The sequence below is a fragment of the Mustela nigripes genome, chromosome 6 (genome assembly GCF_022355385.1).
Source record: "Mustela nigripes isolate SB6536 chromosome 6, MUSNIG.SB6536, whole genome shotgun sequence".
In the NCBI taxonomy this organism is placed as follows: domain Eukaryota; kingdom Metazoa; phylum Chordata; class Mammalia; order Carnivora; family Mustelidae; genus Mustela; species Mustela nigripes.
In genome coordinates this window covers 104,378,932-104,663,100 of record NC_081562.1, presented here as the reverse complement: position 1 = coordinate 104,663,100, position 284,169 = coordinate 104,378,932, and the positions used below count along the sequence as shown (strand labels likewise).

At 47.3% G+C, this 284,169-nt stretch overlaps 4 protein-coding genes across 21 annotated transcripts in view; 3 read left to right on the top strand and 1 right to left on the bottom strand.

Moving 5' to 3' along the window:
• KDM5A (lysine demethylase 5A) overlaps nt 1-59,863 on the top strand; it is a 99,215-nt gene extending 39,352 nt beyond the window's left edge. For both annotated transcript variants that reach the window (XM_059403850.1, XM_059403849.1), the window contains exons 13-28: nt 956-1,075; nt 5,243-5,437; nt 20,179-20,360; nt 20,727-20,851; nt 21,307-21,457; nt 22,825-22,939; nt 25,024-25,379; nt 29,677-29,815; nt 32,820-32,999; nt 33,777-33,938; nt 36,087-36,638; nt 36,997-37,140; nt 43,520-43,679; nt 45,553-45,773; nt 48,251-48,661; nt 55,352-59,863. In XM_059403850.1, coding sequence (XP_059259833.1) covers nt 956-1,075; nt 5,243-5,437; nt 20,179-20,360; nt 20,727-20,851; nt 21,307-21,457; nt 22,825-22,939; nt 25,024-25,379; nt 29,677-29,815; nt 32,820-32,999; nt 33,777-33,938; nt 36,087-36,638; nt 36,997-37,140; nt 43,520-43,679; nt 45,553-45,773; nt 48,251-48,661; nt 55,352-55,558 — 3,420 coding nt within the window. In that variant the 3' untranslated portion in view covers nt 55,559-59,863. The remainder of the gene's footprint in view (nt 1-955; nt 1,076-5,242; nt 5,438-20,178; nt 20,361-20,726; nt 20,852-21,306; nt 21,458-22,824; nt 22,940-25,023; nt 25,380-29,676; nt 29,816-32,819; nt 33,000-33,776; nt 33,939-36,086; nt 36,639-36,996; nt 37,141-43,519; nt 43,680-45,552; nt 45,774-48,250; nt 48,662-55,351) is intronic.
• A 21,268-nt stretch (nt 59,864-81,131) lies between these two features.
• Nucleotides 81,132-118,237, top strand: SLC6A13 (solute carrier family 6 member 13). 4 transcript variants are annotated; one of them, XM_059404960.1, is made up of 15 exons: nt 81,132-81,221; nt 83,896-84,102; nt 96,240-96,374; nt 99,443-99,583; nt 103,030-103,114; nt 103,746-103,878; nt 104,795-104,929; nt 110,491-110,594; nt 111,497-111,621; nt 114,142-114,254; nt 114,562-114,699; nt 115,418-115,520; nt 115,998-116,098; nt 117,311-117,481; nt 117,813-118,237. In XM_059404960.1, exons 2-15 carry the CDS (start codon nt 83,901-83,903, stop codon nt 117,933-117,935), a joined length of 1,809 nt encoding a protein of 602 aa, XP_059260943.1. In that variant the 5' UTR covers nt 81,132-81,221; nt 83,896-83,900; the 3' UTR covers nt 117,936-118,237. The 4 variants fall into 4 exon arrangements, with proteins under 4 accessions (XP_059260943.1, XP_059260944.1, XP_059260946.1 ...); XM_059404963.1 differs by lacking the exon at nt 81,132-81,221 and having other exon boundaries at nt 83,932-84,019; nt 84,052-84,102; XM_059404961.1 differs by lacking the exon at nt 96,240-96,374.
• Nucleotides 118,238-123,346: 5,109 nt separating this feature from the next.
• SLC6A12 (solute carrier family 6 member 12) lies at nt 123,347-153,915 on the top strand. Of its 9 annotated transcripts, none has more exons than XM_059403847.1 (16): nt 123,347-123,434; nt 125,828-125,912; nt 127,925-128,187; nt 133,763-133,897; nt 136,870-137,010; nt 137,633-137,720; nt 138,812-138,944; nt 140,210-140,344; nt 141,964-142,067; nt 142,398-142,522; nt 143,005-143,117; nt 143,592-143,729; nt 144,456-144,558; nt 146,367-146,467; nt 146,928-147,098; nt 148,256-148,656. In XM_059403847.1, the coding sequence occupies exons 3-16, from the start codon at nt 127,974-127,976 to the stop codon at nt 148,397-148,399; spliced, it is 1,845 nt and encodes a 614-aa protein (XP_059259830.1). In that variant the 5' UTR covers nt 123,347-123,434; nt 125,828-125,912; nt 127,925-127,973; the 3' UTR covers nt 148,400-148,656. The 9 variants fall into 9 exon arrangements, with proteins under 9 accessions (XP_059259830.1, XP_059259828.1, XP_059259826.1 ...); XM_059403845.1 differs by lacking the exon at nt 123,347-123,434 and adding an exon at nt 123,689-123,965; XM_059403843.1 differs by lacking the exons at nt 123,347-123,434; nt 148,256-148,656 and adding exons at nt 124,331-124,592; nt 147,442-147,821.
• Nucleotides 153,916-158,369: 4,454 nt separating this feature from the next.
• IQSEC3 (IQ motif and Sec7 domain ArfGEF 3) lies at nt 158,370-260,864 on the bottom strand. Of its 6 annotated transcripts, none has more exons than XM_059403836.1 (15): nt 260,195-260,864; nt 228,023-228,106; nt 207,727-208,006; nt 195,608-196,725; nt 193,622-193,783; nt 179,996-180,118; nt 179,334-179,500; nt 173,261-173,400; nt 171,995-172,120; nt 171,030-171,129; nt 170,690-170,851; nt 167,804-167,896; nt 165,527-165,576; nt 165,361-165,440; nt 162,044-162,134 (listed from the first exon to the last, which is right to left on the bottom strand). In XM_059403836.1, the coding sequence occupies exons 1-14, from the start codon at nt 260,740-260,742 to the stop codon at nt 165,366-165,368; spliced, it is 3,228 nt and encodes a 1,075-aa protein (XP_059259819.1). In that variant the 5' UTR covers nt 260,743-260,864; the 3' UTR covers nt 162,044-162,134; nt 165,361-165,365. The 6 variants fall into 6 exon arrangements, with proteins under 6 accessions (XP_059259816.1, XP_059259817.1, XP_059259819.1 ...); XM_059403835.1 differs by having other exon boundaries at nt 162,063-162,151; XM_059403833.1 differs by lacking the exon at nt 165,361-165,440 and having other exon boundaries at nt 158,370-162,151.
• Between the last annotated feature and the right edge of the window lie 23,305 nt (nt 260,865-284,169).

Below are 284,169 nucleotides of genomic sequence, written 5' to 3'. Positions count from 1 at the left end.
TATTTATTTGTCAGAGAGAGAGCGAGAGCAAGCACAGGCAGACAGAGTGGAAGGCAGAGTCAGAGGGAGAAGCAGGCTCCCTGTGGAGCAAGGAGCCTGATGTGGGACTCGATCCCAGGACACTGGGATCACGACCTGAGCCGAAGGCAGCTGCTTAACCAACTGAGCCACCCAGGCGTCCCAAGAAAAAGTCTCTTAATTGTAAAAATTTTATCACATTTCAGAAACTAGTAGCCCAGTCAGAGTAACATTTTCTTTTTGAGAATTTGCTACTTTTTTTTTTAAGTCAATTACAATTTTATTTTATTTATTTTTAAAAAAGATTTTAGTTATTTATTTTACACAGAGACACAGGGAGAGAGGGAGCACAAGCAGGAGGAGTGGGAGAGGGAGAAGCAGGCTTCCGTCTGAGCAGGGAGCCCAATTTGAGCTCTATCTCAGGACCCTGGGATCGTGACCTGAGCCAAAGGCACATGCTTAATGACTGAGCCACCCAGGCGCCCTGTCTGCTACTTCTTGTTGTGAATTATTGTAGCTTGTTATCAGTGACTGTTTTAAGAAGGTAAGAGTTCGGGGACGCCTGGGTGGCTCAGTTGGTTGGACGACTGCCTTCGGCTCAGGTCATGATCCTGGAGTCCTGGGATCGAGTCCCACATTGGGCTCCCAGCTCCATGGGGAGTCTGCTTCTCCCTCTGACCTTCTCCTCGCTCATGTTCTCTCTCACTGTCTCTCTCTCAAATTAATAAATAGAATCTTAAAAAAAAAATAAAATAAAGAAGGTAAGAGTTCAGGCTGCTTCTTAAACCCTGATATTATTTTCTGATATGGGTAGGTGAATGCTTTACTGTTTTTAATTTTAGAAAATGCCTCTGAAAGTGACTGATAAAATCTCTTCCTCTTTTTTGTTGTTTTTATTTTGTTTTGTTTTGTATCCCTGTTCCCACTTTGCATTTAGGTGTACAGGACCAATCAGTGTGCTGGCGAGTTTGTTGTGACATTTCCTCGTGCCTATCATTCTGGATTTAACCAGGGCTACAACTTTGCTGAAGCTGTGAACTTCTGTACTGCTGACTGGGTCTGTTTTATAGCAAGTAGCTGTTGTACGTCTACTAACACCCCTGGAAAATGCATCTTAGTGGCCATATTTGCTTAGGTGGAGAGGGGAGGATTTATGAATATTTTATTTTTTATTTTTTTTAAGATTTTATTTATTTGAGAGAGAGAGAGAGAGCATGAGGGGAGAGAGGTCAGCGGGAGAAGCAGACTCCCTGTCGAGCAGGGAGCCCACTGCGGGACTCAATCCTGGGACTCCAGGATCGTGACCTGAGCCGAAGGCAGTCGCTTAACCAACTGAGCTACCCAGGTGCCCTTATGAATATTTTAGTAGAGACTGGAATGGTTGTTGTAATTTAGAGAATTCAGTTAGAGTTTCCATTGCAGTTTTTATTTGGAAGATTTTATAGTTCTCTACTTCTCATCCATTCATTCTTTTCCCCATTCTGTTTGAATTTTAAATGAGCACTTGTTAGTTTTTGAATCTTTCTTTTCTGAGAGACTGTCGTGGGGCGCCTGGGTGGCTCAGTGGGTTAAGCCGCTGCCTTCGGCTCAGGTCATGGTCTCAGAGTCCTGGGATCGAGCCCCACATCGGGCTCTCTGCTCAGCAGGGAGCCTGCTTCCTCCTCTCTCTGCCTGCCTCTCTGCCTGCTTGTGATCTCTGTCTGTCAAATAAATAAATAAAATCTCTGAGAGACTGTCGTGCCTCTAGTCTTTGCCTTCTCTGAGCAACTTAAGGATTTTATAATGACAACTAGATCTTTTCTTTTTGACAACTGGGTCTTTTTAAGAATTAATTTTACCTGTATTTTCAGGTATCTAACTTGGATTTTTATTTTAAAATACCCCTTTATTACTTCCCTTCTTATAGACAATTAAGTGATTTTATTCTTCCTACCATTTTATGTTTTTTTGCATTTCTTAAAAAAAAAACTTAAAGAGTAGCTATAGTACTGAGATCTCTTGTGGGATATACTTGTGTTTAACTGATAATGCCAAGGGTGCTGTGGTGAGTCGTTTAAGCATCTGACTTCAGCTCAGGTCATGATCCTGGAGTCTTGGATGGAGTCCTGCATCAGGCTCCCTGCTCAGGAGGGAGTCTGTTTCTCCCTTTTTCTTTACCCTTTCCCCTGCTTGTGCTCTCTCTTGCTCTCAAAGGAATAAATAAAATCTTTTAAAAAATAAAATAAATGATAATGCCAGTGATTGCTATTTTGCTTTTTTGTATGAGGTAGATATCAAAACGTGACTAGTTATGATTATGTCATGTTGGTTGGGAAAAGACTGCAAATTTATAATACACTCTTTGACTTTAGTTTTCATTTTGTGATCTTTTTTTGGTCTCCTCTCAATATTTGGGAGTTTTTGTTTTTATATTTTAAGAGAGAGAGAGAGCACCCTGAGGGAGAAGAGATCATTGTAGCAGGTTCCATGCTGAGCGCAGAGCCTGACATGTGGCTTGATCTCTTGTTGAGTTCAGGACCCTGAGATTACGACCTGAACAAAATCAAGAGTCAGATGCCAACCGACTGAACCATGCAGGTGTCCCAAGGGGGAGATATTTTTAGTAATAGTGGGTCTTGTGTTTTCTGTGGGCACATTAATTTATTAAATTCCATGATTCATGATTTCATGAATTTTTGTTTCCTTGGTTAATGAATGACGTGATGAGTAATCTTATTTGATCTAGTAATTTGAAACATTAGGCTTAGGAAGCAGTATGAGCAAGACTGAGCTTAGGACTTTCCCTTAGGTGTGAGGTCTATTTTTTAAAATTCAGCTAACCTTTATTAAAATGTTTATGATTTACTTCTTGGCTGGATGTAGTATAGGAAATAAAGATAATTCAGAAATGAATTCGAGATGGTTTCTGCCTTTAATGTGTTTGCTGTTATTGATGTGTGGCCTTTGGCAACTCTTTTAATTTCAGTGTGCCTAAGTTTTTTACCTTGTCTGTGAAGATACTAAGATTCTCTTAATAACCTCAAACAATTGAGATGGTATATGTAGAAATCCTTGAAACTCTTGAAAAGAAGAGATATGCTAGATATGAAAAATTATAGTAGCTTTAGATTTGGAATATGGTGATTGATGGTACTAAGTTTATAAGCCACAACAGATAATCAGTTCTATTTTATGTGGCTTCTTTACAGAGTATAATAATTAAGATCTTCATATTTTCTTGCTATTGTTAATCTATATAAAAAATGTTTAACAAGTAAATATTTATGAATTAGGAAATGGAAGAGTTGTGTGTTAATAGGATAATGCCTAAGTTCAGTATCATTATTTTCTTTGGAAAGATTCTTTCTTTCTTTTTTTTTTTTTTTTTTTTTTAGATTTTTTCTTTTTTATCTGACAGACACAGTGAGGGAGGGAACACAAGCAGGGGGAGTGGGAGAGGGAGAAGCAAGCTTCCTGCTGAGCAGGGACTGTGCCCGCCCCCCACCCCGCCAATGCAGGGCTCCATCCCAGAACTCTGGGATCATGACCTGAGCCAAAGGTAGACGCCTAAAGACTCAGCCAGCGGGGCACTCCGAAATACTGTTTCTTTAAAAGAGTAGGTGCGCCTGGGTGGCCCAGTTGGTTAAACATCCAACTCTGATTTTGGCTCAGGTCATGATCTCAGGGTCCTGAGTTCAAGCCCTGTATTGAGCTCTACACTGAAGGTGGAGCCTACGTAAAAAAGAAAACAAAAAACAAAAAAAGAGCATGGAAATAATGTTTGATTTAGAGATAGTCTTATATTCTCAAAATGTAATTCCTGTGATTGTCTTCTGCCTTTTTCAACATGGAGGTGAATTCTTAAAGGTTCTTAAAGGTCCATTTTCTTATTTTTTCTCTTTTATGTCATAGTTTTCAAATGTAAACTAAAACTCCCATTTAAACTACCCAGGTTTTCCTGCTGGACAGAAGGGTAGAAGTTGGTGAAAGATAGGAGGGAGGAAATGTGTGTGTATATATGTGTTTGTTTTATGTACAGGCATACATTGTTTTATTGCACTTTGCTTTATTACATTCCACACATAATTGCATTTTTTACAAATTGAGAGCTTGTGGCAACACTGTTTTGAGAGCAAGTCAGTTGGCACCGTTTTTCCAATAGCATTTATTCACTTCACGTCTCTGTATCACATTTTGGGAATTCTGGCAATATTTCAAACTTTTTTGTTATTATTTGTTCTGGTCTCTGTGATTAGAAATTACGTCTTAAAGTTCCGATGATGGTTAGCATTTTTTAGCAAGGAAGTATTTTTGAGTTAAGTTGTGTACATTGTTTTTTTAGACATAATGCTGTTGTACACTAAACACTACACTATAATGTAGACATAACTTTTATGTGTACTGGAAAAACAAATCATTCATTTTACTTACTTTATTGTGATACTTATTTATGGTGGTCTGGAACCCAACCCACAGTATCTCCAAGGTGTGCCTATGTAGTATAACCAGTATCATAATTTGGCTTAAAGCTTGATGGTTAAAGAAGTTTTCAGAATTTATCCTAAAAGGTGTATCTGATGATTATGAAAAGTGAGCATCTAGTGATTTGTTTATTCACTTAGGGAGAATAAAGTGTATAATCTTACGATTTCACTTGGATTCTCTTTAGACCAGACTGATCCTTTTAAAAGAATTTCTAGATGCTTTATATAAATTGTCTTTTGGTTTGGTTCTTATAATAAAAGTTAATATGAATTGTTGAAGGTAGTGCTTTTTTCCTCCCCTTTTCTTTCTTCTTCTTTTTTTTTAAACTTTTAATAACATCTCTGCTTTTTGGTCTGTGGAAACTTCCATGCTGAAGCTATCCACTTAACCCTTTATTACCTAAATGTTTTTTTTCTTTATTCTTTAAAGGCAGCTTATGTTAAAGTGGTCTAAAAGAGTTTGCTTTTTCATTTAAGTATCAAGGAACTGTACTTCTTGTTGTACATAATGAGTAGAGTAGAAAATCAATAGCTTAGGCTAGAAGCTTAGCATCTCAAATTATAGAAATTTTCTGTGGGAAGGCCTTTGAAATTCCTGCTGGGCCATAAAGATTTTATATTTACATTTCCTTTTATGTTCAAATGAAATTTGTTATTCTACCTTTTTTGGTAATAAAACAGAGGAGCTGTAGACTAAGTACTGGTTTTTGCTCTGGAATATGTTATAAGCAAGTAATTTAATTTGACAATTTTGTTTACAGTTGCCCATTGGACGTCAATGTGTTAATCACTACCGACGGCTAAGGCGCCACTGTGTCTTTTCCCATGAAGAACTCATTTTCAAGATGGCAGCAGATCCGGAATGCTTAGACGTGGGGCTGGCTGCCATGGTGTGCAAAGAATTGACTCTCATGACTGAAGAAGAGACAAGATTAAGAGAGTCTGTTGTACAAATGGTGAGTTTGTGGACCACATTTTCTCTATTTGATACAGCTCATGGAATATACTAAAAATTGAACTTGTAGAAAGAATCCATTTTCATCTTTGATTCCTTTAGAAGATGAGCACAAAAATCACACGTTGGGAGAAAGTGTGTGTGTGTGTGTATGTGTGTGTGTGTGTTTAAAGATTTATTTATTTTAGGGAGAGAGAGAGAAAGTATACAATGGAGTGGGGAGAGGGAGAGAGAATCTTAAGTGCACTCTGCTGCTGAGCACGAAGCTTGATACGGGGCTTGATCTCACAAGCTCAAGACCTGACCCGAAATCAAGAGTTGGGCGCTTAACCAACTGTGCCACCCAGGCACCCTGGAGAAGGTATATTTTTATTCTTGCTATTTTGGTTCTACAAAATGAACGGTTTTAGAAATCTTTATGTCACCTCTAGATTTTAAAAAATGGAATCCTGTCATGTAGAATTTCTTAGATATATTCCTTTTTTAAACCTTTTACATACAGTATTATTTCTTTAAATAAGAAAGTTCAGATCCTTTACTCTGAGCTTTGAAATGAATAAAACTTGTGCTTCTGGTGATTTCAACTGTCAGAGTGGACTGGTGGATTGATCTGTTTTTGTTTTGTTTTTCCCCTGGGATCCGCCTCCAGTTTGGAAGCCAGTTGAATTTCTTTCTTTCTTTTTTTTTTTTTAAAGCCAGTTGAATTTCTGATGGAGTTTCTTACAATGATGGTGGTTGGGCAGTGGAGTGGCCATACCATTCCCACAGGTGTTGGGATTTTGAATGCCTAAAATAAACTAAACCTTTGTCACAATCAAGTTAATGAACATATCACCTTCAAAAATTTTCTTAGGCCCCTGTATGATCCTTCCCTCTTGTCCCATTCCCCCTCTTCACTACTCCCACTCCACCCTCTTCCAGGAAGACACCAATCTGCTTTCTTTCTTGTGCCTTTTTAAAAAGTGTCTTACTTAAATTGAGTCATACAGTTGATACTTTTTGTTTAGTTTCTTTGACTTAACATACTTTGAGATTCATTTATGTATTTATGTATTAATTGTTTATTCTTTTTAATTGCCAAGTAGTAGTTGTAGTATTTTTTGTATGGATATACCACAGTGTATCTTCACTTACAAATGAACATTTTAGTTGTTTTCAGACTTTTTCCTGTTACCAGTTAAGCTGCTGTGAACATTTCTGAACAGATTTCTGTGTTGACATATATTTTCATTTTTCTTGATAAATACTAGGACTGGAATGACTGGGTCTTATGACATGTGTATGTTTAATTTTTTCTACAAACTGCCACACTGTATTCCAAAATAGTTTTTACAGTTCTGCCAGGAATATGAGAGTTCCACTTGTCCTGCAATCTCCCTGACACTTGGAATTTTAACTTCAGATTTTTTTTAAAGATTTTATTCACTTATTGAACAGAGAGAGAGAGCACACAAGCTGGGGGGAGAGGCAGAGTGAGAGAGAGAAGCAGGCTCCCAAAGAGCACGGATCCCAATGCAGGATTTGTTCCCAGGATCCCAGGATCATGACCTGAGCCTAAGGCAGACACTTAACCAACTGAACCACCCAGGCATTCCCAACTTTAAGTAGATACTCTTAATAGGTTTGTTGTGGTAGTTCATTGTGGCTTTAATTTTAATGACTAATGATGTTGGGTACCTACTAGGTGCTTATTTGCTGTCTGTATATCTTTTTAAAAAAATTTTTACTTATTTATTGGACAGACAGAGATCACAAGTAGGCAGAGAGGCAGGCATAGAGAGAGGAGGAAGCAGGCTCCCCACTGAGCAGAGAGCCCGAAGCGGGACTCGATCTCAGGACTCTAGGACCGTGACCTGAGCCAACGCAGAGGCTTTAATCCACTGAGCCACCCAGGTGCCCCACTGTCTATATATCTTTGAGGGAAGATTCTGTTCAGATCTTTTGGCCAACTTTTAAAACTTGGGTTCTTACTGAATTTTGAGGGTTCATTATATAGTCTAGATACAGATTCTTTACCAGATAGGTGATTTGAAAATATTTTCTTCCCGTCTGTGGCTTGTCTTTTCCTTTTCTTAATAGTATTTTTTTAAAAAATATTTTATTTATTTATTTGACAGAGAGAGAGAGATCACAAGTAGCAGAGAAGCAGGTGGGGGGGGTGGGGAGCAGGCTCCTCACTGAGCAGAGAGCCCAATGCGGGGCTCAATCCCAGGACCCTGAGATCATAACCTGAGCCGAAGGCAGAGGATTAACCCACTGAGCCACCCAGGTTCCCCTCTTAATAGTATTTTTTTGAAGAGCAGGAGTTCTTTGGTTTATCAATTCTTTCTTTTTTGGCTCGTGGCTTTTGGCTATACCTAAGAAATCTTTAATTCAAGATCATGAAGATTTTCTCCTGTGTTTCCCAGAAATTTTTTAGTTTTAGCTCATACATTTATGTGTATGGTCTGTTTCAAGTTAATTTTTGTATGTGGAATGAGGTATGGATCAGAGTTTATTTTCTTGCATATGTCACTTATGATTTCAAGCCCACTTATTAGATTACTAACTTGAGATCTCCTGTTTTGGCACAATTGGTTTTAGCTAACTTAATAACCAAGTAACCAAAAATAATAACAATTGGTAGGTTGAGAAGACACTTTATTTTTTGACATATCCCAAGTGGTAGAATGTAACAGAAACCTTGTTTCCTCTCAGTAAAATCAGAATTTTCTTGAAAACACCATTTTCAGTTAGAAAAGTTTATATAATCACAAAATTAAGGACTTTGTCTATTTTTAAAAAATTTCAAATAATGGGCTATCTTAGATTTGAAGAGTTTTGAGGAAATAAAGGTTTAAGCTGAAGAAAAATACTGTGGTAGATAGGAATTTGAATCTGAAAAGTAAAAGAAAAATCAATTTCACCATTCTTTTTATGGGCGTAAATGGGGGAAAAATCTTTAAACCAAAGCTATATATAGCTGTTTAAAGCTGTATAAAGCTATACATACTGCAAATGATGTAAATATTAATATTATAAGCTAATTATTTTTTAAAAGATTTTATTTTATTTATTTGACAGAGAGAGATCATAAGTAGGCAGAGAGGCAGGCAGAGAGAGAGGAGGAAGCAGGCTCCCTGCTGAGCAGAGAGCTGGATGTGGGCCTCGATCCCAGGACCCTAGATCATGACCTGAGCCAAGGCAGAGGCTTTAACCCACTGAGCCACCCAGGTGCCCCTAAGCTAATTATTTTTAAGAGTTTATGACCTTGGAAATTAGAGTTTTTGCTATATGGTCAGATTTTTTTTTCTAATTTGAATTACCTGTGATAAGAAACAAGAGGGTTGCCTGGGTGGTTCAGTCAGTTAAGTGTCTGCCTTGGCTCAGGTCATGATCTCAGGGTTCTGGGATTAAGTTCCGAGGTGGGCTCTCTGCTCAGTGGGGAGTCTGCTTCTCCCTCTTCTTTTGTCTCTCTGCCCGCTCATGCTTTCTCTCTCAAATAAATAAATAACTTTAAAAAAGAAGAAGAAGAAGAAAGAACAAGATAAAAGTGAGTCTTTTTGTTTTTTAAAAAATTTTTTTGAGAAAAATGAATTTATGACTTGATATAGTTAATATTCTCATGTTATATCTATATTCTTAAAAGATTTCTTTGCTTATTTTTTATTAGCCTTTTATATTTTATTATTTTTAAATTTTTATTTATTATTATTTATTTTTTTAAGATTTTACTTATTTGGGGCGCCTGGGCGGCTCAGTGGGTTAAAGCCTCTGCCTTCAGCCCATGTCATGATCTCAGGGTCCTGGGATCAAGCCCCGAATTGGACTCTCTTCCGCAGGGAGCCTGCTTCCTCCTCTCTCCCTGCCTACCTCTCTGCCTACTTGTGATCTCTCTCGGTCAAATAAATAAATAAAATCTTAAAAAAAATAAAAGAAAAAAAGAACTACCTGCTCTGCTAAAAAAGAGTAGGTAATTTAAAAAAAAAAAGATTTTATTTATTTATTTGATCGAGAGAGATCACAAGTAGATGGAGAGGCAGGCAGAGAGAGAGAGGGAAGCAGGCTCCCTGCTGAGCAGAGAGCCCGATGTGGGACTTGATCCCAGGACCCTGAGATAGCCGAAAGCAGCGGCTCAATCCACTGAGCCACCCAGGCGCCCCGCGGTTATTCATTTTTTTAATAAGACTGCCTTTTTATTTATTTTATTTTATTTTTTTTATTTATTTTTTTAAAGATTTTATTTATTTCACAGAGAGAGATCACAAGTAGACAGAGAGGCAGGCAGAGAGAGAGATGGAAGCAGGCTCCCTGCTGAGCAGAGAACCCGATGTGGGACTCGATCCCAGGACCCTGAGATCATGACCCGAGCCAAAGGCAGCAGCTTAACCCACTGAGCCACCCAGGCACCCAAGACTGTCTTTTTAGAGTAGTTGAAAGTTCACAGCAAAAAAAGGGAAAGGGGGGGGGGCGCCTGGGTGGCTCAGTGGGTTGGGCCGCTGCCTTCGGCTCAGGTCATGATCTCGCGGTCCTGGGATCGAGTCCCACATCGGGCTCTCTGCTCAGCGGGGAGCCTGCTTCCCTCTCTCTCTCTCTGCCTGCCTCTCTGCCTACTTGTGATCTCTCTCTGTCAAATAAATAAATAAAATCTTAAAAAAAAAAAAAAAAGGGAAAGGGTAGATTATAGAGATTTACTATATGTCTTCCATCACTACACATGCAGTGCCTTCTGCATTATCAGTGTCTCCTGCCAGAGTGGTACATTTGTTAAAATTTATGAACCTGCATTGATGCATCATAATCACCCAAAGTCTATAGTTCATATTGCAGTTCACTCTTGGTGTATATTCTTTGTGTTTAGATGAATATATAATGACATGTATCCATCATTATAGTATAGAGTATTTTTGCTTCACTAAAATTCCTCAATGTTTCATCTGTTTATCTCTGCCCACCCCCTTCCATTGGCAAATACTGATCTTTTTGCTATCTCTGTAGTTTTGTCTTTATATTGTATAGTTGAAATCATACAGTGTATAGTCTTCAGATTGCCTTTCATTTTTTCCATGTGAATGTCTAGTTGTTCCAGCATGATTTATTGAAAAGAATATCTTTGCTTCATTGTGTTGTCATCTTTGTGAAAGATCAGTTGACTGTATTTATGTGAGTCTGTTTCTACATCCTCTGTTGTGTCCATTGATTGATTTGTCTATTCCTTTGTAATACCATGTAATCTTCATTACTACTGTAGCTTTATAATGTTTTAAAATTTTTATTGATTTTTTATTTGAGTATAGTTGACACACAGTTTAGTGTACAATTTATCTAAGTCTTAGAGTCAGATAGTATTAGTCTTCTGACTTTGTTCTTCTGCAGTATTGAACCATTATGAGTCTTTTACTTTTCCATATAAACTTTAGAATACTTTATCAATATCCATGGGGATTTTGATTTTGATTGTACTAGATTTATAGATTAAGTGGGTAGAACTGACAACTTGACAACACCGAACATGGAACACCTCTATCCATGAACATGGAACACCTCTCCATTTATTTAGCTCTTTGATTTTGTCCATAGGAGTTCTGTAGTTTTTTTTTCTTGTATGTATTCTGTTAGATACCTAAGTATTTCATTTTTGGAGGGTGCTAATATAAGTAGTAATTTGTTTTTAATATCAAATTCCACTTGTTTATTACTGGTATATAGAAAAGAGATTGAATTGAATCCTAACCTTGTATCTGTGTAACCTTGCTATTATTGCTTATTAGTTCCAGGAGTGTTTTTGTCAGTTCTTTCAGATTTTCTGCATGATGATCTTATGATCCATGAGCAAAGATGGTTTGGTTTCTTTCTTCCCAGTCTGTATCCTTTTTATTTCCTGTTCTTGTCTTACTGTATTAACTAGGCCTTCCTGTTGAAAAGGAGTGGTGGGAGGGAACATTTTTGTCTTATTCTTGGTCTTAGTAGAAAAATTTATTAGGAATGGGTATCAAGTGGTTTTTCTGCATCTGTTGATAGAATCATGTGGCAGGGTTTGAGAGGATTGACTCTAATTTTGAAAAGTTCTAATTGTTGCATACTTGGGATGAATTCCACTTAATTTGGTTATGTAATTCTTAATATATACTGTTGGACTCAACTTGCTAGTTTTATTGAAGATTTTTGCATCTATGTTCATGAGAGATACTGGCCTGTAGTAGTTTTGGTAGCTGGATAATGTTGGCTTCATAGAATGAGTTAAATGTTTTCTCTGCTTCTGTCCTCTGAAAGAGTATTGAGAATTGGCTTAATTTCTTCTGTAAATGTTTGGTAGAATTCACCAATAAACCCATTTGGGACTGGTGTTTTTTGTTTTGGAAGGTTATTAACTATTGATTTGATTTCCTCAATAGATATATAGAGCTATTCAGATATTGCAAGTGTGTGTGTGTGTGTGTGTGTGTGTGTGAGAGAGAGAGAGAGAGAGAGAGAGAGAGAAAGAGAAATTTGACATTATCTTTCCAGGAATTGGTCCATTTCATCTGGTCATGAAATTTGTGGGCATAGAGTTGTTTATAGTATTCTTGAATTATCCTTTCAGTATCCATGGGATCTATAGCAATGACCGCTTTTTTAATTTCTGATTTTAGTAATTTGTGTCCTGTTTGTTTGTTTTTCCCCCAGCTAGAGGCTTATCAGCATCATTGACCTTTCTTAGGACCAGTTTTTGGTTTTATTGATTTTTTTCTCTACTCATTTCCCTTTTTTCATTTCACAAATTTCTGCTCTAATTCTTTTTTTTTTTTAAGATTTTACTTATATATTTATTTTAGAGAGAGTACAGGCAGAGTGAGGGACAAAGGGAGAGGGAGAACTTCAAGCAGACTACACGCTGAACACAGAGCCCAACACAGGGCTTGATCTCATGACTCTCAGATCATGACCTGAGACAAAATTAGGAGTTGGATACATAACCAACTGAACCACCCAGACACCGTGCCCCTCTTGTGCTTATTTGGATTTAATTTGGTCTTCTTTTTCTGGTTTCCTAAAGTGGAAACTAAGGTTATTCATTTTATGTATATTTATTTAAAATGGAATTCCTTGGGGTGCCTGGCTGGCTTAGTCTATAGAGTGTGACTCTTGATTTTGGGGTTGCAAATTTGAGCCCCATGTTGGGTGTAGAATTACTTAAAAATAAAATCTTTTTAAAAAGTGGGGGAATTCCTTTCTCATTGCCTGGTGTCTATTGAAGCTTGAAATTTAAGCATAGGTACACTTCATTTTAATGTACCTTTGCTCTATTGTGCTTCATAAATACTGTGATTTTTACATATTGAAAGTTTGCGGTAACCTTGCAGTAAGCAAATTTATTGTCCCATTTTTCCAACAACATTTGCTCACTTTGTGTCTGTATGTCATGTTTGGTAATTCTCACAATATTTCAGACTTTTTACTTTATATCATTTATTTATTTTGTTTATTTTTATTTATCTCATAATATACAGTGTTATTTTAGTTTCCAGGTGTACAATATAGCAATTCAACAATTCTGTACATTACTCGGTGCTCATCACCATAAGTGTACTCTTTTTTTTTTTTTTTAAAGATTTTATTTATTTATTTGAGGGAGTGACAGTGAGAGAGAGCATGAGCAAGGAGAAGGTCAGAGGGAGAAGCAGACTCCCCGTGGAGCTGGGAGCCCGATGCGGGACTCGATCCCGGGACTCCAGGATCATGACCTGAGCCGAAGGCAGTTGTCCAACCAACTGAGCCACCCAGGCGTCCCCATAAGTGTACTCTTAATCCCCTTTACCCATCCCTCCTGCCCCATCTCTCTTCTGGTAAGCACCAATTTATTCTCTGTATTTAGTAGAATCTGGGGCACTCTTCATGTCAAAGTCATGAGTTTGAGCCCCATGCTGGGTGTATAAAGCTTACTTAAAAAAAGAAAGTGGAATACCCTTAATAGAGTCTTTCTGATTTGTTAGTTTCTTTTTTTCTTTGTTTTGTTTCTTAAATTCCACATATGAATGAAATCAGATGGTATTTGTCTTTCTCCAACTGATTTATATTACTTAGGATTATATCCTCTAGGTCCATCCATGTTATTGCAAATGGCAAGTTATCATTCTTTTTTTGTGGATGAGTAATATTCCAGTGTATATATACCACATCGTCTTTATCCATTCATTTATCAGTGAACACTTGAGTTGCTTCCATGATTTGGCTATTATAAATACTGCTGTAATAAACATAGGGGTGCATATATCTTTTAAAATTAGTGTTTTCATATTCTTTGGGTAAATACCGAGTAATGCATCTACTAGATCATATGGTGATTCTGTCTTTGATTTTCTGAGGAACCTCCGTATTTTTCCACAGTGGCTGCATCAGTTTTCATTTCCACTAATAGTGCATGACTGTTTCTTTTTCTCCACGTCCTTGCTGACACTTGTTTCTTGTATTTTTAATTTTAATAATTCTGATAAATGTGAGATGATATATCGTGTTTTTTTTAAGAATTTTTTTTTTTTTTTTTTTTAAAGATTTTACTCATTTATTTGACAGAGAGAAATTACAAGTACACTGAGAGGCAGGCAGAGAGAGAGAGAGAAGGAAGCAGGCTCCCTGCTGAGCAGAGAGCCCCATGCGGGACTCGATCCCAGGACCCTGAGATCATGACCTGAGCCGAAGGCAGCGGCTTAACCCACTGAGCCACCCAGGCGCCCTTTTTTAAGAATTTTTAAAAAAAATTTTATTTCTGATATATCATGGTTTTAATTTGCATTTCTCTGATAAATGATGTTGAGCATCTTTTCATGTGTCTCTTTACCATCTCTGTGTCTTTGGAGAAATGTCTGTTCATGTCTTCTGCCCTTTTTTGGTAGGGGTCGTGTGGTGGAGCCTAACGTGGGGGTTGAACTCACAAACATGAGATCAAGACCTGAGCTGAGATCAAGAGTCAGATGCTTAACCCACTAAACCACCCAGGCACCCCTCCCCATTTTTTAATTGGTCAGATTTTTCATTATTATATTTGTTGTGGTCATTTTGATGAGTGATCTTTGATGTTACTGTTGTCATTATTTTGGGTGCCATGACCTGTGCTTATATAACAGTGAAATTATTATTATTAGATAAATGATAACTTATTAGGTAAATGTTTTATCTACCAACTGGCTGTTTCCTCATTCTTTGTTCTTTGAGACACAACAATATTGAAGTTAGGCCAATTAATAACCCTACAATGGCCTTTTAAGTGTTCAAGTGGAAGAGTCACATGCCTCTCACTTCGATCAGAAACTAAAAATGCTTAAGCTTCATGAGGAAAGCATGTGGGAAGCCTAGATGAGTCAAAAGCTTGGCTTCTTGTGCCAGAGTTAGCCAGGTTGTGAATGCAGACGAAAATTTCTTAAAGGAAATTAAAAGTACTACTCTAATGAACACATGAACAATAAGAAACTATAAGAGCCTCATTGCTGATGTAGTGAAAGTTTTAGTGATCTGGATAAAAGATGGAGCCAGCTACAGTATTTTCTTATGCCAAAGCCTAATCCATAGCAAGGCCCTAACTCCTCAGTTTTATGTAGGCTAGGAGTGGTAAAGAAGCTACAGAGGTTTGAAGCTAGCAGAGTTTGGTTCGTGAAGCTAGCAGAGGTTGGTTCAAAGAAGTCATCTCTATACCACAGAAATGCAAGGTGAAGCAGCAAGTGCTGATGTCGAAGTTGGCACGAGTTTATTCAGATCTAGCTGAAGTCAGTGAAGGTGGCTACGCTAAGTACAGATGTTCAGTGTATAAGAAACCGCCTTCTGTTGGAAGAAGATGCCATCTAGGACTTTGTTAGCTAGAGAGAAATGAATGCCCTTCAGAGTTTCCAAGGAGAGGCTGACTATCTTGTTAGGGGCTAATACAGCTCATGACTTCAGGTTGAAGCCAGTGCTTATTTACTATTCTGAAAAGCAGAGTCCTTAAGAATTAGCTGAATCTACTCTGTGTCCTGTAACTGGAACAACAAAGCCTGGATGACAGCACATTTGTTTACAAATGGTCTAGACCTAGTTTGCCATGCTGCAAACAGGACATCTGTTCTGCAACCTATGGATCAAGGAGTAATTCAACTTTAAAAGTCTTATTATTTAAGGAATATTTTGTAAGGCTGTAGTTGCCATGATAGTGAGTGATTCATGTGATGGACCCAGGCAGAATAAATTGGAAACCTTCTGGAAAAGGTTCACCATTCTAGATTCTATTAAGAATATCCCTGATAGGGGCGCTTGGGTGGCTCAGTGGGTTAAAACCTCTGCCTTTGGCTCAGGTCATGATCCCAGGATCCTGGGATCAAGCCCCGCATCGGGCTCTCTGCTCGGCGGGGAGCCTGCTCCCCTTCCTCTCTCTCTGCCTGCCTCTCTGCCTACCTGTGATCTCTGTCTATCAAATAAATAAATAAATAATCTTAAAAAAAAAAAAAAGAATATCCCTGATAGATGAGGCAAGGCCTGAATATCAATATGAACAGGAGTTTGGAAGAAGCTGATTGCAGTCTTGGCTTGGATGACTTTGAGTATTCAAGACTTCAGTGAAGGAGATAACTGCAGATGGTGGAAGTAGCAAAACTAGAATTAGAAGTGGAGCCTGAAGATGGGACTGAATTGTTACAATCTCATGATGAAACTTGAGCAGTTGAGGAGTTGCTTCTTATGGACAAGCAGAGAAAGTAATTTCCAGAGATGAAGTCTGCTGGTGAAGATGCTGTGAAGGTTATTGAAATGACAGTAAAGAATTTAGAATATTACATAAACTTAGTGGATAGTGCAGTGGCAGGATTGTGAGAGGATTGACTCCAGTTGTTTTTTTTTTTTTTTTTTTTTGACTCCAGTTTTGAAAGAAGTTCTAATTGTGTGTAAAATGCTATCTGACAGCATTGTATTCTTCAGAAAAGTCACACGTGAAAGAAGCAGTTGATGTGGCAGACTCTGTTGTTATTGTTGTCCACCAATTGAGCCAGCCAGGTGTCCCAGACTCTTGTTTTATTTTAAGAAATTGCCACAGCCACCCCAACCTTCATCAACCATCCCCCTGGTCAGGCAGCAGCCCGAGTGACATGGAGGTAAGACCCTCCACCAGTGAAAAGCTCAAATGATATTGAGCATTTTTTAGCAAGAGTTTTTAAATTAAGGTATATACATTGCTTTTTTAGGCATAATACTATTGCATATTTAATAGGCTGCAGTATAGGGTAAATATAACTTTTTTATATGTGCTGAGAAACCAGAAAGTTCATTTGACTTATTTTATTATGATACTTGTTTTATTATTGTGGTCTGAAACAAAACCCACAATATCTCCAAGGTCTGCCTGTACATTGGTGGAGACTCATGAAGTCGGTTTTTGTGGTATAGTCTCATTTCAGGTTTAATTAATGGGGTATCGTTTTTCCTTGTTCTGCAGTAATTTGAGTATTGCATCTCTTGATCATTTTATTTATTGTTTGATCACATTTCTTTAAGGACTCTTCCTGTAAACTCAACTTCTTCTTATGCCCTTGAGACTCTAATCTCAACCCTTTCTTTGCATATTGTGCCCTTGTCTTTCCTATCTTGAAGAAAGTTTTCATTTTTTTCCTACCAAAAAACTCGAGTGGTTTTTCTGTGGCCAGTGCCCTTGTTTCCTTTTTATCCCTTCATTGTCACTGTCATTCTGAAATTCTCAGAATTTGTTAGTGATTTTATTGCCAAAATCTAGTTGCTCTTTGTCTTTTATCCCCATGACCTCTTTGTTGCACTACATTTTGCTTCTTTGTTCCTTTCCCTAACACTTGCCTACTGTTTCTTGCACCTGATAACACTTGCAGTCGCTTTAAAAAAAAAAAAAAAAAAAAAAAAAAGATTTATTTATTTATTTTAGAGAGACAACGAGCTGGGGGAGAGACAGGGAGAGGGAGCGAGAGAATCCATAAGCAGACTCCCTGCTGAGCATGGAGCCCAACTTGGGGCTCCATCCCAGGACCCTGAGATCATGACCCAAGTTGAAACCAAGAGTCAGCCTCTCAACCAAGTCACCCAGGTGCCCCTTGCCAGTCACTTTTAATTATTTTCCTCATCTTCAATTGCCAGTGTTTGCAGGGTGCAGCCTTTGACCTTTTATTGTTTTCTTTTCGTGCTACTTTACGAGGAATTCTTAGCTTTCCTTAGGATTTTTACCTCTTTTTCAATTACTACCTTGTGGTTTCATTTCTCAGGTTTTGATATTTCCTCCTAGTTTATGCAAACACAGGAATTATTGTCACTCTGAAAGAGGTGTCATATCCAGTCACCCATTTGTAATCCAAGTTTCCCTGGGAGACATTTCTGTTTAGTTTTTTGTCATCTTACTTTCAGCATCTGAGATAGAATATCATCTCCTCTCCATCTGTCCTTTCACAGACCACTTTACTAATTCCCAATAAGTTTCAGGATCATTATTTTAAAAACTTGATGTGATCCTTGACTCATCCGTCTCTTTCACAGTCATCTGCTATCTCGTTTGAAGTTTTTACTTGGGCAGTGTCTCATTAATTCCACTCCCACCCCCCTTTTCTTTACTGCTACCGTTTGGTTTCATTCCTTAATTTTCTCACCTTGATTATTTCAAATAGCCTTTTAATTTGTATCTCTTTTTTCTTCTCTCTGTTCTCTCCTAATAATTTATAATTTTCTTAGTTATATAATGTTGAAAAGTATTATAAGGAAAAATTGTTCTGTGATAGCAAAGCTTGGGAAATGGTAGATTAAGAAAAAACTACTTGGGGGGCGTGGTGCCTGGGTATCTCAGTGGGTTGGGCCTCTGCCTTCAGCTCAGGTCATGATCTCTGGGACCTGGGGTGGAGCCCCGAATCAGCCTCTCTGCTTAGCGGGAAGCCTGCTTCCTCCTCTCTCTGCCTGCCTCTCTGCCTACTCTCTCTTTGTCAAATAAATTAAAAATCTTCAAAAAAAAAAAGAAAAAACTTGGGGATAAAGAAGTAATGATTCCTTACTGTAAAACTTCTATGATATGCTGGTGTTCATTGTTAATCTCTTAAATTGGGAGTATATGGGTAATACATAGCGTTTTCCCATAGACAATTTATTTGATTTTTTTGCAGAGTATCTTCTAGGGCTAGGGGTTCCTGGAGCATACTTTAGGATCTGGTGTAAAATTTATTTGAGACAGAGACAGACAGACAGACAGAAAGTGAGTGGCAGGGGGTGGGGGCCTCGGGGCAGAGAGAGGGAGAATCCCAAGCCATTTTAACCAACTGAACCATGCAGGTGCCCCAGATTTCTTGATGTATTAATATCCTGTTTGCCAGCTGTTCTGAAGCTGTGTAAATTCTTAGAAGCTCAGAAATACCTGCAGTGCATTTTGGAACCATTTTTACATGAAATAATTTTTAAAAAAGATTTTATTTTATTTATTTGTCACAGAGAGAGAGAGAGAGAGATAAAGAAAGCACAAGCAGGGGAGCAGCAGGCAGAGGGAGAAGCAGGCTCCCCACTGAGCAGGGAGCCTGGTTCTGGATCTTGGGATCATGACCTGAATTGAAGGCAGGCACTTAACTGACTGAGCCACCCAGGCTTCCCTACATGAAATAATTTTTAAAGCAAATATTAAAGGCTAATATCAGAAATGGGAAGATATGGGTGTATGGTTAAGAGACATGTAGATTAAAACCAATATCAAAAACAAGATCTGTTTTGTAAGAACTGAATTGTGTCTGCCAGTGAATAAATTATTGTGTTTTTACCTTGGGTAAAAGTTTGCTTTCATAGGGAAATTAGGTTTATAAGTACCTTGCTTACACAAGTAGTGACTCTAAAGAGAACCCTTGTATATTAAATGGAAGTCTTTATAAAATGCACTTCAAATGCTCTTATTTTCTTAAGCTGGCAGACTGAATTTAATTACCTTTCTTTTTGATGTCTTGCTGAAGTAGATTATATTTTGATTTGCATAGTTGAAGTAATTTTTACTACTTTATCTTTGCATATATTTGTATTTATCCAGGTTATTTTGAGATCATTGATTACTAATATATTTATATTCAAGATTCAAGGGTATATTATCCCTCGGACCAAAAAAAAAAAATAGGGGGGTGCGGAGCCTGGGTGGCTCAATGGGTTAAAGCCTCTGCCTTCGGCTCAGGTCATGTTCTCGGGGTCCTGGGATCCAGCCCCACATCAGGTTCTCTGCTCGGTGGGGAGCCTCCTTTCCCCCTCTCTCTGCCTCTCTGCCTACTTGTGATTTTTCTCTGTCAAATAAATAAATAAAATCTTAAAAAAATTTTTTTAATTGATGTTTTTCTTGCTTTAAGGAGAAGACAAAATCATATGAAACAAAATATATAGCTTCATGAATTGTTATATAGTAAACTTTGCTGTCATCACAATTCTAGTCAAGAAATAGAACTTTGTAAAAAAAAAAAAATAGAACTTTGTTAGCCACCCCCAAATTGTCTCCCAATTACAATTTCCCTCCCTCTCCTCAAAAATGACTACTTTGACCTTTGTAGTAAGTTCCCTGAATTTAAAAAATAGTTCTATCAGTCAACTGTGTATTCTTGCACACAAAGGTTTAATGTTTCCCATTTAAAAAAAATTAAGAATGATTAATTTTAGAAAGTATTTTGATGATGTGCCATTGTACCCCTCGTGTTTATATCTTAAGTCAGATTTACCTGTAGAAGAAAATTTAATAACTCTTAAGTTCTGATGCTTGAGAGCTTGTAAAGACTTGATGTAGTGACATGAATTGTTTTTCAGGGCGTCCTGATGTCAGAAGAAGAAGTGTTTGAACTTGTTCCTGATGATGAGCGACAGTGTTCAGCGTGCAGAACCACGTGTTTTCTCTCTGCTCTCACATGCTCCTGTAATCCTGAACGCCTTGTGTGTCTCTACCATCCAACTGATCTGTGCCCCTGCCCCATGCAGAAGAAATGTCTTAGGTATCCTTAAGTTTCTTGTAAAACTTGTTACTTCTTTTAAAAAACCGAGTGCACTGTTCTTTGTAATTCCCCTTTCCCAAGTGTGCACTGGGAACTTTTCTTTGTCTCTGCTTCCCTGCTGAGGACCAATCCTTTAAAGTTGGCCCTAAACTTGGCAACTAATGTTAGATATTTTTATCAGTTGATTTCACATGTTCCTTGTCTCTCCCTGCATTAAAACTCTGTGAGTGGCTTTGATCTAAGACCCCATTTCCTTGGTCGTTTATTAAGCTGATTTTACTTAAAATTTATTTTAATGTTGTTGGTTTGCAACGTTTTTAATTTCTGTGTTTTTTGTTTATTTGTTTTGTTTTTCTTTGTGCTTAGATACCGCTACCCATTAGAGGACCTCCCTTCTCTGCTGTATGGTGTGAAGGTCAGGGCACAGTCCTATGACACTTGGGTCAGCCGTGTTACAGAAGCATTATCTGCCAACTTCAACCACAAGAAAGGTTAAGCTTTTGTGTGCATACACATTGAAAGAGGTCTTATTTTGTTTTATGTGCTTTTCCTCCAGTAAGGGAAAATTGTAGGCTTCATATGGGATTTGTAGCTAGTAGGTTGGTTAGTTTTCTATTTGAAAATTTTCTTTTACATAAATAGTTAATATAAAATGGGACAGACAACTAACTTACAGTAGATAACGTATTTTGGGGAGCCATTGTTATCAGTGGACTGCCACTAAAGGTTAGTTAAGAAAGAGGAATTACCTTCCTGGAGAGAAATTGTCTCTAAGGGTTAGGAATGGGCACCTGTTCTTAAGCTTTTATTGCCCCTTGCATTGGTGAGATTTTCACAGCTGCAGTGTTTCCACTAATAGATTGATGACTAACTTGAGAGAGGTTGGTGAGTATTTTTAAATGCCTTTTTATGTCTGTGGTCATAGTATGTAGCTTTGTTTTTACAGATTTGATCGAATTACGAGTAATGCTGGAAGATGCTGAGGATAGGAAATACCCAGAGAATGATCTCTTTAGAAAACTCAGAGATGCTGTGAAGGAAGCTGAGACTTGCGCCTCTGTGGCTCAGCTGCTTCTGAGCAAAAAGCAGAAGCATAGGTAAGACTAAGAAGAGTTCTCCAGTGGTTTCCTGTGCATTTTTTCGTTTTGCTTGTTTGCTTTTCTTTTAGAGTAAAAGCCAAAAGTGTAACTGGCCCCTCCCAATCTATCTTTGACCTCTTGTTGTGGCCATTTCTCTCTCTTCAGTTATGTCCCAATTTTCTCTCCTACTGCTCTCCCTTTTTTCTTGTTCCACTCTTGAGTCCTCTTCCCCTTTGAGCTTTTTAACACCAGGCATGCTTCTGCTTAGCGCCTTTGCACTTTGCTCTTCGAGCCCTCTTCTATCATATCCAAGTGGCTTGTTCCCTCACTTCTTTCAGTTCTTTTTCAGATCGCTGACACATTCTTCTTGAAGAGGCCTTCTCTGACAACGCTTTATAAAACTGCAACCTTCTTATTCTTTTCCTGAGCTCTTTTTCTCTTAGCCCTGTCACGTCCCGATATACTGGTTTATTTATTATCTCCTCCTTTCTTTCCCAGTCCCACTAGACACCTTCTAGACTAGAATGTTGCAGACTTTTTTTTATCCTTTTTCATTGCTCTATTCTTGTGCTTAGAATAGTGTCCTGCAAATACTGGATGTGCAATAAATATTTGTAAATAAATAAATGATACTACATGCTGAAGGCAGGTGGCAGCAAAGACTAACCTTGGTGGATGCTGGAGAGGCTGTATTTTTAAGAAGTGTAGAAGTTAAAAAAAAAAAAGTGTAGAAGTACGCACCCTTGATTTAATGGAATTCACATGTGCTAAATGTTCTGCGGTATTGTTTCATATACATGCCAACACTTTCCTGAATGGGTTTTGCTATGGCCCTTCATGTTGGGTTCTAAATCACTTTGTACATTTTTTATTTACCATTTGATTAGAGAACTTTTCTTTGAAGCATTGATCAGGGAATTTTCACCTGTCATTGGGTCACTAACCCCCTTGGGGAATCTGACAAAAGCATACGGACCCTTTTCTTAGAAAAATGTATATACACATACCATTCCAAATCCGTTTCAGAGGGGTTTATCATCCCCTAGCCAAGTTAAAGGCCCTTGTTCCACATTTTAAGGTTTTTGAGGTAGAAGATTTAATTTTATTAATAAACATAGTATTTTACTCTGAGGAATTTATTGATTGTTTAAAGTGCTCAATACTTGGAAGATTGGAGGAACTGTAACTTGGAGAGTTGAATCTTTGAGTCATTAACTAATGAGGGTAAAAACCTAATTTGGAAGTGATCGCCATTACAGTAGAACCTCTCAAACATTCGTATTCTGGGATTGCTTGGGTGAGAATTCTAGAGAGACTAGAAGCTCCTTTGCTATCAGGTGACTATGGATTTTTCTTACTTATGTCTCAATATTATTTCATATCAGGCAGAGCCCAGATAGTGGGAGAACTCGGACCAAACTGACAGTGGAAGAATTGAAGGCCTTTGTCCAACAACTTTTTAGTCTTCCATGTGTCATCAGCCAAGCTCGACAAGTAAAGGTGGAGTATTACATTCTTTTCTGGGGTAATATCCTTTGTAGTATGGGTTTCTGTTTTGGGTCAACAAAATAGTATGTCTAGACTAGCTTTTTGTTCCGTTTGTCACATAAATGGTGCTGTTTGAAGGTTTTCAGTAGGCAGTAAGAACCCCTGGTTTTGTTCTTAGCCTTTTATTCTCCTTTTCAAGTTCTGGAACCAATGTAGTTAGTTTAGAATTTTTTCCTACATTGATTTTAGATCGGAATCCTCATTTAGCACAGATGTAATTGAGATGCAAGAAAATAGTTAAAAGAACCTGAATGTATCAGTAAGTTACTAGTTCATGAGCTTTTAAAAATGTGAGCTCTGAAATTACTAGGGCCCTGATGGCTTCTTGAATATGTACAGTCTTAAAAAGTATATATCAAATATATTAATCAGCATAGTTAGTAATCCTCTGGTAGTTTGTGGTGGTTTGTGATTTGGCCATGGGCAGGGTATCTAAAATGGTTTTTATCAAGGTTATCAGCTTAGGCGCACCTCGGTGGCTCAGTTGGTTAAGCGTCTGCCTTGGGCAGAGGTCCTAATCCTAGGGTCCTGGAATTGAGCCCTGCATGGGGCTCCCTGCTCATTAGGAAGCCTGCTTCTCACTCTTCCTCTGCCTGCTACTCTCCCTGCTTGTGTGCACTCTCTCTCTGTCAAATAAATAAAATCTTAAAATAAAGGAGGGGGGTATCTGCGCGCAAAATCCAGTATCAGTTGTGTTTCTGCTGTTATTCTATGCCATGGGAGCATTTAGTAGTTGACCACTCTTTCCTTCCTGAGAGAACTTTCTTCTCTGAACATCTGGGACATTATCACACGTTCTGTTTTTCTTCGCTCATTCACAGTTCCTTCTCTTTGGTGTTCTTTGTCATTTGTTTTCTCCTTGGCTTGACTTCTGAGTGTTGGAGTATAATAGGAGTCTCAGCTCTTTTTTTAGATCCTGACATCTTACTTGTTCAGTGACGTCAATATCACCTGTATCTTATTGATCCCCCAGATCACCAACTCTCAATGCTTTTGTTCTCTCCTACGGGCTTGTACATCCAGTTGTGTGCTCTGCTTATCCAGTTGTATCCCTCTGCCTATGACTAAAAGGCATCTTAAAAACCTTTTAGTGAATCAAATCCTTGATTCCTTTATTTCCCTTATAGCCCACATCCAGTCTCTAAACAAGTGTGAATATTCAGAATGTTTCCCAAAGTGAACCATTTGCCATCATCTCCATTGCTTAAACTGTGCTCTGAACTGCTAGATTCTGCCCCTTGGATTACTGTAATAGCCTCTTAACTCATCTCCCTTTTTCTTCTCTGGTCCTTGACAGTTTATTTTTCATTTGGTAGCCAGTGTGATCATGTAAAATGTAAATCAAATCATATCACTTCTCTGTGGTTAAAATTCTCCAGTGCTTCCCCAAAACCATTAGAATGAAATCTAAACTCCTATATGGCATTATGTAATCTGACCTCTGTTTATTTTTAAACTGCATTTTTCCCCTTTGCTTCCCATCATCCACTTTAGAGCAGGACGTTCCTCTGTGAAAGGTTGTGTGGTTATTATCCGCCCAGCCTGAACTGCTCTTCCTCCTAAGGTCCTCTAGCTCCTCATTTTAGTGTCAGTTCATCTCTTTCCTGTGACCACCGTTGCAAAGTAATATGCCCGCCTCTCTGGTCATTCTTTATTGTGTTGCCCTGTTTTATTTTCACAGCACTTAAAATTAACTGAAACATTTTCTATTCAGTGTCTGGCTGTGTATATGTTCCTTGAAGACAAGGACTTCCGTTTGTTTCAATGCTGTGTGCTTAGAACAGTGGCTGCATTGTAGTCCGCAGTCATTAAATATTGTTTGAATGAATTAATCATATTTTAAAAGTAAATGTGTAAGTAATTACAGAGAAGCATAATTATGTTCTTAACTAGTATATCTGGTGCTATAGTGGTGAGATTATTGGATTAGAATTATTAGTCTAGAATTTGATATTTTGCCTGAACTTATATCTATTCCATACTCATTTTGTATCTTTTAAATTTGTTTTTTATTTTTATTTTTTTGACTTTATCAGAATCTCCTGGATGATGTGGAAGAGTTTCATGAACGTGCTCAAGAGGCCATGATGGATGAAACCCCGGATTCTTCCAAACTTCAGATGTTGATAGACATGGGCTCTAGTCTCTATGTGGAGCTACCTGAATTAGCCCGACTAAAGCAAGAACTACAGCAGGCTCGATGGTTGGATGAAGTAAGACTGACCCTGTCAGATCCACAACAGGTCACTTTGGATGTCATGAAAAAACTGATAGACTCTGGGGTGGGGTTGGCCCCCCACCATGCCGTGGAGAAGGCAATGGCTGAACTACAGGAGCTCCTTACAGTCTCTGAGCGATGGGAAGAAAAGGCTAAGGTCTGCCTACAGGCAAGGTGAACACATATATTGGTGACTGTTGCCTCTTTAATAACTAATGGTAGAACTGAAGGATGAATTTAAGTATCTGTTTCATTAAATATTTAGTTAGATGTTTTATGCCTTCCCTGACCAGTCACTAAATTATCAAATAAGTCTGCATATAAACAGTTTCAAATATTGTGTGCATGTTCCTGCAGAGTACTTTGCTAAGTAGTTTAAGTGAAACAAAGTAGTATTTTGTTTAGAACCTTCTCATTACCTATACTATAGTTCAGAGCTAAGAAATATAATGCTCACTGCAATATGTTATTGTTAACTGAGAGGTACAGAAAAATGCTATAGGAATTCAGAGGAGGAGAGGTCATTTTTAGCTCTAGTGGTCAGGAGAGAAGCTTGAGAGAAAATAAAGAACTTAGGTAAAGCTTTGAAGCACGAGTGGGATTGAATGGAAGGAGAGTAAGAAAGATCCAACTAATAAGTTTAAAGAATACTTAGGGTGTGTTAGGTGACAGAAGTTAAATGGGCTTTGTTTGAGTAAGGATTTATGTAGGAAAGTAGTGGGAAAGGGGAAGCAAGAAAGACAGGAGACCATTACACAGTTGCATTAGCATTGGTACCCTCATTGGATTTGCAAGATTTCAGTAAACCATTCACCGTACTTGATTGTATATCAGCTAATTAGACTGTAATGTTCTTTATGAAAGTATTTCTTCAGCTAAAATTAAGACCTATAATTTCTTTTGTGAGGATGAGAAACCTGGCATACTTAAAGCCCATAGTTACTAAATAACACAACTTTTCCTGTCAACTGCAACAAAAATAAGTGGCTGGCAAAGTACTTAAGTACACGAAGACTCCGGAATGAAGTGGAAAAGGCTTTAAATTTGAGCTATGTTGGGACACCTGGGTAGCTCATTCGGTAAACCATCTGCCTTTGGCTCAGGTTGTGATCCCAGGGTCCTGGATTGAGTTCTACATTGGGCTCCCTGCTCAACGGGAAGTCTCCTTCTCCCTTTGCCTGCTGCCCTCGCTCGAGCTTGCTCTCTCTCTCTTGCTCTCTCTGGCAAATAAAATCTTTAAAAAAAAAAAAAAAGTCCATTGTAAGACCTCGAGAGAGATGATAAATAAAGAAATAGATTTGAGCTGTGTTATATAACAAATACAGTTCTGTTTAACCGAGAAAAGGCTGGATATATTTTTGCTGGATATTTTGCTGTCTAGTTGTCATGGGGAATACATACTAAAATGTATCTATAGCTTTTCCTGTTTGAAACCTTCAAATTATTCATGGCAGTTCCAGGAGCATAGTAAATGGGAAAAGCTAAATAACTGGAATGCAAAACCTGTTTTGATACACCTGATGCAACTTAGATTAGTCTACAGAATGAGATTTTGTTGGTAGTAGTATTTGAAGACTTTTTTCCTCTCATTTTCCACATTTACCAGTCACTAAGTTTTAAGGAGCTCACCTGTAAAATGTCTCTCGAATCTGTCTTCCTCAACTCCATTGTCACTGACCTAAGTGTGGGGTTCTTGTATTTTCCCTTAATCTTTGCAATTCAGTATTTATGGAGTACCTACTACATGCCAAGTACTATTTCTTTTTTCTTTTTTTTTTTAAGATTTTTATTTATTTATTTGACAGAGATCACAAGTAGGCAGAGAGGCAGGCAGAGAGAGAGGAGGAAGCAGGCTCCCTGCAGACTCTGAGAGCCCGATGTGGGGCTCGATCCCAGGACCCTGGGATCATGACCCGAGCTGAAGGCAGAGGCTTTAACCCACTGAGCCACCCAGGCGTCCCCCCCAAGTACTATTTTTAAGTGCCGTAGAGATAGTAGGGGAAAAGACCCACAAAGTCCCTGCTGTACAAGAGAGCCAACATTCTAGTGGGGAGAGACAGGTGAAAAGTGAGTGAATGAATGTTTGAATGAACTTCAGATAATTAGTGTCATGAAGAAAATAAAATTAGTAAGAAAATAGAGGAAGAGGGCTTGGTGGGGATAGTGGGAAGTGGAATCTTCTTTGTTTTCTAACTTCTGTTGAAGTTAGATTTCTGAAACACATCTACGTCACTTCTGGGGATCCTTCCATCACCTGCCAAGTCAGTTTAGGTCCCCCTGCTATTATTATATTTTGATAGATGTATTCTTGGCCTTTTGGATTGGTTAACTTCTGACCGCTGTTTTCTCAATATCCTGCTCCTCTGCTTTTGGCCTTCTCTCCCTGCCTCTTGAATAATGTCATTCCTCAAAATTCTGGCCTAGACCACTTCTTTTTTCACTCTGTACATCTCCCTGGAAATTTCTTCTTATTTTCTGGCTCAATTGGCCCTCTGTATGCTAGTTAACTCCAAATTCTTATCTATAGCACTGATATTTTTCGTAGATACTGTCTGCCTATTTGGTAATTCCATTGGATGTCTTGTTGGTACCTCAGATTCCACATATCCAAAATTGGATTCATTAACTCTTTCCCATCATCTTGTCCTTTGTTCCTTTTTCCTTTGAATTAAACCATTGTTTTTTCTCCTTTAAACAAGCTTTGGAAATTACCTTTGACCTTTCCATTTCCATACCCTCAACCTTAGTTAACTACCAAGTCACATTGATTATATTTCCTTGATGTTTTTCACTTTCATTCTTCTTTGGGGTACTGTCATAGCTGGCCTAGATCATAGCCACAGGCTCTGGGACCTCACCCTGCTCTCATCATTCTCTGCACTGCAACTAGTATTTTCTTAAAAGACAGCTGTAGTTTTTTTCACTCCTTTGCTTAGAGCCCTTCACTGTTTCCTATTCCCCTGGGGATGACATTTAGAGTCCTTCATCTAATTCATAAGGCCATCTTGTAATCTAGCCCTTTGCTTAAGCCTCATCCCTTGCTAGTCTTCCTTTGCATTCTGTGTTTCAAGTGTCATGATCACCCTGTTTTCCTCAGACATGCCATGTTCTTTCTTGTCTCTGGGCCTTTGCATGTGCTCATTTTCTCCTCTGGAACACTCTTCCCTTCTCCCCATCCCCTGTGGTATACACTTACCCAGCCTCTGGTCCCAGCTTTCCTGACTCACTCCTATTCAGAAAGGCTAAGAAAGCTTAGGCGTCACTTCTGGGAATCCTTCCATCTCCTGCCAAGTCAGTTTAGGTCCCCCTGCTATTATATTTTGATAGCATCTTAACAGTGCTATGAATAATCCCCCTCTAACACCACAAGATTAAAATGTTTAATGAGGCAAGGGCTCTGTCACTCTGTCACTCCTGTGTATTAATAGTCTCTAGGAACTAGCACCGTGCCTAGCACGTGGTAGGATTCATGGATAATGAAACTGTTCCCACCCTCGGTAGCTTCCTATTGCTTCCATGGTGAAATTTATGGCTCTCAAAATCTCTTACATCTTTCTTTCCTGTCAAAATTCCCCTACTTCTTGCTCTTACTCCTGCTCCTACCTCACTCCCGTCCTCACACTGGACTACTAACTTTTTTTTTTTTTAAGATTTTAGTTTTTAAATTAAAAAAATATATAATCTCTACCCCCCCCCCCAAGTGGTACTTGAACTCATGACCCTGAGATCAAGAGCTACATGCTGTACCCACTAAGCCAGCCAGGTGCTCCTGGACCTCTAACTAATTTTTAAACATTTCTTCATGTCTTTGTTCATTATATTCCTGGGGTTTTTTTTTTTCCTTTAACCTTTCACTTGAGAAAATCACACTTCTTTTTTAAGCTTTGGCTCAAAGCCTTTCTCAGCTCCTCTAAGCAGAATTAATCACAACTTCCCATAGTGGTGAGCCTAAAATGATTTGCTCTTTGTCCCCAGTACAAGTTTAATTCTTACCTTGTATTCTGATTCACTGAGGATAAGGTCTATTTTATTCATCTTTTAACTAGGTGATATTGAATGTGGTTGAATTAATTCCTGGACTTAGAGACTATTCCTGGACTCCTAGACTATTGCTTTCCACACTGCTGTCTGACACGCATCTCTGACAATTTCAGATATTGTGGAGAACTAACATAGATGCAATTTAGTGTAGTGAAAAGAGCAAGGTATCTGAGACTCATTCTGAATCAGTGTTTGAGCTGTGCCATTCACCGTATTAAATGGTTTTAGGAAAAGAAATAATTTTTGAGTTAAGGTTTTCTTATTTGTAAATTGGAAATTAAAGTAATAGCTGCTTTGCCTCCCTTATAGGATTGTGGTAAGAACTAAATGAAATCATATATATGAAATTTCTCTGCATGTTCTAATTTAAATGTTGGTAGTGTTTTGACTTTTCCTTATGCATCTGCCCTGTCTTTGTGGTTTTTTTAAGACCACGGCACAGTGTGGCAAGTTTAGAAAGCATAGTTAATGAAGCCAAAAACATTCCAGCCTTTCTACCCAATGTATTGTCCCTGAAAGAAGCATTACAAAAAGCTCGAGAATGGACAGCTAAAGTGGAAGCTCTTCAGGTAAGGAGCCTCTTGAATTATCCTACAATTTTGGTAATGCTATCTCACAGATGAATCCTTTAAGCCTTTAATTCTTTAAAATAGAATAACCATAATAAAATAATGGTACTTAAAATTCAGTTGTTCTTCCATCTGATTCTGTCATTCAGAATAAATATTACCTATTTAAATGTTACTTCTCTGGACTCCCTGCTATGAAAGATGGCGGAATTAGCTATTTATTTAACTCCTAGCAATAGGGAGTTTATTCCCTGCTGTGTTCTTTGAATCTTTGCCATGTGTGCAAATAAATTTTAAAATAGGCAGAAAAAAGAAAATGAAATTAAAATTTACCGAACACCATAACACTTATAATAGATATTATTCTAGTTGTTTGGGAGTGGAAATGTGAGGGAAGGATGTAAAGATAGTACGCTGGCACTCAGAAAGACATGTATTACATATTTTAATTTAAAACAATATATAACATACCTCCTGAATTATAAAAACCTTGCAGCATTTCATTATTGAGTATGTATATACTTTTCTTTTGTATGTACTCTATTGTAGAACTATATCCAAAGAAAAGGAAACCAACTCTTTGCTGTCCCAAGAAAGAACATACTCTAGGTGTCAAGTTCTAATGACTTTTGTTTTAGTTTATTTTCAGTTAACTCTTTCTGGGAGCTTCTTAGATGTGCTCTTTCTATACTATTGTTAAAATTATCTGTATTTTCCAAACTAAGGATTGCTGGAGGGGAAATGGGTGGATAGGGAGATAGGCTAAATGGATGATGGACATTAAGGAGGGCATGGGTTGTGGTGGGCACTGGGTGTTCTCTGTAAGTGATGAATCACTAAATTCTACTCCTGAAACCAGTACTATATTATATGTTAACTAACTTGACTTTAAGAAATATTGGAAGAAAAAAAATTATCTCTGTTTTCATCAGGACAGCTCCTCTGTTTCATCTTTTTTTTTTTTTTAAGATTTTTTCATTTATTTGACAGAGATCACAAGTAGGCAGAGAGGCAGGCGGGGGGAAGTAGGCTCCCTGCTTAGCAGAGAGCCCGATGCAGGGCTCGATCCCAGGACCCCAAGATCATGACCTGAGCCTAAGGCAGAGGCTTGACCCACTGAGCCACTTAGGCACCCCATTCTCTGTTTCATCTTTAACCCATTTCAGGAGGTTGGTTGTCCTCAAATATTTGATTACCCTTAGTTGGCTGTTAATTTATGACTATAGGACCAAGTCTACAAGATGGCTATCTTGTGTTTCCTCTGTAATTTTGAAGGACTTGTCCTCCGCCAAGCCCTCCTTTCATTGGGAAGACTTGACTCATAGGATCTAAGTAAGTGGACAACTTCTGTTGACAGGCATACTCTAAGATACAGAGCTTGGGAACAGGCTAAGTCAAGCCTTAGCCAGAAGGTCTTTCGTAGTCAAATGGCTATAGTTGGGTACAAGAAGGGATAGCAGTAAACATGGTATTTCTCAGTTGTACCTATTTGAGCTTTCTTTTCTCTTTCATATACCTGTCTGTTCTTTAATCCTAGTACCACAGTGATTTAATTATGCCATTGTAATATCACTCAGGGCTAGAACCTTCCCATTATTATTACTGAAGATTCACTTAAGTTGGGGTGCCTGGTTGGCTCAGTTGGTGGAGCATGTGACTCTTGATCTTGGGATTGTGAGTTCAAGCCCCACACTGGGTGTGGAGCCTACTTTAAAAAAAAAAAAATCACTTAAGTTTTTTGTCTGTTTTTCCAAATATTCCAGTATAACTTTCAAAATGAATTTATAGGCAGATGAATCAGTTAACATAGGAAATAACCTTTTATTGCAATGTCTGTTTATAGCATGTAACTATGCCTTTCCCTCATTCAGAGCTTCTTAATAACAATGAATGTTAAGGGCATGTATACAGTTTCTTAGACTATGTGTCTGTCTGCCTGGAGATTCATCCAGTCTAAGGTATTACTCTGAATTACTGCCTGTTGGCTGCCAACCCACTGCAGGTGTTCTTGCCAAATCCCTGAAATGGATTACTTGTTAACCCTCTCACCTCTTTATAATGATTTCTTTAGTGAACTTAAAGCAGTAATAGTTTGAAAAACAGTAATTTCATTATATGTAAATATTAAACCATTGTGACTTAGGCAAATATCTGTTCTCATCTGTATTTATATAACATAAAATGGAGGTGGCTATCAGCACCAAAATATTGCTCTGTAGTCATTGGGAAAGTTTGAAAGCCTTTGAAATAGGAGAAATTATGGGTGTTCTTTTAGTGGAGTACTGGAAGTTTTCTGGAGAACTCTCCAGGATCATCTTACTCTATGAGTGCATGCTGTGGATTTTTTTTGACCAGGCTATTTTACAACTTTGCAGTTATTAAAATTTAGAGTACTACAAATGAATTGTGTCCATAGAAAGACAGTTAAATTCATAATGAAACAGTTGATTTCTCCATGGTAGAGAAGATGAATTGTCCTATATGATATTAAGTATGTTTCCATCTGTTAGCAAATTTCCTGATTGTATTTATAAATGTCTTTTTTTTTTTTTTAAGATTTATTTATTTATTTTAGAGAGAGAGTGTGTGTGAATGGGGGAGGGTCACAGGAGGAGAGAGGAAGCAGACTTCCTGCGGAGCAGGGAGCTGGACATGGAGCCTGATCTCTTCAACTCATGACCTGAGTTGAAACCAAGTGTCAGATGCTCAACCAGTGGAGCCACCCAGATGCCCCTGTGTCTGTTCTTTAGATTATCTTTTGAACTGATTTTTTACATCTTGACTGGCTCCCTCGTTGATTAATAAAAATCTTTGACAGAATGAATTTTCAGACTTTTAAAAAAGTACATTGGAAGCTCTATTAGTTCAAGAAATAGAACTAGGTTTAAAGAACAACATTTAATAAAAAAACTCAATGCTAAATTCTTTGTAAGATCTTCTGACCAATATCACTAGACTCCATAAGAAAGTGCAAGTCATGTGAGAATGCACTTTTGTGTTTCAGAGTGGCAGCAACTATGCTTACTTAGAGCAGCTGGAGAGCTTATCTGCTAAAGGGCGACCTATCCCTGTGCGTTTGGACGCGTTACCCCAGGTAGAATCACAAGTGGCAGCTGCACGGGCATGGAGAGAACGGACTGGGAGGACCTTCCTTAAGAAGAATTCTAGCCATACCCTGTTGCAGGTAAAGAACAGTTAGTAATTTAATACCCTTAGGTAGGAGTTTCATTGGTGAAGATTATTTTCAATTTATCTGGTCATGGTTTTATAAGTGATTCTTATTAAGTGATACCAAATGTTGACTGGAAATCTGTTGCCTTACACAGATTTATCCACAGTTCATCTTGTACTGCATCCAGAAAAAGGAATCAGCCTGGATCTTATCTCTGTTACTAATGGATTCTGTCCTTGAAATATCTTACATGTGTTACCCTTTTCATCTTGAGCAGTTGAAACGCCCTAGTAGTTAAAGAGCATAGGCTTTGGAGTAAGGTACTTCATGTTGAGGACTGGCTCTCTAATTGCTAACCCTGTGTCCTTGGGCAAGTTGTTTCCTCTCCGAGCCTTCGTTCCCCAGTTTGTAAAATACAGGTGATACACCTACAAAAGAAGGTGGTTGTGAGGATTGCATTAGGTGTGTGTAGAAGGTACATAAGAAGGTGCCTAGGACAAGATGAGTGGTCAGTAAATGGTTCCTTTTTATTATTTTCAGTTTTAAGATTTTTTTTTTAAAGATTTTATTTATTTATTTGACAGCGAGAGATCACAAGTAGGCAGGCAGAGAGAGGAGGAAGCAGGCTCCCCGCTGAGCAGAGAGCCCAATGCAGGACTCGATCCCAGGACCCCGAGATCATGACCTGAGCTGAAGGCAGAGGCTTAACCCACTGAGCCACCCAGGCGCCGCCCCAGTTTTAAGATTTTTTTAAAAGCCAGGACTCAGTGTTTGGTTTTATTTTTGTAGGTGCTGAGTCCCCGGACTGACATTGGTATATATGGGAGTGGTAAAAACAGGAGGAAAAAAGTAAAAGAACTAATAGAAAAAGAAAAAGAAAAGGATCTGGACCTTGAGCCTCTGAGTGATCTGGAGGAAGGATTGGAGGAAACCAGAGATACAGCTATGGTGGTAAGAAATTATGTAATGCATTCTGAGTCTGCATCGTGAATATAGAATTCTATAAAGCTATTAGATTCGCTGGTTTTATGTTCTTAACTATTTTTACTTTTATCTTTGGCTTTATAGTAAAATATTTCATTTTTATAGATTTATAATCCAAGTTTATTAGTCTGCTCATCCCTGTGAAACTGTCTTTTCCATATCTCTATTCTTTTTTACTATTTTAATAGTCTAATATTCCATCAGATTGTCCATAATTTATTGAACACTTCTCTGATACATCAAATACTTTATTACTCTTTGCTATTATGGATAATATAAAGTGAAAATTCTTTATAAAGTCTTTTCCTTTTTTCAAATTATTTTCTTTTTTTTTTTTTTTTTTTTTTTTTTATAATTTTTTTTTTTATTTGACAGAGAGAGATCACAAGTAGGCAGAGAGGCAGGCAGAGAGAGAGGAGGAAGCAGGCACCCTGCTGAGCAGAGAGCCTGATGTGGGACTCGATCCCAGGACCCTGAGATCATGACCTGAGCTGAAGGCAGCGGCTTAACCCACTGAGCCACCCAGGCGCCCCTCAAATTATTTTCTTATACTTGGCTCTTAGGAATGTGGTTACCGGGTTAGAATTTAATAGCATTTTATGACATTTATTTTTTTTTTTTTTTTTTAAAGATTTTATTTATTTATTTGACAGAGAGAAATTACAAGTACACTGAGAGGCAGGCAGAGAGAGAGAGAAGGAAGCAGGCTCCCTGCTGAGCAGAGAGCCCGATGCGGGACTCGATCCCAGGACCCTGAGATCATGACCTGAGCCGAAGGCAGCGGCCTAACCCACTGAGCCACCCAGGCGCCCACATTTTATGACATTTAATACTGTGCTTTTAAAAGGAATTATATCCATTTAATGACACTAGCTGCTATTTAAAATATCTCCCTTCTCTTAGTCTCATTCACAGTGTAGTGGATGCTCAAGAAAATACTTGTAACTAAGTAGAATGATGGGTGTTTTTGGAGAGGAGGAGGAATGTGTGAAGATGACTAGGAGCCTGAGGATATAAAGAGAAATAAAAAATGAGTTTGGGCCTATTTAACAGTAGGGAATTACATACATTAAGTTACTTGATATGATGTTTCTGCCTACATATGATCCTGTGTTTTGGGTTTTTTTTTTTTTTTTAAGATGTATTTATTTGAGTGAGAGAGCGCATGAGCAGGGGGAGGGACAGAGGGAGAGAGTGCAGGGAAGCAGACTCTCCCGCATAGCAGGGAACCTGATGTGATGTTCGATTCCTGGACCCCAAGACCACAACCTGAGCTGAAACCAAGAGCTGGATGCTAAATTGACTTAGCTACCCAGGCACCCTCAAATGATCCTGTTTTGAGGCCAGTGGAAATGATTTATTAGGGAGCCTGCCTATCAAGTCAGTCCTGTCAGATGAATAGAACTGGAAATTATTTCAAAATTGTTTCAGTGCTATCAGTTTAAAAAAGAAAATGCATTGGCAGTGTTCATGACAATTAAATTTTGTTTACTTTCACTTATTTTTTTAAATGAATTACATAAAACCTTGTTATATTTGGCCATCAGACTTTGTTATTCTACTTCTGCATGAATTGGAGAAGCTATTGAGAAAGAAATAAAAATTGATTTGTGTAGAAGTCATCCCCTGAGAAGAAATTACAAGGGGATGAGAAGTAATATTTATTGGGTGTTAACCTTGTGCGAGGCACCAAGTTAGGCACTTTCATGTGTTACCTTATTTAATCCTCAAAAAAACAAAATGGGGTTGGTTGGTATCCTCATGTTTCAGAAAACTGAAATTTGGAAAACTTGTGCCCCAGACCAACCATCTGTAAGTACAAGAGCCAGGCTTTGTGCTTAGGTTGCTTAACTCTAACGCAGATTATCTTTGTACTTTACCCTACAGAAGAGTTCTAGGTACTCTACTGATAGAAATTGCCAAATATGGCAGCACTTTGCCCATTTCACAGATGAGGAATGTTTGCACCCAAATTACAGGAAATGATTGATAAATGCCTGTTTGTTAAAGACAGTGCTTGTCATAATGAAGGCACAGTGTGGAGATGATCTCTCAGCTCTGATTTGGCATTTTTGCACTATTTTTCAATGACTCTTAAATGTTTGTTGTGTACAGGTGGCAGTTTTCAAAGAACGGGAGCAAAAAGAGATTGAAGCCATGCATTCCCTCAGAGCAGCCAACCTAGCCAAGATGACAATGGTGGACCGTATAGAAGAAGTAAAATTTTGCATTTGCCGCAAGACAGCCAGTGGGTTTATGCTACAGTGTGAGCTCTGCAAAGACTGGTTCCATAACAGCTGTGTTCCCCTTCCTAAATCAGGTTCCCAGAAAAAAGGGTCTAGCTGGCAGGCTAAAGAAGTAAAATTCCTTTGCCCTCTTTGTATGCGGTCTCGAAGGCCGAGGTTAGAGACTATTCTTTCACTCCTGGTATCTCTTCAGAAGCTGCCTGTACGTTTGCCTGAAGGAGAGGCCCTGCAGTGTTTGACAGAACGAGCTATGAGTTGGCAAGATAGAGCACGGCAGGCCCTAGCCACAGATGAACTGTCCTCTGCCCTAGCCAAACTGTCTGTGTTGAGCCAGCGCATGGTGGAGCAGGCAGCTCGAGAAAAGACTGAAAAGATCATCAGTGCAGAACTCCAAAAAGCAGCTGCTAATCCAGACTTACAGGCAAGTTTAGGGTTTTCTTTCTTTTTTTTATTTCATGAGATTATGTGTATAAATTGTAAATCAAATATATTTTACCAGCTGACTAGGAAAACAGTAAGTTGCCAGCAGCTATGTTATCCATAACATCTTTCTTGTATATGCCTATAGAATTTTCTTTGGGTATATACCTGGTCATTTTAGTGAACCATTAACCTGGAAATATCATTGAGACAGACCTTGGCATCATAACCAAATAATTTGATGTGTACTAACTGTTGAATTCTGTTGGTCTTACATTTAGGTGTTCTTAAGTGCACATTAATTACCCCTGTTTATTTAGTTTTTCCCTCTGTTCATGTTGGAATTGTTTGTTGTTTAGGGACACTTACCTAGTTTCCAGCAGTCTGCTTTTAACCGGGTGGTGAGCAGTGTATCTTCTTCCCCTCGACAAACAATGGACTATGATGATGAAGAAACAGATTCTGATGAAGATATCCGGGAGACATATGGCTATGACATGAAGGTAATTAATGGACAGGCATACCTGATCACTGGGCTTGTTAAAACTACTGAACACTAATGTTTGAAGCCTGAAAGTAAAAGAGGAAGCTAGTCTATTTATCCTGCCTTTGTGGTGATAGCATTTTTTTCTAAGCCCCCCAGAATACAGACTGATAAAACAATTTTTTTAAAGGATGGAGTTTTTTTTAAAAAATCGGTGTTTATTTTCTTTACCTTGTAACTCCTTGTGGCCTAAAGGGACTAGAAAAATCATGCATTTAACATGGACGGGACTGGAAGAGATTACGCTGAGTGAAATAGGTCAAGCAGAGAGAGTCAATTATCATATGGTTTCACTTACTTGTGGAGCATAACAAATAGCATGGAGGACAAGGGGAGATGGAGAGGAGAAGGGAGTTGAGGGAAGTTGGAAGGGGAGGTGAACCATGAGAGACTGTGGACTCTGAAAAACAGTCTGAGAGTTTTGAAGGGGTGGGGGGTGGGAAGTTGGGGGAACCAGGTGGTGGGTGTTGGAGAGGGCACGGATTGCATGGAGCACTGGGTGTGGTGCAAAAATAATGAATACTGTTACGCTGGAAAAAAAATTAAAAATAAAAATCATGCATTTAGATTACTGAAAGCTTTCATGGCTCATTTCAGAATTTTGTTTCCTTTGGGTAGCTTAAGTCTGTATAGTTATGTTTTAAGAATCCCATTCTAGCGGTGCTTTGAGTCTTGCTCTGATTTCTCATCTGGATGGTGCAAGATAGAATGTCCTATTCAGAGATGAGTTATACTTGGGCCCATGGTTCAAATTTGCAGTTACAGCTGCAGCTAGAACAAATTATTTACCCTTACTGTGATTCTTTTGATAATGACACTACACTGGTTTTGGCAAGTTTGTTTTGTGTTAGATCCTACTGGCCTTTTATTATTTTGTGTCAGGCCCAGGTGCTTTGTCTTTTACTTAGTAGTAATAACAGGCAGAAACTCTGTCAGGTTGCAGTTAATCCATTGATCTGTTTTATATTAGTCTTTGTTGAACTGTTTAGAATTTGTGTCTCTAACCATTAATACCATCTGTCATAGATGCTTGTAAGCTATCTGCTGTAAAATACTTTTCTCAAGATAAAAATGGATCTTGGGAATGTTTTAACGAGGGAATTTTTAGTTTTATGAATTAAAGACTTGAGCAAAGTTAAAACTTGAATTAGCCTGTTATGGTAAAGTTCTAAAGAAGCAGCTGGGCAGGAATGCAGCCCATGCCACATATAAGTTCGCTAATGCTAGAATTGCCCATTTACTATGCTTAGAGGCCTTATCTGGGTTGTTCTCTTTCTAGCACAGTAAGTATCAATCAGTGCTCTAGAATTGCTAAACGGGATGGACTTTAGAAGCATTTTAGAAACCTGTGGAAACAAAACATCACAAATATTACATGATTTTAGGGCTAGGGATCAAAACTATGGTTTGATATGGTTGTACAGAGTAATCTTTTTAATGAAAATTATATAGTGGTGTTAGCTTATGAGCTCTCCTTTGGTAGGAGGGGACTTTATAATATGAATTAGGAATTTAGTGTTAGCAATATATTTGATAGCTTAGAAAAATAGAAGAATGGTAGGTGCAAGACTTAGGGTAATTAATTCTTGACAAATCAGGAAACAACAAATTTTGGTGAGGATGTGGAGAAAGTGGGACCTTCTTACACTGTTGGCGGGAATTCAAGCTGGTGTAGCCACTCTGGAAAACAGTTTGGACCTTCCTCAAGAAGTTAAAAATAGAGCTGTCCTGTGACCTAGCAATAGCACTAGTAGATATTTACCCCAAAGGTACAAATGTAGTGACCCGAAGGGGTACCTGCACCCCAGTGTTGATAGCGGCAGTGTCCATGATAGCCGGATTGTGGAAAGAGCTGACATGTCCATTGACAGATGAATGGATAAAGAAGATGTGATATATATATGTATAAATGTATATGTATGTATGATATATAATACATATATCATCATATATAGGATATATAATAATATATGTTATATAACATATCCATCAATAATATATATATATCCATCAATAAATTATATATATATCTCTCTCTCTCCCTCGAGATGTCCATTGACAGAAGAATGGATAAAGAAGATGTGAGATAAATATATATATCATTGTATATATCATACATATGATATATATAAAATATTACACATATATTATATGTAATATATACAATAAAATATATATCGTATACATCATTATTTTAATATATTTTATATATTAAATATATAAATATATAAATCATATATATAAATAATATATATTCCATATAATGGGATATAGTGATATCCCATTATATGATATATATCAGAAAAGAGTGAATACTTAGCATTTATATCTGTGTGGATGGAACTGGAGGGTATTATGCTGAGCAAAATAAGTTAATCAGAGAAAGACAATTAGATAGTTTCACTCATATAAGTGGAATATAAGAAACAGCGTAGAGGATCATAAGGGAAGGGAGGGAAAACTGAATGAGAAGTCATCAGAGAGGGAGAAAAACCATGAGAGACTCTTTTTTTTTTTTTTTTTTTTTTGAGAAAGAGACAGTCAGAGAGAACATGAGTGAGGAGACGGTCAGAGAGAGAAGCAGACTTCCCGTGGAGCTGGGAGCCTGATGTGGGACTCGATCCCAGGACTCCAGGATCATGACCTGAGCCGAAGGCAGTCGTCCAACCAACTGAGCCACCCAGGTGTCCCAAGAGACTCTTAATTATAGGAAACAAACTGAGGGTTGCTGGAGGGGTTAGGTTAATTGAGTGATGGGCATTAAGGAGGACATGTGATATGATGAGCACTTGATGTTACAGGCAACTGATGAATTATTAAATTCTGCATCTGAAAGTGATGCTGTAATGTATATTGGCTAACTGAATTTAAATTTTATAAAAAGGATAATTCAAGGTCACATTTACCTTGATGTAGGTTAAAAATATTTTTAAAAATTAATTAAAATGTTATTTGCTGATTTAGTTATAATTAATTTGGTGATTTTTTTTTTCCATTTTTATGAAGTTCCTGATTATAACCATGAATTCATCTTTAAAATAGTTTGAATTTAGTATCTTGGCTTGAGAGAGAACCCTTAACGTTTAGGAAGAAGAGTAGAAAAATAAAATCAGTCATTTGATCCTAGTTATCATAGCATTTAATTTGTGCTTTATGTTGTTGGGTTACTTCATTTGCATGTAGTATCTTGTAATCACCACTGAATCAGGAAAATCATTACTTAGGAAAATATATGTTTAATGAAGGAAAGTCTGTCATGGATCTTTTGTATGTGTGGCTGGCATATCCTTTCACATACTCATATGATCATTTCCTTTTAGGGCATATTGATTTCCCTTTACTGAAACTGTCTGTCCATATCACAGTTTATATTTTGCAAATGCATTTAGTGCAGAATTGCGCATCAGAAAGGAGGATATGCAACAGTAGTAGCTCTTCTCTCCTGAGAAGTTCTTTCTTGCAACCTAGTAATTGCTTATTTTAAAAATGAGAAAGGTTGGGTTCCTGGGTGGCTCAGTTGTTAAGTGTCTGTCTTTGGCTCAGGTCATAATCTCAGAGTCCTGGGATCAAGCCCTGCGTTGGGCTCCCTGCTCAGCAGGGAATCTGCTTCTCCATCTCCCACTCCCCCTGCTTGTGTTCCCTCTCTCCCTTTCTGTCAAATAAATAAAATCTTTTTTAAAAAATGAGAAAGGCAAATAAAACACTTAGATTCTTTTAGGTTTTCCTCTTCACCCTTTTTAATGCTTGGACTGCTTGAGCTTTGGTGGAAATAGAGTCAGTTTTATTTGAGAGTTTAGTCCAGCATAATACCACATAAGATAGAGTGACAGATCTGTATATAAAACACATTTCTCACCAAGAGTACATTCTACCTTTCTTCTATGTTTGCCATTAATGGGACTTAACTATAATTTTCCTCCTTAGGGAGAGTAATTTGTTTAAGCTTGTTGTTTGTCAGTTCTTTTACTTTCAGCCTGTTTTTTTTTTTTTTTTTTTTTTTTTTTTTTTTTTTTTTTTTTTTTTTTAATGTGTCTCTTGAAGATAGTATATATAGTAGGGTCCTTTCTGAACTGCATCTGTATGCATTTGTGTAATACTGTTGAGTCTTGTTTTTTGTGTTTTATTTTTTAAGTAATACTACAGTCTCTCTTAATTGTGGGTATTTAGTTCATTTTCATTTAATGTAGTTGTTGACATGGTTGTGTTTAAGTTGATCATTTTGCTGTTTATTTTTTGTTAATTTTTTTTTCCTTTGTTGTACTTCTTTGGGTTACCTGAAAAAAAAAATGTAATGTTTGATTTCATTTCCTTTATTGACTTCTTGCCTTATAGCTCTTTTTGTTTATGTGTTTTCAGTGATTGCTTCAGTGATTTTGTCATGTCTTATATTTTTTTCTTTCCCTATGATCCTCTGCCTTATTTCTTTTTTTTGTTTTTTTTAATTTTATTTATTTGACAGAGAGATCACAAGTAGTCAGAGAGGCAGGCAGAGAGAGAGAGAGAAGCAGGCTCCCTGCTGAGCAGAGAGCCTGATGCAGGGCTCAATCCCAGGACCCTGGGATCATGACCTGAGCCGAAGGCAGAGGCCTTAACCCACTGAGCCTACATGTGCCCCATATTTTAGGTTTTGTAAGCCACATATGGTCCCTAGTGGATATCCTTTTTTTCCCCCCAACTCTTTAAAGACATAGACTATTCTTACCTTATATGCCATACAAAAAATGAGCTGCCAGTTGGGTTGCAGTGTGCCAACCAGTTCTGCTCTCCACATTTGTTTTCTGCCTGCTGCCTGCCTTCTGCTAGAAGAGGACATTAGAAAATATTTAAAAGGCCTGAATAGTGAGAAGGGACGTGATCTTTCCCATGTTTTATTTTTCTCTATTCGTGTTATCATCTGAACTGCATGTTTTGTTTTTTTTCTTTTTTCCTTTTTCTTTTTGTTTTGCTCTGGCAATGGGAACTGGGTCCAATTTGTAGTTGTTTTTTCACATCCGTGAAACCAACTACATCACATTCCGTTAGAGCAGAATGAACTGGCCAACACTTCCTTCTTAGAGATCTGGCTCCCATCTCTGCAGGGCCTCTTCTCTGAGCTTGTAGGTTCTAATAACCCCACTTCTTCCCTTTGTTACTGCAAACTCTAGGGTTGACAACTTTTTCTTGGTGTTAGCTCGGTGCTAGCTCTGTGCTATTTTTGTCTTTTCAAGCCTTTAATATACATCTAACCAGTTCATTAAATTATCCTTGTTGAAAGGCCTGTGATTTCTGTCTTCCGGATTGCGCTCTACCATTAAAGCTCTACATGTGAGCTTCTGGAAACTAACTGCAGGGGAGAATCATCTGAGAACTAATTAAAGCTGTCAGAAGTACATAATTTGAATATTGCCAGTTAGGCTCTTCATTGTATTAAGAAAGAACAATCTAAGAGCAATTGATAAGCCTCTAGGCTTGAAAACCTTTGGAGAGGATTAAATGATTTGTGTCTTTCAGATGTCACATCTAAACCTTTCTTCCCTTCCTAAGTCCGAAAAGTGTCAAGGTTCTCTAACTTGGGAGTATAGGAGTTTTTTTTAGTTGTAGACTGTAGGAGGTAGATTAGTTAGTAGTAATTTTCTTATAGGTTTATTATCTCTGGATTGTTTTTGAGGTTTACTTTTTCCATTTTGACCTAAAACTGTAGTCATTACTGACCCCCTCCACCATTCCCCCACACTGTGGGCATTTTCTGTCTTATTTAATACTGTGCATTTAATTTTAAAGTCATATTTAAAAAATTTTTTAATTTAATTTTTTAATATAAATTCAGTTATTTAACATATAATGTATTATTGGTTTCAGAGGTAGAGTTCAGTGATTCATCAGTCTTAAATAATACCCAGTGCTCATTACATCACGTGCCCTCCTAATGTCCATCACCCACTTACCCATCCATTCTCCCCACTCAGGCTACCCTATTTGTTTCTTATAATTAAGAGTCTGTTGTGGTTTGTCTCCCTCTCTGATTTTGTCACGTCTTATTTTTTCTTCTCTTTCCCTATGCTCCTCTGCCTTGTTTCTTAAATTCCACATATGAGTGAGATTATGTGATAACTGTCTTTCTGTGATTGACTTATTTTGCTTAGCATAATACTCTTTGGTTCTATCCATGTCATTGCAAATGACATGATTTTTGATAGCTGGTAGTATTCCATTAAAGTCATATTTTTAGTATATTACAAGCTTGAAAGCCTGCAGCTAGGTCCTTGTCACAGGGTAAATGAAGTGGTTCTAATTCTGAATACCCCTCTTCGTTTCCTCTTTTTTTTCCCCTTTTTTTTCCTTCTTTGTTTCTTCTTCAGGACACAGCCAGTGTGAAGTCCTCCAGTAGTCTGGAGCCCAATCTGTTTTGTGATGAAGAAATTCCCATCAAGTCTGAAGAGGTGGTCACTCACATGTGGACAGCACCTTCATTCTGTGCGGAACATGCTTATTCTTCAGCTTCTAAGAGTTGTTCTCAAGGTATTACTCTTTAAAACAGTGTAAAGAAGATATACCTGAGGGGTGCCTAGGTGGTTCAGTTGGTTAAGCGTCTGCCTTCAACTCCGGTCATGATCCTGGGATCCTGGGATCGAGCCATGCATTAGGCTCCCTGCTTCTCCTCCTACCTGCTCTTATTCTCTCTTGCTATCTCTGTCTCTCTCTCAAACAAATAAAATCTTAAAAAAAAAAAAGATATACCTGAAACCAGGGAGAGGAAACATTGTATTAAGGCTATGAATCCCTCTTTTTAAATTTTTTTTTTAATGTTATTTATTTTAGAAAGAGGGAGCAGGAGGGGCCAGAGGAAGAGGGAGAGAGAATTTCAAGCAGACCTCATACATAAAGTACACACAAAGACTTGGCTTTTCTTTTTTTTTTTTTTTTTTAAAGATTTTATTTATTTGACAGAGATCGCAAGTAGGGGGAGAGGCAGGCAAAGAGAGAGAGGGGGAAACAGGCTCCCCACTGAGCAGAGAGCCCAATGGTGGCTGGATCAGGGCAGAGCCTGACTTTGGGCGTGATCTCAGCAATCCTGAGATCATGACCTGAACCAAAATCAAGAGTTGGATGCTTAAGCAGCTGTGCCACCCAGGCGCTCCAGACTATGAATCCCTCTTAAATGTACATCCTGGCCATGAAATGCTTGTAAAACCTGAAAATGCGATTTTGATTAAGAAAAGCTAAGTCTCCGGGTGCTGGACGGCTCAGTGGGTTAAGCCTCTGCCTTCAGCTCAAGTCATGACCCCAGGGTCCTGGGATCCAGCCACCTTTGGGCTCTCTGCTCAGTGGGGAGCCTGTTTCCCCCTCTCTCTCTTTGCCTGCCTCTCCCCCTACTTGTGATCTCTGTCTGTCAAATAAATAAAATCTTAAAAAAAAAAAAAAAAAAAAAAAGAAAAGCTAAGTCTTTGTATGTACTTTATGTTACTAGGTGGTAACCTAAAAAAAGTTACATGGAATTATTGAATCCTAGTAAGAACCTTAGAGGCCTTCTAGTGCCATCTCTGTTTATATAAAATCTCTGATAGGCCTCTATTTGTTCATTACCACTTGTCGAGGAGCTTGTCGCTTTTTGAAAATATTCATTCTTGTTTTGGAAAGTGTGAAGTGTTAGGGATTTCCTCTTCCTTGGTAGATAATTGCCCTCATATGTCTACTTTGCTTTTCCCCATTGAAAATATATCACACTGCTTTAGGTCACATGTCTGAGAAGTAAAGGGTGTTTCTCTTTTCATAGTAAAATTTAGGATCTTACGGAGTGGCATATTACTGTTGGTTTATCAGGAGGATAGCAGCTTATTTTTATAGGGCACCTCATGTGCTTAATCTTTTGGTCCCCTCTAAAGTGGAGAAAAAATAAGAGATTCTTTCCCATTCTCCTTCCACTGTCAGTCACAGACTAAAGAATCAATAAGGAACCAATTTTTTTAAAAAATATTTTTATTTATTTATTTGACGGACAGAGATCACAGGTAGGCAGAAAGGCAGGCAAAGAGAGAGGGGGGAAGCAGGCCCCCTGCTGAGCAGAGAGCCTGATTCGGGGCTCTATCCCAGGACCCTGGGACCATGACCCGAGTCGAAGGCAGAGGCTTCAAGCCACTGAGCCACCAGGTGCCCCCCAATTTTTTACTCTCAACTAATTTTTTAGAGTGGGCATTAGAATTCTGGATCTTTCTGTTTTGTATTTTTTTTGAAGATTTCATTTTCACTTTCATATGGATACAGTGAATTCAGATATCTAGAGTAAGTACTGGAGGAGGAGGGACCATTCTCTTAAATACTTACTTTCGAAACATGACATATTTTTTCCATGGTTTTCATTTTTTGTTTTGTCTTATTTTGTCTTATTGGAAAGGTTCTAGCACCCCAAGGAAACAACCTCGGAAGAGCCCTTTGGTGCCCCGAAGTTTGGAACCTCCAGTATTAGAGTTGTCACCTGGAGCTAAAGCCCAGCTGGAAGAACTTATGATGGTTGGAGATCTCCTAGAAGTATCTCTGGATGAGACTCAACACATTTGGCGGATTTTGCAGGCCACACACCCACCCTCTGAAGACAGATTCCTGCATATCATGGAGGCAAGGAGTTAAAGCTTACTTAAACAGTGGTTTTAAAGTTTTTTAGAATGCCTTGGTTCTTTGGAGGTGCCACATATGCCAGAATGGGGATGGCTGAGTGGGTAGTACTATGGCTGTCCTCCTTTCCTATTAAGCCAAATGTAATTCTGCTTTATGGTCTAATTGCGATTTTATGTAATATTTTGGGGGGGAACCAAACGCCATTTCCACTAAAAAGAATGGAGGATACTGAAAACTCTTAGTTTTTCTCCTAAGGAAGGAACAACATCCTTAGCCCATACTCCCACTGTTGAAAGGCCCAAAAAAGAAGGTGGAAGAAAATTCAGGTGGAAAAAAAAAGGCAAGGGGAGGGCTAAATAGGGGAGGCACAAGGGAACAAGAGGGGAGGGTTAAACAGCAGATTGGGTGGGAAAGAAAGTCTGCATTCATATATTAATACTTAAAGAGCAGTTTGCAGTTTATATAGTGTTTTTATATCCATGATCTCATTCTATCCTCAGTATAAATAATCCTGAATGGATGAGAGAAAAGGATAGACCTATTTCTACATATTAATAAAGGGTCAGAGATGTGGAAACTTGCCTAGGCCACACATTTATTAAAAACAGACCTGGATTCCAACTGGGCATTTCACTTCGAGTATTCTTTTCATTATTCTTTTCCATTACTTACTTTGATGCAGTGGAATGATACGGTGTCACCAACAGTTGATACAGATAAACTTGGCAGATGATAGTTAGCTTTTGGTTTGGAATTCAGATTAAAGGTAGCCTGATTTAGATACTGTTTTCCAAAATACAAAGGGTTTTCTTCACATCCATTATCTCATCTGATCCTCTTTATTTTACACATAAGCAAACAGACTATTGAGAAGGTAAGTACGTAGTTTGAGATGTGGTAGACTTAAGACATTTATAATGCAGTGTTCTGCATTCTGCAGTTTCTTAGGTTCTCATCAAAGATTTTTCAGTCTCAAATATGTCACAAAATGAATTCTCAGGTGGTATTTAATTACAAACGTACATGTTTCACTATTTATTTTTCTACCTCCTCCTCTTCTGAAAGTGTGCTAGACACACTTTCACTATTAAAAATTTTTAATGCTGGGGCACCTGGGTGGCTCAGTCAGTTAAGCATCCTGACTCTTGTTTTCAGCTCAGGTTGTGATCGCAGGGTTGTGGGATCCAGCACTGCACTGGGCTCTGTGCTCAGCAGGGAGTCTGTGTGGGGTTCTTTCCCTCTGCCCCTCCCCCATTCTCATGCACTCCCTCTCTCTCTCCCCTCCTCAAATAAATATAGAATCCTTAAAAAATTTTTAAAATTTTAATGTATATTACATCGGCAGATAGTAGAAATTGGAACAATATTAGAAAATTGAAAAATAAGGGTTTTTTTTGCTTTGTCACATCAACATCTCTAGCCCTTGCCAGAGTCACTATATGTAGTGAGATCATGGATACAGTTTTTTGTCTTGCCAACAATTTTAATAACTTCTTAGCCATTGGGAATTATGAGTTAATAAAGAACTGTCGTAGTGCTAAGTGAAGACCAAGAAATTATTACATTTAATACTTTTAGCTTTATATATATGTTTAATCTCAATTAGAGGTGCTACACATATACTGATATAGGCTAACAATGATCTTTTTTCCCTATTAAGCTAAAGTCACATGTTTTCTACAGGCTTTTCTTTATTTTCTGTTTTTATTGAATATTACATTTTTTTTTTTTTAAGATTTCATTTATTTCTTTGACAGAGAGAGAGAGATCACACAAGTAGGCAGAGAGGCAGGCAGAGAGAGAGGGAAACAGGCTCCCTGCCGAGCAGAGAGCCCAATGCGGGACTTGATCCCAGGACCCTGAGATCATGACCTGAGCCGAAGGCAGTGGCTTAACCCACTGAGCCACCCAGGCACCCCTATTACATTTGTTTTCTTAAAATGTATTTAAAATATCTTTATAACATTTTTTTAAAAGATTTTATTTATTTATTTGACAGAGAGAGAGATCACAAGTAGGCAGAGAGAGAGAGAGAGGGAAGCAGGCTCCCTGCTGAGCAGAAAGCCCGATGCGGGGCTCTATCCCAGGACCCTGAGATCATGACCTGAGCCGAAGGCAGCGGCTTTAGCCCGCTGAGCCACCCAGGCGCCCCTCTTTATAACATTTATTGTGTTCTAATGTACCCAACATAAAATCTACCATTTTAATCCATTTTAAGTATATGGTTCACTTGTCACTAATGGCATTTACGGTGTTACACTATTGCCATTGTCCATTTCCAGAACTTTTGAATTATCCCAAACAGAACCCCCACACCCATTAAGCAGTAAGTCCCATTTCTCCTTCCTTCAGCCCTTGGTAACCTCTCTTGTCTTTCTGTCTCTGTGAAGTTGTCTATTCAAGGTACCTCCTACAAGAGAATAAAGCTTTTTTAAATGTCTTGCTTTAAAATTCTTTCTAATTTGATATTGTTGAAGGATGACAGCATGGAAGAGAAACCATTAAAAATAAAAGGAAAAGACTCTTCAGAGAAGAAACGGAAACGGAAGTTAGAAAAAGTAGAACAACTTTTTGGAGAAGGAAAACAGAAGTCCAAGGAGTTAAAGAAAATGGATAAACCTAAAAAGAAGAAATTAAAACTAAGTGCAGAAAAATCAAAGGAGCTGAATAAACTGGCCAAGAAATTGGCAAAGGAAGAAGAGAGAAAGAAAAAGAAGGAGAAGGCTGCTGCAGCCAAAGTTGACCTTGTGAAAGAGACTACTGAGAAGAAGAGAGAGAAAAAGGTGCTGGACATCCCCTCAAAGTACGACTGGTCTGGAGCAGAGGAGTCTGATGACGAAAATGCCGTGTGTGCCGCGCAGAACTGCCAGCGGCCCTGCAAGGACAAGGTGAGCTCTAACTGTATCCACCCCCCTGGGGGAGAGGCCAAGGAGCAGTAGTCGGGAGACAAAAGCCTGATGTCATGAGAATCTGGTTTTGATTCCAGGATTTGGGCTTCCAGCAGAATATGTTTTCTACAGTTTCTATAAACTGTTTTTCATTATGAGGCTCTTAGGTCAGTGTGCTTAATGGAAGAAATGTTGTGCTTTAAAAATCATGTACCTGGTGAACATAAGAAGACCAGAGCAGAGAGAAGCTATGTGATAACCCTGGGTAGCCGTGCATTTCATGTGTGGTTGGCATAGCGGGGTTCAGTGTAGTCCTTGAGTCCTTTTGCCTTCCCTGTAGGGTGACTCAGAGAACTAAATACCTTGTCAGTCAGTTAGTCACGGTGGCCTCAAAACATTCTGAGCCAGTGTTTTAAGAGCTCTGGCAAATTGTGTTAAAATTTTTGTTCTAAAGACCTAAAACTAAGGGGTTAAAGCTTCACTTTTGGTCTGTGTCTTACACACACTCAGGCCTATCTGCATTCTTCTAAAATGGAATGAGATTTTTTCCAGACACCTTGCAAAAAATAATTAAGACCTTTGAAGATACTATTTTAAAAGTTTTGGCCCTAAATTTTAAGTATAGTTACTACATGATGGCTGTTCTTTTAGGTAATACTGATGTTAAGAATTTTTGAGAAAGATGGATAGATTTTATGAAAAATCCCAGTTCATTGAATGACTGGAGACATCTGTTATGGTTCCCATCCAGATTAGTAATTCATAGTTCTAATTTTATTTTGCTCATTATACCACTTGATATTTAAAATTTTATTACCTCCTGAATTTGAATATATGAACAGAATAAATATAACTGCATCAGTACTCCCTTATTTCCCTCCTCAAATACGTGTTAGAGCTTGAAGAGGTCACCTTGTTCAGGGTCTTCATTTTACAAATGATGAAACCAGGACTCAGTGAAGATAAATGATGTGACCAAAGTCACAGTGCTAAGTAGTACAAAGCCAAAAGTAGAACCGAGGTTTCCCTCCTGAGACCAGGTTTTCTTCATCCCCATCCTACCGATAATTAAGATGTAAGTACAAAAACATTCCAAAACTAAATGACACTTAAGACTTAAATTATACTTACTGTTTTCCACTTATTTTTGGAAAATGAATATATGTTGGTAAGAAACATATCCCCATAGTCTAACCTTCCAGGGACAATACCTATACATACTTTAGTGTGTTTTCTTCTAGTCCTTTTTCCATATAGTTTATTTTATATCATGTCATACTGTCTCTCACTTTTGTATCTTTATTGATTTCATAAATATGTTTCTATTTTATAAACATTTTTAAAGTATTTTAGTAGCTACATTATATGTGTGTTTGTATTTTTCTTTCATTTTAAATTTATTCTCATCTGAATTTGTTCAGTAAAGAGGCTGATGAAAGGCTGTTTCTCTTTGGGTACTGAAGTATTGGCAGCTTAGTGTTGGCAGAACCTTCTCCCTTTGTTTCTTTTCTAACTGATTTTGTGGTAGTATCAGACTGGCAGCAAGAAGTGGTGTTTCTTTTTCAAGTTTTCCTGTCATCCTTCCTACAATGTTTATATCCATCATGAACCTTTTGCTCTCTCTTTTTTCACCTTTTCACTTAGTAATCTTTTCCCTCTCCTCTGCTCAGCATTTTAAATATCGCTCAGGTCATCTGTTATCTTCCTGTAGCATATAAACACTACAGGAAGTTTTTTTTCTCGTCTGCTATGAAATTGTTAACACATGCCCTGCATATTCTCAGGGTTATGAGAATAAGAGGAGATAATCTCTATGAAAGTACTTGCTAACAAAATGCAGTGTTAAAATGTGATGGTTATATTTGCTCCTAACATTAAAGGTATCTTTTAAAACCTACAAAGTTTTCTTAATAGAACAAAAGGAGACTTAGCTGAACATGCAGATAAAATGTCTGTTTCAAACTGTTCAAGCACATGCAAAAGTGAGGAAGGTATATCTGAACCTGTCATCATCCTACATAAAAGAAACTTAGTAAATGTTGTATTTCTGTAATGTGTTTAATTTTAAACAAATTATTTCAGATTGTAAACATTTTGCCTATTGTTGCTGTTTTTGCAGTATTTATGGTTCTCTAGGTTTGTTCTCAGCACTAGTTTTACTAAATAAAAGGTGTATTTCTTTAACTGCTTTGTAAAAGAATCTTACAACTTTCTCAATGTGAAGTATAGTATTTCTCTAAGAAAACATGCATGACACATATCTTCAGAACTAAATGATAAGAAAAGAATGTTTTGAGAGAAGTCTATGCTCCTTAAATGTCATGCAGCAAAAATAACTTCTTGAGTTTATTCATATTTAGGTAAATGTACATTTACCATTTTTCTAACCAGTAATAATATTCCTTTTCCCCAAAAACGTGCAGACTGAGAAGACTTTGAAGGGCTACCTGAATATATATATGTAGGCTCAATTTCAGGATGTTTTAGAAAGAGAAAAGAAAAACATTTTCAGAATAATACTGTAAAGGGCTTTAGAAAAAACTGTCTCTTCCATCATTGTCAAATTAACCTCAAGGTGAAATTAATTTTAAAAAAATGAGTATTTTCAAAAAATTAGTTTTAAGGTTCAGAATCTTTTTTTCCCTGAGGTCTGCCCCTTTCATTCATTCTTAACTGTTACCAAGAGTAAAACAAGTTAACTTGAAGGAGCAAACTCTTTCAAGCTAATATTTAGGTAACTTTTTTTCTGTATAGAGTAAATACTTAATCATCTTAGACTTTTTTCCTTTTTTTTTTTTTTTAAACCAAACTCTTCCTGTGGGCCTTTTCCATATCCATTACCACTTCCGTAAGAAGTTTGGGATGGTAAATAGAGATTAAGTTTATAAGCCTGTGTCTCTCACATTTATTATTTGTTAGTCATTTTCATTTTAAAAGATTTTCATGGTGATGCCTCAGCTATAGTGTTTGTGTTACTAGTTCATATCTCTTTTTAAAAGCACAGATAATCAAAGGTTGGATTACCCTGAGTGTGTGTGCAATACACACACACACACACACACACACACAAATTATGGTGACATGGAAATAGGCTAACCAATTGTTCCAATTTGCCTGGATTTTCTTAATTTTAGCAGTGAAATTCCTGTGTCTTGGGAAATATCAATCTTGGGCTGGCTAGGAAGCTTGGTCCCTTAATGTTGAGAGCACCAAAAAAATAAACACAAGGATTCTGAACATTGTTATATTGTACTTTGAATAAATTGTTTTAGTTTTTTGTATCTGGTTTTCGCAAGGAATCTTGGGTGAAGTAGAGTTGAATGCCAAAATAATAAAAGCTCAGTAAGGGGAACTAAGCTAAGAATATCACTACCTCTCCAGGCTTGCTTTTTTCCCCAGTGCAGTAGTATGCTCTGCAAAGTGAACAAGATATTTTTAAGGGTAAATTCCAAACCATATAGCAAAACATGCCAAATTAACATTATTTCTTGTATTTACCATATTTCTTTTTTAAAATTTCCCCAAATCGAGCTGCTATCTGTTTGTACTATACTTCTAAATCTCTTGTCCTTTGAGATTTGAACAACTTATAGCTTTGAAGTTTTTTAATTATTATTTTTGTGATTTGATAAGTAGCTCTTTTGAAAATAATGAAAGGGGAAGTGACTGTTAGAACTTAATATGCAGTCAGCCACATTCTGTGTTCTTGTGTCTTCAGGCACTATATACTCTGTTGCCCCTGTGTCAGAAATCATTAGTGGATTCCACTGACATTCCAGACTTCAGTTTGCTTTATGATCCAGTGGGCCTTTTCAAACAAAAATAGCACTGGATTTGGTTGTTAGTATGTGAATGTGATTAAAAATAATAATAAGGGGCGCCTGGGTGGCTCAGTGGGTTAAGCCGCTGCCTTTGGCTCAGGTCATGATCTCAGGGTCCTGGGATCGAGTCCTGCATCGGGCTCTCTGCTCGGCAGAGAGCCTGCTTCCCTCTCTCTCTCTCTCTCTCTCTGGCTGCCTCTCCATCTACTTGTGATTTCTCTCTGTCAAATTAATAAATAAAATCTTTAAAAAAAAATAATAATATGGGACGCCTGGGTGGCTCAGTTGGTTAAGCAGCTGCCTTCGGCTCAGGTCATGATCCCAGCATCCTGGGATCGAGTCCCACATAGGGCTCCTTGCTCAGCAGGGAGCCTGCTTCTCCCTCTGCCTCTGCCTGCCATTCTGTCTGCCTGTGCTCGCTCCCTCTATCTCTCTGATAAATAAATAAAATCTTAAAAAAAAAAAAAATAATAATAATAATAAGATACTTGTAAGGGAAGAACTGGGTTTTTTTCCCCCTGCTCGATTATTGAAGTGAACTGTTACGTAATCCATAGGCTGGGGTAGAATCTGTGTACTGGTGAATATCTCAAGAAAAGTTTATACTTTTTTGGAATGGTGGGAGAGCTAGGCTTAGGAATGGATCTCTAGCCAAAATCACAAAAGAGAACATGTCTTCCTTACTTGCGAGAGGTTGGCAGATTTAATTTGAGGAAACCTGGAACCCAGTGAGTGTGGTGAAGAATTAGATTTTAAGAAACATGGAACTGCTTTTCTTGGCAGCAGATAACTGATAAATTAGGAAATTTCTTATTCTGTGGATTAGCATGACTGAGGACTGGACTGGAGTAAGAGGGTTGGAGGTAGGAGTAGAGTTGTCTCTTGGTTCAGGGTGGCATCATAAAGAGGGCAATACCTGAAATTTGGGCAGCTCAGAGAAACAGATCATCTTCCCAGTTCTCTTTACCAGCTCAAAGAGCCAAAGCACTTACCATCAGATTGGCATTTTGTAAATCTTCATAGCTGTACTACCTGTAGTTTTAGTTTGTTGCCCAGAAGTCGTTTATCTCCCCTTTCTGTCTTTCACGTACTAGTTTGCTGCAATAGGAACATTTTGATCAATTTTCTTTACTACACAGACTTCAGAAGCTAAATATTACATAAACAACTTCAGAACAAAAAAAGGATTTGTTTTAGGACAAGTTGTTAAATGGCTGTGAATTTACTAGCAAACAGTATCACAGAGTGCCAAGTCTTAAGGCTTGTACCCCTAAGATATTCTGAGGCTGTAGGTTTGGGATGGGTCTCAGCCACACTTCTAATAAACACAATAGGTAATTCTATGCAAGTGCTCTACACATTTTGAGAAACAGTGCTGTAGGCAGTTATCCAAGGTGCAAAATGCTTTTTGTGTAAGATAAGGTAATGAGCCATGAAATCGTGATCTTAAAAAATGCCTCCAGTGTCCTAGGCAGTGAACTAGCTGTTTTGCCATATACTATTTCATTTCTTCCTCTAAGTAATCCTGTAAACAAGATGTTATCTCCATTTTGCAGATGAAGAAATTGAGCCTTAATGAGATTAAATTATTAGCCTCAACCCATACATATCAGAACTCAAAACTTGAGACTGAATTCAGTAGTCTTCATTTGGCACAACACCATCTCTTAAGATCTGGAACTCTAGAATAAGAACAGTAGAAGCAGAAAGATTATTTTGACCAATGATTTTTCCCATGCTAAATCATAGTCATAAAACCACTAATGTGAATATCATCATTTTGATAATTCTTACCTAATTTTGGAAACTACTCCCTTTCCCTGACACTTATTTACCTAGCCAAAACCTCCTCTTCTTTCTCATAAGCTGCACTGAGGTACCTATTATACCCTTTCATGCCTCTTTGTTCTGAAAACTGGCAGAGCCCAGTGTTGTAAGTGGCTTTGTAAGTTGCCAGTGAGATGATCCACTTCATACTGAGGAGTAGCTCTTTTAATCTTAAATGTTCTCATCTGCTGTGACATCAGCTATAAAAACTACCAACAATCACCCTCCAAATACAAAAGCCCCAGATCACTTTCTTGTTATCTCTAGGCCCAAGGCTTAAAGTCACCAAACTACAGTCGTTGTCTAGCCTCACAATATTCTCTGGAGGGTCAAAGTTTGCTTAGTGTCCACTACTGACCTATCAGTTATACAGACTCTAATTTGAAACCCCAGAGTAATCTATTGACCTGTGACTTTGACTGTTTTAATTGGATAATTTGTAAGATTTGACCTCTGATATTTGCTAACTTTTTATAGGGAGTTGTATTTGTAACGGAAGAAGAGAAGAATAAAAAATATTAGTTTTAAAAGTGGCCTATGTGACTGCTTTTCTAAAAAGGTATTTAATGCTCTTAGTACTTTGGCTTATCTCTTTGAAATAAAGCTAATACACAGGATTGCCTTCACATTGTTGTATTCTTCCTTTCTTGATCAATAATTGCATTGTCTTAGAGCCTAGAAATTGTTAATAGCTAAAACTACTTGGCTGCTCTATTAGAAGTTCCTTTTTTGTCAAGTTTTTCTCAAATATGTTTTTACCTCAAAAGGAGCCCCGGGTAATTATGAGGTAATGGAGTACCTAAGAGGCCCAATTTTGTGGACATACTATGGTAAAATAGAATTTGGGGGTATTAACTTCCCAATTTCTGTCTTTAAAAAGTAGCCCCATAAGAAGTCATTGTCTGTCTCTGGACGTCCCAATTATTTGCTATCATTTAAGCCAAGAAAGCTCTTTGTTTTTTGTTTGTTGTTGATATTTTTTTTTCCCCCTGAGGCTTAATGTTTATGTGACCTAAACATTCCCCAATCTTGTCTCCTACAGGTAGACTGGGTACAATGTGATGGTGGCTGTGATGAGTGGTTTCATCAAGTTTGTGTGGGTGTATCTCCAGAAATGGCTGAAAATGAAGATTACATCTGTATAAACTGTGCAAAGAAGCAAGGGCCAGATAGCCCAGGTCAAGCACCACCTCCTTCCTACATAATGAGCTACAAACTACCAATGGAGGATCTTAAGGAGACCAGTTAGCAGTTGCTGGGTTAGTCTGGGACATGGGGAGAAATGGACCACGTTGAGACCTTAGTCATCAAGTAGAGTGGTTTAGATCCACTCAGAATGTTGCTTCCAAAGACGAATGGCCTTCAGAGAAAGTCCTCTGAGCTGACTTCCTCTTTGCATGGTCTGTGTGATCTACATTCTCTTCAACACATCTATGCAGAGGGTGTCTTTGGTACAGCAGCCAATATTTCAATTTGTCTCCTCTGAGTCTGGTTTGTTACTTTACAGCCAGACATGTGATTGAGCTCTAGAATGCTGGTTGGCATTAATATACTGGGATGCTATCAGGGCGTGTAGGATGTGGCTCATGGCCAGTTGGTATTAGTTAGTGGAGTACAACCTAGCAGCAGCACCATCTGGAGGTGCCGATGACTTGGCTCTCCTTAGGACAGTTGGAGAGGAGTGAGAGTACCACTCCCCTTCTGCTGTTACCTGGCATATAATGCCCTACAGATACAACGATGGGAGCAACAGGGCCAGAGTTAACTCCTGTTAATCATGGGATAGTAGCCAGCCAGAGTCTAGATCCAAGCTTGTTCATACCAAGAAGAAAACCCTAAGTGAGAGGCAGATCCCCTTATCTTCCCAAGGAGAGGAGTATGTCTTCTAGTTCAGAAATCTGACTAGATTGGATTCTGGAAAGAAGAGCTTTTCTCATTTCAAGTCAAGGAGCCCTTTTTTGGCTTTGAGAAGTCTTGCTGTCTTGGGTCTGCATTTTAGAGACGAGCAGGTACATGGATCCAGGCTCCTGCTAAAGAAGAGAAGACAAGTCAGAAGGTTTTACTGAGACACAGTGATGCATGCTTTTCGGGGAAACCTTCATTCACAAGTACCAGATAGCACCAGGCTTCAGGCATGGCCATGAGCAAGACCAGCAAATAACAGCTTTTTGCCTTGCAGCCCTGACCCCAATGTCTGCTATTTCCAACACTGGCAATTTCTGATTGTGGCCCACAGCAGATGCTGTTGAATAACACCATGGCTTCATCAGAGAATGTGGGGTTGTAGCACCTCTGGGTGATAAAGTTGTTTTAGTAAATCCATTTTTAAAAAAAGAAAAAAGGACTTGTTTTTACTTTTTTCTAAATGTCTCTGACTACTGACTGTTCTATAAATAGATTATTTTTCCTTTTTTAATACACATATATGAATATATAAATATATATATTTACTGTTACCAGCAGCATATGACAGAGTTTCAGCATCAAAAATCCATTTGGGGGCTTGCTTTCTCTTTTTTGCTTTTCAATAAAGAAATCCCATTCCTTCCTTGTAGTACAAGGAGTTAGCACTTCCTTATCCGTCCTAACCTGACCAGATTTTCCATGTTGTTTTGTTCAAATAGATTACATTTCCTTTGTGTGTTAGAACTTGTCCCTATCTGTTGGGAAACTTGGTCCTACTATTTCTGTGGTGGCTATTTTGTTTTGTTTTTGTATGTGAATGTTTGAAACTATGGTGCTGTGTTCTCTTTCCTCCTGTTGTGTTCTCTATTCTTGTTAAGGTGTTAGGTAAGCTGTATGGAAATGTTTATTAGAAGGGGACTCATCTTTTTTTAAAGGACAAAAAAAAAAAAAAAAAAAAAAAAAAAAAGAAAGAAGAAAGAAAAACCCTAAAAGAAGTGTTTGGTCTTCACTATCCTGTGTCCCAAATCTGTGGTTTGACTTAATTCATTTTCTTTTTAAAAGGGAGGAGCAAGGTGGGCCTAGAGAACAGCTTTTCCCTTTTGGCCCCAATCTCTTTTAAAGAAATGTCTTCTAGTAACTAGAAGTGAAATGTACTGTCCAGTTACAGTTTGAGTGGGTATGAGATTTAACTCAAAAGGCATCTTACTACAAAAAAGCAAAAGCTTTCCTGTAAAACCCAGTTTCTGTAAATGCATTCTCTGTGGTTCATACTACCTAATTTTTAGTCATTCTTCCCTTAATCTTATATAACATTTTTAGTATTTTGACCTATTAAGAGGTTCATAAATGTCACTGTGCATGATCTCGTGTGTATATGATTTAAGATTTCAGTGGATATTGCAAAGTAACTGTTAACCAATTTCATAAGTTTTCATTTTGCCAATCTGTGTGAAGATATTACTTAGTTAAAAATTTCATCTGGTTATAAAAGAAAGCATAATATTGTTTGCCTTTTCATCCTCTCTGTAAAGATCTTCAAATACTTGTGAGTAAAAATATTGGAGTTTTAAGTGATGGCTGCCTGGGTAGACTACATTTAAAAATATTTAATTTTTCTTCCTAGTCACCTGTTAGCTTTACTCAGCCATCAGTGGAGGGGCATGAAGATGCTGAGAAAGATGGCTAAGGTGCTCTGCTTCTGGATTATGGTGGATGGATATAGGTGGCTGTTTAGGGAATAATTTATGTCCTTAATATGGTATTCACCTGCTGGAGATGTGAGAGAGATGCCAGGCAGTCTTCCCCCATGAGTAGCTCCCTGTTTACCTTCTGGTATTTTGAAACTTAAATCTATCATTTAGTTGATACTGTGAGCGTTTCTGTATTTATTTGAAAGTCAGAGGATTTGGTCTGACTCTTGACCATAGATTTAGACCAAGGCTGAGAAGAACAGATGAGAGAAATTAATTTTAAAAAATTTAAAAAGGGATAGAGAGGGAGGGAGGAAGAAAAATGAACATACACAAGTCTGTAATTTTAATGAACTAAGACTCATCTATTTAAAGTCATGCTGATGTCCTGATATAATATAAAACATTGTTTTCCATTAGAGGAAATTACTTACTTTCAACTTACTCCATTCTTCAGTGTTGTAACATTTTATATTAAAACTTGATTTAAAATGTTCCTTTACCCTTCTCTCCAAAGTTGCAAATTTTCACCATTGGTATTTTAACTTATATGTTAATTCTATCAAATGTATTTCTTACTACCTTCATTATAGCTATGTTGGGGAAGGTTAGAGAAAGAAAAATGAAAAAAATGCTATGTAAGTCTTTAACATTCTCAAAAGGGGTAGGTCATTGGAGCTATGCAAATCCCCAAGTTTACAACTGTAACATTAGTAGTTTGCTTTCTTGTTGGCAGAAGAGGGGACGTTTTCTTCCCACAAATGTTTTTTTACTTACTGATAGTTACTTCAACAAAGCCATGTTGAGATTTAGATGCTAAGGCTCCCTTCCTGAGTTGCTGCAAACCACCTTTGCACTGCATGATTCAAATTTGTGCCTCAATAAAATTACAAATTACTGTATATCATACTTTGAATAATTGAGAAGATGAGCATTAATTCTGTGAATGCCTACCATGTACTTATTTAGTAATCAGAATCTTAGCAAAGGCTAGCAGGCCTGTAAGATTAGAATAATTTTACCTGTGCTTCACTTCTGTTCTTCTCTGCTTTTGTCTTTGGTGTCCAAAAAACTGTCAGTTTCTTTGCTTTTCTTAATTTTAAGATTCTGGATACAGTTTCAGTACACATAAAAGAAACTCCCTGCTTGTCAATATTTTAATTCTGTAGTACATTTGTGAGACTATCAGCCAGTACTTAAAATGGGAAGATGAAAGGAGAAATTGAGAAACCCCTTCTTTCAAACGATGGGACTATCTGCTTTTTAAAGGAGAAAGTGACAATTTGGAGTGGGATTTAAAAATTGTAAATTGTGAAAGAATTAAGCTGTTAAAGTCCCACATAAACCAGGTTCAATAAAGGTTTACATATGGAACTAGCTTCGTATGCGTGTAGAAAGTTGCTTTTGCAGTAGGTCTGTTAAACTAAATTTTTAAAAGCAGGCAACTGATTTGTCTTTTACCTTTTGAACCCCGCCCCCCTTTTAAAAACTAAATCATATCATTACTTCTTTGGATATGAATGTGCCAAGTGATACTCAAAACATGAGAAGGAAAAAATGGGATGTGAATATGTTTTGGAATTGCAGTCTTCTCTTGGCCTGGATCATATCCAGTCACCACTATGCAATGAATAATGTGCACTGGGAAAGGAGATGCTGGGTTCAGATGGAGCCTGCTTATTCTTACTTTTGCAATACTCCAAGATGTCTGAACAGGAATGTCTTTTGTAAACCTCAAGACCCTCTACTGATTATTCTCTTACATATTTATTTACCTGTTAGTGACACACTTAAATACAGACTCTAATTTACCAGGGTTTTTGGTGGTGCCTTATGAAAAGTATAACTTGATTTCTTGTTTTTTGAGCATGTTTTCCATTTCTTTTGTTTTCTGAAAGAATATTAGATACGGTTATTTGCATTACATCTGAAAAAATAAAAGAAGTTTTGTGTGTGTGCTCAGGTTCCCCCCTACTCTGTCATTTACATTGGTGGCAACTCTAAATGGTAACCAAGTAAAGGTCAATTTTGGTCATGAGTATTGATCCCTGGGGAAAACTGGCAAGTATATGAGAGCCGCTTTCAACCTGTGCCAAAGCAGTTTCTAATATTGCAATTGCTCTCTATAAAATAAAATACCGGCCTCAAATAATTTGATCAGTGGTGTGTTTAACCTATTCCTGAGAACAGTGTTTTCAGAAAGTGTGAAGTGGAAGAAGTGATTCCAGAAGATTTCAGCTCTCCTCTGTTTTCAGCAAGAATCCAGCGATGACCAATGGACATTTCCCAGCCTGTGATTCTTGAGCAGTTTGTTCCTTGCAGCAAACCAGTAATAGAGGGAAAATGAGGAAATACTATATTTTGGTCTCCTAATGCTCTAAGCTAGTTCAAACTGCAGCTGACTTTAGAGATTGCATTTTTTACTCATTGCTGACGATACCAGGTCATACAGGCATTGCTGAAAATGTTTCTGCTTTCAGTGAAGTTGGCCTCAAATATGAAGTATGTGAGTGTGTATATGTATGTATGTATTGGTGAGGAAAATTGGTGGGAAGGAGGGGGAAAAATCTGGTTATCTCTTAAATTGAAAAATATTTTTCTTACCAACAAAAGAAGACCCCTGAAATTCTATACAGTGACACATTTTGTTTAAGAATTAATGTGGGATCCTCCCGGTATAGCAAATATTTCATGGGACCTTAGCATTGTGGTTGATATGAGTAAGTTGAAGAGGCTGAATCTTGGCCATTAGCCATTAATTGGGAAGTCAGCAGTTGATACAAGGAGAGAAAAGAGAAATAGAAAAAAAACTATATTATATGAATAAATTTAGAATGATTTTGGAATTTCTTATTTTTACCTATTTATTCTTTGAAATATATTTCTGCACTACTTTTAGTAGGAAGAAAGATTTAATTCACATTTCCATGTAGTAAAGTTCCATGAAATTTCTTTACCAAAGATTTTTCCTAACCTTGTCTTTGGAGCTAGGTTGAACATCTTATTAATGGGAAAGAAGGCACCACAGGAAGTCTAGAAAATGGCTTAATGGATCCAGCTCGTAAACCTTGTATTAAGGAACCCTGGTGGGTTTCCCAGAATATGAAGCCAGAATTGTTTGTAGTTTACAAAAACAAATGAACAAAAACTTCAAAAAGATGAGGACTTTAGGATTACATAAAGTAAAGAACAAAGATTTAGGAGTCAAATAAATAATGGGTTTTAGCTCTGCATATGACCTTATATTAGCTTTTTAAAAAAGATTTTGAGAGAGAGTGAGAAAGCATGAGAGAGGGGAGGGTCAGAGGGAGAAGCAGACTCCCTGCTGAGCAGGGAGCCTGATGCAGGACCTAAACTTGGGACTTCAGGGTCATGACCCGAGCCAAAGGCAGTGGGCCAACCAACTGAGCCACCTAGGCGCTCTTATATTAGTTTTTTTGAGACTGGGTTTTCTACCATGTGCGGGCTAGTTTGTGTGGATAGAAAGACATTTAAGTTACAGCTCCTCCCCTTAGAGTGAAACAGAAGATGATTTTTAAGGATGTTTCCTACTAAAACTTAAAGAATTTCAAGAGGCAGATGGACTTTGGACATGTCCAAATCTCTATTTATTGATAGATCTATTCAGTACTTCTAATGAGGGAATATACAGACTACAATGAGTATTCTTTTAGAAAATGTAAATATTACATACTTAGTCACTTACATATTAGAGCTTACCCATAGTCTTCACTTGAGTCTGAATTTTGCAGAGCTTATCAGGCACTTTTATGTAAGTACCAAGACTGGCACCTCGCTGTTCTATCCAGTGCCCAATTCTGCGGAGGGAAGGTGAGAGTATCAGATACGTTTAGACGGACCTAAGTGTACCACTCCTCCTCCTGAATTGGTAGGTCTTAGTATTTTTCCACCACTCAAAGCAAAGGCCTCTTCCCTCTCCCTACTAGGCTGCACTGTGCTGAAACCAGTAGGTCACTCACTGGTCTTTAGTCTTGGTACGCTGCTTTAGTCTTTCTGGCCTAACCCTGCCATCCTCTTGAGTTGGGGGCTAAGCTTTGTTGAGACACAAGATTGTTGTCACTAATACTCTTTGGAACCCAGAACAACCGTTCAAGCACACCTCGTCTTGATCAGGGCTCAGTGCTTCTATTTATTTTGTCATAGACACATCAGAGTTCCAGTTGGAACATTAAGGCTGGGTTAACACCCTTGGTTTCTCCTCTTTGTAATTCATTACTGCCATCTAAAACTGGTGTCTGGAGGGGGAGGGTGTTGGGGTGGTTCAGTTGGTTACGTGTCTGACTCTCGATCTCAGCTCAAGTATTGATCTCAGGGTTTTAAGTTCAAGCCCCATGTTGGGTGTGGAGCCCACTTACAATAAAAGAAAACAAAGGAAGAAGGAAAGAATAAATGATAGAAGCCTATCCAGTCATCAGTGTTCTCTCCTTGTATTCAATTGCTGTTACCTACTATCCCCAATTCGTGTTCCCATTGCGGCCCTTTCTTAAAATTTCCTGCTTTACAGAGGGACACCTGGCTGGCTCAGTTGGTAGAGCATGTGGCTCTCTTGGGTTTGTGAGTTCAAGGGTGCAGAGATTTTATATATAAAAATATATATATAAATGGAGATTTTAATATATATATTATATAGATATTTTATATAGAAAATATATATATATATAAAATTGAGACTCTGGTTTCCCTATTCTTTTGTGAACTTCCCTACTTTTTCATTAAGTGGAACTTGGCTCTCAGCCACATTTCCTTAGGGCTATTTCAAGTTGAGGGTGCTCATTTTCTCACTTTACTACTACAAGGTGTGAACTGGTAGGTTATAAGGGCTGTTGTGCTTATGCTGTTACTGATTGCCACTGCCACACATTGAGGCCTCTGATATTCAGCTGCACCACCATCTATCCTCATTACTGTCATCACTGGTTATTCTTCCACATTTATGGAGGACTTTGATGGTTCATGTGCCTCTCTGCCTTCATTCCTACCGTTATTCGGGGCAGTATCATTGATGACTTCACCGTTTCTGGACCTCCATCTCCAATAATCATTTTCACTCCATTTAGCAAACAAATTCTAAGGCCATATGTTGGACTCTCAAAAATTTCTTTTTGGGGGCACCTGGGTAGCCCAGTCAGTTAAACATCTGACTCTTCATTTCCCTTCAGGTCGTGATCTCAGGTTTCTGAGATCGAATCCTACATTGGGCTCCATGCTGGCTGTGAAGTCTGCTTAAGATTCTTTCCCATTCCCCCTCCTTCACCTCCACCAACTTCCCTCTTTCTCTCTCCCTCTCTCTAAAAATAAAACAATTTTAAAAGCCTTACTTCTGAAATGTTAATGTCTAGGATCTTAATCATACTAGTCTGATTTTTAACATCTTGTCCTTTGATCTCTTCCTCTCAGTATATTTATTCTATGACCTTGAGAAACCCCAGTCGCTCTTCCCTTACCAATCTCAGTTCACTCTGATGAGGGAATATTCAGACCTATTTTGAATATCCCACCCTCTATCTTCTCCATTTAGCCTAGGCTGCGTGGCCTATCTTCTCATGGTGTTTCCCCGTCACTCTGGCCCTGTAGAACCGATTTCTGGATCATTTCAGCTATCTGACTTTGCCCTTATGGGCTGCTGAATACTACCGAGTACACACCACTGATTGGTAGCACCACAAATGGACTCACGTAGGTGGGCTCTTAAAGCCCCAGTGGTCCAGCAACCCTTCCATTTTTAAAGACTACTTCCAACTTTCACTGAGGTCAAATCTCCACCCACCACCTCCTCCCTCAGCAGAGGCCTACCCTCCTAACACCTATTTGAGCAAATTAAAGCTAAGGAGAGCTCTGAGTCTCCCTAGTCACCTATATCATCAACATCTTAAAGTAGTTTCATCAGAGGCTCTTCTCTGTATACCCCTTTCAGATGCCCTAGTTCACTTCCAGTTACCCCTTACTACCCCTTACTACTTTTATTTGGATTTTTCCCAAATCAGTATCGCCCATGCTTGCCTTCTTTTGCTCCTTAACTGTCTGGTAAGCATTTCTATTTGTATTATTTCAATCACTTTAAACTCATTGTGTCAAAAATCAAACTTCTCTTCCCACCCCCGAATCAGTTTGTCTTTACTCCCTCCAAAAGAATAGCTCCGTGCCCAAGCCAAAATTCTGTAAACCATCCTATATTCTTTCTGACCCCTCCCTTCCTGTATGCAATTATCTCCTCTGTTCCCATTGTGATGCATTAACTCAAGCTCTCCTCCATTTTCACCTGGATTTCTGCACTAGGCTTTAGTCTGGTCAAGCTAGTTTAATCTTGCAAATTACTAGAATGAATTATCTAAAGAGCCAGTCAGTTCAACACATTGTCCCATGAGAAAAACAAACAAACAAACAAAACTAAAAAAGAACCTACATTGTCCTATGGAATCTGCCCATTTGCCTTTCTAAGTTCATCTCTTTCCGCACACACCCTAAGTCACTGCTTCAGACACAGATGTTGGTTTCCTAAACCTTTTCTGGAATGCTCTTCTAGCTCTCATTCTCAAGATGCCAGTTTAAACGCTACCTTTTCAGGTGCCTTTGTTCTCTCACAACAGCTTGTCCTACTCCCTTATGGGACTTGGCAATATGTATTATATTTGCTTATGAGTTCTGTGAGGCCAGAAGCTTTGTTTCCTTCATCTCTTTGTACACACCAACTAGAAGAACCCCCCGCATATGGCAAGCATTCAATAAATGACTTGAGTGAATGTTGTTTCGTGCCTTTGATCCTCCGTATATATTGTTATCTCTCAGTATACCAAACTCTATGTTTGAGTTGCCATGCCCTCATCCACATTGCCTCCCATTAAAGAACAAAAATTCAACTGAGTAAATATGAAGATCTGATTGGCTTATTAAATGATTCATGAGGACAGCATCCTATCTAGCCAAGTTAAGAGGGAAGCTCTGAGGACCTGTACAAAATGGAAATTTTTTTATGGGAAGGAGGGTGGGGCAATGATGTTATTAGCAAAAAAAAAAAAAAAAAAAAAAAAAAAAAAAAAAAAAAAAAAAAAAAGCATTTCAGAGAAGGTCAAACAGTTTCCCTTAGGAGGAAGATCAGGAGGTCTCAAGCTGACTACCATATCTTCTATTGGGGAGGGGGGGGATAGAGAGGACCCATGTGACAGATTACTTCACTGATGCTCACCAGAAAACTCCTAACTGACTGATTATGACTACTTCTCTGAGGGAGGCTGAAACTGCATTAGATTAGGTATTAAGTCCCAGTTTGGTGATTTGGCCTGACACAAGTGACTCCATGTTGGGCCTATGGTTGTCTTTTGAAAAGTCCTCATTCTTTGAAATTCAGCTCATCCCCAAAACTCTTTTGAGAAGTCTTCAGATTAATCCTTTCCTCCTAATCTGATTTAGGTGTCCTTTCATGGAGCTGATAGCATTTTAGATTATACAGTGGTTCACAAAGTGTGGTCTCTGAACCAGCAGTATCAGCAACACTTGGGAATGTGTTTAGAAATCCACATTCTTGGGCGCCTGGGTGGCTCAGTGGGTTAAGCCGCTGCCTTCGGCTCAGGTCATGATCTCAGGGTCCTGAGATTGAGTCCTGCATCAGGCTCTCTGCTCAGCAGGGAGCCTGCTTCCTTCTCTCTCTCTTCTCTCTCTCTCTCTCTGCCTGCCTCTCTGCCTACTTGTGATCTCTCTCTGTCAAATAAAAAAAAAGTCTTTATAAAAAATAAATAAATAAAAATTAAAAAAAGAAATGCACATTCTTGGGCCTTGCCCCAGACATTTTGAATCAAAACCCTGGGGGCAGGGCCCAAAACCTGCATCTTAACAAGCCCTCCAGTTTGTTGCGAAGTTTGCCGAAATTCGAGAACCACTAAACTGCATCATAGTCACTATATTTATATCTCCAGCTTCTAGCACAATGCTTAGAACAAGTTTATTGTAAAGATTTTCCTTATAGGGGCGCCTGGGTGGCTCAGTCGTGAAGCAGTTGCTTTCGGCTCAGGTCATGATCCCAGGATCCTGGATTCGAGCCCCACATTGGGCTCCCTGGAAGCCTGCTTCTCCCTCTCCGACTCCCGCTGCTTGTGTTCCCTCTCTTGCTGTCTCTCTCTGTCAAATAAATGAATAAAATCTTAAAAAAAAAAAAAAAAAGAATCTTTAAAAGATCTTCCTTATAAAGAACTAAAATCCGTCTTCCTGTAGCCTCATACTTTAATCCTGATTCCTTTAAGGACATGAAAAACTAGTCTGACTGTCTCTGTTTTGGCAGCATTTCAATATTTGACAATGACCGTTATTTTTACCTCCCCACCCCTCACCATCAATCTTCTGGCTTAATATTAATTCTTTCTCATGTGCTATGACTTTGAGTCTCTTCAAACTCAAACTCACTGGATTTATCTGAACGAAGTCCAACTTTGTATCTATCTTAAATATATATTCAGAGCATCCTTTTAGCTTTCAAGCTACAATTCTAAAGGTGAAACTGGATATGTAGTGTCACCCCAACACAGTGGACTTCATGATCGATACGACTAACATTCCTTTTGCACAGTTGGACACGTACACTGGAAACCAGAGGTGGTCCAAAGCTCTGTCTGTTACCTATCTCAAAGAATCTGGCCTTGGTAACAGGAAAGTAATTCTCTAAGGTGGTCTCCTAGAACTGAGTTGGTGGTTCTCAGCCCTGATAGCACACTGGAATATTCGGGAGAGCTTTAGAAATCCATCCCTGCCCCTCCCACCCCCAAATCAGTTGAATCAAAGTGTCTTAGAGTAGAACCCAGGCGCCAGTATTTTTTGGAACAGATTCTTTGAGATAGGATACCATGAAATTCAAAGACTCTTAATAAATTTACAGTATTATGCAACCATCACCACAGTCTAACTTTAGAATGTTTCCATTACCCCGAAAAGAAGCTTCATGCCTCTTCAAAGTCATCCCATTTCCACTCCCAACTCCCAGCAGCCGCCAGTCTACTTAATGTCTCCATAGCTTTGCCTTTTCTAAACTCAAGCATTAGGATTAAAAAAAAAAAAAAAAGTTTCCAGGTGATTTTAATAATGCAGCCAAAGGTTCAGAACCACATTTCTAAATGCATTGTAGGGAGTCTTAATTATTATTATTTTTTTAAAAGATTTTATTTATTTATTTGACAGACAGAAATCACAAGGAGGCAGAGAAGCAGGCAGAGAGAGAAGGAGGAAAGCAGGCTCCCTGCTGAGCAGAGAGCCCCATATGGGGCTTGATCCCAGGACCCTGAGATCATGACCTGAGCCGAAGGCAGCGGCTTAACCCACTGAGCCACCCAGGCGCCCCTGTCTTAATTATTTTTAAGGGCTGTGTATCATAAGAATAGTTCACATATTTTCATGTGTGTGTCTCCCACCTACGCCAGTGTATTCACCCATCTAGTATGACAAGATCATTAATTTGAACAGAACTTAATAGACCATTCTATTGTTTTCCTTTTATACTTCTTAGAATCATAATTAAAATTGCTGGGAGGGGCGCCTGGGTGATCTCTCTCTGTCAAATAAATAAATAAAATCTTAAACAACAACAACAAAAAACAAAAACAAAACAAAACAAAAAAAATTGCTGGGATACCTGGGTGGCTCAGTTGGTTAAACATCTGCCTTTGGCTCAGGTCATGATCCCAGGGTCCTGGGATCGAGTTCCCATTGGGCTGCTTGCTTAGCTGGGAGCCTGCTTCTCCCTCTGCCTCTGCCTGTCGCTCCCCTGCCTGTGCTCTCTCTCCCCCTCTCTCTCTCTCTGGCAAATAAATAAATAAATCTATCTTAAAAAAAAATTGATTCCCATGCTTTCCCCCAAGCTATTTTAAAACATGTCTAGTCTGCTTTTCTCCCTTTTGCTTGTAAATTACCAGTGACAGAGGTGATCTCAGGAGCATTCTCCCTGAGATAATGTAGTCTCCAGAAAAGACTACAACATACTGCTATTGATCCCATCCATGAACTTGTTTTCCTTTCAGTGTCTTTCACATTGGTGTTTTTTCATGTTTTTTCACTAAATGTTTTCTGTTTAACTTCTCTGCCAAATATAGATTTTTGCACTAGTACTTCCAAAAATGTTTTGAAGAAAATGTATTTCCGTTTTTTATTTTTTATTTTTATTTTTGTTTTTTGTGCTTTTTTTTTCCTAATAGCACAGAGGTGCCTGGGTGGCTCAGTTAAGTGTCTGACTCTTGATTATGGCTCAGGCCATGCATGATATCAGGGTCATGAGATCAAGCCCTGCACTGGGCTCTGCCCTTGGCATGGAGTCTGCTTGTCCCTTTCTCTATGCTCCTCCCCACTCCTCTCTCTCCAATAAACAAACAAATAAAGTCTTTAAAAAATTTTATTTTGTTATTATTTTTAAAGATTTTATTTATTCATTTGACACACAGGGAGAGCGAGAGAGGGAACACATGCAGGAGGAGTGGGAGAGGGAGAAGCAGGCTTCCCACTGAGCAGGGAGCCAGATGGAGGGCTGGATCCTGGGGCTCTGAGATCATGACCTGAGCTGAAGGCAGACACTTAATGACTGAGTGACCCAGGGACCCCAAATCTTTATAAAAATTTAAAAAACATTAAAAATGGTACATGCACATTTGTTTAAGAAAAATATTAAGAATAAATGAAAAATGACCCTCCACCAAAAAATGAGTACTGTTAAGATTTAACCAGATTTACTTCCTGATAGTTATCTGTCCATATTTATATAGGGATATACACAAATATGTACAGCTTTACATAAATGAGGTCACACTCTGTTGCTTTGTAACTGCTTCTTTTACTTAATAAGAGCATTCGAGCATTCGTAGAAGACAAATATACAGATTTGTATTCTTTTTTTTTTTTTTAAGATTTTTATTTATTTATTTGACAGAGAGAGAGAGAGATCACAAGTAGGCAGAGAGGCAGGCAGAGAGAGAAGAGGAAGCAGGCTCCCGCTGAGCAGAGAGCCTGATGTGGGGCTTGATCCCAGCACCCGGAGATCATGACCTGAGCCGAAGGCAGAGGCTTAACTCACTGAGCCACCCAGGCACCCCCAGATTTGTATTCTTTTTAATGGCTATATAGTTTTGCATAATATGGAATCTTAATGATTTTTAAGAGTTATGTATATCGAGGACACTATTTCTTTGTCTTGTGTTGCAAATTTTTGATGACTTTGTTATTAGTCTTTTATTCTTACTATTTTTTACTTTATAAAAGTTATTATTTTATAATGTAAACTTCTTTAGTTTTATAATTCCTGGTTTTCCTGACATTCTTAGAATGACTTCTACAAGATAATAAAAATACCTCTGTGATTTTTGCTTACTACATTTCTAGTTTTATTATCTATACTAAATTTTTGTTCCATCCTGAATTAATTGGTGTGAAAAATGACAAATTTTTTTAGATTATTCCTCTGTCAACTACATTTCTTAAGTTTCTTACTGCATACTCATTCACTCTTCAAAGTACTTGAGCATTGGCTTTGCATTTCTTTTCTTTCTTTTAAAGAGTTTATTTATTTGTCAGAGAGAGAGAGAGAGAGCACAAGCAGGCAGAAGGAGAAACAGGCTCCCCTGCTGAGCAGGGAGCCTGATGTGGGACTCAATCCCAGGACCCTGGGATCATGACCCAAGCTGAAGGCAGATGCTTAACCAACTGAGTCACGCAGGCACCCCGCAGATGTTAGTCTTATGTAATCATGTACATCTAATCACATATGTCCCGTCACTTTTGCTGTGATCTGTTGGTTAGAACTAAGAGGTCCAGCTCCTGCTCAAGGGGAGAGGCAGTGATTGTGTGGGGGCCACCTTACATCTGTCTGCCCCCCCCCACACACACAGTGAGGGTGAGTAATTCGCTGCATCAGTTTAAGACTGACATTGCCTGAGAAAAGAAACTTCCTTAGGCTAAGCAACATTCACAGTTTCCGTACTTTCCTATTCAAGTTAGATTGTAAAAGAAAAGCATAATGGCTTTGTTTTTCTAATGTTCATGAGAAAGAAAAGTAGTAGTTTTTTCACTTGGGCTTAACTTCTATAAGACTACTGCAATTTGAAGTAATTATAATTGCCCTTTGGCCAATCTCCTCCTGCATTCAGTGGAACAAATCTTTCCCACTTCTTAGAGCAGTAAAAATCTCCAGTTCACATCATATCTATTCCTATGTGTTCTGAGTTCCTTGACCCTCTTGGTAGTTCTCTTCTGAACACATTCCAGATTGTTCCTATCCTTTTTAATGTCTATGCAAAGCATTTTTTTAATCTTTAAGCTGTAATTCTGGAGGAAGGAGTCAAATCTCCTTGGATTTCTTAATTCATAAGATTCACAGGATGCATAGCAGAGAGTCTTTGCAAATTTGCCTCCTCTCCATGCATTTTCTTGTCTTCTGTAGCCTCGTGCTTTTGGAGGCTGTGAGCAATAGTTGCTGTACTTTCCATTCCTAATTTTCATTCACAAATATGGAAATGTGAGGATTCCCTCATCATTGTAATTACACTCCTATTTTCCTAAATACCCTGAGAGTTTCTATTTTGTTCCTAGGGATGGTTTAGTTGGGAGTTTCTTGTAAACTGCCTTCTTGAAGTGTGGTAATAAAAGATAGGAGACAAGGGACTAGAAGAAGAATTCAGACTTTTAAAAGTTCTCATCCCAAGTTTGAAAATTAATAGTAATTTCTTTTGAAGGTAGTAAGATTTCCATCTGTGCTACTGATGGGTGATTCCTTTATAGGAATCACCTGGAGAGCTTTTTCTACCTCAGCAAGGGCATGAGTCAGTGCTGGCTTTCTGTGTTGTTTTGTAGTTTTTTTCTGGGATATATTTAATATTCTGCTTTAAATTCTATGCATACACACACATATATACATATATCCTAAATCATGTCTGAGAATGACATAGCCCTAACATTTCCAGGCATCCGAATGTCATTTTTTCCATGCTTCTAGTGCTAATACAATAGCATTTAAATCATTTCTAAACATGTTCTAAACAGTTCTAAAACGTGGCTACTGCTTGCATGAAAAATGTGTTGGGGAAATATTATGTATAAACAGCCTAGTTCCACCTTGTTTTTTCTAATATTACTAATTAAGCACCATTGTACAATGAAATATTTGTTTACCAAGCAAAGCTTTGTCTGGTGTGTAGGGTGTGTTGAGACTATGGAGGATGATGAATGGACAGGTGGAGGGAGAAGGAGATGCTGGCTTAAGTACACATGATATTGCCAGGTTTGAAGGTGTTTCTCTGTTAAGCTGTGTCTTTCCATAGCTGTATCTGCGCCTTCTCTGCTTTACAGAGATCTTGGACTTCTGCCTTCCAGGTTATCCATTTCTTTCATCGCACTAAAATTTGCTCTTCCCTCCTTCTGCATTTATAGCCTTTCTTTTTGCCTCCTTCATGCACCTGCCATTGGTCACCTGGTAGGACCTACCACCTGATTTCAACAGTCACTTCTTCAGGCTTCTGCTCCTTGGTTTGCGGGTGTGTATGTGGGATTCCTCCAATGCTGGATTTTTCTTTTGGTGGAAACCAAGAACTGAGCCACTGTTGACGCAAACACAATCCGAATGGGTCAGTGGTGATAGGGCATGGTGGAATCACGGGGACGTTTGGGACACTCCGGCTTCACAGATATGTTATGAACCTGGAGAGCTTCCAGAGGACAGCAGTGAAAACAGTGGGTGGAGTAAGGAAGGAGAGCTCTTGGAAAAGATGAAAGGATTTAGGGTTATTTATCTTGGAGAAGAAAGGGCTGAGGGTGGCTTTCAAAAAGATTTCAAATATAAGGCCAGCTGCAGAACATCTTTCTTGAGGGTGGAATGAGAAATAAGATTGCTGCAGCGAGGGGATTTTGGCTATAGAGGTTTTCAGCTTGCGCTGCCCATTAGAATCATCCGGGGAGCTTTAAAGAAAAAAAAAAAAAGTCAATGGCCAAGGGGTGACTGGGTGGCTCAGTTGGGTCTGACTTTGGCTCAGGTTGTGATCTCGGGTCCTGGGAGGGGGTCCGACTTAGGAGTCGGAATCCCTGCTCAGCGAGGAACCTGCGTTTCCCTCTCTCTCTCTGCCCCCACCCCTGCTCATGTGCACTTGAGTTCTCACTCTCTTTCAAATAAATAAAATCTAAAAAAAAAAAAAAAAGTCAATGGCCAAGCTGCACTTCAGAACAATGAAATGAGAATCTAGAGTTGGGAACCAAGTGTCAGCAATTTTTAAAATGTTTCCCAGGTGATTCCAATGGGCAAACAAGGTTAAAAGTGAAGATAACTGGTCCTTACCTGCTAAGACTGATGTGATTTGAGAGGGGACTCTGAGTGGAGTGTATGGTCTTCCTATTTAGAAATGGTTTGCGAATGTAACAGACGCTTAGCTTCTTTGGGTGTGGATAGATAGGTATAGATACATCTGCACAGGTATCTGTCTGTATCTACATCTATCTGTCTGTCTGCCTGTCCGTCTTTATATCCCTTAGAGGTAGGTTTTGATGGGGTAGCCTTCTTTAGATGCGGTAGTTCTCAATCAAGATCATCTTTGTGAGAATCAGGGTGAGTGAACAATAGGATCACATTGCAGAGCTTTAAAAATACAGAACTATCTGGAACGCACCCCATTCAGAAGAACAAATCAAAATCTCTTTGATGGAACCCAAACTATAAATTTATATATGTTATAGATAATATGTATATTGTTACATGTATATTATGTATATATGTATATTACATATATAATATGTATATATAGCTAGATTGATATCTATATATCTATCTACATCTATGTAGTTAAATATAGCTATCTTCAAATTCATATAGCCCTATGGATGATTCTGATGTACAGTCAGTGCTGGGAATCACTTTTTTTGGGGGGGGGATCACTTTCTAGGGAAGGATCACATCCTCCTGATTTCCACCTCTCATGAACATCTGCTGTGGGAAAGACACTGCAGATTTTTTTTTTAAAGATTTTATTTATTTATTTGACAGACAGAGATCACAAGTAGGCAGAGAGGCAGGCAGAGAGAGAGGAGGAAGCAGGCTCCCTGCCGAGCAGAGAGCCCGATGTGGGGCTCGATCCCAGGACCCTGGGATCATGACCTGAGCAGAGGCTTTAACCCACTGAGCCACCCAGGCTCCCCGACACTGCAGATTTTGATGGCATTAACTTTGCCCTGAAAAACACCCCAGGCTGTGCAACTGGGAAGAATTCTCCATCCACCTCCGGTTGCCTCCTTTCCCAGTTACACACCTGCTTCCCTGAAGTGGATCAGCCAGCAGGCAGGCATCAAGAACCTCCCGCGTGCCTAACACTATGTATTCTTTGAGAATAGAGAAAAAGAAGTAGTTCTTCCCACTTAAGGACTTCACAAACTCTTGCACTGAAACTCATTAGGAAACACACACAAGAGATTGTTGGATTAAATGGTACGGACAGCTGGGGGCGCCTAGGGGGCGCAGTCGGTTAACTGTCTGACTCTTGGTTTCAGCTCAAGTCCCCATCTCAGGATCTTAAGATCCATCCCCGCATCAGGCTCTGTGCTCAGTGGGGAGTCTGCTTGGAACTCGCGCTCTCCCTCCCACTCGTGCTCTTTCTTGCCCTCTCTCACTCTTCCTTGCGCTCAAATATATAAATCTTTAAATGGTACAGGCTGCCACAGAAGTCCAGTTCTGAGGAAGACTTCATGGAAAGTGTGGGATTTGAGCTGGTCTTAAAGAGCAGGTAGGATCTGGAGTGAATGTGGGAAAGTAGACCAGGCGAGACTTTGAGAAAAAGCATTTGCCGGGAGGGGAGGACCGTGTTTGAAAGGAGAGGGAGGCAAAGTTGGCAGGAGTGCATGGACCAGATTCTCACACACATGACTGTGGGCCACAATGGTAAACATTCTAACAAGCTGACACCCTCCTAGAGTGGTTGAGTTCTTAGTGTCAAAGAAGGATTTGCAGAAACCCCTTAGGGAGGTTATCCTCTCTTAATCCTTTCTTTCCTAGCTGACACAAGGCCCACGGAAGCAAGCTTTCCTCTAGACTCTCTGGTAATGCTTTGTGATTTCTGATTCAGAAGATTTTACATATTAATCTTAGAAGAATCGAGAGGAAAATGGCCAAATGATGTCAGTCTATTCTAGAAATTTCTTTTTCCATTTTTTTTTTTTAAAGATTTATTTATTTATTTGACAGAGAGAGATCACAAGTAGGCAGAGAGGCAGGAAGAGAGAGAGGAGGAAGCAGGCTCCCTGCTGAGCAGAGAACCCGATGTGGGACTCGATCCCAGGACCCTGAGATCATGACCTGAGCTGAAGGCAGCGGCTTAACCCACTGAGCCACCCAGGCGCCCTCTTTTTCCATTTTCTTAATGGAGGGAGTTGGAGTGAGATGTAACAAGAGTGAAGGCTGGGGTAGGGCTACTTGTTTGGAGGCTTGAGAACAGGGGAAAGTGCATGTGAGAAGCTGGGGCCACGGCCTCTGAGAGCAAACTCTTTTGGGTTCCCTTTCCCTCTCTGGATGAAGAAAAGAGTCCTCAGCTGTGAGAGGTGAGATCATGGGCGCATCTCTAGTTCTATATCCATCGGCAAGTGATCAGGGCATTGATGTACGCCCTTGCCTATCACAAATAAATGCCTGCAGTATTGTGGAAAAATGTTCAGCATAAAAGACTGTACAGAGGTTGAAATTGTTCTTTCTACACATGGTCCCTCTGCCCTAATCTCTCACCGTGGCTCTGGGCTATCGTGTGAGGGTGTCGAAGCTATGTTGAGAATTCCTCCATTCAGTCAGAGCCCCTTATCGCTCACTGTTCATCAGCCAGGAGTTTCCTGCTGAGGCTAGTTACCTAAATGTTGCAAACTCTACTCTCTGTGTATTCTGAGGATCCGATGAGAAACCTGGGAAACGGGGATCAGAAGAAACTGGATACGATTGGAAAAGAACAATTTTCTGGAGTTAAAGAAGAAAGTCACGATTTTTCCTTCTTTGCTCAGGAAGGTAGAGCAGTGGGGGACGATTGTACACACAGCTGGGTAGGAGACTTGCCTCTAAGTAGATTGTTAAAATAGTTCAGGTCTGATGAAGTTTTCAGTGAAAGGAGTATTTTTTTTCTTGTCATTTCATTATCTACCTCTCTCCTAAGAGAGCTCTGTTTAATCCCCTGGGCCAGCGATAGCCCAAACAAACACAGAGCCAGAGCTGTGCTCCGTAGCCTTTTTCTTGTCTTTTTTTTTCCTCCTGGAGTTAAAGTGTAGCCTGGTAGCTGTAAGTAGTGGACTTTGAAATCTCACAAGCCTGAGTTCAAATTCTGCCTCTAACATTTTTTTAGTTACATGAGCTTAATTAAGAAAGTCATCTCCTTTCTGGGTATTTAATTAATTGATTAATTTACTGGGTCTCTCTCTCTTTTTTAAGTTTTTATTTATTTGACACAGAGAGAGAGAGACAGTGAGAAAGGAAACACAAGCAGGGGGAGTGGAAGAGGGAGAAGCAGGCTTCCTGCTGAGCAAAGAGCCTTATGTGGGGCTCGATCCCAGGAATCTAGGATCAGGACCCAAGCGGAAGGCAGAGGCTTAACAACTGAGCCACCCCAGCACCCCACTGGCTCTCATTTTTTAAGAGGTCATACTAGTAATCTCTGTTATCTCTCCTGAACAGATGGGGCCCCCAAATGTGGGGGCACCCGCTTGGGGGGAAGCCAGCAGTACAGGAGGTGAGGGAATTCACCGGAGGCGGAACAAAGAAGTTGGAGGTTTATTGAAGACAGGGGAAGGGAGCCGAGGGCAGGATAGCAGAGGAGGGGCGGTGTGGTACGAGGCAGTGGGTCGGGGCTGTATTTAAGGGGAGAGGGTGAGGAGGTATGGGAACCTATGGAATCCTCCTTTTTTGGTCCAGGTGTAAGTAACACATTCGTCAGCTTGGGCTTATGGGTATCTTGAGGTGGGTCACCCGATGGGCCTGTCTGTATTCAGCCAGCGTGGTTAGGGCTCTGTGGGGGTTCCCATCATTCAAGCCTCTTGCCCCAAAGTGGCATCTACATCTGTTTCAGAGGTTTATTCTGAGGATAAAATTAGATGGCACACGTGTAGCACTCACTCAGCACAGTGCCTGGCACGTTGGAAGCGTCCAATAAATGAAGAACAGCGACGACTGCTATTAACATTCTTCGTCTTAAGTTTTATTTCTTTAAGTCCTTGGGCTTCGAGAGTTCAGGCTATCCTCCCTGGAATCCAACCCAGCACCTGAGAACGGACTTCCGCGTGTTCAGGACGCCTGTCGTCCCAGGGATTTCCCCAGCGGGATCCAGTGCTTGGGCAGCAATAGTCAGGGAGCAAAACATGAAAAAAAGCCTTTTTTATTTTAAATTAATTTTAGACTGAAGGAAATGTTGCAAAAATAGTACAGTTTCCGTCACCATCTTATCCAACCAGACCACGATTGTCAGAACAGGAACCTAGTGTGGGCGGAGCGCCATCAGCCTGAAGGCCTTCTGTACATGGCACCGGTTTTGACACTGGTCAGTGGCCCTTTTATGTTCTAGCATTCAGTCTAGGACCCTTGGGAGGATCCCAGGGGACATGTGAATGTTACTTCCCCTCGGTCTCCTGAGGCCTAAAACAATCTCTGTCTCCTTGTCAGTTATTTGGTCCAGTGTCCCCCTCTGGCTTTGTCTTAGGTTTCCTCATGACTAAACTGCATTTTTGGCAGGAGCGTGGTTGTGTTTTTCTTAGTACATCATTTCCTCGGTTCGTGATATGGATAGCAGTATGTCTTATTACAAGAGATGCTGGCCTGGGCCACTTGGTTATGGTGGTTTCTGTCTGACGTCTCCACCATGAAGTGACTCTCTCTTTGTAGATAATAAATATCTTGGAGGAGATGCTTCGAGACTATGTAAACTTCTCACCCATTCATTTTAGCAGTCATCGGTAGATCTTGTCTCCAACAAGGATTACAGTGGGGTTTGTCTAGTGGTGAGTTTCTATTTCTTGCTTTCCTTCTACTTTTATTAATTAGAATTCTACTGTACAGAAGAGCTGCCCTTTTCCTCCCATTCATTTATTTGATTGATTATTTATTTTATTAGCATGGGTTTGTGAATATATTTCATTCTTTGGGTTAAAATCCAGTACCATCCTTATTCACTTTGTGGCTTGAATTGTTCCAGTTTTAGCAAAACTATAATTTGTGGAGTTGATTCCACTTGTTCTTTTCTTTTTTTCTTTGAAAAATTTTATTTATTTATTTGACGGACAGAGATCACAAGTAGGCAGAGAGGCAGGCAGAGAGAGAGGAGGAAGCAGTCTCCCCGCTGAGCAGAGGGTCTGATGCTCAATCCCAGGACCCTGGGATCATGACCCGAGCCGAAGGCAGAGGCTTTAACCCACTGAGCCACCCAGGCGCCCCTCCTCTTGTTCTTTTCTTCTCTTTCAGATATTTGAAAAGAGATCGAAAAGGTCAATAGGTTCCTCACCTCTGTGGTTAAAGAGAACTATGCCTATTAATTGTTTTTAAAGGATTTTATTTATTTATTTACTTGAGAGAAGAGGGAGCAAGAGAAAGCACAAGCAGGGTGGTGGCAGAGGGAGAAGTGGACTCCCCGCTGAGCAGGGAGCCTGATGCGGGACTCCATCCCAGGACCTTGGGGTTATGACCTGAACCAAAGGCAGACGCTTAACAACTGAGCCACCCAGGTGCCCCAGTGCCTGTTCATTTAAAGATCTCTCTCCACTTTCTTCATTAACTCATTCCAATGTTGAAACTGGTGTTGCTCAGAAATATTCTTTTCGAGATGAATCATGCTCATTTGAAAATTTTTTTACCCTTGTGCCACTCCTAGTAGAGAGAAAAAAAAATGCTGGCAGAGTATATAATGGCATATTGACATTGAAATATGCCGGGATCAACGGGCTAGAAGCCAAGACCTGCCAGGCCCACTTTCTCCATGGTTCACTCTATTTCTGTTTGAGGACCACATCCTTCCATTAACCTAACAGTCCGAGTCTTAGAACCATCACGGCCTCTTGAGTGAGAACTCTTGAAAACTGACTCTCATGTTCCCTATTTTCAGGTTTCCTGACCCGGGAGGGCAAAGGCTGATGGCTAAGTGAGGTAGAAGCAAGGCTAGTCCTGCCTGATTTGTGCTAAACCCCAGACAGGGAGTTGTGAGCAACTGTCACTCATTTACCAGCGATTTTCAAACGTTGTAAAAATTGGTCAACCTAAACAGGGCAGAAGACTTACAGCACCAGTTCCTACTTTACAGAGAAAAAGAAATTGGGGATAACAAAGATTTGGAGAGGAACAAAACAGCAATCAAAATGATAATACGTAGGAGTGCCTGGCTGACTCAGTCAGTGGAATGAGCGGCTCTGTCTCAGAGATGTAAGTTTGAGCCCCACGGTGAGTGTACAGATTACTTAAAAAATAAAATATTAAAAAGGTAAAATGTAAGTGGTTATGTAAAAACAACAGGATCAACAAGCAAAACTGAACATTCCTTTGTACAAGGGCAGCAACTCTAAACGACTCTAATTCAAGGCTGAAGGAACTCAGCCTGATCCTGATGGTGCCCTGGTCACTGGGAGTCTTTCCTGGAAACAGGGAACCCTAGTTCTTGCACATAGAGGGCGTAAGAGAGGCTGTGCAACATTGCTGATGGCTGTCTGGTGTCCTAACTTAGAATACTATTCCTATATCCATCTGAGGTTCAGTACACTCCAGTTACCTGGTCATTTTAGAGCACAAATACTAGAGTTTGTAATGATTAGCAGCTCAGTTCATAGGTCATTAGTAAGTAGCACTTGATGGTAAGTAAAAACAGAAGTTAACAGCATTACCTTTGAAAATGGAGTTTTTTGCATGAGTTTGCAACCTCTCTGGGAGAACACTTTTGGTCTCTTGTTTAACAGTTAAATAAGATGGAGGGATGGTCAGAAGGGGAGAGAAGAGCAGCAGAAACACAGGAATAATTGTCTCTGTGAGGCTCCCTGGGTTTTTTTTTTTTTTTTTTTTTCCATAGATTTATTTATTTATTTGAGAGAGAGAGAGAGAGAGCTGAGCTGGCAGCCAGGGATGGGGTTCCATCCCATGACCCTGGGATCTTGACCTGAGCTGAAAGCAAATGCTTAACTGACTGAGCCATCCAGGCACCCCCAGGCACCTTTGTGTATCCCATTCAGTCATCCACCCCAAGCCCCGCCCCCAGCCCCAGACTCTTACTGTCTGGCCTGAGCCCAGCTTTGCTCAGGGGTCTCTGGATCTCATCTCCTTCAGGAAACCTTCCCTGCTCACTGTGAATGATTTCCTAAGGATCAATACCAGCTACCATTCGAAGGCTTGCTACCCATGGACTGGGCCCTTCACATATGCTCGTTACCTGCCAAAACCTCACTCAACCCTGCAAGGTAAGGAGCAGGCACACCTTTTTATAGATTTTTCAAAAGCAAGTTGTGGTGTTGTTGTTTTTATAACGTTAGTTTTTTTTATTTTTTTTTTAAGATTTTATTTATTTATTTGACACAGAGAGAGACTGTGAGAGCAGGAACACAAGCAGGGGGAGTGGGAGTGGAAAAGCAGGGGGAGGGGGAGAGGGAAAGCACACTGCCCACAGAGAACCTGAGGTGGCGCTGCATCCCAGGACCCTGGGATCGTGAGCTGAGCCAAAGGCGTTTGCTTAACCCACTGAGCCACCCAGGCGCCTGAGAACAAGGTTTTTGAGCAACAAGGCCACAACACGGAAAGTGATGGAGCGGGGACTCCGCTCTGGATCATCTGGCCTCGGCACCCAGGGCGCATCCGGGCCCAGCATGCATCCCACGGGGCGTTCGGTGTTGGGCCGGTGCTCTGCCGCCCCACTCTGCTCCTGCCCTGACGCGGAGTGCGAAACGCCGGGGACTGGACGCTGCCGCCTCCTCTTCCCAGCCAGCTCTTCCGCTTAGGATGAGTTTAGGGCTTAAGCTTGGCACTTTCTTCTCTTTATTGGTTTAAAAAATCGTTAAAAAAAAAAAATCGAAACTAGTACATTGTTTAACAATCCAAAAAATCGAAAACAGAAGTGAAAAATGTCCCGTACTTCATGTTTCATTTCCGGGCCCCAACCCTACTCTCCAGATAGAACTAGTATTAATTGTTTTGACTTTCCCATATGTATATAAATGCGCAAATGAGGGGCCAGGATGGCTCATTCCGTGAAGCCTCTGACTTGGGCTCGAGTCATGGCCTCAGGGTCATGGGATCCAGCCCCAGCTCCGCACTGGGCCACTGGTGGGGCGACCTACTCAGCGGGGAGTCGGCTTCACCCTCTGCTCCTCCTCCCAGCTCCTGCTTTCTCACTTTCAAATAAATAAATAAAATCTTTAAAAAATCTGTGTGTGAGGGCGTTTTTCTGACTTCTCAGATTTCTATAATCTACGTATTTTTATTCCTTTTTTTCTGACAAAAGTCTCCCTTTATTGAATTTTATGCCTATAATTTTGCCAGTAAAACAAAAAGTAAAAAATAAATAGTAGCGTACAACCTGCAAAAATGATAACTGATTTTTTTTTTCATTCCATTAGTGTATTTTTTTATTGAGTTATAGTTGATTCACAACATGACATTAATTTCAGGTGCCCGTATATATCTTTATTCCTTTTTTTTTTTTTAAGATTTTATTTATTTGACAGACAGAGATCACAAGTAGGCAGAGAGGCAGGCAGAGAGAAAGGAGGAAGCAAGCTCCCTGCAGAGCAGAGAGCCGGATGCAGGGGCGGGATCCATCGTAGGACCCTGGGATCATGACCTGAGCTGAAGGCAGAGGCTTTAACCCACTGAGCCACCCAGGCGCCCCCATGTATCTTTATTCTTAATCATGGTCCACACCAAATCATAAACTGCAGAATGCTTAGAGAAATGCACATTCAATTTACTGGGCACCTGACCAAAGGAACACCTATTCCTGATGGGAGTATAGGAGCGCTGGAGCCAGAGAAAGGGTGGAAGGCAGAATCCCTCTAAGGAGACCCTGAGGTGGCCAGAGGAAAGAGCTTGTGAGGTCTGGGGAAGACTGCCTGCTGCCCGGCCTCTCAAGCAACTGGCCTGACCTGCCAGGGTGCGCTCGCACTCCCGGGGCTGTGAGTTGTCTGGTGCTCAGGGGAGGGAACGTGGAGGGGGGCAGGCAGGAGGCGGAATGTGGGCTGGGCCAAGTTTAGAATTACAAGTGCGGCAGAGGAGTTGGAACCACACTTTAAATAGCCAGCACCTTCCCCTTCCCCCTTAGATCATTCTTTCCCCCACCCCACTGGACCTCTGGCAGCAAGCACACTAAGGTTGGTGACATTTTCTTCTCTCTCTCTCTCTCTCTCTCTCTCTCGCTCTCTTTTTCTTCTGTTTCTGGGTTTCAGACTACAGGTTGGTAAGATCATAGTTCGTACAACCCAAGGATTTTTTGGTTCTCCTAGAAAACAGATCCTGCCACTTCTGTGTGCCTGTGCAAAGACTAGATGCTATATTCTGGGCTTTCTGAAGGTTCAGTGGCCATGGACTTGAGGGCCCATGGGCTTTAGAGGATAAGAACCCTAGACTGAGAGGAAAGAAAGCCTTTCTTTTCTGTGAGATGAGACAATGAACACCTCTTTGGCAATACTGAAAGAAAATAAAAATCTGAGTACTGTTATTCTACGAGGTGCTTTCCTTTATATATATCTAGTGCCTCACTTAGTCCTTCTTGCTTTCACAGATGAGTGAATGGAGACTCAGAGTAGTTAATTCACTTCCCCAGAGTCAGACAGCGAGTGGCACAGCGCAGAGCTAAGGTCTGTGCCGGGCTTGACCAGCTCATGACCTTCTAACTGCAGCACACTACCTCTGAGAGGCACCTTCATAAGGCCAGGGACCCAGGAGAGGCCTGCGGTTTCTTCTAGGGTCTGGGAGGATGAGGGAGGGAGGGAGATAGCATTCCACCATTGGAGGACTCCCATCGGATGGTAAAGAGAGGCTCAGGATGAGCATGAGGCGTTAGACAAGCTTCTTGAAAGGACTGAGGAACCTTCTCGGGACCAGCTGGTTGGGTTTCTCCTTCTTAGCTCAAGATCTCTGCAGCCTATTCCCTAATTTATCAAATGAGTGAAGGTGCCTACTGTTCCTTGACTTTCCTACTGTTCCTTGTTCCAGTCCCTGAGGTGGCCCCCCCCTGGGGAGGCGGAGCCATAGGGGAGCCTGGGCAAGATGAGGCTATCCCTGAGAAAGTTCTGTTAGCATGAATTTTTCCTGAGGTGTATGAAAAAGCCCATTTGCCTTCTTTTCCAGAAAAGGGAGTTATCAGGAGGGAGTTATCAGAAGATGCTACTGAGACATGCTGATCAACCTGGGTAGCCAATGTAATCGAGAGATTTAATGGAAAGAGCAGGGACAGAGTTGGTTCAAGTCCCGCCGATGCCATTATCTCGCTGTAGAGCTACAGACATGTTACCTAACCTCTCTGAGCTGCAGCTCCCTTATTTACAAAGCAGAACTAATATTGCTTACATTTCAGGGTGGCTGTGGATTAAAGGAACCAAATATCTGTAAAGTGCTTAGTAGTAATTGCTCACTAAATGTGAACCATGTCCAGTCTTATCTTTAATCCTGGTAAGAGTCTAGAATAGGGTAGGGAAGCATTTGGACCAGTGTTTCTTTATTTTTTTTTTAATTTTTAAAATTTTAAAAAAGATTTTATTTATTTATTTGACAGAGAGAGAGAGATCACGAGTAGGCAGAGAGGCAGGCGGAGAGCGAGGGAGAAACAGGCTCCCTGCTGAGCAGAGAACCCGATGATACAATGCAGGGCTCGATCCCAGGACCCTGAGATCGTGACCTGAGCCGAAGGCAGAGGCTTAACCCACTGAGCCACCCAGGCACCCCACAGTGTTTCTTTACTAATTTCATGTTTTCTTCTCTACTGTAACAGATTCCTATGTGTAACATCACACAGACACACACACACACACACACACACACACACACACACACACACACGAGCCCATAGTTCATCTTTCTTTTATGTTGACTTCTGAGAGACAAGGAAGGATAGCTGAAAAAATCAGCCCATCTTCTGCAGAATTCCAGGACCCCCTCAGCCTTTCTCATTCCTTGGGAAGGATTTTTTAAGAACTTGCTTTTATTTAAATAGTACAAAATAAATCATGTTCTTTGATGAAAATGTAGGAAATGGAAATAAGGAAAACATTCCTATATTCCAACCATGGAGAGAGAACCATTTTGGTGGCTATCCTAAGCTTCCAATGCATACGCTTTATGAAATATTTCCAAGCATAATGGTATCAAGTATGCTCTTTGATAACTTTTCGCTTCACATATTGTGAGCACTTTTGTTTCATTACCTTTTCTTCTGCAATACAATTTTTGATGATAGTATAAGGCTCCAGGGTCTGTATGTGCCATAATTTATTAACCTATCTATCGCTTTGGGACCTTACGTACTTTCTAATTTTTTGCTGTTGTAAATAATGAACATCTTCAATGCCAAATCTTTACCCACAGTCACAGTTACTTTGCTAGACTAAATTCCTGCAAGGGAAATTGGTGGCCTTGAGGATCTTTTCAACTGTCCCCAGCATACAGAATATAGACACTGAAGGTCATGGTAACACATTCAAAGCGAGCCATAGGCTGGCAGAGAGGAACTTAGACAACCCAGGGGCCATGTGGATTCTTCCATATCCACAAGCCCCCACCCAAGAGGATCTGCCCTGTGTAGCACATGCCTGTACCTCAGTCTCCATGCTTTCTTTCTGAACAGGAAAGGAAGATACATTCTCTGCAGCTATTACTCAGCTGTTACCAGTGAGAGATGCTAAGGAGAACATGGGTCTACAGGCAAGGGGGTAGGAATCTACTTTCTTCCAGTGCACTCATTCCCTTGGGAATCTGCCGGTGAAGGAAGGGGAAGCCTTTCTTCCCAGGATTCCCAGCAGTTAATAGAGCACTTTGCTTCTTTTCCAGGTGGGATGGATAGCAGGGTCTCGAACACAACCAGTAATGGAGAGACAAAGCCAGCATACCCAGTCATGGAAAAGGCGAAGGAAGATGGCACCCTGGAAAGGGGACACTGGAACAACAAGATGGAGTTTGTGCTGTCAGTGGCTGGGGAGATCATTGGTCTCGGCAATGTCTGGAGGTTTCCCTATCTCTGCTACAAAAATGGGGGAGGTGAGAGCCACTGTGCCACCCCACACACCCCTGGAAGGAGGATGTCTCCATCTCCCACACGTACTGCCCCTCTGGGGAGTCCCATGGGTGCACAGAAATGCTGGAGTTGGAAAGACCCTTATGGGTCAGGAAGGACACTGCAGACCTAGGAGATTGAGACCTAGACACATTATGTGACTTTCCCCAGGGCTTTTCTATGTTGCTGTGGCTCCCTAGGAGTATGAACGTAGGTTTGGAACCAGACAGATCAGAGTTTGGACCCTGGCTCTGCTACTTAATCTGTGTGTCATCTTGGGCGAGTCATTTAAGCCTCTCAGAGCCTCAGTGGCTCTCCCTGTAAATTAAGATAGCAGTACCTGCCTTGCAAGCTGCCGTAAGAATCAGTGGTCACGTAGGTCAGGAGCTTAATAAATGGCAGCGATGTTGGAGAAGATGTTGCTACTGAACTGTCCTGTGGTCCTGAAACTCCTTAGTCCGTGTCTCCCTGTATTCCTCTGGCCTGATGCCATTCCTGAAGGCAGTCATTACCCAAGCCCTCCCAGTGTCATAACCTTTGATACCAGCGGCTCTCCCTGAACTTTGCGGGCAGGTGGCATTAACTCCAGGTTCTTTTTGGCTTCCTGCTCCCCCCACCCCATTCCAGCCCGCTGGGGGCAGCTCCGCTCCTGCCCGGCAGCGGTGGTCATTCTCTGACCAGTACCTCACTTTCAGGCAATCCCAGCCCTCTGTGGGAGAGCTCAGAGGGATTTCTCAGGTCCTGAAGCATTCTGGGTGAGCAGTAGGTTAGGAAGATCTCCTTGTTGGTGGGTAAAGCATACAGGTGTTGGGGCTCCCCAGATCCAGTTTGGACGTCTGGGCTGGAGGAAGGGGCAATGGGGAGGTAGGTCACGTGGGGAAATGCTGAGGGCCGTGGTTATTCTGTGGGCCACAGGATTGGCGGGTGCCCCAGCCTAACACCTGTCCTTTTCCTGGGGAGTCGGATCCTCTCAAATGCATGGAGCTCCGCCTCCCAGTGGTTTTGGACAGGGGAGGTGGGAGGGCTGGCTTGGCGCTCTGAAGTCTTGGAGTGCTGTTCTCAGGATCGTGGCAATTGGTGGCCTGGCCTTGGAGTTGGAAGTTAACTTGTATGTTTCCAGAGGGGAGGGATGGGCTGATATGTCCTTTCTCCCCCCGGGGGATTTCTGGCCAGCAGCCTGAAATCACAGGACTTTGTTCTGTGCGGTGTGTGAGGGAAGAAAAGAGGTCTTCCCACTTCCACCCCAGCCTTGGACACTCCACATGCCTCCCTTCAGTGAGCTGGGTGGAGGGACGAGGCTGGTCCAGGGCGGAGGAGGAGTCTGGAGGCTAAGCTGGGCTTTGGGGCTCTGTATCTGGAGCCTAGTAACCAGCTTAGCTCCTCACATGGCAGGAAGATTAGGAGGTGAGCAGCTTTCCCCAAGCCTCTCTGGAATTGGGTAAAGGTTGGCCTGGGAATTAGCGGGAGTGGCACGAAGAGACGGGAGGGAGTGATTTTCAGTGATTTCTGTTGCAAAACCACTGGGCTGAGGAAAGGGAAGCAAAGGGAGCTGTGACCAGGAGCAGTGTGTGTGTGTGCATGTGTGTGTGTGTGTGTGTGTGTGTGTGTGTGTGTGTGTGTGGTGAGGGGGGGCAGAGTGTGGGCTCACCCCATTGAGGGGAGCTTGTCTGGCCGTGTTTGGATCTGAGCTCTGCCTCAGGGCTTTGTGGTAAGTGCGTGCCGGCCCCGGAGAGTGTGAGGCTGGCTTGGGTGGAAATGCAGGCCCAGGAAGAGTAGGGGGTCCCTTGGTTCTTGCCATGGGCTTGTGAGGGAAGGGGGTGGGTGTGCCAGCTTGTTGGCGGCTTCTTCCCTGGATAGCCTTCCAGCGGTGCTGATTCTGACTGGGAGTGGAGACACCTTTTCTGTGTCCTGGATCCAGTCAAACTGTTTAATCCCTAACACTGCCACCCACAGTCTCTTCCCTTGATCAAACGTAGCGCCTTAGGACTCGTCTTTTCCTTGATGGACGACAGCAGCTGGAGGGAAGTGTTCTGAGGGTCTTTGGAGCTAGAGGCTGATGCTCAGGTTTGCTCTGAAGGGCATGAGTCATCCAGGGCCACCGGGTAAATTAATGGAAAGCCTCCTTTGCCAAGGTAAGGAGGACTCACCTAGGATGTGTGGGGTCTTTAGACGGACAGGCCTGGTTTGTGGTGCTCCTTGTGGTTTAACCTTTCTGTCATCATTCAGCTCCCCTCGCCTTCCTGGGAAAGCAAGTTCCTCCAGGGAATGGACTCCAACACTTGCTCTTCTCACCCCCTTGTCTGGCAAGGAACAGACTGATTGATGCCTCTTTCTGACAGGACCCTTTGTTACCCGTGTGGGGCAGGAAGGTGAGGAGAGTGGAGACTACTTACATGGATTCCACCCTTCTTCCTCCTGGTGTAGTGATTTTACTTAAACCCATGATTCTCCAACTAGGGATCCCTGGGGACTCCTAGGGGATGAGAGGAATGTTTTGAGCAAGTTCTGGAGAAAGATGCTGGGGGCACACTGGGGTGAACTGTGCTCAGGTAATGGACCCTATCAGACTGCTTACAGGCCCTTTCTTCAACTTCCCAGACTTAAACAGCCCCTTTGGGACTTGGGGCAGAGCGAGAAGATAAGTTAGGCGGGCACTTTTTATCCATATTTGTTCAGTGATGAGGTCAGGAATGAAAAAGTTCCCCAAACATATTTTTGTTCTAAACTTACATATTTTTTGTTCTAAACCGACGATGTCTTCTCTGATTCCTTCCAGCTTTAACATCTGGTAGATCCCAATTTGAAGTGACTTCCCGAGCAGAGAAAGGGCTGAGGCAAGAATATGATAGAAAAGCAGGTGAAATTAAAAAAAAAAGAAAGAAAGAAAAAAGAAAAAGAAAAAGCAGGAGAACAGTGAAACACTATAGTCAAAAACCAGAGAAGCTGAGAAAGTAATAGAAAGAAGCCCATCTCAAATCAAAAGCAGCTAGTAGGCTCTTCAGGGAGATGGATGGGAGCCTTGCCTGCCTCAGCCGTCTACTTGGTGAGCACCTTCTCTGCTGTCCAAAACCTGGGGCCTGCCCACCCCTAATGGCTTTCTAGACTCTCCAGTCTCAGCCAGCCATCCCAGCACACAGCCCACACAAGCCCTGACCCTGACCATGTCATTTAAAGCAATTATTGGCTACATTCCATTTGCCCAGCATTCTTCTAAATTGTTGGCATCTGTGTATAAACAGAATAGAACAATTCCCTGTCCTTGTGGGGCTTACATTCTAGAGGAGGGAAACAGACAAGAAACATACTAAATGGGAAAATTATACAGTATATCAGAAGTTAAGGAGTGCTATGGAAAAAGACCAAGGAGAGCTGGGTAAGGGGATCAGGAGTGTGTGCGAAGGGTGGAGGGGAGGGGGCACTGAGAACATGTGAACCAAAGTTTGCCAGGAGTGAGAGAGTTGGCTGTGTGGCTCTTGAGGGTAAAAGTGCTCCGAGCAGAGGACACACAAGATTTAAGAGTCGTAAAGCAAGAGGCTGACTGGCTGGTTTGAGGAGTTGTGAGGAGGGGAGTAGATAGAGGCTGGGGTCAGGGAGTGGCAGATCGGGGAGGTCCTTGTCAGTTACTTTGAGACTTTGGCTGTGGCTCTAGTGACGTGGGGATTCAGAGCAGGGTTTTGAGCAGGAGTGACATGATCTACATTTTATTATTTTTAAAAAGATTTTATTTATTTGAGAGAGAGAGAGAGAGCGCGCACCGGGAATAGCAGAGAGCACAAGTGGGGAGGGGCAGGGAGAAAAGGGAGAGAAGACTCCCCACAGAGCAGGGAGCCTGCCATGGGGCTCGATCCCAGCACCCTGGGATCATGTCCTGAGCCGAAGGCAGACCCTTAACCTACTGAGCCAACCAGGTACCCCATTTCTTACAGTTCTTACATTTTGAAAGAATCTCTTTGGCTGCTGTTGGGAATGGAGTGTATAGGTGTCAGGGAAGAAGCAGACCAGTCACAAGGCTGACAGTGTCAGCGTCATCCTTGATTCCTCCCATCCCCCCCAACCCTCAAATCTACCTGACTACCCAGATTCTGGGTGCTTCTGAACATGAACCTTCAACTGGGTTCTCTACACCCTGGCTGCTGACAGGGTGAGTTCCTCAACACCCAGAATGCTTGGGACTGGTGACCCCCCCCCACCCATGATGTAGGCAGAATCAGATACTTCTTGTCACCCCCACTGATGCTTTCTGGTCTCAGCAGTCCCAAGGGGTACAGCCTGAGCACTGGGGAGGAAGGATGAGCCCTCCACTGTGATGGAGCAGGTATTCAGAAGAAAAAAAGGAGTTGCATTTTGGGAACACTGACTGGAGCTATCTCTTAGCCATCCAAGGGGAGCTGTCCGCTAGGCAGTAAAACACAGAAGTCTGTGGTCTGTGAGGGAGATGCAGATGGGAGATATAAATTGGTGGGTGATTAGCCCTTTCATGGCGAGAAGAGAGAACAAGGAATGGGGGAAGGGGAGGAAAGAGCAGGGGGCAGATAAGGAGACAGCAGTGCAGAAGGATGACCACCAGGACCGTGAAGTGTTTTGGGAGGCAAGGGAAGTGATGAGGTCGGAGGGGCCGGGAAGGACAACGACATCAGATGCTGCAGAAAGGTCAAGAAGGGTACGGAGGAGACTGGAGTGTTGGCTTTGGTGGCATGGGGGCTGTTTGTTGGTGATCTCGTAGGAACGGTCGCTCCGGGAGGCTGGGGCAGTGACTGCTTCTGCTTGCAGTGGGTTCGAGGTAATGGGGGCAGAAGAGAATTAGAAATAAGAAGTACGGGTTATTTGGGCAAAACTTGGGAGTGGACAGAGTACATGTCTGCTGTGTGTTCTCCCTCCTGGTTAGGAGGGAGCCAGTGTGAGTGCTAAAGAGAAATGACAATGTGCCCTGTGCAGCCAGCGGTGCCGGTGCTGGGGCTGGGTCTCTTGCCTGGGAAGACCGGTGAACATTCGATCTAGCTCTCCTGCTCTCCATCCTCAGCCCCCTGGAGGGAAATGCAAACATGACTTCCCACCGAGGCTTGTCCCCTAAAGCTCTAACCATGGGGATGAGAAGTCTCCAGAGAACCCAAAAGGCGTGATGTTGGGGGGAAGGTGGTAGGACAGGGTTTTGGTAAGAGGATTCAACTCTGCCAGGAGGGAATGTAAATTACTTGCCCACCAGTCTCAGCCCAGTCAAAAACATCATCCGCCAACCATTTTATGCTTAATTTATTTTTTAGAAAAAAATTGATTTTTGTATTTATTTTTACAATTTTATTTTTAAGTTGTCTCTACACACAATGTGGGGCTTGAACTTATGACCCCGAACAAGATCAAGAGAGCCATACGCTCCTCCGACTGAGCCAGCCAGGTACCCCTATACTTAATTTCTAAGTCAAGTTACTGAAAACCAGGAGCAGAGGTCAATCGTGCAAGGAATCATTGGTTTTTGCTAGTCATAGAACACCAGCTGGAGGTCACCTTGTGTGAAGACAGATGCTTCCTTGATCCTTATCCCCCTCCAAGCCCTCCTCCCTTCTGATCTTCAGTCCCCGGACACCCAAACTCTTCATGGAGCTTCAGCTGAGCTCTCTCTAGCTCCCTGGACCCTGGCTACTGGCTGACCAAGTTCCTCCACCCCTGGAATGCCTGGACATCCCACATGCTGCTACAACAGAATGTCCCACAGCTGGATTTCTAGGAATAGGGATCTTAGAGCAGCAGGCTATGGAGGGAGGGCAGCCCTAGACCACAGGGACAGAGGCCATAGGGACACCAGGGCGAGGAGGATTAAATAGTACCTGGCCTCTGGGAGGACTGATCTCCTTGATGTTGCTTGTTAGTATAAAGAACAAAGGGAAATGATGAGTGCTTTTTTCTCCATATAAGAATAACGATTGTGATTTTACTAGTGTGTGATGGTTTGTTAACCACTGTCAGTTAATGACTCGGCTCCCAGCAGTGGTCAGAATAGTGTTGCTTCTGGCATGTAACAGGTCATGGATGCTCACCACTGGGTAGAATCTTATCAGTTTAGGCTTTTTAAATATTTGCTGGAATATTACAGAAGACACCACAGAATGGGTTCCTTTGTAGAAGAGTGGCCTGCAGAATGATTCCCTTCTAGGTTGGACATGGGGCCTCCCCCATCTTACAGGGAAGCATGCCAGGACCCTTCAGAATTTGGGGAAGGAGACTAATCTGCCGGGATGGGGGAGCAGATCACTGAGGTCTAGGATCTCTAGGACTAGCTCCATCTTCTAATCATGGTGACCAGGGCTTGGGTAGGGAAAGAGGCTGGGCCTCCATAGGACCCCCAAGTCTGCACCCGGGCCCTCTGGGGCCCATCACTCCCTTGACCCCTTCCCCTTGTAGGACCAGTGTCTCAGCTTGTCAAGTGTGGAACTTGCCCCTTGTGGCCAGCTGCCCACATGCTCCAAGAGGCAGAGGACTAGGGGAACAGAGCTGACCATGGAACCCTCTGTGGTTAAACATTGGCTCAGATTATTGGGAAAGATCAGGTAGCATAAAGGTGGGGAGGAGGGGCTTGAATTGGTCTGAAAATTCTCTTTCTCTCTGTCTTTCTATCTCTCTCTGCTCTCTTTCTTTTTCTGCCATGTTTTCAACTCTAAGCTGTAACTGTTCAAATTGGCTACTGAGTTCTCTCTTCTGGAATTTTCTTTTCCTGCTCAGTAAGTTTTGGATTGATTTATGGACTTATTACACCATGGAGTTTATGATCTTTATTTCTTTGCCCTGTGGGAATCAGGTGCTTTCCTCAGCGGGACGTATAGACATGTAGACTACAAACCAGAGATTTGGAAGGTGAGGGACTGCAAAATGCTAGTCCCCATTAACTTTCATTTTCAAACAGTTTTATTAAGATATAACTGATTTACAACAAAATGTGCCTATTTAAAGTGTACAGTTTTGACATGTATACACCTATGAAACCGTTGCCACAATCAAGATAATGAACTTGTATTGTATTCATGACTCCCTCAAGTTCCCTCCTGTCCCTTTCTCTCACCTCTCTTACCTTTGCTGCCCTGAGTATAACCACAAATGTGGTTTGGTTTTTTTAAATGTCTTTCCAGTTTTATTGAGATATTACTGACACGACATATATTAAGTTTAAGGTGTACAATGTGATGATTCAATCCGTGTTATCTACTGTGAAATGATTACCACAATTATTTGACACTGACACTTCCATTTCCTCCCGTAATTATCTTTTCTTGGTGATAACACTCAAAATCTAGTCTCTTAACAGCTTTCAAGTATATGATATGGTGTTGTTCACTATAGGCACACTGCTGTGTACATTAGATTGCCAGAGCTTATTCATTTTATAGGTGCAAGTTTATCTCCTCATTTCCCCCATCCCTGAACCTCTGGCAATCACCGTTCTACCTTTTAATTCCACAGATTGGGCCTTTTTATTTTTATTTTTCTAAAGTTTGTTTGTTTTAGTAATCTCCTCACCCAACGTGGGGCTTGAACTCACAACTCTGAGATTACAGTCACGAGCTTTTCCAACTGAGTCAGCTAGGTGTCCCCAAATTTGACCTTTTCAGGTCCGCATATAACTGAGAACATACAGGTTTTGCTGGAGGCCTGAGCTCATGGTGGCTGAGGCCTCTGGTGCTCTGGTCTGTGGTTACTGGTTTGGGACTGGGACATGAGCAAAGGGACCCTGGATGATGACAAAGCTGGGATGTGAAGTCCAGAAGGGACCTGACATCACTTCTCTACTCCTCGCTTTGCTAATGAGAAACATAAAGGAGAAAGGACACTTGCTTAGGTTCCCCAGGAAGTTGGAGGCCAAAGGCAGAGGAGAGCTAAGTTCTCCTGCCATCCTGGCCAGCAGGTGGGGAATGCTGCAGCCCTTGAACATACAGTTTCTTATTCTCTCCCTGCAAACAATATCCTCGAGGTCCATCTACCTTATCTCAGCAGGCAGGATTTCCTTCTTTTCATGTCTTGATACTTAAAGCGCATTTCTTTTAAGAAACATATAGCAGAGTCTTGCTAGTTTTTGTTTTGAAGCCCCTCTGACAATCTCTGTCTTTTATTTGGGATGTTTAGACTATTTACATTTAAAGTAATTATCAGTTTAGTTTACCGCATTAAGTTTAAATAAATTATCTATTTGTTTTCTTTTTTTTAAGATGTTATTTATTTATTTGAGAGAGAGAGAAAGTGAGATCACAAGTAGGCAGAGAGGCAGGCAGAGAGAGAGGGGGAAGCAGGCTCCCCACTGAGCAGAGAGCCTGATTCGGGCCTTGATCCCAGGACCCTGAGATCATGACCTGAGCCAAAGGCAGAGACCCAACCCACTGAACTACCCAGGCACCCTACTATTTGTTTTCTATTTGTCCTATCAGTTCTTTGTTCCCCTCTTCCTACCTTTCTGCTTTCTTTTGAATTAATTGGTTATTTTTTATTATTTCATTGTTGGCTTTCTTCTTTTGATGGCTTATTAGCCACAACTCTTTGTTATGTTAGTTGAATGATGGTTTTATTTTATTTTTTGAAAAGACTTTATTTATTTGAGAGAGAGAGAGAGAGAAAGAGCACAAATGGGGGAAGGGCAGATGCAGAGGGAGAACTAGGCTCCCTGCTCAGCATGTGGGACTCGATCCTAGGACCCTGAGACTGTGACTTGAGCCTAAGGCAGACACTTAACCAACTGAGTCACTGAGAAGCCCCTGAAGGATTGTTTTAGATTTTGTGGCATGAATCTTTTTTTTTTTTTTTAGATTTTTATTTATTTATTTAACAGAGAGATCACTAGTAGGCAGAGAGGTAGGCAGAAGGAGGAGGAAGCGGGCTCCCCACCAAGCAGAAAGCCCGATGCGGTGTTTGATCCCAGGATCCTGAGATCATGACCTGAGCCGAAGACAGAGGTTTTAACCCACTGAGCCACCCATGCACCCTTTTTTTTTTTTTTTTAAGATTTTATTTATTTTGTGGTGTGCATCTTTAATTTATCACCATTCACCTTCACGTGATATTCTATTGCTTTACATGCAAGAACCTTACAATAATGTATTTCCATCTCTCTCCTCTTGACATCTGTGCTCTTTGCTACACATTTTACTTTTTCATATGTTATAAACTCCACCTCATATTGTGTAACTAGTCAGTCATCTTTCAAAGAGATTTGGGTGATAAGAGAAAATTCTTAGATGTTTATCTATGTATGCAGTTACCGTTTCCAACATTCTTTGTTCCTTTGTGTAGCATCATATTCCCCTCTGCCTGAAGGTCTTTCTTTAACCTTTATTATCGTGCAGGTCTTCTAGGGATGGATTCTTTCAGGTTTTGCTTGTCTTAAGAAGCATTACTTCACTTTAGTTTTTGAACAGTATTTTTATTGGGAGTCTAGCTAAAAGTTTCTTCTTTCCTTCAGTACTGGAACTAATGTGCCCTCTTATTGCTATCTTCTCGTTTGCATTGTTTTCAGTGAGAAATTTGAGGTCATCCTATCTTTGTTTCTCTGTACATATGTGTCTTTTTTTCTCTGATTAATTTTATTTTTTTAAAAGGTTTTATTTATTTATTTGACAGAGATCAAAGTATTCAGAGAGGCAGGCAGGAAGATAATCAGGCTCCCTGCTGAGCAGAGAGCCCAATGTGGGGCTCAATCCCAGGACCCTGGGATCATAACTTGAGCTGAAGACAGAGGCTTTAACCCACTGAGACACCCCATAATTTTATTTTTATTTTTTAAGATTTTATTTATTTATTTGTCAGAGAGAGAGGGAGAGAGAGAACACAATTAGAGGAAGCAGCAGGCAGAAGGAGATGCAGGCTCCCCACTGAGCAAGGAGACCAATGTGGGACTTAATCCCACGACCCTGGGATCATGACCCAAGATGAAGGCAGATGCTTAACTGACTGAGTCACCCAGTTGTCCCTCTCTGACAATCTGCTGCTAAGATTTCCTCTAAAAAACTCTTAGTCACTGGTTTAAATAACTTGATTATGATGTGCCTTCTTATAGTGTTTTTTATGTTTCTTATCTTGAGGCTCATATAGCTTCTTGGATATGTGGATTTATAGTTTTCATCAAATTTGGAAAAAAATTTGGAAAAATTTCACCCATTATTTCTTCAAATTTTTTTCTGACCCTCCCTCCCCATCTTTTATCTCTTCAGGGACTCCAGATGCTAGTATGTCAGACTTTTTGAAATTGTTCCATAGCTCACTGACACTTTTTTTTAAACCTCTTTTTTGTTTTATTTTGGATAGTTTCTACTCTGTGGTTCAAGTTCACTAATCTTTTCTTCTGCTGTTAATCTGCCATTAATCCCATCCAATTTATTTTTCATCTCACACATTGTGGTTTTCACCTCTATTTTTTTTTTTTAAAGTAGGCTCCTTGCCCAACGTGGGGCTTCAGCTCACAACCCCAAGACTGAGAGTCACATGCTCTACGGGGTGAACAAGCCAGGTGCGCCAGGGGTTTTCATCTTCAGACATTTGACTTGGGTGTTTTCAGTATCTTTCACATCTCTGTCTAACATTTTGACTATATGGAACACAATTATAATAAGCATGTTAGCGTCCATATCTGCTTATTCTAACATCGGTTTAAGTATGGGTTGGGTTCCATCAACTGATTTACCTGCTCGTTATAAGTGATATTTTTCTGCTTGTTTTCCTGGTAATTTTTACAAAAGTTTTTATTTATTTCTTTGTGAGAGTGAGAGTGAGTGAGTGCGGGGGGAATCAGAGGGAGAGGGACAAGCAGACTCTGTGCTGAGTGTGGAGCCCAACATGGGGCTCAATCCCATGACCCTGAGATTATGACCTGAGCCAAAATCAAGTTAGATGTTCAACCAATTGAGCCACCCAGGCTTCCCTTTCCTGATAATTTTTGATTGGACACCAAACCTGGTGATTTTTGCTTTATTGGTTGCTGAGTATTTTTATATTTCTATATATATTCTTTTAAAAAAAGATTTTATTTATTTATTTGACAGAGGGGGACACAGTGAGAGAGAGGACACAAACATGGGGAGGGAGAGAGGGAGAAGCAGGCTTCCCGCTGAGCACGTAGCCCCATGCGGGGTTTGATCCCAGGACCCTGGGATCATGACTTGAGTGGGAGGCGGACGCTTAATGACTGAGACACCCAGACACCCCCTACAAATATTCTTGAGTTTTGTTTGGAGCTAGCGAAGTTATTTGATACTTTCGGGGGTTGCTTCCGAGATTTGTTATACAGAACCAGAGTTGTGCTCAATCTAGGGCTAATTATTCTCCATTTCAGTGGAAATGCCTTCTCTTTCCAATGCCTTGTGAATTCTGGGACTCTCCAGTCTAGCTGGTGGGAGTCAGCCCTTCTCCCAGCCCTCTGTGAGCGCCATTACTCTCCATCTTTTGAAATGGTTCTTTCCCTTACCTTGGGTAGTTTCCTCAGACATATGTACTTATTTTTTATTGGACCAGCCCTTAGTTGAAAGCTAGAAGTGGACACCCTGCAGATATTTGGATCTCCCTCTCTGTGCAGTTCTTTTTTCTCTGGTACTCTGTGAACTCCTCTGTCTACCTTGGCAACAGACAGAGGTTTACAGTGGAGAAAATGCCAGCATTTCCAGCATCAGCACTCTTGTCTCAGCAGAAAGCCAAGCAGAAAGGATTGTGAAAACCGAAGCAGAAAGGATTACTCAAGGGAAATCTGATTTCAATCTGCTCAAAGTCTCTATCTAGCATTCAAAACAGTAATTTCCTTGAAAAGAATTATAGTCTGTGGGCTATGTTAATGTTCTGGGATGTCCATTATTCAGTGAGCTCCTAGCTATTGGCACAGTTATGGATAATTGAAGTCCTAATCGATGTTTGATGGGGAGCAGATCATGGTAGGTATAGATTGAAACTTTCAGAGTGTAAGAAAGGGCTGGTCAGGTAACTCGGTGACTCTTGATCTCTGCTATGGTTCCAGATATCTGGAGGAATGTCCCCCACAGTTTTGCACATCCCGCGCCCCTGGGGATTCTAAATGGCAGTGCGGGGTGGTAATGGGAGGAGATGAATGTGGATCACAAGGAGGCTAGTGCTGGGTAATGGAAAACCTGTTTCCGACCCACAGGTGCCTTTTTCATCCCCTACCTCATCTTCCTCTTTACCTGTGGCATTCCTGTCTTCCTCTTGGAGACAGCGCTGGGCCAGTACACTAGCCAGGGAGGCATCACAGCCTGGAGGAAGATTTGCCCCATCTTTGAGGGTGAGTAGCCTTGTGCCTGATTCCAGGATATCTGCATACATGGTTACAAACTTTATTTGGGATGACTGAATGCTTTGGTAGCAGTGCTGGTTGACCTAATACTCTGTGTCTTTATGTTAAACCCTCCACTTGTAGGCCCAGTGCTGTACTGATCTATCAGAGAATGGAGAAGATGGGGCTGAGGATGGAGAAAAAGATTTCAGATTAAATAAGTAGAGTGCAAAGCTATTTTAGCTATATATTTTACAAATATACAACAAATGATTTTGTATTTTTTCAAAATGTTTAATTAATTGCAAGACATTTAAAAAGAGAATTTTATTTTATTTATATTTATTTATTTAAAAGATTTTATTTATTTATTTGACAGAGAGAGACACAGTGAGATAGGGAACACAAGCAGGGGGAGTGGGAGAGGGAGAAGCAGGCTTCCCGCCAAGCAGGGAGCTTGATGCAGGGCTCGATCTGAGGACCCTGGGATCATGACCTGAGCTGAAGGCAGATGCTTAATGACTGAGCCACCCAGGAGAACCAAAAAGACAATTTTAAGTGACAAAAAAATACCAGTAACAATTCTACTGTTTTGACAAAATAGCTATTTAAACATTAGTGTGTTTTATTTCAAAATTTCTCTCTATATAGGATTTTCTTTAAGTTTCTATTTTGAAATAATTATATATCAGAGAAAATTGTCAAACTAGTAGAGAGAGGTCACATGTACCCTTCACCCAGTTCTCCCCAATGGTAATGTCTTACTTAACTATAAAAAAAATCACAACCTGGAAATTGATATTTGGCACTACCCACAGACCTTATTCAAATTTCCCCAGTTTTCTATGCACTCATTAGTGTGTATGTGTGTGTGTGTATAATTGTTATTTTTATCACATGTAGATTTATTTAACCATCACCACAATCAGTATACAGACTGTCCCATTATGACATGCCACTGTCATGCTACGTCTGCCCCTTCTTGCCCCATCCCTAGTCCCTGGAAACCACTGATTTGTTCTCTATCTCTATAATTCTGTCATTTTGAGAATGTTATATAAATGGAATTGTGCAGTCTTTACCTTTTGAGATTAGCTTTTTTTAGTCAGTACAGTCCCCTTGAGATCCACCCAGGTTCTTGTATAAAGAGTTCATTCTTCTTTATTGCTGAGTAGTATTCCATGATATGGACATACCACAGTTCATTTAACCATCACCCACCTTAAAACCTTTGTGTTGTTTCCAGTTTTAGGGATTCATTTCATTAATTCTTTCTCTCTGTATAGAGCTTACATATGTATTAATCCAGGATATACACAGTTTATGTCCCCACTTTCCAGTTAGTGTTATTTTCCATTTTCTTTCTTTCCCTCCCTCCCTCCCTCCATCCCTCCCTCTCTCTTTCTTTTCCTTCCTTCCTTCCTTCCTATTACCCTTTCCCTCACTTCTTCCCTCTCTCCCTCCCTTCCTTCCTTATTTTCTTCCTTTCATTCTTTCTTTCTTTTTTTTTTTTTTAGAGACAGAGGGTGGGGGAGGTTAAGGGGGAGAGGGAAAGAGAATCTTTTTTTTTTTTTTTAAAGATTTTATTTATTTACTTGACAGAGAGAGAGAGAGAGAGGATCACAAGTCGGCAGAGAGGCTGGCAGAGAGAGAGGGGGAAGGAGGCTCCCTGCTGAGCAGAGAGCCCGATGTGGGGCTGGATCCCAGGACCCTGGGATCATGACCTGAGCTGAAGGCAGAGGCTCAACCCACTGAGCCACCCAGGCACCCTTGAAAGAGATAATCTTCAACAGGCTCTACAGCCAGTGTGGAGGCTGATGATTCAGGGGTCCATCTAATGACCCTCTCATGATTCTGAGATCATGACCTGAGCCGAAATCAAGAGTTGGGATGCTTAACCAACTGAGCCACCCAGGCACCCTTATTTTCCATTTTCTATATAACAATAATTTAATGATTGCATAAGCTTCAATGGAGTGGATATATCATAATTTACTTAACAATTCTCTGTTTGGGGCTTTTGGCTTATTTTCAATTACTTATAAAGCTGTTATATTCTGCTGTCTTGTGAATTTGTTAAGATAGTTTTTTCTCTCTTTTCTCTGGATTATTTCATTGGGATAGATTTCCAGGATTAGGATCACTGGATCAAATGGACAATCAAGTTGATGTCTCTTGGTCTGGCTTATTAAATTGCCCTATGCAAATGTTATACTGATTTTCCATGTCATTATGCTTGAGTAAACACCTTTCCCCCGTATCTTTCACAACTCTGGGTATTTGCGGTTCCCCAACTTGTCTTCACATTGGAGTCACCCGGAGACCTTCAAAATATCTTGAGGCTTGTGCCCTGCCCCCAAAGATTGTGATTTAATTGGTCTCAGGTCTGGTTTGGGCTTTGAAATTTTTAAAAAAATATTCTCAGGTAACTCTAATATGTGGACAAATTTGGAAATCACTGAGTTACATCATTTGTAAAAAATTTCACTATGGCTATCTATGCGGAATGGTACTTCACCATCGTTTCCTTTTGCACATCTGCAAATATTAGGGAGGATCTAGTTGTATTTTCTCCCATGTGAATTTTCTCCCATGTGAATACCTGCACTTTTTTTTTTTTTTTTTTCAAATAAGCTCTGTGCCAAATGTGGGGCTTAAACTCACAACCCTGAGATCAGCAGTTTCATGCTCTATGGACTGAGCCAGCCAGGCGCCCCTGTTCCTGCTCTTACCATGTATTTTTATATTTCAAAAAGACATCAGCTTAATTCCAGGGAATATTTACTATTGGAATCTTCAAGTTAGTCTTAACATTTAAAAAATAACTTTAAATCAGTGAATTTTCAGAACCGATAAAGGTGGAAGGACACAGGGAGCCCGGGTAGAGGGCAACGGAACGCAGGGAGAAAAGCCCCTTGTCACCTGCCAGGGAGGCAGAGGAGAGAGCCGGGCGCCTGGGCCCAGTGCTGTCTAGGGCTCTGACAGTGGAGAGCAAACCCCCTCCTGGACGGGGATGGGGGGGCGTGTGAGAACTCTGTCCATGGTCCCTAGCCCAATTCTGCAGTTTTGCCCTGCAGGCATCGGATATGCTTCCCAGATGATTGTCGTCCTCCTGAACATCTACTACATCATTGTCCTGGCCTGGGCCCTCTTCTACCTCTTCAGCAGCTTCACCATCGACCTTCCCTGGGGAAGCTGCCACCACGAGTGGAATACAGGTAAGGTCATCCCTGGCGAGTCCCCTTCCTCTTGCCGCTCAGCCACATAAACCAGGACTGGGATTATCCGGATATCCCCGGCATCCCATCCCCAACCTTAACTTGGGACATTCTAGATAATCCGCCAAGTAGGTCACAGAAATCTTGTATCAAAGATCAGCATGAGAATTCACCAGCATCACAGGCAAAATGTCACACACTAAAAAGAACGGTCTCTCAACTGTACTCAAATTTTAAAAAGTTAGTGTATTCAATTCATAGATTATGAAGTCACAGATTATGCAAATAGACCTGATTTCTTTTTATGTAGTTTAGCCATTTATTTCTTGCAGTTTGAAGTCTGATCACTTCGGTGTATGTATTGTTTGTCCGTTATCTTTGTTCCTCCCGTCTTCTTTCTGATACTATCTTGGGTCTTTCGATCTCACAGTCCATCTCGGTTTAACCAGGGAATAAGCTGTTTTGTGCATCTTCCTTATGATTTATAAACACGCTTGATTTCTCCTGTGCTTGTAAGACTGCTTGTGACTCTCTTAGAAGACAACAGGAGTCACCCGTGGCCACAGGCCTACTGAGTCGATTTGGTAGAAAGTACAAAGATTGAAAATCCCTAGGGTAGTGCCGTCCAAGAGAACTGTCTGCGATGAGGAAAATTTCTCGATACTCTCCAACATGGTAGCCGCCAGCAACATGTGGCTGTGGAGAGCTTGGCATGGGCCCAGTGTGTGTGAGGACCTGAGTTTTTAAGTTTTTGTTTAATTTTAAGTAGCTTAAATGTAAGTAGCCCCATGGGGCTGGAGGCCAACCCAAGGACAGCACAGGTGGGGAACTGTCCTGCCTGGACCCAACATTTCCACTTGCTCTCACAGCCCCAATATCCCTCAGTGCTCATCACGGGGGCCCAACCTGTGCCATGACTCCTTTTTTGGTTTGTTTTGTTTTGCTTAGGTGAGGTATTCAGTTCTGACCAGGAGTCTGAGCCCTTTGCTTGCCAAGGAGGCACACTTGGCAATGCTTAGCAAGGCCCCTCTGGCGCTCAGACACTTATCCCTTTCTAGGAGGTTCTGGTGCTGATCTCTGCCACCTTCATCCCACCAGCTGGCAAGCGAAGAGTCCAATCTTGGAGGCTCCTCCCCCTACAACCTAGATTCCTTAGGTTCTTCTTTTTTAAAGATTTTTATTTTTTTTTAATTTATTTGATAGAGAAAGAGAAAGAGAGAGAGAGATCACAAGCAGGCAGAGAGGCAGGCAGAGAGAGAGGAGGAAGCAGGCTCCCTGCTGAGCAGAGAGCCCGATGCGGGGCTCTATCCCAGGACCCTGAGATCATGACCTGAGCTGAAGGCTGAGGCTTGACCCACTGAGCCACCCAGGCGCCCCTCCTTAGGTTCTTCTTAAACATGCCTGGTGGTGCCTACCCTGAGCCCTGACTCCACTGTGGCACTTACTTACTTTCTGGTGCTGGCTACATCATAAGCGCTCAATAAAAATATTTTGTTGGATGAGTCCAGTCTTAAAAATCGGTTCTATTCTAGTATTTTCTTTATTATTTTTTTTCTTTCTTTTTTCCCTCCTTCCTTCTTTCCTCCCCCATTTGTTCATTCTATTTATCCTGAAATCACCCTTGACAACCAGCTTGTCAGATGTTGATTTGATCCAGATCTCAGGGGAGTTCCTTTTGTAGAAATGTTGCAAATTTCTGGTGGCCTAGGGCTTTTGCTTCAGGGTATTGTGAGGCCTACAAACCTTGGGGTTGACTGGGGGATCTCTGAGACAATCTCAAGGCACATTCCATACCCGAGTCTTTTGCTTCTTGATATTTTTGACATTTATCCTAGTGAGTCTGGTTTTACTCAGAGCCTAGCATCATTTGTAGCAGAAGACATCCCATCCTGTCAAGATGAAACACCATTTTTCTGGGCAAACTGAAGCTTCAAGGAGAGAGAGGGTTCTGTGGAAAGAAGACTCCATGGGCATTCATTCAACAGACATTTATTGAGTTCCTACCTGTACCAGGCTCTGTTCTAAGCAACTGGGGTTATGATAAGGCACACAAGGGTCCCTGCCCTCATGGAGGTTTTGTCCTAATGGCGAGACACAGACCGTAAACAAAATTAAATGCCTAATATGTATTATGTTAAAAGAAAGGTTAGGGAGAAACATATAATGGGAAGGAGGAATTGGGAGTTTTAGGGGTGGCAGTTGTCATTTTCAATAGGGTCATCAGGAAAGACCTTACTGAGATGACACAGGAGTTGTGCTCTGAAGGAGGGGTGGTGGGGAGTCAGCTGCAGTGCAGAGGCCCTGAGGTGGCCTTGTGCCACACTCTGCTGTCCTGGGAACAGCAGGGTGTGGCTGGAGCAGATATCGCCGGAGCAGGTCAGTGGGGACCCCCCCCCCAGGGGACAAGGTCAGACATGATGGTGGTAGATTGAAAAGGGCCTCAGAGGCCATTATAGGGGTCATATCTTCTTTCTCTGCGTGGGGTGGGAAGCTCATTGGAGAGTTTCATGTCACAGATGTGATGTGGAGTTACTTAAATTTTAACAAAATCATTCTGGCTGCTGTGTGGAGATTCCACGAGGGAGGCAAGGGTAGGAAGCAGAGGGCAGCGGAGGAGCCACAAAATGGTGGGGACCCACAGGTGGCCGTAATGAGAATGGTCTGATGGCAGGTGTTGTGGAGGTAAGGCATACAACTTGCTGAGCTGGATTCCAGCCTTCAGTCAGTCATTCATGACCTGCAACAGGCCATTTCTAAGAAATGTGTACAGTGGGGAAAACTATCTGGTTTAAAGTTTTCTACGATTATTATGCTAACACGACGTAAAAAAGAATGCAAGCCCCCGCCCCTCATCGTGAAACTCCAAGGTCACTTACAAATAATTAAGAGCCACTACTTGCCGGGCGCTTTATACTCAGGTTTTCATTTAGTCCCCCATCAGTCTCACAACTGGGTATCACTATGTGCATTCTAGGGTCGAGCAAAGTGACGTCAGAGAGCCACACAGCAAATGACCAGAGGGTAGGCATTCGAGCCAGAACTTTCTGACCTTGTATCTGAACTCTTGGCCACTCTGCTACATGTCTTCCCTAGAAAAGGTTATTATCCTTCAGAGATTGTGCCTTCATACAAGGCAGTGACCTAGAAATATTTGCAAACTTTGAAGAAGGCAGAAGCAGAGCTCCCTTTGTGATCCCATCTTATGATGCTTTAGTAAGAGTATGTCCCCAGACATTTAGAAACCCGCCCGTGAAGTCATGTGGGAGAAGGCGCAGTAAGCTTGTTGAAGTTACCTGTGTTTGAGGATGTTGTGTATGGACAACTTCAGCCGAGTTCCTTCCAGATCCCTTCCTTCCCATTGCCCTATAATTTCACACCCCTCTCTCTGGCCATGCCAAATAGTGAATGACCTTTCTCTTGCTTCCTTCCCTGGGACCCACGGGTAGAATACTGTGTAGAGTTCCAGAGGACCAATGGCTCCCTGAATGTGACCTCTGAGAATGCCACCTCTCCTGTCATCGAGTTCTGGGAGTAAGTGAGGCCCTCTCCCCATCCCAGTGTGGGCTGTGTGTTGGAAAAGAGGGCATAGGGATGAGCTCATGTGGTGGCCCTGTCACCTAAGTGGCTTCCCCTGCCCCCCTGCGCCCCCGCTGGGCTTGTATTCGTGATTAATGCAGAATGGGTTTCAGAGATGAGAATTTTGCAACTTTCCTTAGGCCACACCTGCCTTCCCTCCCCCCCATCCCCACCCCCATGTTAGATGGCACACATGTGTGTGTGGACACTCCTAATTCCCTCTGCCCTGCAGCTGCGTGCAGGCTGCCTCCTAGCCCCCCTCCCTCACATCCATGTTCACCTGGTGATTCCTAACATCAACACATCCTGAAACCCTGGTTGGGAATATATGTGTTTGCCCCTCCCTCTCTAGGTTAAATTGGTGCTCAGCCTCCCAGACCACACTTACCTGGGAACAGTTTCTAGTTGTCTCCCTTGCTATCTATCCCCATCTCTGGGCAAAGGAGAGCCTTGTGAATCTGAGCGAAAAGAGCTGACGAGCCTTTGGACGAGAGCCTGCAGGCATGACTCTGCTGCCTGAGACATGTGGGCCACAAAACTGAGGCTGGGGGCAAAGGCGGAGCCCAGCCCAACCTTCTCTCCCCAGGAGGCGGGTCCTGAAGATCTCTGATGGCATCCATGACCTGGGGGCCCTGCGCTGGGAGCTGGCCCTGTGCCTCCTGCTCGCCTGGGTCATCTGCTACTTCTGCATCTGGAAGGGGGTCAAGTCCACGGGCAAGGTCCGTGCTGGAGAGCTCCTGGCCCCTCTCTCTTCCCAGGACTCCTTGCCCTCCCTGGCGGCCCAGTCACCCAGGAGCTCCCAGAGCTGTAACTTGGTCGGGGATGGGAGGGAATGAGCCCCTCAAGATTGAATGTGGCTCCCTTGGTTCTGGGCCTCTCCTTGCTTCACTCCTGTGCACTCTGGTATGTGGGGAAATGGAATGGAAAGGCGGGAGAGAGAGAGGCAGGAAGGACACTTCCAAGGAACATGATCTAATAATTTGCCGTATGTGTGGGCACGTTGCAAATTGAACACCCATCGTGGCTCCCTGATTTATTCAACTGTTCTTTGGAAAAAGAATCCCACTGAGACCATTCATCTCAAAATGATCCACAACCACCCTGAGAACTTGGGGGTGGGCACTCTCTGCCATAGAGTGTATGAGGCATTAGAGGGCATTCTGAGTTCTTCTGGACTCTTGCCCTGGAGGCCTCTGACAAGGCTTCCTTCCTGATCTGGCTGCCCAGCTGCACTAAGCATGTAAGCCCTGTGAGGACAGGGATCACGTGTTAGAGAGTTTTTGGTACCTGACAGCCCTTGCCAAAAATCTAAGCACCTTTGCTCGGAGCATGCTCGAGTTCATTCGGTCACTTAACAGATATTTACCGGGTACGTGTCAGGGGGAGGTGGGTGCGTTAAGCTGGAGGGAGAGAGGGCTAGGGGAGGCTGTGGCTTCGGGCCAAGGGCAGATGGAGCTGGAACAGCTGCAGGGGGGAGAAGGAGGGGGCAGAGACAAACTGTCTTGACCTCCTCTGTGTGCTCAAAGTGAGGAGCTCTCGCCTCCTGCCTCTGTAGCCGGTCTCGGTCTTGGTCGGTCTCAGCGTCTCTCCTCCCGAACTCACGGGTTCCTTGTCTTTCATCTGCCCTCTGGTTAGGTGGTGTACTTCACAGCCACATTCCCTTACCTCATGCTGGTGGTCCTGTTAATTCGAGGGGTGACGCTGCCTGGGGCAGCCCGAGGAATTCAGTTTTACCTGTACCCCAACCTCACACGTCTGTGGGATCCCCAGGTAAGAAGCCACAGACAGGGGCCAGCCATCCCATGGCTCTAGAGGCTTTTTCCCTGCTCCTGGCCCAAACCCTGTGGCAGCGTATATGGTGGCGTTGGGGGGGGGGGGGGTCTCTGGCCACGTGTTAGCAGCTGTCTGTGGTCCCCTGCTTGGTTCGCAGCCGCCAGGGAGCCCAGGCCTTGTCCTCAGGGGCTCCAGCCTGTTCCCACTCTCCCACTTTTCCTATTGGTGTTCTCAGCTTGATTTCTTACCCCTCCACCAGCCCCTCTGGTTTCCCACGTGGCCCATTCCAAGGTCCCTCAGTTCCCCAGCCCCTCCCACGGCTAGCTGGGTTGGTGTTGAGTTTCCCATCAGTTGTCCAGAGGCCCCGGCCTCCTCCCTTCTCTCCGGCCCGTCCCTCCTGTCCTGTGGGCTTCAGCCAGCTTCTTTGAGGCCTGGCCCTCCCCGGGGGTGCTGCTGCTTGTTTCCTGGAGAGGTTTGGAAAGCAGAACCTGAAAGAAAAGCCACCACCGCTGACAGGTTTCTTATCTTCTCCTGTTTGGCAGCCATTTTGAAAAGCTGGCAAAGCCAGGAGGTATGGAGGGCCAGAGGGGAGCGTGGGTAAGCTCCACCCCAGGGCTCCTAAAATGCATTGCCCAGCTACGTGCCCCGCCTATGTGCTGTGGCTCCCTGGCATGGAGGTCACCCTCTCTTTGGGTGCTGGAGGGACTCTCTGTGTCTGGAAAGGGGCCCTGAGGAGACACAAGGTGGGAGGCTCCCAGCACAGAAGAGACCAGAACAGCCAATGGCTTCGCACACGTTGCAAATGCTGAGGTCCCTGCTGGACAGGGCCTGGAGTGGGGGTGGGGGCGGGATCCAGATGCTGCATTTTTCTCACGGTTCCCAGCCACCCTGGCGGAGCTGAGTCCTGCCATCCCGAGTTCTGCCCGCGACCAGAAGTTGCCAGAGCACTCGTCTTCCAAAGCTTCTCACGGAGCCTGGCAGCCTGGCGTGCCAGGTCCTGCTCAGCGATCTGGGGGACTGTGGGCTTATCCTTCCCTCCCCTGTTTATTGGCCACAGCGGAGGTGCGGCTTGCCTTTGCCTCATCTCCACGCGAGGCACATGGGCCGTAGCCCGGCTAGGGAGCAAAGCGTAGAACTGTGGTCGTTGAAGCTAAAAGGCCCCCAGAGATCAACCAGGGCAAACTCCTCATTAAACAGGTGAGAAAACAAGGCCCAAGGTCACACAGCAAGTAAGGGGCTGGCCAAACAAAGTGTAATTTTATTCTGTGATTCGGAAGCTCTTTGACGTCTCTGGAGCCCAAGTGTTGTGGGTCGTGGCAAGCAGGAGGGTGTGGGGACCAGCTTTGAAGGTCAGGGCTATAGAGGCTGGCTTGGGTCTCGTGAGCAGGAGGGCTCCAGTGTTGTTCTGGAAGAGCAGAGGGATGATCCAGGGGCTAAGCTGCCGTCTGCCTTCATCTGGGGGGTTGGGCTGGAAAGAGAAGCCTGTGTTCAGGCAGGGGACGGGCAGGGAGGCTGAAAGAGAAACAGGAAGGAAGGCTCTGGTATTTCTTGAACAGATTTTTGGCTTCAGTGATCAATGCCTCATTTGTTCTGATCAGCTGTTTGTAGTCAACAGTGACTGAGCCCTAACTATGTCCTATCGTCATTACGTGCAGTGTCACAGCTAACCCTCAAGGCTGATCAGTGAGGTGACCCCATTTTATAAGAGAGGGAGGCCTAGAGAGCTTAATGCATTTTTCATCCTCACATTTGCAGCTGGAATCTGGGTCCGAATGATGACAAATCCCATATGCTTTATGATCTCTTGAGGGCAAAGTCCCCATCTGCTCATCTTTGTTTTTCTCAAAGTTCATTCATTCAGCAAAAAGTTTACTCAACATCTATTTATTACGTGACAGGTTTGTTCCAGCAAACGCAAAGGAGGTGGACTAGATGGCCTTTAACTCTGAGCGTTAACAAGGCCTGATTCTGTGTCTGGGTCACTGCGGGGAGTAGAACCTCTTTTCACTGCCATCCAGGATACCACCCTTCCAACTCCAGCCAGCTGTAGGCTGCGCAGAGAACATGTGCCTTCCACGTCCCCTGAGGCCATGAGGAGGGAGATGTTTCCAGAGCCGGACTTGGTCTGTGCTTCCCAGCAGCCTTCTTGGCCCCTGGGTCCCCATCTCTGGCTGCAGCCAGGCCTCTATTATGAACAGAGCAGCAGCCCGCAGGTGTGATGGTCCTGCCAGAGCCCTAATTGAATGTAGTTGGCACTTCCCAGGAAGTGTGAGAATTCCAACTGGCATTTGCCTGGCCCTTGAGAAAGGTGCGAAATTCCTGCCAGCCAACACAAAGACCAAAGACATCTCTGTCTGCCAAGCACTCAGTCTGGGAGCGGGGAGGTGGGCAGAGACAATGTTGGGTTCATCTGGCTCCCTCCTCTTCCTGCCAGGCTTGCTACAAGTCCAGCAGGTCACTGCCCCTCCCGGTGTTCCCTGGGGCTCATCCCTTTCACACACCGGAGTGGCTCCTGGAGACCAGGACTCTCCTGGGCAGTCCTTTCTTTCCCTTGCCTGGCCCTTTGTTCTGTTGCCTTTGTTCGGTAGATGGATAGGGACTTAGGGTGTCCAAAGAGCCCTCTTGGAACCTTTGAAATCTCAACGTTAAGCTCTTCTAATGAAGGGCTTGTTTAGGGAGGTAGTTAGAACATTGATTAGAGTGGGTCTTTTTATTTTGACTTCTATGTGACCTCATGATCACTGGAAGGCCAGTTGCCTTTTGGAAGTAACCACAGTAATCACAAAGAGCAGCAGGAGCTGACACATTTATTAAGTGCTAACTGTTTGCCAGGCACTTTTACTGAAGGCCTGACGTTGGGGAGGCCCCACGCAGCCCCACGAATGCCTGTCGGCTTCATCTTACAGATGAAGAAACTCAAGCGTAGAAACCTTAAGAAATTTGCCCCAAATCCACAAGAACTAGCACGCGGGGGAGCTTGGGTTTTATGAAGTGGTCTTACAAGAGTCTGCTGTCCTGATGACCATGATATACATTTTCCAAAGAGTATGAATGTGAAAGTTTTCAGGGCTGCTTTTCACTATTCCAGAAGGTGGGACAGGGAACTAATACTTATTTATGTGCTGAGGATTTTGCATATATTATTTTATTTCTTATTGTACCCATTTTCCTGAGGAGAAGAGTGAGGTTCGGAGAGGTTAAGGGACTTGCCCAAGATCACACAGCTAGGAATTAATAGAGTTAAGAGTTGAACCCAATTCAGTGCGACTCTGAAGCCCAGGCTTTTTCCATTACACACTAGTGCCTTCCTAAAAATAGTGAACATAATCATCCTTGGGATTGAGCTCAAAGTCAAAAACCTCCTACCTGGATCTTAGAGGTCTCTGTCCTCTGCTCCCCGCAAAGACCTCACTCTCCTTTTGCCCACACTCAACCAGGTGTTTCTCACACTTGTTTTATTCTTGATCAGTCTCCTGTCATAGCCAAAGACACACTGGGGCTTTGTTTTAGAAACCAGAACTGCTGGCGTGGTCAGGGAGCAGGTCGCCTGTGGTGGGGAACAGAACAGCCAGCTCTACTTGTTCCTGCGGCCCTTCCTCTGACCCCTTTTTTCTCCCCATCCCAGCAGGCTTGTCAAGCCACAGCTGGGCCAAGAGCGGGGGGCTTGCCAAGCTGCTGGGGAGCGGGTTTTAGTCAGAGGCTCTAGGTCTGACCCTCACCCTCTGAACTCTCAGCCCTCCTGCTGCATTTTCCTCTGTTCTCATTAACCTCTGCCCCCAACCCAGTCGTAGTCTGTCCCCCTCAGGGCAGGGTGAACTGCCAAGTCACAGTCTTTCTTATTTTTTCTTCCCAAGGCCAAGTTCGTGAAACTTCATCACCATGGGGGTTGTGGCCCCTGCTTATGTGTGGGGAGCCACAGAATGTCTCTGAGGGCAGCGGAGAGTTTCCCCGGTAACTCACGGGCACTGCCAGGCCCGGGAAGAAAACTTCCAAGACCCGAGGCTGGGCAGGCTCCTGGGCTATCTCCTGGATGGCCCACTGGGGAGCGGTCACCTGGGCTGGCGGTTGTGGGTCCCCAGGTAGAGAGGGATGTCTCCCAGGCTTCCCTCTCTGGGCCTAGGTCAGACCTTTGCCCAAGTTCAGAGCCTCCAGCCACAGGGTCCCACCAGTAACCCAGTGAGAAGGAATGAAACAGAACAGAGGGACCCGCAGTCACTGACTTCCTGAGGTGACTCTCTTCACAGCCTCTGTGGGGATGGGGTTCACAGTGAGCAGAAGGGATAGGAGCCTAGAGATGATCTCCCCTTTTCTTCACCGTCTTTCCCCACTCTGCTCCGCGTCCCACAAAAGTGGAATACAACGAGAGGAGTGGGTGCCCTGGGCGGGTTCCGGGCGCTGGTTCTCAGGGCCTGTAGGGCCGGGATTCCCGCCTCCGGCTGACACTAGGATCATTCAGGAAGCTCTGAAAATAATGCAGATTTCTGCAGTTTTCTTAAGTCCTAGAGACCTGACATCACAACTAGGGCTTGCTATTGGGTCCCCGGGACCCACCCCAGTGCTGGGAGAAATGGGCAGTTTAGCAGGGGCGCGCGTGACAAGACTGTGAGGGAGGCCGGGGGCGGTGGTGATGGTCAGGGAAGCAGGGAGAGGCGGGCCAGCAGCTGAGGCTTTGGTGGATGTGGGTACTGGGAGCTTGACATGAAAGGAAGGAAAGCAGGGTTCTGTTTGGGGGCTGTTAGCAGAGGGCGAGGCAAAGGCAAGAAATGAAAGGTTAGGCCCAGTGTTTTCTGCGCCCGTAGCTTAGTGTTCCCTTGTGGTGCTGCATCCTCTGAAGACAGGAGGCACCTGGGAAGGGTCTGCGGCCCAGGGACCCTACCTCCTGCAGATCAGTAGGGTTGCCTAGTCCTGCTCGCCTTGATGTGCTTTCTCCTCGGGATGTTATTGTAGCTGTTAAATCTAAATCATAACATGTCCGGGCCGGCTCGGCCAGCTGAGACAATAATGGTCCTCACCGGCCCCGGGTTTAGCTTCAGAGCTCATCCCTCCAAGGAGTATACAGCACGTGCGTTCCTGTTCAGCCTCTTGCTTTTGTGAGCTGAGGATGACTCTCTCTGCTTTCCAGATAGAGGACTTTGAGGGGCGCGGGGCAAAGATATGTTCTCGCCATGGCACTGATATGAAGGACCTCCTAGGTCCAGAGATCCTGTCCTCTGGGTTCCTTCCAACCCCGTTGCGAGGAGGACCCAGGAAGGGAGAAAGTAGGGGAAGAACCAGGACCTTATTTCTGTTGCAGAAAGTTGGTGCCAGTCCTGGCTTAGTCCTAGAACTCTTTCCCAGACTCCTCTTCCCTGGGTCCTCCAGGCTTCTCCCAGAGCCTGCTGCCCATGCCATTCTGGTAGTGCCCAAGAAATGCCCTCCAGGGGCCTGTTGGGATAGTCGGGTTGCAGGCTGAGCCACTGCTAGCCAGCGCTCGGCTCAGCCACAGGCCTGTGTGTGCCATGGAGCCCTGACAGCCTGGCTTTACTGGGGTGCAACGTTCTTGCCTTTTCCCTGCATAGGTGTGGATGGACGCGGGCACCCAGATCTTCTTCTCCTTCGCCATCTGTCTGGGGTGCCTCACCGCCCTGGGCAGCTACAACAAGTACAACAACAATTGCTACAGGTGATTGGAGGGGTGGGGCCCGGGTCCCCGTCCCGCCTTTCCCCTGCCCCGCCAGTGTGCTAGGTCTGGGTGCTTTGAAGGGTGCAGCAGCTCATGGATTTGTCTCCCCCCTACCCATCTTCACCCCCACTTTCCCGTGGCCCAGGGCCACCAGTTGCTGAAGGGGAGCCAAGGATAGCATGGGCAGTGGGATTTCCTCCAAAGGCTGGGGTGGTTGTGGTTGGCTGGGAAGCCACCACGGGGTCCAGCCCTCTGGCTAATGGAGAGGTTTGTGGGCTTGAACCTGGGAAGTCATTCATTGTGCCATGCAGTGGAGCCTCATTTGCCCCAGCCAACGCTGAACCCTCACCTACTTTTACCTCATTGCTCCCCATCTCGTGCCTCCCCCCGTCCCAGGGTTGCCTCCAGCCTCCTGGCTTCATATCAGAGCATCTCAGCCAAGTTCAAGCTAAATAAAAAATAAAAAATCAAGTCCCGTCTTTCAAAATCAGATTTGGGGGGATGAGAATCACATGTTGCTTGGGATTGCCCACGTCCATAGCCTCCACATTAGCATGCCAGACTGAATTGTGTCTGAGCGGAAGCGTCCTGAGAGGGGTAGTGGCAATAGGGCAGGGGTGGAGCGGGGAAGCTCTGCAGCAGTTCCTAATTTTTAGATGAGTATATTACTTCCTTAGAACCTTATTCTTCTGGGACCACTGTGACTGAGTCCAAGTCTTAGCTAATAGATTGAGGAGTGTGTGTGGGGGGGCAGAACCCAGGCCTGGAATGCTCATCGGGATCCTGCTGGCAGCCCCCCTCTGGCCTGCGCAGAGGGCTGAAGCTGTCTGTCCACCTGAGGGGCTTCCTGCTGGCATCCTCGTGATGACCCGGCCCATCTCTGTCTCCCGCCTGCCCCGCAGGGACTGCATCGCCCTCTGCTTCCTCAATAGCGGCACCAGTTTCGTGGCCGGGTTTGCCATCTTCTCCGTCCTGGGCTTCATGTCCCAGGAACAGGGGGTGCCCATCTCTGAGGTGGCCGAGTCTGGTGAGTGCTGGGGGCTGCGTGCCAGGGCTGGGTTCTGGGAGCTTTGTTTGAACCTTCGCCAACTGGGGTCTGGACATGTTTCTAATGTCACCTACCCTGGGATGCTCACCCTTCGGTGGCCGCGTCCCTGGGAAGACCTGGGGGAGCACATCCACACTCACCCCAGCTTCAAAGGGCAGAGGGGTGTATGGGGAGCATTGCCCACACCTGGCCTCCACTTCCTTACCTTGGAGGCAGCCAACATGGTCAGGCTCGTGTTTCTCCTTGCAGAAACATTTTAGGCATCTTTGAGAAGAGAAAGGCCCACATACACATACGCACGTACGTGAACATTCATGCAAGCTGAGCACGTAGTACTATTTCTATCTCTTAACCCCCCTTCTAGAAAACCAACTGATATAAAACTATAGATGCTGTTCTGCCCTTTGTCTTGTTTTGCCCCCTCCAAAATGTATCTGGAAGATAAGTTTATGTTGGCATGGAGTTTCCTCCTCTTCACCATGCCGTATTTAACAAAATATGGTTGTTGTTGCTTTTATATTTTTTATTATTTTTTAAAAAGAGTTATTTATTTATTTTAGAGAGAGAGAGAGCAGGAACAGGGGGAGGGACGGAGAGCAGAGGGAGACAGAGGGAGAATCTCAAGCAGGCTCCCTTCTGAGCCCAGAGCCTGATGCAGGACTCGATCCCAGGACCCTGAGATCATGACCTGAGCTGAAGGCAGACACTCAACTGACTGAGCCACTCAGGTGCCCCTGTTGTTGCTTTATTTTATTCTTTAAAAGATTTATTTGCGAGAGAGACAGAGAAAGAGAGAGAGAGTGTGTGAGTGCTCACACAAATGGGGAGAGAGGGCACAGGGAAAGACTGTCAGCAGACTCCCCACTGAGTGCGGAGTCCCATGGGGTGGGGGGTGCTCAGTCTTGGGACCCTGAGATCAGGACCTGAACTGACACCAAGAGTCTGCGGCTCAAGCCACTGAGCCACCCAGGCGGTCCCTATTATTGCTTTTAATCAAGAACCAGTCCCCTACCTGAGTGAGCTGTCAATGTCTCCTGCCCTTCCCTACTCTTGAGGACCACCCTCTTGCCCTCTGCCTCAAGACAGTGTTCCATCATGGCCTACCCAAGCGTGCCCTGTTACACAGAGGGCCAAGCACTGGGAACTGACTTCACTGATTCTTAGGAAACCTGATATTTTTTCACTTTTTTTAAATAGAATTTTTAAAAATTTATTTGTCAGAGAGAGAGAGCACAAGCAGGCAGAGCAGCAGGCAGCGGCATAGGGGAAAAACAGGCTCCCTGCGGGGCAGGGACACCCCCCGCCATGCGGGACTCTATCCCAGGACCCTGGGATCATGACCCAAGCCAAAGGCAGACGCTTAACCTTAACTGACTGAGCCACCAAGGCATCCCCGTATTGTTTCACTTTTATAAAACATTTGCTCAATGCCAGGCACTGCAGGAAGCAGTTTGCCTGCACCAGCGATGGAAAGCTTTGAGGCGGGACTGGGATTATCCCCATCCCTCCAGTGTGGTGAGTGGGAGCTCGAGGAGGTAAACGACCATCCAAATTCCTAGTCATACTGTTTCTCCGAGGAAGCTTCTGTTGGATGAAGCCAGGCATGGGCAGGTGTATCAGCTCCCGTCGTCTGAGCCAGCTAATCTGAGAGACTGTTACATCAGTGGTACTCTGAAATGAATGCCCGGTCACTCCTAGCCTTTTCTGAATGACAGAAAAGGCTCTGGGTGCAGAGGTGGCAGACTGGTGGCCCCGGGCTCAACCTAGTCCTTGGAGGTATTTTCTTTGGGAGTGTCTTCTAGAAAGAACTCTCCGATTGCCGTGGTGGAGTCATGACAGCGGCAGGTCTCATCAACTCCCGCCTGCGCTCATTTGACTCTGGGTCAGCGGCACAAATGCACGTGGCCGGGGCGCCTGGGTGGCTCAGCGGGTTGGGCTGCTGCCTTCGGCTCGGGTCATGATCTCAGGGTCCTGGGATCTGGTCCTCTGCTCGGCAGGGAGCCTGCTTCCCTCTCTCTCTCTCTCTCTGCCTACTTGTGATCTCTCTCTCTCTCAAATAAATAAAATAAAAATCTTTAAAACAAACAAACAAACAAATGTATGTGGCCTGCCTGGCCTCTAAGCTCTTTTTAAGGGTGAAACCTCTGGTTTGGGGCAGTAGATCCCAAGAGTGAGCCCTGAGGATCTGGGGTAGAGCTCACAGAAATGCAGGTGATCTTCCCCCTTTGTGTCTCCCAAAGCCCCTTATAGCCACAGCTTCTAGGAGGTTCTGCTCTGTTCCTGCCAACAAGAACACAGTGGGGGGTGCCTTGGAGATATGGGCACCAGGTGGAGGTTGGGATGGCTTCTCCCAGGCTAGGTGGGGGCGATGATGGAAACTTGGGGTGAGGTTTCCTCTGGCTCCTGTGATTCCATCACCCGCACCGGGCAGCCTTGGGATCTCATGTGGTCTGGAGGCAGCCCAGGCACTGGGCCGTGTTCTTCTGCTCCTTGCTGTAGGCCCTGGCCTGGCTTTCATCGCCTACCCCCGGGCCGTGGTGATGCTGCCCTTCTCTCCTCTCTGGGCCTGCTGCTTCTTCTTCATGGTCGTCCTCCTGGGACTGGACAGCCAGGTATCAAGAAGCGGTCGTGCGAGAGATAAGTGGATGTGTGCAGGCCGGGGGTGGGGAGGCGTGGACAGGAGGTTGAGCCCGATGTCCCGAGGGACCTTAGGAAAATTGGGGACCGGGTGAAGGTCTCAGGTGGAGGCCCGTCTAGGGACCAAGAGGGTAGGTCCAGACCTGAGCACACCAGGATGGTGCCGGGTACGCAAGCGCTGGGGCAGGCCTGAGCCTGGGAGCAAGAAGCCAGAGGTGGCTGACGGCAGCAGCATATTTTGGGCGCTCTCTTTCCCTCCAATTCTTTTGCCCTCTCATCCAGTTTGTGTGCGTAGAAAGCCTGGTGACGGCGCTGGTGGACATGTACCCCCGTGTATTCCGCAAGAAGAACCGGAGGGAGCTCCTCATTCTGGGCGTGTCTGTCACCTCCTTCTTTGTCGGGCTCGTCATGCTCACAGAGGTGAGGGTCCGGGAGCTGTGGAGGTGGGGACTGGGGGAGGAGGAGAAGCCAAGCTCCCAGGCTTCAGGGCCCTGGGACTCTGTCCCTTCCCAGCCACAGCCAGCACCCAGTAGGTGAGGCCTTCCTCTGCCCTGGGAACACCAGCCACCCACCTCTGGGGGCAGCTGAGGGGTGGTTTGGCTCCACGGTAAGCTAAGAGGTATGAGAAGGATGGTCAGGAAGTTCTGGGTTAGGAAAAATGGCCTCTCCAGCAAGCTCCCATGACTTCTCAGGCAGCTGAACCACGTTCCCGGGAAAGACTTCAAAGGCAGAAAGGGAGCCCTGGGGATGGGTGCTATTCTGTGTTTTGTCTCAAGGGAGAAGGAAGGAGATGGAGTTTGTCGTCTTCACAGTACTGATGATGGCCTCTGTCCTGATCCTCCGCCAAAAAGTACACACGTCGTCTCGGACTTCTGGGTCAATCCTTAAATGTTCTCAGGGATGAGCTAACAATAGCCGTCTGTTTTATCTATCTTCCCTCTGAAAATAATAAAAAAAAATTTATTGTCTCCTATTGGCCCGAGTGCCTCCCAGCTCACAAACTATATTCTGTTTTAATATCTGTCTCCCATGATCACCAGGTCTGCTCTGTGCCTGTGGGTGTGAGGCTGGAGGCCAGGGTGGGTAAATCTGTCTGTTTCCTCCGGATACAGTTCTGGTCTGTTCTCTCTCCCGGCAGGGCGGTATGTACGTATTTCAACTCTTTGACTACTACGCTGCCAGTGGCATGTGCCTCCTGTTTGTGGCCATCTTTGAGTCCCTGTGTGTGGCCTGGGTCTATGGTGAGTGACCCTCCCCCCCGGGGCCTAACCCCAGGGCTCACCGCCACCTCATGGCCCTTGGACTAAGAGTCATCTGCTGTTCTCACACACTTTTTCCTGGAACGCCCCCTCTGCTTGACCTCAAAAATCTCAAGAATCCTAAATCGCTACCATTGGAAGGGCCCTCTGGAGGTTGCTTCGGCACCCTCCTGGTCATGGCCGCATCCAGACTGCCCCGAGTGGGCCCATCCTAGCCTGTCCTAGCCAAACCTCTTCAGCTCTTGACCTTGATGATCAGAAAGTCATTGTCTTTGCTATGCTAAGGCCTGGCCCCTGCCATGTATGCCTATGAATCCCTGGGGAAGAGAGTCTCCCAGCAGTCATTGGAAAGACAACCATGTTATCTTCTATTTCTTGGTCCTTGCCCATCTGGCCCGTGCCTTGGATGCTGAAGAATGTCCTTTCTCCCCCTTTCCTTCCTTCTCTTCTTCCTGGTAGGAGCCGGGCGCTTCTATGACAACATTGAAGATATGATTGGATACAGACCATGGCCTCTCATCAAATATTGCTGGCTCTTCCTCACCCCAGCTGTGTGCACGGTAGGAGAACCTCAGGGGTAAAGTGACATGAAGGCAAAGAGAAATGGTGGTGGTAGGAGGGTAGATAGGCTGTTAGCTCTAGAAGGGACTTCTCCACAGGGACTGAAAACCATTTTACATTTTCACTCCTCCTCCTGTTGGATTCTAGAAAATGGTTAGCAGGGGGACGCCTGGGTGGCTCAGTTGGTTAAGCAGCTGCCTTTGGCTCAGGTCATGATCCCAGCATCCAGGGATCGAGTCCCACATCGGGCTCCTTGCTCGGCAGGGAGCCTGCTTCTCCCTCTGCCTCTGCCTGCCATTCTGTCTGCCTGTGCTCGCGCGCGCTCTCTCTCTCTGATAAATAAATAAAAAAATCTTTAAAAGAAAAAAAAAAGAAAATGGTTAGCAGGGTAGATGCTTCCTTTCCAATTCACAGAAGGTCAAACCGAGGTCCAGAGCTACCAGAAGGTTTGACCAACACCACGATGTGAGTCGAATGTCACAGGCAGGACAGCAACCCAAGGGCATTGGGCTACTTGTGGTGGTACTAGTAACCACAGCAATTATAAGAACACTATTACAGAGCTCACACTTTGTGCCAGGAATAAGGTGCTTTGCACGTTTTAACCCACTTGATCTGCACAAGGACTGCATGAAGAATTACTCTCATACTCATTTTATGGATGAAGCTAAAGCCAAAGAGGGTCAGCTATTTGCCCTATCGAGGAAATAGCAGTGAGCTGGGATCAAGTCCAGCAGCTTGGCTGCAGATTCTGAGCAGTAAGCCCTGGGGTGCTGTCTCCTGGGGCTTTATCTTGTATGTCTGCTGCTCCCCAAGTGCCCACTTACAGGGTGTAAATGCGGCCCAGGGGGAAGGAGGTATGACCCCCTGCCCTTGAGGACCTCGCAGCCTCACCTGATGGTGCTGGAGCCTTAAGCACCTGAAAACATTAACAGTCTCATGACCATTTCCTAGCTGAGGGCCAGCTCCGGTAGAGGTGCACAGGGGGCACGGGGCCCTGCAGGGAGAGGGGAGGCGCCCTGGATGTTCTGTTGAGAATGTGTGGATTTTTAGTAGACTGTGGTTGAGGGTTGTGGTTTGATTGATTCAGATGAGCCTGGAGGCCAGTCCAGGCTTGCAGAGTGAAGGATCTCTGCCAGCTCTTCCAGGGGGTGTGGAGGGCACAAGGTTCCTGCTCTCCCAGCCCCTTTCTCTTCTCCTCTCCTCCTCAGGCCACCTTCCTCTTCTCTCTGATCAAGTACACTCCGCTGACCTACAACAAAAAGTACACGTACCCGTGGTGGGGTGATGCCCTGGGCTGGTTCCTGGCTCTGTCCTCCATGGTCTGCATTCCCGCCTGGAGCTTCTATAAACTTGGGACCCTCAAGGGCTCCTTCAGAGAGGTAGGGAGTTTGTGGGGAGGAACAGGAACACAAGACGATGACATAGGGCCCCATGAGGATAGACCGATATCCACCAGGGTAGGAGTTGGGACACGGGGGTAACACCACGCCTGGAGAGGCTGCTTGGGAGGGACAAAGTGAGTTCTTACAACTCTCAGAAAGAGACTGATGCCTCCAAGACACAGGCTGGGATGTGGGGGTTGGCACCCGGCCACCTGGAGGGCATGTGTGTGTGGGGAGTGGGCAGGCAGACACTGATGAGCTGATGAAGGCGGCGGGCAGCCATGCCCCTGACACCAGCTCACGAGAGCCACCTCCACTTGCCTTGCAGAGAATTCGCCAGCTCATGTGCCCAGCTGAGGACCTGCCTGGATGGAAGCGAGCAGAACCCTCAGCCCCTGCCACACCCAGGACGTCGCTTCTCATACTCACAGAGCTAGAGTCTCACTGCTAGGGCCGTGGGGCCTGGGATCATGCCCATGGGCCTGGCTTGGGGCCAGTTGCAGAAGCCACTCTGCTGGGCATCTCTGCCTCCACCTGTGGTAGATGAGACACAAGGGGGTGGTTTGGAATCTGCTTGGGGCTGGGCTCCTTCTTCCAGAACTTTCCTGCTCCAGGGCTGGCCAAACAGGTGTGAGATGCTGGTATCAAGAGCGCCCCCTTTGAGACAGGCCTTGGGAGGCCAGGTGAGGGCTGGTGGGTGGAGCGGGAGCCCTGTCCCTCTTACCTTTCATTCCATTAAATCCATGTTCTTTCCACCAACTGCCGGCTGTTCCGCCTAGTTCCTGCTTTGGCTGCCTTGAGCACCATCTCACTGTAAAGTTGTGGCTTTAGAGTACCCCCCTCTGCCCCCTCTCGGCCCTGTCTCTGCTTCTCTCCCTGAGTTCTTGTGGCCCAGGAGCAGAGAGAAAGGACAGTGGGACCTAGCTGAGACCCTCCATTTCAGACACTCACACCAGAGGGGTCTGTCACACTCCATCCATGCTCTCACCTCCCCGGAGCCCTTTCCCTCCTCCTCCGGTTCACGGACTAAGCAGGGCAATGGAGGGGGACATGAGGGAGAGCTGAGCCCTAGCTGGAGGAAGGAAGAGGAAAGCGTGATGCTTGGGCTTCTTTCCCCCCACATTCCCCTTGCCCCCTCCCTCCCTGATCCTGCCTGCCAAAACGGTGTGTGCACGCGCACGCCCGCCCAGGTCCTGAGACCCGAGCACGCACACGAGGGACAGCAGTGACTGCAGACCTGAGGCGGCAGGTGCCACCAGCCCTGGCAGAACGGGTCCTACCCCAGCTCAGCCAGCAGAGGGACCCTACTTCCTCAGGACCACCTCGCTCTTCTGCTCAGGGCGGATGCCAGAAGCGGCACCGCTGGACGTGGCCACAAGGGGGCGGCACTGCCACGACCAAGGCTTGAGGTTTAGGCCAGAGCTCTTAGGGTCAGGCTGCAGAGAGGATCCAGGTGGCAGGTCCTTCCTGGGGGGGTGGGGGAGGGGGGTGGCAGTGGCCATGGTCTGGGCCCCAGATGATCACACAGGTGTGTCTGCAGCCTTTAGGTGTGGAGCTGGGGCACACTTATCTCTTGGTGTATAGGTATGTGTGTGTGTGTGTCGGTGCCTGAACACGGTGCTTTCTTTCTCCCTGAACGTGTGGAGGCTTCGGTGTCTGCCTGACCCACCTCTGCTCAGATGGTTCTTCTGCTGGTGTCTGGGGGAGCGTCTGCGAATCTCAGAGCTGCGGACTAACGACAGTATTCCTGGGTGATTTCCCTAGTTTGTTTTACAGGTCAGTTAGTGGGAAAGTCTGCTGAAACTGTTGCCAGTCTTCAGGTTTTGGTATTTTTTGTTGCTGTTTGGAGAAATTATCAAAGTCAGTGGTCACGACCCTCCCGCTTGTTGGTGTCGGCTACTCCTTCCTGCACCGTGCCTGGCTGGGCATCTCCCGAGTGCGCCAGGCTCAGTCACGGTCATAAGGTGGGAGGAGAAAATGTGCGAGGGAAACCTGGCGTCTCCATCCATCTGACGATGTTTCCAGAACACTGCTGTGTTCTGGCGCAGAGTTGTCACTGCTGTGACACTGTGCTATCTTCATGATGGTACAAAATAGATACCATTTCTGCAATGACAAATTGTGGCCGATGCTATGGAGGAAAAGCAAAATGCCATGAGAAGGAGGGATGGGGTCTGGGAAGCAGGCTGCTGGTTTAGGGGTGGGCAGGGGGGGGGAAGGCCATTCTGAGGGTGTGCTGGCTCTCCAGCCAGCCATCTGACCACAATTGCAAGCAGCTGTGAGGCCAGGGAGGAGGATGCCTGCCTGCAGTCCGGTGATGGCTATTCGAATCCTAGATGGGAGATTCATTAATACAGGCTGAAAAGAATCCATTGGCCCAAGGCTCAGGAGATGCAGGGTCCAGTCCTGACCTGCCTCTAACTTGTCTTTGTGGCAGTCCCATGCAACTGAAGTCTTCACATGTTTCTGACGGAGGGAATACCGTGCCCCCAGCTAAATGCGGTCCTGTTGTAGGGCTCAAATGTGGTCATGGGTGTGAGAGCCCTTTCAGTCATTCAGTGCCAAGCGGTGTGAGGTCATTAAACCAGTTGGAGGGGATGAATGAGGGCGATCTGCTCTAATAACCCCGGGGGAGGGGCAGGGACAGGCAAAGGTGTGAGAGAAGAGCCACTTGTCAGCGTCAGGGGTCAGGGTCGGAACCGGAGCAGGAATACCTGCACTTGGCTTTAACGGAGATGGTGGGGGAGGGGCTGCTATCTGTCCCATTTGCTTTCTCTGCCTGGAAGGACAGAAACTGGATCCTGCGGTTTTTCGAGGAGGAAGACACAAAAGAAAGGGGACCTCTCTGACCTAGCAGCCTCACCTGTTAGAGAAGAAAGGCAGGCACAGGAGAGTGTGGGTAGCTCCGTCAGTTAAGCGTCCCACTCTTGGTCTCGGATCAGGTCATGATCTCGGGATAGTGGGTTTGAGCCCTGAGTCGTGGTCATGTGGCTTAGCGCTCGGCATGGAGTCTGCTTGAGGCTTTCTCTCCCTCTGTCTCTACCCCCACCTCCTTGCACGTGCACGCTGTTTCTCTGATATAAATAAATCCTAAAACAACAACGATGACAATAAAAAAAATCAAAAGGCAGGTGCAGGGGTGCCTGGGCAAGTGATTATAGAATGGAGAGAAGCGACACAGTATCCCGGAGCTGAAGGCAGAGGCTTGCAGACAGGGAGGAACCGACAAGGCGCTGAGCCCACCGGGCCGCCTTGGAGCCTTGGGTCACACACCGCAGACCTCGCACACGCCTCCTTCCTCACCCTCAGATAAATGTGCACCAACTCAGACGCTTCACAGTCAGCCCAATGTACTCCTTTATAGGAGCTTGCCGTCTTGGCTTGGGTCCGAGCCCTCCTACCTATTTGCTATGTGACTTTGGGTCAGTTCACCTTTCTGAACCTTCATTTTCTCCTCTATAAAATGGAAATAATAAGACCTAGATCAGTGTGTTGTTGGAGGCCAGTGGAGAGTGTAGGGAGAGCTGCCCTGAGAAAATCCACCTTTCCCCCCCATGCTCTAACCCCACAACATTGGGTCATCCATGAAACACAAAAGCCCAGGAAGAGTTCAGAGGCATCTTGGCAGTCTGCTGACCTCCTCAGCCCCTGGCATCAAGTGGCATTGGGCCCAGAAGAAAGGCTACCCATTTCCTGAACGAGGCATTTGGGGGGTGGTGGGCAAGGGAGAAGTAGGCGCAGAGTAACTCTGCGTCCTGGGGTCCCAGGGTCCTACCCAACACAAGCAGTATTGTCCAAGAAATGCAGGAGCTGAGTCCCCCAAGCCCTAATCTATCCCCTGAATCTGGGAGGGCAGCGCCTTTCCAAGAAAATGGAAAACTGGGTCAATTTTTTCCCTTCAAGTTGCATCCCTCCTTCCTTCCTTCCATCCATCCAAGAAACATCCAGTGCCCGCTCTGAACCAGCACTCCATTAAATGCTGAAGGCAGAAACAAAGAATTGGGAAACACGTCCTTATCCTTTAGACATTCCTGGTCTGGGAAGCAAAGACGCTGCAGTGGGACAAGAAAGAGTTGGATGCTCAGGAAGCGAGTTCCATGCCAGGCTCTCAAAAGCGTGGGCTCAGATGAAGGTGGGGGAGGAGAACATTTTATGGGGTTCACGGTTCTCACAGCGGCAAGATAACTGAGTCACTTAGCCATATTCCTTCATATTCCTTCTTGTCTCCAGAAACATCCCAGTTTGGAAACCATCTTAGGAAAGCTTTCCACGTAATGAAGGGATTTCCACCTTTTGCAAAGACGGGGTCTCTAGCCTCCAAGAGTTGACTAATTGGTCTGAATACCCACCAGGGGTGGGAAGCTGCAGGGGCTGGGGTGAGGTTTGAAGAAGGGGGGCTCAAAGTCAAAAGGAGTCCAGGGCCAACAAGGCAGCTATTATCTTCCAGGGCAAAGGAGAGGAGATAAGACTGCTTGTCCCTCTATAACCCGAGGTCCTTGTGGAAAGCCCAACACATTGTAGGCATGAAATGCCATTTTTGAATGAATGAATGAATGAACCAGGAAATTTCCCCTCTGCCTAGTGTGATTCTCTTTCCTCTCGCTCCCCTTCGTGGAGAGGCTGGGTGTTTTGTTCCAGAGAAGCAGCCGCTGCTGTCCTGTATCTCATGGACTTTGGTGTCGCCACTGCACTAGGCTCTAGGGCTGACACGTGGTGGACCCAACATGCAGGGACATATGCGGCAGCGCAGGTCACATTGTCCCAGCTGAGCGCAGGGGTAACCGCGGTATGAATTCTGCTGGGGGCCATGGGCAGCTCTGCCAGGGCTGACCCTCTGTCTGCCTTCTGGTTTCACAGAGGCAAGGAGTCTGAGAACTGAGACTCGCTCCGGCTTCCTTGCGCTGGGGAACCCCACGGGAGATGCTGCCAGGGGCCTCCAAGGCACCCAGTGGGTCTGCTTGATGGAAAAGTACAGACTGAGATTCTCGCTTCACACCCCAGCCCTGCTGGGAAGGTCGAAAATACAAAGGGGAAGCTCATGCAGAGGGAAATTTCCCTTTCTCCCCACAACTTCCCCTCTCTCCACACCACTTGGGGCTTAAAAATCACCGTCATTGTCTTGAAAAAGGCCCTGGGGGGCCATTCTGAATGAATGACCTGTGGGACAGTCCTGCACCCAGCACCATGAGGGGCCTGTGCAGGACCAGAGATGAGGACCTCGCTCTGCATAATCTCACTGAGCACAGAGCAGGGGGCACACAAATTCATTCAGCAAATACCGGATCGTCACTGTTGGTGGGCTGGGTGATCGGACAAGTCCCAGTTAGGAGCCTTAGTGCTGAGAGGTCACCAGAGCTTTATCGTTGCTGCCGAGGACCAGACACCACACCAACCCTGCTCCCGCTTCCAGAGGACACACAACAGACACCACTGACCCTCCGACCCCCTACTGAAGCCCCCCACAATCTCCTAAGCAGTTTATCATATTGTCTTTAATTGTGAAAAGTTAAGTTGGTCTTGTTTTGTCCTTTTTACAGATGGGAAAACTGTGGGTTCGACCCTTGCCTAGCTGACCCGACCAGTAGAACAGAGGAGAGGCTCAAACTTAGGTCTTGTCTGACTATAGACCTGTGTCCTTTCTAGATTAGGCTCCTTGAGGTATGCTCTGGGCAGTTTCTCTAGGAAAATCCCAAGGCAAAGGGTAGTGGTTGTGAAGGTCCAGAGCCTTGCCTTGAAACCACAGAGGGCAGGTACTTGGTGGAAAACTCCAGAGCGTGATTCACCCTCCTCCTGAGCCCTCGTCAGTGAGGCCAACTCCCCTCCTGAGGTTCTCAGTTTCCAGCCTGGGGCTTGGTGCCTCCCATCCTCCCGCTCTGGTGAGAGAAGCCTGCACCCTGCTTCGCACACCCTCATCACCTCCCTCGGAAGGAGCTGGCACTGGAGGGGCAAGGTGAGGAGGGGGAAGGCGGGAGGGACAAAAGGAGGGAGATGTGGTCAGATGAGAGTCCGAGCCGTTTGGAGGGGTCGTCTTGGGACAGCGTCCACTGGGACAGTTTGGGGGGCACCCACAGAGGGAGGGAGCTGGGGGTGGGGGACTGGGGACAGAGGACTTGGCTTCCTGAGGTTGGATGTTGTAATCCTGGTGCACAAACTTTTGGCTTCAGTCCCTCCTGTTGCTTGTGGTGTTTCTCTGTCCCTTCACTTCCCAATACACTGGCGTATGACTGAGCACACACACACACACACACACACGCACACGCACACGCGCACACACACAGCTGCTTTCTGTCTGGGAGTCCCGGGACGACAACTCAGACGGGATTCTGAGCTGGGAGGAACAGGAAAAGGAGCAAAGGTGGAAGCTGGTTCCCCTCTCAAGTCCCGGCGGTGTGGGCATTCTTGTAAGCAGCGTCCCCCGGACTGTGCCAGGGACTGGAGGCATGGAGCTGAGCTGACCACGGGAGCCAAGATCGGGACTGAGGTGAGCAGGAAGTGGAGGACAGGCTGTGCCTTCGCAGTCCCTTAGAGGTGCCTCAGAGGAGCTGGAGGGGTGAATCTTGGGAGGCAAGATTTTGTAGGATTGTGTGTATCTGTTGTATAAGAGACTGGGGCAGAAGGCAAGTGGGATGTTGGGGAATCTTAGGACCAGAGGCATCACCCCAGCTCTCCCAAGCCACCCGCAGCTTCTACGTTGCTCAGGGACGAGCCTGGGGAAGTCCAGAGGTTGGGGGCTGGTCCCAGGGAGTGGGGGAAAGAGGGGTGATCACCTGACTCAGAGAGGGAGGGAAAGCAGACAGCGCCCAGCGAGATGGGGCGAAGAGCAGACGGGACAAACCTTGGGCATTCCCGAAGACTCGTGACCTGCAATTAGCCATGTGGATGCGGGGTTCCCTCCCTCCCCACGGGCCGAGCAGGGCAAGCAGGACGCCAAGTGTCTCCCAGAAGGAGGAAGCTGCCCCAGCTGAGGCTATGGGGAGGCGTGGGCACGCTTGTGCCAGAGGAGGGCAACAGGGAGCCCTGGGGAGGGGCGGGCGGCCACAAGCTGAACCAGGCAGCCCACAGGGTGTGAAGGACTAGCCGGAGTCAGGTTTTGGTGCCATGCACACAGGTATGTGTGTGCAAAGGGACGTGACGGGAATGGCACCAGTGTGTGTACGGAAATGGGAACTGGTATGTGGGTGTGGGCTGAAGCAGGGGCTGGGGCATCCCGTGCCGCCACCCCACGGCGGGTCTGGGGCTGGGCTGTTCCTGTGCTGGACTGGGAGGGAGATGGGGCCAAGCTGGGATCCCAGCGGCATGGTGGTGAGCAGCATTCCTCCACGTGTCTGGTCCTCCGCTAGACCCTGACCGGACCTCCTCCTCCTAGACCTTGACCCATGCCCAGCTCCTGTAAACGGTTAATTTTAGACTTGCTATTCTCCTGAAGATTTCCTCCATGGGCAGCACTGAGCCCAGTGTGGGTGTAGGTGTCTTTGCTTCTGGAGGGCACTGACATGTGGTGAGCTCCAATGCCTGTCCCCCCGCACCCTGCTCCAGCTTAGCAGAGGTGGGAAGCGGGTTCTAGGGGCTAGAGAGGTGGCAGGGCTGTGACGGGGGAGATCTTGGGAAGGGGGAGATCTCTGGAAGTCACCTTGACTGTAGATAGCACTTGTTTATTCCTCGCAAGTGGGCTAGGGGCAGAAGGGCACAGTGGGGACGGAGTGAGAAGGGTAGGGGGGCAGGCTGTCCTTTTGGCTTTTAAAAGTAACCCCCACAAGAGATCTCTGACCTTGTGTTTATGTCTGACCTCTGCCTTGACATTTCTTCCCTGAGTCTAACTTGAATCCCACTTGCTGCACTGTTTCCCCTTGACTTGCCATGGCTCGGGGCCAGCTTCCCTTTCCACAGGCTCATGCTTTCATTCTGCCATTCCGGTTTTTCACTCTAACCCATAAATTATGATCTTTCCAGTAACCTTAAAAAAAAAAAAAAAAAAAAAAGTTCCATCAGTATCAGCTCATCAATGTGTTCTCTTCTGGTCTCCCCCATCCCGACACAACCCAAACCCTGTGCCCAAACTGGACTCTGAGATCTGCTTCCCACTCTGCACTCGCTTCTGGTCTTCCCTTCGCTCACTCTTTGTCCCCACCAGGTCTCCCCTCCTTCTACTGTTGCAAACAGCTTGGCCCTCACGTGGTGCTTCTGGTTTGATAACAGGAAGGCTTGTCCCCTGACCTCCCCCTTGGAGACCTTTGTGCTTGGGCTTACCCTAAGCTAAGCTACACTATGGCTTGGCAAGAAAAGGCTTATTTTTATCCCCTACCCTCCCAGCACCCCTGTTGAATGGCTCATTCTCTCTTCCAGGGAGACTGAGAGCCCAGAGAGGACCTGTGAGTTGCCTAAGGTCACACAGCAAGTTAGAGACTCGGCTCCATCACTTATTGGATCTGTAAGTTTCTTCAAATCATTCAAAAGTCGTTTTTACTGAACACCTGTAGGGGATCGAGTCCTGTCCCTTCATCTCCCTGAGCTTCATTTCCTCATTGATAAAATGGAATTTGAAGTAATACCTACTCAAAGATTTTAATGAGGATGAAATTTAATAATGTATATGAAGAAGTGTAGATTTTGGGCACAAGGATTAGTCAAATGTTAAACTTTTATTAATGTTATTACAGGCTAGGAATGGACTAGACCTTGGGTTTCCTGTCCGGTGCTTTTTTCCATTAATGTTTTTGAATTCATTCATTCATCCATTCATCTGCCTGATAACGATTCCGGGGCCACTCCTCTGGGTGCCTAAGCCCCAGTTCTGTAGCAATGTCTGCCATCTACCATTGGTTCAGGTAGCAACAACTCTTTTCCCCGGGGCCAAACTGCCTCGTTCTTCCAAACTGACACTCTGGTTCTCAAAGCCTCCCCCAGCCTCCAAGGTCCGACGGTCTCCTCTGAACCTGGAAGCCTTCTTCCCTCCCTCCTCTCTTACATGGGAGGCTGGACACCTCTGATTTCCAGTAGGTGCTTCTCTCTTCATCTTTCTTCCTGGGCTGAACTTGCCATGGAAGCCTGTGAGTGGGTCCCCATACCAGAATCTAACCCCGACAGGCTTTCCCGTTCCTGGGATAACCCGTACCCTCCAAGTCACCTTCAAAAATTTCCATAACCTCAAATGGCTCCTGCCACGCCCTTCTAACTGACTTGGGCTTGGGCTGTTGCCTGGGTTAAAAGGACCAACAAATAAACACAGACGCTTCTTTTAGTAAAAAGAATCCCTTGTGTTTCCCTAGAGCCTTGGAGGAGCACTTGGTAGCTTCGGGTCACTTTGATTCCCCCAGCGCCCCCCGGAGGTGAGGGGCGCTGGGTGGGTACTTGCCCCTGGAGCCCGGACCCCTCCTCCTGGCAGCTCCCTGGGAGCCAAGGCGGAGGTGGCCTCAGGGTGCCTGTGGGGGGGGGGAGGGGAAGGCAAACAAGGACTCCAGGTACAATCCCACGGTGCCGCAATTTGTCTCCTGGAGGTTGACAAATGGACAGCGATAGGGGCAGAGTAAAACCGAGGGAGGCCACGTCATTTTCCTGGCAGTTCAGGGAGCTCTGGGCTCTTTAGGAGAGCAGGGACTCAGGAAGGTCAGTAACCTACTGTCATGCTTAGCCACATCTGGGTCTCCCTTGAGGAGACCACCCAGCCCAGTGAGAGTTGCTCTGGGGTCGACCGCCAGAGCCCCTTGCTTGTTCTCAGGACAGAGGTACGACGGGGAGAGAAGAACCAGGTTTCCCTCGAAGGCCTGTGCTTGGTCCTGGCACCAATCCCAGGTCTCCTCTGACCTTATTTAAAGACCCCACCTTCTCCTTCCCTCCCAATCAGACGCCCAGAGCTAGCTGGCTCCCATGTTTACCCGGAGCTGATCGATTCCCTGGCACAGGGATGAGCACACAACCGGCCAGAGGAAGACCATGCTGTCAGCTGGGCCACACCTGCCCTTTGACCTCCTGTCACCCCTGGCAGGCTTTGATCCCTTCTGGCCTGGAGGCTGGAGGCTGGGCAGGTGCCACTCACTGGACCGCTGGGCAGACAGGCAAGCAGGGATGGTGGCTGGCTGTTAATATCAGAAGGGGACTCGGAATAAAAGACCTCAAGCCTTTTCCTCCCAGTCTACTCCTATACGGTCATCGGCAAGTCCCTTCATCTGTCAAGGCCTGGATTTCCCCCTCTGCAAAATGGGCAAACTAAAATCGGCTCCTTATTTGCTCTCCGAGTCACAAGAGCAAAGTGTAACTTTCGGTGTAAATGTCATTAAGAGTTTGGGAAGAAAAGCAACACCCCGACGATATTAAACCATATTCTTACAAAGGGAAATGTGACCGTCATGTTCCGACAATAATGAAAGCCTAGGAGGGAGAAAGCAGGGGTGGAGGGTGCGCATCGGGTTGGTACAGCTCACCCCTTCTCCCCCAACCTGGCAGTACCTGTCTCACCGTCCTGCTCTGCGGTCTCCCGGTCCATCGCATCGCCATGGACAGAAAAGTGACAGTCCCCGCGGACGGGCCTCCTGTGGTCTCCTGGCTCCCTGAGGAGGGAGAGATGTTGAACCAGGAAGGCGAGGACCAGGTGAAGGATCGGGAACAGTGGACCAACAAGATGGAGTTTGTGCTGTCAGTGGCCGGGGAGATCATTGGGCTGGGGAATGTCTGGAGGTTTCCCTATCTCTGCTACAAAAATGGAGGTGGTGAGTTCATTTTGAGGTAGGCGTGGTGGGGAGAGCTGTGCCTTGACCGCCAGGCAGGGCCTACCTGGGTGCCTCCTGCCTGGCGGTGTGATGAAATGGAAGGAGGCTAGATGGAGTCGGAGGGCCGGGGTCTGAGCTCTGGCTGTGCCTTGGGGGTCCTCCGCCGTGAAGGAGGGATGCTATCTCCCAGGGCCACGGTGAAAGGTAAACGGAGGTCATGGGCAGGACCGAGGAATCTGAGTATGTAACAAGACAGGATAATAATAGTCCTTCATGATGGTGTACAACGTCGGTTGCTGATAGGAGCCATTCATTTAGCCGGTATTATTATGGCCCTGCCCTGTGCCAGGTGCTGTTCTAGATCCAGTCCAGAACACATTCTGTGTGTTATATTCTAGATCAGGGTGCAGACTACAGCCAAAGAAGTAAAATGCATGATATGCTGAATAGTGAGGAGTGGAACGGTGAGAAGCCAGGCAGGGATGGGGGTGGGAGAATGCTGGGTCGCTGGCAGCGGGGGATGTTGGGGGGAGGGTCTGAAAGGTGAAGTAAGGTGCCAGGAAAGCTTGCGTTGAGGATGTGACTTGAAGGAGGTAAAGGAGTGAGTCTTGGGGATGGAGAGCAGGTGAAGACCATTCCAAAGGGAGGGGAAGGCAAAGGCAAAGGTCCTGCGGTGAAAGTGCACCTGGCCTGCTTGCAGAACAGTGAGGAGGGCAGTGCCCGAGGGGGAGAAGAGTAGGAGAAGAGATCAGAGAGGTAACAGGGCTCACATCCTGTAGGCTCTGCTCTGAGAGAGATAGGAACTGTGGAAGAAGTTGAGCACAGGAATATGACCTTCTCTCGGATTTTTTTTAAGTTAAAGAAACATGACTTCATTATTTTTCAGCACTGATTGTAAAAATGAGCAGGGGTGTGGTGGGAAGGGGCCAGCTCAATCTTTTTAAGGGTACAATTAAAGGTTTTTCGCATATTCATAGAATTATGCAACCACCACCACAATTGATTTTAGAACATTTTCTTCATTCCAGAAGGAAGGCCAGAAGGCATTAGCAGTCTCTCTATTCCCTCTCGCTGCCAGCCCTTGGCAATCGCTGATCTACTTTCTGTGACTACAGGTTTACCTATTTGGCATTTTCATGCAAATGGAAGTGTCCATTTGTATGAATTTATTTGTGACTGGACAGATTCATCATTGCTTTTTGAAAATACCTTTATTCTTTCTTGTGGAAATTGTATACATTTATTGGGAAACCTGAAACTTTCCTGAAAAGTAAAAAGAAGAAACATTCCTACTTAAAGATAATCATTGTTTACAAAGTCCTTCTAAACACTGTTCATATTTAATTTTTTAAAAAAGATTATTTATTTTGGAGAGGGGGACAGGGGCTGAGAGGGAGAGAATCTCCAGCAGATTCCCTGTTGAGCACAGAGCCTGACATGGGGCTCAGTCCCATGACCAGGGGATTGTGACTTGAGCGGAAGTCAAGAGTCAGATGCTTACCTAACCAAGCCCCTCATATTTACTTCGACAGGTATTTACTGAGCATCTACAGGTACCTTTCTGTATTTCAAAGCTTTTAGTTGTTATTAGCAAGTGTTTGAACTAATGGCTCCAAAGAAATAGGAATGGGGTTTCTTGGCAGGTGAGGGCTATGGGGCGAGGTTGTGGAGTGCGGGTGAATGCTGGCCAGAGATTAGGGGAGGTGAAGAGAAGTGGTAGGGTCAGTGACTTGTTTCTTTGTCTCAGGCCAATTTCACGGACATGCAAGGCATTCATGTTCCAACTAAAGATGATGGAGGCTGAGCCCTCATTTCACAGAGCACACAGAGGCTCCTTGGGATATTTTGTGACTTGCCCAAGATCGTAGAAGTGGTTGGGAGCTGTGTACCCTGGCTGCCTGGCTCCCAGCTCGCCCATCACTCGCCCTGCCATCTGAAAAGGAGGGAGAAAGAGGGTCCAGGGGACAGGTTTTCGGGTTCAGGTACCTGCCGGTGTCCCGCCTGGTGGCTGCCCTTGGCTGTGACCTCGGTCCTGGCTATGGGGTGGTGTAGGGAGACAAGTGCATAGGACAGTGAGCAGGGACACGGGGCTGAGCCTGGGTGGTCTGTGAAGAGGCAGTGCCAGAACGCAGCTGCTGGGCGGAGTCCAGGTACTCGTGTCAGCTCTGCCCCAACCTAAGTGCCCGGGGAGGACACCTCACCACCCCTCTCTCCTGTCTCCCTTATTTCCCCACACATGAGAGGCCGAGCAAGGTCAGGGGTCCCAATCTGAGGTCACTGGTCTTTGGGGGTCCAGGAAAGTAGGCATGTAGTTTTCCTTATTTCAGACAATGTAATGATGGATCTACATGGGAACATGACTTCACCGACCAACTCAAGTGTTGACTTTTTGCTTTAGGCTAGAATTTTATGAACTCGCTGTGATAACAGGGTTTCTCTCGAGCTGACCATAAATCCTTAGTTAGCAGTAAGGATGTGAGGGCGATCTGGCTGTGACATCTTTCACCTCATTGGTCGCCAGGGTTGATTCGGCTGATCTGGAAGGCCAGGCGGGTGGCCCCTTGTCCCTCACCACTCCACGTGCAACCTTCCCAAAGCTGTCTGCTCGGTCTAAAGAGGACAACCTTCCCCAAGAGAAGAGGGCCGTTCTTCTGTATAGGAGGATATAGGAGTAGCAACGTTCCCCTTCTAGAACCTCCAAACAAGCTCTCTGTTTGTTTGGGTCTGTTTGTAGGAGAACATAAGGTAGTCAAGCGTCCACATGAGGAACTGCAGGGGGCACTCTGACTGGCTTAAAAAAAAAAAATTTTTTTTAAGGTTGTTATATATAGTTTTTGCTGATCTATTAATCAGTTCATAATGAATTGATAATTAGTCAACCAACGGTTCTATAGAGGTAAATCTTTCAAGAGGGATGAAAAAAATAGTGTTATTGGTGTAATCATGTCTTTGGTTACAAAAAAAACAGGGTGTCACCAAACTAGGTCATCGTCAAAAAAGGGTTCACCCCAAAAGAGAATTTTATGACTCCTGAGTTTCAAACTGTTAGTGGTTCAGGAGTGAGTGCTTGGCAGAGATAATAAGGCATACCTTAGAGCAAAGGGAGGGAGACTTTAAACACGTCCCGAGTCATCATAAACACTCAGGACGTGTTTAAAGTCTCCCTCCCTTTGCTCTATGTTCACAGATCCCTGGGGGGCCTCACCCGGCTGCTCGGGCCCAGAGCCTGGGCACATGCCAAGAGAACTGTGGGCCAGGTCAGCCTCCCCGAGTGAGGATTCTCAGATGTTCATTGGAGAGGAAGATGTTTGCAGTGATAGTGTGTTGAAAACCCAGGGAGAAAGCCAAGAATGGATGCCTGTAGGCGCTGGAGGACCAACTTCCTCCCACTGCCTGCCATGGCCCAGGCCTGGGCCGACTCAGCCTGAGGGTGGCCCGGCTCCAGACCTCCTGAGCTCTCCCCAGTTTCAGTGGGGCAGAAGTCTACGTAGCCAAGGGTAGGGCTGAGGCCCTCTCCTTCCGGAGAGGGAAGGACCTCCACACAGTCAGCAGGAAGGGGCCCATGAGTCACATGCCACCACAGACTTCCGGTAAAGCGCCCTCCGGGAGAACCCCGCACACTGCCCCTCAGCCTCACCCCTGTAACCCACTAAGCCACATAACCTGGAGTCAGGGGTGTTGCTCCAGGCAAAGCTAGGGTTACAAAGGACTTCAGGACTTGGAGAATTACTGGCTGCTGTGGCTCTAGAGGGCCCAGAAGGCTCACAGATCCTTCTTCTTCACTTTCATTCTGCTCCTGGTGGTGCAGATGGGTAGGAGAGGCGTGGAGGGCCATTTGGGAATGCACATCAAAGACTTTTAAATAGTGTTCAAGCCCCAAGGGTAGAGGCAACCCAAACGTCCATCAATGGACACAGGGATAAACAAAATGTGATATATACACACGAGGGAATATTACTCAGCCTCAAAACGTGGAAAGGCATGGAGAAACCTTGAGAACATGAAGCTAAGTGAAATAAGCCAGACAAAAACATAAAAACATAAGTACTGTATGATTCCTCTTATATGGGATATCTAGAAAAACAATAGAGAAGGTGTAGAACAATGGTTACCAGGGGCCTGGGGAGAGGCGGGGAATAGGGATATAGTGTTTAATGGCTACGGAGTTTCAGATTGGGCTGGCTGAGAAAGTTCTGGAAACCGATGGTGGTGGTGATTGGATAACAAAGTGAATGTACTTAGTGCCACTGTACCGTACACTTAAAAATGGTTAAAAAGTAAAATTTATGTTGTATGTATTTTACCACCAAATAAAGCAAAAAAAAAAAAAAAAGTACATTCCCTCTGACTTACCAATTCATCTACTGGAAATTTATACGAAGGAGCCAGTTAGCTAAATGCACAAGGATGTGGGCCGCAGATCACAGTGGAGTTTGCAGTGAAACAACCAGAGGCCAGTGGAGGTACGGATGAAATGAGCTAGGACAGATGCTTATGTTGGAATATAACACGGCCATTGAAATGATGCTGTCTACATTTATTGATATAATAGGTTCATGATATGTTTTTAAATAATTATCAAGAATGTATGGCAGGTACTCATTTTGGCCAAAAAAAGAGAAATGTGTGTGTGTGTGTGTGTGTTTATAAGAATATTGGAAGGCTATACAATGTTTTTTTCCTTTTCTCCCCTTCGTACTTTCTATTTTTCCTACAAAGGAAGGTGGGTGACTTGGGTAAGAGCACAGACTCAGGATCAGACCAGCTGGCTTGGTGTCTCAGTTTCTTCCTCTGTAAAATGGGGATAACAATGGTACATGCCCCGTGGGAGGTGGTTCTGTGAGGATTCGGAAGTTGGTGGAGCCTCACATACAGTAAGCACTCCATAAGTGCTAAGGGTTATTTTGGTGCAGAAAACAATAATCTGTTCACCCCCGGCTACTCTTCTGAAGTGACGTATATGTCTTAGAGACTGAAGTGGGCATTGGTGGCTTAGGGTTGTCTCCAAATTCACTAATTTGCTGGATGCTTTTTCAGCCTGGCCTTCTGTGAGTCAGCACCTAATAACAGGACTGCTGAAACTCCCGCACCCGAGAATTGGCCTGAGCAGAAAAGCCTTCTCTGCTGGGACCCCAGTTCAGATCTGGGCCTGGTGGAGGGGGAAAAAAAAAATCTGAAAATTATTAGAGGAAAAATAATTTTTCTGAGGTGTCTCTGTTTGTTTTTCTCTAAAATGTAACACACTTGATAATTTAACAGGCATATCAAATTATACAGAACATATGTTTTGGTTCCAAAAATAATAAATGGACTAAGTTTGTGAAGCACACTGAGAAAATAAATTGGGCATCTATTAGGATTTCCACCTAAATATTCACTCCTTTTTCTTCAAAGGTCTTTCCTATCCTGGGGGTGGGGTCAGACTGGAAAATTTCTGCCCGTCCCTGTTCATAGACAAGAGGAAGCCGACACGGGCCCCTGGGAGGGTGGGGAGGGAGATTACAGGTGCCGAGTAGTGGGACACTGGTCTCCCAGATGGGTCGAGGACTCAGCCCCTGCCCCCCTTCTTCCACAGGAGCCTTCTTCATCCCCTACTTCATCTTCTTGTTCACCTGTGGCATCCCGGTGTTCTTCCTGGAGGTGGCGCTGGGCCAGTACACCAGCCAAGGCAGTGTGACAGCCTGGAGAAAGATCTGCCCCCTTCTCCAGGGTGAGTGTTCCCCTTTGCCCTCCTACCTGGGCCCCCAAGAGAATCCATCCCTCCGCTGCTCCTCCCCTTTCCTTCCCTGCCACCACCTTCTTATTCGTCTATTGTGGGGGACACAAGGAAGTGTCATCAGACTTTGGGGGGCCCCAAACTTAATAGATCCTGGGGAGGAAGGCACTCCTCAAGAAAGACAATACAAAATCACCAGTACAAAACTAGATACAGAGCCTGGAAGGGGTCCTTGCCAGTGAGGAATTGTGAAGGTTCATCTTCCTCAGCTTCCTGAAAAGTTGTTCCGTGTATATGGCACGGCCGCAGACATGCCACCGAAGCCCATAACCATAGTGACGATGACAATGACGATGGCTAACAACTACTGAGCCCCTGTTGGGGCTCAAGTAAGAACTTTATGTGCATTTCCTCATAGGATCCTCTAGTAATAACTCACTTAGTTATTTGTAGATGAGAAAATGAGATCATTCACTGAGGATTTGAACCCAGGTCACCCTGAGCTGAAAATTCACGCTATTTCCTGTGTTAGGTTAGGGATTCGGTTAGGCACCGCTCCTGTTCTCTCTGTGGATTTGCTGGCTAATGCGAGCAGCTTGGGGTGTCTTTCCCCCACTCCAATTTTAGTTGATTGGGCCAGTCCCCTGGGGGCCATTGGGAAACCCAACCTTTGTCTCTGAGGGGTTCCTGGCCTAGGTGAAATGAGGAGAGGACTCTTCCCCTCACATCAGTCTCTGAGAGAGCCTCGGGGACTGGGCTATCTGCGGTTACTGCCCAGCTTAGTAGGCTGGGCAGAGGCGGGCATGGGGGGAAATTACTGGTTCCTGAGCAGGCTGGGAACCTGACCACTGACTGGGGGTTTGGCTGTAGGGACCAGGCTAGTTTGGGGCTAGCCGATTCCTCTTGGGGTACCCATGGGACCTCTGGAGGAGCAGCAGTAAGGGGCTGGGGCAGGGCAAAGCTTGGCCTGCACACCTTTCTACTCATGAGGGCTGGGTCCTTCTGGAGTGCTGTGGCTTCAGCCAGAGTAGTTTCTCAGCATTCTGCTCTGGACCCCAGGAGTCGCCCAATGTCCCACACAGCTGGGCTCTATCCCTAGGACCCAGGGATGAATCTCCTGCAGGTATCGACTAACTCTCCGAGGGGATCACTGCAGATAGGGTGAGCAAACCGATCATTGGATGCGGGTTGGAGGGAAGGATTGCTGCTCCTTCCCTCTTTTCCAAGTAGAAGAGACAGACTCTGAGGCCTAGGGTCTCAGGGAGAGACGCATTCAAGGTGTGTGCACCTATTTTGGTGGGAGGGTCCAAGGCTGCTTACTACCTTGCCCTCCATCTGCGTAAGGGCGCCCACCCCACAGATCACCCTCCCCATATGGGAGGGCACACCCTGTGCTCACCCACCCTCCCCCTCAATTTACACACAGGCACAAGCTTCCTTCTCCCCCACCGCCCCAGATCATCCCTCCCTTCAGAGATGGGGCACCCCCCCCCCATACACATCAGCTCTGGTGCGCTGCCTCCTCCTGGGTCAGGTCGGTGTTTACTGGGTGGTGGGAGCACAGCACGTTCTGGCAGCGGCAGAGACGAGTGGCCGCACAGTGGCCACTTGTTTGGGAGTGTCTGTGTGCGCACGTTCAGAACTGCAGGGCTGAGGGGCTCCCTGGGGACCCTCCGCGCCATCAGCAGCCCCCGGCCCCACCCCTCCCGAGGCCCCAACCGGTTGCTTTAGGGCGCCCTCCCCCACCACGCCTACATGCTGTGCGGAGACCCAAACGCAGGAAAACATGGGGGGGCCTCCAGTCGAGGTGGCCAGGCCCATGGGAACAGACAATCAGGGTGGGCTCGCCCGGCCAAGGGCAGGTTTTGTGGACAGTCGCCCGACTAAAGGCAGGTTTTGTGGACAGTTGGCATTGATTTTCCGACCTGCCTCTGGGCTTTGCTTCATTAAATCCTTCTGGAGCACCGGCTTCCCGGGCCGCCAGCCGAATCTCCAGGACTTGGGGCCCGGGGGCGGGGTGCGGTGCTGGGACGCAGGACAAACAGGCAGGCCCTGGCAGGGCACAGCGCCCACTTCTCCACCAGTTTTCGCACCTCGGGACTAACGGCCGCTCTGGCAACATGTTACTTTTAAAATGACTGTGGAAAAGATCCCACGTTTGCAGGAGCAGGCGGGGCAGGAAGGGGGGGTGGGGGGGGTGCACTGTGCCTGCCCTTGCTCCTTCCCAGCCCTGATAGGTTTGAGCGCGGGAGGGGTGCCCCACAGCCAGCCTCCAGACTGCTCCCCTGTGTCAGACCTGGGTGCACAGGTCGCGCCTCTGGGGGACACTCTTACCCCTCGCTCCCCTGTGAGCTGGCATTTTGAGATCCACTCAGGCTCTCGGTTCTCCATGGTGACCACTTCTCCTTTTTTCTTTTTTTCTTTGCTGGTTTCTTTTGGTCTTTGCTCTTACCTTGAGCAAAAGATAACTCCTCTGCTCTTCCTACCCCTTTTCATTTTACAAGTCATGCGTGACTGTCATAGAAAAACTAGAGAATGCAGATGGACAAAAGGAAAAAAAAATAACTTTAAAAAAATGAACTGAAATCTTATCACCAGAGAACCACAGGGAGCTTCTGGATGGCAATCCTTCCAGAGTTTATCTCATTTAAAAAAGGGGGGATATAAGTTAAGTAAATTATGCATAATGAGAAAAAAAATTAAAAAGAAGATATATGTTCAAACATGTATTGCAAAACTGGAAGAATGCAAACTGTGGTATTCTGTAGCCTGGGTTTCTTAGAAAAATGTGCTGTCTGTGGCTTCTCAGGCCAATAAACAGATGTGGTGAGTCTCTTTGGGTAGCTCCCAGTCCCTGGCCAGCCACTGCAGGAGGCTTCCGTGCGGCTCTGCTGGACTAACTTGATCTCTTGGATTTTCCTTGCTGCTTCCCCATTCCCTTCCCCCCCCCCCCACCCCCCCCACAGGCATCGGTCTGGCATCTGTGGTCATCGAGTCCTATCTGAACATCTACTACATCGTTATCCTCGCCTGGGCCCTCTTTTACCTGTTCAGCTCCTTTACCTCTGAGCTGCCCTGGACAACCTGTACCAATAGCTGGAACACAGGTATCCATCGTTTCGGCCACTGGGCTGGGGCCTCTCCCAGCTTGGATGTACTAGACACCCAAGGGCGAGCAAAAGCCACGTGGCCCCAGCCCTCCACGAGCCTATGGTCTCGTGGGAGAAACAGACCAATTAATCAAATAATTAATTACAAATTGCACCGGGTGAAAGAAGCAGCAGAAACCCGACAACAGCGGGAGGAAAATTGATGGCTGAGGGCTGAAGGGTGAGAAGGAACCGACCATGGGAACAGCAGCCCGACTGAGGGGAAGAGCAGGCGTAGGACACAGTCCCTTTGTGTGTCGAGTGGAGAGACAGTGGGCCAGTCATGGGGGTGGAGGAGGGATCTGAAGTCTGTGTCAGAGGTTGGTGGGTGGGGTGGCCAGGGCACAGCCAGATTCCCTGGAACAAGAGCTGTATGAGGCACACGGGGAGGGGGGCTGGTCCCATGAATCACCTGGGTGGTCAACTCCTAAGAAATGGGGGCTCTGAGGGAAGCTCTTGGGATCGGGAATGATGGGGACTGCCAGGCTGTAAGGTCAGAGGGTCAGAGGGGATCAGAGTGTCAGAGCATCTCTCCCCATCTGGTCCCTAGCTAATGCCCAGCCCCCCTTGTCCCCAACAGAGCACTGCATGGACTTCCTGAATGGCTCTGGAGCCCGCACAGCCACCCCCTCTGAGAACTTCACCTCGCCTGTCATGGAATTCTGGGAGTAGGTGCTGGGTTTGGATGCCATGTGCCAGGGGCCCCAAGCGGGAGATGTGGATGTCTGAGACCCGGGACTTGGAGGGAGGGTTTAAGCCTTTCTGTGCACTTTCCAGTGCTTACCCACCTCCCCGACCTGCACACCACTGGGACCTGGGGGCACACTCGCATCTACCTGGACTCATCCACTGACACACTCCCAATGACCTTGAGTCCACCCGTGTCCGCCCAGGCCCACACATTTACCCGTGTCATCTTGTTGCCTTGCACCAATCCACCCCCACCCCCACAAGAATCTACCTACACCTTCATTCCTACCGACATGTGTCCCCTGGTGCCTGGCCAGTGGTCTGCCCCGGCTCGCAAGAACAGGTGGTGCCCATCACTCCCCAGCTCCGTGTTCAGGGATGTCATGTGGGTAGCTTGAAATGGGCCAAGGTGAGCGTATTGGTACCGCAGAGATTGGCCGACCCCATACTCGCACCTCCACCCTCCCATGTGACTACGCCGGTCCATCTGCCCATGCCCACATGTGTCCAGCTTCATGCCCGCAAAGGTCCGCCTGTACCCTTACGTATTTACCAACACTCACATGGGTCTGCCTGCACCCACACGCTCGTATGTCCCCATGTCACCCGAAGCTCACACATCCACCAACACTTACGTGCACACATTTCCACTGCTCCCTGCGCTCTTCAGGGTGCTAAAACACAGTCAGCCCCCCTGTTTGATACCCATGCACTTGTATCTCAACCTGCCCATGTAAGTATCTACTCTCCATCTGCTCGTCCATGCCTTACTTACCACCCTCACTCACTCTCTCTTTCTCTATCTCTCTCTGTACAACAGAGAAAGCTGGATGGTTAGAAAGACAAAGATACCTATGGGATTACGTGATTTGGTCTTCTAACAGCAGGGGCATACAGACCACAGGTGGGAACATGGCATGGCCATGGGAGGGCGGGTGCAGCGGGATGGGGAGGGGAAGCCTGGAACATGAGATCTGTGGGGTCAGCGCTAAGAATCAAGAGACTTGAAGACAAACACCAAGTTGTACCCTTTCACCTGCTACCTGGTTAATTCTTTTTCCATCCTCAGGAGACGTGTTTTGGGCATCACCTCAGGCATCCACGACCTGGGGGCCCTGCGCTGGGAGCTGGCCCTGTGCCTCCTGCTTGCCTGGGTCATCTGCTACTTCTGCATCTGGAAGGGGGTCAAGACCACGGGCAAGGTGAGGTGTTCTGGCCCCTGGTAAGCTCTCTCTGGCCCCCAGAAGCCCTGGGACACTCAAAGAGGCCCCCTGGAGAACTGAAAGAAAGAGTAGTATAAGGGAGAGGCAAGGTGAGAACAGGGGAAATGGTAAGAAGAGTTTAACTCAGTCCAAGGTAAGAAAGGTAAGACTTTCTCTTTCAATATGATTATAAAAGATCCGTTTACGTAAGTAACGTACAGATTGAAATAAGAAACCTAGAAGTCCCCTTAATCACTGTACCAGCCAGCATGGCGGCCATTTGGATCTACGAGTCCCCGTTAATGTTTCATTGTATTGTCTTCTAGTTTCCTTTATGTGTATGTCTGTGTCCATCTGTATTAATTATGTGTGTACATGACACAATGAGCATCGTACACTTTTATGACTTGCCTTTTGTAGTATGTGGTATGAACCAGCAAACAGAACTGTCTTTGAGGTGGTGAGTTTCCAATCGTCAAAAGGGTTCAAGCCAAGAATGGACAACAGTGCTTATTGTGTGTGTGGAGAGTTCAAATTAGAGCCATTATTTCCAACCCAGGAAATCTGAGGTTGAGGTTTCATGCTTTTTTAAAAAGCCAGGAATAGACAGGATACTGACTGCACCGATTAGCCTGTTCTGGGGGCAGCCCTCCCATCCCCAGGATTGTTGTAATATTAATAATACTAGTGATGGCGATAATAACACAGATATCGCCATCACCTCTGACAAGGAGCTGAGCTCGGTCAGGGGCAGAGTGGACCCCTTGGAGTGTCTCCATATCTCAGAACTCAGGCCACTGCTGCTCCCCCAAACTTAAGCCTGGAAAAGCAGTGTAAATTTTGTCACAGGTCACTGTGAGGATCTGCTCCCCCTCTGTCTCCGAGACCTACCCTCACCAGGGGGCATAAGGAGAACAGCCAGGATGAGGGATTCCGGGAGACCAGATTCCAGATTTTAAAATAGCCTTTGCAATGTTGTGGCTGGGAGCTTGTGCCTCTCCCCGTCTTTCTTCTGTCCTTGCCCTGCTGGTGTGCATCTCACACTCTACCGGCCTTGCAGCCCAAGACCTGCTAGAAATTGTAAGGAAGCTGGGGTGAGTTACGGGTGCTCACCCCTCTCGGCATCTCTAAGGAGGCATCTGACGCTGAGATCGGGGCCACTCTTGCTGCCTGAGGAGGGGTGACAGGAGGACAGCCGGAGGTTCCCTGGCACCTCCTGGCGTCTGTGTCCCCAGCAGGAGTGACCTGGGGATGCTTCCCTGCAGGTTGTTTATTTCACGGCCACATTTCCCTACCTGATGCTGATTATCCTTTTGATCCGTGGCGTCACCCTTCCCGGAGCCTCTGAGGGCATCATTTATTACTTGAAGCCTGATTTGCTTCGCCTCAAGGACCCCCAGGTAGGAGCTGTGCTGGGGACCTTTCCCTGCTGTCTCCCACCCCAAACCACAGCCGTACTTTTGAAAATCTCTGGTTGCTTTTCTTTTGGTTTAAAGGCAGTATATCAGGAACTCAGTTGGTTAAGCCTCTGCCTTCGGCTCAGGTCATGATCTCAGGGTTCTGCTCAGTGGGGAGCCTGCTTCTCCCTCTTCCTCTGCTGCTCCCCCTGCTTGTGCTCTCCTCTGTCAAATAAATAAAATATTTAAAAAAATTTAAAAACAAATAAAGGCAACGTATTGAGAACAATTAAAGATCTCTTGAAATCCCACCACTTAGCTGTTTCTCTATGAGCATTTTAGATTTCCTTCCAAGTCTTTTTCTAGTTGTGTGTATGTGTGTGTTTTAATATAGTTGAGATAATTTTGTAGAAATATGTCTTTTTTCATTTAAATTATATTGTAAGCATTTTCCATATTATTAAATTCATTTGTAAATGTCATTTTAAACACTTGCCTATACTGTGTCCTCCATCTATCAACCGTTCAGTCACTCATTCATCCAGAATGTACTGAGGACCCATCAAGGGCCAGGTAGTGCTCTAAGAATGGAGCCAGCAGTGGGCATGACAGACCAGGCTCCGTGTCCTCTGAGCACTTACATGTGGGGCAGGTGTCATCAATCTGCTCCTATTCTTGGACAGTTAGGTCAGGCATTTATTTTTTTTAAGATTTTATTTATTTGACATACAGAGATAGGCAGAGATGCAGGCAGAGAGAGAGAGAGAGGAGGAAGGAGGCTCCCTGCCGAGCAGAGGGATCCCTGGCTCGATCCCAGGACTCTGAGACCGTGACCTGAGCCAAAGGCAGAGGCCTAACCCACTGAGCCACCCAGGCGTCCGGACATTTTTTTTTTTAAATGATCACATATACAGCTGCAATGGACACCTTGTGTTTAAATCTTGGACCACATCTCTGATTATTTCTTGACAGTCTCTGGAATCACTAAGTCCAAGAGGATGTGCGTTTAAGTTTCTTGAAATGTACTGGCTTTAGAGAAATGGAGACTTTCTCCACCAGTATTGGAGGACACCCTTTTTTCCTCCAGGGCCCATGAGAGATTCCATAATAATTTGCTTTAAACTTTGATCTAATTTGAGAGATCAAAATAGTATCATTTTGTTGTTTTAATTTAATTCCCCCCTCCCCTTCCCCACAGATTTACTGCGCATTTTGATTTCCTCCTATAGGATTTGTCTGAGCACATTCTTTGCACTCCCCTATCCCCTTCCCCAAGGAGTCCTGGGTTTTTTCCTTATATTCTAATGAAGTGGCTCTTGGCCCCATGTGTTGGCTGCCTAAGGCACTCAGTGCTGTGGAGTGAGCCTGATGCTCTCAGTACTGCCCTGCCTTCTCTGGGCCCTGCCTTCTCTGAGCCCAGCCCCTCCACTCAAGAAATCCTAGTGTGGGGGCCCCCTGGGTGCCCCCAGAGCCGCATTTAAATGGCCCTGCCTGTGAAGTGACATGTGAGTGGACGGTGATGAGTGTGCAACTCCAAGGGCACACCCAGGGGACCAGCAGGGTCTGAGGGGCCAAGGCCGGGCGCCCCCCACCCCCTACCACTTTCTTGGGGTCTCACATAGGTGTGGATGGACGCAGGCACCCAGATCTTCTTCTCCTTTGCCATCTGCCAGGGGTGCCTGACCGCCCTGGGCAGCTACAACAAGTACCACAATAACTGTTACAGGTGAGTGAAGGGGTAGGGGTGGGGTGCCGGGGACCGCAGGTTGATGGGGGGCTGGCCTTCCTGAAGTGTGGCCAGGGAATCACCGCGTTAGTTCCTAGACTGAATTTCTATCCTCCCTCCTTTTCTCCCTCCTTCTCCCTCTCTTGCCTTCCATGGTCCCTCCCCGTTCTCTCTCCCATACCTCCCCATGTGCATCTTTGCTCCCCCTTTTCCTCCCCACTCTGCTCTCTCCGCTTGCTCCACTGCTCCACTGTCTTTGGCTCTCTCCTCCCTGGTGACTCTTCTTCCTCTCTTTCCCCTGGCTCCTCGCCATCCCGCCCTGCCCCACAGGGACTGCATCGCCCTCTGCTTCCTCAACAGCACCACCAGCTTCGTGGCCGGCTTTGTGGTCTTCTCCATCCTGGGCTTCATGGCGCAAGAGCAGGGGGTTCCCATCTCCGAAGTGGCCGAGTCCGGTAAGTGCCACTTTGCTGCCTGGGCCCTGAGGGGAGGACACAGATCCATCCTCCAGTGTCCCAGGCAGGGGTCCCAGCAGCTGGCTTATGGGAACATGTTTAGCTTCTGGGGGGCCTGCTTGGAGCAGAAGAGGGCCTTCTTAACGACGGGTGGGCGAGGGAGCATGGACTGAGGGGGCGTGGGCAGACCCACAGTCAAGCCAGCTCCTCAGAAGCAGAAGAGCAGAGTAACGGAAGAAACTACTCTTGAAACACACACACACACACACACACGCACACACGCACGTGTGCACACACACACACACATTCCCCTTGCGCATGCACGTGTGCATGTGCATGCTCGCTTGTGCGCTCGCTCGCGCTCTCTCTCTCTCTCTCTCTCTCTCTCGCATGTGCTCTCACACAGGGCCTTGGGAGAAGGCTCTTCTCTGCGGGTAGTGAGAGCCCGTACAGAGCTCTCCTGACCTCTGTGTGCCTGGCAGGTCCTGGTCTGGCCTTCATCGCATTCCCCAAGGCTGTGACAATGATGCCCTTATCCCAGCTGTGGTCCTGTCTTTTCTTCATCATGCTCATCTTCCTAGGGCTGGACAGCCAGGTTTGTCACCCCACCCACCCCACTGCACCCCTCCCTGCCCTGTTGACCCTATTCCCAGCTTCTGCGCTTCTGGGAATTCCCTCCCCCCCCAATCTCTTTTCCCCCTGACCATATATTCCAGATCCCCCTCCACTTTCCAGGGCTTGTCCTTGCAGTTGGTTGGAGGACCCTGGGCCTCAAGACCAACCTATTCTGTGAGGGGGCCATCTACCTTCTCCCCATAGGCCTGATCCTTCCCCATGCATGGACACCTCCCTCCCAAATGGCCCTTCAGCCTCCTTCTGGCTATCCAGCTCAAGCAGCCCAGCCCCACTCCCCAGCCTTGGGGACAGAACATGTCTCCTGCTCTGGTCCCCATGTTGGGACCCTTGGTTGTCCCAGGGCAGGACTGGCACACCCACTTCTGCCCTTGAACCCCCTCCTGTGCTCCTGTGCATCAGCATGGGTGAGTGCCAACTCCCCTCCTGCCCACAGTTTGTCTGTGTGGAGTGCCTGGTGACAGCCTCCGTGGACATGTTTCCCAGTCAGCTCCGGAAGAGTGGGCGGCGAGAGCTCCTCATCCTGGCTATTGCAGTCGTGTGCTATCTGATAGGGCTCTTCCTGGTTACGGAGGTGAGTGTGTGGGGGTGTGTGTGGCCTGCAGGATGGGCTCCAGGTTGAGGGAGCCAGGGGCCACACCTTCCTTATCAGCTACTTGGGGATGCTGATACAGGCTCTGCCCTCATCACAGTGAGGATGTAGGGAGAGTTAGCTCTTTTGGTGTCCTGTGACAGAAACCAAATGCTAGCCAGTTTGAGCAGAAAAGAGAGTTTTTGGGGGCCAGGAAACTGAAAAGTCTAGAGGTTATTGGTTTCAGGTATAGTTGGATCCAGCTGCTCTAAGGACATTGTCAGGAATGCCATTCTTAGCCAGATTTCCCTCCCAATATTAAAGAGCACTGGCAGAGCTTCAGGCTTACCTTCTGCCACCCACCCAACACCTGAGGAAAGAGAGGGACCTTTTCTTAAGAACACAGTGAATGTCCAGCCCTAGCTCCGCTTCAGGCCTGTAGCAGGGAAAGGAGCACCCTCAGAGTGAGGCGGTGACAGCTTCTACAAGAGAGGATGCTGGGAAGATACAAAGTGTATGTCCCACACTTCCCAAGAGTCAGAAATGGTGGTCCTGATGTTAAATGAGGGGCCTGGAGGCAAGGACAGGAGAGGAAAACTCCCTTTAGTTAGTTGTAAGGAATGGGCTTGGGCAGGAGGGGTGCCCAGACGAGTGGTTGCGCCTTCGCTGTGGAGCGGGTACCCTGCCCGCCCTGGCCAAGGCCCTACCCAGCTCCCCGCTTCTCTGCAGGGCGGGATGTATATCTTCCAGCTGTTTGATTATTACGCATCTAGCGGTATATGCCTGCTCTTCCTGGCAGTGTTTGAAGTGATCTGCGTCAGCTGGGTGTACGGTAAGTGGAGAGAGGAGTGCGTGGGGGAGCCTCCAGCCCCCTCCTCCAAGAAGGACATGATCTGCCCAGGAGAGACGGGATGTGCCAGCCCTCTGGTTTCTATAGGTCTTTGTATTGCTGCCCTGGGAAGTTCATCCACCCCTGGGAGCCCAGGCATTTGTCATTATGGCAGACAGAGCTGGTGTAAGGACAAAACCGATTTCCCGAATTAGAAACAACGGGGAACAGTTTTGTTGATACAGAAGCAGCTGGAAGCCCTTCGCCAGTGGGAATCCTAGCTTTAGGGCTGCTTCGTCCGAGCCTCCGCACTTCCCCACATTCCCTTTCTGGGTTATCACCCAGACTTTGCTTGAATACTCCCCCAAACAGGAAACTCATTCCCGTGTTTTTGAGGGGGCTTTTCTCCTTATGGCTATTACACATTCCTTTCTTAGACTGGAGTGAATTCTGCCTTCTGTTGACTTCTACCACCACACCCCCCCACCCGGGCTGGGGTATCCAGCCAGTGATGCTGAGCTAGAACGTCCTATCTGGTGACAGTGGAGGGAGGAACCTTTATGCATTGAGTCAATGCACTGTTAAATCCCAAGAAACAAGCTGACTATGGCATACCTTATCTCTCAGCCCACACAGCAGCCCTTTGCAGGGGGGAGGCAAGGCTCAGAGAGGTAGTTCTCTTGTCTAAGCCCACACAGCTAGTATGCGGAAGAGGCATCATCATATCCCAGGACCCTGGGGCGGGGGACATGCTGCAGATGTAACAAGGCTCGGGGCAGAGGTGGGGAGCTGGGTCCATTTAGCGGGACTGAGGAGGAAAACTGTGAGTAGGAAGGTTTTTATTTTGCTACCTTGAGCCTTCCTATCTAATGTCCTTCCTCTCCTGGGACATGTCTCCTATAGTCTCACTTCAAACATGTGATGTCTTTCTGATTTCTCTCTACTGCGTCTCGGAACTTGTTATCAAAGAGAGTCTGATAAACTTCATCACAGTGAGTTCTAAAAAGCTGAGGAACTATAATAGTTTATGCCTCCCCAGCATTAGCTGGTATCCGGGGGAGAATTTTGGAAGTCAAAGCAATGACGCCCTAATGGGACATTTCGTGCACCCTGGTGATGAGTGGGGAGTCATTGCTTTGCTGAGGAAGGGCTTGGGGGGGACCATCCCAGGATCTTTCCCGATCGGTGGTTATCTCCTTAGAGGACTGGCTAGGCCTGGATCTGGAGCAGACGTGGAAACAGAAGGACAATACATAAAACCAGGCAGGGTTTCCACAAACCCAGATCAAGCCTCTTGTCAGGCTTTCCCGAGAACATGGTGTGGTTCCTCCAGAGTCTAGAATCTAGACTGTTGTTCCCTCCCCAGTGGCTCTCTGGCCCCGTGTGAGTTTGGCGTGCTACGCAGGCATAGCGGGACCCTCGCCGTTTTGTTCTTTTGACTTGAAACTGAATTCATCTCTGCGGCATAGATAAACGAGCATGGATGTAGCAATGGTGCCATTTTAGGCCCATGCCGTCCTCGGGGTTTAGGATTTAGGCTCTTCATTCCTAGACAAGGGGATAAAGGATCGCACTGGGAGGTTGAGTAGCTCTCACGAGGGCTCCTGGGTTTTTCATGGCAGCCCCTTCTCCCTCTCCACTCCCTGCCTTGTGGCTGCGATGCCAGCGACCCTGCTCATTCACGTGCCCTGACCCAGTTTCCCCTGACAGGGCGGGGGGCAGAGGGCAAAGCCAAGTGAGTCCTCCCCGAATTATCTACAAGCTGTCTCCCTCCTCCCGTTCTCACTCTCTTCTCCCACTGCCCTGGGCAGGAGCAGACCGTTTCTATGACAACGTTGAGGACATGATTGGCTATCGGCCATGGCCCTTGGTGAAGGTCTCCTGGCTCTTTCTGACCCCTGGACTTTGCCTGGTATGTGCCCAGCCAGCTACCCTCCTGCCGCCAGAGGACTCGGGGACGAGGAGCAGGACGCCTGAGCTCTGGGCTCCTTCCCTGCCTATCCAGTTACCCAGGGAAGCTGGTCCATTCTCCCTTTCTGGGTCGGTTCTCCCTGCACTTGCTTTCAGTTCTCCTGCCTCATTCCAGTTTCCGCCCCATTCCTTTCTCTCTGCCCAGCTTCCCAGTTTTAGTGGTCTCTTTCTGTCTGCCGATTTAGGGCTCCTCCACCTCCCCTCCCTTCCTCAGAGCTCCTCCTATCTCAGTCCTCGGGGGAGCCATGCCTTGGCTCACAGCTTGTGATGGCTTTTACTAGTCTACCTCTGTATGTACCACAGTGCATTAACTCGTCCTCTGTCCCTGGACATTGAAGTGGGTGAAGAGAGGATTTCAAGGACTCTGTGTCTCATCTGTGTCCACCTCTCCCTCCTTCCAGGCCACCTTCCTCTTCTCCTTGAGCAAGTACACCCCTCTCAAATACAACAACATCTACGTGTACCCTCCCTGGGGCTACTCCATCGGCTGGTTCCTGGCTCTCTCCTCCATGGTCTGCGTCCCACTCTTTGTCATCATCAGCCTTCTGAAGACCCAGGGCTCCTTCAAGAAGGTAGGGACCTGGGGAAGGGGTACATGGAAAGGGGTTCCTGAGAGATGGTGTGGGGCCCAGCTCTGAGTGTGGGGCCATCCTTTGGTCTCATGGAATCTTTGAAGACCAGTCCCATGGCTTCATTGCCAGAAACATTCAAGAGTCCTCGGGTTCTGGGCATTCAGAATCTGACCTCCAGCAGATCATGTGGGCAAGCTGAGCAAGAGTAAACTGTCAGAGGCTTAAGGAGGAAACTGAGTCACAGCAAGAACTTAAAGAAGTGCCCAGGCAGAGATTTAGAGAGTACAAATCCCTTGCTCCCAGGAAACTAATAACCCGTTACCATGGTTCATTTCATACACAGGCTTCCGGCTTCTTTTCTTCTCTTAATTCTGCCTGGGAAACCAATGCAAAGACTCCCTGTTTAGAATTTAAGACATGCCTTCCTAGAAGGGGATAGAGCATGTCCCACAAAGATATTACACTTGTAGAAATTGATCCGGCCTATAAGTAACAGAAAACCCAACCTGCAATAAGCAAATTGGCTTATTTTCTTTTACATCAAGAAGACCAGAGATGGATCCTGTTGACATTTGGTTCAGCTGCTCGAAAGAGGTCATTAGGGACCAAACTCTTCCTATATTTCTGCACCTCTGTCTGAGCATGTCTTTGTCATCATGCTCACCAGCCCATGGTCACAAGAAGGCTGTCATGACTCCAGTCATCACATCTGCATTCAAGGCAAGAAGGAGGGGGAAGGAGATGGTACCAATAGCAGTAATAATAGTAGTACTACTACTCATATAATAGGGACCTATTGGTCACATCATAATAGTAATAGTAAGAACAAAAATAAGCACTTATTGGTCAACTTACTTTGAGCTGTGTACTATTAATATCTTTGTTTTACAGATAGGGCACATAGGGGTTAAATGGGTTGCCTGCAATTGCACAGGTAGTTAGTAAGAGCCAGGACTGGAACCTGGCCAGTTTCTGGTCCTAGTCACCACGCTACTGTGTCTTCTCTCTTCTCGAAATATTTATTCCCATATTCACTCAGATTCTACCAATGGCCCCTATGTGTCTGGCTCTGGGCTGGGCCCCGGGGACACAAAAAGGACGAAACATCTGTGCCTTACTCACCAGTAGCACCCATCCGTACCCTCTCATCTCCACAGCGCCTGCGACAGCTCACCACCCCTGACCCCGGCCTGCCACAGCCCAAACAACGCCTGTATCCAGATGGTGGTACCAGCCAGGACGGCGGGCCTTCCCCAGCAAAGGAGGGATTCATAGCTGGGGAGAAGGAGACCCACTTGTAGGATGTGGCCAGCAGTCAGGTGGCTATGGAGCCAGGAACCTCTGTTAGGGCCACGACGGTGGACAGCCTTCACCTCCGTCCCCCACCGCAGTCCAGCTGGGGACCTCTGTGATGTCCATGGGTGCCCCCAGCCAGAGGCCAGGCCGCTCGCTCCTCAGCTGGGGCAGCTCCTTCTGTGGGCGAGAGGTGGTCTGCTACACCACACCATAGATGTTGGAACACACCTTCTTATTTATAAAGGAGGGTGGTCTTCTTTGAGTCTACCATCTGATTCAAACACATCATGCTGTATGGGAGCTCCCGCTGTAGGGATGTTCCAGCTTCCTGTATTTGTGCTTTGGGAGGGTAACGCCGATGGTGATACGTCTCACGCTTGGACTCGGAGAGCCTGATGGAACATGGTGGGTTGGAAGTGACAACAGAACACACCATATTTGTTCTGACATTCCATTAGAGGAGGTTCTTCACTAGGCTTGGTGTTCTGAAGTGCCCGGGGAAGGAACTAGAGATACAAAAAGCTTTCACGAGCCATCAGGGTCTCAAGTTTTCCTGGAGGCTTCTCAAGGTGCCCCTGGTTCCCCACGCTTCCTGAAATCTGTGTCCTCGGCTCATGGAACATTGGAATGGAAGGAACTTAGAGATGATCCCTAGACTGTTCAAAGGCAAGAGTGTCTGTACCTTCCTGTGCCCAAGGCAGACATTGCTAATCGATAACAGAGTCTTCCCACCACACAGTCCTTCCAAATACAGAACTCCAGGCAGCTCCATTGGCCACCCTGCTTTTGTCCCACCTCCTGACTTCATGGGTAAGAAAACTGAGGACCAAAGAGAAAGTGACTTTTTCAAGCTCACATAACTATGCCCAAAACCTAGTCTCCTTTTCTCAGGCCGAGGTTCTTCCCATGATACCCTCCTGCCTTAGTTAACAAGTATATATGGATTGTCTGCTATGGTGTGCTAGTCTTCTCTGCCTCGACCCGTTCCTGTTTAGTTCTAATGTCTTGGGGTGGGAGGGAGAGGGTCCCCTCTCTAGAGAGGTGAGCGACTTTCCCCACATTGGCATCCCTATCTTGGCATTTCCTCTGCCGGCCCATACTCCTCTGGCCAGATTTCCTCTCTCGCTCCTTTTGTTCTTGCCCTTTTCTATCTCCTCTTCCTCCAGAGATTCCTTGGAGTATGTGAAAGCCCACCGGTCTCCCACAGAGTGGGAGGTGTTGCATGTGGGATGCTCCTCTCCCCAGGTCCTTATCAAATGATACCAGAGCCTCCGGAAGGCAAGGGAGGGGGAGGAGTTGGGGTGGGGGAGGCCACTTCGGGACAGTGGCCTGGGGCAGGACCTGGGAGCTGGAAAAAGGAAAGCCACCTGTATACACCTCTGTATCTACAGATAGCCATCTGCAGGGATGCAAAGATAGATGTCACCCAGAGCCAGTGGCTGGTGGCCGGAGCAAAAATCTGTGGTCCAACCAGGGTGAATTTCATCTTCAGAGCACCCAGCGTTTTTCACCCAGATCTGTCAGGGCTTCCCTGCTGGGCACAAGCAGATGTCTACACCCCTGGGTTCAGCCTCCCTTGGACTGCTCTGCATATCCGTGCTCGCTTTGGTCAGACTAGTTAGTGGGTGAAGAAGGAGGTCCAGGAGAAAGCCATAGAGAGAAACTGCTTCAGCCTGTCAGCTCTCCTGAATGACCCCGGGGGACCTGTGGAGCAGGTGTGCTGCTTTCTGCTGCCGCCTGGTGGCAGATGGGAGCAGTGCCCCCTTCCCTGGCCCTGCCAGCCTCTGGAGCTCCCCATAGGAGCAGGAGGAAAGTGCTGGCTAGCTGAGCATTTCTTTCCTGTGTAAGCTCACGCTGCCTGGAAAATAAATACTTCTTATGTCCTCCTCCCGTGGCCTCAGCGGAGCTCCCCAGTACAGTTGGCTTGGTTTGGGGGAGCCCAGCTTCAAGGGCATGGGTGCTGAGGCCGGCCAGGCTCCTCGGCCCCCAGCCTCCTCCCCAGGGTGTGCTGTGCTTTTTAGCCTGGCCCCCTTTCAGTCTGGGCTATGGCATTGTCTGTTGTGGGTGGTTGTCCTGTTCTGCACAGCGATGGGGCACCAGCTCTCCCCAGCTCCCTGGGCCCTCAGCCTCAGTATTGAACTCTGCAGACGGCAGACACCACTGTCCTCTCCCCACATCAACTCACCAGGACTCTCAACTGCTCCAGATCCCCTGGCTTTAAGCTCACCAGCATGTCCAGGAAAGTCTCTGCTCTGGCATGGGGGTGAAGGAAGTGGTGGGGGGGGTGGGCCTGGTTGCAGCTGGAGAGAACATCAGCCAGAGAAAAAGGGACTTCAGGGAAGCCACTCATTGGGCCCACAAGATGGGCAATGAGCACGAATTTGACTCAAGTGCCCAGAGCACTACTTCAGCTGTGCGTGCATGAGTGTGTGTGTTTACATACACATGTATGCATAAAGAGCATAGCTATGCCTCTGTGGGTTGTAGGGTCATAACTTGGGGTCTGTTTTCATCTCATCGAGACTATTTAAGTTTTAAACTGGTGGCCCAATCAGGCAACCATGACTTGTTTGGCCACTATGATATTTAAAGAACAACTTTTTTTAAGGCGGACGCCTCCAGGCACTCTCCAGTTTGCCACTGACCCCCCTCCGAGCCAAGTCCCTATTACTCATACCTGATCTTTTCACACATTCATGCCTGAATGCATTTGCCTTCATAACCAGTGCCCAAGCAGAACAGAGAATTCTGTGCAAGGGAGGTCACCGGAACCCTCGCTGGAGCAGGACAGGGACCCAACACAAGTGGTCTCAGGAGTCCCAGCGCCTCCAAAGGGCTGGAAGTTCATGGCTTGTTCATGAACTTCCCACTCTGTAGACCCTCTGATGCAATTTATTAAACCTGGGTCACCTCCCCCTCCCACCTAGACTCTTCTCTTGCCCAAAGAAAGATGGTGGCTGAGTTTAATTGCGAAGCTGGATCTAAAATGTCAGTGCACGGCAGCCCCTAGGGGCAGGGTGGGCTCCAAAGCAAAAAATGTGGCTGTGTTTTCTGAAGTCTGGGGTCTCTCCTGCCTCCCAACCCCACTAGTGCAACCAGATGTGCTTAGAAATCACCCTCCCCCTTCCTTTATTTTAGGCAAAAGCATTTTTATCTGACTGGCACTCCTCTATGTTGTGAGACTAAGACTGTCCCTGCTTTTCCCTCCCCACCCCCAGGCTGGGATTCTGGGGAGCCCACCCTCTAAAGCTGGGGTTTGCTGTCCCCAGCTACTCACTTTGTCTTCCCTGTATGTCCGCCTTGCGTGGCTGGGTCTTGGTTCTGGCTTGGACTTGGCTCTCCCCGTCCCATCTCCCCTGAGAGTCCAAGACGCTGCTCGGTGCAGGAGCTGAGGAGGGGGCTCAGGCGAGCTCAGCCCCCTCCGCCCCATCCCCCTTAGCTGGCAGAGCTCTGGGAACTGAGAGGGGCCTTGAACTCTGCTGACACTGGAGCCTCTGACCTCAGGGGAGCTGACTTCCCATTTCAGGCTGTGGTCTGTGTGTGTTGGGCCAGAAGGTGCCTGACTAGGGGAAACTGTTCCCCTATCTAGCCTGGCTTCTCCCTTTTACAGCTTCCCCACCCCATCCCATGCGGAGCCCCAGAAGAGGATAGCTGGCCCTGGTTTGGGGCCTCCAAGAACTATCTGGGCTTCACGTCCAGCTCTTTGCCCAAATCCACCCTTCAGGTATGGGCCACCTTGAGGTTGACCCTTGACTTCTGGCTGGTCTCTTGTCTCTGCTGTCACTGTCAACAGGAGGCACAGCTCTGCCCTTTCTGCTCCATTCCAGTGCTGCCCAGGGCCTCAGCTCAGAACTCCCCCAACTGGGTCAGAGAGAAAGACAGACAGAGAGAGAGAATGTAATGTCCAATCTCTCAGCCTTGTAAGATTTTTGACTGTGGAGGGGGAGGGGACAGGGTTACAGGAATGGGGACTGGGGCAGGAGAAAGAAGCAGAAGCAGATGGCATTAGGGGGAAGCATGGTGGGGCAAAGGGACCTAGACTACATGCCCTGGAAGAGAGCTGTATGAAGTTTTGGAGGAAAGAGCCAGGATGGGGCTTTGTGGGGAGGTATCATAATCACAAGGCTTGAGGTCAGCTCACTGGAAAGGCTAGCACCTTGTCTTCAAACAGCCAGGGGATAGAAGGAGCTCTCTGAATAAAGCTTCCAGTCTAGTGAGGTATCCAGCATCCAAGATGGCTGTCTGTGAAACCCACCTCCTGGGACCCACGCCCTTGATCCACAGTGTGTGTGACAGAATGGTGGCAAGTGACTTCTTCTGTCTTGACCTCTTGGGTCATTCGCTCGGGGAGGGGAGGGGGAAGCCAGTCACCATGCCACGTAGACACTCAAGCACCCCAACAGAGAGGCCCATGTGGGTGGAACAGAGGCCTCGGACCAAGGGCCCTCATTGACATGTCAGCCACGTGACTGAGTCACTGTGGAGGGGGGGTCCTTCAAAAGGGACCAAAGAAGGGTGGCTGATGTTGCAGGCCTGGCTGGTGTTGACTGTAACCTCACGAGGGGCTCTGTGCCAGGAAGGTCCAGCCAGGTGGGCCCTAAATTTGGAGCAGTTTATTATGCACCAGCAGGTAACCAATATGGATCCTTGACTCCCCTGCACACCAGAATCTCCCTGTTTGAGGGGGTCGGGTGCCACCCCTCATCAGAGGCGACCCTCAGTACTCCCTGGGATTCCTCCCGTCTGAGCCTTTTGCCTTTCTCCCCCATCCTCACCACCTCTGGCCCTCCAAAGCCCTGCCCGGACCCTGGGCTTTGCCCTCCTCTCCCTGCTCGGAGGCAGGGGAAGCCGGCCTGCCACCCTGGTCCTCACGTGTCCACTCCCCGGTGGCCCAGGGCACGTGGCTTCCCTGTGAGTTTAGCTGCTCAAGAAAGTGACACGGGCTCATTAGATGTGACAGGGAGGAAAAGCTTGCTAGCCAGTGGTTGGCAGAGAGGTCAGGAGGACAGCAGGGGGCTGCGGAGGGCCAGGCTCTGCTCCCAGCCCACAGGAGTACATGAACATGGCCTACACCCAGCCTGTCCTCAGCTGGAGGGGGTCTGCTGATGAAAGGACCGTCCCCATGAGAGGAGCCTCAAGGCTATGACTTTTCATCTTTTCATCTGTTGCTGTTTTTTGTTTTTTTGTTTTTTTTTTAAAGCTTTTATTTATTAATTTGACAGAGAGAAATCAGCAGAGAGCCTGATGCGGGACTCGATCCCAGGACCCTGAGATCATGACCTGAGCCGAAGGCAGCGGCTTAACCCACTGAGCCACCCAGGCACCCTGTTTTGTTTTGTTTTAAATCAAGACCTTTGAGTTGGTGGTAGGACCTTTCTTATCTGTAGGGGTGATTGAAATGTGACTTTTTGTGCAAATTAGATGGCTAAATTATTTCTTTTGGAGCAAGAGGGTCTACTTTTCTCTCCACGATACACAGTTGTATACCCCCTTATGGTTTTCCAGGAAATTAAAAAAAAAAAAATGTTGAGTTCTATTGATTGCTTTTTCTGCATCAATTGAAATGATCATATCGTTTTTCTGCTTTAATCTGTTAATGTGGTGAATTATATTAATGGGTTTTTTCCTAATATTTAACCATCTTTAATTCCCGGGAACCATCTAAGCTGGTGGTGATCTACCATAGTCTTTGTTATTCACTGCCAGATTCAGTGTGCTAATATTTTGCTTGGAGTTGCTATATTCTGGCTATATATACGCCCAGAAGCAACAGTGGCTTCTAGTTTCCCTTTCTCATGTTGCCTTGTCTCCTTCCGTTTTTGTTTTTAAGATGACTTTAGCCTCGTGAAAAGCCATTTGGGCATTTTCTTTCTTTTCCCCCTCTCTGAAGGAGTTAATAAAAGGTTGGAACTTTCTGTTCCCTTGATGTATGGTAGAATTGTGTAGAACCATTTGGCCTGGTCTTCTGTCGTTGTTTCCGTGGAGGGAGGTGGCAGAGAGATTTTTTAACATGTGCTCAAATTTCTTTAATGACCATTCATCTCAAATTTCCCATTTGTACTCGAGTGAGTTTTGGTAAAGTATTTTTCAAAGAGTGTACTCATCTTACATGACAATTTTCAAACATGTTGTTCTAAAGTGTGTAGTTTATTTATAGCTGGTTTGTAGTATTCTGTTTATAAAAACATTTCTGAAGGATTGGTAGCTATGTGCCCCTTCCTGTCTCAGTTTATTTATCTGTGCCAAATCTCATTGTCGTGATCAGTCTAATTGGAGGCTTGTCAATTTGATTAGTCTTTCCTTAGAACTAACTTCTGCTTCTGTTAATCCTTTCTGTTGTGTGTATCTTTTCTGTTTCTCTGTTTCTGCTTTTGTCTTGATTAGTTCCTTTTTCCTATTGCCTTTAAGATTATCCTGTTTTGTTTTGTTATTTTTTATTTTATTTTAATTTTTTGAGACTTTAACTTCTTAATGGGAACAATCCTGTCAGAGATGGCAGTTGGGCTGACTAACCTGTTGCTTCTGGGTCCGACATTCGGGGACTCTATGTCTCCCTGAGATGGTGGACTAGGCTCCCTCAATCCTGGGGGGTTGCGAGGGAGGCCACTTCCAAGCCTGGACATCTTAGAAGGAGAAAGGATTGGGGGTTCTGGGGGAAGGGAAGCTGGGAATGTGGAATAAGAGCCAGCTCTCCTGGAGGCTTCCTGCCTTTCTGCAGCTGGTTCCCACAACTTCTCCACAGCCTGCCTTGAGGTTCCTTAGGGTCATGGAAGCAGGAAACTCAGAGGTGCTCAGGGCTAGCTAGTGGGTCTAGGGCGCCTGGTTCTCTAGGGAAAGGAGCCACCCAGACCTGCGGGAGGGATGGGAGGAGAGGGTGAGGAAAGAGTTTTCATCCGACCCCTTCATCTCCTGAGCCCAGTTCCCTCATCCTCCAGCCTCTTCCAGAATGGAATTTTCCCAGTGGGACCGGTTCTGTCTCTAGGCTGGAACAACATGGGTCTCCCTGGGTCTGGCTCCTTCCTGGGAAGGGGAGAGGAGCAGATAAGAGGTCAGGCTGCCACTACAGGCCACGTGCTCTTGTCGGGCCCCACATTCTCCTGGAGGGAACACGTCACCTTGCCTTGTGAAGACTTGCCTGGTGGTGGTGGCCTCTCGGGGCCATGCTTTGTCCTGATGGAGAGCTCTCCTGAGTTCCCGTTCCCCGGACACTCCCTGTTTGTGACCCTGGCTGCTCTCTTGTACCTCAGTGGCTCACTCTGTGGGTCAGAGGAGAGAGGGAACTGATGGCAGCTGAGTAGAGCAAGTGAGGGGACCTCCTGGGCCAGGGGTCAGTAGGGTGCCAGAGCAGGGTGGAACCAGCCCTAAGAGGGAGCAGCCATGAGCATCGGCCTGGCACCGCATTGGTGAGCTATGGAACAGTGAGGTGTCCTCCTGAGCCATTTTCCACAAGCAATCTGACAAGAGTGGGCACAAGCGTCTGCTGCCAGGCTTCCTCCCTAGGTCCCGGTCCTTCAGTCCATAGAGTTTGCCTGTGCCTCCTGCTCTAAAACCACCTCCGTCCCAAATAGCTTCCTTCAGGGCAGCTCAGGAAGGACACCTGGGGTGGGCGGCCTCTTCATTTCATCCCAGGGGCCAACGTTTGTTGATTGATGGGGACTCCTGCAAAGCAGTGGTCAACAAGCCCCATCTGTCAAGGCTTAGGGAAGGAAGGGAGGCGTACCAAGGTCCACGGCAGCCTTCTGCCAGCCCTGCGGGACGAGAAATTGACCCTACCACAGTTTTGGGTAATTCATGCTGAGGTCAGAAAGGTTGCCAACCCAGGTCTTGTGGGTAATGGGCCATGGAATCCATCCTGTTATTTTAAAAAGCAAATCTGAGTTTCCTTGGCATGGGGTGACAGGGACGAGGTGGACAGAGGGCTGTGAGGTGGCCCACTGGGCCCTGGGTGGGGGGGCGGCAGGCGGCTCTTCCGCACCAACTTTTGCTCTGGACAGTAGCTGCCCCCACCTGGCCAGCCCCTGGAAGTGCCTGCCAGCCTGTGTCCAAGCCCTCTCCTTCCCCACTGATGATGGTGCCCCGCCAACTGAAGTTTCCCAGGAGAAGCCCAATTTTATCATTTCCTCAGTCGAGATGGTCCTTTCATGTAAGGACATTCACAGATTAGGAGACAGTCCTGTGGCAGAGCGTCTCTGTTTTTGCCTCAGGAAGCTATGGTCATTCCGCCCCCTGAACTGCTCCCCTGTCCTCGGAACTGGTCTTGACCTTGCTGTGTCTGGCTCCCTGCAGAGGCCTTCCTTGACTGTTCACCCCCTCCCCATCTCCCCCTCACCTCTCCTGCGCCACCACTTGCTCTGTGAAAACAGCTGTCCCTTTGTGTTTCTGTGACAGCACCGCTCAGTGCGATCTCCTGGAGGGCAGGACCCTTGTCTGTCCCATTCACTGGATGCCCCCCGCCCCCGTACCAGTGCCTGGGGCATGCTGGGCTTCCTAACCTTGCTAACTGCTCCCTGAATTCTCACGCTGCTGTCCTGTTCTGGGCCATTGCTCTCAGGTGCCCCTTATTGGAAACATTCTGAATCAATGGCTGAGGAGTTTCTCCCCGCTCAAGGGTCACTATAGGGAGAGGCACTGGCCAAGGGACCCAGGGGGCTTCCGTTAGAGCCCGTGGTCTCCCTCTCCCACTAGAGAAAGAGTGTTCCTTCCAGACGACCTCAGGGGCCAGAAGGCTTGGAGGATGGCGCCGCCCTGTGTTCCCACACAGCAGCAGCCCTTTTGGCCTTCAGCCCTCTCCCAGGCCTGGGCTGAGCTGGGTCCCCTCAGGGGTGTTCTCCAGGGACCCGTCCTCAGATTCCTGGGTCAGAGAGTTCCCAGGATGGGACAGGTCATTGCTGGCCCCAGACTTCTCCTGGAATTTCCCATTTCCTGGAAGGAGGGTGAGGTCACGTTCCTTCTTACTTGAACTGGGGATAACGGGCCCCAGCCTGGGGAGCTGCCTGGATTTCTGGTTGTTCAGAGTTCTGGTCACCAGGAGAGTGGGTCACCCTCTTTACAGGTGTCCCCGGACCCTCCACCCAGGCCAGTCACTCTTATCCCACAGTGCACTGACTCTGAGGCGTTGGCTTTGCTGCAAGGCTCTGTCCTCTCTCCCCCGCCAGGGGAAATCACTCTCTGTGAAGCCCCTGTCCATAGCAGTGAATGCTCGCTCGAGCCCCTTGTCTCTCCTCTCCGCCCTGATGCTGTTGTCGTCTCCTGCAGAATTTGGGGGTCCCCTCCTGCAACCTGCAGATGTCTGCCCCACACACTCCATGGTTCGGTGCAGCTTGTCCTTCCGTGCCCTCGGGCCTGTTGACCTCCACCTCCGGAAGGGCTCTCTACCCCAGGGCTGGTCAAAGCAGACTTGTGATTAGAAGGTCAGACATTCAGAGGCTGATGATCAAATGTGCTCAGTGGGACCTGGGAACCCAAACACAGCCCCGCTCTCCATGGCATAAGGCCAAGCACAGCAGATGGGGTCCTGACCCCTCCTCTCCCTCTCTGCGGGGAGGCACACTGGAGGTCATAGGGCTTTTTCCCTCTAACGTGGCCCCGGTCTCCACTGTTAGCGGCTCTCTTACTTGGCTGAAAGGTGCTTGTGGGAACGCGTGTATCCGCATGCGCACTGTGTGGCAGCACTGAGTGTTGGGGTCAGCTGCCCGGCCCTGCACCCGCAGCTCTGACCCATCCTATGACTCCCGCACAGGCCCCCAACTCTTTTTTATTTCGGATGGGGCTTCCTAACCGTGTCCTATGGTGGCACCGAATTACCCCATCCCGGGGTCAGAGATGACACCGCTGTGGCCAGAGGAGAGCAGCCTGGCAGTCTAGCTGCCCCCCAAAGCCCTCGGGGCTGAGGGCTGCACAGCAGCCTCTGGCTTCGGACTCTGGCCAACCGGACGCTTGGACCCAAGGTAGGACCCCACTCTGAGAGAAACGGAACCAACGCAATTTGCTCAAGTGACAAATTTCAATATAATCTCTAAAACTCTATGAATTGAACAGATAAAATACCTCTGGGCTATTTTGTTACAAAATATTTGCCATTTGGATTCATCGCTGGGTGCAGCCATCCTGCCTTTCCCTAGAGAGGTTTCTCTCCAACGAGGAGAGGGGGCAGATGCGGGGGGCTGGGGCGCGGGTGGGGGGATGTTCAGCAAGAAGGTCTGTACAGCAGGACACAGGGACAGATGGACAGATGGCTACCAGGGAAGCCTATTGGACGCAAAGAGACATTCTGGCAGGTTGTGGGGGAACAGGGTTCAGTCGGCGGGGGGTGGGGGGGTTGTCCAGGGCCCAGGTCTGATTGATAAGTATGTCTTGGAGACTAGCAGGCTTCCAGGCCAAGCTGCCAGGGTGGGGGCGGGGGCTTGTTCCAGCTCCAGTGGGGGACTTGCTCAAAACTGTGTGGGAGGGGCGCCTGGGTGGCTCAGCGGGTTAAGCCGCTGCCTTCGACTCGGGTCATGAACTCGGAGTCCTGGGATCGAGCCCCGCATCGGGCTCTCTGCTCAGCAGGGAGCCTGCTTCCTCCTCTCTCTCTGCCTGCCTCTCTGCCTGCTTGTGATCTCTCTCAATGAATCTCTCTCAAATAAATAAATAAAATCTTAAAAAAAAAAAAACTGTGTGGGAAAACTATTAATCATTCCCATTCCTGCTTCTGAAGCTGGGACTGGATGGATACCACTGAGAGGGGGCCCAGGTCCCCTAAAGTAAGGCCTAGAGAGCTGATCCAGTGGGCCCATCCTGGGGTCATGGGGGATGTGCTCAGGACACTGTGTCTGGGGGCCCAGTCAGCACTCCACTGCACCCCCCCCCCACTGCCTCGGGGAGCAGGGAGCCCTACTGCACATCCAGCCAGGCCCTCTGGGAGGGCTGGGGCCTGACGCTGCCATGGGGAGGAGCAGGAGGCTTGTCCCACCTCTCTGGGGACAGGGAATGAGGTGGGTCCCAACCTCAGCTTGTTGGCTGATCGAAGGAGGGCAGTTAGAGCCAGTGGGAAGTCTGGCTTTCCTGCACTGAGGGGGGCCATCAGGAATTAAAAGCCCCTCAGATCCCAGGCTTGGCTCCAGGTGCCGCTGACCCAGGCTGATCTGCCTCCTAGGCCAGGCCTCCCTGCGCTGCCAGTGGGGCTCAGGGAAACCACCCCAGTGAGAGCGGGTAAGCCCCTACCTGGGGAAGGGACCCTGTGGTGCCTGGGCGTCTGGTCTTCAGAGAGAGGCTCCAGGCATGGTTTCAGCCCTAAACCTTTGCTGGGCCCGGCCTGGAAAGTCAGGGCCACAGCAGAGCTGGGACGGAGGTTGTGTGCCCATCAACAGAGAGGAGGGCACTTTCCAACCAGAAGCACTGGGTGAGCAGGTAATAGGGGTCCAGCAGTTGTGATGGTGCCCCTTCTCGGCGGTCCCTGGCACTCACGGTCCCTACCCAGTGAACACTGCCATCTCAGAGCTCCTGTTCCGTCCTAAGGCAGCTTCCCTGCCACCCAGTGTAATTATCGCTCTCTTTCGGCCTGGCCCCTCTTTCAAGGTTCATCCACTCCCCCCACTGAGTCCCCCCAACCCTGACTCCTGTTGTCTAGGCCTGCATTTTTTTTAAGGGCATTCCCTGCCTTGGTCAAGGGCACCAGAGGTGACTGAATCTGTGGGCTCCATCTGTCAGCCACTCTGCTCCGAAGGCTAGGACTGTAGCCACCTGTTACAGGAAAGGCACGGGGCGGGGGGTTGGGGGGTGGCAGGGAGAGACAAGTACAGGAGATCAGCTGGGCAGCCACCCGGGGAGGCGGCAGCAAATTGGTCACAAGTTATGAAAACGGGGCTGACAAAGACAGAGCCAGAAATAAACTCACTGGGTGACATCATGTGACGTCTGGGTGACCGCACACACACATTAGAAACTAGGTCATCTGGAACCTCTGAGAGTGGGGGAGGATGCTGCGTCTCCTAGCTGGCTCGGGGCACTCCCTCTGGGGCACGGGGTAGGCGTCAGGGCGACGCAGATTCACTTTAGCCCTAGCCAATAGTCCCTTCCTTGTCTTGGCAGGCTTTGCTAATGGGCTTCAAGTGAGAAGGGATCTTAACGAAGGACAGCAATGAACTCTTGGCACAGTACTGGAGAGCCTGGCCTGACTTGGGGCAGATACTTCCTGAAAGGACTGGGATGGGGCAGGCCACTGTAGTGCCCAAGGGCTTTGAGTGCCTCGGCTCCGCGGGGCCTCACAAAAGCAGACACTCTGATTCTGGTGGGCCCTGTTCAGCAGTCAGTGAGCCCTGCTCGGCTCTCCTGTGCAACTGTGATGGTGTGGGGGATCTTTCAGCCACGCCTCCTGGAGGCAGGTCTGAAGCCTTCCTGGAGGAGGCACAGGGAGCAGGATTTAAAGGCTGCCGGGCTGGTTGGGAATGGCAGCAGGAGGAATGCCGGTGCCTTTATAGCACCTGCTTCTCTCGCCTGCTTCTGTCTCCAAACCTCTCATGGGGGCCGCGACAGCCATTCCAGAAGGAACCCTGACTTAGGTCTGAATTCTACCTCTGCTGGCTGTATCCGTCCCTTGGGCAATCACCACCACTTCTCTGTGTGTCTGCTTCCAGGCTGGAAGAGCCTGGTTCAGATGAGTATGTTTAAGTCTTCACCTCTGCATTTCGCCTTGGCTGGGCACTATCTGGGACTAGAGAACTAGAAAACTCTTTTAAAAGGTGTGTTTGGTGGCTGTATGGCCTTATGATTCCACAGCTCTGCTGGCGGGCTCCCTTTCCCTTTCCCTCTTAACTTCAGAACTTTCCTGACGTCAGAGAAGCCCCAGACAGGCAGGGCCCAGCTCCTGAGAATGTGGGAGAAGGCCCTGGGAGGAGGGGGAGGATGTGACCAGGACAGCCAACATCCCCCGAGGGTTAGGGGGTCCGCTTGGGGGCTGCTGAAGAGGAAGCCTCCCACCCCTTGCTTTCCCCACCTGGCCTGAAGCCTGGGACCCGACAGACTCAGTCTGGGGCCCAAGGGGCCAGAATGGTAACAGGACGAAGGGGTCCCTTGCTGTGTCGGGCCCCAGGAGTGAAGTGGTGTGCCCAGATTAGGGAGAAGGGGTGCTTAGGACCAAGGGAAGCATGGTGGGCGAGGCCGACCCAGGCGCCTGGGATTGAGAATCTCTTTCCAAAATGATGGTGAGCAGTGGCCAGGAGTGCATTGTGCCGGAGTGTGGGGAGCAGCGAGCGAGGGAGTGTTGGGGCTGCTGGGGGCAGCTAAGGGTCCCCCACCCCCACTGGCCAGCCGTTCCAGGACAGCAGCGCAGTGGGGAACAAAGTCTACACCAGGCTCCTGGAGCCGCTGGAGTAGCGGCGCCGGTGCAGCAGGGAACCTGGTGGGCAGTACTGGTGGGGGTGGTTGTATGGGGGTGGGGGCGGGGGCAGCGGAGGCTGGTGGATGACCTTGACGGGGGAGCCTGGGCCACCCAGGGGTGTGGAGCCACAGGAGTCGGAGGAGGACGAGGCGTAGCAGGAGAGGGCCTGGCTCAGCAGGGGCTCCATGCGGGCCAAGCAGGGCTTGTCCAGGACAATGACCTTGACAATCTGCTGGCACTGCACCAGGGTCCCAGGGGGTGTGGGTGGCAGCGGCGGCAGCAGCGGGGGCTGCTCCCTCAAGGGGCTAGGCTGCGGGTCTGGCGGCGGCGCTGGCGCTCCCCTCTCGGCCCCCAGCCCGGGGTTGTGCTGAGACGTTTGAAGCCTGTTGTGAATTGACACCTAGTTTAGAAACAGCCAGAGAAGCATGAAATGTTACAAGACTAATTCCCAGCTGCTAGGACTGGCTACCCTGAGCCTCCCTCCCCAGCCCTTTCTCGTCTCCTGGGCCCCTCGGCAGCTTCCAGCCCTCACCTCGAGCCGAGCCGGGCTGGCTGCCTCCCCACAGGCCTGGAGGAACTCCGGCTGCCATACAGAAGGGCCGCCCCCTTTGTGGTCCAGAGAGCTCGGCTCTCAGGCCTTTCTCCTCACCTGGGGCTCTGCAGGCCTCTGCAGTCACATCTCACGGGTAAACCTCTCTCTACTTCCCTCTCTACTAACCTCTGAGCTTAGAAAACAGGACAATGGTCTTTGCCTTCTCCCTGCCTCCCAGGGCTATGGCGAGGACAAACAGAGACCAGACACAGGGACAGTCCATCATCTTTGAGCCTTTCAAGCCCCCTCCTCCCTTTGTTAAAGGGGAAGCTTCACCAGCCCTGTTGAATCACAAAGGAGCCCAAACCCAGAACACTGGGGGCCTCTGAAGGGACGATCTGGACCTACCCTGTCCTCCTAGATTTCCCCAGGGCCAAAACCATGAATCTAAAAGCAACCCAGATAGCCAAGGCCAGAGCTCAGTCCCCAGCTGCCTTTCTGGGCCAGCCTGCATCCTGGTTAAATTTGTCCCACTGCAGGAGAGGATCCTCAGAAAGGACTCTAATCGTTATGCCCTCCCTCGACCCATGGAGGTCACTCTGAACCAACCTGGCCTCCTCTCCCTAGCAGGGGGAGGTTGGGGAAATGGGAGAAAAGAAGCTCAAGCCTTCTGGGGGGTGGGATGTGTTTAGTTCCTCACCTTCCAGCTCCCCATGGGGAATGTGTGGCAAATGTTGCCACACAAACCCCTTCTAACCCCTGGCCCTCTGAGGTGGCTGACACCCTTCACTCTGAGGCATCCTACTGTCTTTGGGCCACCACCACCCAGGATGGGCTCTCAGAGCACAGAGGGGGACATCAAGGCTGGAGTGGAGGAGTCCTGATTGCCAGGTCTAGACCAAGATGCCCATCTCGGAGCTGTACACCAGGGGTTCCTAACCGAATTTATTGGCACAGGAAACAATTTCTGGAACCCCCCCCCCCTTCTGGGCCCAAGCACTCCTCATGGGCTGCTTCCCTCTCCACAGTCCCCCAAGCCCCTGCTTTGTCTACCCTTTCAATAGCCACAAACCCTGCTGTGCTCAGCACATTGGAGGCTCTCCTCTTCACTCTCAGCCTCCAGCCTTGGCAGCATTTTCTAGGCTGAGATCCATCTCCCCCCAGTCAAATGAAGGAGCCCCCCCCCCCAGTCCCTCAGTGCTCTGCTGAGACACAGGGTAGGCTGAGGGCATAGCTGGGGCCCACCTTCTTCTTGGGGAGCCCTCTGCCTCTGCCATCCCCACTCTGGCAGAAGGCTTCTGCCCTCCACTGCTGGAGGGGACCAGCTCCTTTCTCCACCTGCCTGTATTCTGAGTTACTCCCCAAGAGAATAGTGGCCTAGAGAGTGGGGGCAGGCCTTCTGCTCTCCTGCTCCCCCAGATTTTACAGCTGGTGTCTAGTTGCCCTAGTCCAGACTCACTGGACTTCCTTTTCCTCCTCCCGGCCCGCACCCCTCCCTCACGCAACCCACAGCTCTTGGCTCATCTCCGCCCCCTCCTCACCCCTTACTTTCCGGCCCCCCCCCCCCCCACTGCCTGGCCCTCCCTTCTCTCCACCTCAGCCTGGATTCCTTATCTTTAATGGTAAGTGAGAAGCAGGAAGTGACAGCAAAACATTTCATTCTGACCCCCTTCTTACCTCCCTGCTAATGGAAGAACAGAGAGAGAGCGGGGGAAGAGAGAGAGAGAGAGAGAGAGAGAGAGAGGATGGATCATGAGTAGCAGGTCAGAACAGCTCGGAGAAGATGGAGAAGCGCCTGCCAGAGGGGCTCGGCCAGGCAGTGCCGGAGAGAGGGCAGAGGACGAGAGAGCTTGGGGTCCAGCTGAGAGGCTGGGGGCAGCGAGGCTGCCCTCTGTGCAGGGGAGCAGAGGCTGGCAGGGCCCCGGGCTAGCTGGGGGTGGCAGCCTTGCAGATAGCCACGTGGCCCTCTGGCAGGGGGGGGGGGGGGGGGGGGATCGGCCATCAGATGGCTTGTGCTCCCTAGGCAGCCAGGCTAAGGCAGGGCAGAGCTGGGAGAACAAACCCGACGGCTGGGAGCCTTGTGCAAGGCTAGAGAATGGGCAGCTGCAGGAAGATGGGGAGAAGAGGGGACACGGGATGGGATACCCACCCTGGGGGCTTGTCAGCTGCTGGGGCAGGAAGCTCCTCCGTGTAAAGGTGCCTCCTCCAGACCCAGGTGTGTGGGGGGTGGGGGCCATGGGAAAAGAGGGAAGAAGCTGGGCTCCCCTGGGGCATCATGGTGGGCAGGCTCCTCCCTCCCTCTAAGTGGGGGCTCCTCCAGCTGGGGGTGGGTCTGGGAAAGGAGGTGTCTGTGTGTGAGAAGCTATTCATCCCTAGAGGCCTGGCAGAGGAGTGAGGGGTTCACTGGGGTGGGAGGGGAGAATGGGGGAGGACTGGGGCCCAGGGGAGCTTATAGGGGGCTCTAAGTAGGCCCCCCACTTGGGGGCTTGGCAAGGACTAGCTGCGGCGGCTACCTCCCCAGCCTCTCCCTGTGTGGCTTGGGAGGGAATCCCCCTCCCACGTGGGGAGTCTTCGGATACCTCTGCTGTCCCCCCAGGGAAATCCCCAAGGTGACCCAACCCTGCTCTCCCTCACTGGCTCCCACATGCACCCCTACGCCATGGGCCGCTTTACAAATGGACGGGCGGGTCCAGGGAGGAGCTCCCCACTCTCAGCTGCCCCCTGTCTCTGTTCTCCAACTGTCCCAAGAGGCAGCTGGGCGGGCAGGGTCCGCCCCGGAAGTGGGCCCTAGGGCTGGACGTGAGGAGTGAGTCTCCAGAGGGGCCCAAGCTCCCTCCTGTGGGGGACAGACACCCCACGGGGAAGGACCGGTGGCTTCCCTGCTAGAGCGTGTATTAGGGGATCAGTGAGCAGTCTGCTGGGGAGGTGGTTTGGGGGGCTGTGAGCAGAGTCGCTACGGAGGCATCATGGGCATCGTCTGCAGGTGTCAGTCTGGGAGCTCGGCCTCGGAGAGCACGCGGCCGGGGAATGGGCAGAGAGGGCTGTGGTTTAATTAGGCGCTGGAACAGTGGCATTACCCATGCTAGCAGTAACTTTTAATTGTATCTCTTGAAATTGGTAAAATGGTGAGTCGGGCTGGGGAGGCATTGATTAATACCTGAGAAGAGAAACAACAGAGACAGTGAGAAGAAGGACAAGCAGGGGTTCGGAACCACTCACCTGGGCGACCAGGCGTCCACTTACCTCCACCGTGCTCTCCACTGGCTTCTCCCCCAGCGCCGCTTCCCTTTTGGCTTTGAATGCAAAGAGCACAGGGCTCACTCTCTACCCAACCCAATACAAATTTCTGCCTTTCCTAGCCACCGCCCCGCCCCGGCCCCCCGCAACCCGACCTGATACCAAGCATCCTTGCAGTTAGCTGGTGTGGACAGAAGACTCCGGGTACTGTGCCACTCCTGACTGGGACGCAGCCCCAGGGCGGTGGACCTGAAGGCAGAGCCCAATTCTGCCCCTTGGTTGCTGTGTGCCCTTGGGCATGCAGACTACAGGATCTCTGATGGTTTTTATGTGAGCAGTGTTGAGTCTCGTTTACCCATGGTCAAAGCCTCCCCAATAGGGACAGTGAAAGTCAGCTTCATGGTGCCATTGGCTCTCAGTAACACAGGGAGGCTCCGCTGTTAACCTGTCCCTGACCAGTGCAGGCCCCTTGAGGGACAGGCAGTGTTCCTTTTGTGTTCCTATCCCCGCTACTTAGCTCTGGGGTGGGGATTCAGTAAACTGAGGCCTGTACAGGGCCTGGCGTGGGAAGCGTGGCTGTGTGAGCCCTACAGGGCATTCTGACTGGCTTGGCACAGCACCAGGAACCCTGCGGGCCTCCAGGGACAGTGTGGTGGCTTTCTCTGGCTCAGTCCCGGCTGCCTCCCTGGCCTTCATCAGGTCTCCCACAGCCCCTTTGGGGAGCCCCTCTGACTGCTGTGTGCCCATGTGTGTCTATGTGTGTGTCGGTGCATGTGCGCTCCCATGTGCGCAAGTTCCCTTGCTGGGTCCATCTCTCTGCTCTCTGTAGCACAAGAGGGAGCTATGCCATTGTTTGGGACCAAGAAGAACCCCAAGCAGGAGGTGACTGATGGACCAGGCCCTGGAGACAGGCATCCTGGCCTGACCAGGGGGTGCAGCTTCCAAAAGAGGCAGGCTGAGCTGTAGAGTGGGGTGGGATGTCAAGTAATTAATCACAGCTGAGGTTTGCCTCTGGAGTTTACACAGCTGTGCAAACAAGCAGTGACCCGTGTACTATGACCTGATAGAAATGGAGGGGCTGGCTGGACACTCAGGCCGGGTGGAGAATTATGAATGCGCGATGTCAGGCCAAACCCACACAAGGAAGATGACGTCACAGTGAGAATCCCCGTGCAGCTAAAGGAGCCTCAGGTCTTGCTTGGGAAAGGAATCCCATCTCCAGAGTGACCAAGGCCTGCAGTACCGTCTGGCCCAGCATCGTGGTGTCACAGCTGTCACCGGGGGCCGGGGCCCAGCATGAAACCCACCAGAGTGTCTCGGCTCAAGCCACGGTCTTGCTGGACCTGGTCTTCTAGTGCTTGCAAGGGGCACACGGCAGGCACTTGATAAGGGTTTGTTAAATGTAAGAATAAATGGCTGAATTAATTAACCAGTGAACAGTTCTGGATGGTTTACTGGAGGTCTGTTCATGGATGGAGTTCATTCTTATGCCATCTTGGCCTCTGATTTTTATTTGGGACTGCAGAGAGGGGGTGGCGGTGATACTTCTCCCTGCGGTGGGGGACGGTAAGGTGAAGGCCAAGAGGTAGAAAGTAGGAAGATGTCAGTGGCAGAAAGGAAGCAGATCTAGAGAACATGGCCTGAGCTGATAACAAAATCTGAAACCGGCTTGAGTCGTCTGGAGTGAATAAGTCAGTCTGAAGAAACCACGGGGGAAAACGGGTTTGAAGGTTTATCTGGATGTTGGGGTGGGCTGACTCTGGCCTGGAGCACTTGTGGCTCATTAGGAAAAAGACTCGACTGGCAGACCAAGATTTCCAGATCCTTCTGCCGTCCTCCTCACTGGGCTCCCATCATAGGCAGTAATTTTTCTCAAGCTGTTTTACTTTATTACACCTCCCACCCCCCAGTGAACCCCAGCAGTCCCCGGGGAGTCTGGATGCAGGGTGGGTGCGTGCATGGGAGGCTCCCCCACTGGGGCCAGGCGTCTGGGCTCTTGGCCCCACTTCTCTAGGGAGGATAGTGACATTTCACAGGGACCCAGGGCCTCAGGGCAGCATGTAAATGGCCACGTTCCTCCCTTGTTGTCCTCCTCACTCCCACTACTAAGGCCCGTGAGATTAGCCTGGAGCTCTGAGTAGAAAGAAATGACCATGGGAATGAGCACTTCCCTCATCCCAATTCCCCAGGAACCCAGGGCTGGGGGCGGAGAGTGGCCTCCCTGTGGGCCCAGGGCCATCACAGGCCTGGGGTTTGGGACTCTAGAGTGGAACCAGGGCTCACCTGTAGGCGATCCTTGCTTCGACTGCGGGTCCACCTGCGCCCCGCTGGACTTGAAGGAGAGCGTCTTTGCTCCCTGCTGCTTCTCCAGCTCCCCTAGAGGATGGAGAGGAACCCAACCTCAACCACAGTGAGATGGGAGAGGAGTAAGGAGAGAACAGGGAGAGGGGCTGCTCCCTGACCGAGGCTCTAACATGTGGCCTGAGTCTGGCACCCTCTTCACAGCAAATTAGAGACCCACCAGAACCACAGTTTCTTGCTCTGTCTGTGGGGATGCTAACGGCGGCTCCAGTGTCATAGAGGCAGCATAAGAGGCGGAGAGGGCAGCGGGCAGTCTGGGTTTGAATCCTGGTTCTGGGACTTCTTAGCTGTGCGACTATGGGTAACTTACTTAACCTCTCCATGCCTCACTCGAGGGGACAGCAGTACCCACTTCCAAGTGTGGGTAAGCGGATTTCAAGAGGAAATGCACCAAAGCCCTTTAGGAGGCGGCCCGGCTCATGGCAAGTGCTCAGTGAATGTTAGCTTTTATGACAACACGGACGAATCACCTGGCACAGAGGACCTTAGTGACGGTTGGGGCCAGCCTGCGTCCCTTGCACCTGATGGGAAAGAGCCTGCCCAGCTGGCTGAGCTCCCCCAGGGAGGAGATTCCCCACCTGAGAATGTCGGTGGCTGCCCAACCCCCAGGACATCCGCCTTGCCCTCAACCTTGATTCCTCTCACTACACTGTAAGCCTGGTCCAGACATGATTCAATCACTCCTTCAGGGTCTCTCTTCCAGGAGATACAACTCAGGTTCCTTTTATTAAAGCTGCTCTCCTGGGTCCCATTTCCTGTGTCCCTAGTTGTCTATAATCCAGGGCCTTGGACTGCAAACCTCCAAGCCAGCACAGGTTGTCCTGACTGCCTGAATCACACCATCAGTCCATACTTCATACTTCTGCTGAGCGGAGGGTTGTCGCTCCCCGGAGAGGGGCTGTCTTGGCTTTGGAGAAATTAGCATTGTAATTATAGGAGTCCGAGGAACTTAGTGCAAATCTTGTTTTTTCACTGACTGTATGAACTTGGACAACTTCCTTCAGCTTGGTTCCTTATTTGTAAAATGAGGACAAGCCTCCCTGACTCATGGGCAGTGGCAGCAAGGATCAGATAACAGAAGAGGGCCAGCACGCAGCCCAGCGCCGGGCATGGAATAAACGGTGGCTCTGCTGTTTCCATTTTCCTTTGTCTATTTCCTTCCCTCCCTCCCTCCCTGCTCGTGCTTCATCTTTTCTTAGCTGTTGCTTCCCCTTCTCTGCATCTGAAGAGGAGGAGCCAGACGTGAGTGAGCCTCTCTCCCTGCTCCCCTGCCCTCTGGGCAGCAGGGAAGGACATTGCTCTTGATAGACGGATTCTGGCAATATCTACTCCTTTGTGCTTTGGGAGGGCTGGGTATGCTGCTCCCAGGCGGGTGGGGGCAAAGGGGCCTCTTCCAGCAATGCACTGTGCCTCCCCGGGGCGGCGCAGAGCCATCTTTAACATTTCGACAATGACAGAAGTGACCTTTTAGGGTGTGTCCTTGAGAATGTTCAAGATCAGCAGCCAAGGTGGCATGTCAGAGCCTCCGGTCCCGCCGCTGAGCTCAAGCATGCCAGCAGAGTACAGCAGGGGAATTTACACTCCACCCCCCCACCTCCGAGCCCTACAGTCTGGGCTGGTCGGCTCCTCTTCCAACCTGACTGAGCTGTTTCCTTATGCTATTATAAACGGAACCTCTTTCGTCAATGTTAGAGTAGAAAGTACATGAACCTCAGAAGCAGACCTAAAATGCAAGTGCCACGTTTACTTCTAAGATGCCCGATGTTAAACACATCCCTTAACTTCCCCGGAGGCTGGTCTGTAAACTGGGGACGAGCACCACCTTGCAGCATCACTGTGAGCGCTGTAAGCAAACTGCCCCGGCATGTAGTAGGTGCTCCAAAAACGCTGTTAAAAAGCACTGGCCTGTCCCGTTGCTGCCTTGCCCCCAAAGTCCCTTTGCTTTTCCTATTGCCTAATGGGTTTAAGTTAATTTAGAAGCACTTTCCAACAAACTGACCATAGAAGGCAGACCCGAAATCTATCTGATCTTTTCGTTTCTGAATCCACGGTTGTTTGATTTCCCATGAAAGGCAGTCTGAAGCCAAGGGCGATGTTCCTGCAGGAAAAGCTTGCAAGTGGGCACAGCTTGTGGGCCCTTGCTGCTCCCTTCCTCAATCACCAAGTTACCTGGCAAACCACCTCCCCCTTCAGAGAGGCCCATGGAGTTTCTAAAACGCCTGAATTGGAGTACTCAAGAATCCAGGCATTCCTTAGGGGAATCAAAAGACAGCTCCTAGATGAGGGAGAGTCAGAAAACCAGGCAGGACCCTTCAAAAAGACCATATGGTGAAAAAATAAAGTTGGGGGACGATTCTAGATGAGAAGAGATGAACGAAATGAAGCAGACAGATGTAAGGTGTGAGCCAGACTGGATCCAGAGGTCTCTGTCTCCCCTGGGCACACAGACCATTGAGGTTGGCATGGCTGCCTTGCTCGGCTGGCTCAGCCGCGCTGGCCAGACACAGCCGGTCCTCCGCTCCGGGGGTCCACATGCAGCCCCACAGCCTGGTGGGTGTGCACACAGGTGTGCGCGCTCTAGCGAGCCCCCACTTCAATTGTGAAGAAATGGGAGCAGATGCAGTGGGCCTGGAGCAGGGCTCGGAAGACGGGAGCGGCCAGCTCACCCCACCGCATTCACTCCAGGGCAGGGGCAGGAGTCAGACTCCTGCCACAAGCAGCCTCCATTCCCTGCTGACAGGGAGCCCCCCCCCCCCCCCCCCCCCCCCCCCCGCCCCGCCCCCCCCCCCCCCACCCCGTGGCCCTTACACTCTATCCGGATCTGCTCGAGCTCCGTCACCTCAGCGATGGACTCCTTCAGATCTTCCACAAACTTCTGCATCTCGTCCGAGCCCAGGGCACAGAAATGCAGCACTTGCTTCTTCTCAGAGCCCGAAAGTGGGGTCACCAGGGTGATGCCGTGAGAGTAGTCTGGAAAGGAGACCCCAGGCCCGCGTGGCCGTGAGCAACAGCAGGGGAGGCTAGAGGCAGCCCCGTGGGGAGAATGACCAGGGACTTTGGGGCCCTTGTCCCCTCCTCCTCCCTCCAGCCTCCAACTTTCCCCTCCAAAACTGCCTCTGCCACGTCTCCGGGTCTGCGGGAGACTTACACTCGTTCTCAAAGAGATGGAACTGCATGCCCAACAGGCCGACTGATTTGCAGAAGGTGTATGTGGAGGAGCTCTTCTTCTTTGGGCAAAGTTTCAGAATCTGTTCAGAGAGGGACAGAGACAAGCACTGACAGCGCACGTGTGTGTGTGTGCTCGGGTGCACACACGCACGGGGCACTGGGGAACACACGAGTGCATACAAAGAAATGTGAACACGCTTGTACACTTAGTTTCATTCACACATATTCACATGTTTCTATATACACACACGCATACACATTGCTATATATGTGTCCACACACATACACATGCGTGTATACAAATGTATATAAATACACACTATCTCAAAATATGGTGTTTTTTTTTTAACTTGCTAAACTCCTCAGTGGCTCTTCCCACCGCAGTTAGAAGAAGCCAGCCCACACTCCCTGCCTCTCCCCATCTTTTCCAGGCCTCACTCTGGCTTTATGCTGGGTCCTACTGTCCTCCTTTCCGTGGCCTGAATAGGGCAAGCTCAGTCCCCCTGCAGGCCCTTTGCACATGCTATCCCGGGGCCGCAACCCTCCCTGCAGCTTTTTGCGTGGCTGGGCTACTCTCATTACTTACATCTCAACTCATGTGGCCTCCTTAGGAATCCCCTCCCTGAGTAGCCCAAGTAGCAAACAGAAACAAACTGCACCAAATCCCCCCTCACCGTTGCTTGCTTTTATCCCACCTTCTTCCCAATTTGATAATATCTTGTTAATTTCTTAGTTATTTCCATCTCCCTCCCCAAGGAAAATGGAAACTTAGCCAGTTGCTCAATACACAAATGCTTCCTCAGCGCCCTTCCTCCAGCTGGGCCCTGGAGACACTGGAGCCACCAAAAGAGAGAAATAACTACAGCATTCTGAAGGAGGTCCCCAGGGACAGGGCTGAGGCTGAGGAGGGGCCGCAGGGTGTCCCGGCCCGGCCAGTCCACTCACCACCAGCAGGTCGTTGAAGAGGAACACCTCCCTCTGATGCGCGGCCTGTTTCTGCAGCTTGTTCACATCTGTCACCTCAAAGAGACGGCTGCAGCAGACCAGGCGGCGGTGGGGCACAGACAGCACCTGGAGCAGGGGCGTGGCCATTGAAAAGAGCTTCCAGGTTGTTCAAATATGGCCGCCGTCGACCCGTTTCCCTCTAAGACCTTCTGGAGGGCCCCTCCACGACCCAGGCTGCCGGCTGCAGGGCTGCACCTCCGTCCCCTTGTCCCCTGTACACCAAATCCTAGTATGCCGGAGGGAGGGGATGGCCGGGAGGCCTTGGATCTGCCGTGTGTAACAGTCTACTGCAGTGGCACCTGCAGACCAGGCAGATGCTGAGACCTCAGCAATGGAGGTGCCTGGGGAGCTCAGTCAGTTCAGCGTCTGCCTTTAGCTCAGGTCATGATCGCGGGGTCCTGGAATAGAGTCCCACATTGGGCTCCCTGCTCAGTGGGGAGTCTGCTTCTTCCTCTCCCACTCCCCCTGCTTGTGCTCTCACTCTCTGTCAAACTAATAAATAAAATCTTAAAAAAAAAAAAAAGACCTCAGCAATCAAGGGTCTGGGCAAAAAGGACCATCCCAGTGCAGAGGAGCCCAGTGCAGAGCTCAGATGACATCCCCATGTTGCTTCTGGGTCAGCAATTTAGGAGGAGAAAGTTGAAAGAAATACCAGAACCCACTCTACATCCTTTATATTTATGGCATGAACAGCCTCTGCTGATGTGTGAGTAGTAATCTATAAAGCATCATTACCAGCATGGACCATATTGCCTGTGACATAGGTCATAACTGAGGGGCAGCCAGTGGTTGGGACACCAGAGTCTAGAAGGCTTTTTAGCTCTTTCCTGTCTTCTGTTCATTAGGACCATTCAGGAACGCTCAGCATCCCGCCCATCCTTAGTCTCCCCATCGGGCCATCCGGATGCTTCAACCCTAGATCACTGGCCAGTCTTTCCCAACACCTCAGCTCAAGCCCTCATGCTGTGGTGGCTGGTAGCCACGAGGAAATGAGGCAAGAGGAAATGGTGTGGGTGTGGGGGTGCCACACAGTGGGAATTCAATCACTATGAAGTGACCAAATAATGCAAAAGTGTTTCTGAAAGGGAAGGAGGAGAATGGGAAGAGATGTCACACAGGAGACAGAAGCAGGCTCAAGGTGGGGGGCTTGGCAGCCATGGGAAGCGACCCCCATGGGGTGAGTGCTGTTCTGTGGGGGGCACTTACTGTCTTCATGCCCACGATGGACTTCTCCACCTTGGTGACATACGTGACGTGGTCCTCATTGGACTTGAGCTCCTTCTGCTGTATCCTTTCATAGATGCCTACCACCAGCTCCCTGGGGATGTCGGCACCATCATCCACACCTACCAGCAATGGACAGGGAAGGGAAGGTCAGGGAGGCAGCGGAGGGAGGGTGGGCGGTCGTAGAGGCCAGGAGCCAGAGAGGGGAAACCCTACCAGACTGAGTCTCTTCAAGGGTGGCCTTGATTTTGCCCCTGTCCCTGTTCCAAAGCCTTCAGTGACAACTCCCTTTACCTACTGAATTAAGGACAGACTCCTGAGCCAGGCACCAGAATACTATAATATAACACACACTGCAGCCTCATCTCCTGCTGTTCCATGACCGGAACCTCCATTCCCCACTCCTGCCTCTTTCCCCATCCCCAAATACAGCCTCCATGCTCCTGCTCAGTGCCTTGCTTCTGTAGTTCTCTTATCCTCCGTGCATTTGTCTACCCCCACCCCGCTCCCTGTCCCCACCATGAGAGTCTCTTGACAGCTGATGTTCTAGCTTGTTCTCTCTTGGATCTCCTCCCTCTTGGACCCTCCGCACCCCTCCACACAGAGGCCTGGTGCCCCATGATTAGTTGCTGCATGTATGACACAATTCTTCCCTCACTGGGAGCGTGGGAGGTGGTGGTGGTTAGACATCAGGTGAAGAGAAGCGGAGGAGACCTGACATCCATCTCCTACTTCACAGTCATTACACTCTGGCAACAAAAAAATAGTAGCACGAAATTGACCAGCATGGAAACAAATTTCTTCCGGAGGTAGAAAGAGAGGCAATAAAAAATTTCTTCTTTCTACCTTTTCTAAAGCTTTTATTTTTTTTAATGACTATATGTTTCTCTTACAAGAGAGAAAAGTGGAAAATAAAGCAACTTTGGCAAGTGTGCTCAGAGATTTTCTAACTTAGTGAGAGGATATTATACCTTCTACAAGCAACTCTTTGTATCAACCTTGTTTCTTCTCCATCTGACCTTGGTTCTTCAAGTCAGACACATTAGCCATGCAGCACCCCTGAGGGCCTAAAAGACATCAGGCTGGGGGCAAGAAAGAGCAGGGACCAAGACTGAACCCACAGAGGCTCCCAGCTGAAGACAGCAGGTCATACACCGCTGTTCCTCCTCAACATTCTGGTCAAAGGGAGGATTTTTAAAAGAGGGCAGGGAAGAAACAATGGCACCACATGACCTGGGAAGTGGACTAATGAGCCGGACTGGCAAACGTGAGAGAGTGGAATGTGAAGCCAGCAGCGAGGTTAGAAGCCACTCCATACACCACAGAACCACCAAAAGGCTCTGGAATGTGGCAACAGGAATCCTTGAAAGTAGAGGTAAAGTCGGGCTGGACATAGGATCATAGCTCGATCATCAGTCTAGAAAGCATTTAGATCTCCCTGTCCCTTCTTCCACTCTGGCAGCCGACTGAGGGTTTGTCCTCTGCAAGAGGTGAGATAGGAACTCTGTTGGGGGTGGGGGGCAAGCCCAGCCAAAGGTGGGAGTCCGTGCTGAAAACTAGGGCATGGAGTTGATGTCTATACATTAAGAGACCCTCTTAGTCCTATTGACCCAGAAGATCTCAGAACGAAGGCAGCCAGACTCATACCCTCTGGGCAACAGATCAGACGTTTCTCTTCTGAGAAATCAACAGGCAGATGAGAAAAATCTGAAGATGCTGCCGTAGGGGTCCCTCAGTGAAGCAGCTCAACTAAATCACCCTATGAGAAAGCCCACTGGTCAGCAGCTCCCGCCTATACATATATATATATATATATATATATATATATATATATATATATATATGTTTAAAGATTGTATTTATTTGTTTGACAGACAGAGATCACAAGTAGGCAGAGAGGCAGGCAGAGAGAGAGGAGGAAGCAGGCTCCCTGCGAAGCAGAGAGCCCAATGCGGGGCTTTATCCCAGGTCTCTGAGATAGTGATCTGAGCTGAACCCACTTAACCCACTGTGCCACCCAGGCGCCCCATACTTATAGTTTTTAATCAGCCTTTTAGCTCATTCTTAAATATGAGAGAACAGCCAAGGTTCATCATGTATATATGTAAAGTGTATAAAGCAAAAGAGAAAAAGGACAGGGAATCAGAAAAAGGAAGCCAGAAGAAATAGAGACAAGCAGGGAGAAACAACTTAATAAATACCATCAGAGACATGTAAGAAGATACCACATCTAAAAAACAAGAGTAAAATCCCAGAAAAGAGGAACATTTTGAGAACAAAATGTTCTTGAAAATGAAAAACATGACAGGTAAGGTGAAAACCTTAAGGAGGAGACTCGGAAGACATCTTCAAGAAAGTCCAACAGGGGGCACCTGAGTGGCTTAGTGGGTTGAGCATCTGCCTTCAGCTCAGGTCATGATCCCAGGGTGCCAGGATCGAGTCCCACATTGGGCTCCTTGCTCAGCGGGGAGCCTGCTTCTCCCTTTCCTCGCAGCTCCTGCTCTCTCTCGCTCTCTCTGTCTCTCTCAAGTAGATAAAATCTTAAAAAAAAAAAAAAAGTCCAACAGGAAGACAAAGATGGCAAATAGAAAGCTGTAAAAATTAGAAGATCAAACTAGGAGATCTAACATCCTTACAATAGGCATTCCAGAAAGCACAGAGAAAACAAAATGGGGAGATGATCAAATACTATATTTAAGAAAACTTCCCGACAATTGGAGGACATATTTCTAGACTAAAGGATCAACCTAGTGTTAGCACAAGAGATGAGAAAAGAACTATAAAGAAACTCACCAGTTTGAAGAGATATCTGCAACCCCAGGTCCACTGAGCATTGCTTACAGTGGCCAAGATGTGGAAGAATTGAAATAAGGATCAATATAGAAGATGTAACATATATATAAAATGGAATATTGGTCATAAAAGAGAATGAAATCTTGCCATTTATGACAGCATTGGTGGACCTAGAGGTTACTGTGCTAAGTGAAGCCAAGTCAGAAAGAGAAAGAAAAACACCATAAGATTTCACTTATATGTGGGCTCTAAATATGAAACAAATGAGCACACAAAACAAAAATAGAAACAGACTCATAAATACAGAGAACACCTCCAGAGGGGAGGTGGGTTGGGGGTGGGCAAGATAAGTGAAGGGGATTAAGGGGTACAAACTTCCAGTTACAAATAAGTTAAATCACAGGGATGTAATATATAGCATAGGAAACAGAGTCAATAACATTGTAGTAACTTTGGGCGGTGCCAGATGGTAACTAGACTGCTTTCGCAGTGTATAAAAATCACTCTGTTGTTTACCTGAAACTAACAGGATGTCAGTTACACTTCAGTTTTTTAAAAAAGAACCAAATGGAGGTGAAAAGTCATGAAAATTTAGAACACAAAGGACAAAGAGAAGAGCCTGTGAATTTTCTGAGAGAGAGAGAGAGAGAGAGAGAGAAATTAATATGCAAAAGGAGACAAATTGGAATGGCAGAGAAGCACCATCGTGAAAAGACAATGGAGCAGCACCTTAAGAATTCTGAGTTCCCTGTTTCCAATCTGGAATTCTTTTCCCAGCCAAACTCCCAATCAAGAGTGAGGGTAGAAAAAGCTATACTCAGACACACAGGTTCTCAGAAAGTTTGCCCCCTGTGCCCCTTTTCTATGGAAGTGAATTAGAAATGAGCAAACCACTAGTGGGTATTTACAACTAAAGATACAAACGTAGTGATCCGAAGGGGCACGTGCACCCAAATATTTATAGCAGCAATGTCCACAGTTGCCAGACTGTGGAAAAAAACCTAGATGTCCATCAACAGATAAATGGATAAAGAAGATGTGGTATATATATATACAATGGAATACTATGCAGCCATCAAAAGAAATGAAATCTTGCGATTTGCAATGACATGGATGGAACTAGAGGGTATTTATGTTGAGCGAAATAAGTAAATCAGAGAAAGACAATTATAGTATGATCTCCCTGATATGAGGAATTTGAGAAGCAAAGTTGGGGGCTTGGGAGGTAGGGAAGGAAAAACAAGATGGGATCGGGAGGGAGACAAACCATAAGAGACTCTTAATCTCATAAAACAAACTGAGGGTTGCCGGGAGGAGGGGGATAGTGAGAGGGTGGTTGGGGTTATGGACACTGGGGAAGGTATGTGCTATGGTGAGTGCTGTGAAGTGTGTAAGCCTGTATCCCTGGGACTAATAATACATTATATGTTAATAAAAAATTAAAAAAAAAAAAGAAATGAGCAAGCCATAAAATCTAGGAACTATGGACCGAACATAGAAGCAAGGTGAAGGGGGGCCCCAGATGATGGGGGAAGGGATCCCATGCAGACTGGAGCAGCTAAAGGCTCCGGGAGGGAGACTCCAAGAAGAACACCTCCCTGGGCTCAATGGGTTGAGAGGGACGTGATACTTAGGATGGGGAATTTGGAGAGAAATAAGTAGCGTGTACCTAAAGAGCTAAGCAAAGAGAAGAAGAACACAAGTGCTCACTTCACTCCAAGGAAAGCAGAAACAAAAAGACTTTGTAATCATGACATCCTTCCAGACTCACCTTTGGACTGTGTTTATGTCTTAATAATATAAACGCAGTGTCGTCTTAGTGGGGTGGGCTGGGGATGGTGGATGAAAGAGAGCTAATCCTTGGATTCTGCAACAGGACATGGCCGTGGTCGGAATGTTCGTGTCCCCCTTCCCCATGCATAGGCTGGAATCCTAAGCCTCAAAATGGATGGTATGAGGAGGTGGGGCCTTTAGAAAGTGTGGAAGTCATAAAGATAGAGTTGTCATAAGTGGGATTAGTGTCATTAAAACAACAACAACAACAACGAAGAGCTCCCCACCCCTTCCGCCATGTGAGCACACAGGTGGATGGGCCCAGCCAGAATCAGGAAGTGGGTGCTCACCAAACACCAACTTGGTCAGCGCCTTGATCTTGGGTGGCCTAGCGGGCAGAACAGTGTGAAATAAATGTCTGTTGTGTATCAGCTACCCAGTCTGTGATATTTTGTTACAGCAGCCTGAACTGATTAAGACAGAAATTAATAATACTTAAGATTAAAAAATGAACAAGTCTCATATAAAAAGAACAAAAGTATAAAATGAACCAAAGTGTGTGTACTATTTAATCCCACCTGTAAGAAGTTCAAGAACTGGCCCAGCTGGTCAGCGGGGATGGCAGTTAGGAGAGCTGTACCTGGGCAGGGGTGCTGAATGGGACAGGATGGGAGAGACGGTCCTGGGATCAGGGAAATGATCTAGATCGTGAGCTGGCTATGATCACACACATGTATATTCATACATTCAAGCATTCCTCAAGCCCTCAGATTTATACACCTTACAATCGGCTTTTATACTAATTAGAAAAAAGGCATAAGAAAAGAAGCAGAAGTATGTTGTTTAGCGCTATAGAAGACATATAATATACAGCAAAACAAAATTGAGATTGGTTGCTTCTGAGGAAGGAGAGTGGTGACAAGGGCAGGGATGAACTTTGTAGCAAGCCTTGTGGAATTATTTGACTTTATTAAATTACGTGCATGTATGGCTTTGATTTCTTAAATGCTAGAAAAGAAAAAAAACCCAGTTGAGCACACATCCCGTCCTGCCAGCTTTGCTCTGATCCCTGCCAGGGGCTGCACAATGTCATTTAGGGAAGGACTTGGCTGGTGGCTGCATGACATCTGCAAGGCGGACATAAGCAGACCTAAGACCTAAATGTCATTGTATGTTGTGCAGGCTGGTATACCTCGGCACTGGCTGTGGTGCCCGCACCTAGAGGTCAGCCCATGGAGGGCGTTCCGTGGAGGACAAGGGGTACCCGCCCAAGGTCTAGGATGGTGGCAATGGCTCCTGTAAACTGACCAGATGCCTGGCACTCAAGCAGCCTTCCCAGATTGCTATGTGTGACCAAGACCAGATAGCAGCGTCCCCGTGCCCTTGGCTGCTGGGGTGACCATCTCCAGTGGAATCAGGCTCACAGAATTAAGGCTGAACAGACGGGGGTCCGAGCTGTGGCCTCACCCCTGCTCCCCCTCCTCCTCACCTCGCAGGTTTCGGATAAAGTCCTCCAGCATCATCTTGCGGTCAGGCTTGATGTTGGGGCTGTACATGTCGGTGTTGAGGAGGATGATGGCGAAGGCAAGAATGAAGATGGTGTCGGGGTTGTGGAATTGTTGCACCACCTCGGGGTTGCACATGCAATAGCGCTGGCTGTCGGGGGGACATGGAGCGGGTTGCCCAGTTACATCCTCTCCCCCCAACCCCTCATCCCCCGGTCCCTGAACTCCAGAGACTGGGGGCTGTTGGGGCCGTAAGCTGGTTCCCCAAGGGCATCCGGTCCGTAATGGTGGTTAGCTTCCCTCTAGACTGGTCCTCTTCTCCACTGAGAGGACGGGGCAGGTGTCGCACACCCGTGGAGCCCATCACCTTGCACAGAAGCAGGATGAGGGAGAAACCCGCAGTCCACTTGGGGAGCCCAGCGCTACTCCAGCCTAACGACCTCAAGGGCTGAGGGCTCCTGTCCCTTTTCTTCCCTTCCCTCCATCCCACGCAGCCCACCACCCCCGCTGCCTCACCAGAAGGGCTTCTCCCCAGCCCTGCACTAACCGCTGCCCCCCCCTCCCCAGTATCTCCGGTCCCACGTGCCCCCAGGCATGTGTTCTGAGGGCTGGGGGAGGGGAGGGAGGCTACAGAAGGGGGTCCTACCTGAAGGCCTCTATGAGCCGCTCCACCTTCTGGGCCTCCCCTTGCACGCGGATGTGAGCCTGGAACTTCCGCAGGGCCTCGTCCAGCTCCATGCTGGAGAAGTCCATCTCGTCCACCACGCAGCTGGGGGCGGGGGAGGGGTGGAGGGGTCTTGAGGAGAGGTGGGCCCCTGAACCTCCCTCAACCCAAGGAAACTGAGGAGCAGTGTGCAAGGTGCAATTCCCTATCCCGCTGGACAACCCGCCCTGCTGGGGGCGGGCCTGGGGTCCCAGTGACCAATCAGGAAGGGCCTTCTAGGCCAAATACCCCCCCCCCCCCCCCCCCCCCCCCCCCCCCCCCCGTCCTGGGGGCTTTCCTTTGAAAACCCCCAGAGGGCAGCTGGTGGTGGAAGCCTCTGGGTCTAGCCCTGGGAGAGGTCACTCTTGATTTCTCAGCAGCATGTTACCTCTTCCCTAGGTCCTCCCCAGGTGGCAGGTGAGCCCTGAGAGCAGCATCATGGGACCCATATCCACGTGTCCCCCAGCCCAACACAGTCAGGAGTTAGAGATCGTGCATGATTGACCCAGACCACGAGGCTGGTCGGAGGAGGTAAACCGGTGGGTGCGGACTGGCAGCGAGGGGACCAGGAGCTAGAGCCCGGGAGGCAAGGGCAGCGTGGGGACAGGGATGGAGACAGTGAGAGACGCAGAGGATACAGAGTCTGGTGAGAAAGACAGGGAGGACAAAGACATAGAGACAGAGAAGGCAAGAGAGACAGAAAAAGTGGGGCAAGGAGGTGAACAGGGAAGCAAGAAAGACCCACAAAACAGGGAAGAGACAGAGACAGAACAAGAGACAGAATTGGGGAGAGACAGAGAAAGAGACAGACAGACAAAGAGGAAGGAGAGGAGAGAGGCAGAAAGTAACAGGACATGGAGGTGGAGAACACCACGGACTGGACAGGGTGGCCCGGGTGTGTGGGGGGAGTGGGCTGCACAAGCTCATCTCTGCCCCTACCAGACGTGTGGAGACCACCAGGGAGGGTGGTGTGCCCCAGGCTGGCCAAACCCAGAGGACCCCAGGCTGGCCCCTGGTGCCCCGGCCAGGCGCCCAGCTGCTGCCCAGGACTTGCCCCGTCAGTCTGTCCATCCCACTGCTGCGGGGCCTCTGAGGCCCTCTGTGGCGTCTTTCCCAGAGCCTCTGTGCCTTCTGTCCCACTGCTCTGCGGGGGTGGGTGCCTCAGGCCTCTGAGGGGGTGGGAGGCCCCAGGCACCATGGCAGGGGGCGAGGGCAGCTGAAGGAAGCAGTGGAGCAGCTGGGAGAAAGTGGGATCTGCTCGGCCAAGCACGATGGCCTAGTTTCCCGGCCTTCACTCAGGTGACCGGCAGCCTGCTCACTGGCTCGCTCGGGGCTGCGGCTGAAAGCTCCAGTAATGAGCCCAGAGCCCCAGACTCAGCCAGGTGGAAATGCCAGCCGCAGACTGGGAGTGCGGAGTAAATCTGCCACAGGCCACCAGGGAGGCAGGGCGGGGAGGGGATGGGTGATGGGGTGGGGGAGGGGGAGGGCATGATGGGGAGGACCTTGTGAGAGGTCACCTGGGCCGTGGGGTGGGGAGTCTACACCCCAGGTCCTCGAGGGCCCCTTGTAAGAATTGTGAGATGGCTTGGTAAAATGCAGACCCCTGAGGCCTATCCCAGATCTACAGACTAGAATATGCAGAGGCGAAACCTGGCAATCAGCATTTTCCCCAAGCTCTCCAGGCAATTCTTAAAAACCTGAAAAGCCATGGCTGAGAGCTGAGGGCCAGGGTAGGAGCGGGTCCAGCCTGTGTGGAGGCTTTTTGGAAAAGGCGAATCCAGAAACTTATGGGCCACCAGACAGCAGCGCCCGGGGGCACACAGATCCCCCGTCAGGCTGTCAGAGGCTCCTTTTGCAGGGTGGTGGTGAGGGGGCAATGGAAGGAGGAAGAGACAGATGCAGAGCCCCCTACACACACACACACACACACACACATACACACGCACACACGCACACGCATGTGCGCACTTATTTCGCGCCTTCCTCCCGGGAGGACTGCCACCATGGGGCATCAATGTTCGATGGGCTGATGGTGTCCTGGGGCTCTCAGATCCCGAGGGGAAAAAAAATCTCAGTGTGTTCTGCCAAACCCCAGATGGCAGGGAAGAAGCTGTTCTGAGTGGTGGTAGGGTATTACCATCCCTGAGAAGACAAATGCCTTCCTCTCTGGAGACTCGGGGTCCAAGCCAGGTAAGCGCTCAGGACTGCCCCCACTCTCTAAGAAAGACCCAGAAGCAGAGACGGCCACAGTCAACAGCAGCATTCCTGGGGGGCGTTGGAATACAGAGTGGGCAATGACGGGCTGCTTTGCTCCCTCGCCCCAGGGGACCACCGGGGGTCTTCCTGGTGGGGACTGTGCCGCCCGGGGCAGCTGGCAAGGCCAGGCTGTGCTCTCTCCTGACAAGCCTGCCCCAGTGGATCCTCACCTCAGACGCCTCGGCCATCCTGCAATCACCCAAACCTTCGTCCTTCCACTCAGCATGATGCTTTTTTCTCTCCCGAAGGGCCAGCTCAGCTTTGCATGGAGACCTCCTCTCCCTCTCCTCTTCTCTCCCTCTTTCCCACGGTTTCTCTTATTTTGCTGGGTCCACCGTAAAATCACCCCTTCCCCATCCTTCTTTGCCACCCTGGAATCTTTGTGGGGTGCAGACTGTTTGACAGTTTTCCAAACCCATCCTACTGTGTCCACCCAGCAGGTGTCCACCCATGACTGTCTCTCCTCTTAGAGGATCTTTAAGGTCAAAACCATCACACATTTCTGCGTGGTCTTGTCTGGCGTATAATCTCCCCGTTTTGCAGAAGGCAGAACTGAGACCACAAAGGGGCTTGCCCCATGCTTCCTGCTCCTGTGAGGCCTCTTCCCCCAGCAGGACCTCTCCACTCTAAGGGGAGGGTCCAAGACCAGTGGGGGACACGGCCTCTGCACTAACATTTACTAAAGACTGTTCTTAGCTCAGAGCTCTGGCTTGAGCACCTGAGGGCTGGTGGTGCTAATTTTTAAGTGGAGTCCAGATGGGGTGGACTCAGAGGCAGGAGGAGAGATTGAGACGGCCAGTTAAGACCCATTCAGTCTGAGATGGTCTTGCCGGTAGTACCAACTTAGTGTCTACTAAATCATCCCCCTTAGTACCCCGAGCCTTGTCTTTCCTATTTCACGAATTAGGACCCTGCCTTGACTCTTCTTTGCCTCTCGTCACTACCCCTTCTCTCTACTCTTCTTTGGAGCCAAAATTCTAGAAGGTGTCCCTACCCATACTGTCTGTACTTCCTCAATCCCATTCACTTTTCAACCCACTCCAGCCAAGCATCTACCCCAGCATTCCATTAAAACTTCTGTCAAGGCCACGCTGGCTGCCTCGTTGCTGAGTCCAATGGCACCAGCTTCTCATCCCACCAGCCTCTTGGTGGCACGGACACGGTTCATCGTTCCCTTCTTGAAACACTCCTCTCTCCCACTCTCTTCACACCACCCTCCCCTGGGTTGACTCTTTCATCTCTGGGGGTGCCCCTCCTCCATCCAGAGCCTCCCTCCCTTGGCCTCCAGCTTAGGGCCGGCCACTAGTCTCGCTTCTCCCTCTTAACACCTCTGTTGAGGTGGCCTCATCCATCACTGTGGCTCTGAACGTCCCCTGCCACCACTCGTACGTGTGTATCTCTTGTGATGAATTCCCCCTTTCCATGTTATTATTCATCACTAACTAGTTAATTTTCTTTTTGGTTGATTTGTATTGTTAATAAAAGACAACATTGCTGAATCCAGAGGGGCCAAGTAAACAATCAACTGTGCGTTTGATCGAAGCCAACCAACTTCTGAGTTCTCACTGTTGACCTCATGGGGGTGCTCTGGTCTGAATGGCAGTCAGAGTGGTCTGGGCACACTCACAAGCCCACAGGCTGCGCTGGCATGTCTCGCAAGGAAGTCACCCTGCGCACACGGCATGTTTCAGTGGCTATTTAATATTTCAGCTTGTTCCCGGTAAATATTTGATAATACCTGGTTTGAGGGATTCTTCAGATCAAATGTTCCCGACCCCAGCATCTCCCTTCCCAAACTGAAAATATGCACATGTTTATTTGGTATAATTTCACAAATTACCCTAGAGAGCTTGAAGCACAAACAAATTCATATGCTAAGAGGGAGGGTTCTGAAATCTCAGCCGCTATGGAGGCTGTTCCTTGGATCAGCAACCCCCTACCACAACAGCGCACCTGCCAGGCCACGCCTCCCCGCCCCACCTACTTCTCCCTTCCGTGGCCACTGCTTGAGCTCAGGGTCTCAACATTTCTCCCCAGGACTGTGCCTGCGATGGCCTCCTAACCAGTCTCCCTGCCTCTAAGTCATGTTCCAGTACAATCCTTCAAGGACACCCATTTAGTCCTGTCACTCACTCCTCTGCTTCTACTTTTTTCCCAAGGCTTCCCACATCCGTAGTCTGAAGCCCCAGTTTCTGGGCCAAGCAAACCCCAACTTCTACCCAGCTTCTCCTGACCCTTCCATATATTGGCTTCCCCTCCGCAGTCTGGGTCTCAAGCCTGACACTTTTGTACATGCTGTCCTTCTTCCTGCTGCCCAGCCCCAACCTCAACGTCCCTGGTGAGCTATCCATCTCTCCAGGACCTCCCGGACAGTCCTCTGTCGACCGCCGCGGTTGTCCCTTGTGCCATAACATTTATCTGCCTGTCTTCGCACCCGGCTCTGCGCTCCTTCCAGCAGAGGCCTCTCACTCTCTGCATGCCTGGCATGCATGTGAATTCAATAACCGTTTCTGGGATGAATGAATGCGTGAGTGAGAGACCAGCTGGGCGAATGAATGGGACCTGGAGCGTGTGCTCAGCTAGGGAGGGAGACCAGTGGCCTGAGCCTCTGGGAGCTCTGCCCAGTGGCTCAGGATTGCTGGGCCTGCTTTGCCAAGATCATCGAGAGCTGCCCCCTAGACGGGGCAGAGCTGCCTAGGAAACGGCCCTGTGGATGCCAGACCGCAGGCAGTCAGGCAGTGTGGCAGGCACAGGCTTCCCACTGCCTTCAGCCGCACGCACGAGCAAGTGAGTGACAAGAAGCCGGGCAAACTGGTGCCCATTAAGCCGCTTCCAGCAGGGCCTGCCTGCACCTGCCCAGGGTGGGGCCTCCGATCAGCGAGTGAGTGGATCATGAAGAGTTGGAGCTTCTACTCGGGCCTCTCTCCCTCTCTTTCCTGTGCAAGCCCCTTCCAGGGGCTGTGGGGAGCAGAAGCACAGATGTTCCCTGCATCTGTATAAACAGGTACAGCCTTGCAGAAAATGGTTTGTTAATACTGATCTGTGCGTGGAAGCGGTTTGTGTTGCAAGGAGGTGAAGCATCGTACACGACTGTGAGCAAAATGAATTTCGTCATCTCAACTTTTTTTTATTTCTTTTACGATAGCAAGACTGTGTCTGGCAGACAAAGGAACTGACTGGGAGCTGAAAATAGGTAATGATAGCAGCAGGGATTTTTAATTGGCCAGAAGAGACAGCAGAGATCTGGAAGGTGAGGCTCGGGCTGAGCTCAGAAGAGGTGCGAGAGTGCAGCGCCCACCGACAGCAGGGGGGGCCCTGGTGCTCGAGGCGGGGACTGAGTCCAGGCTCCAGGATTAGGATGGAAGATGAAACCGCCCACTGCCATGGGATGTAGGAACCTTGGTTTTATTTCTGCAGTTCTTGGCTCATACAATTCAATTAAAAATATCCCCATCCGCCAGAGAGTTATTTTTGTGAGGCAGAACTCATAACATGCTCAACAAAGGTCAAGGCTTTTTGGAAAAGTGTGATGTGGCTCAGAAAATAGAACAGAGGGAAGCTGACGCAGGAGGACCTGCCAGCATCCCTGGTGACGACATGGGGACAAAGAGAGTCTCATCTGGGAGGTCCTCAAAAGGGATGGCTGCCGGTCACACGTTGGGGACTCAGGAACCAAAAGAACGAAGTCGAAACTACCCGAATGAACTCAAAGCCAGTGTGGATGCCTGGAGGGGACTCTCCCTTCACTGGGCCGGCCAGCATTCCCGCTTGCCAGGGATTCTCCAACTTGAGTGTGCCTCCGAACCACCCGGCTGGCTTGTGAACCCACTGTTGCTGCCCCCGGAGTTCTGACTCCGTGGGTCTGGGGTGGAGTCTGAGAATTGATATCTCTAACAGTTTTCCAGGGGCTGCTGCTGCTGCTGCTGTTCCGGGGACCCCACTTTGAGAACCACTGCTCCAGGGTATTAAGAATGGGCAGCATGGGAAGTCAGGCCTTTGGTGTCAGACACCCTCGAGGCTGAATCTTGCTTCCATCATTGAGCCTCTCAGTTCAGGTCACCTAGACTCTCCATGCCTCATTTTTCTCCACCTATAGAATGGAGCTGACTCCTAGGACCTCTAGTGGACGGGTGGTTCTGAGTTTTAAAAGCGACTGTGTATGTAAAGCTACATAACAAAGCTTCAGAGATGACGGTTTTCATTATGTACCTGGACACCCAATCTGAATTGACATATGAAGTGAGTAAGTGAATTTGAAGTCCCTTCTAGCATAGGGATTGAGACCTTTTCCATCATCAGCAGTTAACTCTGCCTGAAATTTCACCTCTAGATGTTCATTCACTAACTCTTGAAAATATCCACCTATTGGGGAGAGAGGAAACTTGATCCAGCTCAGACCCGAGATGTATGGATCCATTTCTCAGTTTTGCTTTCTTCTTGAATGAGCAGAGCCAACAAACATGGGTCAAGGGATGTAGGAGTACCCGATTTTGTTCAATTTGCCACTAGCTAGGGGACTAGTCATTTCTTCTCTCTGGTCCTCTCTTCCTGCTTGGGTGAAATGAGAGGGCTGGACAAGCAGGCCATGTAAGGGGCCTTCCTGCACTGCATTTCACAACTGAGGTCATCTGGACCACACCTGCCTTGAGATGAGGCAGAGAGGAAGGATGGTGTCGGGCTCTGGGCTCAGGTTGTAGACCCATTCTGCCTGCCTTCAGATCTCAGCCATTGGTTAGCTCTGTGACTGTGGGCAAGTTACCTACCCTCTCTGTTCCTTGGTTCCTTCATTTGGCACAGATTAATAGCACTCACCTAATAGAGCTGCTGAGAAGATGGGATGAGATTTTCAACGTATGGGTCTTGGCCCAGTGCCAACTGGCACACAGTGAATGCATGATATATGTGAGCTGTCACTGTTACATCTCACAGCCTACTCACTCACAGCTGACCCTCCTACAAGCCCCAGAGTACTGTAATCCTAGGAAGCCCCTTCCCTAGAATCCTACTCCCTAGAAATCCCACTTAAAAGAGTGGCCAGGTGAAGGCACACCTGAATGTCACACAGGGACTGAGAGAACATTCCAGAGCTAGGGCCCAAAATATCATGAAGGGACTAGGTGGTAGATCTTTGTGTGAAAGTCCAACTTATACACTAATGTGACCAAGCCAAAGGGAATCTCAATATTGGACTTGTTCGCCCCACACTTAAAGTCCAAAGATCTCTACACACAGGAGCAAGTGGGTCTAAAACGTTCATTACTCTTTATTGTTAAGGAAAATCTCTTGTCTGTGTGTGTACGTGTGTAATGGTGGGGGGGGGGAGATCAGGGGAAAGGGCACTGGAGAGGTGAGGGGTCAAGGCCATAAACCTAAAGCCTTCTCTTTTAGAAGAGACCCCCTTCCACAGAGCTGGAACAAATAATCCTAAAATTTATGGAACCAGAAAAGATCCCAAATAGCCAAAAGAATGTTGAAAAAGAAAACCAAAGCTGGGGGCATCACAATGCCGGACTTCAAGCTCTATTACAAAGCTGTTATCATCAAGACAGTATGGTACTGGCACAAAAACAGATAATACATCAGTGGAACAGAACAGAGAGCCCAGAAATGGACCCTCAACTCGATGGTCAACTAATATTTGAGAAAGTGGGAAAGAATATCCAATGGAAAAAAGAGTCTCTTCGACACAGGGTGTTGGGAAAATTGGACAGCCACATGCAGAAGAATGAAACTGGGCCATTTCCTTACACCACACACAAAAATAGACTAAAAATGGATGAAAGACCTAAACGTGAGTCAAGAATCCATCAAAATCCTAGAGGAGAACACAAGCAGCAACCGCTTTGACCTCAGCCACAGCAACTTCTTGATAGACATATCTCCAAAGGCAAGGGAAACAAAAGCAAAAATGAACTATTGGGACTTCATCAAGGTAAAAAGCTTTTGCACAGCAAAGGAAACAGTCAACAAAACCAAAAGATAACCGAAAGAATGGGAGAAGATATTCACAAATGTCTTAACAGATAAAGGGCTAGCATCCAAAATCTAAAAAGAACTTAGCAAACTCAACACCCAAAGAAAAATAATCCAATCAAGAAATGGGCAGAGGACATGAACAGACATTTCTCCAAAGAAGACATACAAATGGCCAACAGACACATGAAAAAATGCTCAACGTCATGTGACATCAGGGAAATAGAAATCAAAACCACAATGAGATGTCACCTCACACTGGTCAGAATGGTTCATGTTAACAAGTCAGGAAATGACAGATGTTGGCGAGATTGTGGAGAAAGGGGAACCCTCCTACACTGTTGGCGGGAATGCAAGCTGGTGCAGCTGCTCTGGAAAACAGTGTGGAGGTTCCTCTAAAAGTTAAAAATAGAGCTCCCATATGACCCAGCTATTGTACTACTACCCAAAGATACAAATATAGTGACCCAAAGAGGCACCTGCACCCCAATGTTTATAGCAGCAATGTTCACAACAGCCAAAGTGTGTAAAGAGCTCAGATGTCCACCAACAGATGAACAGATAAAGATGTGGTATAAATAAATAAACACACACACACACAATGGAATATTACTCATCTATCAAAAAAATGAAATCTCGTCATTTGCAATGATGTGGATGGAACTAGAGGGTATTATGCTAAGTGAAATAAGTCAATCAGAGAAAGACAATAATATGATTTCATTCATATGTGGAATCTAAGAAACAAAACAGATCACTGAGGAAGGAAAGAAAAAATAAAATGAGGAAATCAGAAGGGAGAAAAACCATAAGAGACTCTTAATCTCAGGAAACAAACTGGGGGCTGCTGGAGGGGTGCTGGGTGGGGGGATGGGGTAATTGGGTGATGGGCAGTAAGGAGGGCACATGATGTAGTGAGCACTGGGTGTCATATGTGACTGATGAATCACTGAGCTCTATCTCCAAAACGAATAATACACCATATGTTAATTAACTTAATTTAAATAAAATACAATTAAATTAAAAGAAAAAAGAAGGACCCTGTCCTTCTATCCTGCTGGGTGGTGGCAGTGTCAAGTTTTTAAAGCAGTGGAAATAAACACAGAGTCTATCCTGGCCTGCCCTGGGCCTCTTCCCACCCTCCTGCAGACCTATAAGGGCCAGCCTGGGCCCCAGCCTGCTCTCTCCTTCCTGGTGGAATTCCCCAGAAACAAAGTAACCATTCTGAGGTTACCCATGGCAGAGTGGGCAAGACATTCTCAAATAATTTCTTCCTAACCACGAAAGGCTAGCACCTCCCAGCCTGTTGAGTTGGACAGGCAATCTGTCTTCATTTCTGAATGTCCCCTCAGAAGAACAAATCTGTTACACTCTGGCCAACACATTTCCAAGGAAATGAAATAATGCGATCTGACTAAAATGTCAAATTCTAATATTGAACAAGAAACGGAGTAGACGCAGCGAGAGAAGGAACATCCAGGAAACCCTTCTGGCAATTCAGCCCAAAAGCTGCCCTCCGTGCACTTCCACGGAAATGACAGATACCCACACCCGCCATGCACCTGTGATTCCCCTCAGAAAAGATCACCCAGCCCAGAAAAGAGCCTGCTCACAGCCAGCATGGAACGCTCCCCCCTCCACCGGCCTTCAAACTGCTGAGGCGAACATTTCAGAAGGGAAATAGAGCAGAGCCAGATTTCCCAGCCATGTGAAAACTGAGAGGGAGAAGCTTCCAGCGCCCCAGGATCCTAACCCCAGCTGATGTCTGGCTCCTTAGGCCAGGCCGCCAGGGCCCTTCTCTTCTCAGCACCAGAGAAGATTTCCTTAGAGTGCAGGATGGCCCCCAAATGAGCTCCTCTCCCTCCCTAGCAAGCTCCAGCAATTTCTTGCTGTCTGGGGAGTGGACCTGATCTCCAACCAGACCTAAGGCGTCTGAGGGATCCCCCCACCGGGCCGGGGCCAGGCTAGGGAGGCGTCTACCGCCCTGTTCTTCCAAGTGAGAAAGATAATAATGGAAATAGCTAATATTTGTAAAGAACTGACTTAGCCTCAGTCACTGACGTAAGCACTTTACATGCATTTTAAAACTGTAATTTGCATGACGTGGGTCCTATTGTCCCCATTTGACAAGTGAGGCAACAGGCCCTTTTCTCCTTTATAAAAACCAAACCCTTCCCAGGTAAACAGTGGAATGGACATGGCCTCTGGAGCTCAGGATGCCTCCTACTAATTCAATACACCCTGATTCAATACATTTCTTCTTGGAACGGATCTGCTATGGAATCAGGGCACTGAGGGACGAAGAGATCAGCTTCCTAGAGCAGCAAGGGCCCGATTCCGGAGGCGACGTCACGGCGTAGGCCAGCAGCTGAGGTGGATTCTGCTTGGCCCCTTCTATCTTCCTTTTCTCCACAGGCCCGTAGGTGGTAGGGGTTGGGGTCCCGCCCCATCCCCTCCTAGAAGCTTCCACCCTCTCCCCTTCCTGCCCAGCTACATCTCGAAGAGTGCAGTGGCCGGGGCTGTCTCAGTCTCCAAGGGGATGGGTGATTTATGTCCTTTTATTCAGCAAGCAGCTTTGTACAGAACGGACGAGACATGCTGAATGTCACCAGGCGGGGGCAGGGATGCTGTGCAGAATCCCAATGAAGCCTTTTCGGCCTGGGCAAAATGGCACTGGTGACTTTGTTATTGTGTGTGTTCTCTGGTGGGCGTAAGGAAGAGGCAGCAGATGCCCAGAGGTGGCGGGAGAGCTGGCTTGAGTGGCCGGGAACCCCCCCCCCTCCCGGAACCCCAGCATCTGGCTCCCCTGTGAGTGCCTGCCCCCTTCCTGCCTCCCATCTCCCACGGACACCCTACAGGAGACAAGCCAGGCAGGCGGAAACTCGGACTTGGGTGAAGAGGTTCCCTTCGGTGCTGTTTCCGTGCGGAGGCTGGGTGTGCCGGCAAATAAAGCACAAGGGTCCGAGGCACCCACAGCGGCGGAGGGGGCTCAGCTCCGCACTCCACTCTCCTGACACCCCTAGGCCTGCGGGAGGTTCCCTGTCTCCCTTTCCGCCCTCCTCTGCTCATCTCTCCCACTGACACCAGGGTTTGTGAGTTCCCCTGAGGCCACGGCCACGCCTGCTCCTCCCTGCCCCCATCCTGTACTCCCAGGGATGCCCAGCACAGCCTCATTCCCAGCCTGGAGCAGGCACTGCGTGTTTGTGGCAGGAACTGTGAGCTCCCGGCTCTGGAGCCCCCAGGCTGCTCTGGGATGCCCCGGTGGCCTGACAAAGCATGGCCTTGGCCTTTAGGGCGAACGATTCTGCAACCATCCCAGTGTGAGAAAATGACACCGAGGAATACGTAAGATCTCAGAGTCACAGGAGTTGAAGGGATTTTGGAGATCGCACCGCCCGACCCTCTTGCTCCCTTTTCTGGTAAGGAAACCGAGGCCCAGAGGAGGCCTCCCAGCACGAGAGGAGCAGAGCCAGGGTTCAGAGCAGGCCCTGTCAGGAGCAGCTCTGTCTTGCCACCACACTGCCCCCTCATCCCTAGCCTGCTCCCCACCTCAGCTGCCAGCCTGGTCCCAGGCTCCCAGCGGCGCCCCTCCCCACGGGGGCTGCCTGTCTCCAGCCCACACACTCGGTCTCCCAGGGAGGATGGCAATTAGTTAGCATTGTGCTGCCGGGCGCCCGCACCACCGGGGCTGCCGGAAAACTGCGCGTTCCCAGTGTGCCAGGTCACCGTGGACCTAGCAGGTCAGAATTTCAGGGCCAGGCCATAGGGCGACTGGGGAGGGCAGAGGAGACAGTCAGTCAGGGCTGGGAGTGAAGCAGGAAGCCCCCCGAGCAGAGAGACAAAGCAGGGTCCCCCAGGGCCACAGGGAGCCAGGAGAATGAAGCATTGAGGAGAGCACACCCCCATTCACCCTCCCACGGAAACAGGGTGGTGGGGGGGGGGCAGGAGTGGAACGGGGACAAAAGCAGATGAAAAGGCCAGAGAGAAGAGCTAGATGGAGGGAAAGCCTGTGCGAAAGGAGACAGAGAAAACTTGATCTTTCTCCTCTTTGTATCATTTCCTCAGGGCATCCCTTCAGGGCACCCTACCCAGCAGGGCTGATGCTGAGGAGAAGTGGGGGGGTGGCGAGGGAGAGGGAGAAGAAAGGAGGAGGAAGGAAGCAAACTTATCCGTTCATTTTCCTCTGCAAGACCCTCAGAGCATCTTAAGCACTAGTGGGGGAGGGTCTGATTGTCCAAATAGGGGGGGACTGAGTTCTGTCAACTAAGGGGCAGCCTGGGATTTCAAGGTCCCTCAGATGTGTCCAAGCCCCTGCTCTTCGGACTGTACTCAGTTAGACTGAGTGGATTCAGGAGCGTGACAGGGATTCTAAAGGACCATGGGACGACCCCTCATAATCCAGCCCCCTCCAGTCCACGGGCAGGGAACTGCAGGCCCCCAGGGCAGGGACTTGTCCAAAGACACAGCACCAAGACCACTGCATAAACAGAAGCCAGGTCTCCGAGCTCCCGCTCCAGGCACAGTGACAATCTTGCCAGTCAGGCTGCTCCCAAACCCTCGGGCAGGAGACCCCTGTCCCTCCTACAACAGCCCCTTGCTGCTCCAAGAGCAAGACGAAAGGGAGAGATTGTTTCAGAACCCCCGAGAAACACGTCTGCTGACTTCCCAGGGAGAGGCTTCCGACAGCATGATGACCTTCAAGAAGGGGGTCTGGAGCAAACTTTATGGGGCCTCACCCTCTCTCTCTGCCAGGGGCAAGGTGGCTTCGAGGCCCCAAGGATGCCACCCCAGACCTGGGGGCTCTCACCTGCCCACGCCTCCACGTGAACAGAGCCAAGAGCACTAGCGAAGCCAAGCCCACATCCTGCCCACATCTGTTGATCTTGGTGGTAAACGTATGTTTATGGAATCACTGTATTTTCTTGCTCTAAAACCCATCTAACTCCCTTCTCCTGACTTGTGTTTGCCTCCACCAATATGAAACTGAACCCACATGGGGAGCAAGCCAGCCAGTGGGGGCTCAGGGGCTGGGCAGACGGCAGCAAGGGGTGGGCTGAGGGTCTGTTCACCAGGCAGAGATAGTCCCCGTGTAGACCCAGTCCTCCTCTCTGGCCCCACAGGGTAGCAGGGAGGGAGGCCTTTTCGTCTCCTTCAACCATTTCTATACCCCTGGCGCCTTCAGTGGGACCCAGCCCGGAGCCCGCTCAGTAAATGCAGGACCCCAGGAGGGGGAAACAGAGGCTGGTCAAGATACAGCGACGGGCCCAGACTCCAGGGGTCCTGTTCCCTCCCCTGTGTCCTGTGGGACCCCGGGCCATGCGTGGGGAGAGGGGCACTCACTCCAGCACATCGCGGTTGAACTGCTTCTTGCTGTTGCCTAGGAACTCCCCGATCATTTGCCGGCTGAGGCCCTTACGCTGGAGCAGGAAGTGGGCCACTCCGATGGGGGTGTCTGGGATGAAGCCTCGGGAGATCAGGAACTGGATGCCTTTGTCTGGGTTTCTGGGGGTGGGAGTGGAGGTGGGAAGAAGAAGTAGAGAGTGAGCCAAGGCTATCCACGACTTCCTTCCTCCCTTTCTTCCAGCCCAGGGAAGCTACAGAAGTGCCTGGACGTTTCTGGGAAGACTTCCATCGAAAAGCCAGGATTCCTTCTGCTGCAGACGGGCTCCTTGTCCCAGGGGCTTCACCTAGGAACCTTGTCTTCCTGAACACCCCCACCCCCCACCCCAAAACACACACAGGAATGAAGATTGCATGGGGAGAGAAGGAGTTAGAGAGGTCTGGCAGACGAAGAGAATTCCAGAGCAAGTGGAGAGGTTTCTTTTTGTCTTCCCTGAAAGGCCCGGAGGCTTGCCACGAAGGCCCTTCCACCCTGTCTGTGTTCTGTCGTCTGTATGCAGTACTCGCCCCAGAAGCAGGGCTCTGGGGAGCAGAGGGGAGCTCTCCTACCGCACTGGCCACAGGGACACAAGAATCCTGCTCTCCATCATTCACTTTCTCAGGCTCTGGTCTCTACGTGTGGATGTGGGTGCTGTGTTTTTAGGCATATGTGCTCACAGTATGGCCTGCAAATCCATACTGTTCCCTGAACTGTATCTGACTGGTTCAGGAGAAGCTAAGTACAGAAACAGAGGGCAAGCGTTTAGAACCTTTTATAGCACTCTGACATTTTCGGGATAACCAAGCATGTGATTGTTTTTCTAGCAACTCATTTTTATCGCATTTCACAAAAGTATCAGCCACCACTTGGTGGGTGAAAACCCAGACTGGTCCTTTACTACAGAGAGTTTGAGAACCACTGTCTTGAGGGATCCCAGGGTCTGCGTGAGTGTGAGCGCACAACTTGCCTTACTTGTGTGAGCCTGCTTCTTTTCTGTAAAATGGCATAATAGATATTGTTAGGAAGTTTGCAGATGTTTTATGTAAGGTGAGCCGGGAACAGTAGCTGTTCCTCCCTGGAATAGAAGTTTCTGGAGACCAGGGCATGTGTCCTGCTCATCTCCATGGTCAACGTGCCCGGCATTCAATAAGTAACAGTTGAGTGAATAAGTGAAGGGACACGTGGCTGGGAGAGATGTTCAATCTCCTGGCTCGGGGCTCTGAAGGAAGGGGTGAACGGAGGGTGGAGATGGGGTTTCCACGGGAGGGGTGCGTGTACACTGCTGGCCCCGGCTCTCTACATTCTAGTTGCAAGGACAGTTCTGGCTGGGGCTCTGGCTGGGGACTCTGAACCAAAACCCTTGTTCATTTTCCTGCTTTCCTTCTCCTGTTCTCTTCTGTGCCGCCTCTGCGTCCTTGTCGCCCCCTTTATCCCCGCCCCTCTCCTGCCTTTTACCTGGATTCCTTGTGCTCCTTCTCTTCCTTCTCACCCACCCAGGCCCTCCCTTGCCTTTCCTCCTTTTCCTCCGTGCTCCCTCCCTGACGTCATCCCCCTGAGACGGTGCTGTTTCCCTGGCTTCCCGTCTGCCTGAAGGATTTCGGCTCAATCCTCATACGATCTGGACTATTACTTAACACTGCATTTTCTTTTCAATTCCCTCACTTTTCAAGCCCTAGTAAGCAGGAATAGTGTTGAAAGCATGGCCTTGATGTGTTGTTTTGTCCCTAATCCTGAACATAAATTTGTGAACCATTAAAAAGAAAACGTGCACCCCTACCCAGCACCTCCAGGAGCAGGTGCGGCACAAATGTCACCAGGCAGGGCGCTGGGATGATGCGGGAAATCAACCCATACCCTGCTCACCTGTCATTGTAGCCCCTGTCCCTTCCCCGCCGACCAAGAGCTTCCCGGGTCTCCCCAGAGCTCTCGAGTCGGTGCTCACTCACATGTTGAAAAGGTTGAGGCCGATTCGGTAGAGCCGTTTGCGCAGGGTGTCCGTGGAGAGCGTGGGCGACTTGCAGCTGGCAGGGTTCTCGCAGTGGTAGCGCGGCAGGCTCAGAATCATGGCCTGCAGGGCCTCCTTGGAGGCTGAGGCTGACGCTTCCGAGCCCGACTTGGCCGACTTGGTGGACGTGCTGCTGCTGCTCAGCGGCTCCGAGTTGTCGCCAGCTTCGGCCTCAGTCCCTTTCCCCACCTCCCCCACCTCTGCCTCCGCCGCCACCGTGGCCCCCTCCACCAGCGCCTCCACGACAGCCCCAGGAGGGTGGGTGCTCGGGGCCCCGCTGGCTCCGGCCTCTGCGCCCGTGTTTTCGGCGGGCACGTCCCCCTGAGCCGCGGTTGTGGCCACCGAGGCCTCCTGCCCCGGCGCCTCTTCCTGCTCGGCTTTGCCCGCCGCGGGCTCCGCCGGGACCTGGACGGTCTGCGTGCCCAGACAATTGGCAACCGACAGAGCCGTGGCGGAGGAGACAGAGATGTTCTGGTTGGCGATCTGCACGGTGACGTCCCGGAAAGCCATCATGAGGGTACTGCCGTGGCCCTGGGGCAGGCCGGCGGCCTCGGCGGTCTCTTCCCCTGGCGCGGGCGCGGGGCGGGCACTGTCGAGCTCCGGCATCTCGGCCTCTAGGCCCGGCGGCCCCGTGCCCGCGTGCAGGGCCTGGTGGAGCTGGTAGGCGCCGCTCTCCTGCAGGGAGCACATGGTCTTGAGGCTCCAGGTGCTGAGCGCGTCGTCAATGGACTTGGCCAGGGACTGCACCTGCTCGGTGAAGGAGTCCTCCAGCTCGGTGAGCGTGCCCGCGAAGGTGGGCGGCAGGGAGGGCGAGCGCACCAGTGGCAGCCCCATGAGGCCGTAGCCCTCCATGAGAGCCTTCTCCGCTGCCAGGCTCTCAGCAGTGGGCGCGCGGACTTTGCGCAGGGAGATCCGTCGCGGCAGGCGGCTCTCCAGGAGCGAGTTGCGGATCTTCTCGAAGTTCTTGCTGAGCTGGTACTGGCGGAAGGCGGTTTGGATGGTGCAAGCGGCGCGCCGGGACACGAGGTGGCCCCCGTACTTGTGTTCTAGCATTTCAATCTGTGGCAAGAACAGGTAGGAGGAAGAGCGCGGTGAGGCCTGGGGCGGGGGAAGAGAGGGGGTGCGGGGGGGGGACTAAAGGGCCAAAGTCTGAAACTCCAGCATGTCACGGCCTGGGATACCAGATCCTTGTCAAGACTCCTAGATGTGTAGGATATAGGACTGGCTTCCCAGCGGTTGGCGATTTCCGGGGGGCGGGGGGTGGAGCGGGCAGAGGTCAGGGCGTTGCATTTGGGGATCAGATAGCTGTTTGTTTTAAAGCGTTCATATCAGAGATCTGTATGGAAGTCCTTATGGGTGAAATACACGGGATCTTGAGTTTGTATTAAAATACTCCATCAAAAAAACTGGAACCGTTAGAGGAAACAATATTAACAAAAATGTTGGAACTGGGGGGTGGTTATCTGAAAGTTGACTACACTATTCTTTCTACTTGTGTGCACATTTAAAACAATAACAAATTAAAAATTAAACAGGAATGTTTAAATATAATGCTGCTCCTCCCGTTCACCTTTCTTCCTTATCACTGCATTGCGGAAATTCCCAACCCTGGGATCATCATAAGGGGATGACTGGGGATTGATCAACGTGTTCCTGATACCCAGCCCAAGGGCTGGCACATAGTAGATGCTCAATAAATGTGAATCTAATAGATGGAGGACAGAGGAGTGGGTGGACGGATATTTTAAGAGTGGGAGTCCCTCCAGGCTACCATAATTTGGGCGCCCCATACTATGGGTACCCCATAATCTGGGCCACCTCTGTTCCCAACAACAGGAGCTGTACAATCAGGGCAGGGCTGGGTGGGGCTGGTGGGCACATGCTACCTCACATGGGCAGTGTGAACCCAGGAAAACTTGTGGCAAGGGACCGGTGTTTCTTCTAGGCCCTTACTCGCCTCCTTCCAGCTCTGTCCTCCTGCTGTGGCCATTTCTCCCCGTCATGTGGCAATGCTCTCACTCTTTCTCCCTTATCGAAACCTCTTAGAAAAGAACCAGAGAGACTTTCCCCCTGTGGCCAATAACCTTTAGCCACATTGGCTCACCAGCCACTGCAGGTGGAGTGACTGCCTCTCACGACCTCAGCGATCTGCTGGGTTCCCTCCCCATGGGTGCCCCCCTACCCCCGGACCAACAGAGGCATCCTATTCTAGCCCAGGAAAACTGACAGGCACAACCCCAACCCCCAGGGACAATCCCGGGTAAAATGGCATGACATCAATCCTATCTTCGGTTCTTCTGTCTCACCATTCAGGGCCTTCCCCATCCCCAGACCTAGTGGCCTTATGCTTTCTATCTTCCTCAGTCTGTCTGTCCTCTCTGAAAATAGGGGGTAAGCTGACTCTCACTAAGATTTGAGTGGCCAGTAGGTATCCTGAGTTCAGCTGCTTGACATTCCAAGGCTGAGGCTCTTAGTCACAGCTACCCAATGGTCTCTGCCACATGGTAGTTTGGCCCTTTGAGGCCAACAGGAGAGTGACTCTGATACTTCACCTTCTTTTAAAGGGTTCACCTGATTAGGTCAAGCCGCCTGGGGTGATTTTCCTTTGATTCACTTAAGGTCAACTGAGTGGTAACCTAATCACAGGAGGGATACCTTATTATGCCCTCTAGTCCCACGGCACTTCCCATGGAAGGGAATTATACGGATGTGCGCACTAGGGGGGGCGGGAATCTCGGGCTGTCTGAGTTCTGTCTCCTGGAACGTTCAGACAGTTGCCTACAGGGTTTCATCATGTACCCAGGATCTCCAGAGAAAGAGAAACTCCTGATATCTCAGAGGCATTTCGTTGTTGCTTTCACAGAAATCACATCAGAGGGGAGAGATCACTGTGGCTCGGCTCAGTGTCCCCACAGAACTCTGGCAGGTTCCCTGAGGCCTGGAATGGCCAATTGGCCTTAACGAGGCAGGAGAGCCCTCCAAGGTGCAAACTGAGGGGAGGTGACCACTTAATTGCCTCCTTCTATCAATTTCTGTCTGGAGGACCAGGAGAAACAGACACCAGGCAGAAATTCTTACTTCTTTATAACCTGGCCTACCTATGCTTTGAGGGAAACGCTAGGCCCAAGAGCATTCTCTTTAGGTTATGAGATGCTATTGGCAACAGAAGGAAGGTATGAAACCCTATTGCCTGAAATGCTTCCAGAATGGGAAAGATGTCCATTTCCCTAGCACAGTATCATCCTACCTGGAGACAGAAGGCTGAGCTAAGCCTAGGAGACTTCTACCAGCCAGTGTCCTAGTGTCACCCAAGCAGAGAAGAAAACCAGATTTTGAATATCTTGAATCTATTCCCATCAAGTTCTCCACTAGACTGTAAGCCCCATGAATGCACATACTCTGCCATGTTCACTCCTTTATCCCCAGTGCTTAGAGAGCACCCAGCACACAGTAGGACTTCAGTGGATATTTATTGAATACATTAAAGAATTAATTGCAAAGTTATCTTTGTGACTCTCAAAAACCCCCGTAACCTAACCCATAACTTTCTTCTCCTGGAACTGATGTATTTCACTTGCATTTTCGAACTCTACTGTGTCACTGGCTCCTTTCCCCCTGCCTACAGACCCTCCCAGATCTCCCCAGGCTAAAACATGCCTCCTCTTGACTTCACTGCTCTGGGGCACTGGCCCAGGCTCTTTTTCTCTGTTTGTCACCAGACTTCTTGGAAGACTAGTCTATACCCTCTGCCTCCTTCCATGAACAAGTGCCAAACAGCCAACCCAACCCTGTATGCGCCGACTCCCCAGGGTCTGCCTCCTGCTCCCACCAGTCTTCTAAAGTGACTCTCAGGAGGGTCACCAGAGACCTTTAATCATGACAGCTGATGGTCCGTCCTCCACTCTCCCTCTCCCCCTTTTCCACAGTTCTTGGTGTGTTTATCACCTTGAGACTCTCTCCTCAGCTCTCACGACCCAGTCTACCTTGGTCTGCCTGCTTCCATAGCCCTTTCATCCTATATTCTGACCGCGAAACCCCTACGCATATCGGTTATGAGTCCCATGTGGGCCATCATCCACTCTGCAGACACATCTGAGCCCTTCTGGACATTCCGTGACTGCCATGTTGGACGTCGTCAGAGCAGCCTCTGGTAACTGATAATTAGGCACTAATTAAGAGGGAAGCTGTCTCAGGCAGAGCCTTTGTGGCAACATCTACAGGCTAATGTCTTCTCGCCTCTTATGTGAGAACCTTGTTTCCTATCATAACTTCAATCTACTTTAACGGACTGATGAACAAGCCTTAGGAGAGATACTCAGGCCCAGATTTGCTTCTTCCCTGCTGGTTGACCTTGAGCAAGTTTCCTAACATCTCTGATTCTCCACTTTCTTATCTGTTAAATGAAACTAATCCTGCTTACCCTGTACCTTGTTATGAGATTTGAACTGTTCGTATAGCACTTGGCACATAACAGGTATAGAGTAAGTGGTAACTATTTGATGACAATGATGATGATGGGAATGACTCTCAAATTTCCATTCCTAGGCTTGATCCTAGACTTGCATTTCCAACAACCCACGGATCCCCCTGTGCACCTATACAAAGCGCCTGTCTTCCCCCACCTCCCTAAACCAGCTCTTGATGACTTCTTTTTTTGCATACAGAGCCTTGGCTGTTACATTCTCCAGGCTGGGAAACTTGCATTTGACCATGGGTTCTCCTTCACCCCGGCCTCTGCATTTGTCAGCCTCAAAGCCTTTATTCCATGCACCCCCACCCCAATACCTTTTGCATCAACCTGACCCTACTGTTGCCATGTGAGGCTGTCTTTGGCTCCCCACTTGGACCCTCTGGCAACCTCCCCACTGACTTCCTGCTTCTTGTTCACACCTACCATCCACCCTACATGACCCTGATCAAGGGTCTTGAAGAGCCGATGTGAACACAGGCTTTGCGTTGCTTGAGAGCATCACCCAAAATAAGTAGAAGTGTTTCCTGCTGGCCTTCCGACCCTGAGCAATCTGGCCTCAGCCTCCCTCCCATCTTCTACTCCTATGCCAAGCCTGCGTACACACTGGCTGGACTCCTGCGCTTCCCCCAGCCCACGCTAGGCTTTCCTGCCCTGAGCATCGGCTCAGCCTTGTCACTCAGTCTGCAACATTCTTCCCTTTCTTCGAGACCCGCCTCCAATGTGCTTCCTCTGTGAAGCCTTCTCAGTCCCCCAACCCGACGGGGAGCTCTCCGTTTCAGGGGCCCATGGAGAACGCTGTTTCTTACTTCTCTCTGACGCTCAGTTCTCTCCACTCACCTTTGGGATATTTATCTAATTTATCCTTCTCTCCACCCCACCGACCCCAACTCGAACAGAGCAGAAGTTATTCGAGCCCTCTGATCCATGCCCAGCACCCAGCACAGAGCCTGGCAAGGAGCAACTGCTCACTGTGGTGTTTGAATTCAATTTTTGGATCTTCTCCATTTGTTCCAGCGCATTTAACACAACCATCTCCCATTTATCCCAGCCTTGTGCCTGCTGCAAACCCCGCCTGCACTGTCCCCCACTGTTTCTTTCCCGTCCTTTATGGCCTGCCCTCTGTAGCCCCACAGACTGTACCTTACAGACAGGGTGGTATTATGTCTCTACATTCCTGGGGCCCAGCATCGAGCCGGAGCCATGGCTGGGGCTTAATAAATCTTTGCAGACAGGAGCTAAACTGAACTCTCTCCTATATCCCAGGGAAAATAAAAATCTAGGCTCTCTTCCGGATCTGGGCTTGGAGTCAAATGCTGCATTCTCCCCTTTCCCTCCACTATTTCGCCCCAAACCAGGGCTCGGGAACTTGGCAGTGTCCCAGATCAGCTCTGTCTACCCAGCCAGGCCCTCGCAAGCGCCCTAACACTTTTCTTTTCTTAACCGGTGCCAGATTAGAGAGCTAAAAGAGATGGACACGGGGGTGGGGGAAAGTGGGGGGTGGGCCCAGGGAGGGAAGGTCTCTGGGCCCACCGGCCTAAGAGCAGCTCAGCTCACTTCTCTCTAAACCCCATGAATCATGGGTAATTGTAGCCTCGCCTCCTCCTAAGAGAGCAATCTCTCAGCTTCTGCCGGGAGAAGTGGTGGAGGGGGGCTTGGGGGGCTCTGTCTGTCTAATGAGCCTCTCAGTGTTAATTAGAACATGCTCCCTCTTTTCAGGTTGCTGCCGCAGCCGGGCCCGAGGAAGGCCGCAGAGAGAGGGCCACCAAGTCAGGCTGGGGGAGGAAGAGCAGCTAGCTGGGGGGGCGGCAGTGCTGGGGAAGGAGGGAGCCAGCCCGAGGTGGGGGGTGGCTTTCACATGTGAGCGAGGATTTCCTCTGATCCAAGATTTCCCAGCTGAGAATGTTTAAGCATTACGTGGAATGAGCCTGCAGAACTTGGCAAGGGAAGGTTTCCAGGAGGCTTAGGAGCAGACAGTAGGGGTGGGAGCGGGGAGGAGCTCGGAGATGCTAATGGCGGCCCCCAGGGGAAGCTGGCCTGCGCCCGGCACCTGTTGGGATGGGACCCCTGCGTCTTCCCTGTGTTCCCACCTCCCTGTCCGCTGTCCAAAACACCGAAAGTGCTTGACACAACAGGGCACTGAGGCTTGCCTAGGAGTAAGGATGCTCTTGGGAACCTCTCTGGGCCCCAGCCAGCTAGGGTTGGGGGCTACTAATGACTCTGCTCCTCCTCAGTCACAGAGACTGCCTCAGGGAGAGCTGCTGCTGTGGGGAGCCTGCTTTGAACCCCAGATTGGGCTCCTCGCTGTCACCAGTCTCCCACAGCACGCCGTCCACCGCTTCCTTGGAACCTACCCCTTTGCTGCTCTTGTGAAAGACTTGGGATAAAATCAAAGACTGTGAGTCCCAGTCTTGGCTGGACCGCGGACACACACTTAGGGACGTGTCCTTGGGTGAGTTACTTGTTATGGCTAAGCCTCAGTCCCCTCATTCCTCAAATGGGGGTAGCAGTAGTCCCTAGCTCACCGAGATAGCCTGCAGATCTGGGGAGATAATGCATAAGAAATGCTTAGAACCTCATCTGGCCCAGATTAGGGCTGTTAGTGCTACTTAGTACCCGCTACATGTCAGCTCCCACCCCTGGAGCGAGCTCCCTGAGGCCTGGAACTGCATCTTTTGTAGCACAGTGGCCCAGGCCTTGCACATAGCAGCTGTGTGATAGCGCTCCCTGAATTGGATGCAGGTGGACAGAAGGACTACCCTTGACTGGCATTGCCTTCACTGTCATCTGTAGGCTGGCCCCTGATGCTGTCCAGGGCCATGGTGGGACTCTCACCTTCAGAGGAAGAACAAGTCTTAGATATTCCAGAATAACCTCTTGTTTCTTCAATGAGGAAACTGAGACCAGAGAGTTGGAAACATAATCAACCACCTCTCCCCTTGAGAGGGTGATCACCTCACGGATGAGGCTGGACCCCAAGGCTCGGGTAGGGGAGATCACTTGTAGAAAGGACTGCTGTCCTTGGGGTCAAGGTCTGGCTGCCACATGGACCCCTGGCTTGGATGGCACAGAGACCATGCCATTTGGACATCCCACACGGGCTCCAACAGGGTCCTCCTCAGCAGAGGCACACAACAGGATCCGAACTCCCTCGAGAGCAAGGATGAATGTGGAACTCACTCGGCTGCCCTATGCATCCTCCCCACAGCACTTTCCTAAAGGACCCCCCAATAGGACCTGCATGTTCTTTGTCCCCGGAGGTTATAACCTCAAGAACCACTGTGAGATAAAGCGACAGAGCTGAGGGCGGAGGGAACAGAGGACGGGAGAAGCCAGACTGGAGGACCTCCCCACTGTGTGAGTATGGGGAGAGGCCTTGGGGGCTGGGAGGCAGGGATGTCCGGGGGGCGGATTCATTCATTCTTTCGTTCATTCATTCATTCGTTCTTTAATTCATTCATTTGTTTGTTCTTTCACTCCTGTGTTCCTCCAGTGTGAAGCATGTCTCAGGCACCAGGGACTGTGCGGGGTGCTGGGAAGCAAAAGTGGGCAAGAGCTGTATATCATCTAACACACAGCTCTGAGCAGTGCTCAGTCCCCACAGAGGCTACAAAGGTGTTCTGTGCACAGTCTGCTCGACTCCGTGACAGCCCTGAAAACGGCATAGTCCCTGCCTTTATGGGTGGGACAGCTCTCAGGTGGCACAGAGTCATCAGAGGGGCACTCCGTGAAAGCACACAGCCAGGCTCAGGGATACCGAGCTGAGATGCGGAGTATGAGCAGAGATCTCCCCAGTGACGTGTGCTGGAGGGACAAGTGGGGAGTATTCCTAGAAAAGGAAATAAAATCTGTCAAGGCCCGGAGGCAAACGATAGCACAGAAGTCTGGAGCAAGGCAAGTGGGAATGGCTGGAAACCCACTTGGGAGTGGGGCAGGAGATGGAGTTGTGTCTGGTGGTAGGAGACCTTGGAGAAGTCTTTGTCCTGCACATGGAGAGGAGCCATGCAAGGCTTTCAGACAGATACCGTGATCAGATGTGCTCTCCAAGAGGGCTCAGTGGCAGCATGGAGATCAGTTTGGAGGAAGCACAGCTCCAAGTAGGGGAACGTGTGGCCTCCCCTGCCCAGGGGCTCAGGCAGGAGATGATGGTGGCCTGCCCTGGGGTGGGAGTGGTGGGGGTGGCAGGAGAGGGTGGGAATTGGAGAAATAGTTAAGATGTAGCAGCAGTGGAGATTGGGTTGGAGCAGATGTGGAGGAGCGAGAAGCCACAGAAACTGCCTAGGATTCTGGACTGGCTGATGGAGCAAGACCAGCAGTTGGTGGGCTAGGGAGATAATGACTGTCCAAGATCCTTCCAGTCCAAGTGCTACAGTATTTGTGCAACTGGTGGGACTGACAGAATCAGAATACCATATCCTAGATCTCAAAGAAACCCAAAGCAGAGCCAGGTCCTGGCCCCAGGTCTCATGCCCCTCTCCCTCTTCAGCTCACTTAGTATTTTCCCCTTTTCATCCCTGAGCATCTTCTTCATGCCAGGAACTGTGTCAGGCACTGGAGATATAATGATGATTAATAAGTCATGCGTCCTGCCTTCAAGGAGTGGTCAAATTAACAGGGAATGAGGATATAGGACTGAAGGGCTATGACTGGGAATGGCTGGGTGCGGGAGGGTCACAGAGAAGGGACATCCAACACAGGCTTGGGAGGGCAGGGAAAGCTGCCAGGAGGAGGAAAGAGAACCACAATTCTGTCTCAAAGTAAAATAAAGAGTAATTGAGGCCAAGTGCCAAGTGAGGAGGGGAGCATGAATGTTAGTGGTAGAGGCAGAGGGAACAGCATGTACAAAGCCCCAAAGAGACAGGAGGCAATGGAGGCCCAGGGAAGTTAAGCAGCTTGCCGGAGGTCACCCAGTTCATTTGCAGAAGAGACAGAAGTTGGGTTCAGTCTCTTATGAATGTGTGCCGCATTTTTAATCACTTTTCTCTAGCCCCTCACTTTTGCCCTCTTCCTACCTCCCTCCTGTCTATGCTTGACCCAGATACTCAATCCAGGGGAGTGGGCTGTTCCCCGAGGCTGGGTTCACTCAACACAAAGGCTCCTGTTGCACCCTCTGCCAACCCTCCCGCACCTTTCCCACCCCACTCCTGTTGGTCCGACATGCAGAACCGTCTATCAGAATGATGTCCACTATAAAAAGGTCCATGATACCGATCAGAGCAACTCTCCATCTGCCATCGTCGCTCAGAATTAAACTAATTCTCCCGCCCAAGTTGAAGCACAGGTTTCCCTCAGTTTTATTGGCCCGATACTCCTTAAAATGAACTTCACTCTCTTTGGGGGCCAGTAGGGACCATTTTCTTCTTGTTACCTCACTCTCTTGTTGCTTTTCACACCATAGTTATCCAAATATTATTCACTCAATGAGCTCTTCCTATGTCCAAGACCCTCTGCTAGGTGCTGGGGGAACGGTACGAAGATGGATGGGAGATGGTCTCTGTCCTCACGGAGCACAGTCATGTGGAACTGAGAAGACGTCTTCTCTGGGCCAACTGACCACCCACATCATACTGTAGTGTTCCAGATGGACTGTCTGCCAACCCCTGCCTGGGCATTCCCAGTAACACAAACTCACTACCTCACAAGCAAGGCCTTCTATATTTTTAACAGCTCTAATTGTTAATTGAGCCAGAAGCTTCCTTTCCTGTAGCTTTCTTACGTTAGTATCACTATTTTTGTCTGGAATGATAGAAAATATATCTAATCCCTTTTCACATGCCAGCTCTTCCATATTTAAAACTTGTTTTCGTGTCTACAATTTCTCCATATGAATCCAGTCAATCCTCTTTTCCTTCTTGGGAGAACCTTGGAATCCTTGGCATTCTTACTTCCTTCTTAAACTCAGCCCCAAGAATCAAGGATGGGCTCCAGATAGGCCCTGACCAGGAACCAGTGTGGGGCTCTAGCCAGCTGCTTCCTTATCCAGGGGGCTTTATCTACCCTTCTGTGCAGGCTGCTGGACTTACTTTGGCACCTGATTTCCTGGTTATTGACTCCTTTTGAACTTACAGTCAACGGAAGCCCTAAGGTCTCTCTCCCAGGACCAAGCCTGCCCATCTTGTATGAATGCTGTGGGCTTTTCAAAGCTAAGAGAACTTTAGATGTTTTTCCCTATTTCATTTGGACTTTTTCATTTAAATCTTTATGTCTGGATAAGATTTTTACAAAATCTTGGATTCTGTCACCGAGGTATTTGCTGTCCCCTTTCAGCTTTGTGTCATCAGAAATTAGTGCCTTGTCAAAACCCGTCGAACAGAACAGGACCAAGGACAGCATACCACTCACCTCCCCCAGGAATTGGCCTTGATGGAAAAACCAACTTTTTTTTTTTTTTTTAAGAATTCTGTTTGAAAAGAACCCACTTGACTATATTGTCATCTACTCTGCTTCCTCTCTTGCCCACATATCGATCATGGGGGATATTTTAAATACTTTGCTGACAGCCAGATGTTCCACCTACAGCTGACCTTGATGCAGAAGGAAAGAAGTGAGGTTGGTATGGCCTGATTCAGTCTTAGTGATCTTCCTACTAGCTATCCTTCCCAAGACTGACTTTGCCCATTGAGTTAAAGAATGCTTCTTTAGAACCTACACACTGTAGAGCTAGAAGGGACCTTGGAGATGATTCAAGGTCTAATGCCCAATTTTGCTGATGAAGAAACCAGTGCCCAGAGTGCATAACTGGCATTCCCAAAGTCACAGAGTTAACTAGAGCAAGACCAAGGATTGGATCCCATGTCTCCGGCCCCAAGTTCAATGCTCTTTCTTAACAATATCTAGTCATGAGGCACCTGGATGGCTCAGTGGGTTAAGCCTCTGCCTTCAGTTCAGGTCATGATCTCAGGGTCCTGGGATGGAGCCCTGCATCAGGCTCTCTGCTCAGCGGGGAGCCTGCTTCCCCTTCTCTCTCTGCCTGCCTGTGATCTCTCTCTCTGCCAAATAAATAAATAAAATCTTAAAAAAAAAAAAACAAACCAATACCTAGTCATGATGTTTTTCTCTAAGCATATACACCTAAGTACACACACACACACACACACACACACACACACGGGATTTGTTCTCCAGTAGGGGAGCTTTGGTTAATCCAGCGAATCCTCAATCTCCTTGGAGGAGACCATTCTCTTGGCACCTCATTTTAACCTGTGTGTGCCTACACACGGAGCTTGTCCTTTGCATGGACACGTAAGCGAGGCTCTCTCTTCTTCCCCAGAGAACAGTGGGCCACCTGCCTCAAGGTCTGGGGGTGGGGCAGTTTAAGCTTCTGGCTCACGGCGAGAGGAACAGGGCCCTGAATACAGTACCGAGGGGACTGGCATTGCAAAGGTGTGACCCCTGCCATGGAGAGGCTGGTTCCTGACAAACTGGGCTCCAGGGAAGGGCTGAAGACAGCTCCATCTGGGAGAAGTCGTGGCGAAAGAAGTGTGCCTACAACAGAGGTGGGCCCAAGTGGGGAGATCCCTGGTACCCTGGATAGCCCCCGAAGGCAGGGCCCCCTCACCACCCTTCCCGCCCCCCTCGGAGGCCCTGGGTACCTGTTTATTCTTTAGGTCAAGGGAGAGCTCGTAATCGGAGGCGTTAGGGGCGTGGGAGCAGAGCGCCGTCGCCAGGGCAGGCTGCTGCCGGCCGGGGGAGGCCACGCGGTGGGAGCCAGCCCTCGGGGAGGCACCCCCCGCCCCCGGCCGCTCCTCCTCCTGCTGCAGCTCCTGGGCTTGAGCCTTCGGGGCATGGGCACTGGGTCTGCCGGCTGCCACCGCCGCCGCTGCCACCACGGAGTCCTCCATGCCCCCACCGGCCTGGGTGCAGGAGCCATCGCTGTGAACAAAAGGCAACGGTGCTCGGTTGGGGGAGAGCGGGACAGGGTGCATGTGGGTGCGGGGGTGAGGAGAGAAACTGGGTGCTCCGGTCTGGCCTTTGGGGCACTGATGGGCCTTTCTGGCGGTGGGGACTCGTGGGGATGCCTCCTGCCATCGCCTCTAGGGAGGGGCTGCCTTGGCAGGGGAGAGCTGCGGGCAAGGAGAGAGAACCTACATTTGAGAAGGGTAGCCCAGGAAGAGGGAAGAAGCAGTGGTGCTTAGAAGCAGTATGGCACAGTAGGGAAGAGCAGACCACCTGGGCTGGGATCTGGACTCTGACTTATCAGCTGTGCGAACCTCAATAGGCTATTCGACTTCATCGTACCTGTTTCCCCATCTATAAAATGGGCACAATGATAGTACCTACCTCATAGGGATGTTGGAAGGTCTGAGTTAGTTAAAGTTCTCAGAACAGTGCCTGACTCATGGTCCCTCCTATATATCAGTGTTAAGGATCATCATTATCAGTCATCTAGCTCCCGGACCAGTGGCTTAAGCAGCTGGAAAGAAGCTGGTTTACACTGAACCCCCTCCGTCTTTACACCGTCCCAGCAGCTGTGGGGGAAGGAATGATCCTTACAGGCATGATCTGGGCATGAAGCCCCTCCGGCTGGGTGGACGGACGTCAGCTCTTTGGGGCTGGGGCTATGAAGAGGAGGGTGCTTGCCCTGCAGGGTCTGGGGCAGCAACTGTATTTGACTCCTGGCCCCTCCTTCCTTCCCATGGAAATACCAGCAGGCTGGGCCGTAGCTGCTGTCCACCTCCCTGCTCAAAGCAGGCTAGTGCCCCCACACCCAGCCCATCCTGGAGAACTAGCACCCTTAGGTCGTCCCCCTCCCTGACTGGTCTGCAGGTCCTGCCCCTCCCTCAAGGCCAAGTGTGAAGCCCCCTGTCCATGAAGCCTTTCCAGGTGACTCTAGCTGTAACTACTTCCTCTGTAAGCACTCTAGGAGCTGTGCTTAGCGAGTCCCTTCCTGGTCCACAGGGGGAGAAGCATTATGGCTACAGCATGGGCTCAAATTCAAGCTCTACCACCACCCAGCCTCAGTTCAGTTGCTTTTCCTCTGGGCCCCTCTCTGGTTTTCTCCTCTGTCTAGTGGAGCTACGCTTGCCTACTCTATGAGTTTATGGTGAGGGGGAAAGGAGTCAGTATGTGTAAGCTGTTTAGCACACTGCCTGGCACAGAGTCATTGCTCAGTAAGTATTAATTCTTTTTTCTCCACATCCATCCTGCCCTAGAGGCCAGGGCCTGTAGTCCGGTTTATCCCTGCTCCCCACTCAGTACTGGGCAAGTGGTAGGTGCTCAGTTCACACCTGATGATGACTGACCTGCAGGGAGGACAAGGGCCGTAGAGATGGCCCTACAGCAGACGGAGACAGAAGATCAGGACGGGAAGGGACCCTGAGGCCCTCTAGTCCAGCCCTCCAATCTCCCTTTTTCACAGATAAGGCGCAGGTGCTCAAGAGGTGGGGTGGCCCTGGTCGGAGAGCCAGGTAACCTTAGGGCTTGCTTCTTCTGAGGCTTTGCCTCCACGGAAGGTGCCCCAAATCATGCCAAAGAGGAGACCTCTTCCTGTTGCTTCCACCCAACTTCGGAGTCTCTGGTACTAGAATAGCCACGGGTGGGTGAGAAATCCTGTGGCTCCATCTCCATCTCTCCTCCCAGCACTCCCCGGCCTCATCGCCTCCATAAAGGAGAGCTCTTTGTCTGGCCCTAGCCATAAGGAGCCTCAAATCCTCTAAGGAAATCATCCTTGTGCAAGTTTCTTGGCTCCATCATTTCTTGTATGGCCACTAATCAAGGTGCATAGCTGAATGGGCTCCAGAAGTCTGATAAGTCTTTTTCACCAGTATCACCAAGAAATTCTTTTTAAGAACTCCTGTCGTAGGACTTCCCTATTCTTTCTGCAGGGCACACAGAAATAGCTCTTGCCTTTCCTATCACAACCGGCCTCCAGGGGGCACCGTTCAGTCTCATCCATCTCTCCTACAGACTGTCCTTGGTCTTCATGCCCAAGCCTCTTCACCTGAAAAGTTTTCCAGACTCTATAGAGAACTGGTAGCTACTAGGGGCTACAAACACATTTAAAAGTAGCCCTTCGCTTTCTTTTATTGCTGGAGTGTGCTTGAGAAAAGGTTCTGGGGAGCTGAGGCCCCCAAGTAGCAGTACTCAGCAGATGGTAATGGAGGCAGGTGGATAACCCCCCCGGGGTTCCTCTTCCCTTGAGGAATAACCCAAGGTACATTCCACACCATCTCCTGGAAGTGCCCAGCAGTCAAAGCAGTGATGAACATGTATTGGCTTCCTTCTCTTCATCCCCTACTCCTACATTGGTGCTTCTTGGAGTCACCTGTCCGAAATAAACTACTTGTGTTAAACCAAAACAAATGTTTTAAAAATAGCCTTTTTTATGGTCCACCCCTCTGGGTAGAGACGGACTCCACGGCCTTCTCCTGAACTCATTCATAGGACCTGGGAATTAGGAGACCCCTTATACTGTCATCTCCAGCACACACACATACATGCATTTGTATACACACGTGTGAGTGTGCGTGCACACACACACACACTCTCTCTCTCTCTCTCTCTCTCTCTCTCACACACACACTCACACACACACTGACACATACACAATGCTTCTAACTAGTTCTGTGGCCTTGGGTAATTTGTTCTTCCTTCTGGGTCGGTTTCCTTACTTGTCATTTGATGGGAGCTTACTTATCCCTAAGCTTAGAATTCTGGGAGCTTGGATTCCAGTGCCAAGGCCAGTCTACCAAGGCCCACCAGCCCCAAGGTTCCAGGCTCTCTGGCTGGTAGAACCAACTCTGCCTTTGTCCACTTCCATGCAAAGGGACTGAGAGACTGTGGCCATCCCAAGTATATGATGAAAGGTATTAGAAAGGGGATCTTGTCCTTGCCTACTCTCCTTAGACTTCTTCACAGACTTGTGTGGTACAAGGTGCTGGCTATTGGATACCCAGAGCTGCTGTCATCAATATGGCAAAGTTTAAGGTCATGTAGTGGAGGGTAAAGAACATGGGCTTGGTGTCAGGAAGACGTGGGTTAGAATCCTGGTTCTCCTAGTTCTGCTACTTATTATGTGACCTTGGGCAAGTTACCTAACCTCTTTGTGGCTCTATTTTCCCAAAATGGGCATCTAAATAATTCCTTGCAAGGCTTCTGTGAGGAATAAATATAACTTACAAAGAACTTAGTGCGGTGTCTGGCACACAGTAGTCCTTGATAAGTCATCTGCGGTGACTGTTCTGAGCTGGAGACCTACAGCGTGGAGTCCCAAAGGAGTCCCCAGAAGAACAGCATAGAGAATTCCTGCGGAAGGGGTTCTCAACATTTAGCCTACCTCAGTCTTCACAAAACCGAAACAGTAGGGTTTTTCCATCAGATCTCATGGTCTTTCCGAGACCTCCAGGTCAGCTTTCACAAACTTTAGGGAGAGAGATGAAGGCAAACTGGCTTCCTGAGGCTTCCTCCTACACTTGGTCTCCACCCACCAGAGCAACAAAAGAGCCTCAGTCTTGTGGGGGGAGGGGGGTCACCAAATCATGGGATCTGTGACCTCTGAGGAATCCATACATATTTACCACCTACAGGCAGACCCCTCGGAGGTACCAGCCACAACATGGGGCATGCCCTAGGCAGACATTTGTCCAGTGCTCCTTGTGTAAATTTGTCTTTTAGTTACTTTGTCAGGGAGCAGTAGAAGCCTGAGTACTTAAAACCTCTAGGATGGCTGAGCATCAGAAGAATGTTCCTAGCCACAGTTTCCCTGTTTGTACCCCATCTGTAAACATGGTCTAAAGAAAGAGGTTGGAATATTCATCCTGGCTGTCATAGCTTGGAAGGACCGTCTATTTCATGTAGAGACCATCTACTTCAATCCTAGTCCCACACGGAATAGAAGGCTATTGTTCCAGTGCCCAGAACATGACTCTGCTCAAGATACAGGCTGTGATCCTTAAGTGTCCAGAGCTGGCTGGGCTGACCTTACATCAAGAAACTATTGTCCCTAGAGGGTCAGATTTCAGGCAGCCTGGCACTTGGACAGGAATTACATGAATGGGATTCACTCTGTGACCTGCATAGCTTCCTGTAAAGAGAAGGGCAGGGGAGAAGGGAGAGGGATCCCGGTGATCTTAGCTCTCTTGGGCTCACTATTCAGCTGTGGAAGCAGATTCCTTGAATGGCAACCCACTAGCCTAGAGAAACTTAGGGTCGCTGATGACACAAAAGACACTAGTTTCAAAAACCTGTCCTGGGTTGGGATGCCCATTCAAGAAGGTAAAAAGAATGTGGGTGGCACCAGAACAAGGGGGTCCAGTGAAGGCTTGGGTTGAGGTCACATGACATTAGGCCAGTACACACACAGGGACCCAGGCCATCCCCAGGGCTTATTTCACCCATGAGAACACAGGATGTGAGCATGACAAACAAAAGTCTTTGGGAAGTAGGGGGAATAAGTAGTTGCTCAGAGGAATACTACATGTGCCCAGGACCAGAGCGACCTGTGTGTAGGAACTGAGCTTCACATCAGAGAGGGTCGCTTATGTTGGAATCTGACTTGTGATCAGAGAGATGATAGGGGCTTGGGGAGCATGGTGTATATATAACTCCCTTGGGGTTCCAGTGACCACTCCCTCCTATCATCCCTGCTTGACTTCCTAAAATGTAGATACTTTCATATCAGTCCTTGGCTCCAAAAGTATCAGTGACTTCCCAGTACTCCTGAGATAAAGTCCACTGGCGTGGACTCCGGAGCACTGGTGATCTCACCCCAACCTCCTCTTCCAGCCACATTTCCACCAAGTGACCCACCCACACCGGGCACACTGACACTCTCCCCAAATCTCCCATGTGCTCTCGGACCACCGTGCCTCTCACGTGACCTCCTTCTGTCTTGCGATGCCTTGTCCTATTCACGCTCCGCTCCCGCCCCTCCTTTCCCTGCCTCATCAGCTCTTTCAGGACTCACTCATTGCCCCTGGAAAGAGTCGGTTCCACCCTCCAATGTGCTCTAATAACTCTTGGCATTTGCCTCAATTTCATCAATGACCACTTTGTGTTCTAATTATTCATGGATGTGTCTCTCTCCACTAGACGATGCCATCTGCACCTTTTTATCACCGGCGCTTATCACAGTGGGCTGGCTCCTGATACGTGTTTAATAAATGTTAAATGAAAAGATAGATGGCTGGATGGGTGGGTGGATGGGTATCGTTTAATCTCTCCTACTTGCCCAAGGGCAGAGGTACTGACCCTCCTTCAGGAAATGACTTGTTGCCCGGCTCTGGCAGTGTTGCTGGGGACTGCCCTCCGCCCTCAGCCCCAGCAGTCCCATCAGAGATGGTCTCAGCTGCAGGGAGCTCCTTGGCCCAAAGTCACGTCATTCCTGGGGCTGTCCAAATCCAGCGACTGACTGAAGCGGGGACTATGAAGGTTTGGCCATGTTTACCCAACTTGGGGCAAGTCTGATAGGTCGTTCTCACTCCAGAGCCCCCCTGGGATTGGCTGAGGCCCCTGTTGGCCCGCCATCACTAGGACGTCTCCCTTCACCCCATGCTGGGCTCCTGCCTTCCCTTCCCTCGGTGGTGATCCCAAGCGCATCCTCTAGGAGACATTTAGGGCTCTCGAATCTGACTCTGCTTCCCGGAGAAGCCAATCAATGACAGATAACCGGCTTCTCTTTATTCTCCCTTTTGCTCTCGACAGCCAGAATTATCTGGGTCCAGCCTGCCAACCACCCTGTAGAACCTTTGCTGGTTCCGAACACCTTTGAAAAACTGTCTTTCCAGAGAGTTCATGCATGCCAAATTTTACCTCCACACTCAGAGGCTTTATAGACCCCGTAGGGCCCAGGCTGAAAACACCATTCTGGAGAGAAGTTCATGGCTTATCTTCCCTATGCGGAGGACTAGGTCAAGGGCTATAGGCAACCCCGGCCACCAGGCTATACCACCCACCTCTGAGCTTTCAGACCCTGCTTATTACTATCCTAACACAGATGACACCCTCCCTCACAGGCAGGACAGCGGGCGTGGAGTGAGGCCCCTGGTCCTCCAGTTCACTATTTGGCTGACTCGGGTGAGATGCCTAACTCTTCAGCACCACAGTTGACTCCAGAGAGTGAGAAGGAGAAAGTGAGCTCGTAGATGGGTATGCTGGCCATGACAGGAGCTATGGCCTTTCCACGAGGACAGAGTGTGAAGGAGGGCAAGGGACCCCGGTGTTTGTGCTCACGTAGCCCCTGCCAAGGAGCTGACTCAGGTCAGCGAGTGTCCTCCCTGGAGACCGGGGGAAGGCCATGTTGCCCACCACCAGGAGCTGGAGAGACAGGAGGAACTGGAGTGCTGCGTGAGGGCTGGGAGAGGGCACCTCGGCCCACGCTGCCCTGCCAGAGGCTGGCTTGGGTGGGGGCCCCTGGCAAGAAGGTGTGGTAAGGAACAGGAAGAGCCCTGGAGACCTAGCTCCCGAGGGGTTTGTTGGTGTTGAGGGTTGCGGGGCTGCTGGAGGAGGCTATTTTCCCCTCTGTGCAACAGCTGGAACAGTAATTTCTAGACGTCGTGCTCGGAGGGTGTGGAAGGCTGAAGGACTCCTCAGGCAGGAAGAAACCCCAGAAGGCCTGATTGATTGCACTACATTCGCCCAAACTCTGCCAGGCTTTCTTCAAGCACTTCTGGAACAAAGAAACTAGGCATTTGGCCGACAAAAGCTAACAACACTCCTCACGTCTGAAGATTTCTCAGCCGCTACTAAAACATTCCTTTTTCCTCCTGTGTTTGAATCAATAAGGCGGTGAGGAAGGGTCAGAATAAAGGCGCCGAGCAAGGGAAGCCGAGGGTCCTCCGTGTCCCAGCTGCCCCTGGGGAAAGCTGGGGTGAGCAGAGGGCCGGTGCTGCAAACGAAGTCACTCTGTGCTGAGTCTAAGGGCGATCTAGAGCACGCTGCTCGGGGTGCTGGCAAGAGCGCGAGGCTGGGAGTCAAGGTCCAGTCTGGCCTCTGGCCACGCCCCCTTCCCTCTCTGTGGGCCCCAGACCCCCACTGCACCATCCCTGCTCAATGGCTGGGCTCTGGCTCCCCCGCCCTCAATACCCACGGACACAGCAGAAGCCTCCCCTTGCTTCTCTGACGTCATCAACTCCGTGCCCGCACCTGCCCCAGCCCATGGCTCCTTGACCTCCATTATCCAAGCTGGAGGCCAGGTCTCAGAATAGAAAGCAGCGGAGCGAGGCAGCTGTGGCTTTCTGGGCCCATTCCCTTGCAGAAGCTGCCCTGACTTCATTGGCTGTGACAGATGCTTCTCCCTCCCCTCTCCCAAGGGCCCTGAGAGAGTAAGTTATTCTCTCTCCCGTTGGCTCCTCGGAGACACTAAGCTTTGATCTCACAGCTATTCCCAAAAGGTGTTGGCTGGTTCTGTTTGCTGGTGGGGGTTTCCCATCCAAGAAACCACAGTTCTTCCCTGGACTCGCACCTGCCCCATATGCAGGCCCCTGTTTGCTCGACCCTCTCTCCAGGCTGGTCACAGGAGCAGCTCCGGCAGACCGTCCCCAGACGTCTACTGTGGAAACCTCCCCTGCTCAGCCCACCCCACAACTGAATTGCTGGGCACGTCAGAGCCCGCAGTCGTCCAGGGAAGCCTCATCTAGAAGTTTCCGCAGTACACCTTCCTCACAAGCTCCCAAGCTGGCCACACTGACTAACGCCATCTTAATGCCACTGGAATCCTAATAGTCTTGAGCATTTTATTTTCTCACAGATAGACGTAGATCTGGTAGCAACATCCAGCTCTAAGGACATCTTCCCCGCTCCCTGTCCCTTCCCCAAGACACAGCACACAACTTCACAAACGCACATTTCTCTTAGACCAAGCACAGAGAACTCGCAGTGGCCCCAAACGCACTTGGGATCTCCTCACCTTTCCTCACGTGCTTGTGTTAGTAAGAGAACAGGGTTCCCACGTCTGGCAGCCCCATGGCACCCGGCCCTGCTGTGAAGCTCTCACTGCCTCTAGAACCGTCTCTAAACTACGCGGCCCGAAGTCACTGCAAAGCTGGTGCAGACAACTCTGGAGATTTGCAGCCTCGTAAAACTCGGGGTCTTATTTAATTGTTTCTTTTATTTATGAGCCACTTTATAGATGCAGATAGGAGTAACCTACATGTAAAGTCTAAAGAAAATTATTCCCTTGTACCCAGCTCGAGAAATGGCACAGGAGAAGCCTTCCTACCCCGTGTATTTCTGCTTCTCTCCTCAAAGGAATCTTTGTCCTGAATTTGTGTTTATTGCTCGCTAGCTTTTCCTCAGGGGCAGATTCCTTCCCTGTCTTTACGTAAGCAGTGGTGGCTGCTTGGCAGGGAACCGTGTCTGCAGAGTGAGCTCAAGGGGGAGGCTCAGGAACATTCAAGATCCTGCAGACTCCAAGCAGGTCAGGAAGCCTCTCCAGGGGGTGATGCCCACAGCTCCATGCTGGCGGGACAGAAACACTGGCAGGGATCTGGCCACAATCCCAGGGATCCGGGAGCTGGGCGATACCCATTATCTCAGTAAGGAAGGCTTTCAGGAAAGAGAATGGACTTGTTCTTTAAGGAACCCCGCTGCCCCCCTGGCCCTTGTGGTCTGGATGTGTCATCATCTCCGAATGGAATGTGGTGACTTGGGGAGCCACACAGATGATGCTGGGAGAGGCGTCCTCGAGAAAGGCAACAGCCCACCAGCCAGCCGGGAGCCAGGCCTGTGGTGCATGTGCCTTTGGGGTCCCTGAGAGGAGGGAGCACAGGAGGCCGCAGCAGGGTTGGCCTGTGTGTCATCTGGGGTTGCAGCGCAGCAGGTGTAAGTGTGGACTGGGTTTGAATGTTGACTCTGCCCTGGCTTGCTGTGTGGCCTTGGGCAAGTTGCTTCACCTCCCTGAGCCCCACTTTCCTCTCTATGAGAGAATTGAGGTAGGAATGTGTATGCAGTGCTTAGCTTTGTCCTTTCTTGGGATTTCCCACAAGCTACTTTTGTTTAAATAAGAAAATAGAAAGGAAAGTATCGTTCAGTTTCCTTATAATATTATAAAAGAATAAGAAAAAGTAGGAAGGACGTGACTTCGGAATAAAGAACCGTCCTTGAACTTGAACTATCCTTCATGTTCTTGTGCCAGCGTTCTTGAAATGGAGAAGTATTGTTCTTTTCTGTATGGTATAATTTCTGAAGCTCAGAGTTAGAGATGATGCCAAGAGAAGCTCACCAGAGGTATAGGGGCTGGGAGGCAGCAGAACATGGTAAGTAAGAGATTAGAAACCAGACAGACTGCCCGTGGTTTCAAATGGAGCCACTCACTCGCTGCGTGATATTGGCCGGCACCTTGATGTCTCCAAGCCCATTTCCTCAGGTATGAGGTGGAGGACCTACCACATGACTCTGCGGCGAGAGTTACTAGAACAATGTCCACAAAGCCTAGGGCACCTACTGATGCTCAGTCCGTGTAGGTTTCCTTCCCTAATCTGGGCATGTCCTGCTTCCCCAGTTTCTGGCTTAAGAGTGATTACTCCCTGGAGAGCAAAGTCCTCATCCAGTTCCTCTTGGGTCCGGTAGAGAGCCCTGTGATGGTGACCTACACACACCGTGTGTGAGCACAGTGCATGCCAGAGGCTGGGCAAGAGACCATGCCTGCCTCTTCTGTAACCTCATGGCTGTAAAGCCCCTTTATTCTATCCTCCTCCTGTCCCACCCAGATCGCCCTGCCTCACCCCAGCAGAGCGGATGTTTCTTTGGTCTTGAGCCATTTCCAGGGAAAGATAACCTCTTGGCTTCTCACAGGCTCAATACTGCCACGTGCCAGGGGAAGGGTCTCTAATGGCCAACAGGTACATATGGTAGTCAGGCGTGTGCTTTGCCAAACACAGGAGTCTTAGGACACGAGAGATGGAAATGGGCACATGGCCAGCAGTGGAGGACACTGCTCCGGGCACCCATGAAGCTGCTAAGGAGCATGATTATTTCCCTATTTCCCTAGAGTCACCTTCCTTATCTTTTGCCTTCCTACTTAAATTTCTTCATGTCTAACTTCAATCTTTCTTGCTCTTAAGTGTACAGTCGCAGAATGGCCATGTGATTTCCCACATGCCTGTGGGTTTCGCACGTCATCTCCAGAAGTGTTTAAGATGAAAGGACTATGCAGAGCATGCTGGCTTTGGGAGGAAGCCTTGGAGATCCCAGCATGGGGGACCACCCACCCCTCTGGGAAGAGCAGGGGTCAATGCCAGGCTAGAAACCTTTCCCCAAAAAGGTTCAATTGTTTCCTCCTCTTAGGAGAGCAGTCAAACTGTCAGCTGGCAAAGAATTTTCTGATAAAATACCTCTGCTTTTAATCTCATCTTAGCCTGCACTGTGACAGCCTGGTGGTGGGTTAAATCATTTCCTCTCCTGCCCTGATGTCTAGAAAATCTCTTCCCCGGACCCGTTGGCCCTATTGGATTGGCATTCATGGGAGCCTCTAGCTTCTTTGATCTTTCGCCCAAATTGGTCTCTTAATTCTCAGAGTCCTCTCTCTCTCTCACAGATATTGGGCTCTTTCTAGCCAACACTCCATACGTCCCAAGCTAGGCTTGAATAGAAAGACCTGAAAAACCACCTCCTTCCCATGCCCTTCACCTGCCATCCAGAGGAGGGACTAGACCCTCTCTCTGAGGGGCATGCCGCATGCCTCAATGTCCTGGGTAGTGTGTCCCCTCCTATTTGCCATCTCAGGGGCTCTACCATTAGGCCCTCATCCCCCAAAGTAGTCAGTCCATTCATTTCCTCTAAATTTTTCCTGGTCATATCTGAGTTTCTAGGTGCCTTCTCTGGGACTCCTGAATCTTGATAGATTTCTCCCTCTCTACTCTTGAAAAATCCAGCTTTAAAATAGTTAGCACTTATTGAGGGCTTCCTAGGTGCCAAGAACATTTCCATGTAACATCTCATTTAATCCCCTCAACCTCGAAAGAGGCAAGTGCTCTTGTTACCCCATTTCACAGGTAAGTAATAATAACGGAGGATTAGAAAGTTGGAAGCAGATTAACCGAAGTCACAGAGTTTGTAAGTAGCCAGGTCAGGATGCGAACCTGGATTTGTGTCTGTGCTCTCACCTGCTCCACATTCTAGAACTTCCTTAAAATTTTCCTGAATTCATCTTTGAGCCCAGGGTACTACCTTTCCACTTCTCTCTTCCTCTCCAATGTAGAAGGGAATCCACGAAAGTGCTCATCCCTCTGCCCTTGGAAAAGAAAAGGGACTCTCGTATTTTTAAGTTCCTTATTCATCAGTAATTATGTGTAGTACCTGTTCACCGATACTATTTCTCATTATGAATTCATAAATTCACACTACTCTATCAATCTCTTATAAATTTGTATCTGGTGAGTCTGTTCTCCTGAAAGCCGGGGACCTCAGGGTAGACTAATCACTCCTCCAAACCTGCCAATTCGCAGCCTCGTTTAGAACACGGAACCACACCGAGATGCTGCCAGTTTGCATGGGTGGTGGCACCGGGCACGTGGCCGAGGCAGCACGTCCCAGCGGTGACAAGCAGGACACAGGGCATTATGTCACTGCTCGTTGCAGCCCCTCTCTGTATGCGGGCTTGTCTTGATCTCTGTCCGTTTCTACCTTCCTACCGACACTTCTCATTTCTTGCATATGCTCACACTAGTTTGGATGTGGCTGTTCCCATCTGCTCCTTAGGGTCCGCTGTCTTCCCACCCCTCCACCTCTCACTTTGTAAATGCTCCCAGGGGCTCCGTGTGTAAGCCTATGCTGTCCCCGGCCAGGACAGAGTGTCTTCTTACAAAATCATGGTACAGGGGCCTTGGGGATTAGATGGTTCACCCCTTTGTGTGGTAGCTAAGGAAACTGAGGCACAGAGACGTCTGGGGGTGGAAAGCACCAGCTTTTCGGGAAGCCCGAGTTCTAGACCCTGTTCTGCACTTAAGCAGTTGACAGACCTTGGGACTCTGGTCCCCCGTCTCCTATCTCTGTGATAACGGGTAGAGCCTCCACAGCCTGGGGTTCAAAAGCAACAGCCCCTTCCTTTCTGCTGCTGTTGGCGCGTCTCCCTGCTGGAAACAGCAGCATATGCAGGTCCTCCTTCACAGACAGCTGTCTTTCCTGTTTTTTCGGTTTTGGGTTTTTTTTTTTTCATCATCACAAAATAAATCTCCAAAAATCTCTTTTCTCAAGCCATTCCAAGGCCTCTGTCAAAGGCATTAAAGTTGTGAAGAATGTCTGATCTGATTAAATCACTCTTGCTGCAGAGGAAGATAATTTCCTCTCTTCCGGTGTGATGAGACAGACTTAAAACCCTTTCTGTCATATATCAGAAACGCTTATTGAAATTATAAATTATTTTTATGGTCGTGTTATTGGTTGAAAGATAAATGAATAATGAACGATGACTTTTCAGAGGCGAAAACCAAACCAAACCAAACAGCATAAGAGATGGTGAGGTTAGAAAAATCTCTAGGACTGCAAAGAGAGGTTATTCTTTCCGGGAGTGGAAAAAGAATACCCAGAAGACTCAAACGAGAAGTTTCCGGTAATCGAAAAAAAGAATCTGTTTCCCCCAATTGGATAAAGCTCTGCATTAATGGGCACCAACTGAGCAGAGATAGTCAGACGTGCCTTGTGGTAGTTTTCATTTTGTTGTTCTGGGAGTATTGTCTTTAGTTATGTTTATTTCTTTAAAATAATAAAGCCTAAATCTTTTCTCCCCCCATAAAAATCCTCTCTCCGCCACTTCTCTCCTCAGCTTGGTTGCTCTGATGTGTCTACCTCCTGCTGCCTGGAGGGTGCAAACAGCCTTGTTTGGAGGGTAGCAAGGAAAGGCCAGCCTTCTCGGTCCCTGAACTACAAACCAGGGTCTCTGCGAGGAGCCCCCTGGAAGCAGCCCCCTGGGGAAGTGGGAGTCAGACGGTGACTCCACCATCACGCTTTTACTTCCCATGCTGAAAACACCTCCCTTCTTGTGTCCTCTGACTCTGGTAGCAGAAACCCTCATAGATGCTTGGTTCAAATCCTGGTTTCGCCCTTCACCAGGTATATGGCCCTTGGACAAGTCACTTATCATCTCCAATTCTCACTTTGTCTGTAAACCTGGGACTAATCACAGTTCGAGAACTTTCAGCAGGAATTAAGTAAGATCCTATCTGCCTAGCACATAGCAAGCGCTCTATCCCTCACAGCCAGTATTTTCTTTCTTTCCCTCTCTCACGGGTAAGGGACACGAAACAGAGCGAGGAGGATTTCTCTAAACCTCTCTAATCACACTGCTGACAGCAAGTTGTCTGTCTTAACTCGCAGCTCTTTGGAGGTGGACCCAAGCCTGGCCTCGCTCACATTCCACGGCCCCAGCGCAGGCCTGTGGACGGGGAATTTTCCCAAGCACCCTCTGCTGACAACCTACGTCTCCTGGAGAGACTGGTCTTAGAGAGTGACTGGGACGGAACAGTACGTAAGGAAATCGGCCTGGACAAATTCTTGACTCCAAACATGAGTTTCACATCGCAGCTGAGGGAAAAAACCCTCTGAATAGAAAGTCAAAAATCACAAGACAAAGCTTCCCTGATACTTTCTAGAATTAGGGGGAGCGGGTTGGGGAGGACATCCCCTACCAAGCTATCAAAGCATTTTGACATCTATTTTGTCTTTTGTGCCTCTGGCTGGGAAGATGCTGGTGGGACAAAAAGCACAGACGGGTGAAGAGACTGGCCATGTGGTTCGTCAGGGGACAGATTCCTCTAGCTCCAGGACTGAATTCTTCGGCCATCTTCCTTGTGCTTATGCTCAGGTATAAAGCCCGCCCAAGGTGGATTCTGCTGGAACTCCACAGAAATCCTCCACCGGAGAACTAGGCAAACCTGCTCAAACAGCCCAAATAAGAAGAAGCAGCCCCTCTCATCCCCCCGCTGCTAGGCACTTCCTACCAGGTTTGCTGCATCCCAGGCTAGACTGAGGTCCTCAGTCACCAGGAATCCCACCTGAATCCCATAGTTGGCAGCTGCTCCATTCTAGGGCATCCTGGGAAGTGTCACAGCATGGCATTAGGTCGCATGATCCCGACCCTTGCAAAGGCCTTTGGGAACTAACCACTGGACAATTTCCCCTTGGACTTGTCTGCCGTCCCACTGCCTTCCTAGTGTGCTGAGGCAGAAACCCCTGACCCCAGAGACCCCCCCGACCCCAGGCCTGTGAGGGAGGCCGAATCTTCTCAGTGCTTCTCCAGGGAAGAGGGACGCAGTTCTGCAGCGCCAGAACGAGCCCTATCCCCTCTACCACGGGTGGGGCAGGTTCCCCGGTAGCCTCAGAGCTTGGGAGGTGACTGATGGAGCCAGCACGTGACGCCGAGGCTCCCTAGCCCGGCTGTTTGAAGACTGAACTGTATTGATCGGGAATTTAATTGCTCCATAATCTCTGAGTAAACACTGACTGGTCCATTGATCGCGCCCCAGGCCAGCTGGGGAGAGCTGAGAGGGAGAGGCCGGACAGAGACGCCAGCAATGCTGACTAAGAGTTCTCCCTGACAGCATCCTCCAAGGGAAGTCCCTTCCTCAAGGGTGGCAAGGAGTGCGGCCTCCAACAGAGCCCATGGCCAAGGGCACACACCAGCTGGCCTAGGTGGTAGGTGCAGACCCGGGGCCCCCAGGACAGGGTGGGGGATGGGCTGGGCTGCTCCGGGGCTGGAGCGCTCCTGGGACGCGGGATACAGCAGCTTTTTCTCTTTTCTTTTCTTTTTAATGAGGGAAAATATAAAAGCCCATGCCTAGAAACATAAAATCCTGGGAGGTTGTACCCTAATATGTTGACAGTGGTTAATTCCATATAACGGGATTCAATTATTTTCTTCTTTACATTTCTGTATTTTCCATATTTCCAACAACTAGCAAGTATAACTTATAACCAGAGAAAATAGAGGTTATTTAAGATCAAAAGAAATGCCTGGAAGGATTTCTTCTGTGCTCTTTAAAAAAAGAAAAGAAAAGAAAAAAATTCTAGCAGCAGCTCAGTGGAGAGATGTTGCATTTTGGCGGTAGACCTGAACTCCACCTGCGCCTCCAGAACTGACTGGCGCGGTCCCTCTGTCAAGACACGGGACTTCTCTCCATCCCAGATCCCCTATCGACAAAGGGGAATAATAGCTATCTCCCAGAGCTGGGATGAAATCTTGAGAGGGCTTAGTGCAGCATCCCCGGTACGTTCCGTGAATCATACTTTCAAGAAATATTAGTGTCTCTTCCATCCTGGAGTAAGGGGTACATGAGGAGAAAGGACTGAACACCAAGTCAGTTGAGACTGCCAGGGGAGCCCCCTTCAGATCTGGGGGTTGTTCCGTTTCCACCCTAGGCGTCGCCTTCCTGAGCCCCCACGCCCACCCCAACGAGCCTCCTCTCATGACCCTATTAGAGACCATTCTTCCTCAACTTGGCCCCGTTGCCACCCAGAGAGACAAATGGCCTGCCGTCTTGCGGGATGCTGGGAGGTGGCTGGCCAGCCCAGGGTCATTGTTCCAAGTGTCACTGAGAGAGCCTGAGAGGGAGGAGAGCCACGGGATGGAAAGTAGGGCTGCAATTACTAGCCTATTCAGTTCCCTAGAATAAAGCCCTTGTCATTAGTGAGCAGCAGGAGGAGGCAGGGAAAGGGGATGAAAGAGCTGGCAGGCACTTGCTGCCCCTGGCTGGCTGCTGGGGGCTGCACCACCCCCAGCTCTCACCTGAGCCTTGCTACCCAGCAAGCAGAGGCCGTTTGCCTATGGGTTTGCGAGCCTCGGCACCTTTCTCCGGTGGCCCAGCCTCAGAGGCCTCTCCAGGGCCACCACTGCACCCCTGCACCCCAGTCCCTTAGGCCCAGCCCTTGGCCTCCTTTCTTGGGGACCCCCCCAGCTTCCTGGCTTGCTGTACTTTCGGTCTCCCCACTTCTTGGAGCATCACTCCCTGGAAGGCTCCAGGTCCCAAGAGTTTCTCCTGACCCCATTCCCCAAAGGCTGCTCTGTAGGTGTCTGGGCAAGCTGTCCCAGCAGCACCCCTTCTCCCAGGGCTGGGGCTTGGCAGCCTCTTTGGGAGGCAGGAGCATTGCTCCTGGCCGGTCTCCTGGCCGGTCTCTCCACGGGGCTGAGGGCTTGCCTCCGGCGGTGGCGGCCCCTCTCCACAGGTCTGACCGGTGGGGCTGTGGGTGACCAGCTGCCAAGCAGCCCCGAGGGGAGGAGTCCAGGGGCTCAAGGAAGGGATTCCTGTTCAGTCCCACAGCTTGTGTTCTGCAGGGAAGATGACAGACATCCCAAACTTGGCAATTTGAGGAGGGAGTCAGCTGTGAGGTCACACACCAAGGACGGCGGTGACCCTGACACCTGAGTGACTGGTGTAGCTTTCTTATTGAGGTCTCCTGTAGAGGCCAATGGACTTATCCCCAGAGAACTCCGAGGAGGCTGATTGGGCTGGAACCTGGTTTGTCTCGGAGCCCTGTATCCCAGCCCAGGATCTCCCAGGGTGGCCCAAAGGGCTTTGTGACTCACTGACTCTGCATTTGTCTTCAGCCCAGTCTCTGGCCTTGGCACATTCTCATACAGAAATTCACAGGGGGGTCTGGGCTATGCCCTGGAGGGAGGGCACCTGGGTAAAGGAAAGGGATACGGGGCTGTGAAGGGGTCACGGGGGATGTCAGGGATCTCGTGGAAGAAAACTCTCTCCGGATGGGATTCCCCCAGAACACCAAGAACAGACAGACTTGACTGACATATACACTGTTGGACTGTCAGAAAACTTCCAGTAGGCCTCCTCCCAGAGAAGCCAAGAGACTGATGTCACAAACACAGACAGACCGACAGACAGACAGACAGAAATATACTCTAGCAAACTACAAACCAAACAGACGGGACAATTTGAAATGACTGGGAACAGAGGCAGACAGCAGCTGAAGGTCTGGACCGGCTGGGGGCAGGTCTCCCTGGCCCACAGAGAGGGGAAGGCTGCGGGGGGCAGTGCTCTCAGATCCTCCACCATCAAATGTTCTCCCACCCTCCTTCCCAGAGCACCCGCACCCCAACTTCGGCGCCTGTCCCTCCAAGGGGAAACAAGGAAAATAGATTTCCTACCCTCCCGCCCCAAAGCCTGGGGGAAAAAGCCCCTTCCCTTGGTGCCCCAGCCCCCATGAGGGGGGAACATCCCTCCCCGGCCCCCAGCTCCCACCCCTCTCTCCCACATATCACAACAGCTCCTCCCTCCCCTTCCCACCAGAATCCCAGGCCTCAAGGTGGCCCCAGCTGGCAGAGGAGTGAGGGCACGGGAAGGAGTGGGAAGGATGAGAGCGAGAGGGGGAGCATGGGAAATGCTGGGGAGGATTTCTGTCGCTGGTGCCCCCCCCCCCAAGACTGGGCTTGAGGACACCCGGCCATCTGTCTTCACCGATGCCTGGTGCTTGGGTGGTGGTAATTAAACGTTCCTGAATTGAGCTGGATTGATGGGGTGGGAGGCAGAGTAGACAGCTTCCCTCTCTTCTCCCTGCCCCACGAAGGAGGACATGTGGAAGATTCTGCTGTGTGTCTGAACGGTGAGACCTCATGGGGAGGGGCCAGGGTTCTCCATCTCCACCCTTGCAGACCACCCCGATGCCACTCCACTCTTTGTCCTCATGCTTTTCCTCCTCCCCCGACCCCCTGTCTCATTCTCCCATTTCTTTCTCCTTCCAGTCAGTTTCCAGGCGAGCCAGCATCCATTTGGGGGCATTACAGTACCCCACTAGATGGGGAGTTCCTCCAGAATCCAAATGGCCTTCCTTGTGCTTCTGTCCCCAGCACAGAACTTGGCCTCCCAGGCCACCCCAGGTGCCGGCACAGGGCTCGGTCCTTCCCTTTCCCTTCCATCCTCCAATCTGGTCAGCCTCGGGGAGCAATCATGCCTCCCTCAGCCTGGGATTGAGGGATCCTGAAGGTGTGCCACTGGCTTTGGCTTCACTCCTCCAGTTTCCTTCTCAGAGTCCTACCTCCTCCCTGACCCTGATTTCCCGGTAGTTACACCTTTCTTGGTCTTATGTCCATAGCTCCCATTCTGATCACTATGGAGTTACTTTCCGAGGAACAAAGGAGGAAAGAAAGACCATGGAATCATTGAGTCTTAAACCTGGAAGTGCTAGCAGTAGGAGTCACGTGCCCTCGGGGCAAGTCTGGGCACTGGGACTTCCTGGCTGTGTGATTGTGGGCAAGGCCCTTGAGTGCCCCGAACCTCCCTCTGCTCTCACATGAGGCAGGGATAAGAAAACCTGCCTGGTCTAACCTCTCAGAGCAGCTGAGAGACTCCATGAAACGTTATGTCAACGTTCCTCCCCAGACAGATCACCCTCTTGATTCTACAGATGGGGAAACTGAGGCCCAGGGGAGCTAAGCAACTTGCTCAAACGAGTCCCAACAATAGAAGTCTGTCGATGGGGCAAATCCTGGCCAGAATCCAAGTGTCTTGACTGCCAGTGAAGTCAGAAACAAGTAAAGAAGAGAGAAATGTGCAGAACTGAGACAGAAAACTCGGTGGAAAGAGAACAAAGCTTTAATGAGCGACCCGGAGCGCAAGGATCAAGACTGAGCGAGCCAGAAAAGAGGAATCTGGTGTTGGGGAGGAAGAGGAGAGCTGGAGGGACAGGTGGACGTGGAAGAAAGCAGACGAGAGCACGAGGAGGACGGACGACCAAATAGCAGGCGGGTGGACAAGAGGGACCCTGAGTTCAGCTGCTCCGTGGCTCTCCTCCCCCTCCCCTCCCTGAGGAAGTGACTGGCATGGAACAGAAGTATTTCCCTACACTTACATTTCAGGAAAGTCTTGAGCTTAAGAAACCCAAAGAAAGAATCAAGGCGTCAGTCCTGAGATGTAACATATCCACAGCAAACAGCCGGGAGCTGATGTGTGGGGAGGAGGGGTCAGAGTGTGGGAAGCTGGCCACGCCGAGAGCTGCCTTATGGGGCTCGGGCACCCACATTTCCACGTCAGCGTCACAGGCAGAGCACTTGGGGACTCCCCGCCCTTCTGCCGGGGTAGGCTTTGCAAACGTGATGACAATGATGGACAGACACTTAGATGAATGGGGATGGACTCCCTGGTAAAACAAAAAACTTATAGTACATTTAAAAGCTAAATAGCTTTTTTGACCACTGTGACTATTTCCCACTGAAGCTGCTATGTTGTTGACAATATTGGAAAGACACCAAATATATGCTATAACACCCCTATTTTGTCTCATTAGATTGGCATGCTGTGCCTGTGCCAATCAAAAAAATATGTATGTATATTTAGTTATATTACCCTAAGATGTCATCAGTGACTATTAAATGACCTGAGGGTTCCCTGGTTTAAAAAAAAAAAATTAGTTAATTTTTTAAAAATAATAAAAGTAAGAGGGACCATGACTAACCCACAACTAGGTGAAGAAAGCCCGGGACAGTGACACGGACCCTCGACCTAACACTCCCCCTTCCTTCCCAGGTCAACAGCTATCTTAGTGAAGTGTTGAAATCCTGAGAATTAAACGTATTCATCTTGGCTCTTTTATGCAAGGAGAAAGAAAGGAAAGCATCTATCTTTGCTCTGATAGAAAGGATGGGTGCTACCATTGGTTGAGCCCCTCCTGAGTGCCAGATGACCTATATGATGTTTTATGTATGTATATTATACTCTGCATAATCCAATTAATTACCCTGGACGTTTAAAGAGATGCCATTTTATGTAGGCTGTTTGGGGGAAGGAGTCTAAGTTTGGAGTTTAAACCCAAAGGGTATAATAACCTCAAGAGTTGGGAATGGCTCATCTGGGGTCCAGAGGTCGGAAAGAGAAACGGAGGCAGGAGGTAAAAACAGACAAACAAGAACACAGGACTCAGAGGAAGAGGCGCTGTGTGGTGTGCTTTGCTCCGAGGGGAAGGGCAGTGGGGGTGGGGGAGGGAGAACAGTCACCGCGGCATTCCCACCTTTGGGAGGCCAAGTCAGAGCAGGCGGGCTTCTGTTCGGCATCGGCGGCGGGACAGCAGAACTGGTGTAGCACAGTCTCATTCCTGAGGACAGAGCAGAGGGACAAGGTCAGAGGTGGCCTCAGCAGGCGGGGCCCAGCCAGCACTAAGGCATCCCTGCCCTGAGACCCCTTGCCACTGCTTGCAGCCCTGGACCTCCCAACTGCTGCCTCTTCCTCCTTCTGAGCACCCCCGCCTGACGGTAAGTTCCACTGCACAGGATTTTCCATTAATTCCGCACTATCTTTTATCATTATAGTTCTTGAAACCCTGTTCCCCGCTTCGGTCCAGCAAGGCGGAACTAGGTCTATTCATCTGTGATGCCCAGAACTGAACGTGTTTAAGCTGATCATAGGCAAAGATACAAAGCGCTCTCACCGAGAGTTCAGTGCTGCCGGCTGAAAACCCAAGGCATGGTGCTTGATGAGGGATTTGTTTGATGCAAATGAAAAAGCCAACCGAGAGGCAGAGATAAAGGTTCTAGCGTCAACTCTACAGCTAGCCAGCAGTGGGACACCTCGTTCACCGTTCCCAGGTCTCAATTTATTTGCTAACGAAGTAAGGAAGTTAAGCTACAGAAGTGGTCTTCAACCCCGGCTGATGATTAGAATTACTAGGAGACTTTCCCAAGCATCAACGCCTGCCCTCCCCCCACCCTCCCACCCCCCACCCCCTGCAGCTCCCCCACCAAGGGACTGATACTCTTGTTCTGGCCCTGGTTAGGGGCTCCAGGCCTTTTTATAAGCTCCCAGGTGATTTGAATGGTAGCCAGAATCGAGAGGCACTAGACTTGATGATTTCCAAGTTGTCTTCCATCATCAAAACTCCAGGATTCTAATATTTACTTTGAGCCACCTTGGGATTTAATATTGAAATTACATTTGGATAAAATTATATTGACATGTTGTTTCACCATCATGGAGTCAGAGAATGCCAGACCTGGAAGGGCCCCCAAAGATGACCTGAAAGAGGTGTTTAAACTCCTTTTAGCCTCAGAACACTTTGTCCAAACCCAATCTTTCCTGGGATCCCATTTTGGTTTTCGTGGGGTTCTTTTTTTTTTTTTTTTTTTTTTTAAGATTTTACTCATGTATTTGACAGAGACCGTGAAAGAGGGCACACAAACGGGGGAGTGGGAGAGGGAGGCGGAAGCAGGCCTCCAGTGGAGCAGGAAGCCTGTCTCAGGGCTTGAGCCTAGGACTCTGGGATTATGACCTGAGCCGAAGGCAGACACTTAAAGACTGAGCCACCCAGGCACCCCTGGGATCCCATTTTGTAAAGCAACCAAAGCGGAAGAGCTCAATAGGGGCAGGAAGTGGGAGATCTGTGCCACCCCCTCACACCCCTGTCTTGCTAGCCGCAAGGTTGGTAGCCACCTCCCAGGTGTCTCTCGGGGGCTCCACAATTACAACAGCATAGATTAGAAACTGCTGAGCCTGGCTCTTCTCATGGGAGAAAATAACATTGGAGCTTACCTTAATTTGACAAAAGTAATTCCAGAAAGATTTCAAGTTTCAGTGGGAAAAAAAACAAAACAAACAAACAGAAAAAAAAAAAAAAAAACCACGGGCAAATTTATAAGGAAACTTAGAAAGACAGCTTATGTGTTTGGGAGACTTTTAAAACAAAACAGGAAATTGAAAAGCCATTAAGAAGAAGAAATATATCTGACTACGTAAAATGAAAGCATCTTGCGTGGGAAAAGATAATCTAGTAAGTCAAATGACGAATGATCGAGTGGTAACATATGTTTGCAGTACGTATGGCGGAAGGCAGGTGCGTCTCCTACACCGAGATCCCACAAATTCATAATGTAAAGACAGACCCAGTAGAAAAAATGGGCAAAGGATATGAATTCCGGTTGTGAGAAGAGGAACTCCAAGAGCCAGATGGAAAGACGCTCTATCTTGCTAGTAAACAGGAAAGTACAAATGGAAGCAACACAGAAATACCGTTTCCCATCCATCAGACTGGCAGGCATTAGAAAGACAGTAGCTACAGTGGCTGGAGAGAACACGGGCAGAGAAGTGCCCAATCTACTGCCTGTGTGTGAATCACTCATTGTGAATGTTTACAGCTGTTTTTTGGAAATTGAAAGGAACACAGGTCTTCTGACCTGGCGATCCCACCTCTGGAATTTTATACCAGAGAAATGCAAGGAACCTGTTCATAAAAATATTTGTACAAAATATGGCGACATTGTTTTTAGTGGGGGAAACAGAGCGGCTGGGAATAACCCAAGTCCCCATCAGTCAGGGACTGGTTGAAGATACTGGGACAGTTTCATCCATCCCATGGAGTTATGTGTTCTATCTCTACATGGAATTATGCGTGATATCTCTTGGCTGGGGTTGATTTCCACAACATGTGGCTAAACAAGAAAAGCAAGCTGCAGAGAAATGTGTATCATTTTGTAAAACAAGGACTCTTCTCCCCCAAATGCATATTCTATACAGTGTACTGTTTTTCCATAGGAGCGCATGTATAACTAAGCGGTTCACGTTGGCTACCTCAGCAAGAAGAGAGCAGGACAAAGGAGATAAAAAAAGGGAAAGGAAAACATATGCTTGGTGTAATGTTAGCTGAAAATGTTCACTATAAATTCCTACTTATGGTATTACTGTAAATACATTAAAATTGAATATATATGTGAACAAGGACTAGAAAGTGTCAGAAACCAATGGAAATATTAATGTCATTTCAGGATGGATCATGGGAAATTTTCATCTTGGATTTTTGTTAATTTAATAAATTATTGATTATGGATTACATATAATCAATAGATTACAGACTAATAATTAATGCATCTAATATAGTTTCATAAAAGGGCAGTAAGGAAAATATTGAATCTGAACCCTCATTTCACACAGGAGAAAACTGGACCCCGAGTGGAGAAGTAATTGGTCTACAGTAGTTCCCTGACCAAAGCCCCAACTCAGTCTTCCTGATCCTCTCACCTCTCCTACTCCAGCTCTGGAGTTCCTGGGGCAAATCAGAGCCTTTAGAGAATTTTCTGGATCCCAAATGTCACATGATAGCCTCTAATTACTGCCCAGCCTGAGGAAAAGGGGAAGGAGGAAGGAGGAGACAGGACAGGAACCAGAAAGGCTCAGAGCCCCAACCATGGGGAGGCAGGTAGACCCAGGGATGCAGGTAGCAGAGAACCTACCCCCCAGTTCCTGCCACCAGATGTACCTGTGCCCCAGGGTAGGTTCAGAATTCCAGAAAAGACCCCAAGATCGTAGGCAAAGAGGCAGAGCTTGTTCACCACGCATGGCACTGGCATTTCAGGATGGAGAGCTCACTTGGATACAACCATAAGCCAAGTGCCTGGGGGCTCTGTCCTGACCCTGCCTCCAATTCTTAGAGGCATCCTCCCAGAGCTGGGAGCTGCTTCTCTGGCCAGGCACTCGGGCAGACTCCAGATGGTCCTCCCAGTTCCCCAGATTCAGCTGTATTGGCACATGCAATGGGTGATGTAATCCTGGATGTCCCCAAGTCCTTCCGTACCTTGGGCTTGGGATGGCAGTGCTATTGGTGTTTGCATTCTCCTTTGGGGTTCCTACTGATGAGGTCCCTCAAGGCAGTCCAGCTGAGAGGGGAAGCTTGCCTTCAGCCTTTTTTCTATTTCTCCTCTATCCACCTCCTCCCCCACAGGTCTCCTCAATCTGGGCCAAGGGTTTCCCCATTAGAACCTCCCTTCTTGCCTTCTCTTAGGGTTTAGTTCATGCTGAGTTATAAGTCCTGCTCTACCCACCTCTGACCAGCCTGGCCTCCTCCCTTGCCCAAGGTCAGAGTCCAAGTCCCCACGGTCTTAGTATAAGTTGGCCGAACGTTGATTTTACACTCCCAGACGTCCTTCCCTCTACCCCAAAGGAGAACCCAAGAAAGCGATCCAAAGAATTCATTCCCATTAAAAATAAAGTTGGGGTACGATAAGAAGAGCACTTCACCTCTTTGGCATCTTTCCCCCAAAACTATAACTCCAATCTACCCACGAGAAAAACACCAGACACACCCAAATTGAGGACCTTCTACCAAATATCTGACCAGTACTCCTCAGAATTGTCAAGGTCCTAAAACCCAAAAAGAGACAGAAACTGTCATAGACCAGAGAAAACTAAGAAGACAGGACAAATTGTCCCATGGTACCCTGGCTGGGATCCTTGAGCAGAAAGAGGTTAGTAGTAGAAAAACTAATAGAATACAAATAAGTCTAGAGGTTAGCAGATAGATAGATAGATAGATAGATAGATACAGGTAGATGATAAATTTGGGGTAGCAGAATACTAATAATTATATTTTAGTACTTCATAATGTTTACTATGTGGCACGGACTGTTTGAACACTTTGCATGTATTAACTTTTTAATTCTCACAAAACACCATGGAGCAAAACTTCCTCATCACTCTACAGATGAGGAAACTGAGGCATAGGGAGTTTGTGGACCACTGATGACATGTCATGCATTCAACCTATGCCTTAACCCTTAAGACAATTTTATAGTGTGTGTCATCATCCTCTCTTTTATAAATGAGAAAATCAAGACTCAGAGCAGGTAAATGACTTGCCCATGGTCACACAGCTAGTTAGTAGGAGAGCCTACACTCCAGGCAGGCAAGTTTCAAGGATCATGTCCAATTCTCTATTTCATGAGGGTTTTGGCCAATGGTCATTCATGGGTCCAACCACTAAACCCTGGACTGGGAGTCCCCAGTGTCTGGTACACTGTTGGTGCTCAATGTATGAAAATACAGAGAAGCATCACAGCAGGCCCTGCCTCAGGGAGCCCACCAGCTAAGAGAACATCCAAACAATAAGTTCCTGTTTGATTGAAGACATAATGAGAATGTGGGCAGAGGGATCATTGCCTAGTTTGCTCCTCCTTGCCCAAGTCCAAGGCTTGTCCTGACATTGCCCTTGAGCTATTTCCCAAATCCTTAGCCCACAGGTCATAGCCCTTTGTCCCTCGCTGCTTCCTTCTTTCCCAGCTTTCGCTGGGAGCACTGCCACCACAGCAGATGGACCATGGGGCACAAGAGGCTGCAAAGGGGGGTGGGAGCCAGGGAGGAACAAGACAGAGTCCCTGGGGTAGGACCGTCCCAAGGCTATTGCCAGCATGTCCCATCATAGTTTGTCCAGGTGTGAGGTGGGGACATGGGCACACTGGGCCTCTGTCCACAGAACCCAGAATAAAGCTTTCTTCCCAAAGAACACCTGACATAAGGCCTTGGAACACTCCACTCCGGGTAAGGTTTCAGGGTCTATGCCAGGGCCATAGACTCCACAAGGTCATAGACCCCACAGATGGGCCACAACCCTTGTGTAAGTTCATCCTAGTCCCTTGCCTCTTGAAGCCTCGGCTTTCTCACCAGCAAAGCTAGGACAGTAGCAATACCTGAACCTGGGGTGCTTTTAGGAAAGCAAACACAACATTGAATGTCAGCTCATGTAGGTCCTCAGAACCTGCGTCTCGAAGGCTCTACACTGGACAAGCTCAGCTCCCTGTACCTGAGTCATCATTCCAGGACAACATTTCTGCATCCTCATTCCATCATGGTGGAAACTAGGACCTAGTGTAGAGTGAGACGAGGGCCCAGCAGGTTGAGCAAATCCCTAGGAGGCTGGATGATTCAAGCACCTAAGATCCAGACTTCATCTGTCTCCCATTGCTTCTGGAGAAGTAAAGAAAGGAGAAAGGTCTGCACTCATAGGCCTAAGCGCAGTTGCTACACTTTGGGATGAGAAGGACCCTTCAAGCTGCATTGAGAATGTGATCCAGGCCTTGGAATCAAACAGTCCCCAGCCCACTCGGGAGCATGAGCCTGAGAGGGACTTTTTCAGAGCCACCACATCATGCAAATCCAGAGGCACAGAGGAGCCTGTGGGACCTGCCGCCCAGGGCTGTGGCCCTAAGAGTTCTGGAGCTGGAGGGACCCAAGGAATAGCAATGGAAAAGGAACATGACCCAGCCTCAGTATATGGTTCTTGGAATTCCAAATGAGGGAAGCCTGTCGTATCCAGGCCAAACATTTATTTCCTGTATTTTTAATTCCATGGCCATGACTTTAGGCAGAATTCAGTTCTACCTGGCTTTAGCAATCCAAAAGTGCCCCAATCTGATGAGTATCGGTGGGGTAGCTGGACCATGGGGTGGTCCAGACCCAGAATGAGAATTTTGATGTCTTGTCTTATGCCATGAGCCTGGGATGGGAAGGAGCTTGGAGGACTCAGGAATGAGAGGTACAGAGTAGGGGCAGCTTGCTTCAGGAACTTCAGGATATCATCCAAGCAAGACAGGGGTTCAAGGGTCTTCATAGAAGGCAGCATGGACCTGAAGGAAGAGGAGAGCCTCAGGTTTGGCCAGAAAAGTTCCCTGTTCTTGAAAGAACTAGGAAGGAAGCTAGGGAGAGAGTGGTGGTGCTATCAGGGGAGAACAGGGGTCAAGCGGCCAGGGCACTGGGAGGGGTAGGAAATGGCAAATGCTGACAGGAGCTAATTAAAGCTTTAGCCAGGGCCACACCCTTGAAGTTCTGGGGGATTGTGAGCCTATAACTTCCCACGTCTATATTCAGTTTGAGACTCAGGATTCCACTGCTTGGGCATAAAAATAGTCGAGTGGCTTGGAAGAACTGATGGTATGTATAGCACCGCAGTAAGAGAGGCTGGCCAAGGGATTCCCAGCAGGAGACTCAAAAAGGCAAAACCAGGATCTCAAAGGGGCAATTTTGAATGAGGAATCCCCTTCTCTTCTTCCAAGGTGAAGACAGCAGATTTAACCACCAGTCCTTGAAATGAAACAACCAGGAACCTCTCTAAAGGACCTGCCTTGAGCTCCAGGAAAAGAGAGAAATCATAAAATCATTTCCTGTCACCTTCTTGACCCCCACCCATCCTGGGACCACCATCACCAGGGCTGGCAGAGCCTGAAGACCAGCCTCTATTTTTTTTTTTCCTCTCAACTCCTCCAGGAAGACTTCTCTATCTAAACATGATGAATAGGAGGAAAATGTCACTCTTTTTTTTCAGAGGTCACTCCTTTTCCCGGGGATTGGGAAAATAGCCAAAACAACTTTGAAAAACAAGAACAAGTTGTAAATCTTACATTATGTGCTTTCAAGACTTTAAATAAAGCTACTAAAATTAGGACAATTTGGTGATGGCAGAAGGACGGACATACGGATGGATTGAACCAAATAAAGAGGCTAGAAATAGACTCAAACATGTATTAATTCTAATAAATTAACTCATGGTAAAAGTACCAAGGTAGGGGTGCCTGGGTGGCTCAGTGGGTTAAAGCCTCTACCTTTGGCTCAGGTCATGATCTCAGGGTCCTAGGATCAAGCCCTGCATCGGGCTCTCTGCTCGGCAGGAAGCCGGCTTCCCCTCTCTGTCTCAGCCTGCCTCTCTGACTACTTGTGATCTCTGTCAAATAAATAAATAAATAAATTTTTAAAGTACCAAGGTAATTCAATGAGGAATGATAGATTTTTTTAATAGATGGTGCGGAAACCATGGAAAATCCATATGCAAAAATAAAGTGGACCTCAGGTCCTGTACCATATTTATATAAAAATTAATACAAAATGGAACATAGACCCAAGTTAGCAGATACAATTATAAAACTTCTCGAAGAAAACATAGGAGAAAATGTGTGACTTAGAAGATGCAGAGATTTCCCAGCTAGGACACAACAAGCACAGACCATAGAAAAAAAATTGATAAATTAGGCTTCATCAAAATAAATATTCTCTTTGAAAGACACTGTTTTAAAAAAAAATGAATAATCCTTATAACTTAATAATAAAAAGACAAACAACTTTATAGAAAAATATACAAAATATTGGCAATAGATACTTCACAAAAGAAAATATATCAATGATATGATTAGTTATTAATGAAATACACGTTAAAACCACAATAAAATGCCAGTACACACCCACTAGAATTAGCAACATTTTAAAGTCTGACAATATCAAGTGTTGAAAAGGATGTGGAGCACCTGAAACTCTTATACACAGTTTTCCACTTGTGGCAGAAATGTAAAATGGTACAACACTTTGAAAAGCAATCTGGCAGTTTCTTACAAAGTGAAACATACGCTTACCACATGCCCCTGTAATTGCATTCCTAGTTATTTACCCAAGATAAGATAAAACATAGATTGGCAAAAAACGATTGAGAGCAACAAATGTTGACAGCAAGAAAAAAACCGCCACCAACAACAGGGAATTCTACCCATATACATTCAATTAATCTTTGACAAGGGTGCCAAGAATGCACAATGGGGAAAGGATATTCTCTTCAACAAATGGTGTTGAGAAAAGGGGATACCCACATGCAAAATAATGAATTTAGACCTATAGCTTACAGTACACAAAAGCAACTCAAAATGGATGATAGACTTAACCTAAGACCTGAAACTATAAAACTCCTAAAATTAAAAAAACAAAACAAAACAAAACAAAAAACACAGGGGGAAAGCTTCATGGTGTTGGTCTTGGCAATGATTTCATGGATATGACACCAAAATCCCAGGCAATGAAAATAAAAATAGACAAGGGGGACTACATTAAACCAAAAAGCACCTACATAGCAAAGGAAACAACAGAGTTAAAAGGCAATGTACTAAATTGGAGAAATTATTTGCAAACCATAACATCAGATAAGCAATTAATTTCTAAAATGTATTTTTTAAAAAATTCCTACAACTCAAGAATACTAATAACCTTGATTCAAAATGAGCTAAAGACTTGAATAAAACACTCCTCCAAAGAAGACATATATAGGGCCAACAGATATATGAAAAGATGCTCCATGCCACCTATCATCAGGGAAATACAAAACAAAACCACAATGAGGTATCACCTCACACCCATTATGACGGCTATTGTCAAAACATATGTGTATATGTGTGTGACAAGTGTTGAGGAGGATGCAGGGAAATTGGAATCTTTGTACACTGTTAGTGGGAATGCAAAATGTTGCTATGGAAAACGGTATGGAAGTTTCTCAGAAAATTAAAAATAGAACTACCATATGATCCAGAAATCCCGCTTCTGGTTATTCATCCAAAAGAATGAAATCAGGATCTTGAAGAGATATTAGCACTCAAATATTCAGTGTGACACTATTAACAGAAGCCAAGATTCATAAATGATATAAATGTCCATCAATCGATAAACAGAGAAAATGTGGTATATATATTCAATGGAATATTATTCAGACTTTTAAAAGAAGGAAATCCTGTGATACGTGACCACACTGATGAACTTAAAGACATCATATTAAATAAAATAGTAAGTAAAATGGAAGGACAAATACTGCACGATCCCACTTATATAAGGTATCTAAAATAGTCAAACTCATAAATTCAGAGAGTAGAATGGTGGTTACCAGGGGTTGGGGGAGCAGGAGGGAATAGAAATTGCTAATCAGTGGGCACAAAGTTTTGATTCAGCATGAATAAGTTTTAGAGATCTTCTGTACAACTTTGTGCCTATAGTTAACAAGCCTATATTGTACACTTAAAAACTGAAGAGAATGGGGGCACCTGGGTGGCTCAGTGGGTTAAGCCTCTGCCTTTGTCTCAGCTCATGATCTCAGGGTCCTGGGATCCAGCCCCACATCATACTTTCTGCTCAGTGGGGAGTCCGCTCCCCCCCCCCAACTCTGCTCTGCCTGCCTCTCTGCCTATTTGTGATCTCTCTTTCTCTGTCAAATAAAGAAATAAAATATTAAAAAACAAAACTGAAGAGAGCAGATCTCATGGTAACGGTTCTTACCACAATATAATAAAATATAACAAATAAAGTTAAATACCACATTTTGGTTTGAATATTTATTTCTTGAGTTGCATGACTACAATGAGTCGTTCCCACTCTGCGAGAATCTGCACCCTGGTCAGAGGAGTAGGAGTGGGACAGAGCTGGCCCAGAGTTAATACAAGGAAGGTCCAAGTACATGTTTGCCAATCATTGTCTGTAAGTTGAGTAAACAATATATCCATACAAAAATGGTCCATGTGTTCTAAATGTATATAGAGACAATTATTATCAATAAAATAAAGATGCATGCAAAAAAAAAAGCAAAACAAAACAAAAAAAACCTGGTAGCAACCTAAAGGTCCACAGACTGGTAAATGGATAAACAAATTGTGGTATATCTATACAATGGAGTACTACACAGCAATAAAAAGGAGCAAGCTTACTTATACATGTGCCAACGTGGATGAATTTCAAAAGAGCATCATACTAAATGAAAGAAGCTAGACACAAAAGTCTACATGCTGTGTGATTCCATTTGTATGATTTTCTAGAAAAGGCAAAAACTATAGTGACAGATCAATCTCAGTGATATGGGAGGCGAGAGTTTAAACTGAAAAGGGGAACAAGTGGTTCTCTGGGGGTGATGGAAATGTTCTATAGCTTGATTGAGGTCATGGTTACAGAACTGTAGACATTTGTCTAAACTCATATGCTTAAGATAGGTGAATTTCATTTATGTAATTTTACCTTAACATGGCTGATTTTTTAAGACCAAAATCTTTTTCTCACCCTTCTCATATCTTTATACTTCATCAAGAAGCTTTAGAGTAATTTTTTTTTCTAACTTCCCTGCTCTCATTGGCCCCAGATCACCTAATTATTAACCCCCCTCCAAGCAGCAAATAAAAATAACGGATTGTTCCTTCCCTTCAACCACTAGATTGGATTTTCAGAGACCAGATGGCTCATGACTGAGCCAAAGGAGTCCAGGGGGCCAGAAACTAGGACAATGAGAAAACTGGGGGTGGGGATGGTTGAATGGGGGAAATTTTGGAGCTGGGCCTGGGGCCGAGAGCCCCTGAGAAGTTCTGGAGATGGAGACCCAGCTTACCATTCACTACTGTCAGCCCACAGAAGGTCAAGTCATGGTAGAGAAGGTTCTCAATCCTGCCCATTTATGTCACTGAATTATAGGGATTCAATAAGATTTTGAATGGGAAACCGCCTCGGGAGAAACATAATAAACCCTGCACAGATGCAAAATCTTATAATGACTATTATTGGTATTATTAGACCTTGCCCCCGGGGCACTCAGCAACCACCGCGCTATTGCAAGAGGGGACCTACCAGGATGTCATTTCAATGGCCTCCTCCCCAGGCCCCCATCCCTTCCTCCCGTCATGGAGGAAGGGGTAGATTTTCTGTGCTCACTCTTGCAATCTGCCACTGCAGTCTTCCATGGGAAGCTCTGGAAAGATCTTAATAAGGCAAATGCTTACCGATGTTCCAGCAGCCAGGGGCAGAGAAAGGAAGTGGCTTATACCTACTTACGTGCGGATTTGGCAAGTTTTCCACTCCTCCAATTAGAAACAGCAGACCCCACCTCCTTTCATGCTTCCTTCTAAAGACAACAGGACACTCTCTTCCTAACGGAAAGGGTCATCTCTCCTCCTTGCTCCCCTCCACAGAGCTCAGAAGGTCACAACCCTCCCTAACTGCTTGCTTGTTCATTTACTTTTTGAGCACTGATTGCCTGCTAGGAACTTGATGTGTAATAATCATAAAACAATAGGCTGGAGAGATAGATATTGTTATTCCCATTTTACAGATGGGTAGAGAAATTTGGTCACATGGTCAAGAGTCACACTGCTAGGAAGAGGTTGAGGTAGGACGTGAACCCAGGGCTGGTCCCCAGCCTCCAAGTTATTTTATTGCCACGGAAAAGGCATGGTAACAATCCCTTGTTGGAGAGCTGGGAGAATTCAATGAGAAAACATACCGGAGGAATTTAGCCCACAGCCCACAGTGGTATATAACAAATGGTGGTATAAAATAAAATAAATCCCTGAATGTATTATGGCATATCCCAATCAAATGGCAAACTCCGTGTCCTGTGTGTCTCTGTAGCCCCACGCGCACACACACACACATACACACACATGCACGGGGCCTGTTCGTTGTTTGCTAACCTGAGGACAAAGTCTGCCTGAGGCTGGTACCTTCCTTTTCCCGTTGTTATTCCGTTATACAATTCAGTATTACCAACTGTAGTCACCATGTTTTCCCTTCGACCCCGCAGGCCTTCATCTTGGAGCTGAAAGCGCATGCCCTTTGGCCAAACCTTCCCTGTTTTCCCCAGACCTAACCCCCAGCTTCTCTGAGTATGACTTTGCATCCATGCGTGTGTGTGTGTGTGTGTGTGTGTGTGTGTGTGGTTTAAGGGATATCATACAGTATTTGTCTTTCTCTGCCTGGCTTCCTTCACTCAGCATCAAGTTCCATCATAAATGGCAGGGTTCCCTCCTTCCTCACGGCTGAATAATATTCCCATGGATATACACACTTTCTTCATTCATTCTTTTGTGGGGGGACACTTAGGGCGTTTCCAGGTCTTCAGCCACTACAAACAGTGTTGCAGTGAGCGTGGGCGTGCGGAAATTTCTTTCTGATTCTGTTTTCATTTCCTTCAAATAAATACCCAGAAGTGGGATTACTGGATCCTATGGTAGTTCTATCTCTAACATTAAAAAAACAAAAACAAAAAACAAAACAAAAAAAAATTTTGTATTTATTTGATATAGAGAGAGAAAAAGCACACAGAGGTGGTGGGGGCAGGGGGTGGTGGGGACAGAGGGAGAGCAGACCACCCGCTGAGCAGGGAGTCCCCATGAGGGACTCCATCCCAGGACCCTGGGATCATGACCAGAGCCCAAATCAAGAGTCAGATGCTTAGTTGCCTGAGCCACCTGGGTGCCCTTGCTCATTTTTCAACCAGACGCTTGTTTTTTTGCTACTGAGTTGTATGAATTCCTTATATGTTTTGGATATTAAGCCCTCACCAGACATATGATTGGCAAGTATTTTCTACCATTCTGTAGGCTGCCTTTTCACTCTGTTGACGGCTTCCTTTGCTGAGCAGAAGCTTTTTTGTCTGCTGCGATCCCACTTGTTTATTTTTGCTTGTGTTGCCTAGTGCCTTCCTTATCGCATCTACCGCGGTGGTGGGCACACAGTGCGGCTGTCTGTTCCTTCCATTTCAGCACTTCACAGTTTATATGGCATTTTCTGACACGTTGTTTGACCTTGGTACCACCTTGTGGGTTAGGTGTAGTTATGCTTCGAGGTCACACAGCTGGTAAGGGGGTGGAACCAGCCTTGACCCAAGGTCCTCTGGTCCCGGGAGCATACCGGTGTGGAGCAGTGAGGTTGCCACATGATCTAGGGAGGAATTCCATCCAGGACCCTTAAACCACAGGAGGCAGCGTGGTTCCATGGACAGGGAACAGGCTTGAGGTTTGGGAAGGTGTGCAGTCAGGCACTACCTTTCCACTGAGTTGGCTGGGGGGTCTCAGACAGATTATCTGACATCCTGCAGCCTCGGAGTTCTCAGCTCTGAGCAGGGAGGGTCATAAAGGAAACCACCCCATAGAGTTATTGCGAAGAGCCAACAAAATAACCCATGTCGGGGGGTTTGATAACCCATGTCTGGGGGGTTCAGTCTGTTAAACATCTGCCTTCGGCTCAGGTCATGATCCCAGGGTCCTGGAATCGAGTCCTGAGTCAGGCTCCTTGCTCAGCAGGGAGCCTGCTTCTCCCTCTGCCTGCTGCTCCCCTTGCTCATGTTCTCTCTCTCTCTGATGAATAAATAAATAAATAAAATCTTTAGGAAAAAAAAATGTCATGCTAGTGTCATGCTTAGCACGTAGCAGGGGTGAAATCAATGTCGCTCCCACACAAGGTTTTCGGGGCATGGAAAGTCCAGAGTCCAAAGCTGGTTTTGCCACTTTCTAGTTAACAGGTTGGCCTGCCTGAGCCTCAGTTTCCTCACTGGTAAAATAGGATCCTAATGGCATCTACCTCAAGGATTATGGTGAGGACTCAATGAACCAATATATCTAAGGTGTCGGGAGCTGTGCCTGACTCAGCCGGTACACCCCTGCTGCTCCCAGACCCAGAGGGCCCCTTGCCCGGCCCTAGGTTTGCATGCTCCAAAGACTTGCGGTAATGTTGTAGGGGAACGGCACAGCCCCTATCCAGCTCTGATTTATACCGTTAGGAAACAGAAGGGAAACCTCATCCCGTGATCCCAGGTTGCTTCAGTCTAGAGCAATCTCCAGATTCTGCCTGCCCTCTAGAGCCCAGCGGCGAGGCGTGACCCTGCCAAGCCTTCCCTTGCTGTTCTTGTGCCTGCCCTCCAGCTCCGCTGGCCTCAGCCCCTGCCCCTGTCCCTGCCTGGGCTGGACCCGCTTGCCTCTGGATTCCCACACCAACCTCTCAGTTCTCTCCCAAGCTGTATCCCCTATCCCTGCATCTCCCTACGCTAGATGAGCTCTTCGGGACAGAGCAGCACCGGTGACCCGTTCTCCTCTACCTCCAGGACAGAAGGCAGCCTGGCTCGTGGCGTATAGTAGATACCGTTTGATGACTCGATGAACGAATTGAGTCCCTATGACTGAGGGTGCTGGAGAAAAATGGGGAATTAAGCCCGCATGTTTTTGAAAACACGTGCATTCATGGAAACAAAGACCTAAGTACATGCCTCAGAGAAATGTCCACCACCATTACTGTCTATGCAGGAGTACTGAGCCCTTTCCAGACATTGCCTCATCTTATTTTATTTTTTTAAATTCTATTTATTTATTTGAGAGAGAGAGACAGCGAGCACAAGTAAGGGGGCAGAGGCAAAGGGAGAGACAGAGGGAGAGGGAGAAGCAGACTCTCCACTGAGCAGGGAGTCCGACGCAGGACTCCATTCCAGCACCCCGAGATCATGACTTGAGCTGAAGCCAGATGCTTAACCGACTGAGCCACCCAGGCGCCCCTCACTTAAATCTTCATTTTACAGATGAAAAGTTTCAGAGAGACAAGATATTTGCTTAATATCACACAGTCTCGGCATCAACCTGGTAACCTTCGGGAAACTTAACTCAGACTAGGAAACTCGGTCTCTAACTTGAGTGCACCACGAGGCCCCAGCCTCCTCCTCCGTCCACACGCCCTGCCCTGCCCCGGGCCCAGTCCTGGAGCCCTCAGAACTTCTTCTCAGTCTCCCAGCCTCCTGCTGCCCAGCAGGGTGGCCCAGCCCGCAAGTCCACAGCCATTCAGTGGCCAATCTTGAAGCCTACTTGTTTGAGGTCCAGCTGCCTTTGCGAGGAGCCAGGAGAGCTCCAGTGCCAGGCGGGGTGGCTCAGAGGGAATTACAGAGCCGGGCGCTCGGCTGCATCATGCCAGCTTGTGTTACGAGAGATCTTTATTACCTAGAAGACAGGTGCCTGGCTACTGGGCAAAGCCAGCTGGAGAGGATGGGATCAGGGCCATCCAGCCCATGCCTGCCACAGAGAAACATGCCTGCACGGTGTTACTCCCCAACCCTTAGTCAATGGTGGGCAAGCACTGCTTTTCCCGGAAGGGTGAAGGCAGATCCTGGTCGATAATAATGACTGCATTGGTCAGTGTTTCTGATTTACAAAACATTTTTGAAAGTCCCGTGAAGGGTCTTAGTGGATAATGGTAGTAAAAGTCATAATGCTATATATTATAATTACAATAATTAATGTTAATATTGATGCCATATACCTGATGAGGAAATTAAGGCTAAGGGAGTCTTCATGACCTCCTACAAACCCACAGCTAAGACTAGCTCCATGCCATGTCCCACAACCCCATGGCAGGTATGTGCAGGAGAGGTGGCCTCTGGGCTGTGAATGGAAGAGCCTTGATCTTGCCCTCCATGGCACAGTCAGACTCAGAGTTACACAGCAACACAAAACCTCAGACAACCTCAGCCAGTTTCCAATCACACACTTCAACTATCTCCTCGCCAGCCGCTCTGTTCATATGCACCAACCCAAGTCACATACCCACAGCAGGAACCACTGCTACACACTAATACTCGATGTGTTTGTAGACACTGGTTTGGGAGAGCAAAGATTCATACATGTAACTATACACACATGCCCCTCACTGCACACACACCTAAGTGTACACACTCCTTAACATGCATTCTTCATTCTGTGAACACATCCAGCACCCTTATAAAAATGCATGGGTCCTAACTGCATCCCAAGTCACTCACTTAGTAGAAATTCCCCAAACCTATGCACACGCAAATACATGAATGCACACACACTCCCCCTTGGATATCGAGACATGCATTACACATGTATCTACAGCCCTCCAAGAGCAGTCATGTGCATGCACGCGCGCACACACACACACACACACACACACACACACACACAGAATCGAGATGAAGGATGTTGTACCACCTCCTGACCACGTGGGCCCTGGAAGGATATGATGTCCCATGGGGACCTACAAATCCTCCATCTGTGGCTACATGTGGGTGGCATTCGGCCAGTCCTCTAGCCCAGTCCTGCCTGGCATGACGGAGAGGAGCGGGCCAAAGGCCAAGTTCAGAGCTGCAGCAACATGAACAACTGTCACATGGGCATGGTGCCATCAACCTTTTTGTCCCTGAACACTGAGCCAGGTTCCTGATCGGACCTTGCTGAGGGCAGACACTTCCGACACTGCAGAACACTCCCCTAGAGTGGAGAAAGCTATGTCTGGGTATAAGAGGCTGAAGCTTGCACGAGGAACTTGAAGACCCCACTTTACTGTGTGACCTTGGGTGGGCCACCTCAACATCTCTGAGCCTCAGTCACCACATCTGTGAATGAGGAATAATAATACCTTCCCTTCAGGATTCTGTCAATCAAATGAGATGATAGATGTACATAAATGCCTCGCACACAGCAGAAATGAGTACATGCTGTTGAAAGACAGAATGAATGGGTGAATAGCAGATAATTGTGAACGGCACTCTAGAACTCTCTGCTGAGATCCCCTCCCTCTTCTGCCTTTTGAACCTCCCACTCTGGTTTCCAAAGTAGGGCATTGCATCACTGCCCTGTCTAAAGTTTTGCCCCTATGACTTCCTATTAGCCTCCCACTCCACAAATTTTTCTGGAAGGCCCATCTTAACCTCCAACCCCACCTCCCCCACTCCCTTGCCTTCTGGTCACACTTTCCTTCTTATATTATTTGAACACATCCATTTCTTCCAGCCCCGGGGCCTTTGCACAGGATGTTTTCCCTTCGTATCTTCATGTGGCTCTGTCCCTAGCTTTATTTAATCTCTCTGCTTAAATGTCACCTCCTAGGTGAGGTCTTGCCTACCAAAACCACCTTCCCCCCTGTCATCCCCTTATTTTCCCTCTGAGCCCTTATGAATGTATATGCACATATAGTCTTGTTTAATATCTGTCTTCTCTTGAACGTGAGCTGCACGATGATAGAGTCTTTGGCCATGAATCCCCAGCACCTACAGCAGAGCCTGACATACAGTAGGTGCTCAATAACTACCGGCTAATGAACGTATAGATAGGACTCGAGCCCTTGAGGAACCTAAATAAATTTTCCATCCTTAAATAACAATAAGGTACTGAGCTCCCCTCTCTCCACTTCCTTGCTCCTGTACAGCATAGCTCATTATATTTTCATTTTTCCCAGCCCCCAGCTAGTCTAATTATTCACAGCACTCATGTGAATATTTGTGTATGCATGTTGATAAATGAGTGAGCTTGGGCCGATCTATGCTAATAGTTCTTAGGGAGCAGCATTCTGAGCTCTTCATGTAAATACCCTTGGTCGCCCTCCTTCCACTAACTCCCAAGTGAATGACAGTCTCCAAGGCGAAGTCCACAGCAAGTGCATTCTGAAAAACTTCTCTTGGCCGCCCGATGCATGTTACCGCATCGTCTGGGGGAAGGCAGTGGAGAGTGGAGGTGAAGACACCAACTGTCGCAATCACCCTGCTAGGGCTTGAATGTGGGCACCACCTCAAGTCACCTAACCTCCTTATGCCCCACCCCGCAGCTGTAGTGGGTATCAGAACACGTATCAAGAGAAGCTTGTAAATCACTTAACACAGTCCTTGCCCAGTGTAAGCTCATGATAAAATATTTGCTTCATTAAGTTATTGTGACTTTTCTCTAGTCAGTGATGCCACCTTCCTCAGTTTCCCTATAGGACTTTCTGTGGCAGACGGTCTGCAAGTGGAGTTGCCCATCATGCTGATGGAAACACATGTGCTATTCCTCCCACCTTCCAGAACAATCTTCTCTCTTGAACTCAGGGCCCCCTCCAATTATCAAGCCGCTCCTTTACTCTTCCTTATAGGAAAATTCATCAAAGAGTTTTCTGCACTCATTGTCTGCAGTTCCTCTCCTTCTCTCATCCTTACACTTATTAGGGAAATTTCAAACATGCATTCTACTAATCTCCTGCCCCAATATTTTTTGCTGGGGTATTTTAAAACATACCCCATTTTAGATTATTTTAGCTCGAATGTATCTCTAACAGGTAAGAACTTTAAAAAGATATAATAATGGGATCATTATTATGCCTAACTGAATTAACAATAATTCTCCAATATTGGTGCTCACATTTCCCTGATTGCCTTAAAAATGTCTTTTTACAGTTGGTTGGTCTGAATTAGGACCTGCTCAAGGTCCACACATCACGTTTGGTTGGTTTGTCTCTTTTCCCTTCTCTCCTAACCCAACACTAATCAGGCTTCTGCCCTGATTGTGTTATCAGAGCTAGGTCATTGATTACCTCCACGTTGCTAAGGCTGATGGGCAGTTCTCCCGGTCCTTGCTCTACTCCAGGGCTTATCTCTCTGTCCCTGCCCTCCTGGTTGAAACTCCTCTTTGCTAGGACACCACATGCTTCTCCAGCTTTTCTCTTGACACCGGTGTGCACTAAGTCTCCACCTCTGGTCCTCTTCAGTCTTCTCACTCCTTGGTGATGATATCCAGTAAGGCTTTCAAAGCCTCCCCAAATGTATATCTCCAGTCCATTCCAAATGCCTACCAATCATCTCAACCTTGAGTGTCCAACAGGCATTCCATAAGAGGCATTTCAAACTTAACATATCTGAAACTCCTCCTGAAATCTCCCCCCACCCAGATCTCCCCATCTCCCCCTTCCAGTAACTTTCGCCCAAACTCTTGAACTCACGTCCAATCCCCCTTTCTCTTACATGCCACACTAATCCTTGGTCTGACCACTCATAGCCACCTTCACTGTTACCACCCCAGGTCCTCGCCTGGACTTTGCAACAATGTCCTGTCTTCTCTCCTTGCTTCTAGCTTTCTTCCTCTTCGGGCTGTTCTAAACAGAAACTCAACCCAGCAGCCAAGGTTCCTTTTAACCTAATTTTTCTTTTTCTTTTTTTAAAGATTTTATTTATTTATGTGAGAAAGAGCATGTGAGTGGGGAGAGGAGCAGAGGGAGAAGTGGACTCCCTACTGAGCAGGGAGCCCGGACCCTGGGATCACGACCTGAACCAAAGGCAGATGCTTAACCAACTGAGCCATCTAAGCACCCCTTAGCCGGGTTTGTCTTAAAGTCAAAATCAAACTCATCACAATGGACGTCAAGACCCTATCAGCGTGTCTCAACAAAGAACACTGGTATTTTGGACAAGAACATTGTTCACTGCAGGAGCTGTCCTGTGCTCTATTGGCTGTTTGGCATAGCCTTTGCCCCCAAATGCTGGGGGAGCGACACCTCCCCCTCAACCTAGCCAGCCATTGTGGCAACTAGCATATCCCCACCCATTTCCAAACACAGCCTGGTGGATCCCATTTGTAGCATCTCTTACAAGATTTGCTGCACCCCTGCACTCTCCCACTTTGCAACCCTCCACCAACATTTCTGATTTTGCCTCAGACTATTCTCCCTGGGTTCCCTCCATTCCTGTCTTACTTCAACAACCAGGCTGTTCCCTCAGTCCCTCAAGGGGGCTTTGCCTCTGCCATCCTCACTCCCCCACCCAGATTTCTCAGACCCCCCAACCCCCAGGCTCTGAGTCTTTGCCCAGATGTTATCTTCTCAGTGAAAACTTCCCAGGACTCCCTGTTTGAAGCTGTGATTCCCCTTTACTCCCAGGTCCCCTTCTCTGTTTTATTTTTCTCCACGACACTCACCCCATCAGATGCAACCCATGTTCTCTTTCTTAATCTTGCTGATTTTTTTTTTTTCTGTCAGCTTCCTGACGAGAGTTGAGGGGTTTTTTTTGTTGTTGTTCACTACTGTACCCCAGTGTTTGGAACAGTAGGAACGGGCTCATGGTAGACGACCGAGTATTTGTTAGGTGGAAGAACAGACATATCATGACTACATACTTACACAGAGAAGAAAATAAGCACTTTTAAACCAAGGAATAAAGAATTGACTTTATTCTTAGCCAGGCCTGGATTAGGCTCAGCCTGAGGTGGGAAGTAGGGGGAGAGGTAATGGGAAACTCAGTTTCCTCCTCAGATCAGTTCAGGAAGACTTCCTGAAATGGGTGGTGTTTCCCGACTCATCTTTGGCTGGTGGGAAGGAGACTATATACCTTGGCAGCTCCCCCAACCTTGATGTCTATGGGCAACAAAGGGAGCCAAGCTAAAAGAGTGGCGAAGACTCTTCAGGGAAGAAGGCACGTTTCCGGAGTCTTCTTTCTACGGCAACTGATCTGTGTCTGGAGGAGGCTGCAGGAGCACACCTCAGCAACTGGAGGGCCAAGTTCAAATGGAACTCCTAGGTCATGTCTGCCTACCCACCCACCCCTCAGAGAAACACCTCCGAATGATTACACGGCTGGGCTACCCAGAGCTTGCCTTCCAAACTCTCAGTAGGCAAGAAGGAACCTAGATTCACAGCCAATGGCATACTTCACAGCTATTAAAAAGAATGAGGCAGCTTTCTTTATACTGCATATGGAAGGATCACCAAGACATATTATTGGGGGGGAAAAGCAAGGTGTAGAACAGCATGTAGTTTACTGTCATTTGTGTAAAAGATAATACACACACACACACAAATATATACATATATTTGTGTGTGTGTGTGTGTGTGTGTGTGTGTTTGCTTGAAGGCACATAGAATAACCCTGGAAGGTTGCATGAGAATTCGTTAACTTTTCTGGGGAGATGGTTTCTGGGGGGTGACAGTGGAAATAAGTGGGTTGGAGGGATTGTCAATGAGAAGTCTTTCTGTTCTGAGCCCTCTGGAAGACAAGGGGGATAAGGAAGAGAGCCCTCTACCTTCGAAAAGCACTTTCTGGCCTCGAAGGTCCCCAAAGAACAGCAACTAATATACCTCCTTGAGTGCTCACTGCCCGCAGGCACTCGCCTTGCCTGGCGCTTTTTTGGCCTGACCTCTTTATTTCCCTGCAGTCCTACTAGGTTAGGAGTATGTGCATCCCCGTTTCAGATGAGAAAACCAAGACTGTCACTGCTGAGTATGGCAGCGAGCACGTGACCGAGTGCGGGTTCAAACCCAGTGCCACTTTCTGAACGATTATGCCTCATCATAGGTTGCGCCAGAATTCTAAGGCTAAGTGATTCTATAAAATACAATATAAACCATGGAAAGGCTGAGATACAGCTGGGATTCTCTTGCCCACGTGTCTGGGTACGAGGGAGGCTTGTACCCAGGGGAGGTGGATGCTGTGTAGAAGCTGGACCTAGGTGACACCGGCCTGATCCCCGAAGTCGCCCATGCCTTCTTCTCCCCTTCTTCCCCCAGGTGAATGCACGCCCACCAGCCTGGGTTGGGGCCTACGGAGGGCTGGGAAAGGATCCGCGCCAGAGGGGAAGGGGGCGTGGAGCGATCCTACTCTGGGGCTGGGGGCAGGCAGCAGCGGCGGCGGCAGGAGCATCAGCGGCCGGGTGGTGACGCAGCACGGACGCCCCGACCTCCCCCCTTGGCTCGCGAGAAGGCGCGGGCGGCAGCGGCGCCGGGGGGCGCTCCCAGACGCCGTGGGCGGGCGGCGGTGCGCACGCAGGGAGCAGTCGGAGGGGGCCGTGGGGCTGGGGCGGGGCCGGACCGCGGGGAACCGCCGCACTCGAGATACGGGTCGAGGAGCGCGGCGAAGCAAGAAGGGAGAGGGGCGGGGCGGCCCAGCGAAGGCCCGCAGCGCGAGTCCGGCGGGGGCCCCGGAAAGCGGGCGGAGGGGGCGGGGGTGTGGCGGGCGCGGCCGAGCCCGAGCGCACAGGTGCCAAGGCTGCGCCTCCGGAGCGGGTGACTCAGCAGCAATGCGCCGGGCGGGGGCGGGCCGGGGGCGGGGGGGGGGGGGGGGGGGGGGGGGGGGGGGGGGGGGGGGCAGGCGCGGCTTCCCCCGGTCGGGGTGCCCGCCCCCGCGGGGGAGCGTGGAGCTCGGCGCAGGGCGGGCGCGGTGCGGGGGCCGGAGGTTCCACCGTGCTGTGAGCAGCTCGCCAACTCGCCCACGCAGCCGAAAGCCCGGCTGCGCGCACCCTCCCCGCGGAGAAGCCCCCGGGGAAGCGGCCAGGGGAGGAAGGGCTTTCCCCAGGCTTTCCGAGCGAGGGGTTCCTGGTTCCCGACTTCTCCCTTCCAGCCTGCTCCCAGTTGTCACGCGAAGTCCGGAGGGAACCCGGTGGAACTTCCTGGCGTGCTTTAAGCTGGAAACCTCTACAGAATCCACCTTGTCCCTCCCCCACCTGCAGGGCAGGACCACCCTACATTGCAGGGGTCTCTTTCTCTCTCTCTCTCTTTTTGAAAGGGAGCGTGAGTTCTCCCTTTGTCCCCCATCCTGACCTCCCTTCCTAAGGCTCTTACCATTCGGAAGTCACTTCGTAAGTCTAAGCCAGGTCCTAGATGCTGCCGCAACCTCTCAACAGCTCTGCCTCTCGTGGACTTAGTGAGTCTAGGGGAGACAGTCCAAGAGTGGGGCAAAGAGTGATGGTCCCCCCTTGATCGGGGGGGGGGGGGGGGAACAAGGCCCGGAGAAAGGGGGGGGGGGGGGTTTGGACGAAGCTTACATTTGGGGTCTGTGAGGATGGTACAGCCACCAGGACTGAGGGGCCTGGCTTCTGGGTCAGGGACCTGCCTAGTTCTGGAATTCCCTTTAGCCTTCCATGACTGGCTCATAGGAGGGAAATAGCCCCAAGAATGTCAAAGATGCCAACCTAGCCAATTTGGAAGCATCCGGGACATCTCTGTAAAGACCAGACTATGCCAGGATACACTGAAACTAGACACAAGCAAGAGCTTCCCAACCGCTTTGTAGAGTTTTTGTCGCTGTTGCTGTTTTAAAATAATCATTGTGTTGAATTCATGTGTTGAATGAAAATTGTGGTGCATTGGAATCATTTATCAAGGAAGAGATTGTGGAATTCCCTTGCCTCTCTGCCTGGGGTGGGAGTGCATTCCTCATAGCAGGGAGACAGCTGGTAGAACCTGACAGCTCCAGAGCCCAGAGAGGTCATATGGTGCCACTCCCTGGCCAGAGATAGGCCAACTCTGGTCCAGGGAAAACCACAGCGCAGCTTTCCATGCATCACCCTGCTGCTGGGTGTCTGAGCTTCCAAACACAATACCTTAATAGAGAGTCTCTGATCCCTGACCCCTGCCCTTGCCCACCCTTCAGGCAACCTTCTTCCCAGGAGCTGGCAGCTTCCAGAAACCTGGTCCCCTTCACACCTGCAACGGGGTGAGGGTGGGAGCATGTAGACTCGCCCCATTTTACAGAGGGGAAGACCCAGAAGGAACTGGCTAGCCAAGAGAGATGAAATGAGTCATGCAGAGAAAGGAGAGAGAACCCAGAGTCCTGACTGTGTAACCAGACCATGGAGTCATGGGGAAGCAGAAGGAAGACCTATGCTGAGTTTTGCCATAAGGTCCACACATCTTTTTATGGTGTATGCTGTGATCCCTCTCCCCCACCCCTAGTAACACATTCACCTCTGCACAGCCGTAACCATGAACACATCTGATGCTTATACACACCTGCTCACCCTCCCTTCGGGGTCCTGACATTTCCCTGAACAGAGCTGACACTGCCCGGTCAAGAAATAGGAGTAAGAGGCCTGGAGCCTGAGGCTGGTCCCTGTTTCATCCCTCAGGCCAGAATCCAGTTCTCTCTCTCTTCTCTTTCCACCTGGAGACATGGCCACATCTTGGGCTTCCTTTCCTTCCCATCATCATAGACCGATTGCCTATTCCTGGTTCAAGCTTCTGACAAGGCCATGGGCCTGGGGCAGGGTCACTGAGATGAAATACTCAAAGGGCTTTCTCATGCTTAATCCTTAACACGGTTTCCCACACGAAGGACTGGACTGGTCTAGGGTTAGAGGCTGGCGGCAGAGGGAGAGGAGACCTTTGCAGGCTCATGGAGAGGATTGGGGTGGGAGAAGCCCTGATGTGGCCCTCACTCCCCAGCTGGCCTTAAGAGCTGAGCCTCTCATCCAGCTTCTCTCTTGTGCTCAGCTGCAGACTCCGGGCTTTGGGGCCTAACTAAGCACAACCTCCTCCCCCAGTAGAGATTCCCTCCAGCTGAGATCTTCTTCAGCCTGGACACCTTATGCTTACCTCCCTCCACCCAATGATTGCTGAGCCTGCCTGGGACCTACATATTAGGAGATTGTTTCTTCAAGCAGTATTTATCAAGCTCCTACTAGATGTTGAGTTAGCCCCTCACCCCCCATTCTCTCCAGGCCCAGGTAACCCCAACCTCTACCACCTGTTAACGCTCTCACCCACCTCTTCCCAACCTCACAGCAGACCCCAATAGAATCGTGTGAAATTTTGCCATCTAGAGAATTATTCTAAGATCCTAGAAAGGATCAAAAGAGATTACCCCGTATCAGGATGCTCCTTAAATTCCTGCCGAATGATTTTTACCCATGAAGCTCATTGGGCAAGTATCCCTTCTACAGCCAAGATAATCACTTTTCCGAGGCAAGCCAATGTGGAAGTGCCCTGGGTCCCCCTGCCATTCAGCTTGCCAGGTCCAGGCCAGGCAATTCCAAATCCCTGCAAAATATGGCAGAGATAAAAATCATTTAGGCTTTCAACAGCCTCCCCTGTGAACCTTTCCACTCCTTCTGAGCCTCCTGCTCTGTCTCTTAGTCAACCAGTGCCGCCATGGCACCCCCCCCCCTCCCTTATCAAATCCTTTCTTGGACACTGCTCACATCAGAACTCTTTCATGCTGAAGTGTAAAGGCTGATAGAGCTAAATGTTGTTTTTCTCCTGTCCTAGGAGAATTTGCATCTTAACCAGGGGGATAAACTTGAAGTATTGAAAGGAATCTCTAATTGTGGAATTTCTGGCAGAGGCGAGCTATTCTGGAAGGTAGAGACCTCCCTGGGACCCCTGAGTTCCCATAACTAGCTGTAGGTCTGGCCCCGTACATCCACGGGACAGTCCTGACCAGCTACGGGGCCCGTCACTGGATAATGTCAAGTGCCCCAGGGGAAGAGTTCTAGGTCTCTTTCCACCACTAACTCATCTGGAAACACCAGTCACTTCTCTCTCCAGCCATAGTTGCCTCACGTGCCACAGTAAGTTTGGAGCCATGGCCCTTTCTAGCTCTGACCTTTGCTTGACCTCCCAGCGGGGCTGGAGGACCTTAGCCCAGCTCCAAAAGCTCTCCCACCCCTGCAACTGTGGCCTGGAGGGAAGGGCCCAGTGCCGGCACAGAGCATGGGGAGGCGCTCGGACAGGCGTGCGTGGCCTCAGTCCACAGTCGCCTGCCTGCCTGCTGGGGACAAAAGGTACCACTCAGCATATACACCGGGCCTGCAGAGTTACATAACCCTTCCATATGGGATATTCCAAGGAGCCACCGCAAAGCAGCCCGGGCCTCTGCTGCTCCCAGGGCCACCCGTGGCCGCCTTTGCCTGTGGTGGCCTCATAGCCACAACCGCCCTGGGAGGGAATGTCAGAAGCCCATTGTCTGTTCTGTTTTTGTTTTTTGCTTTTTGTTTTTTCTTAGATGGCATTTCATCTAAGGAAGTCTTAGGAGAAGAAACTCTTTTATCTAGCCTTGACCCGAGAAAGTAGAATCCTCCCGTAACCTCCCTGCCTTCTCCCTCAACCCACCACCCCAAGTCCCACGACACATCAGGCTGTTCTTTCCTCAGGCAAACCCTGCTGGGCTTTGTTTTTTGTTTTTGTTTTTGTTTTCAACTTTCGAACCTCAGAAAGAGCTGCAAAGAACAGGGCTGCCCTTTCAAAATTCCCAGGATGGAAAAATTTGGACAAATGCATGTAGGTTTCATTCCAGGGAACTGGGACACATTCTCCTGGCCCAGACTCCACTCCCCTCACCTCTTACTTTTATCCTCAACAGGTTCATATACTAGAGGAGACTGTGGCTTCCCCATTTAGAAAACGGGCAAGATCATTCTTATCACCACGGGGCATTGGGTGATCCCTTTGATGTCCTTAGGAGAAGTGCAAATCATCTTAAAATGCAACAGAAGACATTTCAGTTGAGCTTAAGGAGGCATTTCTCAACAATAAAGTTGTGAGACCCCATCACAGATCACTAAGGGATGGTGGATTTGTCCTGCTTGGCTGTATTCGAAGGTAAGCTCTACATGCGTGCAAACGAAATAGCTTGGGTGCGCACTGTCCGAAGAGCGAGGGGCAGATGAGAAAAGGGCACATGTAGGAAGCTGGCTTGGAAGCAGGAAAGGGATCTTGAACTTGGTTTCAGGTCTTTCATTGTGGTCTGACTGGGGATGAGCCCTGGGTTCTTTATCTGTAGAAATGCTATAATATCTTGAGCACTTATTAGGTTTCCAGAACAATATTTTTTAAATGATACCATTTAATTTTTAAGCTTTACAGCAACCCTTCAAAGTATATGTTACTTTTCATTTTATAAATGAAAAAACCAGAGGCTTAAAGAAGGTAAATAATGACTATAAGATCTCACAGCTGGTAGGGGATAAAGCAGGACTCACACCCAGAGATGCCTGACTCCAAAGCCCATGTTCTTAACTACCTAGATCTTGAAAATTCTGTGATTCTTTAGTTCCTTAAGTTCCCTTCAGCCTGAAAAGTCTAAAAATTTCTCCCTCCTACTGCTCCTCACCCTTTTTGTTTGTTAATGCCCTCACTCCTTGAAATGGAGATGACCGCCATTCTCCTCCCTCAAAACAAGAAACCCTTTGCAGCCTGGGTGAGAACCTGCCCTTTGTGCTTTTCCAGGAGCTGAGGAAGAAGGTGCTGCAGTGGCCCAAGGCTTGGAAATCCTGCCAGATGGCCTTGCACTTGGGGGTCTGCCAGGTGCAATGAGAGTGTCCCCAGGACCTCTTACTAAGAACCCCCACACCAAGCTGCTGCTTAGCTAATGTCCAGGGCCACTGAGAGTATCTTTGGGCCCCAGTGAGAAGTGTTGAGGCTCCCCAGCAAGGTCAGTCTGTCTAAAAATCTTTACCTGGGATTTAAATTCAGGATCCAAGTCTCTTTCCAGACCACATGTCCAGCTGTTGGACCCAGCTCTCCCCTCTTCTTCAGGATCATTCTCGCTTTTGTTGGCTCTCCCCCCACACCTGACTCCATCTGCCTTGTCTCGTAAGTGACCTTTGAAACTCGGGCCACACAGATATCTGCTGCATCAGCAGAGCCAACTACTGCTCCTCTTGTTGGGTTTCAAGCCAACAGGAGAATGTTCCAGGATGGTCTCATGGGGCCCTTATGGTGTTCGCTGTGTGGGCTCGGGAAGGGCTTTGGAGTGAGGAAGGAGAACTCGAATGGAGCAAGGCACTGGGAGCTGGTGAGGAGGACAGAGAACAGTGGGTTTTCCCAGAGGCAGGGGTGACTCGTTTCTCTTGAGCTGTGTTCTTTTTGGATGAAAGGGAGGAAGGTCTGGGCTCTTGGGCAAGCAGGGAACAGAAAATCTTTACAAGTGCCCACTTTGTGCCAGCTTCAGGGTGAGCAAAAGGATGCATACTCCTTCCGCTCGGTGAACCTTCCTTCTGGCCCCATTTTCCAGCTTACCAGCTGGAATTCCTCTCCTTGCTGGGGGTAGAGGAGAAAAGGAGGGTAGGCAGGTAGTTTGGTGAGCACTGGCCTTCATGTTGCTTCTTCAGCAAGCAGGCCTTCCAGCCACAGGTAGACAAGGACTCTGAGTGCTAAGGCTCTTCTTACTCTGCTGATAGGGTTTAGCCTGGTGGGAAGTGATTAGGGTTGGGGGTTCTGTACTGTCTGATATGCATATGCAGTACAGGTCATGAGTTGAATCTCTGGGTCTCCATCCTCCTTCCAGCTGCCCTTGGCCCTTACTCCTCCTGACATAAACCCTTGACTCCATCCAAGAAAACCTTCTCTCTGGGCTCTCAGTATGCTCCTCCTTGTCACCTTGTTCTGTTCTGATAGACTGAGCAGCAATCTGCTTACACTTGCTTGGACGATTCTAGATATATGTTTCAGGTATGTCGACAGAGACTGCTTGCTTCTTTCCTGTTTTTCCACTGACAGACAGACATTCACACTCTCTTAGTAGCTCTCAGAATGGGCCACATAGGAGCCACCCTCTCTAGGCGGACGAGCCTGACTCAGTGGGGACAGAGACACCTGCTCCAATCAGCATTTTAGACAACAGGCTAAAAAGCGCATCTAATGATTGTCTGTCCTTCAGCCTGCAGTCATTATGACACCGCGGAACTCAAAAAGTGACCCAAGATTTGTTTTATGCTTAAAGGGTGAGAGCAGCGAAAAGGAGACTTCACTGGGCTGCGGAAGTGGAATCAAAGGAGAGATAGGAGGAAGAAAATATGGGAGAGAAAAGGAGTTTGAGGGGAGAGAAGAAAGGGGAAAGAGAGAAGGAAGAACAAAGAGAAGGGGAAAGGTAGGGAGGAAGAGAAAGTAGAAGAGGAAGATGAGGGACAAAGGAAGAGAGGAGAGGACAGGAGCTACTGAGCCATTCAGACTTCCTGACTACTTGGAGGTGGGGGGGTTGAAGTAGGAGCTGAATGTGAATTATAATTCAAGAATCTTATCCAGCCTCCAGTAATCCCCTGCCTCGGGCTGGAGAACATGGGCTGTAAATGCATGGCTGGCTGGATGGGCATACGTGTTCAGACAGAGAAGCTGTGGTCCCAGGGAAGCCAGTAGCCTCCGGTAGGGTCATGTGCTTCCACGGCACGAAGTAGGCTTTGCCAGATCAGGCTGAGGCTCTGACTCCAGCCAGGAAAGGGATAATCAATTCTGTAGATGCTGTGAGCCTTGATTGAAAAAATAAAGAGGAGGAAGCTAGATAGCTGCTTTCATTAAGAGGCAAAAGCAGTGGGGGCTGGAGCTTAGCAAAAGCCAGGAAGCATGCAGAGAAAGAACGTTAACCCCTCCAGCGTCTTTCTTCCGTGATATCTTTGCACTCACCCACTCCTTCATCGTCACTTCCTTGGCCTGACCTCTAAGGCCACCACCTTCCTATCGCCCTCAGCTGAAGAAGAGGAAGAGAGAGAGGCAAGGCTGCATAATAATGCAGATCTGATGACAATTAAATGATGCATTGTTTCCTGGGCCCAGGTTCCCTGGGGCTCTTGCCTCTCCTGGATTTGGGCAGGAAGAGGAGCTCTGGGTACAAGAGACAAACTGTGTGGGAAGATAATGCATCTAACACAGTGCCTGGCCCCACGTAACCCTCGCCCAACCCTCAGCAACCTCCCCAGGGCCCCATCTTTACTATAATGAGGCCAGAGAAGGGCAGGTAAAAAGTGAGAAAGGATTTCAGTAAAATTATGATCAGAAGACCTCATCTGCCATGTCTTCTTCTTACTTCAGCGTGCCCAGTAGAGAACTGATTCAGCAGGGAGCTCCCCAGAAGAAACATCAAGGAGAGGGCTGCTGGCTCTGTTCTTCCTCTCATCAATTCACTCTACCCGTAAAGATCTCTGCCTGCTGGTTGCATCCAGCCCTGCACCACTGAGAGATATGGGCAGAGGAGAATAGCCATAAAAAATGGGGATCAGGGGTAGAATCTAGATGGGGCCAAATGTAATCAGCAACAGTGAGTCATTACTGAGGTTCTGTGGGGGAAACTTGGGTTGAAGTTCAGCGAAACAGTGGGGAGGAATGAGTGGCACAAAAGGCACAAAAGGTGTTCAGCCAGCCAAGATGTCCATGATTTCACATCCAAGGGGAGAGAGTGTTGCAGACAGGAGGTAAGATGCTCTCTCTGTTTCTTGGTGTCCAGGCTCCGAGCAAGGGGAGACACTGGAGGAGCTGGAGGAAGGAGGGGGCTACTTGGGGTATTAACCTCTTAGTGCCTGGCACAACTTCCTAGGTGAGAGATTTTTAACAACTTTCACTCTCCTCTACCATTCTAATTATTTCTTATTTTTGTTTTGCTCCTATGGGAAGCAAAAACGGGACAAAGGAGAAGGAAAGATGAAGGCGCTATGGGCAGAAGAATTGGGGCTCTTCAAGCTACTTTGGGGGCCACAACAAATTCCTTTTCCCAGAAAAAATGATCTTTCCTCAACCCTTTTTGCTCATGGTTCCCTGAAGAGATGCAGAGAATGTGGGGAAGAGAAAAGAGATACCAAAGGGCATCAGGAGAGGAAGCAGGTGAAGAATCATAATTATCAGGAAGCTGTAGCAACCCCCAGAAAAACAAATGAAATAGGTCTTTCCCCCCTATTTAGGGGAAAGCCACATAACACCTTGTAAGAACATTGTCTTATTGAATCCTGGGCACTGAGGGAAACCTGACTTTCTGCTTTTTATGTCAGATAAGGAAAGAAAACTGAAACTGAAAGAAGGACAGATGAGCCATTGGGGGAGCTGGGGAAGAAGGGTGCACCTTTTGGGGGCTTGATGCAATTGCTATAGGTCTGCCAAGTCAGATCATCCTGGGTCTTCACCCCTAGGAGACCATGGTTCCAGTCAAGTCTACTCTCTATGAGTTAACATATCCTTCCCCAACTTCTCTAACTACATAGATATGAGGAGAAAATGAGTTTTGAAGGAATACACCAAATCCCCACAAGTATCTGCAGACTTGAAACATGCAGAGACTAGATGAGATGAGATTCTTGGCTCTCCACCCTGCTACCCCCACCCACCTCCTCCTGTAACATCACCATTGTCAGTGTCAAGTGCTGACTAGGTACTGATTTCCCCTGAGCCGTTCTTCCATGCAGTTCTCCCATCACCTGTATACTCAGAGGAAGGAAGCTGATATGTCACAGCATGCCCAATACAGAGGAGAGAACATTCCAGTCCTCTTTCATCTCTTCTTCCCATGTCCCTGGCTCATAGACATTGAAAGTAAAGAAAGAGCTTGAGGTCCTAGAGTCCCTCACTGGGGGCTAATGAGTATCTTTCTCTCAGGACCCAACATGAGATTCCTAATATCACCAAATAACCAAGTGGAAACAAGAATGCAGTCACCAGCTATAACAGAGAGAGACTTAAACACCCAAATGCCAACAACTCCGTTTGCCGACTCTCTCTCTCATCATTGTTCCCCTTCCACAATTGCCAACCATCCTGCACAGAAATCCTCCTTGAGTCAGAGGGAAAGAGCTATAGCCAGATTGAGTCCTCATGCTGTAACTGAGTCCTCCATTGGCTTGGTGCATTGTGTCTTCTGAATCTGTGGGGATTCAGAAGAAAGATGCCCACTCAGGTCAGCAGAGTAAGCTTTCTCTAAGAGCCACTCCTGGCTTTGATCCCACTGCATCAGTGAAAGAGCTAGACTCATTCCCCTGGGAAATGTTTTCTCCCACCCTTTCTTTATCCCCAGCACCCCTGCCTCCTCACATCATTCCTTCTTTTCAGCCTTATCCCCTGCCTCCTAAATTTTCTCAGACCCCAATTCTACTCTTCCTGGACCCTAGTCCTTTTAAAGCTCTTAACATGCATCTTTGCCAAACCTCTGTCTCTTTCCATTCAAATAATTTTACTACCTAAACTCCCTTCCAAATTCTTCTTAACTTAAAAAAAAAAAAAAATTCAGCTCTTCTTTTTTCTTTTTCAGTGTAATCTTCATCACAACTTCCTTCTGATCTTGTCCCCTTTAAAATCTGTCAGTTTCTGATATCCCCAATCACTTAAAAACCCATTTCTTCCCTTCTTTGCCCCTCCGTAAGGGTCTGGATTCTCTCTTTTGCTCCAACATCCCCTGAAACCTCTCAAACACTGATATCAATCCCTCTTTCCCCCCAAATCTCCTTGACACACTTCTACCTCCAAACATCTTCTCATCTCTTCACTTCAGGTTGTCCTAGTCCTTCAGACTCTTAGGGGATCCCAATTTCCCCCTTATCTCCTTCTTACACCCATTTGCTTCCCTTTCTATCACTACAATCCGCCTCCCTTCTTCCCCACTCACTCGGGTCTCCTGCTCAGGACGCCCTTGCCGAGGGCGGCGGGGGATTTATGCTGAAGGAGGGTTCCAGCAGCAGTGCAACAACTCGGGGGCCGCTCCTTGTCTTTGTCGGCGACGGCCCCAGGCGCCACTGGGTGCTGGTGGGGCGACTGAGGTGCGTGAGCCCTGGTGCTGGGGCCCGGCTGGGGCTGCGCCAGGAGCTGTCCGTGGTGCTGAAGCGGTGGCTGCTCCGGCGCGGGCTGTGGCGCTGCGGGAGAGATCTGTCCGTGGTTCTGGAGAGGTTCCTGGGCCCCGGCGGCGGCAGCGGTGGCCGGGGTGGCAGGCGGCAGGGCTGGCGACGGAGGGATGAGCCCGGGCGGAGGCTGGGCTTGCAGCAGCTGCTGGTGCTCCCACAGGCTGCGGTTCTCGGCGCTTAGCTCGTCCAGCCGCCGCTCCAGCTCGTCGATGCGCTGGCGCTGGGTGTGGATGAGGCTCTGCTGGTTCTGCACGATGGCCGTGAGCTCCTTGAGGTAGAGCACGGCACGCACCGGGTTCTCCAGCAGGCTCTCCATGCCGCCCGCCGCCGCCTGCGCCCTGCCTGCGCCTCGGCGGGCGGCGGGGAGCGCGAGGGCGCGCAGGAGCCGAGCAGCCCCAGCAATCCGCTCGCCTCCCTCTCCAGCGGGCCCAACCTCCCTCCCCGCCGCCGCCGGCGCCGCGTCACGGCCACACAGACATTCACACAAGCACCGAGGGGCGGGACCGCCGCGCCAGGGTCCACCCACCCACCCTCCCACCTCCAGGCTTCGTGAGGAGTCTCAGGTTCCTGCAGGGCTGACAGAGAAGGGAGATAAGCGAGGGAGTGGATAGGGGAGCAGGATAAGCGAAGGGGACCAGAGATAGATAAATCGGGAAACCAAAAGAAAGCGGGTGAGGTGGACTTAGCGGTACTGGGAGAGTGCCGTGGGATGGGTAGAAAAAGAAAAGCAGATAAGGAAAGAGGAAAAGAAGAGGAAGAGGCCGGGAGAAGGGGGGGGGGGGGGGGGAGGAGGTGGCAAAGGGAAGAGAAATATATTTGAAACGAGGAAGTCATGGGACTCTGAAAGGTCGCATTCTTTTTCCTGTGTCCAACCATCCCAGAGGTTATGGGTCATCTTAAAGGCCTTCTGAGAGAGGCCACACTTGCCTGTTTTGTACTCAACAACCTATTCTGCTAGGGAATTCCCTGGGACACAAGGATCACAGAATTATAAGGGACCCTAGAGATCATCTAGTCCTTCTTTATTCAGCCAAGAGGGAACTTAGAGTGCGAAGTTTGTTTATGCTGGGTTTTCTCAGGAAATGAGACCTCAGGACAGTCTCAGCCACTCTACTATGAACATTAACTAAATAAACCCAGGTCCTGTGTGTTGGGTTGGCGGCTCTGGGAATGCAGGAGAAACAATAGAAATGATCGCCGGTCCACCATCTTCGAGGCCCCCCCTTTCTTAAACCTTGACTCTCCCGCCATAAGGATGTATGCCTAGGTCATGTCTCCACAAGTAACCGGATACCTATGCAAGAAACCAGAACATCAGGACTCCCACAACCCTCCAATCCCCCCGAATACCGTACCTTATATGGCTGTGAACCTATTCCCTCTCTTAACCCAGATAAAAGACCCACTCGACCCCCTCCCAGCGTGACTTCCCCACTCCTCTTTCCAGAGTTGGGGTGCCTTGCCGGAGGCTGCCCACATCCTCCGGATGCAACTTTTCTGGTTCCCCTTCTCCTGAGCCCTGAAACTTCGCAGGAGAGCGCCTTTGATAAATCGTGCCTTGTGCCTACCTCGCCTGGTGTCGTGTTTATCTCGCCTGTAAAACCTTACACCGTGTGTCCTGGCTCAGGCTTCCAGAAACTTCTGAAGAGATCGTTCTATTAAAAAAAAAAAAAAAATTATGCAGTGCATTCTCCTACAAACACTGGGCTAGGTGGTGGTAAGATCGAGATGACTAGGATGGAATCTTTGGATTCTTGAAACTTACAATTAAGTAGGTGAAACAGGTAGTAAATATTTAACTTCGATATATGGTTCTGGTTGTGTGTTATAAGATAGAAATATGCCCAGAGTACTACAGGAGCCCAGCAACTTGGGATCTGGGAAGACTTTTTGGGGAAAGTAACACTTGAAGTGGAAAGGATTTTCCTGGAAAGAGGAACAGCAGGAGCAAAAGATCAGAGATATGAATCAGCATGGACTGAATCATTCATTAATTACTACAACAAATGTACATGTAACACCCACTAATTGCTAAGTAATGTACTAGGAACTAGGCAGGCCATACCCAGCATAGATAATAAGTTATGATTTCCATAACCAAGGAGATTATAATCTAGTACAGTAGATAAGGCATGCACCTAAATAGCTAAAATGCAAATCAGAATTTCTGTTAGAGCTCTTCCAGCCAAGTTTCATAGGAGTTCAGGGGAGGGAGCAGTTGTTTGGTGGTCTGATCAGGAGAGGTGTTACTCAAGCTAGGTTCTGAAGAATGGAAAATTTCACCAGGTAGACAGAACAGGAGAGCAGAAGATGAAGAAGATATGTCAGACAGAAGGATAAGACTAAGGGATGGAAATAGAGAACTTTGATTTAATCTAATTTGACAGAAGAATGACCTTTTCCTCTGGGCTGTGAGTGCTCTTACCATTATCTGTTATTCTCCTGTTCTATTCTCCACATGGTTGTTGTTTCCCCAGGGTAGGTGTATCTGTGGATACCACGTGTCCAGCGAGCTGGGTTAGCCAAGTCCATCTGGTGCCAGACTATAATGCCCTTATGGGAAAGGATAGGTGCTCTGCAAATACATTGGTTTTTCTGTACCAGTGTGTGTTTTTATTTTGTTTTTCTCCCATTTATTTTCCGAGGAAACTTCCTTCTATAAAGAATGAGTGAAAGAACCTATCCATAGCTGAGCCAACAGTTGGGAGAGGATCCTTTGGTAGTGATCAGTATTCCAACTAAAGAATGAAGGTTGGGGGATGGAATGGGGGGATGGAATGAGGGCACATAAAAATTCAAACACTTTTCTTCTGAATTTTCTTTACTCGCCTAGTCAGTTTGTTTTCCATGAGTTGGGTGCCCATAGAGACAATACTAATTCTACAAATAAAATAGCCTGCAGCATAATTATCCATAGGACTTGTTTGAAATGCAGGTTTCAGGCACCCATGCTGCTATGTTGAAATCACTAGGAATGGGGCCCAAGTACTTTCATTTTTTTTTTTGGCGCTTTTTTCCTGTTTATTAAAAAAATCAATTGTATTGAGTTACAACTTAAATGCACGTTGAATGCAAGATTTAAAGAGTTTTGCCAAATACATATACCCATGTGATCCAAATTTGCATCACTATAAAAAGTAACCTCATGCCCCTTGCAGTCAGTTGCTTTTAGCCTCAGCCTCAGTCCACCATTGATCTACTTTTTGTCAAGATAAATTAGTTTTGCCTATTCTAGAATTTCTTATAAATGGCAATCATAAAATATATACTCTTTTGTGTATTTTTTTGCTCAGCATAATGCTTTTGAGATTCATCTATTCTATTATGATATCAATAGTGTGTTCTTTTTTTTTTTTTTTGAGTAGTCTTGTGTGGTATGGATAAAAACCGTAATTTACCCATTCACCTAAATGTGGACATTTTGGTTGTTTCTAGGTATTGGTTATTTTGAAAAAAGTTGTTGTGGATGAGCATAATGGACAAGTCTTTGTGTGGACCTATTTGGCGGGGAGAAACTCTGGAATTGGAATTGCTGAGTCATATACTAAATATATATTTAACATAATAAGAAACTCTCAAATTGTTTCCCAAAGTGGTTGTACTATTTTTTATCTTCACCAGCAGTGTATGAAAGGTTCAGGTGTTTTTACATCCTCACTAACACTTGGTATTTTTAGGCTTTTTAAGTTTTATCACTCTGAGTGGGTAGTAGTATATTAATATGGCTTTCCCAAATATTTTTCTGTTGACTAACACTGTTGAGTTTCTTCTCAGGTGCTGTTGGCCATTTACCTGTTTTCTCTGCCCACTCATTCTATTGAATTGTTTTTCTTATCTATTGATTGTAAGAGTTCTCTATATATTCTGGAAAGCAGTCCTGGTCAGATGCATATATTACAAATATTTTCTCTAGTCATTGGCTTGCCTTTTCACTTTCTTACCATTGTCTTGAATAGCAAAGGTTTTTATTTTGATAAAGAAAATCTTACCATTTTTTTCTTCTCCTAGCTCATGCTTTTTGCATCCTATCTAAAAATTCCTTGCCTATCTCAAAGTCAAAAGCATGTCCTCCTGTGTTTTCTTCTGAAAGTTTTACCATTTTTGTTTTTATGTTTAGATCTGTGGTCTATTTTAGGTTAATTTTTGTATTTGGTATGAAGAGTCGAAGTTCATTTTTTTCCTTAAACATTTGACAGAATTCATCACTGAAGCCATTCCAACCTGGAGGTTTCTTTGTGAGAAGATATTTAAATACAAATTCAAGTTCTTTAATAGATAGGGGGTTTTTCAAAATGTGTATCCATTTTGGTAATTTGTGTCTGTGGTAGGCAGAATGATCACCCCAAGATATCTGTTTTAGTCTCCCAAACCTGTGAATGTGCTATAGTCTGTTTTAGTCTCCAAAACCTGTGAATCCTTACGTGGCAAAAGCAACTTTAAATATGTGATCAAGTTAAGGATCTTTTTTTTTTTTTTAAGATTTTATTTATTTATCTGCGAGAGATAGAGAGGAGTGAGAGAGAGCATGGGAGGGAGGAAGGTCAGAGAGGGAAGCAGACTCCCCATGGAGCTGGGAGCCTGATGCAGGACTCCATCCCAGGACTCCAGGATCATGACCTGAGCTGAAGGCAGTTGTCCAACCAAATGAGCCACCCAGGTGCCCTAATTTAAGGATCTTTAAATAGAAAGAGTATACTGGATTATCTGGATGGGTCCAATGTAATCATAAGAGCCTTTGTAATGGGGATGTGAGAGTGTCAGAAAGGAGATGTGACAACAGAAGCAGAGGTCAGAATGAAGCAATTGCTATCTGGGAAGCAAAATTCAGAAAATGCCGGTGGCATATAAAAAATAGAAAAAGGAAGGAAACAGATTGTCCTCCAGAGCCTCCAGAAGGAATGCAATCCCACCAATACCTTGATTTTAGCCAGGTGAAATGCATTTTGGACTTCTGGCTTGTGGAACTGTAAGATAATGAATTGTGTTGTTTCAAGTCAGTATGTGTGTCGTAATCTAATGATGTATCCATTTCATCTGAGTTGCGATACTTTTTGGCATGAAGTTGTTTATATGTTCCTATTAGCCTTTTAATGTCTGTAGGCTGTGTAATGATGTCTCCTCTTTCATTCCTGATATTGGTAATTTGGGTGTTTTTAAAACTCAGTCTGGCTAAATATTTATTCATTTTTATATTTTCATATAACTAGTTTTTAGTGTCATTGATTTTTCTCTATTGTTTGTCCGTTTGCTATTTCATTGATTTGCTCTCTTATCTTTCTTTTTTTCTACCTATTTTTGTTTCCATTTGCTTTTTTTAAACTAGCTTCTTAAGATAGAAGCTTAGACTGTTGACCTTGAAACTTACTCCTTGTTTAGTATAAGTACTTAAAGCTCTGAAGTTTCCACCAAGCACTGTTTTATCTGCATCCCAATTTTTCATATTTATTCAATGCAAAATATTTTTAAATTTCTCCTTTTTTTGCAAATCTTTCTATTATTCACTTCTAATTTAATTCCTTTGTGGTCAGAGAACATATCTATATGAGTTCAATCTTGTAAGATTAATTGAAAATTTTGGAACTTTTATAGGGTCTAATTTATGGTCTATTTTGATGAATGTTCTATGTGCAGTTGTCTGATAGCTATTCCAGCTTTCCCGTTATTAATATTTGCTTTTGTGGTAGGCAGAACAATGGCTCCCCAAAACATCCATATACAGTCCCAGTAAACTGTGATTGTATTACCCTACATGGCAAGAGAAACTTTGCAGATGCCATTAAAATTAAGAACAGTGAGATTGGGGAGATTGTCCTGGATTTTGTCCTCAGCACACCTGTGCCCATTCTAACCACATGATTCCTTAAAAGCAGAGAACCATTTGTGGTTGTGGTCACAGGGAGGTAGGACTACAAAGGAATGGTCAGGGTAGTGTGATGTGAGAAGAACTAGACCTGCTTTGCTTGCTTTGAAGATAGAGGAAGGAACCATGAGCCAAGGAATGTGAGTGGTCTCTAAAAGATGGAAAAAGTAAGGTAACCAATTCCTGCCTAGAGTTTTCAGAAAGGAAGGCAGCCTTACTGACACATCGATTTAGCCTAGTGACCCACGTTAAGTTTCTAACTTACAGAACTGTAAGATAATAAATTTGAATGGCTTAAGCCATTACATTTGTAATCATCCATTATGGCAGCCACAGAAAACCAATACAGCATGTTACATTTTTCCTCATTCTTTTCCCTTTAATCTATGTATGTCTTTAAATTTAAAGTTTGTTTTGGGGTTTTTGTTTTTGTTTTTTTTTTTCCGTATAGAATACATTTAGTTGGATCTGACTTTCTAAAAATTTAGCTTGAGAGGCAACTGGATGGTTTGGTTGGTTAACCGTCCAACTCTTTTTTTTTTTTTTTTAATGTTCAGTTAGCCACTGTATAGTAAGTGCATCATTAATTTTTGATGTAGTGTCCAGTGATTCATTAGTTACGTATAACACCCAGTGCTCATCACAACAATTGCCCTCCTTAATACTCATCATCCTGCTACTCCCTCCCCCCACTCCCTTTCCTGAGAGCCTCAGTTCTTTTCCCAGGGTCCATAGTCTCTCATGGTTCATCTCTCTCTCTGATTTCTCCCCTTTCAGATATCCCTCCCTTTCCTATGATCCTCCATGCTATTGCTTATGTTACACATATGAGTAGAATCATATAATAATGGTCTTTCTATGCTTGACCTACTTCACTTAGCATAATCCCCTCCAGTTCCAACCATGTCGAGCATCCGACTCGTGATTTAGGTTCAGGTCATGATCGCATAGTTGTGAGGGCATGGAACCTGCTTCAGATCCTCTCTCAACCCCTCCCTCATCCTCCCCCTACCAAACCAAAAAAGAATCCAGGCTGACATTCTTTTAATTGGAGTGCTTAGATTATTCACATTTAATTTATTTATAAACATGTTTGGATTTAAATTTGCCATCTTGCTGTTTTATTTTTGTTTCATTTGTTTTCTGTTCTTTTTCACCTTTTCCTGCCTTCTGTTTGCTTGAATAGCTTTTTTAGCTTTTCTGGTCCATCTCACCTCCACTAGTGTCTTGTTGACACCACCTATTTATCTATTTATTTAGTGGTTGCTTTGGGTTTACAGTATTTGTTGTTAAATTCTCATTGTCTATGTCCAAATGTTGTATTTCATATATAATATTAAAACATTATAGCAGTTTATTTCCATTCCTCCCATCCTCTGTGCTATTACCATCATAGATTTACTTCTATATTTATTGTAAATTTCACAATACATCATTATCATTTTGCCTTAAAAAGTCAATTATCTTTTTTAATTTTTTTAAAATTTTATTATCTTTTTTATTTTCATACAAACACACACACAAACACACACACCATTTTGGCCACTTGCATTTCTATATAGATCCAGGTTTCCATTTGGTATCATTGTCCTTCTACCTGAATAATTTTCTTTAACATTTGTTATAGTCAGGTCTGTTGGTAACATATTCTGTCAGGTTTTTTCTTTTTGTCTGACAAAGTATGTCCTCCCAATTTTTTTTTCAAGATTTTATTTATTTGAGAGAAAGAGAGAACACAAGCAGGGGGATTGTCAGGGGGAGAAGAAGTAGGTTTCCCACTGAGCAGGGAGCCTGATGTAGGGCTTGATCCCAACACCCCTGAATCATGACCTGAGCCAAAGGCAGATGCTTAACTGACTGAGCCACCCAGGCACCTCCATATCTATCTCCTCAATTGTTAAAAATTTTCCTTTTCACGAATATAGAATATTTTACTTTGCTTTCTTTTAGGCACTGAAAGATATCATTCCAGTATCTTCTGACTTGCATTTTCTGGAAAGAACTCTGTGATCAATCTTCTCATTATTATAACCCAAAATGAGAAGAAAAATATTCAGCAAAACAAGATATGAAATTAAAGGTGAAGTTAGCAAGGATTTTAAAACAGCTGTCATAAATATGTGTAAGGATTTACAGAAATATAAGAATACAATGGGGAGAGAAATGGGAAATATGAAAAAACTAAATGGAACTTCCAGAGATAAAAATATAATATCCAAAATGAAAGTTTTACACGGTGGGAGTGACAGCATATATACAGTGCAGAATTAAAAATCGGTAAGCTTAGCTATACAGCAACAGAAACTCTAACCTGATTAATATCAATCCACATGTTCCTGAGCATCAGGATTTTTTTCCCCAGTCTTTTTTCTCTCCATGCTTCAGTTTAGATAGCTTCACTTCTAGAAGTTCCATTTAGTTCCTTTTATATATTCCACTTCTCACCTCATTATGTTTATGTTTTCTTCTAGTTTGGGGTCTTACTCCCCCCCTTCTTCACATGTCTAGTAATTTTTTCATTTTATACTAGACAGTTTGAGTGCTGTCTGTTGAGTGCTGACTTTTGTTTTGCCTTCAACAGCGTGGGACTGTATTTTTGCAGGTAGTTAAGTTACTTGTGGATCCATCGATGCTTTTAAGGTTTGTTTTAAGCTTTTTATAGGGCAAGTCTAGAATAGTTACCACTCTTGTCTAATCTATCCTTACTACTATGGCGAGATCATTTTGTCATCTGATTGAACGTCATCAAGATCTTTGCAGTCTGATGGGTCAGAACTCTAATCTTTTCCAGCCTGTGTGAGCCCTGAACTTATTCATCTTAAAGCCCCACAGTCATTATTTACTCGGTCATGTAGAATTTCACTCTCTCTCTATATATATGGCTTAGTGTTCAGCAACAAACTCAAGGAGGGTTATCTGCAGATTCCTAGAGCTTCTTTATATAACTCTTTCTTTTCTGATATTCTGTCCTGTTAATCCAGCCACCTGAGCCTCCTCCAATTGCTGTGTCCTTAACTCAGAGAGACCATCATGTTCTGCTTTGGCTCCCTCTTCCTGCCCTGGAATCTTGAAGGTTTCTCTAGGCAGTGAGCCAAGGTGATTGTAGAGCTCCCTAGTCTGTTTTCCTTGTCTCAAGAATCATAATCTTGTGCTGATAGTTTTCCAACTCCATAAATTGGGTTTTTTTTTTTTTAAGATTTTTAAATTTACTTGACAGAGAGAGAAAGTACAATTAGGGGGAGTGGCAGGCAAAGGGAGAGGGAGAAGCAGGCACCCTGCCAAGCAAGGAGCCTGATGCAGGGCTCAATCCCAGGACGCTGGGATCATGACCTGAGCTGAAGGCAGATGTTTAACCAACTGAGCCACCCCGGAAGCCCTGGAAATTGGTTTTTAAATATATGTTTTATTAGAATATAACAATTTTCTAGTTGTTGATATAGGAGGGCAAGTGCAGTCCCAATTTTGGCTTCTTGCTTTAAAAATTGGCCAGAAGACAAAAAACTACATTTTTAATAAGCACCCAGGTAATTCTGATATATTCTAAATGTGGAGAACTGGCAGAGGGAAATAAAAGAAATGCCTTACTTTTGTGTGGCATTTTCCAGCTTGCAAGTCCCCTTCATATGCAATATCATTTAATGCTCACATCTACTCTCTGAAGAAGGAAGGGGTGGGATTATGATTCCCTTCCTAGGGTATAAAATTTGAGGCCCAAGAATGTTGTGATTCCATAACACGGTTGGTATATAGGACAGCTGAAGCTGGAATTCTACTCCTCAGAACCTAACGCATAGACTCATCTCCCATAGGTTGTGAGAAGAGAGGAGCCCTGGAAAAGACAAGCCTAAGAGTAAGCTTGGGCTTACCTTTCCCTGAACCATGCCGTCTGTTTGCTCTCCAGTGCTCAGGCTGTTCTTCCTCTGCCACTGCGTTCTAGACTGTCTTCCAGTATTAGGTCCCATCATTTCTCCTAATAAATGTTAGGTCCCAGCCAGACTGGACTATTTACTCCTTCTGAAATCCAACAAAACTCCTCTATCTTTCTTGTACTTTCTACTCCAGCTAAAGTGGCTTTCTCACCCTGAGTCCCTGCATGTCCAAATCCTGTCCCACCAGGGCTCAATAAAAGTGCCACTTATTCCATGAGTATCTCCCATTTGTCCTTCTTTCTTTAGATTCTCAAAGCACCTTATCTATGTGTCTTTCCCTGGCATTCGCTACTCTCTTTGTTACATAGTTACCCATATAGGGGTTTTCTCCTCCTACACTGCAGTCTCTGAAGAGGAAGAGTTAATATCCCTCTGAAATGAATAATATGCTATATCTTAATTAATTACATTTAGATAAAATAAAATTTAAAGAAAGTTAGTGCCTTATAAATCTGGGCACCCACCCCACGTCCCTACCTACACTAATCCCAGGGCCTTGGACGCAATGGATGTTCAAAGAATATATGTTTAATAAAAGAAGTGTGGTGGTGGGGAGAGAGATTAATGAGCAATTATACTTAGTTGTAGGGAAGAATTCAGCCATAGAAAATGGCACTTTACCCCTCTGGGCCTCAGATGTCTCTCTTTTAAAATGACGTGGTGGCGCCTTGGTTATACTGTGTGTGTGTGTGTGTGTGTGTGTGTGTGCTTTTCTACATGCATCTATGTAATCAACAATAAAATGTTCAAAAATGATTGTAGAACAAAGCCATTTCTACATTTCCTCCTAACTATGACATATACATCTGTAAGGTCATAATTCTAGGGCAATTTTATGGAAGCAGAAGGGATATTAACGATGCCTTTGATGGCCAATGGCTCCCTGCAGGAATAGCAGAAAGGCATTTGGTTTTCTGGTTCAGGGTACGGATTCGGTCGGTACCTCTCTTCTTCCCCCACCTATTTGACAAGAACTGAGGATCGCTGCCCACAGGCTGCATGACCCTGGTGGGAAATCCTCTCCCATCAGCACGGAAGGTCCACAGATGTCACACCTCACTTTAATTGGACAGTTCTCCAGACAGGCAGGGGAGGGTAGGGGGGAATAGTGGCAGATGCTTCTGCCCAGATGTGATGGCTTCTAAACCCCTGGACCAGGCATTCAGGATCGTTTCATCTAGCTCTCTGCCTCTGGGCAGAACAGCAACAAAGCCCCATAGGCGAACAGAAGTTCTCCTGGCTCACACATATTTCTTATGTATACTGTTGCCAGGACTGGAAATACATCAGGCTATCAGCCTATAGGGAAATAAAGCAAATACAACCTCTCCTTTGCCTTATTGTTGCCTTATTGTTGTATGACAATAGCAATGATAATCCTAGCCAGCCCTTGTATTTCGCTTAATGCTCTTAAATATCTCTGGGCCTTGGTTTCCTCAACTATAAATTGGAGATAATAACCAAATCCACATCAAAGGTTATTTTAAGGATAAATAGGACATGTGAAGTGCAATCACAGGTATTTATTTTATTTGCTTCTCAGTGAGTGGTAAGCAAGATTTTTCAGATGTGGCAAATGAGGCTCAGAGAGGATGGGTAGTGTTGGACGAGACTGAGACAAAGTGAAAGTTACGCAAAGCCTTATTCTATGCCAAGCACTGGAAGTTAGACTGACCGGCCAGGGGAATGAGACTGAAACAAAGTGAAAGTTATGTAAAGCTTTATTCTATGCCAAGCATTAGAAGTCAGACTGACCGGCCAGGGCCGCCTCCGAAGAGAGCCGACCCCCCTTTGGTCTTACAGGCTAGTTTTATAGGGCACAACCGCAGACCTCTATGTGGGTTTGGCTGATTGGATGTCTCCTACCTGTGTGTTTTAGTAATGGTTACCCGGAACGGATACTAGTAACTGCTGAAGTGTTTATTAAACAACAAAAATGGCCTTGTTTTAGGTATGTTTTTAGCAACAATTACCTGGAACTGATATCAGTCACTGCTGAGGCACTTATTAAACAACAAAATGTCTACCTAGGCAACATGGAGTCACTATGGCTAAGTAGGCCCAGGCAGGCCCTAGGGGTTTAACAGGTCTTAACGTGGAATCGGCCCCAACAGGTAGCTCTCTTAAAGTTACACAGCCAGCCAAGCCAGAACCAAGACTGAAATCCAAGTCTCCTATTCTAAGCCTGTACCCCTTTTTCTTTGCACCACATATTAGGGCATAAAACATAGAGGGAATATTTTGGGGGAGTGTTGACCAGCAATGACCTTGTACTTGTATGTGTGATTAAATGAGAGAAAGCATGTAAAGCTTCAGACTTAGACTTAGAACAATGTCTGGCACAGAGCACATGTCCAGTAAAAATCAGCTTTGTTACTGAGTGGTTATTGCTGTATTACGTATAAAGTACTTTCACAGATCCACGATCTCATTTAGTCCTCACAAAATGCCCATGGAGTATTTTTATTAATCCCATTTCACAGGAGAGGGAAGAGGGGCACAAAGAAATCATGACTTGCAGGGCGCCTGGGTGACTCGGCTGGTTGAGCATCTGACTCTTGACTTTGGTTCAGGTCGTGAGATCAAATCCCACATCAGGCTCTGTGCTGGGCATGGGATTCTACTAATGATTCTCTTTCTCCTTCTACCCCCGCCCCCTAAAAAAAATAGTGACTTGCCCAGGGCTAATAAATATCAGAGCCAGAAATCCCACTGGCACCAGGCTGCGCGGGGGCTTTCAACCTGAGCTTCCCTGAAATGCAACCTGGGAGGTGACTCTTTTATTTTTTTTTAAGATTTTATTTATTTATTTGTCAGAGAGAAAGAGCACAGCAGGGGGAGCAGCAGGCAGAGGTAGAAGCCGGCTTCCTGCTTAACAAGGAGCTGGATATGGGACTTGATCCCAGGACCCTGAAATCATGACCTGAGCCAAAGACAGACACTTAACCGACTGAGCCACCTAGGAGCCCAGAGGTGACTTTATCCACATCTCACATAGCAAAGGTCAGTTGAGGGGATACAGTTCATACTATGGGCCTCAGAAGGAGTGTCTGAGGCCTTCTTGCAGTTGGCCTTTGGGCTAGGGAAGGCCTATCCATCCCTATTGCCTACCTGATGGTTTATGTCAGTCCTGCCAGGTCTGAGACATTCTGAAGGCATCTCAAGCCTTCTGGCTAGAACAGACCCCCTCAAGCTCCCCCTCTCCCAAGATACCATTTTCTTGGGCCTTCTCTAGATTTAGGAATGGAACAGAGTCATGGAAAAGAACATGAGTTCTAGAAAAGGCAGATGTGGGTTTGAACCATCATTCTGCCCCTTCCCGCCTATGTGAACTTGGGGAAGTTATCTAACGGGTCAGAATCTCTAGGAGATGGGTATTGTGGGTTGTTGTAGAAGTACAATACCTGCCAAAGAGTAAATGTTCAACAGTTTTTAACATTTAGGAGGAGTGGTAAAGATTGTCCTGGAGTTGGAAGTCTGGGTTTTTAACCTTCTGCTCATGGTACATGGGTGAGGCACTTACTCTCTTCGAGCTTCCCATCCTCATCTATCAAATGGGTGCATGTTGGTATCCCCTGAGCTCACATCCATGAATGTTCTATATGAGCTGGAAGGTAGTAAACAAATTTGGGGGGCAGTAGACCCAGACCCAAACAGAACTCGCAGGCCGGCTGAAGGTAGAGCACCCCTCTCTCACTGTTCCTCATCTCTAGCCCCAGCAAATGGCCTGTCTTAAATTTGGAGAAGGTCGTAGCCTCCATGAAAAACACACTGAGACAATCCAGAAAGACCTGTAGTGAGAAGAGCATAGGAAGAATTTTCCTCCTTCTTTGACACTCTGTGGGGGGTCATTAACAATACCTGAGAAAGCTTCAAGCTCCAGCCACATGTCTAGAACCCAGGATACTGGTCTCGCTTGTTCTCTCTCCGCCTGAAAAGCTACCAAGCTAGGGCCAGCATCTCGCCTTCTCTGGACCTTAGGAGTCCGACATTCTGGAGGTATAATCACTGGATCTAGGAGAAAGGACCCCAGAGCTCATCGACCCTAGGACACCCTAACACCCAAGTGCAGGCATTGCCCCCATCCACATCATTCTTGGTCACCAGGCTCTGCCCAAATTTTCTGATATTGTTTCTGATCTTGAGCTGTGATCTGCCTTCCTTTCCCTTTTCTCCCATTGGTCTGAGTTCAGCCTTCCGAAGTCTCAATATCCAAGTCAATCCCTAAACCCCCTCCAGCTTTGTTTTCCCTGGAGGAGAGCAAGAGATGAGAGAGAGGGAAGGAGGGGGAGACCAGATCCAAACTGCCTGAGCTTTCCTACGTAGCGTCTGTCTACATACAAGCTGTGGGTGTCACATTTGACAGATTGTTTTAAAATATTCTGTTTCTGATTGCTGCCAACTCTTCATCACCCCCAACCCACAGAAACTGCTCTAAGAATGACCCAGGAAGTGGGAAGCAGTCACAGCTCCCCACCCCCTGGGGTTTCTCCAGTTTGAATGGTGATATTTGGTAGTTTTTAAATTTTTATTATCTTTTTTATAATTTTTTTTTCAGCAGAATCCTTTTTATCATATGAACTCTTACACAGAACCCAGATGGTGGGATAGATGGATGGTTGTATGGATGGATTGGTGAATGGATAGGCAGGTTGTTAGATAAAACGGGAAGAGTGTGTTTAAGTAGGTGCATTCTAGAGCCAGGGTTCAAATCCCTGCTCCATCATTTATTAGCTGTGTGACCCTGAGCAAGTCATTTAATTTAGTTCCTTGTTTTCCTCTCTGAAAATGGGTAAAATCCATCTTATAGGAATATTGTAATGACTAAATGAATTAATGCACACAAAGCACCTAACCCTTGGAGCAGTGAGTCCTCTCTAAGTGTCTGCCGTCATTATTTTTACTGTTGTCATTCTTATCATTATTTTTATTCCCACTGACTGAAGTTGAGGAGACTCTCTCTTCCTCTAGCCAGTGAAATGTTTGAGACATTGGAAGTTCTGGGAACACTGCTTGTAGACCACTTATCTAGTTCATTTTCTCACTCAACAGAGGAGAAAATCCAACCCAGGAAGGAAACCTCACTTGCCTAAGGCCACACAATGGAGTGCATAGAGCAAAGCCGGATCTTGAGCTGAGGTCTCCTAACTTTTGGCCTTTGAAGTCCTCAGAGATTTTTCTGCACATGCCAAACAGTGGAGTGGAGGCCAAGGACAGAGGTAAGGAATTGGAGCACCCTCCAGCACCCTGTGGGTCTGACCTTGGCTGAACTGCTCTGCTCCCCATCCCCAGCAGGATGGGTCCCAGAGGCCCTCTGCTAATGAAGTAGCACCTTCAGCTCTCTCTTGCAGCCAGGGAGGAGGCTGAAAGGCGGGGAGGAGGTGGATGAAGGCAGTGAGCTGTGAAGCTTAATTCACACTTAGGCTGTGTCTTAAGAGCACAGGCTACAATATGGTACACACTGTTGGTGCAAAGTGCAGTGATTAATTGACAGGCGAGTCTCGTCAGGCTTCCTCTGCCCCTCACTCCCTTCTCTCTTACTCCACTTGAAATATTAGAGGAAGTGTCTCTCCCCAGGACAGGGAATTCTAGGCACTAGTGTCCCCCCGAGTCTCCAAGGTGTTAGAAGAGGGAGGGTTTTATTTATTTCATTTATTTTTTTGAAGATTTTTATTCATTTATTTTCCAGAGAGAGAGAGAAAACATAAGCAGGAGGGAGAAGCAGACTCCCCTTTGAGCAGGGAGCCCCATGTAGGACTCGATCCCAGCACCCTAGGATCATGACCTGAGCTGAAGGCAGACGCTTAACCGACTGAGCCACCCAGGTGTCCCAAAGAGGGAGATGAGTGTTCGCCAGGGCCACCTTCATGAGTGTGGGACCTGGGCCGCCCCACAGGCTCCCGTGCTTTCGAGAGCCTTGTACTTGATTTAATGCTCTGCTGTCACCATCTTGAAATCATTAATAGTTTTCACTGGAAATGTGTGTTTTCTAACTGAAGTCCAGTGAGACAAGGGAGCATGCACACAGAGGAGATCTGTGCCATTCCTAGACACCCACTCCCGTGCAGCTTTTTCAATGACTTGGGAGCACAGAATTGTGGCGGGCCCCATGCTATGGAGGGAGCACAAGGAAGGTATTTGGTCTATGACAGAAACATCCAAAGATCCGAGAGGCCACACTGTCCATCCAAACCAGAACTTACACTTACAGAGAAAGAAGGCAGTGACATCTGAGGACACACAAATGACCACAGGAGCCTATCATATCCTTTCCAACTGTTGTTACATCCTTCTATTAACCAATGCTTGGGCTGAAAATGACGCAGAATGATGGGGAGAGATAGAGTGACCTACACCTCTTTTTCCTTTCAGTCCTGCCTGACTCATCAGTAACCCAAAGGCACAGCATGTGGGTAGAATGTGTGTGTGTCAAGTAGTGAAATAAAAACATTTGAGTTTTGTGCCGCTTTTCCATTGAACTGTAAAAACAAAATCCATACACGTGTACAAGCTATGAAATGCGAGTTGTGTGATTTTAATGACTTCATATATGACTTAAATGCTCACATTTCCATTTAAAAATTTACATCATATACTATAAATATAAATGGTGGGTGCCTGGGCAGCTCAGACAGGCAAGCCTCTGCTTTCAGCTCAAGACATGATCCCTGGGTCCTGGAATGGAGCCTTGTGTGAAGCTCCCTGCTCAGTGGGCAGTCTGCTTCTCTCTCTCCCTCTGCCCCTCCCCCATGCTTGGACTCTCTCACCCTCTTTCTCTCCCTCTCTATCTCAAATAAATAAATAAAATCTTGGGGCACCTGGGTGGCTCAGTGGGTTAAAGGCTCTGCCTCCGGCTCAAGTCATGATCCCAGGGTTCGGGGATCGAGCCCCGCATTGCCCTGTCTACTCAACGAGGAGCCTGCTTCCCCCTCTCTCTCTCTGCCTGCCTCTCTGCCTCGTGTGATCTCTCTGTCTGTCAAATAAATAAATAAAATCTTTTTTAAAAAATTTAAAATAAATAAATAAAATCTTAAAATAAAATTTGCAGGGACGCCTGGGTGACTCCGTTGGTTAAGCGTCTGCCTTCGGCTCAGGTCATGATCCCAGGGTCATGGAATGGAGTCCCACATCGAGGCTCCACAGGGAACCTGCTTCTCCCTCTCCTTCTACCTGCCTCTCCCCCTGCTTGTACTCTCTCTGTGTCAAATAAATAAGCAAAATCTTAAAAAAATAAAAATAAAAAGAATAAAATTTGCAGCCGTGCAAAAGGCTAGAATAGGCACTTTACCAAACAGATTATCCAGACAGCCAATAAGTAAGTACACAAAGCATGCTGGATATCATCAGTCATTAAAGAAATCCAAAATCAGGGCGCCTGGGTGGCTCAGTGGGTTAAGCCGCTGCCTTCGGCTCAGGTCATGATCTCAGAGTCCTGGGATCGAGTCCCGCATTGGGCTCTCTGCTCAGCGGAGAGCCTGCTTCCCTCTCTCTCTCTCTGCCTGCCTCTCCATCTACTTGTGATTTCTCTCTGTCAAATAAATAAATTAAATCTTTAAAAAAAAAAAAAAAAGAAATCCAAAATCAAGGGGCACCTGGGTGGCTCAGTGGGTTAAGCCTCTGCCTTCACCTCAGGTCATGATCTCAGGGTCCTGGGATTGAGCCCCGCATCGGGCTCTCTGCTCAGCCAGTAACCTGCTCCCCCCCCTTCTCTACCTGCCTCTCTGCCTACTTGTGATTTCTCTCTCTGTCAAATAAATAAATAAAATCTTAAAAAAAAAAAAAAAGAAATCCAAAATGAAGACAACAATGAGATACCATTTCACTAGAATGGCTAAAATTTTAAGAGCCCAGCAGAACAAAATGTTGGGCAGGATGCAGAATGACCAGAACTCTGGTATAGTATTGGCAGACATGTAGAACTGTACAACCATTTTGGAAAACAGCAAGGCCATTTCTTCCAAAGTTAAATGTATACTTACCATACAACCCAGCAATTGAACTCCTCCCTATTTACCCAAGAGAACTAAAACATTTGTCCTCACGAAGACTTGAAAAATAACGTTCACGGCAGTTTCATTCACAACAACCCAAAATGGAACCAACTCCAATGCGTATCAGTTGCTGAATGGATGACAAGTGGCACCGTACGCATCCAGTGGAATCCTGCTTTTTAACAAAAAGACACAAACTACAGGTGCACATAACAATGTGCATGAACTTCAGAAATATTAAGCTTAGTGAAGGAAGTTAAATGTATTAGGGTGCATAGATATATTTCAACCTAGGTGATGTTCTAGAACAGGCAAAACTAATCATCAGTGGTGGACATCAGATGAGCAGGATGGAGAGCGGAGGGGGGTGGACTGACTTCGAAGGGGTGGGAAGACGCGGATTTGGGGGTCGATGAAAGTGTTCTCTGTCTAGATTGTGGTGGTGAGCACTTGACCACACCCATGTGTCAAAACTCAGAAATCCGCACTAAAAAATGGGAGAGTTATACTTATGTAAGTTATACTTTAGCAAAAATGTGTTTAAGTTGAAGCCATGAGTATCAAGAAGGTTCACTAAGTGAAGAGGATAGAGAGAAGCAAAGAGAACCAGGGGCCATTGATCTTACCAATGGCGAAGAGATGTGGTTATCCCCAACTTACATGTGAGGAAAACGGGGCTCAGAGAAGTGAAACGACTTTCCCAAGATCACATAGCTACTAAGCAGCAAAAACTGAAGCTGGAAGCTAGAACTATGTGGTTTTAAGGTACATGTTCTTTTTGGTCTGCCCCGTCCAGGGGCCTGGCCCCGGGGCTGAGCATAATGACCCCAACTCCTATTCTTTGAGGAAGACAGGCAGCAGCCTGAGGTTAGAGCCTGGGTTTGAAAACCATGTGCTGTTCTTTATGGGGAAGAACAGAGAAGAGTGTGCACTTAGAATGGAGGGGATGGGGATCCCCCTGAGAATGGCCTCTTGCCAGAGTTTCTCCACCAGTCTTCACTGTACCCAATGGAAGCCCTTGCAAGATGACAGGCCCAGGTTGGGGGTTCTGCCTGGGCCTACCGGACACCAAGGGAGCCACCGTGAGGTCTGTTCCGGGGGAGAAATCGTCCCCTGCCTTGATTTTCCAGGGAGCTCATCATCACTGCAGACAGCACTTTCCACTTCCCATCTCCAGAAGCATTTGCTGAGGACAACTACATTTAGAGCTCTTCCTGGGGCTCATTGATCAGTCCTAGTCCTGGTGATGGATGGGCTCTCTCTGGACTGTGACTGCAGCTGTGTGATGGCTCACTCTGCCTCTCATCCCACCCCTTCTCCCCACTCCCCTCCCTGCCACAATAAGGGCTTCTCGGACCAAGGACGCTGTGCCACTACCTTCAGAAGATCTTCAGCGGTTTCCCATTGCCTAGACAGTGCTTTGTAAAACGCAGGCAGTAGTAGATCATGAGATCAGTGTAATGGGGTTATTTAAAAATATGAAATCAGGAGCGCCTGGTTGGCTCCAGGGGTTAAGGATCTGCCTTCGGCTCAGGTCATGATCTCAGGGTCCTGGGATGGAGCCCCACATTGGGCTCTCTGCTCGGCGGGGAGCCTGCTTCCTCCCTCTCTCTCTGCCTGCCTCTCTGCTTACTTGTGATCTGTCTGTCAACCAAATAAAAAAATAAAATAATAAAAAAATAAAAATAAAAATATGAAATCAAATAGAAAAGAAAGTAGAGTATATCACGTGTGCGAAGGTTAAATATTATCTCTTCAAGTATCTGATTCAGTTAGGTCTGTCCAGACATAGGTGTGTAGATGGATGTACTGACCAGAGATGGGACTTGGATTTCTGGCCGTGCATTACCGTCAGAAAGGTTTAAAAGGCTAAAAAATCCTGCCGTGATGGGACAGCAATTATCTTTCCTGCCTCTCGCTGCATGTATATGTCCCCACATCCTACATCCCTGCCAAAGCGGGACATTCCTCCAAACACCATCCCTCTTCATGCTTACAAAGCTTGACTCCAATCCTTTCCTCCACCTTTGTCTTTCCCTCACCCCTTTGCCTGTCGCGATTCTGTCTGACAGTACACCTCTGAAAAATCTCAACTTTCTTCCCCATGAGAGCTCATCGCATATTCCTTTTTGGTCCCATAGTACATTTTCCTACACCTCTCTTTAGCATTTTTTATTCTGCTTAAATAAAGGTTAAGACAAATGTCAGTTTCTCCCAGTTGCCTTGAGTTTTGAGCACATATATAACCCATCTTTGTTTTCCTCTGCAACTAACTCTGTGCCTGGCACACTGGAATCGCCAGGGAAATGTTGATTGGATTGAACTGAATCCTCAAAAAAAACCAATGAGGTAGGTATATTTATTTCCATTTTGCGCATAAGGAAGGTGGGGCTCAGAGAAGTTAGGGGACTTGCCCCAAGTCACACAGCTAGGTTAGGACCAGTTTTCTCACACTGCACTCCCGACCTCTGGCTCTACCTGGTCTCTGGAGTGTGGACCCCAGGGCAGACGTCTCAGTCACTGACCTGGCCAGAGAGAAATCTGAGCAAAGCACTCCCCATGCACAGGAATTACTTCAGTCTGTGCACACACACTCTCCACAGAGTTGGTGGAAACTTCCCATAGACCACACCCAGCTCTGGGGTTTGGGGAGGGGAGTGCTGGCCTCCAAAGGCTGGGCTGGAGGAGGCTGAGAAAGTCAGGAACAGGGGTTCTGGAAGGAGCAGGATGGAGGCAGAGGCGCTGAGAAACCAGACAGGTGAAGATAAAGAAAAGAGGAAACGAGAGAGAAGGAACGGCGCTGCAGAGGAGGAGGTTGTGCAGAAGGAGGAAGAAAGGGGAGAGAAGGAAGTGCACAGGAAGACCGACAGAGAAAGGCCTGTGGTTTCCCCAGTTTCCTGTGTCTGGCCAGCTCCTCTGTGGATCAGGGCTTCTTGTCTTTCCGTGTGTCCACCAGGTGCCTCCAGCATCCGGCAGAAGGCAGCTCCCTCATCTTCTCTGTGGGAAAGTGACCCGCCTTCAGCTCAGTGAATAACATCAGCTTCTCCACCAGGTGGACAAAGCTCGCCCGGGATATGTGGTACTTCGGTGGCCGAGCTGGATTTGAACCCCCAGCTGCTGTCTCCCACTCCAGTGGGTGACTCCTCCTAGAAAAGCTTTCATGGTAAGCCCCTTCTCCAGCTGTGACCTGTGAGTTAGGAGACCTCCTTTCTGGTTCCTAGATCCAGAATGAAATGAATGAGTGATCTTGGCCAACTTGACTGACTTCACTGGACCTGGATGTCCTTGTGTGTCTAATGGACCAGATGAGAAGCAGATCCATCACCGCTGACCACTTACTAGGAGTTACTCCCTTTACATGCCTCAAGTAATTCGATGTATATAGTCGTTGCGATTTTGTAGAACATAGGGGGAGACCCACAGCTGACTCTGACTTGCAGGGTCAGATTTTCTATAATAAGGAGTATGTCTGGGAAATGTATCTTAGAAGTTAGACTCCACAGAAATCTACCAGCCAGAAAATGTCCCCCAGCCTTACAGGCTCTTCCTCTTCATTATCCTAGCCATCCCCAACATCTCCGCATCCCCATGGTTCATTTATCTTCTCTGCTGGTATTTAATGAGCACATCCCGTGAGCTGGGAAGGCAATGGTAAAAAATAAAACAAGCAAGAATGATGATAAACACACCGGAGAAAAATAAAAGAGAAAGAGGTAGGGGATAGGGGGAGGTGTGTGCAATTTTTAAAAGGGTGACAAAGGAAGACCTCACAGCAATGGCAAAATTTAGGCAATAATCCGAAGGAGGCAAGGGAGTGAGTCGTGCATTTGTGTGCAGGGAGAGGATCCTAGGAAGAGGGACCGCAAGTGCCCACACAAGGACACAGGTGCTTCCTTGGTGGTTTCTTTTTTCTTTTTTTTTTTTAAGATTTTTTTATTTATTTATTTGACACAGAGAGAGATCACAAGCAGGCAGAGAGAGAGAGAAGGAAGCAGGCTCCCTACTGAGCAGAGAGCCCGATGCGGGGCTCGATCCCACGACCCTGAGATCATGACCTGAGCTGAAGGCAGCGCAGCTTAACCCACTGAGCCACCCAGGCGCCCCTCCTTGGTGGTTTCTAAGGCCAGCAAGGGGCCAGGTGGCTCCAGAGAACCAGGGCAGAGTGGCAGGGGACGAGCAGGTGGGGAGGCTCAGACTGAGGAAGGCTTGGGGGCTGTGTCTGCGCTCCATCGCTGAGTCATGAATACCACAGATTTAGCAGCTTCAGATGACACACACTGTCCCACAATTTGTGCAGGCTGGAAGTCTGGGCACGGCTTCACTGGATTCCCTGTAAGGTCGCGGTCAAAGTTGAGCCAGAGCTGGGTTCCTGTCCAGGGTTCAGCCGGGGTGGGATCTGCTTCCAAATTCATGGGGCAGCCTTCAGTTGTTTGCAGGCCACTGGATGGAAGGCCTCAGGCGGCTGAATGTCAAGGGGAAGCATCTCTTAGCTGCTTACCACAAGGTCCTCCCCATAACGGTGGCTCACTGTATGGCACCCCGCTTCTTCAAAGCCCCCAAGTGAGACAGTGCCCTGGCAAGATGGGTGTGACAATTTTTTTTTTTTTTAAAGATTTTATTTATTAATTTGACAGAGAGAAATCACAAGTAGACGGAGAGGCAGGCAGAGAGAGAGAGAGAGGGAAGCAGGCTCTCCGCTGAGCAGAGAGCCCGATGCGGGACTCGATCCCAGGACTCTGAGATCATGACCTGAGCCGAAGGCAGCGGCTTAACCCACTGAGCCACCCAGGCGCCCCGGGTGTGACAATTTTATGTAACCCAATCATGGATGCGTAATCCCAGATAAATGGTCTCCTTTGCTGAACTTTGTTGATTAGAAGCAAGGCACAGACCCGCCCACACCCCAGGGAAGAGGATTATGCAATGGTGATTTGCAATGTGAGTACAAAGAGGTGGGAAGTCATGGGGGTCACCTCAGAGTCTGTTCACTCTGCCCTGCATTCCCCACCCCTTTGACTCATGTTCATTGTATTTGAGAAATAAATTCACCATCAGCCCCGCAAGGTCAAAGTCCAGAAAGTTGCCTGAATCAGATTTAAGTATTGATGAGCTTCCATTAGGTGTTCCTCTTACTTGATTTGTAAAAACTAAAGATATGAGTTATCTGCATCTGTAAACAGACAACAGTGGGATAACAGCTACTGATATTCCTGTTCAAAAGGCAACAGAAGGGCATCTGGGTGGCTCAGTTGGTTGAGCATCTGCCTTCAGCTCAGGTCGTGATCCTGGGGTCCTGAGTTCGAGTCCCACATCGGACCCCTTGCTCAATGTGGAGCGTGCTTCTCCCTCTGCCTGCTGCTCCCCCTGCTTGCACTCTGTGTGTCTGTCTCTCTCTGACAAGTAAATACAATCTTTTTTAAAAAGGGTATCATGGAAGGTACAGAGGAATCCCTCATCCACAGCCAATTCTGAAGTCCAGCCCGGCTAAGGTTGGGTGTTCCCTGATTAGGTTTTAAGACCTGAGAATACTTCCACATCTCTTGGCTCTGCTTTCTGGCCTTCTGCCCTCTGGGTCATCCTTCTTTTTCCATGAAAGATAGCATGTGTTTGCATCTGAGTAGTTTAATCAGCATTTGTCTGCCAGCAGAATTTGGAGACCCCTACAACCCCCTCTCATTTTGCACTCTGTCCCTCTCAATTCAAGCTGGCAGTGCGCTTGCTGAAATAGCTTTTGATGAAGTCCCAGAACCTAAGTCAGGTTCGGTGGGGTGAGGAGGTTCGGAGCCGACGACTAAAGAAAGAATTCTTAAGACGTCGTTGGTGCAAAAGGTGATTTATTAGAGCACGGGGACAGGGCCCGTGGGCAGGCGGAGATGCGGCTGCCCCGGGTTGTTAGGAGTGGTTGGTTATATACACAGGAGTTGGGTAGGTGAGGACAAAGGGGTGTTCAGAAGGGCTATTGG

Coding starts and splice junctions, on each gene's coding strand:
- IQSEC3 (XM_059403833.1), bottom strand. CDS start 260,742: ATGGAGAGCCTGCTGGAGAACCCGGTGCGTGCCGTGCTCTACCTCAAG. Junction 180,119..193,621: donor TTCAACCGCGATGTGCTGGA/GTGAGTGCCCCT, acceptor CCCCGCCCCCAG/CTGCGTGGTGGACGAGATGG. Junction 172,121..173,260: donor CCATCGTGGGCATGAAGACA/GTAAGTGCCCCC, acceptor CCCCTGCTCCAG/GTGCTGTCTGTGCCCCACCG.
- SLC6A13 (XM_059404960.1), top strand. CDS start 83,901: ATGGATAGCAGGGTCTCGAACACAACCAGTAATGGAGAGACAAAGCCA. Junction 103,115..103,745: donor CCTGTCATCGAGTTCTGGGA/GTAAGTGAGGCC, acceptor TTCTCTCCCCAG/GAGGCGGGTCCTGAAGATCT. Junction 115,521..115,997: donor GTGTGTGGCCTGGGTCTATG/GTGAGTGACCCT, acceptor TCTTCCTGGTAG/GAGCCGGGCGCTTCTATGAC.
- SLC6A12 (XM_059403840.1), top strand. Junction 133,898..136,869: donor GATCTGCCCCCTTCTCCAGG/GTGAGTGTTCCC, acceptor CCCCCCCCACAG/GCATCGGTCTGGCATCTGTG. Junction 147,099..148,255: donor CCCAGGGCTCCTTCAAGAAG/GTAGGGACCTGG, acceptor TCATCTCCACAG/CGCCTGCGACAGCTCACCAC.